Genomic DNA, 288,358 nt, shown 5'->3' with positions numbered 1-288,358 from the left:
CCCACGTGCCGCGGAGCGGCTGGGCCCGTGAGCCGTGGCCGCTGCGCCTGCGCGTCTGGAGCCTGTGCTCCACAACAGGAGAGGCCCGCGTACCGCAAAAAAAACCCAAAAAAACAAACAAAAAAAACCACAAAGTGAATCAGTTATACATATACATATGTTCCCATATCACTTCCCTCTGGCATCTCCCTCCCTCCCACACTCCCTATCCCACCCCTCTAGGTGGACACCAAGCACCCAGCTGATCTCCCTGTGCTATGCGGCTGCTTCCCACTAGCTATCTATTTTACATTTGGTAGTATGTATATGTCCATGCCACTCTCTCACTTTGTCACAGCTTCCCCTTCCCCCTCCCCATATCCTCAAGTCCATTCTCTAGTAGGTCTGTGTCTTTATTCCCATCTTGACCCTAGGTTCTTAATGACTTTTAAATTTTTTTAGATTCCATATATATGTGTTAGCATATGGTATTTGTTTTTCTCTTTCTAACTTACTTCACTCTGTATGACAGTCTCTAGGTCCGTCCACCTCACTACAAATAACTCAATTTCGTTTCATTTTATGGCTGAGTAATACTCCATTGTATATATGTGCCACATCTTCTTTATCCATTCATCTGTTGATGGAAACTTAGGTTGCTTCCAATGTCCTGCTATTGTAAATAGAGCTACAATGAACATTTTGGTACATGACTGTTATTGAATTATGGTTTTCTCAAGGGCATATGCCCAGTAGTGAGATTGCTGGGTCATATGGTAGTTCTATTTTTAGTTTTTAAGGAACCTCCATACTGTTCTCCACAGTGGCTGTATCAATTTATATTCCCACCAATAGTGAAAGAGTGTTCCCTTTTCTCCACAGTCTCTCCAGCATTTATTGTTTGTAGATTTTTTGATGATGGCCATTCTGACCGGTGTGAGATGATATCTCATTGTAGTTTTGATTTGCATTTCTCTAATGATCAGTGATGTTGCGGATTCTTTCATGTGTTTGTTGGCTATCTGTATATCTTCTTTGGAGAAATGTCTATTTAGTTTTTCTGCCCATTTTTGGATTGGGTTGTTTGGTTTTTTGATATTGAGCTGCATGAGCTGCTTGTAAATTCTGGAGATTAATTCTTTGTCAGTTGCTTCATTTGCAAATATTTTCTCCCATTCTGAGGGTTGTCTTTTGGTCTTGTTTATGGTTTCCTTTGCTGTGCAAAAGCTTTTAAGTTTCATTAGGTCCCATTTGTTTATTTTTGTTTTTATTTCCATTTCTCTAGGAGGTGGGTCAAAAAGGATCTTGCTGTGATTTATGTCATAGGGTGCTCTGCCTATGTTTTCCTCTAAGAGTTTGATAGTGTCTGGCCTTACATGTAGGTTGTTAACCCATTTTGAGTTTATTTTTGTGTATGGTGTTAGGGAGTGTTCTAATTTCATACTTTTACATGTACCTGTCCAGTTTTCCCAGCACCAGTTATTGAAGAGGCTGTCTTTTCTCCACTGTATATTCTTTCCTCTTTTATCAAAGATAAGGTGACCATGTGTGCATGGGTTTATCTCTGGGCTTTCTGTCCTGTTCCATTGATCTATATTTCTGTTTTTGTGCCAGTACCATACTGTCTTGATTACTGTAGCTTTGTAGTATAGTCTGAAGTCAGGGTGCCTGATTCCTCCAGCTCCATTTTTCGTTCTCAAGATTGCTTTGGCTATTCGGAATCTTTTGTGTTTCCATACAAATTGTGAAATTTTTTGCTCTAGTCCTGTGAAAACTGTCAATGGTAGTTTGATAGGGATTGCATTGAATCTGTAGATTGCTTTGGGTAGTAGAGTCATTTTCACAATGTTGATTCTTCCAATCCAAGAACATGGTATATCTCTCTAGCTATTTGTGTTATTTTTAATTTCTTTCATCAGTGTCTTATAATTTTCTGCATACAGGTCTTTTGTCTCCTTAGGTAGGTTTATTCCTAGATATTTTATTCTTTTTGTTGCAATGGTAAATTGGAGTGTTTTCTTAATTTCTCTTTCAGATCTTTCATCATTAGTGTATAGGAATCAAGAGATTTCTGTGCATTAATTTTGTATCCTGCTACTTTACCAAATTCATTGATTACCTCTAGTAGTTTTCTGGAAGCATCTTTAGGATTCTCTATGTATAGTATCATGTCATCTGCAAACAGTGACAGCTTTACTTCTTTTCCGATTTGGATTCCTTTTATTTCTTTTTCTTCTCTGATTGCTGTGGCTAAAACTTCCAAAACTATGTTGAATAAGAGTGGTGAGAGTGGGATACCTTGTCTTGTTCCTGACCTTAGTGGAAATGGTTTCAGTTTTTCACCATTGAGGACGATGTTGGCTGTGGGTTTGTCATATATGGCCTTTATTATGTTGAGGAGTTTCCTCTATGCCTACTTTCTGCAGGGTTTTTTATCATAAATCACTCTTGAATTTTGTCAAAAGCTTTCTCTGCATTGATTGAGATGATCATGTGGTTTTCTCCTTCAATTTTTTAATATGGTGTATTACATTAATTGATTTGTATACACCACTTGATCATGGTGTATGATCTTTTTAATCTGCTGTTGGATTCTGTTTGCTAGTATTTTGTTGAGGATTTTTGCATCTGTGTTCATCAGTGATATTGGCCTGTAGTTTTCTTTCTTTGTGACATCTTTGTCTGGTTTTGGTATCAGGGTGATGGTGGCCTCATAGAATAAGTTTGGGAGTGTTCTTCCCTCTGCTATCTTTTGGAAGAGTTTGAGAAGGATAGGTGTTAGCTCTTCTCTAAATGTTTGATAGAATTCGCCTGTGAAGCCATCTGGTCCTGGGCTTTTTTTTGTTGGAAGATTTTTAATCACAGTTTCAATTTCAGTGCTTGTGATTGGTCTGTTCATATTTTCTATGTCTTCCTGGTTGAGTCTCAGCAGGTTGTGCATTTCTAATAATTTGTCCATTTCTTCCAGTTTGTCCATTTTATTGGCAAACATTTGCTTGTAGTAATCTCTCATGTTCCTTTTTATTTTTCAGTGTCAGTTGTTATTTCTTTTTCATTTCTAATTCTATTGATTTGAGTCTTCTCCCTTTTTTTCTTGATGAGTCTGGCTAATGGTTTATCAATTTTATCTTCTCAAAGAACCAGCTTTTAGTGTTACTGATGTTTGCTATAGTCTCCATTTCTTTTTCATTTATTTCTGATCTGATCTTTATGATTTCTTTCCTTCTGCTAACGTTGGGTACTTTTTTGTTCTTCTTTCTCTAGTTGCTTTAGGTGTAAGGTTAGGTTGTTTATTTGAGATGTTTCTTGTTTCGTAAGGTAGGATTGTATTGTTATAAACTTCCCTCTGAGAACTGCTTTTGCTGCATCCCATAGGTTTTGGGTCATTGTGTTTTCATTGTTATTTGTTTCTAGGTATTTTTTGATTTCCTCTTTGATTTCTTCAGTGATGTCTTGGCAATTAAGTAATGTATTGTTTATCCTCCATGTGTTTGTATTTTTTACAGATTTTTTCCTGTAATTGATATCTCATCTCATAGCATTGTGGTTGGAAAAGATACTTGATACGATTTCAATTTTCCTCAATATATTAAGGCTTGATTTGTGACTCAAGGTATGATCTATCCTGGAGAATGTTCCATGAGCACTTGAGAAGAATGTGTATTCTGTTGTTTTTGGATGGAATGTCTCTATATATCAATTTAGTGCATCTTGTTTAATGTATCATGTAAAGCTTGTGTTTCCTTATTTATTTTCATTTTGGATGATCTGTTCATTGGTGAAAGTGGGGTGTTAAATTCCCTACTATGATTATGTTACGGTCGATTTCCCCTTTCATGGCTGTTAGTATTTGCCGTATGTATTGAGGTGCTCCTATGTTGGGTGCATAAATATTTACAATTGTTTTATCTTCTTCTTGGATCAATCCCTTGATCATTATGTAGTGTCCTTCTTTGTCTCTTGTAATAGTCTTTATTTTAAAGTCTATTTTGTCTGATATGAGAATTGCTACTCCAGTTTTCTTTTGATTTCTATTTGCATGGAATATCTTTTTCCCATCCCTTCACCTTCAGTCTGTATGTGTCCCTAGGTCTGAAGTGGGTCTCTTGTAGACAGCATATATACGGGTCTTGCTTTTGTATCCATTCAGCCAGTCTATGTCTTTTGGTTGGAGCATTTAATCCATTTACATTTAAGGGAATTATCGATATGTATGTTCCTATTCCCATTTTCTTAATTGTTTTGGGTTTGTTATTGTAGGTCTTTTCCTTCTCTTGTGTTTCTTGCCTAGAGAAGTTCCTTTAGCATTTGTTGTAAACCCGGTTTGGTGGTGCTGAATTCTCTTAGCTTTTGCTTTTCTGTAAGGTTTTAATTCTCCATCAAATCTGAATGAGATCTTTGCTGGGCAGAGTAATCTTGGTTGTAGGTTTTTCTCCTTCATCACTTTAAATATGTCCTGCCACTCCCTTCTGGCTTGCAGAGTTTCTGCTGAAAGGTCAGCTGTTAATGTTACGGGGATTCCCTTATGTGTTATTTGTGGTTTTTCCCTTGCTCTTTTAATATTTTTTCTTTGTATTTAATTTTTTTAACATCTTTATTGGAGCATAATTACTTTACAATGGTGTGTTAGTTTCTGCTTTACAACAAAGTGAATCAGTTATACATATACATATGTTCCCATATCTCTTCCTTCTTGCGTCTCCCTCCCTCCCACACTCCCTATCCCACTCCTCTAGGTGGTCAGAAACCACCAAGCTGATCTCCCTGTGCCATGTGGCTGCTTCCCACTAGCTATTGTATTTAATTTTTGATAGTTTGATTAATATGTGTCTTGGTGTGTTTCTCCTTGGATTTATCCTGTATGGGACTCTCTGTGCTTCTTGGACTTGATTAACTATTTCCATTCCCATATTATGGAAGTTTTCAACTATAATGTCTTTAAATATTTCCTTGGTCCCTTTCTTTTTGTCGTCTTCTTCTGAGGCCCCTATAATTCAAATTTTGGTGCGTTTAATATTTTTCCAGAGGTTTCTGAGACTATCCTCAGTTTTGTTCATTCTTTTTTCTTTATTCTGCTCTGCAGTAGTTATTTCCACTATTTTATCTTCCAGGTCACTTATCTGTTCTTCTGCCTCAGTTATTCTGCTAGTGATCCCTTCTAGAGAATTCTTAATTTCATTTATTTTGTTGTTCATCATTGTTTGTTTTCTCTTTAGTTCTTCTAGCTCCTTGTTAAACTTTTCTTGTATTTTCTCTATCCTATTTCCAAGATTTTCGATCATCTTTATTACCATTATTGTGAATTATTTTTCAGGTAGACTGCCTATTTTGTCTTCAATTGTTAGGTCTGGTGGGTTTTTACGTTGCTCCTTCATGTGCTCTGTGTTTTTCTGTCTTCTCATTTTGCTGAACTTACTGTGTTTGGGGTCTCCTTATTGCAGGCTGGAGGTTCGTAGTTCCTGTTGTTTTTAGTGTTTGTCCCCAGTGGCTAAGGTTGGTTCAGTGGGTTGTGTAGGCTTCCTAGTGGAGGGGAATAGTGCCTGTGTTCTGGTGGATGAGGCTGGATCTTGTCTTTGTGATGGGCAGGTCCATGTCTGGTGGTGTGTTTTGGGGTGTCTGTGGCCTTATTATAATTTTAGGCAGCCTCTCTGCTAATGGGTGCGGTTGTGTTCCTGTCTTGCTAGTTGTTTGGCATAGGGTGTCCAGCACTGTAGCTTGTTGGTTGTTGCGTGAAGCTGGGTCTTGGTGTTGAGATGGAGATCTCTGGGAGATTTTCACCATTTGATATTATGTGGAGGTGGGAGGTCTCTTGTGGACCAGTGTCCTGAGGGTGGCTCTCCCACCTCAGAGGCACAGCCCTGATGCCTGGCTGGAGCACCAAGAGCCTTTCATCCACATGGCACTGTAGATCGTGGTTTCCTCAGCCAGGAAATGACACAGCATCTGATAAGATGGAATTAGCACTTGGGTGAGGAAAGCAGTATATGAGGATGGTCAACAGTTCATGAAAGTCATGGCATCTTTACCTTTGAGCAGTGAAAGTACTCCATTGCTTAATCTCCTTGAGTCTCAATATTCTCACCTCCAAGGCAAATGAAGAGACAGTGTAGAATAATGAAGTTTATACTGAAGATAAATTCTTCTCACTCCTGCTGGGCCAGTCGCCTGAAACTGCTTATATCATAACTGTTGGTCAGTCAGATCCACAGGGCAATTCTCCTCAAGCAGCAATCAGGGGTCCATGGAAGCTGCTAGTGTTGGAGGGTCTCCTGCAGAGGCGGGGGGGGTGGCTGTGGCTCACTGTGAGTACAAGGACACTGGCAGCAGTTCTGGGAAGTACTCCCTGGTGTGAGACCCCCTAGAGTCCTCCTGTCTATTTTTAAATTGAGTTGTTTTGTTACTGTTTAAAAAATTCTTTGTATAGTTGGGATACAAGTCCTCTGTCAGATATATAGTTTGCAAATTGTTTTCTGTCTGTAGCTTGTATTTATTTTTATCTTATTTACTTATTTATATTTATTTATTTTGGATGTGCCAGGTCTTAGTTGCAGCACGTAGGATCTGTGTTGCAGCATGTGGACTCCTTAGCTGTGACATGTGGATTCCTTAGCTGTGGCATGTGGAACTCTTAGTTGCAGCATGCGGACTTCTTAGTTGCGGCATGCATGTGGGATTTAGTTTCCTCACCAGGGATTGAACCCAGGCCCCCTGCATTGGGAGCACAGTCTTACCCACTGGACCACCACGGAAGCTCCTATTTCCATCTTCTTGCTATTATGTTTCTCAGAGTGTTTTAATTTGAAGTTCAATTTATCAGTTTTCTATTCTATATTTATCTTCTATTTATTATGAGTATCCTGTCAAAACTAAGTTCTGGAAGAATATTTTCCCTTTTTCTTCTAAAATTTTATAGTTTTACATTTTATATTGAAATCTGATCTATTTTGAATTAAATTTTGCATAGGATTTTAGGTTTAGATATATGTGTGTGTGTAGCAGATAGATATATAATTTTTTTGTGTTGCTCTTATAACCTGCAAGCTTGATTTATTAATTCTAGGAAGTTTTAATTTTTTTCTGGATTCTTTGGGATTTTTGTACATACATAGACAATTATGTCATATGTAAATAGATATGTTTTTCTTTTTTCTTTTTTTTTTTTTTTTTTTTTTTTGCGGTATGCGGGCCTCTCACTGCTGTGGCCTCTCCCGTTGCGGAGCACAGGCTCCGGACGCGCAGGCCTAGCGGCCATGGCTCACGGGCTTAGTTGCTCCGCGGCATGTGGGATCTTCCCGGACCAGGGCACGAACCCGTGACCCCTGCATCGGCAGGCGGATTCTCAACCACTGCGCCACCAGGGAAGCCCTGTTTTTCTTTTATAATCTATATGCCTCCTTTTCTTTTATTTGCCTTATTGTGCTGGCTAGACTTCCAGTACTATGTTGAATAACAGTGATGAAGGTGGGCATCTTTGCCTTAGTCCTAATTTTGAGGAAGATATTCAGTCTTCCATTATTAAGTACAATGTTAGCTGTGTTTTCAATTAATTATCAAGTTGGTGACATTCTCTATTCCTAGTTTGCTGACTTCAAAGAAAAAATCATAAAATGGAATTGATTTTATCAAATGCTCTTTTGCATTAATATGATCATGTTATTTTTCTTCTTAGTTTAATATGTTGGATTACATTAATTTATTTTCAAATGTTGAATGAGCATGGCATTCCTGGAATAAATTCCACTTGGTTGTGATGTTAGTTTTTATATATTGCTGGATTTGATTTGCTAATAGGCTTTTGAGGATTTTTTAATGGAAATTCATGAGAGATATATTTAGTTTTCTTTTTTCTTATTGTCTTTGTCATGTTTTTGTGTACAGTCCTCATAAAATGAGTTGTAAAGTATTCCCTCCTTTTCTGGAGGAAGTTGGGTAGAACTGGTGTTAATTCTTTAAATGTAGAAGAATTCTTCATTGCAATCAACTGAGTCTGAACATTTCTTTTTGGGAATGCTTTTTGCTATGAATCCTATGTATTTAATAGTTATAGAAAAATTTAATTTTCTGTTTTGAGTTTTCATAATTTGTGGCTTTGTGATATTGATGTCAGTATTGGTTGTTTTCACATAGTGTCAAAGTGACACAGAGTTTTTGTAGTGTTCCTTGATTATCCTTTCAGTATTTATGTAGCGATATCATCTGTTTCATTCCTGAATTAATTTGTATCATTTTTTTCAGTCATAGTAGAGTTTTATCAGTTTTATTTTTCTCTTCAAAGGATTAAGTTCAGGTTTCTTAGATTTTCTCTTCTCAACATTATTGAATCTTGCTCTTACATTATTTCTTTGCTTCTGCTTGCTTTGGGTTTTTACTCTGCTCTTTTTGTTTCTTGAGATGAGAGATTAGACTATTGATTTGAGACCTTTCTTTTTTTCTAATGTAAGTTTTTGGTGGTATGAATTTCTTGCTCAGCACTGCTTTAGCTCCAGTGCACCAATTTTGACAAGTTTTTTGTTCACTTCAAATTATTTTCTCATTCCCTTTGTAACTTCCTCTGTCCCATGAAACTTAAAAGTGTGTTGTTTAATTTCCAAGTGTTTGAAGATTTTCTTTTATTTTGTAAAATTTTTATTGGAGTAGAGTTGATTTACAATGTCATTAGTTTCTGGTGTACAGCAAAGTGAATCAGTTATACATATAAGCACTCTTTTTTAGACTCTTTTTCCATATAGTTCCTTACAGAGTATAGAGTTCTGTGTGCAGGTCCTTATTAGTTATCTATTTTACATATAGTAGTGCATGTATGTCAATCCCAATCTTCCAGTTGATCCCTCCCCCACTCTTTCCCCACTGGTAACCATGTTTGTTTTCTACATCTGTGACTGTGTTTTGTAAGTATGTTCATTTGTACCATTTTTTTAGATTCCACATATAAGCAATATCATATTTGTCTTCCTCTTACTTCACTCAGTATGACAATCTCTAGGTGCATCTACATTGCTGCAAATGGCATTATTTCGTTTTTTATGGCTAATATTCCAAGCAGTTTCTCAGTTTATTAATTGTGTATCAAGGTAGTTAGCTGATAATTAAGCTAATTATGCTTTTTTCAGTTGGCAGTCAGTTGCTTAGAAAACTGGAAGATCACTAGAATAGCCAGTTGGTCAGGCAGGTTAATGGTACTTGGAGACTGTGCAGTTTCCACAAAACAAATTTGTTTCACCCCCATTACAGTGTGAAGCTGCCTTGGTAGAAGGACAGAATATACTATTTCTGCTAGGCTTCCAGGGAGACCTCTAATGTGAGAGAAGAGGTATTATATACCTGGCAAGGAAAAACAAAACGTGGAGGTAGGTCAGAGCAGATGTTATACCTGTTCTTTTGGGGTCAGACATGTCTCCTAGGAGATAAGATTCTTGGACCTGAGAAAATAAAACTTTCCTTGTAACTGTCAGGAAGTTGATTGGGAAGTAAAAATGAGCAGAACTAATGGTATGATTAATTAAACACATGACCCCAAGAACTAATTATTATGCCTTCCCATTTGGTTGATCCTGAAAATCTAATTTATCATTGTTATTGTTATGCACAATTTTTTGGATTGGTACTTAGCTATAGTTATGTAACAATACATAGCTATGCAGACATAATTTTGAACTGGGAATACTAGTTTATTGAAAATAAATTTTGTTTTGGCTGAAAGAGATCTGAAGAACACTTCTGAATATTAAGAATTAGTTTTCTCTTAGCAATTTTAGAAAATATCCAAAAAGAAGAGTCTGAGTGGGAGCTTAGAGCAATAATTTCCTTAACTATTTATAATAAATGAATAATCTCAAAATATAATTTGAAGCATCCAAAGGAAAAATTTTCAGATATCACTTTGATAATTCTACCTTCTACAAGTATTTTTTAGTGCCCAATATGTAGAGGGACTCTTCATAATTTTTTAATGCTCAATATGTAGAGGGACATGTTATGAACAAAACAGATAAAAATTCCTGCATCATGGAGGCTTCTTTTACTAGCTCGAAGACCCTTAGTAGGCAGGCAGACAGAAAATTGACTCTGCCAGTGTCTCTAGATAAGGCACCCATCTGTTGGAATAAAAGTTAATACTCGGAAAGGAGATAAACCAGGCAGGGAGAATGGAGTGTTCGTGACTACAGCATAGACCATGGTCTCCAGTTGATAATGTATTATCTGGAGAGGATTCCCCACCAAGGAGACAGCAGATACAGCCTGAGTGCCATCAGGGGACTTTGTCACCTGGCCTCTCATTCAGGCCACTTGGGTAAATTGGTTCCATCTTGGAAGGTAGATGGTCCTGCACTTAATAGCAAATCCAATCATAATCCTAAAAGATGATATATGAAAGGGGATGATGATTCTACATATCTTAAGAAACAGAGAAATTTTATGAAAGAATGACGTTCTTTATATTACTAACAATTATAAAAAAAGTAAACAGTAATCTCTTGATTTTCAGGGAATATAGTACTAATTGGACATAATTTTCTCTTATCACAGTTGAATCTTCTTCACAATGATGCTGGCAGCTCTGGAGTAACAATGTAACTTGTCTGTGATGTTTCATTTCCAAAGTCCTAGGAGGTATTCTCCTTTTCTAAACTTGATTCAAATACCCTTCAGTGAAACATTCAGTATCAGGCCAGAAAGACAGGGTATTTTGGCTCATATGAGGTATGTGCCATCCCTGTTCATAAAAGGAGAATCTGTTATTAATATGGTCATGAGTAGTCAGTCATATGCACTGTTTACAAATGACAAGTTAGTGTATGAAGATATTTAAAATCAGTAGGAAAGGAATTAATCAAATGGTATATGGAACACTGGCTACTAATCCAGAAGAAAAAAACTACATTCTTGTATCAAATGACATCAAAGGAAACACTGGATATATACGCAGACCTTTATTTTGTATCCAGGGTAAGATGGTAAATGTTTTGCCATCAGTATGATATGGATTCAGGTAGCAATGCTGGCAATCAGGGTAGTGGGGGCTTGATTAGCAACTTGATTCCAGTCAGTCTTATCAGAGAATAGTCTCTTACCATGTGAATCTAGTTGAACAACCCAGATGTTGTGCTCAGCAGCTGTCATTTTCCCCCCACAGTTCACAGTGCCAAACAGGGGTGCTTTTATAAGCCTATAGTTTTACAACAGGCATGTCAGATAGCTAGGTACAGTAAGAACCCAAGAGTCAATGAAAATACACCAAGTTTCATCAGACGGAATACTGGCTAGAGTTGAGAACATCTTTGTGTTCTGCCCAGTGACAGGAGCAGCCACATTAGTTTTGTGGTCTGCATAATGACACTGAAGTTGAAGAGTCACAGTGTCCAAGTGGTTTCAAGTAGCAAAACCATCAGTGAATCAGGCCCAATTAGAGTACCTATGAGTTGAGGGTCCTACTGAGCCAGCAGCTTTGCTTCAGGCAGCAAAGTGTGGGATACATTTCCTCTCTAAGGGATAGTTGCTACTATTCCATGTATGACTGAGATACTGCTGGGACCAGGGAAGTCAGAACTAGGTGTGGCATACAACATGAGCATTCTCAGTCTACTAGCCAGTCACAAAGCCCCACTTAGATGAAAGGGAGATAGGGAAATTTAGTTTAGCTATGAAATTCTTACTAATGAGAAGATTACCAGCACATGTGATATGAGTTATCTAACAAGGCATGGCTCCATCCAACAGGGTTTCCAGAGCACCTTGAAAGAAATCCTATGTGAATTCTCTGATACACTCTCGGAGTTGCCTTTTGGGCAAATTTCTTCCTATATTCATACTTACATGGTTTTTCTCCTTTGTGAATTTTCTGATGTCAAACAGGTTGGTCTCTTAGTCAGAAGAATTTTCCACAGTTATTATATCAATATGGTTCTCCCCCTCCCTGAATTCTCTGGTATACATTTAGGGTTGACTTCTTAGGCAATTTTCCATATTCATTACATTCATAAGATTTCTCCCCACTGTGAGCTCTCTGATGTATTCTAAGGTTTGATTTCTGGCCAAAAGTTTTCCCACATTTATTACACTGAAAGGGTTTCTCCCCTGTATGAATTCTCTGATGATCACTAAGGATTGCCTTCCGGACAAATTTTTTCCCACATTCATTACATTTAAATGGTTTCTCCCCAGTGTGAATTCTCTGATGAACTCTGAGGGTTGACGTCCGGGCGAAAGTTTTCCCACACTCACTACATTTAAATGGTTTCTCTCCTGTGTGTGTTTTCTGATGTTGAATGAGATGGTCTTTTCGCCAGAAGGATTTTTCACATTCTTTACAGTGATAAGTTTTCTCACCACTGTGAGTTCTCTGATGTATTCTGAGGTTTGACTTCTGGCCAAAAGTTTTCCCACATTCGTTACATTGAAAGGATTTCTCCCCTGTGTGAATTCTGTGATGATCTCTAAGGGTTGACTTTTGAACAAAAGTTTTCCCACAATCACAACATTCATAGGGTTTCTCTCCTGTGTGAATTCTCTGATGTCCCCTGAGGGTTGACTTCTGGACAAATGTTTTCCCACAGTCATTACATTTATAGGGTTTCTCTGCTGTGTGAATTCTCTGATGTGTATTGAGGTGTGACTTCTGGGAGAAAGTTTTTCCACATTCATTACATTCAAATGGTTTCTCTCCTGTGTGAGTTCTCTGATGTTGAATGAGATGTCCTTTTTGACAGAAGGATTTCCCACATTCATTACATTTATAGGGTTTTACTTCATAATGAGTTCTCTGGCGTACTTTGTGGGCTTTCTGGTAAGACTTCCTATTTTCATGACATTCAAAGTGTTTATCTCCAGTTTGTGTTCTGTCATTGCATACCAATGGATTCTCTTCTGTGAGAGTTCTCTGAGGTTGAGTAAAGTATGACTTCCTGCTGAAATTATTCCCACTTGTAATACATTCACAGTGTTTCACAGTCATGTTAAATTTATTGTATTCCTTGATAGCTGACTTCTCACAAAAGGATTTCCCACACTGGTTAAGATGAGAGTGTTTCTCCCCTGTCCCAGTTCTTTTGTGGTCAAAGAGAGTTGTCTTGTCATAGCTTTTCCTAAACTCTTCATCTTTACAGGATTGTTGTCCTGTATGAGTACTCTTATGTTTAACACAGGCAGCCTCAACATAGAAGGCTTTTCCAATCCCATTAAATTCAAAAGCTTGCTTCAATGTTTGACACTTTTGATGTTCAGGAAGATTTTCCTTATAACTGAGGGTTTCCTGGTTTCTATTATATTCATAAAATTTCTCTCCAGTATGAGTTCTTTCAAGTTTAATTTTGAAAGACAAATTTTCACATACATTATAACAATCTGGTTTTTTTGTTGAATGGGTTCTACTATTAATGATAAATTGAGAAATACTTTGCGAATTCACTCTGCATGAGTCACATTTACAGGACATTTTTGATGAAGAAACAGGAACTATGTGCAGATTAAATGGTTTTCTCAAAACTTCTTCCTCTCTAGGCAACTGTTTATTATTTATAAATGTTACTTGCTGCAGGTGTTTGTCTTTGATTTTTTTGTTCATCTTGATTAGATTTTCATCTCTGTAGTCTTCTAAAACAGAAAAATTGAAAACACTTTGAATCTTACTATTCTTATGGATGGGGCTTATAAACATATAGCCTATGTTGCATTTCATTTTTTGGTTCCTCAAGATTAATTTGTGGGTTTGTGTGTATGAGAGAGAGACACCCTCCTTTAAAAAATAATATTGATACAATGAAAATTAGAGAGGAAACTGGTTATAAATATATATCTGTAGTTGGATTGTGATAAATTGGATTTTCCTACCTGGGGAGAGAAATTAGACTTTTATGGGAGTGATGATTTTAGGGAGCAGGAAAACCAGATAATTAATACAACACGGGAAGTTATAAACTTAAGTAGAGTAACAAGAAAATTAGGAGATAATAAGCATTGATGGGCTAGGTCCAATAGGAGAATGGTTTGGTTTGAGGAAGTTAATTACAGTAGAGATCTGACATTATCTAGGCTCTACTGGTAGAATCCTCAAGAGTCTTCATACTTCAATTTGATATCATTCCTTATTTCCATTCAGTCTTTCAAAATCAAATAAAATTGATAGCACCAACCTCCTCATGATTAAATGAAGAGGTTTATAGCTCAGGATAAAACCCATCTTGCAGCTGTGAGTCACAGAAATACAAACAAGTATAAGACTGATAAAAGGAAAATCATTTCTTGTAATTAAATTAGATTCACTGCTCAATTCTGGCTGTGATACCTTTGACTATTCCATCTAACAAAACTGCAGATAAGTGAAGCTGATCACTTCATTCTAAATTTCCACATTTCAGTTTGATATGAGGGGTGCAATTTTAAATGAGGTATCATGGAAGACCTTACTGCAAAGATCCAAATTCCTCATGCATTCTAGATGCCCATCCTTTTTGGCTTATATGAGCTGTGATTATTATTTTACTTTTGGCTCATCTTGTAACTTTCTGTTAAGCATGAAACATAATTTATATTTGCATAAACCTTATATGTGCAATTTAATAGTATAGAGTGAACACTCATCGAATTATAAACCATGTCAAGAAACAGAACATAAATGGCTCTGCAAAAATCCCTGCCTGGTAACAACTTCCTCATGCTTAAGAGTTCATCACTCTCCTGATATCTTCTTCCTTGATTTTCTTTGTAGTTTTACCACCTATATATTAATTCCTAAAAATGTAATTGAGTTTTGCTTGTTTCTGACATTTACATAAATGTAACCATACATGCATATTTATATTTTTTAGTATTATGTTTGCAATCATTGTATAAGATTTCATATAGCTGTACAATTCTCCCTTAAGAAATATTATTCCTTTATTCTATTGCTGATGAGCCCAATTTTGGCAAAAGTAACCAATATTGCCATAAATATTGTTTTATTCATTCTAGAGAATACAATCATGCTTTTTTATAGGGTATACAGTTGGGAAAATGATTACTTGGTTAGAGGTGTGTAAAACTTTAACTATTTGATAACATCTTCCTGATTTCATAGTGGTTTTATCAGTTTACATTTTCAGTCAGTAAATAAGGGTCTTTAATATTTTACATCCTCCCCATGACTTGCCATTGCCAGATTTGTTAATCTCATTTCACGCTATACATATTACTTACCTCACCTTATACTCTATTTTGCATTCTGTGAAAAGTAATATGATTGAACACATTTTCAAAGATTTAACAGCTGTTTGAAAGCTTCTATATATAAAGTCTTTCACCTACACTGAGTTGCTATGCTTTCCTATATAGACTTGCAGGTTTTTACATTTTCAGGATGCTTATCCTTTCTAGGTTACTTGTATTGTACATCTATTCTGCTACTCTGTGGCCTATCTTTTCATCCTTTTAATGGTATCATTTATGAACAAAATTCTCAATTTTAATGTAGTCAAGTTTATTAATCATTCTCTTTTGACTGGTGCTTTTTGTGCCTTTGGGACTTATAAGAAAAGTCTTGAAATATGAAGGTGTTCACTGCTAAACTGACCTTATATAGTCTAACTACCCCCACAGAATTCTATTAGTGCTCAGTAACTCACCTTTATGTCTCTGGTTTGAGAATTCTTCCTCTAAGAACCAAGGCTCTTCTCCTTGCTCCAACTTGAAGATCACCTCTGGTTTGAAAATGCAGTTCCCTATAAATAGGCAACAACTGAGTACTTAGGCCAGATGATGAGCTTTTTAGTCTCCAGAAGTGGAAAAAGCTTCAGGAACAGCATCCTGAAGGCCCTCAGCTGAATTTATCATTGGCAGTTGGCAATGACAGTCAAACACTTTCTATTCCCCAGTAGGGCTTGGTTACATTATATTCCTGAATAAAAAGCCTAAATGACATTAAAATCTAAAGTATTCATGTGGACTGATGCATACAAAGGAAATGCCTTCTGTATGGAGTTATGAGGGTAAGTTATGCTTATAGGCTCACCCACTGAGACTAGGTTGTTGTAGTTCTCTAGCATCACATCTCTGTAGAGGGTTTTCTGAATAGGACCCATTTGCTGCCACTCCTCCTGGGTGAGTTCGACAGTTATGTCCTTGAATGACACCGATGCCTGCAAGAGTACATTTCTGTTTAATCTGGGCTTAGAATTAGATGACATAGAAAATATGCATGAAAACAGTTCTTATGTTTACCGTAAAGAGCTTAAACAAATGAATATAAAGGATGCCTATTTTGGATCTAATTTTAGCTTATACTTTGGAGGTGCTCAATTAGTAAAAATATTAATAACTTAATTTGTATGTATTTATGAGTTATATACTTATACTCTCAATAAGTATATTAGTAAATCTTTTGTCTTTTTAATTTATTTTTTAGAAAAAAAAATATAAATACACTTCCTACAATTTTCATCTCACTCTGCTACTCTGGGCATGCTCCAGGGAAGCGGTCAGCAAATTATGACCTGTGACCAAATCCAGCTTGCCACTTTTTAAAATAAAAGTTTTATTGGGACACAGCAACCCCTCTACCCCCAATAATTCTGTATTGTCTATGGTTGCTTTTATGCAAAAACAAGCAGAGCCTAGCAGTTTTATCAGAGACTTTATGACTATCAAAACTGAAAATATTTACTACCTAACACATTACAGAAAAAATTTGCCAACCTCTGGACTAACGAATACAATGAAAGGAAAGACTGACAGCATAAAAATAACAACAAAGAAAACTCAATTTATAGAGGCAGATGTATGAAGATTGAAAGGAAAAGGATGGAAAAAGATATATACATAATCACTAACCAAAAGAAAATTGATGTGGTTATATTAACATGAAAGCAGTAGACCTGAATGTAAAAAAGTATTATATATATATATATATATACATACACACATATATAATGATAAAATGACTCTTAACAGAAGGTGTAACATAAATTGATATGCTTGGGCTTCCCTGGTAGTGCAGTGGTTGAGAGTCTGCCTGCTGATGCAGGGGACACGGGTTCATGCCCCGGTCTGGGAGGATCCCACATAATGTGGAGCGGCTGGGCCCGTGAGCCATGGCCACTGAGCCTGCGCGTCCGGAGCCTGTGCTCCGCAACGGGAGAGGCCACAACAGTGAGAGGCCCGCATAATGCAAAAAAAAAAAAAAAAAATTGATATGCTTCCAAATACAGTCAATTCTCATTATTCAGATTCTGTATTTGCAAATTCACCTACTCACTAAAATTTACTTTTAACTTTCAAATCAGTACTTGTGATTTTGCAGTCATTTGCAGACATTCACAGAATGATAAAAAATTTGCCCAATACATGTTTTCCCAGCTGAGTCTGAACAAGATAATGCCTTGCCTTCTTGTTTCAGCTGTTGTACTGTAATCATATCCTTTTTGTAGTCTATTTAGCACTTTTTTTCTTTTTTGTGCTATTTCTTGGTGGTTTCACATTTTAGAATGGCCCCATTGTGTAGTACAGAAGTGCTATCTAGGGACTTCTCTGGTGGCACAGTGGTTAAGAATCTGCCTGCCAATGCAGGGGACATGGGTTCGAGCCCTGGTCCGGGAAGACCCCCACATGCCATGAAGCAACTAAGCCCATGTGCCACAACTACTGAGCCTGCGCTCTAGAGCCCATGAGCCACAACTACTAAGCCCGCATGCTGCAACTAATGAAGCCCTCGTGCCTAGAGCTCATCCTCTGCACAAGAGAAGCCACCCCAATGAGAAGCCTGTGCACCGCAATGAAGAGCAGCCCCCGCTTGCCGCAACTAGAGAAAGCCCGCGCACAGCAACAAAGACCCAATGCAGCCAAGAATAATCAAAAATAAATTTATAAAATTCCATATTAAAAAAAAAAAAAGAAAAAGAAGTGTTATCTAGTGTCCCTAAGTGCAAAAAGGTTATGATATGCCTTATGCAGAAAACAAGCATGTTTAATAGGCTGTGTTCAAGCATTAATTATGGTGCTGTTGGCTGTTAGTTCATGTTCATGAATCGACAATATTACTAAATAAGATGTTCTTAAACAGAAACACACATAACGAGGTTACATATTGACTAGCTAACCAAAATGTTGTGACCAGGAGCTTGCAGGAATCTAATCCTGTATTTCCCTTGGGAGCAATGATTCAGTATTTGCTAATTCAGTGTTCATGGCCACTTTACAGAACATAACTACTGAGAACAATGAGTATTACTGTATATTGTATATATATAAACAATAGTTGAGAGAAATTAGATATACAGACACAATTATAATTAGTGTTTTTAATACAACTCTCTCAGTAACTCACAGGACAAGCAGACCGAAAACCCAATAGAGATTTAGAACAGGAGTCAGAAAATTATGGACTAAAGACCAAATCTGGCACACTACCTGTTTTTTTTTAAATAAAATTTTATTAGAACACAGCTCATGTTCATTTGTTTATGTATTATCTATGGCTGCTATAAGACTAAAACTGTAGAGTTCAGTAGTTCCAAGAGAGATCATATCTCCCACAAAGCCTACTATCTGACATTTACCAAAAAAGTTTGCTGACCAATGATACAGAAGACCAAAATGATGTAATTATCCAACTTGACTAACTGAAATATAAAGGATAATCTGATCATAACATAAATTATTTTCTGGTACACTTTGCATATTATAAAACAAAAACAGTAAGTCTAGCCAAATTAGAAAAAATTACAATCATACAGCATGGCTTTAGATTTTAGCTCAAAGATGTAGAGAGCTGAAAAGAGCAATACTAACATCTTACAAGAACAAATCTTGGCGAACTGAAAATTAATGTCTTTTTGAACTCATTAGAGAAGTGAAACTGCATGGCAAACAATCTGAAATCAGGAGAAAGATAGGTACCTGTAGGGAGAATCAGGACCCATTCATTTGCTTACTGAATCATATGCTAAACTCCATATAAGAAGGTAGGAAGCTTAAGCTATAAAAACCACATGTATGCAAATGTGAAGAGTGTGAAGTCCCTAGGGAGATGGGAAGTGTCACAGACATAGGGTAATTTCTACCTTCTTTGTGAGATTTTCTCAAGGAAGCCAATCTGTCATAGAGAAGATTGGGGGAGAATTCAGAAGAAGCCCCTTTCTGTCCCATGTGATGATAGCTAGTGTAGAGGAAGAACAGTCAGTGTTTAAATCCACTCAGACTCATGCATATCTCCACTAAAGAATACTTAATCTGTAAGGGGAAAGTCATCAGAACACATAATGTGATTGGTGGGATCTCACTGAAGTAGGGAGAGAGCAGTAGCAGACACTACCAAAAACGCTGCCTAGACCCATCTGTCCTATTTCTTCTAAGTAATAAAATGCTGAGATCAAGTTCTCAGTACCTAAGACTGAGGTTCAATTAGAAGATAAACCCCATTCCTAGAGAACTGGCATTATTTGGCCTGTCTGGTGGTTTCCTAGACCACCCCTCTTCATTTGACATGACTCAAAGCTGTAAATAACATTTTCCCTGGGGACATGACATTATTTTTTTAAAAAATCATGGGATATTGTTTACCATCATGGCTACTTGACTACTACAGGCAGTTTTTAACAGTTAAGGGAAACAATAGTATTACTAAAAAGCTTAAAGGGAAAAGCTGGAGAATGAGATATCCAGAAGGGGCTTTGAAAAGCTCAGGTATATTCCTGATGATCTAAAAGGTGACACACAATCCCTGGGCTGTGTGCACATTCAGGAAAGACCTGAGAAGGTGCTAAACCCTTGCCTCTCACTAACCTTGAGGCTCTATGAAAGAAAAGTGAAGGCTAATGTGGAGTAATAAAATGCTGGGCTAATTGTTGAAGGCATGCCTCAACATACACACAGAGTAACTTAGCAAATATTGGGAGCCTTATTGGTTATAGGTATTTAAGGAAATCATTGTCCAATTATTAGCTGGCTATTTAATTAATGGAGCAGTGACTTCAGTTGGCCACACATGACAAAGAATACAGATTCTACAGAATTAGTCAAAAGAGTCACTCGACAAATACATAACAACAGCTGCAGTTGTTGAGATTCTGATTACACATTACACATTTTAAATGTCCAGTTTTCAACAAAAATTTGAGACATAAACAGATGAGAAACTATTACTCATATATAGGAAAACAAACAGATTATGTATGAACAGTGTAAAAAACTGTCTCTGAGTAAGTCCAGACATTGGACTTACTAGACCAAGACTTTTCATCAGCTGTTTTAAATATGTACCAAGTACTGAAGGAAACCATATCAAAAGAACAAAAGGAAAGTATGGGAACAATGTCTCATCAAATAAAGAATATCAATAAAGAGACAGAAATTATATATAGAGAGAAAAAGCAAACTGAAATTCTGGAGTTGAAAGTACAATAATTGAAGTGAATAAGTCCCTAGAGGGCTCAAGAGCTGAACAGGCAGAAAAATTAGCCAATTTGAATATAAATCTATTGAGATGACCCAACCTGAGAGCATACAGTAAAAATAATGAAGGAAAAAGAACAAAAAGCCTCAGTGATTTGTGGGTCACAATCAAACATAGCAACATTCACATACCAGAAGTAGGAGAGAAGAGAGGAAAAAGGGCTGAAAGGCAAAGAATAAAACTTGAAAGCAGCAAGACAGAGGTGACTCATTGCCTCCAAAGGCTCCCCAATAAGATTAATAGCTGATTTCTCATTAGAAACCAGAGAAACCATTAGGCAGTTGTATGACATTTAAAGTACCAAAGGGAAAGACTGTCAACCAAGGTTTGAATATTCGGCAAAACCATCCTTCAAAAACAAAGAAGAAATTATGACACTCCTAGGTAAATAAGTACTGGGAAAACGTCATTAGTATACCTGCTGTATAAGAAATATTAATAAGGGAGTCATTGAGGCTATAATGAGAGTACACTGGACAATAACTCAAAAATCCATATGAAAAAATAAAGAAAACTATGTAGGTAAAAGTAACTACACAGGTAAAAATATAAAAGACACTATACATGTATTTTTTTGTATTTATTTTTCTCCTGTATGATTTCAAGACCACTACATGAGGCAGTAATTAGAAATTGCTACTAGTATACACACAATGTATAAAAATGTTAATTTAGATGACAGTAACAGCATAAGGGAGTGAGGAGGGTGTGAAGCTATAGAAGAGCAAAGTTTTAGTTTACTATTGAAATTAAGTTTGTATTCATCTGAACAATACTGTTACAGTTGTTAATTGTAATCAAGAAGGTAACCACTAATAACTGGGAAAAAATGTAGTAAAGGCACAACAAGGTAACTGAAATGGTATACTAGGAAATATTGACTTAACACGAAAGCAAAAATTGTGCAGTAGAAAAACAAAATGGACATATCACATACTCAGAGCAAATGTCTAAATAGAAGACAAATGCTTCTTACATTAAATGTTAATGGTTAAATATCTGAATTAAAAGGCAGACTTGCAGAATGGATTGAAAAAATATGATCCAATTATATTGTCTACAAATAACACTTCACATTCAAAGACACAACAGTTTGAAAGTAAAAGACTAACACAAGATATATCATGTAAACAGTAGCCAAAATAGACCTGGATTGCCTATACTAGGATTAGACAAAACAGACTTTAACTCATTATTGACTGGGGGATTTTTGCAAAAACTAATGCCTGTGGCCGGCAATTTTTATTTCGGCTGGCCAAAAATTAATTCTGTTATTTCACTGACAATTTGCAGGTTATTACATTTAATAGTTACACCTGACACACCTGTAAAGTCTTCTAATTTCTGTGAAATGTTGTCTTCAATCTACACTTCTGTAGAAGCAAAGGAGCAAGTTCCAGCACCCTGAGTTTCATTTTCACTTTCCATATCAGAATCAATGATTCTGTTGGTCTAATATTCAAATCATCTGAATCAGAATTATATTCTGAAGAACTATCATCTTCTGAGAGACTAGTATATATGTCGCTTGGACAATCAGAGAAAGTATCTGCATAAAATTCACCAAAACATTCTTCTCCACTCAAAATTTCACGATGTGTCATTTTTGAAAATTTTACATTTATAATATACACAAGGTTGGAATAAAAACCTAACGGAGCAAAATATGAATGATAATGACAATTGTAAGTTGTATAATGAACCCTTGATCAATTTTAAGGTCTAACAACTTCACACAGTGATGTTAATTTTATCACTCTCTACAAACATATTGATACGTCTCTGGTCAATAACATTCGGGTAACAAAAGACTAAGTATTAATACATCTCTGGTCAATAATGTGTTAAGACCAAAAAAGAGAGAGAGAGAGAGAGAGAGAGAGAGAAAGGACATTTTACAATAGTAAAAGGGTCAATAAATCAAGAAAACAAAACAGTTATAAACATACATGTACCTAACAGAACTGTTGGCAAAAACTGACAGAACTGACAAGATAAACTATTCAACTATTCAATAATAGTTGGAGGTTTTATTGCCCCACTTTCATAATGGATTGAACTACTAGACAAAAGATCAATATTGGAAGAACACAGGAACAAAGCTGTGAACTGTAGATCACAGAGATCTACAGAAACACTCGTGCCAACACCAGAAGCATACACGTTCTTCAGTAAACATGGAATATTCTCTGGTATAGACCACATGTTAGGCCATGAAACAAGTCTCAATATATTTTAAAGGGTAAAATCATATGAAGTTACCTTCTATGACCAAAATATAATGAAATCAGAAATCAGTAAGAAAAGGAAAACTGGAAAATTCAAAAATATGTGGAAACAAAACTACACACTCTTAAAAAATCCAAAAGATCAAAGAATAAATCAAAGGGAATCGAAGGGAAATTAGAAAATATTTTGAGATAACTGAAAACAAAAATACAACATAACAGAACTTATGAGATGAAACTAAAACAGTGCTTAGAGGGACATAGCTATAACACCTGCATTTAAAAAGATCTCAAATCAATGACCTAACTGTATATCCTAAGGAACTAGAAAAATAAATGTGAACTAAACCCAAAACTAGAAGGATGGAAATAATGAAGATTAAAGCAGAGAAAAACCAAATAAAGAATAAAAACAATATAATCAACTGAATGTTGGTTCATTGAAAAGATCAACAGAATTGATGAAAATTTAGGCAGACTGACTAAGAAAAAAGAAGACTCTAATTTACTAAAATTGGTAATGAAAGGGGGACCATTACTACCGACTTTACAGAAATAAAAATGACTCTAAGAGAGCACTATAAACAACTGTACACCAACAAACTAGATAACCTAGATGAACAGGACAAATTCTTAGAAACATACAAACTATGAAAACTGAGTCAAACAGAAATAGAAAATCTGAAGAGTTCCACGTAAGGAGACTGAATTAGTAGTTAAAAACCTCCCAACAAAGAAAAGCTTAGGACCAGATGGCTTCACTGGTGAATTTTACCAAACATTTAAGAAGAATGAACACAAACCCTTCTCTAACTCACTCCAAAACAGAAGAGGGAACACTTCCTAACTCATTCTATGAGTTACTTTTAACTGAAGTCAGACAAAGAAATCACAAGACTAGAGATCAATATTCCTTAGAAATATAGATGCAAATCTCCTCAGCAAAATACAAGCAAACCAAACCTAGCAGTATATTAAAATGATTATACACCATGACCAAGTAGGATTTATCCCAGGAATGTAAGAGTGGCTCACCAAAGGAAAATCAATGTAACAGCACAGTAATAGAATGAAGGAAATAAACCACATGATCATCTCAATTGATGCAGAGAAAGCATTTAACAAAATCCAACACAAATGATAAAAACACTCAACAAACTAGGAATAAAAGAGAACTTCCTCAATACAATAAAAAGCACTTCTGACAAATCCCAGCTAACATCATACACAATGCTAAAAGACAGAAGTTTTCCTCCAAAGTTCAGGAATAAGACAAGGATGTCCACTGTAACCAATTCTATCACTGTACTGGAAGTTCTAGCCAGAGCAAATGAGCAAGAAAAAGAAAAAAAGACAAAAGTGGAAAGGAAAAAAGTAAAACAACCTCTAGTCAGACTACATAATCTAATATATAAATATATATAACACATAAACACTAAATCTACAAAAAAGTTATAGCTAGTAAACGAACTGAGCAAATTTTCAGGATTCAAGATCAACACACAGACATTTGTTATTTCTAAACACTAGCAATGAACAATAAAAAAATTAAGAAAACAATTCCATTTAGAATAGAATAAAAAGTCAATACTAAGTATAAATTTAACCAAAAAGGTGCATGATATATGAAAGGGATAGTACCTCAGACCCAGGTGTGAGACATCCCAGGAATGCAAGATTGGTTAAACACTGAAAATTCAATCAGTATAATCCAACCCTTTAACAGAATAAAGAAATAAAATTATACTGTTATCTCACCAGATGCAGAAAAGCATTTGACCAAATTCAATACCTCTGTGTAATAAAAATTCTCAGCAAACTAAAAACAGAAAGAGAACTTCCTCATTCTAATGAAGGGCATGTACAAAAACTCTAAAGTTAAAACCACACCCAGTGGTGAAATATTAAGTATTTTCCCCCTCATGTGAGGTAGAAGGAAAAGATTTCTATTATCATCGTTTGTATTCAACATGGTACTAGAAGAATAACAAGAAATTAAAGACATAAAGATTGAAAAGAAGTAAAATTTTCTTTATTTGCAAAAATGATGTACATTTAAAATCCAAAAGAATCTACCAAAATAAGTTATTAGAATAAGCGAATTTAACAAAATAGCTAGATACAAGATCAATATTTTAAAATCCATTGTATTTTTATAAACTAAAAATGAAATTTTAAAATATTTACAATATCAAAATAGATCAAATACATAGGAGTAAATCTAATGAAATGTCAGACTTCACCTCTATTCTTAAAAAACCCCAGCAGGATTTTCAGTGGAAATGAAATTTCTATGAAAATACATAGGATCAAAATTAGCCAATAACTTTTTTTTTTTTTTTTTTTTTTTTTTTTTTTTTGTGGTACGCGGGCCTCTCACTGTTGTGGCCTCTCCCGTTGCGGGGCACAGGCTCCAGACGCGCAGGCTCAGCGGCCATGGCTCACGGGCCCAGTCACTCCGCTAGCCAATAACTTTTTTAAGAAGTAAAACTTTAAGGCCTACCCTATTTCATGACTTACTGAAATACAACAGTAATTATGACAGTGAAGTACTAGTAAAAAGAGAAATAACTGGATCAGAGGAACAGTCTAGATATAGACCACTTGACTGGTTCACTTGATTGAGCAACAGAGGCCCTGCTGCAATTCAGTGGACAGAGGATGGTCTTTTCAACAAATGGTGCTAGGGCAACTGGATATCCATATGGAAATATGAACCTTGACACTTGCCTTGTACCATACACAAAAGTAATTCCAGATGAATCAAGCTCAAATAATCAAGCATCCACTAACAACACAGGAGAATATCTTCATGATCTTGGAGTAGGGAAAGATCTTTCAAATGTGACACACAAAGAACTACCATTAAAGAAACACTGATATTGAGCTATATTAAATTTCATAACTTAGTTCATCAAAAGACACTAGAAATAGTCAAGTCACAGAATGCAAAAACATTAGCAATACATACATCTGGCAAATGACCTGTATTGATAATATAGACATAACTCCTACTAATCAATCATAGCAAATAATTCAATTAAAATAGAGAACTGAACAGTTACTTTACACAAAAGATATCCACATGGCCAAAACACAAATAAAGGTGCTCAATGCTAGTATTTATCACAGAAAGCAAATTATAAATTTCAATGAAAGACCACTACACATGGCTAAAATCAAAAAGGCTAACAGTAGTGAGAATTTGGTATAGATAGAAGTATAAATTGGTTCAACCACTTTGGAAAGCTACTTGTATAACCAACAGAAATGAAGATAAGCCAAGAGACACAAAGGAATGTTCACAGCAGCTTTATTCATAATAGTTCCAAACTGGAAAAAACACAAATGAAAAACCAGCAAGAGAATGAGCATACCATCATACATTCATATAATGGAATGCTGCTCAGCAATAAAAAGTATTGAAATAGGGCTTCCCTGGTGGCGCAGTGGTTGAGAGTCCACCTGCCGATGCAGGGGACACGGGTTCATGACCCGGTCTGTGAAGATCCCACATGCTGCAGAGCGGCTAGGCCCATGAGTCATGGCCTCTGAGCCTGCATGTCCGGAGCCTGTTCTCCGCAATGGGAGAGGCCACAACAGTGAGAGGCCCGCGTACCACAAAAAAAAAAAAAAAAAAAAAAAAAAAAAAGTATTAAAATACACAGCAACATTGATGATCTAAAAATATGTACAGAGAAAAAAGCCAGACCACCCCTTCCCCTGAAAAAGTGCACGCATTGGTATGGTTCCATTTATATGGTGTTGAAAATGAATTTATACTTTTTTTCCTGATAAGTGAGGTTAGATTAGTGGTTACCTCTGCAGAAGGGGGCAGTTATTATTAACTGAAAATTGGAAGGAAGGAAAGAAACTTCAGGGATGATAGAAATGTTTTCTCTCTTAATCTGGGTGGTAAATTATATGTATATACATATGAAAAAATCCACTCAGTTCACAATTAGAGTGCACTTTACTAGACTAAAACTGTACCTCAGTTAAATAAATAAGTAAAACATTTTTAAAGATTTAAAAAAATTTTATAGTTGATAATTAGGGAAGGTATATTACATTTTCCCTTTGTATCTTTCTATATTTTAACAATTTCTCACAATGCCACTAGTAAAAATGAAAGAACTTGGTCAACTCTGAACAAAAACTGTCCAAAGACAAATAGTGAAATAGGGAAAAATATCTGTCACATATATCAGAATAAAATCTTTAATAATTAAAAAATTCTTTAATAATTAAGAAGCCTTTAAAATTAGCAAAAAAGAAGACTGATTCACAAAAAAGGAATATAAATGACTTTAAAAATATATGAAATTATGCACAATCTCAGCTCTCATACACTTCTACAACAGGGATCACCATTCCGCCCTCCTATCAGAAAAACTCTGGAGTCACATGGATTCTTACTTTACCCCTTTCATGTCTTTCCCATTCTGCTAGTACTTCCACATTAAAAACAAAATTGCTTTTATTACATGAATTTCTTCCCCATATCATATGCTAGAACTCATGACGACATCAAACCCTTAAGGATGGCGTCGAAGGACTTCTAGTGTTAGGGGCTTTAGTCCAACTCAAAATTCATACATTGAAGTCCAAACCCCCAGTACCTCACAATATAACTGTACTTGGAGATAGGCTTTTTATTTTATATATAATGAGGTCATTAGGGTAAGCCCTAATCCAATTTGATTAGTGTCCTTATAAGAGGAGGAAATTTGGACACATATGTACAGAGGGAAGATTATGTGAAGACAGCTATCTATAAGCCAAGGAAAGAGGCCTGGAACTGATTCTTCCCTCACAGCTCTCAGAAGGAACCAAGCCTGTCTTTACCCTGATCTCAGACTTTCAACCTCGAGACTATGAGAAAATAAATTTCTGTTGTTTAAACCATCCAGTTGGTGGTACTTTATCATGGCAGCCATAACAAACTAATACACTTAGTCTGGTCCCAAGATTTCTCCATCTCTCTTAGTGTTCCCTGAGAGGAAGTCCAAAGTATTAATAGGCAAAGATTCTTACTGGACCTTGTATCCCTTGTTTAGTCCACTTGATGTTATTCTTTCAAGATGTAGTAACCTGCCCATACTCTGCAACAAAATTCCATCCATTCTTCAGGACTGACAATTCTTTTCAACCATCCACCTTTGATCAACTGAGCCTATACCACCAGTCTGTCCTTTCTTTGACAAACTGCAAATCCTGATACTCACTGAATTCAAATGATCAATCAATCAACTAATTCCTTTAATCCTGACTTTGTTTCCCATGTATGAGGAAGAAATTTTCACATTATTCCTACTATCTCCTGTGTATTACCTCCTTCAAGGGGACTGTGTCCACAAGAAGTTCAGTCCTTCTTATAAGCACAAAAAGAATACAGAGGCGATATGATCTTAAAGGTTAAGAGGCTAAATGACAACATATTAGAGGAAGCACAATATAGAGGGAAAGTCAGAAAAACTTCCTCTTGGAAAGCCTTGCATTCAGAAGAACAGGCCTATTTGTCACAAGCAGAACAAGTGTGCATAGGTTTGTAAAAGAGAGTAATGGAATGGGTTCCATCTTGTAAGAAATGAAATGGTGGTCTGAGAAGAATATAAATCCATATTCTCCTGGTGGCCCAGTTCCATATACCTAGGGGATGACCTTTTCTTTGGAACAGAGTTTAATGAGCAATCTCAACTAGGAAAGCTGAAAGCCTATGAAGATGAACCCATGGTGGTTCCAGATCTTGAAGCTAATGGTCTAACGAGACAGACAAACACATAATCAGGTAATTTCCACTAATGTATGAAGTGCAGATAGGTGAAAAACAGAGGGCTATGCAGATTCAGAAGAGGACTGGAAATTAGCCCAGAGAGAGACAAGGGGAAAAAAAACCAGCATTGTTTCCTGGATGAGGCAACCAAAGCTGACTCATGACAGGTCAAAAGCAAAGAGCCAGACCACCCATCCATTAAAATGGCTACTATGAGAAAAACAGAAAATAGCAAGTGCTGACAAGGACCTGGAGAAACTGAAATTCTTGTGCCCTGTTGGTGAAAATGTAAAATGGTGCAGCACTGTTGAAAACAGTATGGCAGTTCCTTGAAAAATTAAACATAGAATTGTCACATGATCCAGCAATATATCCACAAGAATTAAAGGCAGAGTCTTGAAGAGATATTTGTACACCTATGTTCATAGTAGCATTATTCACAATAGCCAAAAGGTAGAAGCAACCTAAGTGTCCATCACAGGATGAATGGATAAACAAAATGTGGTATATTCATACAATGCAGTATTATTCAGCCTTAAAAAGGAAGGAAATTCTGATACATGATTCAACATGGATGAACTTTGAGGACTTCATACTAAGTGAAATAAGACAGTCACAAAAGACAAAAACTATATGATTCCACCTATTTGAGCAGTGAAATTCATTGAAATAGAATGGTGGTTGCCATGAGCTGAAGAGAGGGAGGAGTGGGGAGATGCTGTTTAACGGATATAGAGCTTTAGTTTTGTAAGATGAAAAGAGTTCTGGAGATTGGTTGCACAACAATATGAATGTACTTAACACTACTGAACTGTACAATTAAAAAATGGCTAAGATGGTAAATTTTACGTTATCTATATTTTACAATTAAAAATAAAATGAAAAAAAAAGAAAAAGAAAGTAAAGAGCCAGGTGACTCAGTTGCACTGGCTGCCATAATGAAATACCATAGACTGGATGCCTTAAACAACAGTAATTTATTTCCTCACAGTTCTAGAGGCTGGAAGCCTGAGATTAGGGTATCAGCACGGTTGGGTTCTGGTGAGTTTCTCTTCCTGGCTTACAGGTGCCACCTTCTCAAAGTGTCCTCATATGGCCTTTCCTCAGTGCCTGTGTGTGAAGTCTCTCTCCTTTCCTCTTCCTATAAGGCCACCAATCCTATCAAATTAGGATTCCCACACATAACAACTTCATTTAACCTTCACTACCTCCTAAAAACCCTATCTCCAAATACCATCACATTGGGGGTTAGGGCTTCAACATATGAATTTGGGGGGGACCCAAATCAGTCCACATCATCAGGTGAATGAAATGAAGACTTGGTCAATCCAGAGAAGACAATGAGAATGGGATATGAGGCAAGAGTCAGGAACAGTAGGATGTGTTTAAGAAACTAAATGAGGTTTGGTTTTGCTTTAAAGTTATATATTTCCCATTACATTGTAAATACTATTAAGAAAGAAAAGTATCTGTACTATTTAAGATGTAACTATAGCACATGTCACCTCCTTGCAACGTCTTGGCTACTCAATAAGTAGCTGTCAAGAAAGTCAGAGCAGCAATAAAGTAAAAAGACAAAATGAAATCTGTAATGCCTCCAAAGCCTGAATGTTATTCTGAGAAATCGGGAATTTCATTGTTTAGGGATGAGAGGCCACTAAGGTTATTTACAAATGCATGATACATTACCTCATTAGCATTTAGATGAACTACCCATGTGGAAGATGTGCCTGAGTAGGTGAAGAAAGAGGTGGGACTGATCAGTAAAGAAGCTATTTCACCAGTTCAGTTGAGAGGATGAATAAAATAGAGGAATACGTTTAAAACACATTAAGTTGAACCATATAAAATTGCTGTTATCTCTGATCTACACAAATAGGAAAAGTACCCAGATGTGATATTGGCCAGATGTGGCAGGAGTTAAGAGAGTGAGAGAGAGAGCAACAGGAGTCAAGCATGCATTCCATTTTTTGTGGCTTGCGTGCCTGGCTGAATGGGGTGGTACCATCTATAGGGAAAGACGAGGAGGATTAGTTTGGGAAAGGCTGTGAATGTTGACTTTTACTTTGAATCAGTTGAGCTGGAGATACTTTTAGATACCTACAGAGAAATGTTGAGTCAACTATGTCCTGTACGGTAGCCACATATGACTATTTAAAACTTAAAAATTCAGTCCCTCAGCCACTCTAGCCATATTTCAACTGCTCAAGAGGTGCATATGGCTACCGGTCACCATTTTGGAAGTGCAGATATAGACCATTTCCATCATCACAAAAAGTGCCATTGGTCAGGGTGGGCTGCAGAGCCTCATTTGGGAGACTAGCAAATACATCACTGTTAAAACCAGAAATGGGATGAAATGAGTGAAGAAGAACAGTTAGAAGAATAGTGAGAAGGAAAAGAAACTTGTGGAGGAGACATGTGAAAGGGCAGGAGAAGGAAGACGACCCCATGAAAGAAACAAGAGGCAGGACAGTGGCAGAGGAGGGTGTCACACATACTAATGCAGGAGACCTTCCAGAGACACAGAGAGGGGGGAGTCAGGCACTGAGACAGGTCTAGTGAGGTAAGGACTATACAAGACCCATTAGATTTGACTGTAATTAGGTCACTGGTGAGTGCAGGTCATAGGCATATGAAGAGAGACACCAAGGCTTCATGCAGTAGACTTAAGTATGAATGGAAAGTGTGGTAACATTTGCCAAAGAACAGGACTTTAAACTGTCTGCTAAACAACTTGTTTATGACAGGTACTTGAGAGGAATATTTATGGAGAGCTATTTTTAAGGACATGAACGTACAGCCATTCATACTGACCTCTAGTTAGTCTAAGAACTATCCCTGGATCCAACAGGATAACTCAACTTCTGTTTTACTTATCCGAACACATGTTTTAACAAAAGCCCTGCTTTGGCAATATGCCCTTTACTTTCAGTGGAATTCTTTTCAGGGCTGTCATTGGAAAGATCTGCACTATCACCTACATGAAGACCAACAAAGACATTTCTCCTGACTTTGATGACTTTAAATTCCATGAGGAATGTCTGGTTTAAGCTTCTCATCAATGCAATTCTTTAAACAAATATTGTCTGTCTAACTCTCTGCCACAGCTATCAGAAAGGTCAGAAGAAATTTGCAACTGCACTTCAGAAAATCTGTAATATCAGAGGACCTTTATCTATCCACATGACAACTCTGCTGTGCTATTCATCTCCTTTCCTATTATCTTCCTTGAATAATTCTGATCTGTTTCTATATCTACTTTGCCATGTTAATTAACCATCTATACAATCCATTATAAAAAAAGGTGTTAATGAACAACTCACCTGAGATATGTTCATTTTCTGCTGCTCCTGAGAGAATGCAGAGAACTGTGAAGAATAAGCTGGGGGTAAAGAAAAGAGGGATGGAGTCAGGAAAGGTCTGGTGAGCTTCTGTATTCACTTGCCTAATCTCATCACACCAGTTGAGAAAAAAGTCTCTCTACGGAAAAATGATCCTTCAGGAGCAGGAAACACCACATAGAGACAGCACTCCCTGAATATGTACATCTCTGATATGATCATGTGGCTATAACCCTGCTGTTTTTCACTGGGTGACTGTAAATTATTTTCCTATTGACTTTAAAAAAAGTATGTCCTCTCTGACTAATTCACAAAAAACTAAAACAGGATTAATATCAATATCCATTATTTACACCTTGAGTTAGAAAATCAACAGAAAACTCTGAACAAAAAGATACTGACAAAATATTTTAAAATCTTTTTGTTCTGATTTGTTGCAATTTCTCAAAAAGACTTTTTTTTTTTTTTGGTGGTACGTGGGCCTCTCACTGTTGTGGCCTGTCCCGTTGCGGAGCACAGGCTCCAGACGCACAGGCTCAGCGGCTATGGCTCACGGGCCCAGCCGCTCTGCGGCTTGTGGGATCCTCCCGAACCGGGGCACGAACCCGTGTCCCCTGCATTGGCAGGCGGACTCTCAACGACTGTGCCACCAGGGAAGCCCCTCAAAAAGACTTTTGATAAGACACTTTTAGTGACTTACCTGTGACAGAATGAACAGTGCTGTGCTTTGAACAGCACTGAGCTTTGCTCCTAGCTCTGTCCTGGGTGACCGGGGAACTTACATCTCAAGCTCAGTATTTTGTTTTAAGGTTTTAAGAGTCAGAAGTAGAAATCTTTTCCTATATTATCATTTTGTGATTCTATATGTTCAGAATAAAGGAAGCCACAGCCTACCTCTAGATGCCACGTGTGATGAACATGGTGTGAGAGTGGCTCAGAATCTGGAAAGAATGAGAGAAGAATGAAGAAAGTGGGGGGTTATTTAAGGACTGAAGACAGAATTTCCTTGACTCTGGCTGTGGCTTTACCTGTGCAGCATATCAGTCACCCATCCCTTTCCACCCCTGCTCACCACCTTCTGCAAGCTGATCCACAGTTTCCATGGTCACACAGTCTGTGACGGCTTCTGGATGTGGTGACATCACCAAGTCTGGCTCTCTCTAGGCAAGGTGATTAAGACCTAGTTCTTAATCACCTTGGAGCGAATCACAACCTGCTCCTTTCTGGGTTTTTCTGCATCTGTTCTGAAGCTCTGATAAGGGTGGTCCCTCTGAGATGGGACTCTTGTCCCCGCCTTCTGCCACAAAAGAGATGCTTTGTTCCAGAGATGCTGAGACTTAGGCCTAGGAAACAAATGCATTTTAGTTGAAACTTACATGTAGAGCAGTGTTTCTCAACTTCAGCACTAATGATATTGTGAGCTGGATAACTCTGTGTCATGGGGGTGAGGGGTGCTGTCCTGCGCATTGTAGGATGTCAAGTAGCATTTCTGGCTTCTAACCCCCAGGTGCCAGTAGCACTTTTCCCAGCTGTGACAACCAAAAATGTCTCTGGACATTTCCAAAGGTCCTCTGGGGAGCAAAATCACCCTGGTTGGGAACCACTGGTGCAGGGCCTTAAACTTGATTCTCCTGGAATTCATTAGAACTGTTTTATCCATTATGGTAGCCACTAGCCACATCCCACTATCGAGCACTTGAAATGTGGCTCCTGCCACATGTTGAAGTAACATTTTTGATATATTGAGACAGACACAATATGTTCTTACAATTAATTTCACTTGTTTCTTTTTAGTTTTTAGCGTGGCTATTAGAACATTTAAAATTACATACGTGGCACATTTTCTCTTTCTATTGGACAGCACTGCAGTAGAACATCAGACTGTACTTTCTGAAGACAGAGACAGCCTGGACAGTGCAGAAGTTTCCAGGAGCCGTAGTCTTAACCCAGAGGCTCTGGAAACATTCCACAAATCCGAGTAAACACACCTGTCACAGAGTGAGATTCAGTTCACACTGACACAGTTCTGGGGATTTGGGGACAAGTCACTCTGCTAGTGCTGTGATAGCTGCAACACTGGGTTTTGGGTAGGCAGGATATTAGGAACAGCTTGAATTTCGGAGGAAAGTATACCTTTTTTTACATCCTACCTTCCTCACCTTTGTGATCTTGGGTCTGTTATTTCAATTCTCTAAGACCATTTTCTTCTTCTTTTTTAATGATAGAAATATACCTATAAATAGGGTGGCTGTGAGGATTAAATACTAAATGAACAAAGTGTCTCCTAACTATGATGCGAACCAACATTATATGTTGGCATATTAACTACTACTTATTAGTGCTTATTGCCTAGCACTTGGCTGAATGCTTTACTGGTGAAGACTTACCTCCCTGAACAACGCCACGAAACAGTTATTAATAACCTTATTTTTAGGTGAGAAACCTGACTTATGCCCAAGTTACAGAAAAGGAATTTACTCGATCTGTTTGGCTCCTAAGCTCGGGAGCTCAACTCAGACCCACAGCCCGCGCGCGCTTCGTGTAAGGTTCACGTTCAATATTATAAACGTGCATTGCCCTTCCACTGCTGGCAAGGGACTTTCCCAGGTCCGGCTGCGGTCAGCTCCCACACCCGTGCCGCACCGAGCATTTCCGACCAGCACTCAGCCCCACCTACGGCCCCGGAGCCCGCCCCCATTCACCTTTCCCAGGTTTACCCACTGGCCGGGCTCAGAGACAGGCGGTGGGAGTCCCACGTTGGGGCAGGAGGGGTTTCCGGGTCTTGCTGTTCCTTGACCCTGAGCACAAGCCTACCCTTCCAAGCTGGACGTCCAGACGTAAAACGTCCTCACCTCAGGCGCAAAGCCTCCGCGCCCGCCAGTCGGGAAAGGGCGGAAGTAGAAAAGTTGGGTTGCCTCACCAGCGCGGAGAAAAGCCCAGGACATCCTTTCCCAGAATGCTGCGCGATAACCGGAAACGTTCAAGACTACGTTTCCCATAAACACTGCAATCACTCGCAAATTTTGGGTGTGTGTGGGGCTGTGTGTGTAATGGGGGTGGGAGTTAGGGAGCAATAAGATATTGTTAACAGTCTGTACTGATGAATGACGCTCAAATTCTACCAAAGCCCCAGAGATTATGGGTTAAACTCTGATAGTACAGCAAATCCAGTGTGTGGTCCTCGATCAGTGATCCTTTTTGGAGAAAACAGGCCGTTTGGGAACAACTGTGGAAATTTTTATATGGACAGGATATTGGAAACATTAAGGGAAGTTATCATTACCTTTGTTAATTGTTGTAATATTGGGATTATGTAAGTTTACTTTCTTTTTAGAAATGCATGTTAAAGTACTTAGCATTGTATTATATATTTGTAATAAAAATAACTAGAAAAGGCAAATATAGTAAAATGTTGAGAATGTCTACCTCTCGAAACAAGCAGTGGAACACTATTCTGAGGGGTTTTGGGCAGGAGGCAGCATTGAAACAGGACATCACTGGCTAGGAGGTCGGAGATTTTCGTATAAGGCAGGTCCTATTTCCTAGGTTAAAGTAAGCTATTTAAAGCTGAGTTGGAGGATTGTGATTGGTGTATGTTAAGTTTCCTCGACTGTGATATGTGTCCCATAAGTGCAGGCCAACTTAGGTTTAGATTTGCAATGTGGGCCCCCATTTTGTGGGTCCTGATAGACAATTAACTTTATCATATATAAACAGCTTTTGTAAATAAAACTGTAAAATGTAACAAATGCTGGAAAACGGAGCCTATGATTAACATAATAGGATCTGTAATCCTCAGAGTTTATTTCTGAGGAAAAAAGAAAAAGCAATAACTGAAAGTACACATAACTCAAATAAGGAGATGATTATCATGCAAATTATGCATCTCCTAGGGATGAACTTGCTTAAAATTTGTGTGCACACTTCTGAAATTAGAACCAAATTAGAAACCTCTGCTTATACTTGTATATAAATACACACACGCATACATTTCTTGGTTGATATTTTGTAACGCTGATTATTTTATATGGCAATGATAAAATGTGGTTGTTTTGATTAGCAAGAAAAAAGGATTAATGTTATCAGTAAGTGCAATTTTGTGAATCAAGTTATAAAACTTTAATCTGTTGACACCTCAGAAACTTTAATAAGTAGTATTTTCCTAGATGAAAATAATAAAATTAAAGTTCCAATTAGAATTCTAAAAAAGTTTTTAATGTGTGTTTTTCTCTTTGACATTTGTATTTTTTGTTTGTTAAACCTAAAGGAAAAATTGTGACTTTCATCACAGTAAAAATATTTAGTAATGATTAGAAAAGAATTGAAAATGCATAACAATGTGTTCATATTAACATGCATGCTACTGCTAAAATATTTAGCAACTGATCTTTGTGCAATAAAAGTTCAGGTCCAGGAAGAAAAGAAAGTGAGAACATATTATGTATCAGAGCTGGTTTCAGTGGTGGAAAAAGGACATTCACTAACCTCGTTAGAACAATGAGGTAGGTGCCAGAACAAAGTAAGTCCATATCCATGGCATTCATATTACAATAACTTTCATAGGGATTCAAGCTATAAGCACTTAAAAGACAATTTTAAAGTTTTTTTAAAATCAGTTATTTATTTATTTTTTATTTGGCTGTGCCAGGTATTATTTGTGGCATGCAGGATCTTTGTTGTGGCATGCGGGATCTATTTCCCTAACCAGGAATCAAACTTAGACCCCCTGCATTAGGAGCGTGGAGTCTTAACCACTGGACCACCAGGGAAGTCCCAATTTTGAAGTTTTAAAATTTAAATTCTAAATTTCTTAAATTCTTAAGGAATACAAACATTTAAAAAATATAAGGCCTTTCAGCTCCTTTCCTTGGAAACGCTTGCCTTTCACTCCTATCCCATGCCTAGGGCACTGCGCCAGGCTTGGGAACACAGCCTTCGTGTCCTGAGAGGGGCCACAGACACTCTCCATGCTCCACCTCTTCCAAGTCCGGTGCTACCAGTGTAGATGCAGCACCACTACAGTTACTAATAAATATTTGCAGAAGAATACTTTGAGGCTGTAAAACATTCTGTGTCTCCTTATAGTATCACCCACCAATTTAGCATTCATCTGTGGATCTTGCCTGCATCAGTGATTACTCTGGTGTTCTGATGGTGGTTTTCAATTTCTGTCTTCCTTTGAGACTCTGACATTAGGGAACTGGCCTGACACTTAGAGCCTGGCTGTCCATTAAAGCTGTCTTGGTGCTCAGAGCTAAACAGAGCTGTTCTCCTGTTGGATATAAACAATCTCACTGAACACCAAGTGGACAAGGTCATTTTGTGACTATGATGATGTAAGACAAGCAAGACCAGTTTATAATTTTGCATAAGTAGGGACAAAAACAAGGTTGTTCTGCTACTCTCAAAATTAGAAATATCCCTCTCTCAGCTGATGAGTGACTGCTGCCTTTTTTCTTAACAACACCCAATCCAGACTAAATTCAGCTGCCTTTGAACCTCTGCAAAATGAACTAACCAAAGCTCAAATCCAGTAATTCCTTCCTAATACCCTTTTACTAAAACAGTTTATGGTTCCCATGTGGTGTGCACTCTGCCTCATTGCAATGACTATTAAAGTCCAAATTGTTCAACTACAAGTGTGTTGCTGGTGATATTTGGCTGAAGTACATTAACGTCTTCTACTGTTATTAATTGGACTTCTGTAAGGAGGATTTGTCCCTTCTCCCAATTTATTTATTTAACCATTTGTTTTTATCTGTATAGACAGGTGAAGATTTATGTCATTCGTTGGGCTATAATCCTTTACTATATTTTTTTGCTAAATACGTTCTAGCTCTTGCCATTGGGAGATCCTTCAGCTTGCTCTGTGTCCTTTTTTCCTCTTTTTAATAGGCTTTTTTTTAAAAAAAATATTTATTTTATTTATTTATTTTTGGCTGCGTTGAGTCTTCGTTGCTGCGTGCAGGCTTTCTCTACTTGCGGCGAGTGCAGGCTACTCTTCATTGTGGTGCGCAGACTTCTCATTGCGGTGGCTTCTCTTGTTGCAGAGCACGGGCTCCAGGCACGCAGGCTTCAGTAGTTGTGGCACGCGGGTTCTAGGCGCGCGGGCTTCAGTAGCTGTGGCACACAGGCTTAGTTGCTCCGCGGCATGTGGGATCTTCCCAGATCAGGGCACGAACCCGCATCCCCTGCATTGGCAGGCGGATTCTAAACAACTGCGGCACCTGAGAAGCCGTAGGCTTTATTTTTTAGAGCAGTTTTAGGTTCACAGCAAAAATGAGAGGAAAGTACAGAGAGTTCCTATATACTTCCTGCCCCTTCAGACATACAGCCTTCTGCACTATGAACATCCTGCACCAGAGCCGTGCATTTGTTACACTCAATGAACCTGCATTGATATATCATTATTACCCAAATCCATAGTTTGTATTAGAGTATACTCTTGGTGTTATACATTCCTGTGGGTTTTAACAATGTAGCCACCATTATTACATCATACAAAAGTTTCACTGCTTTAAAAATCCTTTGTGCTTTACCTGTTCATCCGCCCCTCCCCTCTAACCTCTGGTAACCATTGATTTTTTACTGTTTCTATAGTTTTGACTTTCTCATAATGTCATAATAGTTTGCATCATACAGTATGTAGCTTTTTCAGATTGGCGTTTTTGATTTAGTAATATGCATTTACTAATTCATGTCTTTTAATGGCTTGATAGCTCATTTATTTCTGATACTGAATAATATTCTATTGTCTGGCTGTACCCCAGTTTATTTACCCATTCACCTACTGAAGGTCATCTTGGTTATTTCAAAGCTTTGGAAATTTTAAATAAAGCTGCTATAAACATCCATGTGCAAGTCTTTGTGTGGACGTATGTTTTCAACACCTTTGAGTGTTTACCAAGGAGCATGATTGCCGGATCTAATGTATGAGTATGTATAGTTGTGTATGAAATTGCCAACCTAACTTCCAAGTGGCTGAACTATTTTGCATTCTTACCAGCAGTGAATGGGAATTCTCTTCAGCATTTGGTGTTGTCAGTGTCTTTGATTTTGACCATTTTAATGGGTGTATGGTTGTATCTTATTGTTTTTGTTTGCAATTCCCTAATGACATATGATGGTGAGCATCTTTTTATATGCTTCTCTTTGGTGAGGTGTCTATTCAGATCTGCCCATTGTTTAATTGGGTTGGTTGTCTTCTTATTGTTTAGTTTTAAGAGTTCTTTATATATTTTGGATAACAGTCCTTTATCAGATATGTCTCTTGCAAATAATTTTTCCTAGGCTGTGTCTTGTCTCCTCATCCTCTTGTCAATGCCTTTTGTAGAGCAGAAAATTTTAATTTTAATGAAGTGCAGCTTATCAGTTATTTCTTGCATGGATCATGTCTTTGGTTTTATATCTAAAAAGTCATTACCAAACTCAGGATCATCTAGATTTTCTCCTATGTTATCTTCTAGAAGTTTTATAGTTTTGCACTTCACATTTAGGTTTATGATTCATTTAAATTTAATATTTGTAAAGCATGTAATGTCCAGATAAATTTTTTTTTGCATGTGGACATCCCATTATTTCAGCATCATTTATTGAAAAATCTGTCATTTCTCCATTGTGTTACTTTTGCTCCTTTGTCAAAGATTAGTTGACTGTAGTTGTGTTGGTCATTGCTGGGCTCTATATCCTGGTACATTGATCTATCAGTCTGTTCTTTCACCAATACCACATTGTCTTGATTACTATAGCTTTATAGTAAGTCTTGAAGTTGGGTAACATCAGCCCTCTGACCTGATTCTTCTCTTCCAATATTGTGTTGGCTAGTCTGGGTCTTTTGCCTCTCTGTAAACTTTAGAATCAGTTTGTTTATATCCACAAAATAACTTGTTGGGATTTTTTATTGGGATTGCATTGAATGTATAGATCAAATTGGGAAGAACTGACATCTTGGCAATATCTAGTCTTTCTATCCATAAACATGGAATACCTTTCCATCTGTTTAGTTATTCTTTCATTTCTTTCAGTTTTGTAGTTTTCCTTATAAAGATCTTGTACATATTTTGTTAGATTTATTGCCAAAATTTCAATTAACAATCAAGTTAAGAAGAAAAAAGGGAATTTTATTTGAGCCAAACAGAATTATAACCTGGGAGACAGAATCTTGGAAAGCTCTGAGTACTTCTTGCCTGTTAGAAGTTGAAGCCACAGTCATATACATTTTTTTTTTTTTTTTTTTTTTTTTTGCGGTACACGGGCTCTCACCGCTGTGGTCTCTCCTGTTGCAGAGCACAGGCTCCAGACGCGCAGGCTCAGCGGCCATGGCTCACGGGCCCAGCCGCTCTGCGGCATGTGGGATCTTCCCAGACCGGGGCACGAACCCGTGTCCCCTGCATCGGCAGGCGGACTCTCAACCACTGCGCCACCAGGGAAGCCCCATATACATTTTTGAGACAAAGGATCATACATGACAATGACATACTTATATTTTATATACAGTTCACCAAAGATACATAGTCCAGGTAAGCACATACAAAGCAAGAAGCAAGTCACCATGACCCCTTACAGAGTTGGGAACAAAGGCTATTTTTTTCTTTTTTCTTTTTTCCTGGCCATGCCATGTGGCTTGTGGGATCTCAGTTCCCTGACCAGGGATTGAACCCAGGCCATGGCAGTGAAAGCCCAGAATTCTAACCACTAGGCCAGGGAATTCCCCAAAGGCTATTTTTTTTAAAGTTCCATTGTTAGTGTCAGAAGAAAGAAAAAAAGGTTGATCTTTATGGTTGAGGAAGCTCTCCCATCTTTGAGGAGGTTTGGTTAATGTGTAATGCAGATGCACACTACACATTAGGGAGGGAGGGAGAAGGTCCAAACAGACAGAGAATTTTATGTTTAATTTTTTCTTGTCTGGCCCTAAAATACAAACTTTATTTCACCATTTCCCCACTTCTGATCATTAATCATTCAATAGAAAGCATTAGGTGATTAAATATTTGGTCCCCCAATGCCAGGGTTGTTGCTTACCTGCCCTGAATCCATTATGTCCCCCAATGCTAGGTTTTAATAGTCTGGTTCTTTCTTTCCTTTTAGGGGGTTAGACTAGTAGGATGCTTAACAAGGACTGATAGTCAATTCTAGGTTGTCCAATAGGATTTATGCCAATTTTACCCTGTATGTGCATTATGCATGTCCATTATTTTATCTAGAACTATAGATATGATCAATAGTTTCAAGTCATTTAGGCACCATTATTTTAGTTGGAGTTTTGAATATACATTGAGAGCACAAGAGATTACTCTATAAATTATGCAGAACACAGTCAATATAGCCAACAGCCATAACAAAGTCATAAGCAGAGTATTTAAGCCATAAATCCCCAGAGATGAACCATCTACCCAAGATTTCACCTAGACTAGGAAGGGGATCCTTTAATACAGGAATTTTATTTTATATGTGAGTCATTAGATGAGTTATATTAGAAGACTCATTCAGTATGAAAGCACAACAGTCTGGATTATAGCACAAGTTTCTCTTTGCAAAGCAGTTTAAAAAATCAAGAGCCATTCAGTTTTACAAATCACTTTCCTATCATAGAAACTTCAGAATTGAGTAAATTAATCTAAGGTGGTAAAATAACATGGAGGTATATGCTGATGGGGAAACATTTTATAGATTATAAGAACATCTGAAAAATGTCAGTGATAGGAGTTATGAGGGATCTATATTAGCCTTGTATTGACTGAGGAATTTGATGGCAGATCCAACAATCAGTCAAATTGCCTCCAGTAGCTATATTCTGTGATAACTTTACTAAAGAATTTTTCTTCCATCTTAAACACTGGGGCAAAAGTATAGCTTGAAGTAAAACAGTAAGTTTCAATTTTGACAGAGAGACATTTGGTAATCAGTACAATTGAACTAGTAGGATAGGTCTTAAAGTTCTGGTTCAGACTCTTGGGTTAGCTGTCTGCTATTGTTGTCATATTCTGGTCCTAGCTTGGTGATGCTTGTCTTAGTTGAAGGCAGGTGTTACAAACAGGCCAAAGTCCATTCAGGTAGAAGGGACTTTTTAACATGAGAGATGTGAATCCAAGAATTTATGTCTTTCAGTTGGCTACACATGGATTAGTTAATAATACCTGATAAGGTTCTTTCCATCATGGCTTCAAAGAATCTTTTATTTGTCGTCCTTTCCAATAAACAAAATCTTTAGTTTGCAATTTATAATCCTTCAAGTTTTCATCTCTTGGGAACCTGCTGTAAATGGAGTTAGTTACCAAATTTTATTTTCAGTGCCTCAATAAGACCCTGACAATAATACAATATATTTCTCTTGAACACCATGAGTGAAAGTTTCCAAAAATATTGTTTTCCCCATAAAACCATTTTCTCAGGTAAGAAAATGTGTTAAAGAATACACATGCTGGAGTAATGGCCACAGTGCTCCAAGAGACACTATCAGTTTAGTTTTGTTTTTTAAATCAGGTCTAAACCATGTTTAGGTGAAAGGTTAAAAATTCCCCCTTTTTGCTGCTATATTTGTTTCTCTACTTTGGTGGCAATTTCTTGAGCCTGAAGAAGGAAATCTTTTAGTGGGTTAGCAGAGTTAATGGAGAGCAGTGGATGTTCTTGAGGCTGGACAGGATGAGTATTTTTAAAGCTACCTGTTTGGCTGCAACATCAGCAAGCTGATTTCCTGTAGCTTCCATAATATCAGATTTGGAATGCCCTGCTGTTTTAATATTTGCTAACTGTTTAGGCAGTTGTATAACAATGAATAAATCTGTAACCTGTTTTCCATTTTTAAAATAGGTTGTCTGGAAGAGGTTATAAACCTCATTATTTTCATAGCATTCCAAAGTTGTGTGCCACTCCTAAAGCATAGTGACTGTTAGTATAAATATTTGTTACCTGGTCTTTAGCTAGCTGACAAGCTCAGGTTAAGGCAATTAATTTGGCTTGTTGTCATGACTTTTTTTCCTGGTAAATAAGAGCTTTCAACTATGTCTACTGTGGTAGTTATTGCATATCCTGCTCATTAAATCCCTACTCATCCTTTAAGGAGGACCCATCTGTAAATTAAATTAGGTCAGCATTATCAATAGAAGCTTCTTATAAATCATTCCTGGGAGCAAGAACCTAATCAGTTAACAAAATTTGTTTTCTTCCTGTGGTACTGGAAACAAAGTTGCAGGGTAAGGTATTACATGGAACTGACGTAGTATTAGGTGCAGAAATCAACAATACTTTGTAAGAAGTTAGTCAGCTTGCAGAGTAGTGCTGAGTGTGGGACATAAATAGTTAAAGGAGACTCTACTACTGTGTCTTCAGTAGCCTTACATAAGAGAGCCATTGCTAAAATAGTCCTCATACAAGGTGGAAGTCCTTTTGCTATGAGTCTAATTTAGTTTTGGAGCTTAAAAGCAAGTCATTTACAAGCATTTTTGTAAAAGCATCAGAGTAAGACAATAACTGTCTATAAACAGCAAAAGACTTAAAAGCATGGTTAAAGGTCTGATTACAATGCAATCGCCAAAGATATTTGGCTATTTCTGTGACATACAACATTTTAAGATAACTAGAATTATGAGTGACAATATACCAGGACATTTCAAATTTTAGGAACTTCATATAATTTCTAACACATTTCTATTAATAATATTTACTCATGCAATATAACCTAAGAAAGTTTATCATTACTCATTTGAACATGTTTCCCATGTAATTTAACAGACCAGGTAAGCCTAATTAAATATCTGTCTTTGAGATGTTCAGAGGCTCTCTTAAGCATCTCAAAGTTAGGTAGAGGTCAAAAAAACTTCATTTAGAATTTGATTGGAGAAAGTTTGTAAAACATATCAAAAGTTTTAAATATTTGGCCAAGTAGGATCATAAATCACAGCGAAACAATATTTACTCACTTAACCTAAATGACAATAAAAGATTTCAAAAGCAAGTGCAGAAAGTTACTGGTAAAGAAACTTTACAATCTGTTATCAAAAACAGATCAATATTTCAAGAAAACTTTGTACTGTTAGAGAAAAAACCCCAAATTCTAGTTTTGTATTATTTCACCTTTAATAAAAGTCATTCACTTAATTAAATTCAATCTAATTTTAGTCAGTCTTTAAAAAATTAATTAATTAATTTTTTGGCTGCATTGGCTCTTTGTTGCTGCACACGGGCTTTCTCTAGTTGCAGTGAGCGGGGCCTACTCTCTTCATTGCAGTGTGCAACTTCTCATTGTGGAGGCTTCTCTTGTAGTGGAGCATGGGCTTTAGGCACACGGGCTTCAGTAGTTGTAGCACACAGGCTCAGTAGTTGTGGCTCATGAGCTCTAGAGTGCAGGCTCAGTAGTTGTGGCTCATGGACTTAGTTGCTCCACGGCATGTGGGGTCTTCCTGGACCAGGGATAGAACCCATGTCCACTGCATTGACAGCCGGATTCTTAAACACTGCACCACCAGGGAAGCTCCTAATTTTAGTCAGTCTTGAACATGCATAAAACTCTTGAACATGCTTAAAACTCTTTCTCTTTTAAAAGGATCATACACTATGATCAAGTGGGGTTTATCCCAGGAATGCAAGTATTCTTCAATATATGCAAATCAATCAATGTGATACACTATATTAACAAACTGAAGGAGAAAAACCATAGGATCATCTCAATAGAAGCAGAGAAAGCTTTTGCCAAAATTCAACACCCATTTATGATAAAAACCCTGCAGAAAGTAGGCATAGAGGGAACATTCCTCAACATAATAAAGGCAAAGTATGACAAAACCATAGCGAACATCGTCCTCAATGGTGAAAAACTGAAACCACTTCCACTAAGATCAGAACAAGACAAGGTTGCCCACTCTCACCACTCTTATTCAACATAGTTTTGGAACTTTTAGCCACAGCAATCAGACAAGAAAAAGAAATAAAAGGAATCCAAATCAGAAAAGAAGAAGTAAAGCTGTCATTGTTTGTAGATGACATGATACTATACATAGAGAATCCTAAAGATGCTACCAGAAAACTACTAGAGCTAATCAATGAATTAGTAAAGTAGCAGGATACAAATTTAATACATGGAAATCTCTTGCATTCCTATACACTAAAGATGAAAAAACTGAAAGTGAAATTAAGAAAACACTCCCATTTACCATTGCAAAAAATGAATAAAATATCTAGGAATAAACCTACCTAAGGAGACAAAAGACCTGTATGCACAAAATTATAAGACACTGATGAAAGAAATTAAAGTTGATACGAATAGATGGATAGGTATACCATGTTCTTGGATTGGAAGAATCAACATTGTGAGTATGACTCTACTACCCAAAGCAATCTACAGATTCAATGCAATCCCTATCAAACTACCACTGCATTCTTTCACAGAACTAGAATAAAAAATTTCACAATTTGTATTGAAACACAAAAGACCCCACATAGCCTAAGCAATCTTGAGAAAGAAAAACAGAGCTGGAAGAATCAGGCTCCCTGACTTCAGACTATACTACAAAGCTACAGTAATCAATACAGTGTGGTACTGGCACAAAAACAGAAATATAGATCAATGGAACAGGATAGAAAGCTCAGAGATAAACCCACAAACATATGGTCACATTATCTTTCATAAAGGAGGCAAGAATATACAGTGGAGAAAAGACAGCCTCTTCAATAAGTGGTGCTGGGAAAACTGGACAGGTACTTGTAAAAGTATGAAATTAGAACACTCCCTAACACCATACACAAAAATAAACTCAAAATGGGTTAAAGACCTAAATGTAAGGCCAGACACTGTCAAACTCTTAGAGGAAAACATAGGCAGAACACTCTATGACATAAATCACAGCAAGATCCTTTTTGACCCACCTCCTAGAGAAATGGAAATAAAAACAAAAATAAACAAATGGGGCCTACTGAGACTTAAAAGCTTTTGCACAGCAAAGGAAACCATAAACAAGACCAAAAGACAACCTTCAGACTGGGAGAAAATATTTGCAAATGAAGCAACTGACAAAGGATTAATCTCCAAAATTTACAATCAGCTCATGCAGCTCAATAACAAAAAAAACAAAAAATCCAATCCAAAAATGGGCAGAAGACCTAAATAGACACTTCTCCAAAGAAGGTATGCAGATTGCCAACAAACACATGAAAGAATGCTCAACATCATTAATCATTAGAGAAATGCAAATCAACACTACAATGAGATATCATCTCACACCAGTCAGAATGGCCATCATCAAAAAATATAGAAACAATAGATGCTGGAGAGGCTGTGTAGAAAAGGGAACACTCTTGCACCGTTGGTGGGAATGTAAATTGATACAGTCACTATAGATAACAGTATGGTGTTTCCTTAAAAAACTAAAAATAGAATTACCATATGACCCAGCAATCCCACTACTGGGGGTATACCCTGAAAAGACCATAATTCAAAAAGAGTCATGTACCAAAATGTTCATTGCAGCTCTATTTACAATAGCCAGGACATGGAAGCAACCTAAGTGTCCATCAACAGATGAATGGATAAAGAAGATGTGGCACATATATACAATGGAATATTACTCAGCCATAAAAAGAAATGAAATTGAGTTATTTGTAATGAGGTGGATGGACCTGGAGTCTGTCATACAGAGTGAAGTAAGTCAGAAGGAAAAATACAAATACCGTATGCTAACACATATATATGGAATCTAAGAAAAAAAAATGTCATGAAGAGATTAGTGGTAGGACTGGAATAAAACACAGACCTTCTAGACCATGGACTTGAGGATATGGGGAGGGGGAAGGGTAAGCTGTGACGATGTGAGAGAGTGGCAGGGACATATACACACTACCAAAAGTAAATTAGATAGCTAGTGGGAAGTTGCCGCAAAGCACAGGGATTTCACCTCTGTGCTTTGTGACCACCTAGAGGGGTGGGATAGGGAGGGTGGGAGGGAGGGTGACGCAAGAGGGAAGAGATATGGGAACATATGTATATGTATAACTGATTCACTTTGTTGTAAAGGAGAAACTAACACACTATTGTAAAAGTTATACTCAAAGATGTTTAAAAGGCAAAAAAAAAAAAAAAAAGGAACCATCAAATGGATTTTTAATGCTATCACATTATAATTTTAATTTGCACTTCCCTGATGACTAAAATTTTGTACATCTTTTCTAGTACTTACTGGCTATCTATATAGCTTCTATTGTGAAATGCTTGTTTTAATCTTATCCTTTTTTTCCCATTTAAACTGAGTTGTTTGTATTATTATTGCATTATGAACATTCTTTACATATTGTGGATGCAAGTCCTTTGACAGACGTATCTATTAGACATTTTCTCCCAATGTGTGATTTTCTTTTTTGTTTTCTTGAAAAGCAGACACTTTAAATTTTAATGAACTCCAATTTATCATTTTTGCTTTTATGTCTCACACAATTCTTTGTGTTACATATTAAAAATCTCTGCGTGCTTCAAATTAGTTTCCATGTTTCCCAACAGAAATTTTGTACTATTAGCTATTTTGTTTAGCTATTTTGTTATAAACCTAAACTTTGTTTAGGTTTATAATTTATTTTGAATAAATCTTTAATTATGGTATAAACATCAAAGTGCATTTAAAATATACTATTATCCAATTATTTTATCACCATTTTTGAAAAAAGTCATCTTTTTCACATCAAATTATCCTGGAACATATGTCAAAAATCAACTAACAACTTTCAGTTACATTTCAGATCATTAGAGAGCAGGAAAAAGCACTGCTCCTATTCCTAAACAAGAAGACAGCTGGGAAAAGTTTAAATTTAACAACTTTTCTTGAATACATCAGATATCTGAGATTGCAAGGCAAAAAACTAGCCCAAAGTCTGGAGAGCTAGGTGGCTGCAGAGAGAAACAAGAACCCAAGCAGTTGTTTAACTGAGACAGAGAATGCCAAACACCGTATAAAATGATTGTAAAAAAGCTAAACAACATGCAAGATCAGATAGGTTATTTCAACAAAGAGATATAAACTATAGTAAAATTTAAATGCTGGAAATAAAAAACACATACAATAAATGAAGAATGCCTTCAAAGGGCTTATCAGTATACTTGATACCACTGAGGAAGGACTCAGTGACACTGAAGAGAGAGATAGAATATATACACACACTTTTATATATATTTGTATGTGTGTATGCTTCAATACAGTATTTGTATTAGTGACCCAGAGATGATACAAAAGTACACAGAAAACATGGTTTGACTTTGTTAAAAAAGACAGCTTAGTAACAATGGCCTTTCCTATATGCGCATGTCAGGAGGTAGCAGAAAAGGAATGAGGTATAGGATTCTGAATTTTCAGCTACTTCCTGTAAAAGGTTTACTTGTTATTAATATACATGTGGCAAATCATAGCTGATATCAGAATAGTTACTAAGTAAGGGGTACATAATTCTGTTACAGTGCAGTTGACTTCCAATATACATACAAAACAAACATCTAAGTGGCATGCACACTCAGACACACAATAGAGAACTCAGAAAATATTCACATACATTCAACACTGTGCAGTTTATGCAATTTATTTCTTATTTTAAAAAATCTTCGGGCTTCCCTGGTGGTGCAGTGGTTGAGAATCCGCCTGCCGATGCAGGGGACATGGGTTTGTGCCCCGTTCCGAGAAGATCCCACATGCCGTGGAGCGACTGGGCCCTTAAGCCATGGCCACTGAGCCTGCGCGTCCAGAGCTTGTGCTCCTCAACGGGAGAGGCCACAACAGTGAGAGGCCCACGTACCACACACACACACAAAAAAAATCTTCTTATTCTAGTGAATATCTATGAACCAATACTGTTATATTTCATTGTCTTAATATTACATATGAAATAGTTTTTATATAACATAAATGCTATTATTTACCTTTCTCAAATTGATAAATTTTTCCCTTATAACAAACTGAGATATATTAAACTTTGATGACTCATTGAAAGCATTCACACATTCACAGCTTGATTATATTTAATGAGATATCATGTTTTGGGTAAAGGATTACCTATATATGTTGTTATGTTAGATATCTTCCCCTGATATTTACCCGACTGAGGAGGAAGAGTTGTGGATAAAAAACTATGGTCATTCAGGATGTTGTCAGGGGTTTTTCCTGTGTGATATTTCTGATACACTACACTGAGTTCACATGTCCACAGAAATCATGTTCATAGGCTTTGTTAACTGAGGGTTGGTGAGTAAATATCAGTATTAAGTATACCCAAACTGTAGAAGCCCAGCAAAGAACATGTTTATTTCATCACAGCAAAATGTCTGCGTACATGCAGAAGAAAATTTCATTCAACAGTCACTCTTTGGCCCTGTTTCTTTCTACTTTGTACTCTTTCATCTTCCATGCATGAGCCTCTTTGGTTTTGCTGGGGGTAATCTCCACTCCATTCTGACAAGGGACAGGAGAAAACATTAAGAATTTGAGAGGTGTATTTAGCAAGACTTGCCATTGACCTCTACATTTCACTATCCAGAGGTTAAAAATATGATCTCATTTGGATGACAGAGTAGTTGAGAAATTTAGACTAGGTGTGGCATGAGAAAAAAGGAAATTGTCATTGGTGAACAATTAATAGTCATCATATGCCATATAGTTATTACCCTGTGTTAGTCAAATTGAGGTGTGACTTATAGTAGAAGGATTCCCCACATCCATTACCCTGATTTCTTGTCTGCTCTGATATACTGTGAGGTCTCTATGTATTTTCTGCTTTACTGAGAAAGCTGGCTTTTGGCTAAAGGTTATCTCACATTTATTATATTCTAAATTTTCTCTGTTCGATTTCTCTGATGATGAATGAATTTTGATTGCTGGGACAAAGTTTTGAAATTTTCATTACATTCCCAGGATTCTTCTGCAGTGTGTTTTCCAAGGATTGAATGCACAGAGTATTTCTTGTATTCATTATCGTTACAGAGTTTCTTTGCTGAATTGAATTCTCTGATCTACAATGAGGACTGCACTCAAGATGAGACTGCCCGTGTAAAATATATTCCAAGAATTTCTCTCTCGTGTAAGTTCTCTGATGTTTAGTGAAAGCTAGTATCTTGCAGAGGAACTTCCAAGTGTTCATTATATTCATAGGGGTTCTCTCCTATGTTTTATTTTGTATTGCGAGACTTGATTTCCAGCTCAGAGCTTTTCCATATTCATTACATTTATATGTTTAGTTCCCTGTGTGGGCTTTCTGATGTTCTCTAAGGCTTGATTTCTGGCTGAAAGTTTTCCCACATTTATCACATTTATAGGGTTTCTCCCCAGTGTGAGTTCTCTGATGTACTCTGAGGTTTGATTTCTGGCTGAAAGCTTCTCCGCAGTGATTACAATTATAGGGTTTCTCTCCTGTGTGAGTTCTCTGATGTTTTCTTAGGACCGACTTCTCACTGAAAGCTTTGGCACATTCACTACATTCATAGGGTTTCTCCCCTGTGTGAGTTCTCTGATGTCCTCTGAGATTTGATTTCTGCCTGAAAGTTTTTCCACACTCATCACATTTATAGGGTTTCTCCCCAGTGTGAGTTCTGTGATGTACTCTGAGGTTTGATTTCTGGCTAAAAGATTCCCCACAATGATTACATGTATAGGGTTTCTCCCCTGTGTGAATTCTATGATGTCCTCTGAGTTGTGATTTCTGACCGAATGCTTTCCCACATTGATTACATTTATAGGGCTTCTCCCCTGTATGAGTTCTATGATGTTTTCTTAGACCTGACTTCAGTTTGAAAGCTTTCCCACATTCATCACATTTATATGGTCTTTCTCCTGTGTGAGTTCTCCGATGATTCCTTAGGCCTGACATATGGCTGAAAGATTTTCCACATTCATTACATTCAAAGGGTTTCTCCCCCGTGTGAGTTCTCTGATGTACTATGAGGATTGATTTATAGTTGAAAGATTTCCCACATTCATTACATTCAAAAGGTTTCTCTCCTGTGTGAATTCTCTGATGTATTCTTAGGCCTGACTTTGCACTGAAAGCTTTCTCACATCCATCACATTTATAGGGTTTCTCTCCTGTGTGAGTTCTCTGATGTTTTCTTAGGCGTGACTTCTCACTGAAAGCTTTCCCACATTCATGACATTCATAGGGTTTCTCCTCTGTGTGACTTTTCTGAGGCTGAATCAGGCATGAAGTCATAGTGCAGGATTTTCCACATTCATTACACTCATAGGGTTTCACTGTTATTTGAGTTCTCTTATGTACATTGGAAGTTGACTGGTAAGCCAATGATTCTGTACATGTGCTACAGTCAGAGGACTGGTCTGTTGTGTGAATTCTCTGATGCACTTGGAGGGTTGAATTATGGCTGAAATTCTTTCCATATTCAAAGGGTTTCACCCCTATATTAATTTTTTGCTGTTCTCTAATGTGTAATTTTTGGCTGAAAGATTTCCCTTCTGTGTCAGTTCTTTGAGTGATCCTACTGAAATTATTTCTGTTTTTATCCATAGTATATTCATATCTATTAAACTCATAGTGACTCTTCTCCTCTGGATGATTGCTCTGAGAGATTATCAAGGTTGATTTATCATATTGGTTTTCCCCAAATTTATTGAATTTATAAGATTTCACTTTTGAGTGGGTAGCCTTAGATGTAACAAGGGCAGTCTTTTCAAGAAAATCTCTTCCACATTCATTATATTCAAAAGTTTGCTGTAAAGTCTGAATTGTCTGATGGGGAATAACTTTGTCTTTATGTCCAAAGGCTTTCACACTTTTACTATAAACAAAAGATTTCTCTCCAGTATTAGTCCTGCGATCCTTAATACTGAGGAGCCAATTCTCACATACATTAAGCTCATAAGCCTTCTTTCTTGAATATTGACAGTGTGGGGTCAATGAGCTAAGAAGCAAGTAAGTAGACCCCGTAGTGTCAAATTTACAAGGCATTGTTTCTGCAGGGAAAATGTTTATGTCCAGAGTACATAGTTTTCTTGAAATTTCTTGCTCTGTAGTCAATGATTTGTTGACGAATAAAACTTGCCTCAAATGTTTGCCTTGGTTTTCTAGGCTCTCCTGTAAGAGTTCATCAGGTTGGGATTCTTCTAAAAGTGATAAAATTAAAAAATATTTAATGATATTTAACACACTTATTATGGAGTGACATTTATATACATATCCCCCTTTATGTATTTGACTCCATCGTGTCTGGCTCAGTTTCCCAAAATTAAAGTAATTTCAAGTGTATATTCTCTCTTATTTTGTTGTTAAAAAAACTTTTTCTAGTGGCAAGATAGAGAGGAATCTAGAAATGAAACTACATCTATATTTTGTATCTTAAAGTATAATTTTCAAAACCAGGTAGAGAAGAGGATATAAAGGAAAGGAACAATTAAAAAAGAAGAATATATTTGAGAGAGTTGAATCCTGGGAACAGATAAAACAAAGACTGAAATGAATTCAACAAGGATTTTGCCCTAAGTAGATAACAAGAAGTATCAATGGAGAATTGCTTTCAGTGGCTTTATTGAGATAGCGTTTGCATTAGGGAAGAACACCAGCAACTACATTCACAAACACAGATTACATTGATAACCATTAGTCTATATGATTCCAACTGGAGCTCCAATTTTTCATTCTACACATCGACACTAAAATAAATTTATCATGGGGAATTCCCTGGTAGTGCAGTGATTAGGACTCAGCGATTTCATTGCCATGGGCCCAGGTTCAATCCCTGGTCAGGGAACTAAGATCACACAAGCCACGTAGTGTGGCAAAAAAAAAAAATTATAATGGCACCAACTTTCTCATGTTGAAATAATCAAAAACAGAAACATAAATGTATTGGTGGAAGTGAAAAAACTGATGAGAGTTAAAGTAACTTTTCCACCTATATTGGAGTCACCTCTCTTTCCTGGTTCTTGTGCCTTGGTATAATATCAGGGTTATTCAATAGTGAGTACCTCTTAATCATCAAATCTTTTAACTTTCCTGTTTTCAATTTGTTTACTCATTTCCCCCAAACCAGTCGTGCCCTGTCCAATCCTTAATTCTATTTTCCATCTATTTTTCCACATATCTAGTTTTTATTCCATGTAAGAATCTTAAGGATCATATGTTTCAAACTGGCCCTAGAAACCCTACAAGTATCCTTTATATTTATTTACCATAAACTTCCTGTGCATATTTGACTGCTATTGTCCTCCTGATACCCACGCTCCATGCAAAAATGTCTGTGACTCACAATTTTTAAAGTAAATAACCATCCCCCAAATCAGGAGGCATCATAAAACTGATGGCAAATCCACAGTTAAATGAGCAGCATCTTCTCTCTTGGTTGTACCTAAAATAATGGCTCACCATTTAATCAATAGCATCTTACATAATATAAAATATGTTTATGCAGCTTTGCTCACCTTTCCAAAATAAAACCCTCACTGTGATATACTTTGCATCTCTCTGTAATATAAATTTAGTGGTCCATAAAAAGCTCCATGCATAGGAATTACCTAAAGAGTTATTTTACTAATATAAGGGTTCAGATCCAGCAACCCATACATTGGATGATTCAAAAGTCCCAGAAATTTGACTTGGGCATTTACATTTGTGGATTGTGTTTTCTGAGTGAATCAGTATGAAATGCCTCTCTCCACCTGACTTTGGAATCAGCCTACAATGTTATTAAAAAATATTTATCATGTGACAAATACCCAGAAAGGAAGAGTGAAACAGAGACCATTCTTTTTGGGAGATTATAATTCAGGTGAGGAAAGGAGCTCATTCAGTAAGTATATGCTATCTGGCACAGAATCTCATTTTCTTTTGACACATCCATCAAATGGGCTAAGAGTTTACAAAAATAAGAGAAAAAGTATAGGCTAAAGTATTCCAAGATTATATTATAGAAGTAGGAATCTGAGCCCAAACTTAAAATGAGTAATAGTGCTTTCTTCTCTTTTTCTAGGTGAGGTTAGCTATTTTATTTGCTTTTATTCCAAGAACCAGCTTTTGGCTTTATAATGTTTTATAACTATAATGTTTTACCTTTATTATATTTCTTGCTTTGCTTTGTTTTCTTTTAAAACTGTATTGCTTTTAAAAATAAGTATGTAAGGCTAAAATAGTTTCCTCTAAGCACCATTTCATCTATAGTGCAAAGAGTCTAATAAACATGTTTTTCATTAAAAAATAATTTCTGGATATTGTACAGTTTTAACTTACTCTTTTATAAAATAGGTTTTTAAAGATATATATTTATTATTAATTTTTAGAGGGATTTAACATTTTCTCATATTGTTTGCAATTTATAGTGTTATTTAACAATATCTTTACTTTGTAGAATTTGCCTAAAATACTTTTACATTTTGTCAATGTTCCAAGGTCATTTAAAAGGAGGTTTATTCTTTGTTTTCAGAATAGTTATGTAGTGTGTTTGCATAGCTTTGTTTTCAGAACATAATAGATTCATTTTATAAAATATGCTATTTATAATGTCTAGACCAGAGGTTGGTAAACTTTTTCTGTCAGAGCCCAGAGAGTTAATGTTTTAGGCTTTACTGGTTATTCACTCTCTACTGCAACAATTCAACTCTGCCTTGTAGCTTGAATATGTTAACAAATGGATACTGCTGTGTTCCACTAAATATTTCTTTACCAAAACAAGCAGTAGGCAGGATTTGACCTGTGGGCCATAGTTTGCCAAGCACTATTGGCTACAGAATGAAATCAGAGAGGCATATTAAGGTTGACTATATCTAATGTGTTCTTATTTCTCCTTATAACTCTTGCAGTTTTTTGTTTTATGAATCCTGATGAATAACTTATTTGGTGTACTAATATTTTAAACTTTTATGTATCCTTTAAAAATTATCTTCTTTAGCATTATCAAAATGTCCTTTTTCTCACCTGTTTTTGACCTGAATTGAACTTTGAGATAAATAAACAGTGAGTTGTTTTTATGTTTATGGTCTTAACAATTCATGACTGTATTTTCAAACTTTCTAAATTATTTTCTAGGTGTATCTCTGATACAATATGATAGCATTTTCTCTTAATAGGTGTATTGAGATCCATTTACATTGGTAGTTCATATGTCAGATATGTTTGTCTTACTCTATGTGTGTTTGCATAGCTTTTGTGCAGAAAATGTTTAACACAGCAGGCCTGAGACTGCTACCCTTAGAAAGGCCTGTTTACAAGATTAGCCCTTAGCTGGCATCTGGGAACTTAGATTTTGAGATGGTTCCCAAGATTCCCAGAACTGCTAAGAGGGACTCAATGAGCCTAAACTGTACAAACAATATATTTATGCTGAACACACAGTTTCCATCTGAAAGCCTACAATTTTGATACATGCTAGACAGAGGGTGCTTATATGAGCAGCCCCCAGTGAAAACTCTGGACACCTCATCTCAAATGAAATTTCCAGGTACATATTTCACATGTGTTGTCACACCTGGTTTTCTCTGGACTTTGCCCCATGCACCTTTTCTCTTTGTTGATTTTGATTTGTATGATTTCACTGTATAAATCTTAGTTATGAGTATGCCTATATGCTGAGTCCTCCAAGGTGAGTTAATGAAACTGATGATGATCCTGGGGACCCTTCATACAGCTTTATAAGAAACTTTTCTAGTAACAGATCTGTTTTCTTTGCTCTGTCAAATGTAAACAATAAGGAAGGTTGCAGTTTGCTCTAGTTTTTATGCTTTCTAATGATACTATGTAATCATCTATTTATTTCGATTGTATATAGTAATTTATTATTATATGACAAAACTTATTGTTTATTTCTCTCTTCTAATCTGTTTACTCCCAATTTTAGTTGTTTTATTAACTTTTCTTTGTTTTTATCTTTTTACTGTTAAATATACAACCATTACTTAATTTTTCAGCTTCAAAGGGTACACTTAGCTCCCATTTTTTAAAGATGAGACTATCAACATACTTACATTCCATTCCTTTCTTTAGTTGTCCCCCTTCTACTTTTTAATAGATCTATTATTTCTAATATTTCAAATGTGAAGGCCTCAATGGGAGAGTGCTGAAAAACATTTCAAACTGCTCACTTCTAGCTGATCACTTTGGATCTAATTTTCTTGGATGCCTTCTGCCAGTATTCAATAACTCACCTGGGGAACTTCTGTTTACAAATTCTTTCTCTAATAGCCATGGGTCTTCTCCTTGTTCCAACATGAAGATCAGTTCTGGTTTTGTAAAGCAGTACCCTGTAAAAGGGAAATACTTTAGCACTTGAGTTAGCTGCATAGGTTTCACTGTTACTGTATGTGAAGAAAGGTATAGCTTCAGAAGTGGTACATTGAGGGTGCTTGATAGAATTTTTTGGGGAGGGTAGAAATGACAGCAAAAAACATTTTCTTACACTCATAATGGATCACTCTTCTTAAACCCTTAAGTCACAAGCCTAAATAACATTAAGTTCTAAAGTAGTCAATGTCTATGCTTCAAATGAGATTTCATAAGGACCAATTTCATATCTGGCCATAATGGAGTAAAAGGAACTGATTTACCCTTCATATCAGACATCTAAAAGGAAACCATACAAACTACATGAAATGGGTTTTAGACTTTAGAAAACAGGCAGTATAGACAGGGATACTTGAGAATAGAGAAACAAATGAGGTGAGCCCTGTGATTATCACAGCTTATTGCTTGGAGAGTTTTCAATCCATAATGCAAAAAGAGACCACCAAAACAGAGCCTAGTTAATTCAGTAAGTTAAGGCAACAGAACTGGATTTTAAGGAAGTCATGAAAACTAGGATTTGTAAAATAAAATACAAGAGAAGAAAGATACAGCATCTATCTCTATCTGATATGCAGAAGGATCTCCTGAGTACTTGAAAGTGTAAGGAAAACACTTGAGGTTGGAGGGAAGATTAGTGAAAAAAGAGTAGCCTGAAGTATTACCAAAGCACAGAGAGAGGTAGGAATTTCTGTTTCTGTTAGCCAGGGTAGAAAAACTTCCTAATCCATGGCCAATTGGGTAGAATAACCAGGAGGGTATTTATTGACTTGGTAGAGGAGCCAAATTAGTCCAAGAGTAAAGTGAGCTCTGAATCCAATACAACAAAGCTTAAAGCAAACCTTGAAAGGATCAAATTAATTCCAAGTAATTTAACTACATTCCAGAAAAGGCCCCAAAAGATTTAAAATAATACAAAACTAGCACTTAACAATATAAAATCCATAACATTTAGCCCTCAAAAAATTACTAGGTATGAATAAAAGGGATATATGACTGTACTCAAGGAGAAAAATCAATCAGTAAGCCACAGAGTAAGAAATGACACATATAAAATTAATAATCAAGGCCATTAAAACAGTAAATGTACTCCATGATGAGAATAGAAAGGGAATTTATTTTAAAAAGTTCCTAACTGAAATTCTAAATATGAAAAATATCTGAAATGAGAAAACAAACCAACCAAACAACAAACAAAAAAACACTGGATAGGATTAATAATAGTATATATACCACATAAGGAAGGCTAAATGACATAAGGTAGATAGATAACTTTAAGTTACAGAAATAAAAACTATGAAAGAAGAAACCCACAGTGAATAAAGACTGGAAAATAATAAACAGAGTTAACTCTGTGACCTGTGGGATAAAGTTATGTAACATGTGTAATTAGCATTTCAGAAGGAAAAAAGGAGGATGGAAAAAATAAGGGGCAAAGGTTCAATTTTTTAAGAAGTGTATAAACCCACAGATCCAAGAAGCTAAATGAATGCCAAGGAGAAGAAACATGAAGAAAACCACACCAAGTTACATTAAAATTAAATTGCTAAAACCAGTGATAAAGAGAAAATGTTCAATAGATAGTGAAAGACATAATATGTACAGACAAACAAAAAGAATGAATGTCTACTTCTTGTCAGAAATTATACAAGCCAGGAGACAACGAATTGACAATTTTAAAGTACTGAAAGCAAAAAAGTCAACCTAGAATTTTATGCTTGGCAAATATGTCATTTTCAAACAAACAAAAATTGAAAGAATTTATCACCAACTGCCATGTGTTACAGGGAAAGTTAATTCTCTAAAAGAAATTCTTCAGACAGAAGAAAAATGCTATCGGGTGGAAATTTGGATTAATACATAGAAAAAAGAGCACAATAATCTGGAAACAAGAGGATAAAAATAAAATAAACTTTTCTCATTTCAGAACTCTCTTAAAAAATAATAAATTGTGTTTTAAAACAATAATGTACTGTAGGAAATGGGAACTAGCGAGAGTTGGAATGTTAGGGATTTAAAAACTTATGTAGATCAGACATGCAGAGCTGCTGAGGAATTTGTCAATACTTACTATGAGACAATGGACAAAAGAAGATGGGCACTAACTAGGCTGTATCTGCACAAGGCCACTTTATTTTTTTGGCCTTTGTGTCTGGTTTATTTCACTCAGTGTGTGTGTGTGTGTGTGTGTGTGTGTGTGTGTGTGTGTGTGTGTGTGTGTGTGTGTTTAACATCTTCATTGGAGTATAATTGCTTTACAATGGTGTTAGTTTCTGCTTTATAACAAAGTGAATCAGTTATACATATACATATGTTCCCATATCTCTTCCCTCTTGCTTCTCCCTCCCTCCTACCCTCCCTATCCCACCCCTCTAGGTGGTCACAAACCACCTAGCTGATCTCCCTGTGCCATGCGGCTGCTTCCCATTAGCTATCCACCCTACGTTTGGTAGTGTATGTATGTCCATGCCACTCTCTCACTTCATCACAGCTTATCCTCCCCCCTCCCCATATCCTCAAGGCCATGCTCTAGTAGGTCTGTATTTTATTCCTGTCCTACCCCTAGGCTCTTCATGACATTTTTTTTTCTTAGATTCCAAATATATGGGTTAGCATATGGTATTTGTTTTTCTCCTTAAGGCCACTTTAATATGTAATGGAAACATTGTTACAGGACTGGAAGCCCTAATTTTTTTGATATACTGCCTTCTAGTGAGTTCCAGGTATATATGTTAGATTGCCAGCCAGTTCATGAGCAAGCTACTCAGGCCCAGACTACAGTTCATGTTGTGACCAGTGGAACTGTGAAGTTTGATGGAAACAAAAACTGCTTCAACCAGAACTTCCTGCTGACTGCTTAGTCTACTCCTGACAATACCATGTGGAAGACTGCAAGTGACTGCTTCCTTTTCAAGACTGGGCTAGTAGTCAAACGGGGCAAAAGTCCATTCACTTTTGGCCCATTAGTTCCAGCAACAGAAATTTATGTGAATTAATTCATTTCATTGTAGAAGCACTAAAAACTAGTATGTGCTGAAACTAAATTTCTTTAATATTTTTTTTATTCTTAGCAGCATCTTTTCTAGCAGCTGCCAGTTTGAATTGTTGCCCTTAAGAGCTCTAATGCTAGTTTTCTACATGCCTTATATAAGTTTCACTAATGACATTCTTACAGTAACATTAAAGCTATAATCTCTGTACTAACATACTCACTGTGAGCCTGGCATATTGCAAAAGTGAAATCCTTTTATTATTGTACTGTCTATGGGATATCAGCACAATGTAACTTCTCTGGGAGAAAGTGGAGGGTTTTTTTGTTATTTAGTTAATTTTGTAGTAAAACATGTACCTATTTTTGGTAAACAGTGGTAATGCAGTTTTAATATAAGGCTTTTTCAATCAGTTCAATGAACACATTAGTAATTTAGTTTTACATAACTACTCTGACATACTAGAATCTCACGTAGAGATGTTCAAGTCTTTTTATGTTAAGAAATGCAGGTTTTGGGCTTCCCTGGTGGCGCAGTGGTTGAGAATCCGCCTGCCGATGCAGGGGACACGGGTTCGTGCCCTGGTCCGGGAAGATCCCACATGCCGCGGAGCAACTAAGCCCGTGAGCCATGGCCGCTAGGCCTGCGCGTCCGGAGCCTGTGCTCCGCAACGGGAGAGGCCACAACAGTGAGAGGCCCGCATACCGCAAAAAAAAAAAAAAAAAAAAAAAAGAAATGCAGGTTTTAAAAATGTCGGCTTGTTTTCTTATGAAGTGAATTGATCTACTAGAGAGGTGTAAAATGTTCTGGATTGATACCTGAGTGTTGAATACACTCAGTGGCTTAAAAGCAAACTTCTTAAAAACATTTTTCTTGGCAGCTCCAGGTCTGTAACTTTAGGTAGTGAATGGTAGGTAGTAGGACTAATAGCTCTAATGGGAGAATGTGGAGTGAGAACTGTAGAGATCCGAGGTTGGCCAAAAGTAAGGCAGGGTGTCAAATGGCATACTTTTGGTACTTGTTTTCTACCTCCTAAAAATGTAGCCTAATTTTACGATTTAAGCCAAGGTAATAAGTATCCTTACTAAATGGTCATGAATGTCACTTTTGTTCTAAGAATTATTTTTAAAGGTTTTTCCAATTCACCTCATACTTATCACCAATAAATGTCTCAATTTATTCAAGAACTTATGGGGGTAAAATGTCAGCAATAAGCCTGACCCTGCAGCAGGGTCTGACAGGAAAGTTGGAAACAAAGCCATCACTCTCTCTTTGGGGCCCTTGTAAGTCTTCCACATGAACTTCAGGCCAAAAGTCTCCTATGTACTACCCACCCCCAAAGTGAGTGATTTGTTCCCTGTGTTTACACTGTCAACTGCACAATCTTTTTACTAAAGTTAAAACTATCTAATCTCATGATTTCTTCTTCCATATGGCATTGAGCAAATAAATCTGTTATAAAAACATGTTCCTGTTATGTGGCTAACACTTTGTCTTTTTAGAGAAAATAAAGAACAGCAGATCTTCATAAGCCCACATACTTCAAAAGAACCAAATGACTGATTTTACGTCTAAACATCTAAAGAACAATAAATCTAGCTTTGTTTTTGGTTAAACTTTAAGTGTCTTTCCTTTTTTGAATTTACTGTTTTCATGTTTTTACACTAGATGTGCCAGCTTTGTTTCTACACTGCAACTCAAAGTTAATGTTTCTTGTCACTTAATTTGAAAGTCACTGATTCATTTACTCTTGTCCCAAACTACACATTACATTTCTGATATATTAACAAAATAGAATTAAGTAAGAGAAGGGGATGGAACTGATTTTAGACCACACCTTCTCGTAGTACTGACTAAAACTTACACGTTATATTCTACATATAGTGAGTTTATTCTAATTTTAGATTGGCTTTTTAAAACCACAGCTTTAGCAGCAACAATCAGGTTGCCCAAACATTGCCCCTTCCCTTAAGGAGAACAGTCTCAGGTAAAAGCTGCATATAACTAGCAATAACAGAATTGAGTGGTTGTATATTGTTCATGAATTGAATGTTTTAAGACTTGTATATGAATTGCTTTTTCCAAATTTGGAAAAATTTCAGCCATAATTTTTTTGAAAATTTTTTAGCCTTTCCTTCTGTGACTCCAAAGACACAAATGTTAAGAGATTTTGTTGTAGACCTAGCGTTCCCTGATGTTCTGTTCATCTGTATTCTATTTTGTTTTTCCTCTGTAATGATTGAGTCATTTCTATTGTTTGTTATAAAATTCAGTGATGTTTTTCCCCTCTTTCCTCTCCATTCTGCTGTGCACATGCACTGAGGTGTTTTTGTTTTTGTTTTTTTAAAATAAATGTTTTATTTTAGAATAACTTTAAATTCACAGAAAAGTTACGAAGAGAGAAAGGAGAATTCCTGTATAACCTGCACCCAATTTACCCTATTGTCAACATCTTACATTACTAGATTCGTCATACCTATTAATATAATATTGAGACATTATTAAATAGAATCTATACTTTATTCAGATTTCTTTGTTTTTTTTTAACCTAATCATTTTTTTTCCCATTCCACAATTCCAGCCAGGATACCACATTACATTTAGTTATCATGCCTCTTTAGCCTCCTCTAGACTGTAAGTGATAATCTATTTTGGTAATCTTGACAGTTTAGAAGACACTGTAAAAAGGTCCTTCAGTTTGGGTTTGTCTGATGTTTTTCTCACAGTTAAAAATGGGGTTGTATTTTTGGGAGAAAGACCACAGAGGTAAAATGACTGTCATTCTTAACCCCAGCTTATCAAGGGTACATGCTATCAATATGACTTATCATTGATGAGAACCTGGTTGAGGTAGTATGTACCAGGATTCTCCAATGTAAAGTTACTCCCCAACCCCACCCCTACCCCCATGCATACTGTACTCTTTATTTTTTTTAATTTTTAAGTTTTTAATTTTTGGCAGTGTGGCATGCAGGATCTTAGTTCCCCGACCAGGGATTGAACTCATGCCCCCTGTAGTGGAAGTGCAGAGTCTTAACCACTGGATTGCCAGGTAAGTCCCCATATTGTACTCTTTAGAAGGAAGTCATTAGGCACGGCCCACTAAATGGGTGGGGAATTCTGCTCCACCTTCAAGGAGGTGGAGCAATTACATAAATTATTAGTAATTCTGTGACAGAGATGTTTCTGTTCTCTCCCATTTATTTATTTACTTAATCACATATCAGTATGGACTCATAAGTAATTTATACTTTGTTATAAACCAACACTATATTATTTTATTGCTCAAATTGTTGCAGCTTTGGCTATTGGGAGCTCTTTCAGTTTGGCTCCTATGTTCTTTGACATACCCCCATCATTCTGTTTTTGAGTATTTCCTTAAGTTCCTACATACTCATCTTCTATGTTCCATGCTCCTAGAACCAGCCACTTCTCCATAGTTGCTTTCTTTTATTGGAGAATTGTACTAGAAACTACTTATAGATCTATTTCATTTTCTATTTTTTTATAAGTTTGTTTTGGAAAACAATGGGTTTCTAGGAATTTGACCATTTCATCTAGGTTGTCCAATCTGCTGGCATATAATTACTCATAGTATTTCCATAATTATTTTATTTCTGTGGAATTGGTAATACTGCCTCACTTTCATTTCTGATTTTAGTAATTTGAGCCTTCTATTTTTCTTATTCAATCTAGCTAAGGTTTGTGCATTTCATTACTTTGTCAAAGAACCAATTTTTGGTTTCATTGATTTTCTCTACTGTTTTTCTATTTATTTTATTTATCTCTTTTCTAATCTATATTATCTTCTTCCTTCTGCTGGCTTTAGGTTTAGTTTGCTCTTCTGTCTCTCAGTTCCTTAAGATGTAAAATTAGGTTATAGATTTGAGATCTTTTTTTCTTGTTCCGTATATGTGTATACAGCTACAAATTCCCACCTAAAGTGTTACTTTCACCATACCCCATGAGTTTTGGTATACTGTGTTAACATTTTTACTCTCTCAAGGTATTTTTAAATTTCCCTTATGATTTCTTCTTTGACTCACTGGTTTTTAAGAGCATCTTATTTTCTATGTATTTATGATATTTCATTTTCTGTCTGTTAATGATTTCTTGGTTTCATTAATTTTGATTGCAACAGATACTACATATGATTTCAGTCTTTTAAAATGTGTTAAAACTTGTTTTGTGGTCTATTCTAGAGAAGGATTCATGTGCACATAAGAAAAAAATGTGTAGTCTACTGAACTTGGGTGGAGTCTTCTATATATCTGTTAGGTTCAGTCAGTTTATGATGTTGTTCAAGTCCTTTACTTAATTTTTATCTGGTTGTTTACTCCATTATTGAAAGTGGAATATTGAAGTGTTTACTACTGTAGAATTGTATGCTTTTCTCTTTGATTCTGTCAATGTTTGCTTCATATATTTTGAGACTCTAATGTTTGGTACATATATGCTTATACATCCTTTTTGGTGGATTGACCCTTTTATCAATATATAATGTCCTTTTCTGTCTCTTGTAACCATTTCTGACTTAAAGTCTACTTTGTCTGATAATAGTATAGCCTTCCCTACTGTCTTTTGGTTACTATTTGCATAGAATAACTTTTCCCATCTTTCATTTTCAACCTAAATGTGTTTTCAGATCTAAATTAAGTATCTTATAAGACAGAATAGAGTTGCATCAATTTTTAAAAAATTCATTCTGGCAATCTCTATCTTTTGATAGAATTAATCCATTTATACTTAAAGTACTTACTGACAAGGAATGACTTACTTCATCTACTTGGCTACTGGCTTCTGGTATGTATTATAGTTTTTCTGGCCTCATTTCCTCCATTACTGGCACCATTTGTGTTTAGTTGATTTTTTTGTCCTGATATATTTGGATTTCCATCTCATTTCTGTTTATGTATATTCTGTAGATTTTTTTATCGTGGTGGTTATTACATAGCTAAAACAATTTAATTTAAATTGATGTCAATTTACAAATTTAACTTCAATCATAATAAAATTCTAGTGCTCTATCCTCTACCTTTATGTTACTGATCTCACAAATTAAACCTGTATACGTTGTGAGCCCAATAACATAGATTTATAATTATTTTTATATATGTGTTAAATTTTGCAGAAAAGAAAAAGTGTTGCTATATACCAAAGTTAAAATAATACTGGCTTATATATTAGTCCATGCCTTTGCCTTAACTGGAGATGCTAGATGCTAGTCACAATCTAGCATCCTTTCATTTCAACCTGAAGAACTACCTTTAACATTTCTTATAGGGCAGCTCTGGTGGTAACGAACTCTCTATGATTTTGTTTATCTTAGAATTTCTTAATTTTTCCCTCAATTTTAAAGGACTGTCTTATGGATACAGAATTCTCATTTGACGTTTCATTTCTTTCAGCACTTTACATATATTATCCCACTGCCTTCTGGTCTCCAAAGTTTCTGGGGTGAAATAGGGTGATAATTGTATTCAGGGTCCCTTTTATGTGATGAGTCACTTCTCTCATTGCTTTCAAGATTTTCTGTATGTACTGTGACAGAGTATGTACCTCAGTTTTGGTCTTTTGGGGCTTACACTTGCAGTTCATTGAACTTGTTGGATTTGTAGATTCATGTTTTCATCAAGTTTGGAGTTTTTAGCCATAATTTTTTCAAATAACTTTCTGTTCATTTTTCTCTCTTCTCTTTTGGGACTCACATTATGTATTCATTGTCCTTCTTGAAGGTATCCCACAAGTCGTTTGGTCTGTTCACTTTTCCTCTTTCTTTTTTCTTTGTGATCCTCAGATTAAGTAATTTCGACTATCCTATCTTCTAGTTCTTTTTTCTGCCTTTTTGTCTCTTGTTGAAGTCCTATAATGAATTTTTCATTTCAGATATTGTTCTTTTCAACTGAAGAATTTCTGTTTGGTTCCTTTTAATTTTTCCATCTTTCTGTTGTTATTCTAGTTTTATACTGTTTTCCTGATGTCCTTTAGTTCTTTTCCATGTTTTCTCTTAGCTCTTTGGTCATATTTAAGACAGTTATCTTAAACTGTTTGTCCAGCAAGTTTAATGTCTGGGTCCCTCAAGGGTGGTTTTGCCTGTCAAAGAATTTTGTTCCCTTCAGTGAGCCATGTTTTCCTGTTTCTTTGTATACCTTGTGATAATCTGTTGAAAATTGGGCATTAGATTATTATAATGTGGCAACTCTGGAAATCAGATTCTCCTCTTCCCCAAGGTTTGCTGATTTTATTTTTTTAACTGTTGGACGCTGTAGTAGTTCATCTGTCTTGAGACTTTTCCAGACTATTTTTTTTGTAAAGTCAATTGCTTGTAGCGTGTGATCACTGAACTCTCCATTCCTTTAGTTCATGCTCAACTAATATTTTGACAGATTTCCTTGTTAGGAGCTAAAACAAAACTTCCAAAAACAAACAACACAAAACTGAGAACCACCTCTCCCTGTCTTTGCAAACTGGATCTATTTTGTGGCACTCCTTAACCACTTACCTAGGTTTGCTTTATGCAAAATATATGCCTGAGGGGGAAGCTTAAGGTCTTCTTGAGTCTTTTCTGCCACTTTTCCTGCCTGTACTCTGTATTATGTGAAACAGATGAACACCTTGAGTCAGTTCTCTAGGTATCCCCCTGACAAGTCAGAACAGACATATACAATAATTTGCAAATAAGGTACATTCTGCTCCCTCTGGTTTGAGGGAGGACCTGGGAACTGTGAGGCCACCTGCTCAAGACCAAGACCACCATTGCACTGGACAGTGTGAAGGGCAAGAATGAGTAAAAACACTAAAAATTTTTCTACCATTTTGTAGATGACTTTTTCTTGATTGTGTATTTGTTTAGTTGCTATAAACCTTCATTTTTCAGAGTTCTGACAAAGTTGTTTAAAAAATTGTTTCTATGGGGGAATGCAAGCTTGGAGTTTTCTAGTTCACCATTTTGCTGACATCATTCTCTCTTACTATTAAATTTTAAGGGCTCTTTGGATATTCTGAGTACAAGTCCTGAGTAGAAGTATTTAATTAGCAAATTTTCTTCCAGTCTGTGGCTTGTGTTTCCATTCTCTTAAGTGTCTTTTAGAGCACAATTTTAAAATTATAATGTAATCCAACATATCAATTTTTTTACTTTCATGGATCTTCTTTTGGTGTTGTATGTAAAAACGTATTAACAACTCCAGCTCACATATTTTCTCCTCTGTTTTTGGCTTCTAGATGTTTCTGTTTTGCATTTTACATTTATGTCTATGATCCATTTTTTTTTCCCCCCGGTACATGGGCCTCTCACTGTTGTGTCCTCTCCTGTTGCGAAGCACAGGCTCTGGATGCGCAGGCTCAGCAGCCATTGCTCATGGGCCTAGCTGCTCCGCGGCATGTGGGACCTTCCTGGACCGGGGCACGAACCTGTGTCCCCTGCATTGGCAGGTAGACTCTCAACCACTGTGCCGCCAGGGAAGCCCCTATGATCCATTTTAAGTTTATTTTGGGGTAAGATATGAGGCCTGAATTTGAGGTTATTTTTTATAACATATGGACATTCAATTGTTCTGGCACTATTTGATGAAAGGCTATCCATTCTCCATTAAATTGTCTTTTCAGTTTTTGTCAAAATTCACTTGATGATATTTGTGTGTATCTATTTGAGCTCTTCATTCTGTTCCACTGAATAACAAGAGTATTCTTTCACCAATACCACATACCTTGAAGTTGGGAAATGTCATTCTAACTTTGTTCTTTTTTAGATTTATTTTGGCTATTGTAGATCCCTTGATTTTCCATATAAATCTTACAATCAGTTTATTGATAAAAACTTCCTGGAATCATGATTGAGACTGCCTTGAATCTATAGATCAAGTTTGAGAAAACTGGTATCTTAAGTTGTCCAATCCATAAATACAAAGCAGCTCTCCATTATTCAGATGTTCTTTGATTTCTTTCATCAGTGTCTTGTAGTTTTCTGCAAACACATATTTTGTCAATTTATCCTTAAGTACTTCCTCTTTTTTTCAGTGCAATTTTATTGTTTTTTTAAACAAGTTTCAATTGTTCATTTCTAATATACAGGAGAGCAATAACTTTTGCAAAAAGACCATGGATCCTGTAAAATTGCTACATTCGTTTATTATTTCCAGGAATGTTTTGGTATATTTGGGGGGGGGGGGTTCTATATAGAAAATGTCAGGTGTCAATAAAGACAGTTTTATTTCTTCCTTTTCAATCTGTATACTTTCCTCCCCCTTTTCTTACCTTACTGAACTAGTCAGGAGTTCCAGTAAGAGTGGTGAGAAATTAACCCCTGCCTTATTCCCTAACTTAGAGAGCAGGTATTCTGACTCCCACAACAAGTATGTTGCTAGTGTCAGATCCTTCATACATACCCTTTATTAGGTCATACTCTCATATTGCTCATGTTTTGAGAGTGGTTCTTTTTTCCCCCATGATTGGTGTCTTAGTATGTTCAGGTTGCTATACCAAAAATGCCATAAACTGGGTGGTCTATAAACAACAAACATTTATTTCTCATACTTCTGGAGGCTGGGAAGTCCAAGACCAAGGTGTCAGTAGATTCACTGTGTGATGAGGGACCATTTTCTGGTTCACAGGTGGCTGTCTTCTTGAGGTATCCATATGACAGGAAGAGTGAGTGGGCTCTCTGGGGTTCCTTTTTTAAAGGCACTAATCCCATTCATGAAATGGTGGGGAATTGTTCCCTGCTCTTTACCTTCCTTGAAGAGTTTGTATAGAATTGGTGTTATTTCTTAAAAGTTTGGTAGAATGCACTGGTGAAATCATCTAGGTCTGGTGTTTTCTTTTTTAGATGGTTTTAAACTCTAAATTAAATTTCTTTTATAGATATAGAACTACTCAGATTAGTTATTTTGTCACAAGTACATTTGGAAGTTTGTGTTTCAAGGAATTGGTCTATTTCATCCAAATAATCAACTTTATGGGCACAGAACTGTTTGTAGTATTATACTTTTAGCGACTAAGGGATCAGCAGTGCTGACTGCTCTTTCATAACTGGTATTGGTAACTTGTGTCTTTTCACTGTTAGTCTAGGTAGATATTAATCAATTTATTGATCTTTTCAAAGAATTCATCTTGTTTTAATTTTCTCCATTCTTTTCCTATTTTCAATTTCACTGATTTCTGCTCTAATTGTTATTGTTTCCTTTTTCTGCTTGCTTTAAGTTTAATTTCCTTTTTCTAGTTTCCTAAGGTGGATACTTTGGTTACTGATTTTAGATCTTCTTTCCTATTATGTGCACTTAGTGCTATAAACTAACCTCTGAGTATTGCTTTAGTTGCAACTCATTTCATTTTAAATGAAAAATTATTTTTCATTTAAAAAATTCTCAAAATTTCTCTTGTGATTTATTTGACCCATGCATCATTTAGAAATGTGTTGGCTTGGGCTTCCCTGGTGGCGCAGTGGTTGAGAATCCGCCTGCCGATGCAGGGGACGCGGGTTCGTGCCCCGGTCTGGGAAGATCCCACATGCCGCGGAGCGGCTGGGCCCGTGAGCCACGGCCGCTGAGCCTGCGCGTCCGGAGGCTGTGCTCCGCAACGGGAGAGGCCACAACAGTGAGAGGCCCGCGTACCACAAAAAAAAAAAAAAAAAAAAGAAATGTGTTGGCTAATTTCCAAATATTTTGGAGTACTCCAGCTATCTTTCTGTACATGATTTCTTATCTACTTCTGGTGTAGTCTGAGAACATATTTTTAATTTCTATACTTTTAAATTTGTTAAAGTGTAATTTTTGGTCTAGAATCGTTCTATTTTGGTTAACATTTCATGTATACTTGTGAATTAAGTGTATTCTCTTGTAGTTGGAATAGTCTATGTGTGTGTGTGCCTATACACACAAATATGTGTGTGTGTGTATCAGTAGATCCAAATTGGTTGATAGTGCTGTTCAGGTCATCTATACCTTGTTACAGCAGAATGAGGGATGTCAGTCTTTACTAATGCAGGTGGGCTTCACTTTTTTCCATGGTGTTTTAGCTGAGGTAGGGCAGTTTTCTAAAATTTTCTTTCTATGCTGCCCCTTTCCTTTTCCCTGTCTAGAGGAAACAGGCTTTACTTGGGATTTTTTTGCCTGTGCCCATTGGTGTTTCTGGGTTGCTTGTTTTATCCAGCACCCAAGCTCAAATATGTTAGATAAAAATAAAACTGAGGAAACTAAGCGTTTTCTCTTGGGTTCTGAGATCACTAGCCAGTCTGTTTCCTTCTCTCCACTGTCCAAAGTCTTATGTTTGTTTTATATATAATGTCTAGGGTTTTAGTTGTATTTAAGGGGAGGAACAGGGTATGTCTAATCAATCATATCTGAAACTATCAGTCTCCAAAATGTTCATACTTAAAAACTGCTTTTAAATTTTTGTGTAACTTTAAAATATGTAAATATTTATGTAGTTCAAAAATCCACACTGTATAAAAAGATATATTCAAAGGCTCACATTCATTCCTGTCCCCTCCATTCATTCCCTTCCTTCCCATTTTTATTACTTTCTGATTTTCTTCCAGTATTTCATTTTTGCAAATATAAGCAATTACATGTATTCCTGTCTTTCTTACTCAAAAGATAACTTTTAATACACACTGTTCTGCTTCTCTCTTTTTGACTTAGTATATACTGAATATTACTCCTATCCTGTTTAAAAACTCTTCCTATACTACAGTTGCTTAATATTCATTTGTGGGTAGATGTAACCCAAGTTTAAGTCAATTAGTCAATGATGAACATTTGTGTTGTTGATGTTTTATCAACTATGCTACAAGGAATGACCTTGTGTATGTGTCATATTGTACCTGTGCAGGTATAGCTTTAAGATAGATTCCTGGGGATGAGATTGCTGGGTAAAATCTAATACATCTGGAACTTTTTTTAGTGCCAAAAATGTACACTTATTAAAGGCAGATCTGATTGTATTACTATTTTATTTAAAACCTTTAATGGCTACCCATTGCTTAAAAACTTCAGAATATGGCCTCAATATATTCTCTTGGTCCTGTTCCACACCTTATACCATATGCCTTTTTTTAAAAAAAATAAATTTATTTATTTATTTTTGGCTGTGCTGGGTCTTTGTTGCTGCTTGCGGGCTTTCTCTAGTTGTGGTGAGTGGGGGCTACTCTTTGTTGTGGTATGCAGGCTTCTCATTGCAGTGGCTTCTCTTGTCGCAGAGCACAGGCTCTAGGCGTGCAGGCTTCAGTAGTTGTGGTTCATGAGCTCTAGAGCGCAGGCTCAGTAGTTGTGGTGCATGGGCTTAGTTGTTCCGCGGCATGTGGGATCTTCCCAGACCAGGGCTTGAACCCGTGTCCCCTGCATTGGCAGGCAGATTCTTAACCACTGTGCCACCAGGGAAGCCCCCATATGTCTTCTTGCTTTCTTCATTCCAGCCTCACTAATCTATTTTTAGGACCCTGTGCTCAGTGTCTTCTCTTCTACCAAGAATCCTGATGGCTGTTCTCTTCTCTGCTTGGAATACTTATATTTTTTGTTTCACTTCTTCCTACATTTTCCTTAGAGCTTTCCTCAAACATCACTTTATTGTAATATTTCTTTTCGAGTTTGAAAAACTTTATAAAATAGTAAATAGTCCAGTGAACACCTCTCCTGATATATCCTTCATCCAGTATCAACTAATATCACTCACACCTTTTTATTTATTTTTATATTTTTAGTTTTAGGCTGTGCTGTGCGGTATGTAGGATCTTAGTTCCCCAACCAGATATCTAACCCGTGCCCCCTGCATTGGGGGCATGGAGTCTTAACCACTGGACTGCCAGGGAAGTCTCATATCACACCTTTTTTATGGAAAGATTTCATTGCACTCCCTAAAGTCAAGTACCACTATTAGAGAAATGGCATTGCATATTTTTGCTTCCTGATGCCTATAAAATTTACAAAGTTACATTTGGTTATATAATTTAAGTTTCCCTCTCAAAATGCTGAGCTCCCTGAAAGCAGAGATGGACTATATTTTGTTCATAATTACTTTTCTAGTGCTGAAAGAGAAATCTATAGCACTAAATGATTACATTAGAAAACAGGAAACATCCAAAACAGTCTCACATTAAGAAACTACAAAAGAGCACAACAAACCCAACTTAAGCAGAAGGAAAAAAATAAAGTGCAGAAATCAATGAAGTTAAAAACAGAAAAATGACAAAGAAAAATCAATGATAGAAGAAGCTGGTTGAAAAGAGCGATGAAACTGACAAATTTTATTTGAGAGAGAACAAATTATCAATATGATGAATAAAACAGGAATATAAATACAGATCTTACAGACATTAAAATGAAAACAAGATGGTAGTATGAGCAACTCTGCACTTATAAATCTGACAAGTTAAATAAAATGGGCTAATTGCTAGAAAGAAAAGCAAAAATACCATAGTTCGTCCAATAGAGACAATTTAAAGAGTCTTATAACTATTAAGGAAACTAAATTTGTAAGTTAAAACATCCAAAAAGGATATCTCCAGGCCCAGGTGCTTTTGCTAGAGAATTCTACCAAACATTCAAAGAAGAATAAACAAAACTACACAATCTCTTCCAGAAAATACAAGAGGAGGAAACATTTTCCAACTAATTTAATGAGGCCAGCATTATCCTGATATAAATCTTAGACAAACACAGTATAGAACTATAGACCAATGTCTCTCATGAATAAAAATGAAAAACTACTTTTAAAATATTAGCAAATATAATTGAGCAATAAATAAAAAGAATTATATGATATGACCAAGTAAGGTTTATTCCAAGTATGCAAGGCTGGTTTACTATTTGAAAATCAGCCAGTGTAGTCTACCATGTTAATGGGGTAAATGAGAAAAAAACCACATAATCACAGCAGTATATACAACAAAAGTATTTGACAAAATTCAATACCCATTCATGATAAATACTCTCTGAAAACTAGGAATAGAGGAAACCTTCCTCAAGTTGATAAAGAATATCTGTAGAAAATCTGCTAACATCACTTGAAAGACAGAATGATTTTCCTCTGAGGTTGGAAACAAGGCAAATGTGTCTGCTCTCATCTCTACTAAGAAAGTTCATCGAGGTCTCAGCATAAAAGAACAACATATAAAAATGTTTCTATAAACTAGCAAATGTTAAGGAGACAGAAATTTAAAATACAGTAACATTTACAATTACTCAAAATAAAATACTGGGGTATAAATCTAACAAAACATGTAGAGTAGGACTTTTATGCTGAACACTAAAAAACACAGATGAAAAAAATCAAAGATCTAAATAAATATATTAGGAACTTTGAATGGCAACACAGCAAAGATGGTAGCTTACAAAATTGATAATTCATATATTTTTTAATATAATTCCTATCAAAAACCAAGCAAGCATTTAAAAAACATAATGACATTATTCCAAAATTTATATGTGAAGGCAAAGTAACTAGAATAGCTAAAACAATACTGAAAAATAAGTATAACATGGGAAGCAGTACTCTACCTGATTTAGGAACCCAGAAATAGATCCACCCAAGGACACCAAAATGATTTTTTGACAAAGTCGATAAAGAAACTCAATGAAAAAAAGATAATGGTACGTGAACAAATGGATAGGTTAAAAAATGATCTCAACTTAGGGACTTCCCTGGTGGTCCAGTGGCTAAGACTCCACACTCCCAATGCAGGGGGCCTGGGTTCGATCCCTGCTCAGGGAACCTGATCCCACATGCCGCAACTAAGAGTTTGCATGCCGCAACTAAGAGTTTGCAAGCTGCAACTAAAGATCCCGTATGCTGCAACAAAGATGCCACACATGGCAATGAAGATTCCCAGTGCAGCCAAATAAATAAATAAGTAAATAAATATTTTTTAAAAAATGATTTCCACTTAAACTTCACTCCCTATAAAATGTTACCACAGATTTAAATATAATGTAAAATGATGTAATTTTTAAAATTTGGAGAAAACCACTGGACCAAGGACTTGGTAAAGTGTTTTTAGGTACACACGCACATACAAAATCCAGATAAATTGGACTTTGTGAAAATTAAAAATTTAGGCTCTGCAGAAGACCTTATGAAGAGGATGAAAAAACAAGTTACCGCTTTGCAGCCTTTACCACCAAGGACCCCAAGAGATCTCACTGTTGCAACAGACACTTGCAAGTTTCTTCACTGAGGACACCTACGGTCTTTGCCTATGGTTATCTCAGCTGATGGGGCTGCCTGGAGCCCATGCTGCTACAATGCTCTAGAGCAGGAGATTCTATTGTGCTCCCTTTGGGGCTGGAGCCACTATAACCCTCCACCCCACCCTGGCAACACCATGCACATGCTTGAGCTCTGGACTGTAGTGTTGCCACTGTGTATTCCTGTACTCTGACACCAAAAAGGATCCCCTTTGCTGAGACATCCCTCTGCAAGAAAAAAGGAGATCAAGAGGAATCAAGCAAACTTTGCCAGCAAGAACCCTAGCAGTCCTTGCCCTTGCTGCAGATAACTGCAGTATTCACTGTCAAGGACCCCCATAGTCTTTGCAAATGCTGACCTCAATTGATAGAGCTGCCTGAAGTCCACAACTGGCACCCAACCCAGCTGCTCCCTTCATATCATCCACAGGTGAAGGTCTTTCCCTACTGAGTCTACTCCATAAAGTCTGAAAGAGGTAACTATTCCTTCACATGCAAAAACATCAATGCAAAGTTACAAGGAACGTGAGAAATAAAGGAAACATGACACTACCAAAGGAAAATAATGTATTTCTAGTAGCAAACTCCAAAGATATGGAAATCTACAAAATGTCTGACAAAGAATTAAAAATGTTTTAAGGAAGATCAGCAAGCTAGAAGAGAACACAGATAGGCAACTCAATGAAATCAGGAAAACATTACATGAACAAAATGAGAAGTTAAACAAAGATACAGAAATCATTAAAAAAAAGTTTATTTAAAGAAATTATGGCTATTTCTAGAAACATACAACCTACCAAGACTGAATCAGGAAGAAATAAAATCTGAACAGAACAATAATGAGCAAAGAGATTGAATCAGTAATCAAAAACCTCCCAACACAGACAATCCCAGGTGGCTTCACTTGACAAATTCTATCAAATATTAAGGAAGAATTAATACCAATTCTTCTCAAACTTTTCCAAAAAAACTGAGGAAAAGGGAATACTTTCAAACTCATTCTATGAGGCCAGCCTTTGGTACCCTGATACCAAAGCCAGAGATGGACACCAGAAGAAAACTATATACCAGTATCCCTGACAAATATAGATACAAAAATTCTCAAGAAAATATTAGTAAACCAAATTCAAGAACACATAAGAAAGATTATACACCATGATCAAGTGGGATTTATACCCAAGATACAAGGATGGTTCAATATATGCAAATTAATAAATGTAATATATCACATTAATAAAATGAAAGATAAAAATCACAGGATCATCTCAATAGATGCTGAAAAAGAATCTGACAAAATACCACATCCTGTCATAATAACAACCCTTGGCAGATTGGGTATAGAAGGAACATACCTCAACATAACAAAGGCCATATACAACAAACTGAAAAGCTTTTCGTCTAATATCAGGAGCAAGGCAAGGATGCCCACTCTCACCACTAGCTACAGCAATTAGGCAAGACAAAGAAATAAAAGGCATTGAAATCGGGAATAAAGAAGCAAAAATTTCACTATTTGCAGATGATATAATTATACATTTAGAAAATCTCAAAGACTCAACCAAAAAACTGTTGGAACTAATCACCAATTTCACTAAAGTTTCAGGGTACAAAATCAACATACAGAAATCACTTGTATTTCTCTACAATAAGACTGAATGAAACATCTGAAAAAGAAATAAAACTATTCTATTCACCATAGCACCAAAAACAATAAAACACGTAGGAATAAATTTAACCAAAAGAAGTAAAAAATCTCTACAATGAAAACTACAAGATTTTGTTGACAGAAATCGAAGAAGACACAAACAAATGGATCTGTGTTCATGGATCATAAGAGAACAGACTTGTAGTTGCCAAAGGGGGGGGGGGTGGATTGGGAGTTGGGGATTAGTAAATGCAAACTATTATATATAGAATGAATAAACAACAAGGGCCTACTGTATAGCACAGTGAACTATATTCAATATCCCTATGATAAACTATAATTGAAAAGAATATGAAAAAAAATGTATATATATGTATAACTGAACCACTTTGTTGTACAGCAGAAATTAACACAACATTGTAAATCACTTACACTTCAATAAAATAAATTTTAAAAAAGAATATTGTTAAAATGTCCATACCACCCAAAGCCATCTACAGATTCAATGCAATCCCCATCATAATGCCAAAGACATTCTTCGCAGAAATAGAAAACAATTCTAAAATCTGTATTGACTGGCAAACGGCCCTGAATAGCCATAGCAATCTTGAGGAAAAAGAACAAAGCTGGAGCTGTCACACTTCCTGATTTCAAACTATACTAAAAAGCTATGGTAGTAGACAGTATGGTACTGGCACAAAAATTGACAGACCAATGGAACAGAATAGAGATCCCAGAATTAAACCACTGCTTATATGGTCAATTAATATTTGACAATGTAGCCAAGAGCACCCAATGGGAAAAAGATAGTCTTTTCAATAAATGGTGCTAGGGAAACTGGAGAAACACATGCAAAGCAATAAAACTGAAGCTCTGACTTACACTGCTCACAAAAATTAACTTGAAATGGATCAAACATTTAAACATGAGACCTGATACTATAATACTCCTAAAAGAAAACACAAGGAAGGGCTTTCCTGGTGGTGCAGTGGTTAAGAATCCGCCTGCCAATGCAGGAGACACAGGTTCGAGCCCTGGTCTGGGAAGATCCCACATGTCGTGGAGCAACCAAGCCCATGTGCCACAACTCCTGAGTCTGAACTCTAGAGCCCACACGCCACAACTACTGAACCCTGTGCACCACAACTACTGAAGCCCATGCACCTAGAGCCCATGCTCTGCAACCAGAGAAGCCACTGCAATGAGAAGCCTGAGCACTGTAACAAAGAGTAGCCCCTGCTTGCTGCAACTAGAGAAAGCCTGCATGCAGCAACGAAGATGCAACACAGCCAAAAATAAATAAAGTAAATAAATTTTTAAAAAGAAAAAGAAAACACAAGGAAGAAGGTCCTCGACATTGGTCCTGGCAATACTTTTTTGAATAGGACACCAAAACCACAAACAACAAAATGTAAAAATCAACAAATGGGACTACATTAAACTTAAAAGCTTTTGAACTGCAAAAGAAACAATTAACAAAATGAAAAGACAACATACAGAATGGAAGAAAAATTTTGTAAAACATATATCTGATAATATCCAAAATATATAAAGAACTCATACAACTCAATAATAAAAGAACAATCCAATTAAAAAATGGGCAGAATACCTGAACAGATATCTTTCTAAATAAGACATATAGATGGCCAACAGATGCATGAAAAGATGCTCTATGTCATAAATCATGAAGGAAATGCAAGTCAAAACCACAATGAGGTATCACATCACATCTGCCAGAATAGCTATTATCAAAAGACAAGAAATAACAATTGCTGGTGAGGATGTGGAGAAAAAGGAACACCTGGTGCACTGTTGGTGGGAATATAAATTGGTGCAGCCATTGTGGAAAAGAGTGTGGAGGCTCCTCAAAAAATTAAAAAACAGAACTACCATATGATACAGCAATTCCACTTCTGGGCATTTATCTCAAGGAAACAAAAACACTAACTTAAAAAGATATGTGCACCCCCATGTTCATTGCTGCATTATTTACAGTAGTCAAGATATGGAAGCAACCTAAATGCCCACTGACAGACGAATGGATAAAGAAAATGTGGTACACATATACAATAGAATATTCGGCCATGAGAAAGGAGGACATCCTGTCATTTGATTTATGACAACATGGATGGACCTTTAGCACCTTATGCATTATGCTAAGTAAGATAAGTCAAACAGAGAAAGACAAATACTGTATGATGTTACCGATATATGGAATTTTTAAATGCCAAACTTATAAAAACAGAATAATATCATAGTTCCCAGGGGATGGCGGGGTAGGGGGCAGGACAGATGTTGTTTAAAGGTACAAACTTGCAATGAGTAGTAAATAAGCCCTAAAGATATAATGCACAGCACAGTAAAAATAGAAAACAATGTTGTATCATAATCAACAAATTTGCTAAGATACTATAACTTGATTACTCCAACTACAAAAAAGGATAATTATATAGTGTGATAAAGGTGCTAATTATCAGTACAATGGCAAACATATTACCATATATAAATGTATCAAATTAACAAGCTGAATACCTTAAATTTATATAATGTTATATGTCAAGGATATTACAATAAAAAAGTAAAAAGAATAAAAAAGGAATTATGGCTAAAAAGTTCTCAAATCTTGGGAGGGAAATGGACACCCAGATTCATGAAACTCAAGGGCCCCAAATAAGATTAACATAAAGTACATTGAGACTCATCATAAAATTGTCAAAAGTCATGGACAAGGAGAATTTTGAAAGCAGCAAGAGAAAAGTGACTCATCATATAGAAGGGAACTCCCATAAGACTGTTAGTAGATTTCTCAGCACAAACCTTGCAGGCTGGGACAGAGTGGGGTGTTACATTCAAAACACTAAAAGAAAAAACCTGCTAACCTAGAATACTACACTTGGCAAAAGTATCCTTTACAAATGAAGAAAAATAAAGTCTTCTCCAGACAAAGAAAAAACAATGGAGTTTGTAACCATTACACCTGCCTTATAAGAAATGCTTAATTAAGGAAGTTCTTCAAAATGAAATGAAAATACGTTAAAGAGCAACACGAAATAGTCCCACTGATGAAGGCAAATAAATAAATACAGAATAATGTAGCACTGTGATAGTTAAATTACTTTTAATGATAATATAAAAATTAAAAGATAAAAATTAGATAAAGATTATATGATAGGTCCATAATATAAAAAGAAGCAAACTCTGACTACAAGAACATAAAAAGTGTGGAGTTTTTGTGTGCAGCTGACGTTATCAACTTAAAACAGACAGTTATAACAACAAAATATTTTTGCAAAAGTTAAGCTAACTATAAACAAAGAAAAAAAAACTACAATAGATACACAAAAGATACTGAGATAAAGAATCAAAGCAAATCAACAAAACTTATTAAATAATAAAGGAAGACAGGAAGAGAGGGACAAAACAATTACAAGAGACACAGAAAACAACGAACAATATGGCAACAGTATGTCCTCACTTATCAATAATGACTTGAAATGTAAATACATTAAATGCTCAAATCAAAGGCAAAGATTACCTGAATGGATAAAAAACAAGATTCAGAGATATGCTATCTATAAGTTTTAACTCATTTAAAATTTAAAGACAAATATAGGCCAAAAGTGAAGGGATGGAAAAAGCTATTCCACAGAAATGGTAACCAAAAGAAAGGAGAGAACCAGTCCCTCCCATCAGGAAACTTGCACAAGCCTCTTAGATAGCCTCATCCACCAGAGGGCAGACAGCAGAAGCAAGAAGAACTACAATCCTGCAGCCTGTGGAACAAAAACCACATTCACAGAAAGACAAGATGAAAAGGCAGGGGGCTATGTACCAGATGAAGGAACAACATAAAACCCCAGAAAAACAACTAAATGAAGTGGAGACAGGCAACCTTCCAGAAAAAGAATTCAGAAAGATAGTGAAGATGATCCAGGACTTCGTAAAAAGAATGCAGGCAAAGATTGAGAAGATCCAAGAAATGTTTAACAAAGACCTAGAAGAACTAAAGAACAAACAGAGATGAACAATACAATAACTGAAATGAAAACTACACTAGAAGGAATCAATAGCAGAATAACTGAGGCAGAAGAACGGATAAGTGACCTGGAAGACAGAATGGTGGAATTCACTGCTGAGGAACAGAATAAAGAAAAAAATAATGAAGAGAAATGAAGACAGCCTAAGGGACCTCTGGGACAACATTAAACACAACAGCATTTGCGTTATAGGGGTCCCAGAAAGAGAAGAGAGAGAGAAGGGACCCAAGAAAATATTTGAAGAGATTATAGTTGAAAACTTCCCTAACATGGGAAAGGAGATAGCCACCCAAGTCCAGGAAGCGAAGAGAGTCCCATATAGGATAAATCCAAGGAGAAACACTTCGAGACACATAGTAATCAAACTGGCAAAAATAAAAGACAAAGAAAAATTATTGAAAGCAGCAAAGGAAAAATGACAAATGACATACAAGGGAACTCCCATAAGGTTAACAGCTGATTTCTCAGCAGAAACTCTACAAGCCAGAAGGGAGTGGCATGATATACTTAAAGTGATGAAAGGGAAGAACCTACAACCAAGATAGCTCTACCTGGCAAGGATTTCTTTCAGATTCGATGGAGAAATCAAAAGCTTTACAGACAAGCAAAAGCTAAGAGAATTCAGCACCACCAAACCAGCTCTACCACAAATGCTAAAGGAACTTCTCTAAGTGGGAAACACAAGAGAAGAAAAGGACCTACAAAAACAAACCCAAAACAATTAAGAAAATGGTCATAGGAACATACATATCAATAATTACCTTGAATGTGAATGGATTAAATGCTCCAACCAAAAGACACAGGCTTGCTGAATGGATACAAAAACAAGTGCCATCTATATGCTGTCTACAAGAGACCCATTTCAGACCTAGGGACACATACAGACTGAAAGTGAGGGGATGGAAAAAGATATTCCATGCAAATGGAAATCAAAAGAAAGCTGGAGTAAAAATACTCATAACAGATAAAATAGACTTTAAAATAAAAAATGTTACAAGGGACAAGGAAGGACACTACATAATGATCAAGGGATCAATCCAAGAAGATATAACAATTATAAATATATATGCACCCAACACGGGAGCACCTCAATACATAAGAACTGCTAACAGCTATAAAAGAGGAAATCAACAGTAACACAATAATAGTGGGGGACTTTTAACACCTCACTTACACCACTGGACAGATCATCCAAAATGAGAATAAATAAGGAAACAGAAGCTTTAAATGATACAACAGACCAGATATATTTAACTGATATTTATAGGACATTCCATCGAAAAACAGCAGATTACACTTTCCTCTCAAGTGCGCACATAACATTCTCCAGGATGGATCACATCTTGGGTCACAAATCAAACCACAGTAAATTTAAGAAAATTGAAATCATATCAAGCATCTTTTCTGACCACAATGCTATGAGATTACAAATCAATTACAGGGAAAAAAATGTAAAAAACAAACACATGGAGGCTAAACGTTACTAAATAACCAAGAGATCACTGAAGAAATCAAAGAGAAATCAAAAAATACCTAGAGACAAATGACAATGAAAACACGATGATCCAAAACCTATGGGATGCAGCAAAAGCAGTTCTATGAGGGAAGTTCATAGCTATAAAAGCCTATCTCAAAAAACAAAAAAAAATCTCAAATAAACAATCTAACCTTACACCTAAAGGAACTAGAGACAGAAGAACAAACAAAACCCAAAGTTAGCAGAAGGAAAGAAATCATAAAGATTAGAGCAAAAATAAATGAAATAGAAACAAAGGAAACAATAGCAAATATCAATAAAACTAAAAGCTGGTTCTTCGAGAAAATAAACAAAATTGATAAACCATTAGCCAGACTCATCAAGAAGAAGAGGGAGAGGACTCAAATCAATAAACTTAGAAATGAAAAAGAAGTTACAACAGACACCGCAGAAATACAAAGCATCCTAAGAGACTGCTACAAGCAACTCTATGACAATAAAATGGACAACCTGGAAGAAATGGACAAATTCTTAGAAATGCACAACCTGCCGAGACTGAACCAGGAAGAAATAGAAAATATGAACAGACCAATCACAAGCACTGAAATTGAAACTGTGATGAAAAATCTTCCAACAAACAAAAGTCCAGGACCAGATGGCTTCACAGGTGAATGCTATCGAACATGTAGAGAAGAGCTAACACCCTTCCTTCTCAAACTTTTCCAAAAAATTGCAGAGGAAGGAACACTCCCAAACTCATTCTATGAGGGCACCATCACCCTGATACCAAAACCAGACAAAGATACTACAAAAAAAGAAAATTACAGACCAATATCACTGATGAATATAGATGCAAAAATCCTCAACAAAATACTAGCAAACAGAATCCAACAACACATAAAAAAAAGAAAAAAAGAAAGAAGGGGTTATACCTACAGCAGACAAAACAGACTATCTCTAGAGACAAAGGAGATCATCATATAATGATAAAAAGGTAAATTCCACAAAAGATATAACAATTATAAACATATGCACACCCACTCTAGAGTGTGTGTGTGTGTGTGTGTGTGTGTGTGTGTGTGTGTGTGTGTGTGTAGAACATCACCCAACAGAAAAATACACATTCTTTCAAGCACACGTGGGTCATTCTGCAAGATAGATGTTAGGTCACAAGACAAGTCTTAACAAATTTAAGAAGACTGAATTCATTCTAAGTATCTTTTCTGAACTAGCAATCAATGACAGCAAGAAAATAAGAAAATTCACAAATATGTGGAAACTAAATAACATACTCTTGCACAAATATTGGGTCAAAAAGGAAATGAAAATTTTAAAAGTATCTTATGAAAAACAAAAACATAACATACTAAAACATATGACATGCAGCAAAAGCAGTATAAGAAGAAAGTTTATAGTGATAAACATCTACATTAAAAAAGAAGCATATCAAAGAAACAATTAACTTTAAATCTCAAGGAACTAGAAAAAAGAACTAAGCCCAAAGTTAGTGGAAAGAAGAAAATAATAAAGATTAGATTAGAAATAGAGAACAGAACAATATAAACTAAGACTTGTTTTTCTGAAAAGCTAAACAAAATCAACAAACCCTTAGGCTAGACTAAGGGTAAAAAAGAGAAATTCAACTAAAAATAAAAAATGAAAAGAGGAGGTATTACAACAGATGCCTCAGAAATAAAAAGGATCATATAGAACTATTATGAACAACTATGCGAACAAATTTTTTAAACATCTTTATTGGAATACAATTGCTTTACAATGGTGTGTTAGTTTCTGCTTTATAGCAAAATGAATCAGTTACACATATACATATATCTCCATATCTCTTCCTTCTTGCATCTCCCTCACTCCCACCCTCCCTATCCCACCCCTCTACGTGGTCACAAAGCACCAAGCTGATCTCCCTGTGCTATGCAGCTGCTTCCCACTAGCTATCTATTTTACACTTAGTAGTGTATATATGTCCATGCCACTCTCTCACTTTGTCCCAGCTTACCCTTACCCCTCCCCGTATCCTCAAGTCCATTCTCTAGTAGGTCTGCATCTTTATTCCCGTCTTGCCCCTAGGCCAACAAATTAGATAACTGAGGTGAAATAGATAAATGCCTAGAAACATACAACCTGTCAAAACTGAATCATGAAGAAATAGAAAGCCTGAACAGACCTATTAAAAAATAAGAAGACTTAATCAGTAATCAAAAATCTCCTGAGAAAGAAAAGTCCAGGGCCAGACAGCTTCATGGTAGAATTCTACCAAACACTCAAGGAATTAATACCAATCCTTCTTAAACTTTTAAAAAATGGAATAGGGCAAGCACCTACTGTATAGCACAGGGAACTCAACTCAATATTCTGTAATAACCTATCTGGGTAAAGAATCTGAAAAAGAATGAATATATGTATATGTATAACTGAATCACTTTGCTGTACACCTGAAACTAACACAACATTGTAAATCAACTACAGTCCAATAAATTTTTTTAAAAAAAAGGAACAGGGAACATTTCCAAACTCATTTTATGAGGGTCAGCATCACCCTGATTCTAAAACCAGAGAAAGACATGGCAAGAAATCTATACACCAATATCCCTAATGAATAGAGATTCAAAAAATGCTCAACAAAAGACTAGAAAACTAAATTTAACAGCACATTTAAAAGAACTTAAACCACGATCAAGTGGGATTTATCCTTGGGACGCAAGGATGGTTAACTATATGCAAATCAATCCATATGTTTCATCACATTAAATAAATGAAAGAAAACAGATCTCAAAAGATGTAGAAAAAGCATTTGGCAAAGTTCAACACCCATTCACGATTAAAATTCTCTACAAAATAGGTATAGAAGACAATTTCCTCAATGTAGTAAAGGTTACATATGAAAAGCCCACAGCCAGTGGGGGAAAACTAAAAGTTTTCATCTAAGATCTAGTATAAGGCAAGAGTGCCCACTCTCACTTGTATTCAACATAGCATTAGAACTCCTACCCAGGGCAATTAGGCAAGAAAAAGAAAAAAAAGACATCTAAATTTAAAAATAAGAAGTAAAACTATCTCTGTTTACAGATGACAAAATTCTATATGCAGAAAACCCAAAAGACTCAACTGAAAAAATCATTAGAACTAATAAATAAATTTTGTAAAGTTAGAAGATACAAAAATCAACCTGCAAAAATCAGTTGTTTCCATACCAACAATGAATTATCCAAAAAGGAAATTTAAAAATACTTGGGAATTAACTTAACCAAAGAGGTCAGAGACTTGTACACTGAATATTATAAAATGTTGAAGAAGGAAATTAAAGAAGATAAATGGAAAGACACCCCATGCTTACAAATTGAAGAAATAAATACTGTTAAAATATCAATATAATGCAAAGTAATCTATAGATTCAATGCAATCACGATCAAAATCCCAGTGACATTCTTTATAGAAAAAGAAAACTATTTTAAAATTCATACGGAACACAAAAGACCCTGGATAGCCAAAGCAATCTTTTTAATTTATTTTTTGAATTTTATAGTATTTAATTTTTATACAGCATGTTCTTATTAGTCATCAGTTTTATCCACATCAGTGTATACATGTCAATCCCAATCTCCCAATTCATCACACCACCACCCCAACCCCCCCGCCACTTTCCCCCCTTGGTGTCCATACATTTGTTCTCTACATCTGTGTCTCAATTTCTGCCCTGCAAACCGGTTCATCTGTACCATTTTTCTAGGTTCCACATATATGCATTAATATACGATATTTGTTTTACTCTTTCTGACCTACTTCACTCTGTATGACAGTCTCTAGATCCATCCACATCTCAACAAATGACCCAGTTTCGTTCCTTTTTATGGCTGAGTAATAATCCATTGTATATATGTACTACATCTTCTTTATCCATTCGTCTGTTGATGGGCATTTAGCTTGCTTCCATGACCTGGCTATTGTAAATAGAGCTGCAGAGAACATTGGGGTGCATGTATCTTTTTGAATTATGGTTTTCTCTGGGTATATGCACAGTAGTGGGATTGCTGGATCATATGGTAATTCTATTTTTAGTTTTTTAAGGAACCTCCATACTGTTCTCCATACTGGCTGTATCAATTTACATTCCCACCAACAGTGCAAGAGGGTTCCCTTTTCTCCATATGCTCTTCAGCATTTCTTATTTGTAGATTTTCTGATGATGCCCATTCTAACTGGTGTGAGGTGATACCTCATTGTAGTTTTGATTTGCATTTCTCTAATAATTAGTGATGTTGAGGAGCTTTTCATGTGCTTCTTGACCATCCGTATGTCTCCTTTGGAGAAATGTCTCTTTAGGTCTTCTGCCCATTTTGGGGTTGGGTTGTTTGTTTTTTTAATATTGAGCTGCATGAGCTGTTTATATATTTTGGAGATTAAACCTTTGTCCGTTGATTCATTTGCAAATATTTTCTCCCATTCTGAGGGTTGTCTTTTCGACTTGTTTATGGTTTCCCTGGCTGTGCAAAAGCTTTGAAGTTTCATTAGGTCCCATTTGTTTATTTTTGTTTTTATTTCCATTACTCTAGGAGATCGATCAAAAAAGATCTTGCTGTAATTTGTCAAAGAGTGTTCTTCCCATGTTTTCCTCTAAGAGTTTTATAGTGTCTGGTCTTATGTTTAGGTCTCTAATCCATTTTGAGTTTATTTTTGTGTATGGTGTTAGGGAGTGTTCTAATTTCATTCTTTTACATGTAGCTGTTCAGTTTTCCCAGCACCACTTATTGAAGAGGCTGTCTTTTCTCCATTGTATATCCTTGCCTCCTTTGTCATAGATTAGTTGACCATAGGTGCGTGGGTTTATCTCTGGGCTTTCTATCTTGTTCCATTGATCTATGTTTCTGTTTTTGTGCTAGTACCATGTTGTTTTGATTACTGTAGCTATGTAGTATAGTCTGAAGTCAGGGAGTCTGATTCCTTCAGCTCTGTTTTTTCCCCTCAAGACTGTTTAGCCAAAGCAATCTTAAGAAAGAAGAACAATCCTGGAGGCACCACACTTCCTTACTTCAGTATATATACTATAAGGCTACAGTAATGATAACAGTATGGCACTGGCATAAAGACAGACTTACAGACCAATGGAACAGTACAGAGAGCCCAGAAACATATCCAAACATCTACAGTCAACTGGTCTTCAACAAGAGTGCTAAGAACACAAAATGGGGCAACAGTCTCTTCAGTAATTCGTGCTGGGAAAACTGGACATCCACATGTAGAAGTCTAATCTGGACTCTTGTCTAACACTTACATAAAAATCAACTCAAAATGGATTAAAGACATAAATGGAAGACCTAAAATCATAAAACTCCTAGAAGAAAACATAGGTAAAAAGCTCCTTGATGTCAGTCTTGGCAATGGTTGTTATATGACAACAAAAGCACAGACAACAAAGGCAAAAATAGACAAGTGAGACTGCATCAAACAGAAAAGCTTCTGGACAGAGAAGGAAATAATCAGCAGAATGAAAAAGGTAACTCAAAGAATGGGTGAAAATATTTGCAAATCATAATAATAATTATAAGGAGTATATACTCAAAATATATAAGGAAGTCATACAACTCAATAGCAAAAAAGCAAATAAAAATGGGCAAAGGACCTGAGTTGACATTCCTCAAAAGAAGCCAAACAAATGGCCAACGGGAATATGAAAATGTGTTCAACGTCACTAATAATCAGGAAAATGCAAATCAAAACCACAATGAGGTATCATCTCACAGCTGTTAGAGAATGGTGATTATCAAAAAGACAAAAGGTAAGTGTTGCTGTGGATGTGGAGAAAACAGAACCCTTGTACACTGTTGGTGGGAATGTAAATTGGTACAGCCATTATGCAAAACAATAGAGTTTCTTCAAAAAACTAAAAACAGAACTACCTTATGAGCCAGCAATTCCACTTCTGGGTATATATCCAAAGTCAGTGAAATCAGGATCTTGAAGAGATATCTGCACTCCCGTTTTTACTGCAGCATTATTCAAAATATCCAAGATATGGAAACAATCTAAAAATGTCTACTGGCAGATGAATGATCAAAGAAGATGTGGTATATTGACACACAATAGAATATTATTCAGCCACATAAGGTAAGAAATCCTGACATTTGCCCCAACATGAATAAAACTAGAGGACATTATGCTAAGTGAAATAAGCCAGAAACAGAAAGACAAATACTGCATGATCTCAGTGGAATTCAAAGCAGTCAAACTCATAGAAACAGAGAGTAGAATGTTGGTTTAAACGGGTTAGCAAGCTAGGGAACAGGAAGATGTTGGTCAAGGGGTACAAAGGTCAATTAACCAGAGATGAATAAGCTATGGAGATCTAATATACAAATATGACTGTAGTCAACAATACTATACTGTATACTTGAAATTTGCCAAGTTGATCTTAAATGTACTCACAAGCCCCACCCACCAACTCCAAAAAAAGGGAGCTATGTCAAATGATGGGTATGTTAATTAGTTTGATTGTGGCCATTACTTCACAATGTATACATATATTTTTAAAAAGTCTTATACCTTAGATATATACAATTTTAATTGGTCATTATACCTCAATAAAGGTAGAAAAAATATGCAAAAGCCATGAACATTTACTATTTAAGAATATATAGATGGCATATGAACACATGAAAAAATATTTAACATCACTAGCCATTAAGGAAACGCAAGCTAAGACCAAGATAAGATATTACTATACACCTATTACAACCACTAATACAAAAAATAGTAACAATACCAAGTACTAGGAAGGATAGAAAGTATCAATAACTGGATTTCTCACAAACTGTTGGTGGAAATGCAAAATGGTACAGCCATTCTGGGCAGTTTCTGGTTTTTTTTACAATTAAGGTATAGTTGATTTACAGATTATGTAAGTTTCAGGTGTACAACATAGTGATTCACAATCTTTAAAGGTTACACTCCATTTATAGTTATTATAAAATATTGGCTATATTCCCTGTGTTGTATAATATATCCTTGTAGCTTATTTTACACATAGAAGTTTGTACCTCTTAATCCCCTACCCCTATCTTACCCCTCTCCCCACTGGTAACCACTAGTTCATTCCCTCTTTCTGTGAGTCTGTTTCTTTTTTGTTATCTTCACTAGTTTGTCTTATTTTTTAGATTCCACATATAAGTGATATCATACAGTATTTGTCTTTCTGTCTGACTTATTTCACCAAGCATAAAATATTCTCCAAGTCTATCTATGTTGTTGCAAATAGAAAAATTTCATTCTTTTTTTACAGCTGAGTAAATATTCCATTGTGTATCTATACGACATCTTTATCCATTCATCTGTTGATGGACACTTAGGTAGCTTCCATATCTTGGCTGTTGTAAATAATGCTGCTGTGAACATTGGGGTGCATGTATCTTTTTGAATTAAAGTGTTTTAATTTCCTTTGGATATATACCCAGGAGTGAAATTGCTGGATCATATAGTAGTTCTATCTTTAGCTTTTTGAGGAGCCTCCATACTGTTTTCTAGTATGCAGCTACACCAATTTATACTCCCACCAATAGCATACAAAGGTTCCCTTTTCTCCACATGCTTGTCAAGATTTGTTATTCGTGGTCTTTTTGGTAACAGAGTTTGACAGTCTCTTAAAGAACAAAACACATACTTACCATACAGCTCCAATCACACTCCTGGGCATTTATCCCAGACAAACAATAATTTATTTTACACAAAAATCTGAACATGAATGTTCATAGCATCTTTATAATAGGCAAAAATTAACAACCAAAATGTCCTTTAATAGGTGAATGACTAAACAAATTATAATAAATTCATTTATAGACTGGAATACCATTGTAGTAAAACAAGAAATAAACTATTTACACACTACAACTTGGGCGGATCTCAAACTCAATATATCAAATACTGTATGATTCCATTTATATAACGTTCTGGAAATTACAAAATTATAGAGATGAAGAACAGATTAATATTTGGCAGAGATTAGGCATAGTGTGGGAGAGGGGATGGGTATGAAAATAAAGAGGTAGCATGAGAGAAATCCTTGTGGTGATGGAATAGTTAGTTCTGTATCTGGATTGTGGTGGTGGTTACACGAATCTCCACATATGATAAAATGGCACAGCACACCAAAATCATAACTAATTGCTGAATAACCATTGAGAAAAAAGACTGGAATCTACAAGAAAAAGATATTCTACATCCAAAGACAAAGAAGAAACCTTGAGATGGTAGTAGGGGCACACTCACAATATAATCGAATCCCATATCACCCAGGTGGGTGACCCACAAATGAGAATAATTATATAGCAGAAGTTCTCCCACAGGAGTGAGAGATCTTAGTCCCATTCCAGGCTCCCCAGCCTAGTGGTCCAGCATCGGGAGGAGGAGCCCACAGAGCATTTGGCTATGAAGGCCAGTGGGGCTTGACTGCAAGAGCACCACAGGATTGGGGGAAACAGAGACTCTACTCTTGGAGGGCACACACAAGGTCCTGTGCACACCAGGTCCCAAAGCAAAAGTAGTGACTCCATAGGAACCTGGGCCAGACATATCTGCTGGTCTTGGAGGGTCTCCTAGGGAGGCTGTGGCTCTCTGGGGTCATAAAAGCTGGTGGCAGACATAGCGGGGACATACATGAACTCTGGTTGGAGGCAGGCATTTTGGGTGCTTAGCATCAAGACCTGGCTCTTCCCAACAGTAAGCTCCAGTGCTGGGACGCCTCAGGCCAAACAACCAACAAGGGGGGAATAAGCCCCATCCATCAGCAGACAGGCCGCCTAAAGACTTCTTGAGCCCACAGCCACCTCTAGACACAGCCCTTGACATGGTCCTGCCCACCAGAGGGCCAAGACCCAGCTCCATTCACCAGTGGGCAGGCACCAGATGCTCCTGCCAGGAGGCCCACATAAGGTTCTAGACAAACCTCACCTCAAGGGAGCAGACACCAGAAGCAAGGAAATTATGATCCTGCAGCCTGCAGAACTGAGTCCACAAACACAGGTCAGAACCTACCCTGGGACCAGCTGGTCCTAGCCTTTGGGTGATGAGAGGGGAGTGTACTGCTGGGACACATAGGACATCCCCTACAGAGGCCCACTTATCCAAGGTCAAAAAGGTAACTAAGCTACTACATTCATAAAAATACAAGTATTAATTTAAACAAAATGAGATGGCAAAGGAATATTTCCCAGATGAAGGAACAAGATAAAACCCAAGAACAACAACTAAGTGAAATGGAGATAGCCAATTTACCTGTGTAAGAGTTCAGAATAATGATCATAAAGATGATCCCAGAAAGTAGAAAAAGAATGACACACAGTGAGAAGTTACAAGAAATATTTAGCAAACAGTAAACATAAAGAACAACCAAAGAGAGTAGAAGAATATAATAACTGAAATAAAAAATACACAATTAGGAATTAATAGAATAAATGAGATAGAAGAATGAATCAGTGAGCTAGAAGACCGAGTGGTGGAAATCACTGCTATGCAACATAAAAAGGAAAAAAGAATGAAAAACAATGAGTTTAAGAGATCTCTGGGACAATGTCAAACACACCAGCATTCACATTATAGGAGTCCAAGATGGAGAAGAGGGAAAGGAAGGGACTAAGAAAGTACTTGAAGAGATAATAGGTGAAAACTTCCCTAACATGGGAAAGGAAACAATCACCCATGTCCAGAAAGCGTAGAGTCCCATACAAGATAAACCCAAGGAGGAAAATGCCAAAACACACAGTAATCAAACTGACAGAAATTAAAGACAAAGAAAAAGTATTAAAAACAAGGGAAAAGCAACAAATAACATACAAGGGAATCCCCATAAGACTAGCAGCTGATTTTTCAGCAGAAACTATGCAGGCCAGAAGGGACTAGAATGATATATTTAAAGTGCTGAAAGGGAAAACAAACATACCAAGAATACTCTACCCAGCAAGTATCTCGGTTCCGATTTGATGGAGAAATCAAAAGCTTTACAAACAAGTGAAAGCTAAGAGAATTCAGCACCACCAAACCAGCTTTACAACAAATGCTAAGGAACTTCTCTAGGCAGAAAAGGCCACAACTAGAAACAAGAAAATTACAAAATGGGAAAGTAAACATACAGTAAGGTAGGAAATCATCCATGGCACAAATACGACATCAAAACCAGTAATCGTGAGAGACAGAGAGTAGAAGTGCAGGATATTTGAAATGCACTTGAAATTAAGAGATCGGCAACTTAAAACATATATATATATACGTATATATATATGTATATAGGCTGCTGTATAAAAACATCATGGTAACTGCAAATGAAAAATCTATAATAGGTATACACACGAAAAAGAAAGAGGAATCCAAGCCACAAGAGAGAGAAAAAAAGAGGAAAGACGTATAAAAACAAATCCAAAATAATTATCGAAATGGCAATAAGAATGTACATATTGATAATTACCTTAAATGTAAATAGATTAAATGCTCTGACCAAAAGACACAGGCTGGCTTAACAAATACAAAAACAAAACCCGTACGTATATTGTCTAAAAGAGACCAACTTCAGATCTTGAAACACATACAGACTGAAAGTGAGGGGATGGAAACAGGTATTCCATGCAAATGGAAATCAAAAGAAAACTGGAATAGCAATATTCATATCAGACAAAATAGACATTAAAATAAAGACTGTTACAGGAGACAAAGAAGCACACCACATAATGATCAAGGGATCAATCCAAGAAGAAGATATAACAAGTGTAAATATACATGCACCCAACACAAAAGCATCTCAATATATAAGGCAAACAATAACAGCCATAAAAGGAGAAATCGACAGTAACACAATAATAGTGGGGGACCTTAACACCCCACTTACATCAATGGACAGATCATCCAGACAGAAAATCAATAAGCAAACACAGGCCTTAAATGACACATTAGACCAGATGGACTTAATTGATATTTATAGAGTGTTCCATATGAAAGTAGCAAAATACATATTCTTTTCAAGTGCACATGGAACATTCTCCAGGATAGATCACATGCTGGGCCACAAAGCAAGCCTCAGTAAGTTTAAGAAAACTGAAATCACATCAAGCATGTTTTCTGACCACAATGCTATGAGATTTGAAATCAACCACAAGAAAAAAAAACTGCAACAATCACAAAAACATGAAGGTTAAACAATATGCTATTAAACAACCAATGGATCACCAAAGAAATCAAAGAGGAAATCAAAAAATACCCAGAGACAAATGAAAATGAAAACATGACAATCCAAAACCCATGGCATGCAACAAAAGCAGTTCCAAGAGGAAGTTTATAGTGATACAAGCTTACCTCAGGAAAGAAGAAAAATCTCAAATAAACAGCCTAAACTTATATCTAAAACAACTGGAAAAAGAAGAACAAACAAAACCCAAAGTTAGTAGAAGGAAAGAAATCATAAAGATCAGAGCAGAAATAAATGAAAGAGAGACTAAGAAAACAATAGAAAAGATCAAAGAAACTAAAAGCTGGTTCTTTGGAAAGATAAACAAAATTGATAAACCTCCAACCAGACTTATCAAGAAAAAAGAGGAGGGCCCAAATCAATAAAATTAGAAATGAAAAAGGAGAATTTACAACTGACACCACAGAAATACAAAGGACCATAAGAGTCTACTACAGGCCAACAACATGGACAATAAAATATACCAATAAAATAGACAACCTAGAAGAATGGACAAATTCTTTAAAAACTACAATCTCCCAAGACTGAACCAGGGGAAATAGAAAATATGAACAGACAAAAATATGAACAAACAAGTACTGAAATTGAATCTGTGATTTAAAAACTCCCAACAAAAGTCTAAGACCAGATGGCTTCACAAGTGAATTCTATAAAACATTTAGAGAAGAGTTAACACCTATCTTTCTGAAACCATTCCAAAAAACTGCAGAGGGAGGAACACTTCCAAACTCATTCTATGAGGCCACCACCAACCTGATACCAAACACCAGACAAAGACACCACAAAAAATTACAAGCCAATATCACTGATGAACATAGATGCAAAAATTCTCAACATAGTCTAGCAAACCAAATCCAACAATACATTAAAGGAATCATACATAATGATCAAGTGGGCTTTATTCCAGGGATGCAAGGATTTTCAATATCCACAAATCAATCAGTGTGATACACTACATCAACAAACTGAAGAATAAAAAACATATGATCGTGATGAAAGATGCATAAAGAGCTTTTGATAAAATTCAACATCCATTTATGATAAAAACTCTCCAGAAAGTAGGCATAGAGGGAACCTACCTCAACATAATAAAGGCCATATATGACAAGCCTAGAGCTAATGCCATACTCAATGGTGAAAATCTGAAAGCATTTCCTCTAAGATCAGGAACAAGACAAGGATGTCCACTCTCACCACTTTTATTCAACATAGTTTTGGAAGTCCTAGCCACAGTAATCAGAGAAGAAAACAAAATAAAAGGAATCCAAATTGGAAAAGAAGAACTAAGACTGTCACTGTTTGCAGATGACATGATACTATCCATAGAAAATCCTAAAGACGCTACCAGAAAATTACTAGAGCTCATCAATGAATTCAGTATAGTTGCAGGATACAAAATTAATACACAGAAACCTATTGCATTTCCATACACTAACAGGGAAAGATCAGAAGAAATTAAGGAAACTATCCTGGTTATCATCGCATCAAAAAGAATAAAGTACCTAGGAATAAAACTACCTCAGGAGGCAAAAGACCTGTACTCTGATAACTCTAAGATGCTGAGGAAAGAAACTGAAGATGGCATAAACAGATGGAAAGATATACCATGTTCTTGGATTGGAAGAATTAGTATTTTCAAAATGATACTACCCAATGCATTTTTCACAGAACTAGAACAAAAACTATTTTAATTAGTATGGAAACACGAAAGACCCCGAATCTTGAGAAGGAAAAACAGAGCTGAGGAAATCAGGTTCCCTGACTTCAGACTATACTACAAAGCTACAGTCATCAAAACAGTACGGTACTGGCCCAAAACAGACATACAGATTAATGGAACAGGATAGAAAGCCCAGAAATAAACCCACACACCTATGGTCAACTAATCTATGACAAAGGAGGCAAGAATATACAAGGGAGAAAGACAGTCCCTTTAACAAGTGGTGCCAGGAAAACTACACAGCTACATGTAAAATAATTAAATAAGAACATTCTCTAACATGACATACAAAAATAAAATGAATTAAAGATCTAGAATTTGTTTGTTTGTTTGTTCATTTGTGGTACACGGGCCTCTCACTGTTATGGCCTCTCCCGTTGCAGAGCACAGGCTCTGGACGCGCAGGCTCAGTGGCCATGGCTCACGGGCCCAGCCCCTCCACGGCACATGGGATCTTCCCGGACTGGGGCACGAACCCGTGTCCCCTGCATTGGCAGGTGGACTCTCAACCACTGCGCCACCAGGGAAGCCCGTATTAAAGATCTAAATGTAAGACCAGATAATATAAAACTCCTAGAGGAAACACAGGCAGAACACTCTTTGACATAAATCACAGCAATATTTTTCTGGATCTGTCTCCTACAGTAATGGAAATAAAAAGAAAAATAAACAAATGAGACCTAACTAAACTTAAGAGCTTTTGCACAGCATAGGAAACCATAAACAAAATGAAAATACAACCTACAGACTGTGAGAAAATATTTGCAAATGATGCTATTGACAAGGGATTAATTTCCAAAATATACAAACAGCTCATACAACTAAATAACAAAAAAACCCAAACAATCTAATCAAAAAATGGGCAGAAGTCCTAAACAGACATTTCTCCAAAGAAGACATACAGATGGCTAACAGGCATATGAAAAGATGCTCAATATCACTAATTATTAGAGAAATGCAAATCAAAACTACAATGAGGTATCACCTCACATCAGTAAGAATGGCTATCATCAAAATATCTACAAATAACAAATGCTGGAGAGGGTGTGGAGAAAACGGAACCCTCTTGCACCGTTTGTGGGCATGTAAATTGGTGCAGCCACTATGGAGAACAGTATGGAGGTTCCTTAAAAAACTAAAAATAGAGCTACCATATGATCTTGCAATCCCAATTCTGGGCATATATCCAGAGAAAACCACACTTCAAAAAGATACATGCACCCCAGTGTTCACTGCAGCAGATGAATGGATAAAGAAGTTGTGGTATATATATATACCACACACACACACACACACACACACACACACACAATACACACCCCCAATGCAATATTACTGAGTCATAAAAAAGAATGAAATCATGCCTTTGCAGCTACGTGGATGGGCCTAGAGATTATCATGCTAAGTGAAGCCAGACAGAGAAAAAAAATATTATATGATATTGCTTATATGTGGAATCAAAAAATAAAAGATACAAATGAACGTATTTCAAAACAAAAACAGACTCAAAGACATAGAAAACAAATTTATGGTTACCAAAGGGGAGAGGAATAAATTAGGAGTTTGGGATTAACATATACACAACCCCTATGTATAAAACAGATAACCAGCAAGGACCTACTCTATAGCACTGACAACTATACTCGATATTCTGTAATAACCTATCAGGGAAAAGAACCTGAAAAAGAATATATATATGCTTTGCTGTATACCTGAAACTAACATGATATTCTAAATCAGCTATACTTCCATAAAAAAATAAGGTAAAGAAAATGACACAGAGCTATTCACATACATTGTACCAATGCCTATCTCCTTGTGTTGAGATTATATTATAGTTACGTAAGATATAAACATTAGGGGAAACTTGTGAAGAATGCAACTATGCTAAATCCTGTGAATCTTAATTATGTTATATAAAAATTTTCTAAGTATATATTCAAATCAAAAACAATCTGAAAACATTTTCTTCTTAAAAAGGCAAGCCAGGGCTGGAGAACACAACATTTGCAAAACATGTATCTGATAAAGATCTAAACTCCTTCAACTCAACAATAAGACCCAAACCAAAACCTATACAAAAAAATGGGCAAAAGATTTCATGTGACACTTCATTAAAGGAGACTATGAATGGTTAAAAAGCACATGAAAAGAAGTTCAACATTGTTAATTACCAGAGAAATGCAAATTAAAATCCAGTAAGATGCAACTAGAAATGTTGGTAATCAAAGAGCAATGATAACTCTCAGACATTGCGTATAGGCATGAAAAACAGTAGACCCAACTTGGGAACATTTGGCACTTTCTGAATAAGTTACATATAAACTTACCAGAAGACCCAGTAACCTCACTCCTAAGTATTTACAGAAGAAATGAACACATATTGACACAAAGACTTATATGTGAATGTTCATAGAAGCTTTTATTTTTTTGCAGTATGCGGGCCTCTCACTGTTGTGGCCTCTCCCGTTGAGGAGCACAGGCTCCAGACGCGCAGGATCAGCGGCCATGGCTCACAGGCCCAGCCGCTCTGTGGCATGTGGGATCTTCCCGGACCGGGGCACGAACCCATGTCCCCTGCATTGGCAGGCGGACTCTCAACCACTGCACCACCAGGGAAGCCCTCATAGAAGCTTTTTCATAACAGCCCCAAACTGGAAAAACACCCATGTGTCTATGAACTGAAAGGATAACACATTGCAGTATATGCACACAAAGGAATTCTACTAAGGATAAAAAGAATAAACCTGTGATACACACACACGAGTCTCAAAAGCATCATGCTAAATGAAAGAAGCCAGACAAAATACAGTATATACTTTACGAATTCATTTATATAAAATTCGAAAAAAGGAAAAGCTATTGAAATAGAAAACAGATCTGTGATTGCTTGGGGTCTGAGAAGTAGGAATGAAAGGAGGGGACTCATGGCAAAAGGGTACAAGGAATTTTGGGGGGATGATGAAAATATTCCAAATCATGACTTTGATGATGGTAAACTATTGTATAATCTTTTAAAACCTATTGACTTGTACACTGAAAAGTGCTATATTTTCCATTTAATATTCCTCAACAAAAGGGATTAACATTTAAAAAGAGAAAAAACTGAATTTGCATTCCCAAGGAAGTCACATGGTAAGGTCTGCTCACCCACTGAGACGAGGTGGCTATAGTTCTCCAACATCACATCTCTGTACAGGGTCCTCTGAGCAGAGTCCATCTGCCACCACTCCTCCTGGGTGAACTCCACAGTCACATCCTTGAATGACACTGATGCCTGTTAACAACATATTTCTAATCAATCTGAGGGTTCAGAATCGGGACATGGAAAATATTTTTGAAAACTAACTCCTACTATGTTTACTGTTTATTTAATTTTTATTTTTATTTTTATTTTTATTTTTTTTTTGCGGTATGCGGGCCTCTCACTGTTGTGGCCTCTCACGTCGTGGAGCACAGGCTCCGGACGCACAGGCCTAGCGGCCATGGCTCACGGGCTTAGTTGCTCCGCGGCATGTGGGATCTTCCCGGACCAGGGCACGAACCCGTGTCTCCTGCATCGGCAGGCAGATTCTCAATCACTGCGCCACCAGGGAAGCCCTATTTAATTTTTATTTAAAACATTTTTATTTTATAGTGGACTATAGTTGATTTATAATTCTGTGTTAGTTTCAGGTGTGCAGCAAAGTGATTCAGTTATGCATATACATATATCTATTCTTCTTCAAATTCCTTTCCCATTTATGTTATTACAGAATATTGAGCAGAGTTGCCTGTGCTACACAGTAGGTTCTTGTTGGTTATCTATTTTAAATATACTAGTGTGTATATGTGAATCCCAAACTCCCAATTTAATCCCTCCCTCCCCACCTTTCCATCCATGTTGCTGCAAATGGCATTATTTCATTCTTTTTAATGGCTGAGTAATATTCCATTGTATATATATACCACATCTTCTTTATCAGTTCATCTGTTGATGGACATTTAGGTTGCTTCCATGCCTTGGCTATTGTAAACCGTGCTGCAATGAACACTGGGGTGCATGCATACTTTCAAACTATGGTTTTCTCCAGATATATTTTTACTGTTTAGAGTTTAAAAGAAAATGCTATAAAAGATGACTAACTCTGCCTTTGCTCTATAGCTGGGTATCTTCGATTTGGCACTATTGACACTCTGGACCAGATAATGCTATTTTTGTGGAAGACTGTCCTGTGTATTTTAGGATATTTACCAGTATCCCTGTTTTCTACTGATTAGATATAAATAGCATTCCCAGTCATGACAATCAAAAATATCTCCAAATACTTCCAAATGTCTCCTGGGAAGCAAAATCACCCCTAGTTAGGAACCATCATTCTATATGAATAGTGGACAATATGTTCAGCAACAAAACAAAATACCCCATTTAAGAGATGACCTATACTAAGGCAAAGCAACAGAGATAAAGAATGGGAAATTAATACACAGAGATGCTGCACAAGCAAGTGGGTAGATGCTGATGCCATACACAGAGACTGGAAGAATAAGTAAGAATCAGAGGCTGGGTCACAGTGAGCAGATGTTGTTCAACTGCACTCAAAACACCCGTGGAACATACAGATGGAATTATTTATTTCATCATTGGCTGCAAGATTCTGGAATGGAGAAGGGAAATCTAAATGAAAATAAGGATCTAGGAGACAGTCATTAAGATGGTAACTTAAGTCATCAGGGAAAAAGGGCTCCCTGACTTCAAACTATACTACAAAACTACAGTCATCAAAACACTATGATACTGGCACAAAAACAGACATACAGATCAATGGAACAGGATAGAAAGCCCAGAAATAAACCTACACACCTACGGTCAACTAATCTATGACAAAGGAGGCAAGAATATACAAGGGAGAAAAGACAGTCTCTTTAACAAGTGGTTCTAAGAAAATTGGACAGCTACATGTAAAATAATTAAATTAGAACATTCTCTAACACCATATACAAAAATAAAATGAATTAAATATCTAAATGTAAGACCAGATACTATAAAACTCCTAGAGGAAAACACAGGCAGAACACTCTTTGACATAAATCACAGCAATATTTTTCTGGATCTGTCTCCCACAGTAATGGAAATAAAAAGAAAAATAAACAAATGGGACCTAACTAAACTTAAGAGCTTTTGCACAGCATAGGAAACCATAAACAAAATGAAAAGACAACCTACAGACTGAGAGAAAATATTTGCAAATGATGCTACTGACAAGGGATTAATTTCCAAAATATACAAACAGCTCATACAACTAAATAACAAAAAAAACCCAAACAACCTAATCAAAAAATGGGCAGAAGTCCTAAACAGACATTTCTCCAAAGAAGACATACAGATGGCTAACAGGCATATGAAAAGATGCTCAATATCACTAATTATTAGAGAAATGCAAATCAAAACTACAATGAGGTATCACCTCACACCGGTCAGAATGGCTATCATCAAAATATCTACAAATAACAAATGCTGGAGAGGGTGTGGAGAAAAGGGAACCCTTCTATACTGTTGGTAGGAATGTAAATTAGTGCAGCCACTATGGAGAACAGTATGGAAGTTCCTTAAAAAACTAAAAATAGAGCTACCATATGATCTTGCAATCCCAATTCTGGACATATATCTGGAGAAAACCATACTTCGAAAAGATACATGCACCCCAATGTTCATTGCAGCATTTTACAATAGCCAAGACATGGAAGCAACCTAAATTTCCATCAACCGATGAATGGACAAAGATGTGGTGTGTATATATCTACATATATCTATATATATGCAATGGAATATTACTCAGCCACAAAAAAGAATGAAATCATGCCATTTGCAGTGACGTGGATGGATCTAGAGATTATCATAATAAGAAGGCGAAAGACAAATATTATATGATATCACTTATATGTGTAATCTAAAAAGATGACACAAATGAACTTACTTACAGAAGAGATATAAACTCAAAGATGTAAAAAACAACTTATGGGTATCAAACGGCAAAGCAGGGGAGGGATAAATTAGGAATTTGGGATTAACATATACACACCACAATATATAAAACAGATAACGAACAAGAACCTACTGTATAGCACAGGGAGCAATACTCAATATCTTGTAATAACCTATAATGGAAAAGAATCTTATAAAGAATATATATACCATATATATGTATATACATTTGTATAACTGAATCACTTTGTTGTATACCTGAAACTAACACAACATTGTTAATCAACTATAATTCAATACATTTTTTAAATGCTAATAAAAGTTCACCACAGTTAAAAACAAAAAACAAATGCCTTTATGGCAAAAATTTAAAAAACATGAGCAAGGCAAAAATATGAAAAGCTAGGAAAATTGTGCAATTTATATCACTGAAAAATGGCTATAAAGATATATTGGATATATTAATTAAAATCAGTACATCAACAGGAAAACAGTAAGAAATAAACAGTTCAATAAAAAAGAAATATAGATGAACTACAAACAAAAAAGATGTTCCACCTCACCCATGAGAAGAAGAAAGCGTGTAAAACTAAACTTGAGTTATCATTTTTAATCACATTAGTAAAAATTCAAAAAGTTTGACAGCACACTCTATTTGTAAGGTTGTGGAGAAGAAACACACACTCCTAGACTGTTGGCTCTACCTTAAATTACCTCCAGAATCCAACCACTTGAAAGCAACTAACACCCTTAAATGATCATCATTTATTGCTAGGATTACAGAAATAGCCTCCTATATTGTTCCTGCTTTCACTACTACCCCACTAGAGTTTATCTTCAAAATGTAGTTATCTTTTAAACTGTAAGTCAAAACTATCCTTTTCACTCAAACGAATAAAAATGAAAACCCTCAAACCCCCCCCATTGCAAGAGATAATGTGTTAATGTATTGGAAGACATTTTGATCAAGATGTTAATTCTCGGGCTTCCCTGGTGGCACAGTGGTTGAGAGTCCATCTGCCGATGCAGGGGACACGGGTTCATGCCCCGGTCTGGGAAGATCCCACGTGCCGCGGAGCGGCTGGGCCCGTGAGCCGTGGCCGCTGAGCCTGTGCATCCGGAGGCTGTGCTCCGCAACGGGAGAGGCCACAACAGTGAGAGGCCCACATACAGAAAAAAAAAAAAAAAAAGATGTTAATTCTCCCCAAATTGATCTATATTACAGATTCTATAGAGTCAGTGCAATCAAAATCAAAATCTCAGCAAGCTTTCCTGAGATAGACAAGCTAATTTTCAAAACTTTTTATAGAGAAGCAAAGTACCTAGAATCTCCAAAACACTCGTAAAAAAGAATCAAGTTGGAAGACACATATTATCTGATTTCAAGAGTTACTATAAAGAGACACTCATCAAGGCAACGTGGTATTAGCAAAAGGATTATGGTCATCAGATGTGAACAGAGTCCACATAGATATAGAGAATAGACTTGTGGTTGCCAAGGGGGAGGAGGGGTGGGGGAAGGAAGGATTGGGAGTTTGAGATTAGCAGATGCAAGCTTTATATATAGGATGGATAAATAACAAGGTCCTACTGTATAGCACAGGGTACTATATTCAATATCCTGTGATAAACCATAATGAAAATACAAAAAATAATGTATATATATGTTTAACTTTGTCACTTTGCTGTACAGCAGAAATTAACACAATATTGTAATTCAACTATACTTCAATAAAATTTTTTTAAAAATTAAAAAAAAAGGGGCTTCCCTGGTGGTGCAGTGGTTGAGAGTCCGCCTGCTGATGCAGGGGACGCGGGTTCGTGCCCCGGTCCGGGAAGATCCCACATGCCGCGGAGCGGCTGGGCCCGTGAGCCATGGCTGCTGAGCCTGCGCGCCCGGAACCTGTGCTCCCAAAAGGGAGAGGCCACAGCAGTGAGAGGCCCGCGTACCGCAAAAAATAAAATAAAATAAAATAAAAATTAAAAAAAAAAGAGGTGAACAGGATCCAGAAACAGACCCAAACATAGGTTGCTAGTTGATTTCCCTCAGAGGTGCCAATGCAATTCAATGGAGAAAGGATATTCTTGTCAACAAATGGTGCTGACAGGTGAGTATGCAAAGGTAGAAAGCACAAACATGGCAAGTGCACGTTCTTCTACTCCCAATTCCTCTACTCTATTCTGCCAGCACAGAATACTAAGACCCTCAGACACAGAAATTCTTAGTTTTAGATTGGGCCAATGAGAACATACTTTGTCCTTTTCTGATTGGCAAGCTTTATACTGAAATAAAATTTTAAAGCTGATCAAAAAAGGAAATTATTGATGTAACAAAGATTTTGAAATCCTAAGAGAATACTATCAACAAGCTCATGAAAATACATTTAAAAACATAAATAGGGACTTCACTGGTGGTCTAGTGGGTAAGACTCTGCGCTCCCAATGCAGGGGGCCCAGGTTCGATCCCTGGTTGGGGAACTAGATCCCGTATGCATGCTTCAACTAAGACTCTGCATGTCACAACTAAGAGTCCGCATGCCACAACTAAAGATCCTGCATGCCACAACAAAGATCCAGCGTGTCACAACTAAGACCCTTGGCAGCCAAAGTTTAAAAATAAATAAATAAAAATGAACAATTTTCTATGAAAACATGAGGAAAGTTACACTAAAAAAAAAATACAAATCCATCATAGACTTATGACCAATAAATTAATCAAAATCTTCATGCAAAAAGTCTTCATAAGGCTCTAATTTATAGGTGAGTTTCACAAAATCTACATGTAACACAATTTTCTCATCTAAATTATTATTAAAGAAAAGGAGCAGGAAAATGTCCCATTTCCTTTTAAGAGACTATGACCATGATACCATAATTGGACACAGAAACAAGAAAGTATAGTCTAATCCAACTTGTGGATACAAAAATAAAAATCCTAAATACAGTATTAGCAAAAACATCCTAGGAAGATATGTAAGAAGCAACTTACACTTATTAGCAATTAGGGTCTACACAGGGATTTAAGTTAACATTAGAAAATCCATTATACTGTTTACAGTATTTATAGATTAAAGGAAATAATCTATAGCTTTGCTCCAATAGATACACAAAATGTAATCAATGTAATTTAATGCACATTCATGACTAATGTGAAATCTTAGCAAACTGATACCTGGAGGCAACCTTCTTACCCTGACAAAGGTAACCTACCAAAAGCTGACAGCAAACAACACAATTAATAGTAAAACAGTGTATATTATCCCTCAAGATTGACTTGATCTATTTTTATTTCTCCTTTTCCATTTAATGCATGGATGCTTCTTAACCTTATAAATATATAAAAATGCAAAATGGGGAAAGAATAAAGAGCTCACCTGAGGTATGTTCATTTTCTGCTCTTGGGAGAGTAGAGAACTGTGGTTCAGCTGAGGGGACAGAAAGATGGGTGTCATGAGACATAACCTGTCTTATAGATCCTAGATTCACCCCCCAAATCTCAGCACCCCAGTTGGGGATCATCTTCCTTATAGGCATAGGGCCCTCTTGGCCTTGAAAAGGCACTAGAGTGATCATGTACAGGTGGCACCACCTGTTTTTGTGTCACTCTGAGATGACCATGAGGATTAAATCTGCAGTTTTTAACTGAGTGAATGTAAACTTTTCTCAATCATTTAAAAAATAATGCATGTGTCCTAACACAAGTAAATAAAAACAACAGAAGATTAGCTGAATTAAATACACCGAAGGATAAGACACTATACTTTCATTAAAATTAATTTAGCAGAACAATACTCAGTATGCACCATATATTTATTTTTCTTATTAATATTATTTACCCACTGGTATAAACAATCTACAGAAAGCCTAATAAAAGAGATAGGATGCCTTAAGGCAAGAAATTTTAATTGTTTCAGCCATGATATATTTGTCAAAAGGCCCTTTTGATGACCTTCCTGTGAGAGGGCGAACTGCACTGTTTTCCTCCTGATTCTGTCACAAACAAACTGTGTTTCCCTGAACAAGTCACTGAACTTTTCAGGCCCGATGTCTTTAAAGATTTCAAGAGAGTTAGAAATAGATGACCTTGGAAAACCCTTCACATATCATCATTCTGGGATCCTGTGAGGTCAGCATATCACTAGTGTCACATGTGGTGATAGACACTTGTGACAGCAACACAGCATCTTTGCGGGGGGCGGCATTTAAGGGGAGTGGAGACAGCATTTCCTCCCTCTGCCTGGTTATCCCTTACCCCCAGACCTCACCCTCACAAGCTCTCCAACAAAATGGCCTTTCCTGAACAGCCTGCCCCTGGACCAGTTCAGCTCACCTTGCTCTTCTCAAGGCTGGCTCAAACCCCTCACTGTCACATAGTCCGGTGGCTTCTGGAGGTGGGGTCATCACCAAGACTGGCTCATTCTGAGCAGGGAGATTAAGAACAGCTTCTGATCTTGCAAATCTAGGATCTGCTACTTTCTGGGCTCTTCTGTCTCTGCTCTGAGGCTCTGGAACGAGGTCTAAGGTCATAGGGGTGCTCTCTTCCAGGTAAGACTCCTGTTAACAGAGACTCCCTGTTAACAGAGACTCCCTGCTTCCTACTTCACAAGGGTCACTTGTTTCAAGGTAACTGGGACGTGGATCCAAGAAACAATTCATTTTAGGAGCAAAAGCCTAATTCTTGGAATCCATTATAATACCAGACTTAAAAGACAGACAGTCTGACAATGCAGAAGGGGCCAGGGACCTCCGTCTGCCCCAACTGACCTGAAGAGACACTAGAAATCCCAGAATACATTTTGACACATGGTAGGATTCCATCTACATTCACTTCCCCTTATACTTCTGGGAACCAGGGACAGGCCTCTTTGCTAAGTGCCTTGAAGGCTACAATGACAGTATTAGGTAGGTGTGATATTTAGACAAAGCCTGAGGCTGTAAGTAAAGCACACTTGCCCTTGAATCTAAACTCCCTCACTACTAGCTTGTGACCTGACCACACCGTTCCACCAACCTGAGCCTCGGTTTTTGTTAAAGTGGTAGTGAGATAACATAAAGCCGTCCAATGAAAAGAATAAAGTGTCTTCCAACTATAATAGCAGTTGTCACTTACTCAATGATCAGTATCTGGCACTCGTCTAAATGCTTTACAAGTGATGACTTAGATCTAAGTTTCAAAACAACGCCATGAAACAGTCATCATTAGTATCATTTTCATATGAAATACCTCTTACCCAGGTTCCTTCTGTAACCCTGCTACAGGTGACAGACCTGTAATTTACCCGGGCCCTTCTGCTCCAGAGCTGGGGCTCTCATCGCAGACCCCTGGCCACCATCAGCACTATAAATTCACTTTGCCCCCTGCCGCCGACATGGCCTTTTTTTCCCCTGTCGGGCTGCAGGCGGGGCCGAGCACACGGTCACTACACACCCAGGCCTAAACTGAGCACCTGCTCTTAACCGGACCTGCCTGACCTGCACCCCGGGAGCCCGAGAGCCGGGGTCACCCCCTACCGGGCCACCCCCCTCCCCAGGCTGAGGGCCCGCCCAGGCGTATACACCGGCGTTGGTGGGAGGGAGTCCCAAAGATTTTCCGCTTCCATCCCTAGGCACAAATGCACCCCTCTCAGCTGGTCCCCCTGCACTCTCACCCCAGGTGCGCACCCTTCACTTGTCGAGCAGACTCCCAGGTTCCCAAACCTCTTCCCTGAAGTCCAGAGAAGACGAAAGAGGAGGCGGGGATACAGTCGCACACGCGCAGAGGCAGCCCAGAAGCCCCTTCCCAGAGTGCCGCGCGGTAAAACAGAAGGATTCAAGACTACATTTCCCATAGACCTCCGCGTCCACTGCTGCGGTCACTCTTTGGGCAGTGACTCATTTTAGAAAGCTTAAGGGCGATGCCTTAAAAGTATCCTGCCCAGCCTCTCAAGGATCCTGAAGAGAACGGGTTAAATATCAACTTAAATGCCAGATGCAAAGGGTGGTCCTCTATTGGCTCCCAATTGAAATAGCAGTTTTTTCATAAGTCATTTGGAGACAGTTGGGGAAACTTGAATATGAATTGGATATTGAAAATGTTAAAATTACTATTACGTAGGTAAAGTGTGAAAAAATTTTGAGTTACGTAGGAAAATTGGTTTTGTAAAAAAAAAAAAAAAAGGCAGGACGATTGAGGTATTTAGAATTGAAATTATATAGCTGTAAAATTTTGTAATTTTTCAACTTGGGACCTCTACACTGTTTCTATACAGCCAACAGACCCATTAACCCCTAAGCCCCGTGCTGGCACCCCTGGAGCCCAGTGTGGTGGTTCTACTGGAGGTCAAGGCAGTGGTGCAGGTATAGATGTATTGATATATAAGGAAGCTGTTAGTTTTTATGAATCAACATTGTTTTCAGATGAATTCTATTATTGTTTCAACAAATTTTGTTAATTAAATTATGTTGATCTTGGATTTCTGTGCACATAACAAGTTTGCTTGCTTTTTGCTGACATACGTAATTCTTTGTCATTCTTTAATGAATTACAAATAACAGCACAAAAATGCTGGTCAAACTGTATTAAATCAATATTACATTAAATCAATCATAATAGACTTTAACATAAATTTCACTAACGGAAAGAAAGTGGTCACTACATATGTTCATGGAACAAATATTTATTGAAAACTTGCTGTGCGATAGACATCATTCTAGATGCTGGAATAACAACATCAGATAAAAGATATTAAATTCCCTATCCCCATGGAGTTTATGATCAGTTGTCGAGAAACAAAAGGACACTTGAGTTTAATAAACGGGGGCTCCAAAAACATGGGTAGGGTTGGTGAAGCATCCTGTAACTGATGATGGTAGGGAATTATTATCACCATCATGCTTATAGTGAGGGTAAGTAATATTACCAGAGCCTGGCAGAAAAGGCTACACTTATGAGAGCTGTGGCCTTAGGAAGAGAAACATTGTAATGGCCATTACATGGCTCTGCACAGCCAGCCAAAGTTATAAATACACAAACCTCACTTGTTTTCTTCCCTCTAATGTCCTATCCTCTCTTAAGCATTTGCAAACCCTATTCAGTACCTATTCTTAGAACTTCATCCACATCTGTCTCCTCCAGACATCTTATTCCAGTCTTATTCTTGTCTAGCCCCCTTCTACCCATCAACTCATTGAGCTTTGGACATGAATCAATATAAATCTAAACTCAGGACACAGCTCTTCTTCACAAATTGAACTACTAAATATACCTCCTTAAAATTTGCCCCTGGGAAGATTTCTTATCACCACATATTTGAGAACCACTCCTAAGTGAGACTGTAATTGCAGTAGCCATAACTTCCAATGATGCTACCATACATTGTAGATCCAGTTTGAAAGAGATTCAAGTGGTAGTTGGCACAGGTCTCCCTTAGGGACTTTTGGGGAATGATTAATTGTATATACTTGTGACTGCGTTATGAGAAATTTTGTCAAAAGACCCAGTCTCTCCTTTACTTGAAGCCTCCTGTCTATAATGTAGGATATATCAAGGACTGAGAAAGAGGATCTGAATCCCTGTTATGATGACTTGTGTTTTCTGCCCATGAGACACAGAATTTCGTATATTATAGGTATATGTGTCAAGAAGTATCTTTGTAGGGTGCCCATCTATTCTATTTCACAGACTTCATTATTGAAGAGCCACCACCACAGATGTCTTCAGGTTACCACAAAAGATGGCTGCACATCAAAAAAACTCAGAGAGTTTTAAAAAATATTTATCAGGATATCATTAGAGAAATACATATTTCATTGGTATGAAATGCAGCATAGGCTGCTCCTGAGTCCATCGTGGGTATTGCATATTGATAAATTTGCCCCTATCTAAACATAATTCATCCCTCCTGGTTTAATACCCTAAGGATCCACCCAAATATATGCAACCAAGTTTCTGCTTGTACTACTGAGCAAGATCATTTTTTAAAAATTGAAGTATAGTTGATTTACAATATTATATTAGTTTCAGGTATACAACATAGTGATTCGATATTTTTATAGATTATACTCCATTTAAAGTTATAAAATATTGGCTATATTCCCTGTGCTATACATTACAACCTTGTATCTTATTTATTTTATACCTAGTAGTTTGTACATCTTAATCCCCTTCTCCTACATTGCCCCTCTGCTACACCTCTCCCATTAGTAACCACTAGTTAGTTCTCTGTATCTGTGAGTCTGTTTCTATTTTGTTATATTCATTCGTTTACTTTTTTAGATTCCACGTATAAGTGAAAACACACAGTATTTGTCTTTCTCTGTATGACTTATTTCACTAAGCATAATACCCTCCAGGTCCATTCATGTTGTTACAAATGGCAAAATTTCAATCTTTTTTATGGCTGAGTAGTATTCCATTGTATACATATACCACATTTCTTTATCCCTTCACCTGTGGATGAACACTTAGGTTGCTTCATATCTTAGCAATTGTAAATAATGCTACTATGAATATTGGGGTGCATGTATCTTTTCAAATTAGTGGGTTTTTTTCAGGTATATACCCAGGAGTTGAATTGCTGGGTCATATGGTAGTTATATTTTGTATTCTCTGAGAAATCTCCATATTGTTTTCCACAGTGGCTGCACCAATTTATATTGCCACCAACCACATACAAGGTTCCCTTCTCTCCAGATCCTTGCCAACATTTGTTACTTCTTGTCTTTTTGATAATAACCATTCTGACAAGTGTGGGGATATCTCATTGTGTGTGTGTGTTTTATTTTATTTTATTTATTTTGGGCTGTGTTGGGTCTTTGTTGCTGCACATGGGGTTTCTCTAGTTGCAGCGAGCAGGGGCTACTCTTCGTTGTGGTGCGCGGGCTTCTCCTTGCAGTGGCTTCTCTTTTTGTGCAGTATGGGCTCTAGAGTGCAGGCTCAGTAGTTGTGGCACATGGGCTTCATTGCTCCATGGCATGTGGGATCTTCCCAGACCAGGGCTCGAACCCGTGTCCCCTGCATTGGCAGGCAGATTCTTAATCACTGTGCCACCAGAGAAGTCCCTCGTGGTTTTGATTTACATTTCCCTGATCAGTGATGTTAAGCACCTTTTCATGTGCCTGTAAGCCATCAGCATGTCCTCTTTGGTAAACTTTCTGTTCAGCTTTTCTGCCCATTTGTAAATTGGGTTGCTTGTTTGTTTGATGGAATTATATGACCTGTTTATATATTTTGAATATTAACCCCTTATCAGTCATATCATTTGCAAATATTTCTCCCATTCAGTACATTGTGCTTTCATTTTAAGATGGTATCCTTTGCTGTGTAAAAGCTTTTCACTTTAATTAGGTCCCATTTGTTTATTTTTATTTCCTTTGCTTTAGGAGACAGATCCAAAAAAATATTGCTATGATTTATGTCAAAGAGTGTTCTGCCTATGTTTTCCTCTAGCAGTTTTATGATTTCTGGTCTTAAATTTAGGTCTTTAATCTATTTTGAGTTTATTTTTGTATATGGTATCAGAAAACATTCTAATTTCATTTTTTACAGGTAGCTGCCCAGTTTTCACAGCACCTCTTATTGAAGAGACTCTTTTCTCCATTGTATATTATTGTTTCCTTTTTGTAGATTAATTGACCATAAGTGTGTGGGTTTATTTCTGGGCTCTTTCTCCTGTTCTATTGATCTATGTGTCTTTGTGCCAGTACCACATTGTTTTGATTGCTGTAGATTTGTAGTATAGTCTACAAATTTGTAGTATTTGAAGTCAGGGAGCATGATTCCTCCAGCTCTGTTCTTCTTTATCAAGATTGTTTTGGCTATTTGGGGTCTTTTGTGTTTCCATACAAATTTTAGGATTATTTGTTTTAGTTCTGTAAAAAAAAATGCCATTGGTATTTTAATAGGGATTTCACTGAATCTGTAGATTGCCTTGGGTAGTATGGACATTTTAACAATATTAATTCTTCTAATCCAAGAACACAGTATATAATTCTCTGTTTGTATCATTTTCAATTTCTTTCATCAGTGTCTTATAGTTTTCCAAGTGCAGGTCTTTTAGCTCCTTACACAGGTTTATACATAGGTTTTTAATTCTTTTTGATGCAATGGTAAATGGGCTTGTTACTTAATTTCTCTTTCTGACAGTGCATTGTTAGTGTATAGAAATGCAACAGATATCTGTATATGAATTTTGTATCCTGCAACTTTATAGAATTCTTTGATGAGCTCCAGTAGTTTTCTGGTAGTGTCTTTAGGATTTTCTATGTATAGTATAACATCACTTGCAGAGTTTTACTTCTTCCTTTTCAATTTATATTTCTTTTATTTCTAATTTTTGTCTGATTGCTGTAGCTAGGACTTCCAATACTATGTTAAATAAAAGTGGCAAAAGTGGATATCCTTGTCTTGTTCCTAATGTAAGAGGAAATGCTTTCACCTTTTCACCACTGAGTATGATGTTAGCTGTGGGCTTGTCATATATGTCCTTTGCTATGTTGAGATATGTTGTTTCTATAAGCACTTTGTGGAGAATTTTTATCATAAATGAATGTTGAACTTTGTCAGGAGCTTTTTCTGCATCTATTGAAATGATCATATGATTTTTATTCTTCTATTTGTCAATGTGTATCACACTGACAGATTGTGAATATTGAACCATCCTTGCATTCCTGGGATATGCTGTATAATCCTTTTAATGTATTACTGAATTCAGTGTGCTAATATTTTGCTGAGGATTTTTGCACCTATTATTCATTAGTGATATTGGCTTATAATTTTCTTTTTTTGTGATATCTTTGTCTGGTTTGGCATCAGGGTGATGCTAGGCTCATAGAATGAATTTGGAAGTGTTCCTTCCTCTGCAATATTTTGGAATAGTTTGAGAGAGACAGATGTTAACTCTTCTCTAAATGTATGGTGAATTCGCCTATAAAACTATCTGGTTCTGGACTTTTGTTTCTTGGGAATTTTAAAATTACTGATTTAATATACTTACTGGTAACTGATCTGTTCATACTTTCTATATCTTCCTGGTTCGGGCTTGGGAGATTGTACATTTCTGAGAATTTGTCCATTTCTTCTAAATTGTCCATTTCATTGGTATATAATTGTTTTTAGTAGTCTCTTATGATCTTTTGTATTAATGTGGTGTTAGTTGTAACTTTTAAATTTTTTTATTTTATTGATTTTGGCCCTCTCTCTTTTTCTTGATGACTCTGGCTAAAGTTTTATCAATTTTGTATATTTTTTCAAAGAACCAGCTCCTACTTTCATTGATATCTTCTGTTGCTTTTAAATCTCTGTTTCATTTACTTCTACTCTGATTTTTATTATTTCTTTCCTTTCACTGATTTTGGGTTTGTTTGCTTTTCTTTTTCTAGCTCCTTCAGGTGTAAGGTTAGGTTGTTTATTTGAGATTTTTCTTGTTTCTTGAGGTAAGGTTTTATTCTTATAAACTTCCTTCTCAGAACTGCTTTTGCTGTGTCCCATAGGTTTTGGATTGTCCTGTTTTCATTTGTCTCCAGGTATTTTTTTATTTCTTCAGTGATCCATTGTTTGTGTAGTAGCATATTGTTTAGCCTCCACATGTTTGTGCTTTTTGCAGTTATTTTCTTGTAGTTGATTTCTAGTCTCATAGCATTGTTGTCTGAAAAGATGCTTGGTTGGATTTCAGTTTTCTTAAACATACCAAGGCTTGTTTGGTGGACTAGCATATGATCTGTCTTGGAGAATGGTCCATGTGCACATGAAAAGAATGTGTATTCTGCTGCTTTTGGATAGAATGTTCTATATGTATCTATAAAGTCTATAATGTGTCATTTAAGGCCAGTGTTTTCTTATCGATTTTCTGTCTGGATGATCTGTCTATTGATGTAAGTTGAGTGTTAAAGTCCCCTATTATTATTGTGTTAATATCAATTTCTCCCTTTATGTATGCAAATATTTGCTTTATATATTTAGATGCTCCTGTGGTGGATGCAGATATATTTACAATTGTCATGTCTTCTTCTTGAATTGATCCCTTGATCATTATGTAATATCCTTCTTTGTCTCTTGTTATAGTCTTTGGTTTAAAGTCTATTTTGTCTGATGTAAGTTTTGCTACCCCAACTTTCCTTTGATTTCTATTCTCATGGAGTAACTTTTCCATTCCCTCATTTTAGTCTGTGTGTGTTTTTAGATCTGAAGTGAGCCTCTTGTAGGCAGTGTAAATACGGGTTTTGTTTTTGTATCCATTTAGCCACTTTATGTCTTTTGATTGGAGAACTTAGTCCATTTATATTTAAAGTAATTATTGATATGTATATTCTTATTGCCATTTTGTGAATTGTTTTTGTAGTTTTTTTTCATTCCTTTCTTCTTTTGTTCTCTTCTCTTGTGATTTGGTGACTCTCTTTAATGTTATGTTTGGATTGCTTTTTCTTTTTTTGTGTGTGTATCTATTATAGATTTTTGGGTTGTGGTTATCAAGAGGTTTTTATATAGCAACGTATATCCATGTGATTGTGTTTAGCTGCTGATTTCTTAACTTCAAATGCAATTTTACAACCCTGCATTTTACTCTCCTGCCCTCGTGATTACTGTTTTTGATATCATATTTCATATCTAATTGGTGTGTGTATTCCTTAACTGCTATTTATGGATATAGATTTTACCACTTTTGTCTTTTAACCTTCCTATTAGCTTTGTGTGTGGATGATTTCCTACCTTTACTGTATGTTTGCATTTAACTATGAGCTTTTTCCTTTCATAATTTTCATGGTTCTAATTGTGGCTTTTTCTTTTTTGCTAACAGAATTTCCTTTCACATTTCTTTTTCTTTTTCTTTTTTTTTTTTTTGGTACGCGGGCCTCTCACTGTTGTGACCTCTCCTGTTGTGGAGCACAGGCTCCGGACGCGCAGGCTCAACGGCCACGGCTCATGGGCCCAGCTGCTCCACAGCATGTGGGATCTTCCCGGACCAGGGCACAAACCCGTGTCCCCTGCATTGGCAGGCGGACTCTCAAACACTGCGCCACCAGGGAAGCCCCACATTTCTTGTAAAGCCGGTTTGGTGGTGTTGAACTCTTTTAGCTTTTGCTTATCTATAAAGCTTTTGATCTCTCCATAAAATCTGAATGAGAAACTTGCTGGGTAGAGTATTCTTGCTTGTAGGTTTTTCCCTTTCATCACTTAAAAAATATCATGCCACTCTCCTCTGGCCTGCAGAGTTTCTGCTGAGAAGTCAGCTGATAGCCTTATGGGAGTCCCTTTTATGTTATCTGTTGCTTTTCCCTTGCTGCTTTTAACATTCTCTGTCTTTAACTTTTGCCATTTTAATTACATGTCATGGTGTGTTCCTCTCTGGGTTAATACTGTATGGGACTGCTTCCTGGCCTTGGATGTCTGTTTTTTTCCACAAGTTAGGGAAGTTTTCAGCTATTTTGTCTTCAAATATGTTCTCAGCCCCTTTCTTTCTTGCTTATCTTTCTGGGACTCTTATAATGGAAATATTAGTGCCATTGATGTTTCCCAGAGGTCTCTTAAACTGTCCTCATTTCTTTTCATTTTTTTCCTCTGTTCAGCATCAGTGATTTCCACTTTTTATCTATCAGCTCATTGATCCACTCCTCTGTATCATTTAGTGTACTGTTGATTCCTTCTAGTGTATTTTTCTTTTCAGTTATTTTATTCTTCATCTGTTTCATTGTTCTTTATATTTTCTAATTCTTTGTTAAAAACTTCTAACTTCATTTTCTCTCAAGTTATTTGATCATCTTTATAATCACTACCCTGAATTCTTTCTTGGGTAGATTGCCTATCTTCACTTCACTTACCTCTTCTAGGGTTTTATCTTGTTCCTTCATCTAGAATATATTCCTATGTTGACTCATTTTGCCTAAGTTACTGTTTATATTTTAATCTATCTGGTAGATTGGTTATGTTTTCTGACATTGGAGAAGTGGCCTTTTGTAGGAGATGTCTTATGGGTCCCAACAGCAGACTCCTCTTTTGTCACCAAAGCTATATCCTCTAGGGGTTCCCCTCATGAGGGCTGTGTGGGTCCTTCTATCATGGTGGGCTATTTGGGCGGTCTGCTAGGCTTGGTTTGCCCCCAGTTTGGTTGATTGCCAGGCCCTGCCTTGTGCAAAGCCTGCCAGCTGCTGGTTGCAGGACTGGCTCATGAGGTGGCTGACTGCAGAACCCCAGGGGGCCTCAGGGCTAGTGTGGCTCACTGGTAGGTAGCGTCAGGGTCCAGAAGACTCTGGGGCTGTTGCCCAACCACTGCTGGGTGAAGCCAGGTCCTGGGGTTAGTGCCAGCCTACTGGTGTGCAGAGCCAGGTCCTAGAGTCCCAGAGCTGATGCCAGATCACTGGTGGGGGAGGGGGGAGTGGTTCCTGACACAGTTGAGTAAGGGGTCTGGGTGTCCCAAAGATTGTGTTGGCTTGCTAGTTGGCAGGACAGGGCCCAGCTGGGTCAGGGCAAGGTTCGGCCTGCTGATGGGCAGGCTGGGTTCACAGGCTGCAGGATTCTGGTTTTCTTGCATCTGGTATCTGCCCCCTGGGAGGCGAGGCTGGTCCAGAGGCTAAAGCCCCTGGAATGCAGGGCTGGGGCCCAGGAGATTTTAGGGCTGGTACCTGCCCACTGGTGGGTGGTGCTGGGTTCTGGGCCATCTGGTTGGCAGGGTCATATCCAGAGGGGGCCATGGGTTCAGTGGTTCTTAAGGCAGCCTGTATGCTAATGTGTGAGCCCACATCCTTGCCAAGTCAAGTTGCCTCAAACCATTAAGTTTTCCCAGCACTGGTGTCTACAGATTGTTGTAGGGCTGGGTTCTAGGGCTAATAAGCTAGAGGGAGGATTCTACAATGGTGCTTGCCAGCTTATGTGCTTATTTTCTATTTGTTCATCTTCTTTGGAAAATAACTATTCTAGTCCTTTTTTCATTTCATAATCAGGTTACATTATTGTTGTTGAGCTTTAGAAGTTCTCCATATAATCTGGATATTAATCCCTTATTAGATAGGTGATTTGCAAATATTTTCTCCATTCTGTGAGTTGCTTTTTCACTCTGTCAAAAGTGTCCTATTATGCACAAAACTTTTAAATTTTGATTAAGTCCAATTTACCTAATTCTTTTCCTTTTACCATCTGTGTTTTTGTTGTCATATCCAGTTGCCAAACCCAATGTCATGAATATTTTTCCCTATGTTGTCTTTCAAGAGTTTTATGGTTTTAGATCTTACATGTAGGTCTTCAATCTATTTTGAGTTTATTTTTGTGTGTGGCATAAGGGTCCAGCTTCATTCTTTTGCATGTAGATATACAGTTTCCCAGTACCATTTGCTGACTTGCCTTTCCCCCACTGAATGGTTTTTGCTCCCTTGTCAAAAACAGATTGGCCACATAGATGAGGACTTATTTCTAGGCTCTCAATTCTGTTCTCTGTGTTTCCTTATGTCAGTACCACAGTGTTTAGATTACTATTATCTTTGTAGTAAGTTTTGTTTGTTTGTTTGTGTTTTTTTTGCGGTACACGGTACACCAATGGCTTATACACCTGAGCACTCTCTAGTTACATACAACCTCAGCCAGTGTCCTCTGCTGAGGTAATGGGGGAATCAATGATAGATGCGTGTAAGCCCTGGAGGGAATACTCAGAACCAGATCTGTATTTCAGGAGCTCATATTTATACTCAACAGATTTCCAGCAGAGGTACCATGGCAATCCAATGAACAAAGTACATATTTCTCAACAAATGGTGCTATAATTTTCAAACATATATAAGGGGAATAAAAAGGTAAAATGCTTTTGGCCATATTAGGCAAATATTTCTTAGATAGGACAAAAAAGCATATATCATTGTTATTTACTGAATTGTGTCCCCCAAAATTCATATGTTGAAGCCCTAACCCCCAATGTGACTGTATTTGGAGATAGGGTCTTTAAGGAGGTAATTAAGGTTAAATGAAGTTAAAATAGGTGGGGCCCTAATCTGATAGGACCAATGTCCTTAAAAGAAGAGGAAGAGACACCAGAGATCTCTCTCTTTCTGTGTGTGTACAGAGGAAAGGCCATGTGAGAACACAGCAATAAGGTGGCCCTCTGTGAGCCTGGAAGAGTTGGTTCACTAGGAACCCACACTGATGACATACTGATGTTGGACTTCCAACCTCCAGAGTTATAAGATAAGATATTAAGCCACCCTGTGTGTGATATTCTGTTATAGCAGCTAGCATAGACTAATACATTCATAAAAGAAACTGAAAAAGTTATGAAAAATTGATAAATTTAAAACCTCTGCTCTTTGAAAAATACTGTTAAGAATATGAAAAAAACGAAAACTGAGAGAGAATATCTACAAATCATGTATCTGTGGAAATATTTTTATAGAACATATGTAAGTCTCCAATTAAATAGTCACCTTCACCAAAGAGTAATGGATAACAAACAAAACCATGCTTATTATTAAGCATTAGAAAAATTCAAACTAAAACTAAAATGAAATACCATTACAAACTTAAAATAATGGCTCAAATTAAAAATCTGATATTGTTAAATGCTGGTGAACATACAGAGTAACCAGGACCCTGACACATTGCTGATGGGAATGCAAACTAGGACAGCCACTTTGGAAAACAATTTGACATTTTCTTATGACATTAGATATATAATTATTATGAGACCCAGCAAATCCACTCACTCCTTCACATTAACCCAAGAGACTGAAGACATATGTTCACACAAAGAAACCTGTATATGAATATTTATGACTGGAAATAACCCAAATATGCATCAACTGGTGAATGGATAAATAAACTGTGGAATAGTCACACAACAGATGACTACTCATCAACAGAAAGGAACAAACTACTGAAACATGGACCGGAGACAGAGTAAATGGCACTGTTTGACTCCTGGATCTGTCACAATAATTGGCCCTGGACAATTCACTGACACTCTCAGGTCTAATTTCTTTAAAGTTTTCAATGAGTCAGAGGTAGATGACCATAGAAACCTTTCAGGAACCATCACTGTGGGACTCTGTGAAGTCAGGATAGTGCCACATGTGTGACAGTAGCATCTGTAAAAGGGCAATTTAGGGAGAGTGGAGACAGCATTTCCTCTGCCTGGTTATCCTTTACTCCCAGACCTCAACCTCACTAGCTCTCGAACAAAGTGGCCTTTCCTGAGCAGCCTGCACCTGGGCCACCCCAGCTCACCTTGCTCTTTTCAAGATTGGCCCAAACTCCCATCTGTCACACCATGTGGTGGCTTCTGAATGTGGTAGCATTACCAAGTCTGGCTCATTCCTGGCAGAAGGATCAAGTACTACTTCTTGATCTTGTGCAGACTTGCTCCTGGGCTCTTCTGCCTCCACTCTGTAGCTCTGGAGAGAGGTCTAAGGTCAGGGGGTGCTCTCTTCCAAGTAAGACTCCTTTACAAGAGTCCCCCTGCTTCCTACTTCACAATAGCTGCTGTGCTTTAAAATGAATTTCTCAGGAGCTGGAATGTAGTCCTAGGCCACAATTTTAAGGCCAGAAAGCTGACCTTCTTGGAATTCATTATAATCTTAGACTGAAAACACAGCCTGAAGTGCATGAGGGGATAGGAGGCTCTGTCTGACTCAAAGGATCTGAGGAGACAACAGAAATCCCAGAATACATTTGACATACGGTAGGATTCCAGCTACATTCACTTACTATTATATCCCTGGAGATTTGGGGACAAGTTACTCTGTTAGGTGCTGTGAAGGCTGCAATGCTGATTTCTGGCAGATGTGATATTTAGACAAAGCCTGAGATTGGAAGTAAAGCACACCTGCCCTTGAATCCAGACTCCCTCATTGCTAGCTTGTGACCTGAGCCATCAGTCCACTAACCTGAGCTTCGGTTATTTTTAATGCAGATGGTTACACAGACCTCACAGAATGGTTGCGGTTTATACATACGCCAACCAATAAAAAGAACGAAGTGTATTCTAAATATAATAACAGTTGTCACATACTCAGGGCTTAGGACCCTGCACTAGCCTACCTGATTTACAGGTGATGACTTATCTGACTTTTAAAACAATGCCATGAAGCAGTCATTATTAATGTCCTTACTGACAGATGAGAAACTTGCTTCTTATCCAGGTTCCTTCTGTCGCCCCTGCTTAAATGTGACAGAACTGGAATTTACCTGGGTCTTTCTGGCTCCAGAGCTCGGGCTCCACCGCAGACCCACCGCCTGCGCTTTCTGGCACGCTCACCATACGCATTATAAACAAACAAGCACCACTCTCCCGACCACGGCCGCCGCGGGGGCTTTTCTCCGGTCCGGCTGCAGGTGGAGCCAGGCAAACGATCCCCGTACACTCCGGCCTGCATCGAGCACTTGCTCCTGATAAGGGCTCAGCCGCATCTAACACTGGGGTTGAACCTGGGGGCCCCCGGGACTTTCTGCTCCTGCCCTCTGGGTCACAAGCCCACTCCTCTCCAGAAGTTCCCGTGCGGTGCGTTGTCTCCATCCCCCCAAATCCACTCTACAGGAGGACAATAAAGGACCCAACACCAACTATCAACCAGGGATGAAAGTGAGAAAACAAGAACGCGCAGCTGGGCCTGCACACGCTTAAATGTAGCCTAGACGCTACCCAGAGGGCTGCACGGTGACCCAACCAGATTCAAGACTACATTTCCCATAAATCTCTGAGTTGCTGTTTCTTTGCAGCGTTTCTTCTTTATTAGACTGTTGCAAGGTGTGCTATATGTTCCCTTCTGCCCAGGTTCTCTCCGAGACCCCAGGCGTTATGGGTTAATTTGAACTTTACTGCCAAATCGCATGGTCTTCCATCACACTCCGAAAGGGAAAACAACAGTTGCCAAAGACGCTGGGAACAATTTGGGAAATTTGAATGTGGAGTGGCGATTAGGAATTGAGCATAATAATGTCAGCGAATATTAGTTACTCAGTTGTTACATGGAATTATATTGATTGACTGGAAATGTATTGATTTTGTAAAGGCATGCATAAGGACACGGTTTGAACTGAAGTCATCTTGTTAGTTCATTTTATAAAATTTGAGCAAAAACGAATTAAAGCAAATACAGCAAAAGGTTAGGTTTCTTAAGTTGATGGAGGACATCGCTATTTATGGATACTCATTTTACCATTTTCTACTTTTTTGTTGTCCAGGAAAAATTAATAGCTGATCTAGGAGAAAGAATTTTATTCAAGCCAACCTGTGGATTACAGACCTGGAAACAGTCTTTCAGAAAACTGAGGACTATTCCACCTGTTAGAAGTCAAAGTCATAGTCATATGCATTTTCGAGACAAAGGATGGTACGTCAAAATGACACACTGATATTTTACATAAAGTTCACTAAAGATACATAGTCCAGACCTGCACATACAAGGGGAGAAGTACGTCACTATGACCCCTTACAGAATTAGGAAAGGAAAAAATAATCTTCTAAGAAGTTATGTTACTGGTATCAGAAGGAGAAAAAGAAAACATTGATCTTTATGGTGGAGCAGGCATTTCCGCCTTTGAGGAGGTCTGGTTAATGTATAATGCAGATGCACACAGCACTTTAGGGCTGGCCTAATAGGGGCAAGGAATATGTTATGCTTAAAATTTCTTGTCCTGCCTTGAGACATAGCTTTTATTCCATCACTGTTTTTCAAATTTTTGTAATACAAAGAAAAGGATAGGTTCTCTTTCCATCAATGCCCTGTTAAAACTCTTAAGTTGCCAAAAGTAGTCAAGATACAAATAACTTTTGGGAATAAGGCAAATAAGACACTTGAACATTAAGCACAACAGTACCATAAAAGAAAGTATCTGTGACCAACAGAATTTATCTCAGGAAAGGGAAAAGAGCAAATTTCAAAAATGCATAATGTACGAAAATATACACAATGCAAAATAAGAAAATGATTATCAAGAAAAGCACTCATTTCTCAGATGTGACCCTACTGCAGCCTTAGTGAGAATCCTGTTGTTGTTTTTTAACCAAATTAGGCACATATGAGCATAATATTATAGGAACATCTTTTAACTAATTTACATATAGTGAGCACGTATCTGGTATATTATTTCACATCAATTATTTTTTTCTATGACAATGATTGTTAAAGTTTGGTCCTCTTCATACAGTGAAAAAAGGAATACAGCCATCAAGAAGTTAGTGCAATTTAAGTGAACACAGGCATAAAGGTTCAGCAGCTTTCCTCGGAAGCTTTCGTCCCCGCCCACGCCTGGGAAACCCCCTTCACCGGGCCGCTCAGCCTCCTCAGAGTGCGTGCTGTTGGTGTGGACTGGGCTCGGGGCCAGCAGAGGGGGCGGCGGGCACAGTTCAGCGGGCGCTAAAGAGCTCTCCTCGCTGCTCCCCAGGCCCCGCCGCCACCGACGCAGCTCCCTTGGCGCGTCCTCCGGCCTAGCTCCACGTCGCTTGGGGAATCCTCCACAGTCCTGCGTCTGGGCGCGTCCTCCTGCCTTGCTTGGCTGGATCTGGAGGCGTCTTCCGGCGCAGCTCTGCCAGAGCGGCTATGGAGGCGCGGGTCTGGGCGCGTCCTCAGCCGCCCAGGACGGGTCTGCTGGCGTGCTCCGATGCCGGAGTCTTGGGGGACAGATGCAGCCGGGATCTAGGCACGTATCCCGTGAGGTAAGCTCCTGCCACCGCACCCACACCCTCCAGGCCTCGGGCCAGCGTGAAAGGAGTCTGGGTTTACCTCAGCTGGGAAAGGAGTCTTGTATTTTGGTCAGTTCCCGATGGTCACGAGTATGACCTCAGGTGGCCTCGGCCTGCAGCGGCTTTAAGCAGGATTTCGGTTTCGGCCAGAGATTGAGGTCGGGCAGTGGCAGTGAGAGCACTGAATCCTAGTCACCTGACCACCAGGGACCAGTGGCCAGTGACGAGGCCCTGGCCTGTCAGCTGTGAAGAAATGAATTTCCACATAGAGACGGAAAGTAGTGAAACAAGGAAAGTGTTTATTAGGAGGAAAATGAGTACATATGTGTGGAGAGACACACGGGCGGCCCCAGATAGAGTCACGCCCTCCGGTAGTTTTCACTTTTATGGGGCATTTCTTCAGGGTTTCCTTTGGCCAATCATCTTGCTTTGCCTGGTTCTGAGTCCGTATATGGTATATCTCAGGGTCCTCCCATGGGCACATCTCTTAGCCAAGATGGGTTCTAGCGAAAAGGCCTATGGGTAGGTTGGCATCACTTACTGTGGGGTGGCGCCCCCTCCCTTTTTGACCTCGAAGGAGCCTTTCTGTGCTGTGTGTAGTCAGGGAGGGTCTCCTTGACTTCGAGAATGAGGAATATGTGGTCTTTTATCTGTGCAGATACCAGCCTCCATCCATCATCCCAGCCTCCTCCATCATCCTCCATTGTGGAGTTTCTGTCCACAGGGGAGAAACTGTTCAGCCTGGGGCCCATCTGTCTCCTGCTTCAGGTTTGTCCCCTTAATTAGACTGAATGTTCCATCTTTGCAAAAATGAACCCTACTCTGTCATGTGGACTCTTTGGGAAGGACAAAAAAAGTATTATCCAGAAAAAATGCAATTGGTTTATTAATAATCAAATACCCTTTTTTGTTAAGTGCAGCTTTCTAGATAAATATCCTTGAACTCACTGTGAAAGCTAAGTGTGGCAGTATAGTAGACGGTCAACCCAACTACATTTATTAGTGTTGTAATAAGCTTTGCAACTTGATATTTTATCACCCTTATGTTATGTGCTGAGCAAGGCTATTAAATAAGCCTTGTTATTTTTTAAATGCTTGAGATGTTCCTGTTTATTTTTTAATGTAAATATATTTAAATGTTTCTTTTTAAATTATAAATACATGCTGGATAATGGAATTTATCTCTACTCCCCATCCCATCTTCTATATAAAACCAGTATTAACTGATGCTGAATTCTAGACTTTATGTTACAGCTAACTGCATTTTTCAAAAAGCATGGTTACTACTTATTTACAACTTGGTTTTGTACAAGTTGTCTCCTGATCCAGTTGTCTGGTCAGGCTAAATCATTCTTTTCCTTAGCTGCATTGTAGGGGTATATCATGTTTATTTAATCAATCTTTTTGTTATTGATGTTCAGTTTGTTTCCAATTTTCACTTTTATAAATAATATATAGCAAACACCATTGCCCATACATCTTTTGCAAATATGTGTGATTATTTCTTTGGCACAAAAGCCAAAATGATAGATTTGCTCAGTTAAAATGTGTGCAAGTGGGAATTCCCTGGCGGGTCAGTGGTTAGGACTCTGTGCTTTCACTGCCAAGGGCTGGTTTCCATCCCTGGTCCAGGAACCAAGATCCTGAAAGCCACGTGGCAAAAAAAAAAAAAAAAAGTGTACGTGTTAAACATTTTATAGATGCTAACAAATAGTCCTGAGAAAGGCTGTATCAGTTTATGTTGTTTCCTCACATCCATTCCAACACCAGATAGCATGCATTTTTGATAAGTAATTATTAGTGATGCTATTAAGGAATTGCTATTCACGTTCTAAATGGAAAGAAAGTGGGCCATACATATATTCGTTCAACAAAGATTTATTGAAAGCCTGCTGTGTGACACGTCTAGAACGTTGGGATTTTAACAAACAATATAAGAGATAAAAGTCCCTACTCTTGTGGAGTTTATGATCAGGGTTGCTGTGGTCAATTGTTAAGAAACAATGGGACACTTAAGGAGATCTAATGAAATAAGGGCAAGGTTGGTGAGACACACCCTGTGACTAGTGACTGTAGGGAGACATTGTCACCAAAAGGCGTGCAGGGAGTATAACTACAACTTGGCAGAAAAGACTGACCCAAGAGGAGCTATGGGTCTTAAGAAGAGGAACATTAGAATGGCTTAGTATAGAAGGCCAAAGGAATAAATACCCAAACATCACTTGTTTTTCACCCTCTTATGTCCTGTCCGGTAGTGACTATTTACATCCTCCCACTCTGTTTGGTTCCTAGAAGTGTATCCACATAGTCTCCTCCAGGTCTCCTTGTTAATTTTCCAGTTATATTCTTTACCAGCCCCGGATTACCAGTGAGCTCATTGAGCCATTCATATTGAGTTATTATGATTCTAAACACATCTCCTTCCACACAAAGTGGACAATCAGATATACCTCCCCAAACTCTGCCCACTAAGGAGGATTTCTCTTCACTACAGCCTTTTAGGGCCAGCATTTTGCCACCATCCCTTGCAGACACATCTGTCACCCAAGGAGAGTACTCTTTCCTCCTCTGTTAAAGACTTATAGTGGACTCCCCATGGGACTCTAAGGAGCATTGAAGGTCATGTGGTGAGTCAATAGGAGTAAGTGTTGCAGGAAAGGAAAGGGGACCCTTTCCAGGGCCCGAGAGTGGGCTCTTGTCTAACACTCAGAAATGAATTGTCCGAGGAAACACGTGTAGAGCGGAAGACTTTATTGGGAAGGGGTGCCTGGGCACCCAGAAGAACTGCTCTGCCACGTGGCTCACAGTCTCGGGTTTTATGGTAATGTGATTAGTTTCCAGGTTATCTCTGGCCAATCATCTTTCTTGGCCCATATTCGGTCTGACACATGGTCCTTCCCGGTGGCCCATGCATCTCTCAGCCAAGATGGATTCCAGTGAGAAGGATTCTGGGAGGTTGGTAGGACATGGACTGGCGTCTCCCCCCTCTTTTAGGCCCCTCCTGAATTCTCCCAGTTAGTTTTTGTGACAGCACTGTGTTCCTTATCGGGATCTCTTATTGCAAGATATCTCATGCAAGTGGTTATCATTATACCTGGCCAAATGTGCAGGCGGTTTTGGTCAACAATTCCCTAATTTAAGTACCATGTGACTGTGAACCACTTGATTATACAGTTTGCTTATACCTCCTGGTCCTGTTTTGGTCTGGTCTTATATTTACCATCCCATTTAACAAAAGACTAGCTTTACACATATCCAATATTTTGATTCAGTGAAGTAGATTATACAAGTTGATGATAGATATTTTGGTTCACATAGTCACTTGGTATCCCATGTTCAGTCTCCATCAGGACCCAATGGCAAATCAGAAGCTGCTTTTCAAATGGAGGATGATTATCATGAGGTAAAGGCATAACTTACTCCAAAACCCCAGGAACCTGCTCTGTATTGAGGTTTCTAATCTATGAACATGGCGTGTGTCTCCATTTTTCTTCTTTGATTTTTTTAGTCAGCATTTTGTATTTTTTGCATACAGATCCTGCATGTTTTGTCAAATTCTTTTTAATTTTTTGGAACAATTGTAAAGAATAATATGTTTTTTATTTCAGTTTCCAATGTTCATTGCTAATGTATAGAAATATAACTGATATTTGTGTATTGATCTTGTATTCCATGATCTTGCTAAACTCTATAGTTTTAGGAATGTTTTGGTAAATTCCTTGAATTTTCTATGTAGACAATCATGCAATCAGCAAGTAAGGGTAGATTTATTTTTTCCTTTCCAATTTGTATGACTTGCCTTGCTTTTTCTTTTCTCAAATTATTGAAATAGCCAGGGCTTCCAGTACTATGTAAGTTGTTTTGGGGAAAGTGAGCACCCTTGCCGTGGTAATAATTTTAAGGGAAAAAGCATTAGGACTTTAATCATTAAGTGTGATGTTAGCTTCAGTAATTTTGTATTTCTCTATCAGATTGAGTAAGTTCCCTTTTATTTCTAGTTTGCTGAGAGTTGTTGTTGAGTAAATGTTGGCTTTGGTCCAATGCTTTTTCTGTACCAACTGATTGGATCATGTGGTTTTTCTTCTTTACCCTGTCAAAATTGCAGATTACACTGGTTAACTTTCATATATTGAACCAGCCTTGCATTTGTGGACTAAACTATACCTGGTTGTAGGGTATCTTTCTTTCTATATACTTATGGATATGATTTACTTATATTTTATTGAGAACTTGTGTGTCTACGTTCATAAGGGAAATTGATATAGTTTTCTTTTTTTGTACTGTCTTTGACTTTGATATTGGCCTTATAAAATGAGGTGGGAAGTGTTCCCTTCACTTTTGTTTTCTGAAAGAGTTTGTGTAGAATTGGTGTTATATCACCCCCAGCTTCATTGAGGTATAATTGACAAATAAAAATCATTTATATTCAAGGTGTATAACTTGTTACTTTGATATACATATATATTGTGATCACCACAAAGAGGCTAATTTACATATCCACTACCTCACATAGTTACCTTTTTCTTCTTTTTTTTTTTATGGTGATAACAGTTACAATTTAATCTCATAGCAAATTTCAAATATTGTTAATTTTAGTCACATTGCCCACCATGCATTAGATTTCCAGAACTTATCTTGCATAACTGAAACTTTGTACCCTGTCATCAGCATCTCCCCATTTCTTCCTCCTCCTGGGCAATCACAATTCTACTCTCTGCTTCTATGAGTTTGACTAGATTCCACACATTATTTCATCTTTAAATGTTTGGTAGCCTCACCAGTGAAGACAACTGATCTGGAAATTTCCTTTTTTGCAGGTGTGTGTGTGTGTGTGTGTGTGTGTGTGTGTGTGATTTTCTGCACATTCAGTCTATTTAATATAAGACTACTTAAATGATCGATTTCATCTTGGGTGAGTTTTGTGTTTGTAGTTTTCAAGGAATTGGACCATTTTGTCTAATTTGTTGAATTTCTATGTATAGACTTGTTCATATTATGCTCTTATTTTCCTTTTTAATATCTGTGGGTTCTGTAGGAATTCTGTTTCATCCCTGATGTTGGTAATTTGCATCTTCCTTTTGTCATTGTCAGTCTTGCTAGAAGTTTATCAATTTCACTTATATTTTCAAAAAACCCAAAGTTTTGCCTTTGATTTTCTCTTTTCATGTTTTCAATTGTACTAATTCTTGTTCTTTTTTTTTTTGTGGTACGCGGGCCTCTCACTGTTGTGGCCTCTCCCATTGAGGAGCACAGGCTCCGGACGCACAGGCTCAGCGGCCATGGCTCATGGGCCCAGCCTCTCCATGGCATGTGGGATCTTCCCAGACCAGGGCATGAACCCGTGTCCCCCGCATCGGCAGGCGGATTCTCAACCACTGTGCCACCAGGGAAGCCCTCTTGTTCTTATCTTTATCATTCCCTTTCTTCTAGCTTTCTGTTTATTTTCCCTTCTTTTTCTATTTTCTTGTGGTAGAAACTTAAATTGTTGATTTGAGATTTTTTTTCTAATATAAAACTTTAGTGCTCTAAATTTCCTGATAAACACTGCTTTACCTACATCCAATAGATGTTATGCTATATTTTTACTTTCACTTATGTATTTTTTTCATGAAGCTTCCTTTTGACCACTGGAATGTTGAGAATAGTGTTGTTTAATTAACAAGGTCAGGAGATTTTCCTATTACTTTTCTGTTATTGCTTTCAAGTTTGATTCCCCCATGGTCAGAGAATATATTTTGTATGACTTTAATTCTTTTAATATTTTTCATATTTGTTTTATTTCCCAGGACATAGCCTATCTTTGTGTTCCAGGTGCACTTGAAATGATGTATTCTGCTGTTATTCAATAAATTTCAATTAGATCCTGTTTTATGGGGGTTTTTTACCATGCTACATGGCTTGTGGGATCTTAGTTCCCCAACCAGGGATCGAACCTGGGCCCATGGCAGTGAAAGCACTGAGTGCTAACCACCGAACCACCAGGGAATTCCCTAGATCCTGTCGATTGATAGTGTTCTTCAGTTCTTTTATATCTTTGCTGACTTTCTGTTCACTGCTTCTATCAATCTCTGAGGTGTTAAAATCCCAACCTATAATTATCGTCTATTTCTCCTTTCAGTTCTGTCAGATTTTGCTTCATGTACTGCATTTTGAATCTCTGTTGTTCGATGCATATATAATTAGAATCGTTATCTCTTCTTCATGAAGTGACTATTTTATTTTATAATTATGTAATGTTCTTTTTGTCCCTGGTAATTTTTTATTGTTGTTCTGAAATCTACTTTGTCTGATATTAATATGGTTATTCCAGTTTTCTTGGCTTAGTGTTTGTATGTTATATCTTTTTGGTACTTCTACTTTTAGCATACCTATATCATTACATTTCAAGTGAGTTTTCTTTACATAGCATATAGTTTGGTCTTTTTTTGTTTTGTCTTTGTTTCTTGTAATCCATTCTTCCAATCTGTAACATGTTACTCTCTACTGGTATCAATGTCTTACTACTTCAAAGATTATGTAGTAGCTTTATGAACTTTCTGGTCCCTTAAACTACCCTCTTTATAATACAGTTGTCTTAAATATTACTTCTAGGGCTTCCCTGGTGGCACAGTGGTTGAGAGCATGCCTGCCGATGCAGGGGACACGGGTTTGTGCCCCAGTCTGGGAAGATCCCACATGCCGCAGAGCGGCTGGGCCCGTGAGCCATGGCCACTGAACCTGTGCGTCCGGAGCCTGTGCTCCGCAGCGGGAGAGGCCATGACAGTGAGAGGCCCACGTACCGCAAAAAAAAAAAATAAATAAATAAAAATATTACTTCTACTTACATTGAGAATCACATTAGACAATGTTATCATTTTTGCTTGGACCCAGTAAAAACTGAAAAACTCAGAAGACAGAAAGAATAGTATATTGTATTAACTATATGTTTACTCTTCCTATTGGTTTACCTCCATTTTGGATGTTCTAAGCTTTCTTTTGCTATTATTTCCTTTCTGTCTGAAGAACTTACTTTAGCCATTCTTTTAGAGAAGATCTGCTGGTGACAAATTCTCTTACTTTTGCTTTATTTGAGAATGTCTTTATTTCATCTTCATCTTAGAGAATATTTTTTCTGGACATAAAACTTTGGGTTGACAGTTCTTTCTTTCAGCACTTTAAAAAGGTTGTGCCATTCATTCTGGCTTCCATCATTTCTGATGATAAATCCCCTGTCATTCAAATCATTACTCTCCTATACGTTAAGCCTCATTTATCTCTGGCTGCTTTCAAGGATGTTTCTTTGTGCTTATTTTTCAGAAATTTTATTCTGATATGTCTCAATATGGAATTATTTGGATTTTTCTTGTCAGGGCTTTGCTCAGCTTCTTCAGACATTAGTTTTTTGCCTTTTTCTAAGTATTGGAAGTTCATGGTTACTATATCTTCAAATATTTATTCAGTTGCATACTCTTTCTCTTCTGTTTCTGGGACTTTGATGACATCAATGTCAGACCTTTGGTTTTTGTTCCACAGGTCCCTAAGGTTGTTTTCTGTCTGTCATTTAGATTGGATAATTTCTATTGATATTTCCTTGAATTCACCAATTCTTTCTTCTTTTGTCTTCATTCAGGTAATGAGCCCATCCAGTGAATTTTTATTTCAGTTAATGCATTTTTCACTTTGACAGATTTCTACTTCCTATGTGTTCTTCTTCTTTGCTAAGAATTTCTATTTTCTCATTTGTTTCAAGATAGTTCACAATTGCTTATTGTGGCATTTTTATGACAACTACTTTAAAACCCTTGTCAGATAATTCCAACATCTGTGTCATATCAGTGTTGCTAGTCTATGATTTACATTTCTCATTTAAGTTGAGATTTTTTAGCCTCTCAACATGATGTGCAATTTTGGGTTGAGATTCTGGTTCCTATTTAAATCTTCCATTTTAGCAGGCACACTTTTTGGTTTAAAATGCACTTCCTGTTCCAATTTTGTGGGCTGTGGTTCAAAAATTAATTTAGTTTTCAAAGACTTTGCAGAGCTATCCAGATTTTTTCCACTGTGTGCTGTCCAGAGACCCATTTGAAACCTGGGCAGAATTCCACACCAGTGTTCAGTTCTCAAACCTTTTCTTGTTTCTTGTTGGTTTTATGCATGGGCTGTTCAGAGTTCAGTCCAAGACTTCATGCACAGATTAAGAAAATTTCTTTCTCTAGTTCACTTCTCTCTATAGTGCCCCCCTTCCCATTATCTAGTTGGGAGGGGCATCCCTTTTTCTGAAGGGTGGTAAGCACAGACAGAACTTTGTTGATATTCTCTGCAGCTGCAGCATTCAATGTGGAGGGGAAGGGATACCACCGTACTATTTCAGATCAGGCATGGAAGACAAGTCTGTTCCCACAGTCTCTGGTTATCTAGAGAGGATTGGGTTCCACCTAGTTATTGAAGGGAAGAGATAGAAAATCAGTCTTTGCCCACAGTCTCCATGGTTGTAAATGGAAAGTGCTGCTTCATTATTACTTGTCAGGAATGAATGTCAGGACTTCATACACAGCGTCCATGGCTGACAGGGGGTGCCTTCCTGTTATTGCAGGGTGGGGATGGAAGACAAGACTGTCTACAGTCTCTGCAGCTGCAGTGCCCAGTGACAATTAAGGGGAGTGTGTGTGTGTGTGTGTGTGAGTGTGTGTGTGTGTGCTTTTTTCTGTTTTCCTAAATTGGGAAGGAATGGTAAAAAGTTTCTGTCCTTTTTCCTGGTCCTTCTGCTAGAGAGAGTGGGCTTTTTCTGGAAGTTTTTCTTTTTGTCTGTGCCCATTGTTTTTTCCAGGCTACAGGTCTCTTCAGTGCCCAGGCTATGATATATGAGGCAAAAAACCAAAACCAAACAAACAAAAAACCTACAGGAAATCACGACTGGCTTTTCTCTAGTCTCAAGATCTTTATACAATCTGTCTTCTTCCCTCTACCTTCAGAGTATTTTGTTGGTTGCTTTATAAATTTTGTCTAGGGTTATTTTAGTTTTTTGTTTGTTTTGTAAATAGTAAGGGGAACATAAGAGCATGTGCTTATATCTAGTCTGGAACCAGAAAAGTATCAGTCATTTAATTTTAGCCATTCTATTGGTTAGGGGTTTCACTTGCATCTCTTGGATAGAAAATTTTATTGAATGTATTTTCCTGTCATTATTTGTATGCAACTTTTTTATGAAGGGTATGTTCAAATTTTTGTCTATTATTGAGATTTCATCTTCTTAATTTTTAGCTCTAAAAATTTAAAGTATATTTTGTATACAGGCTGTTTGTCAGATATATATTTTGAGAATGTTTTCTCTCAGTCTGTGGTGTGCTCTTTTTAGATTAAACATTTTATTTTGAGGTAATTGTAGATAAATATTCAGTTGTAAGAAACATACAGAGATATCCCATATATCCATTTTCCTCCAATGGTAATATCTTGCAAAGCAATAGTGAAGTATCATAACCAGGATTTGATATTGATAATCAAGATATAAAACATTTCATCACATGATTAGCTTTTTATTTTCTTAAGAGATTTTCTCAAAGAGCAGAAGGTTTCATTATGATGAAGTCTAATTTATAGATTTTTTTTTCTTTTTGCTTAATGTTATCTGTAAAGAAATCCTTGCCTACCTCACAGTCATAAAAACAATTTCACCCTTTAGAAACTTTATATTTTTAACTTTTAAAGTAAGGACTATGATCCACTTTGTGTTAATTTTTATGCATAATATGGAGTATGGGGTAAGGATTAAGCTGTTCCCCTCTACAAATATTCAGTTATTCCATCACTATTTATGGAAAAGACTATCCTTGTTCATTGAAGTACCTTGGCACCTGTATAGAAAATTAATTGACCAGACCATAATGTTTCAGTTTATTTCTGTATTTGCTATTCTACTCTATTGCTCTGTATGTGCATCCTTATGCCAATATCACACTATTTTGATTACTATAGATTTATAGTAATTGTTCAAATCAGATAATATAAACCCTCCAACTTTATTTTTATTTTATAAAATTGTTTTGGTTATTTAGATCTTTTGCATCTCCACTTGAATGTTAAACTTTTCTTGTTAATTTAATAAAAAATGCTTGGATCGCATAAAATGAAATAGTTTGGAAATGTGTGTGTGTGTGTGTGTGTGTGTGTGTGTGTGTGTGTGTGTGTAGTTATTCTAACAACATTATCAGATATCTAAACAAATAATATTGAAAATCATATTCATATTAAAAGTGTTCAGAATGTAGTCATTTACTTGACATTTATGTAGATTGATGTGACTGAAAAATAGGTTCCCCCAAAAGGACCTAAATTCATGAAGATATGTCAATTTGTGTTTTAAAATTCTACAGGTTTCTGTGAAGAGAGGAATTTTAAAGGCTATGAGAAAAGTGACTATATCTGAGTTTTTAAAAATAAAAACTATTTGCTGAGTTATTGGAGGGAAGCAGCCTTAGTTATTGAGAATTTGAGCATATTCATCTATTAGTAATCATAATGAGGCCATATTAGTAGGCTTTCCCAGTAAGTTTTTCATTATTTCCTTATGCAGATTTCGCCTGACATTCTTTTTAAGCTTGAGCACCAATGGAAAACTGGGCATTTCTAGAAGAAGGATAGGCTTCCTTTAATAAGGTATTTTGAATTATCCTTTGATTCTCAATTACAGAGATTATATTAATTTCTTGATAAACATTTTCTATTTCATTTTAAAAGATGATTTTTTAGACTCATTTTAATCTCTATTCCTTGGAAACTGTGGAACCAGAAAGCCTCTGATTTAAAAAATTCACAAAAACATTAGTAGGGAAGAATCAATCTCTTGGTCTCAGTCATGTGGCAAGAGTTATATATTCGTTTTAACTGCATGCATATTTATATTATGTCTAATTATGAAATGTCAATGCCATTATAGAAATTTTAAATTTGAAAAACACATCTCATCCTTCCACACTGTTGCCTATAAAAGACTAGCTGAAGTTTCCTTTGCAGCAGTTATCATCATTGAACCTGTAGGAGGGGTGGCTTAAATCAGTCATTGACTCAAAATGAGAATTCTCTCTTCTGTTTGGATAACATATGAACACATGTGATACCACTTTATCCATGAAGAAACAATGCAGAGAGAACATCACACTGACTGTTCTGAGAAGAATGGACAATAGAAAATGAAGAATGGAAAGAAAGAGAGTATCCTGGGAAGACAACAACAGTGGTAGAAAAGTTGTTTAATCATTCTAAACTGCTACATAAAAAAAGACAGAGCGTGCTTCTCTGGTGGCGCAGTGGTTAAGAATCTGCCTGCCAATGCAGGGGATATGGGTTCAAGCCCTGGTCCGGGAAGATCCCGCGTGCTGCTGAGCAAAAAAGCCCATGTGCCACAACTATTGAGCCTGTGCTCTAGAGCCTGTGAGCCACAACTACTGAGCCCACATGCCACAACTACTGAGCCCACGTGCCACAACCACTGAGGCCTGCACACCTAGAGCCCATGCTTCGCAACAAGAGAAGGCACTACAGTGAGAAACCGCACCACAACGAAGAGTAGCCCCCGCTTGCTGCAACTAGAGAAAGCCCGCATGCAGCAATGAAGACCTAACGCAGCCAAAAATAAATAAATAAAAATTTAAAAATCATATTTAAAAAAAAGAGTGTCTAGGTATCAAAACAACACTAAACATCAAACATCAGGGACAAATTTACCAAAGAAAGGAAAACAGATGACAAGATATCCCCACAAATTTCAAAATATGGATGTGGAGACAAATGACCTGCATACTAGTAGCATCTGTGCAAGAGAAAGAAAGGAAAACAATGAGATGAGACAGTTTGAGAACAGCAGCTCTAAAAGTAAGTTAATTGTCTCCAGTACCACTTGGGTGCAAGGAGCCTATGTTAAAATGGACTAAAAGGGAAAGATCAGTATAGCTCCTATGAACTCTGAATTGACCTGCTGGGGTTCCCTTTTAGGACAAGGCCCTACATTTCATTGTAAGCAATGAGGAGAAATTGCTTACAGTGGAATCAAAAATCAAGCATGATAGGGAAAACAGAGATGATGAAAAGAGGAGATTTAAACTGAAATTAGGGAGGAGAATAAGAGCAGGACATCTCAGAAAGCAAAGCCACCATATTTTTGAAACCCAGACACAAACAATGAGAGAGAGACAGTAGTGTCAAAGGGGCTGGGATTCCATACTTTCTTGGAAGCAAGCAGTGGTCTGATTTCCCCCTGCTCCTCCCAGAGAGCGTCAGTGGGGCCAAGCATTGAACTGATCCTCTACCCCCACGTGGCAGCAAAGAAACGTCACAAGGCTATACAAGGTAGAGCTAGTTAAAACTAGGCTTCACCTTTCCCACCCCTGTCATCAATGCCTATTGGGAAGCTGACCCTCCACCTCACCTGGCATCAATGAGGCAGAAGGGAGTAGTGCAAGGAGGGGTAGCTGACACTCTGCTTCTCCCATCCCCTGATGTCAGTGGGGCTCTGTGGGGAGCTGATGCTTCACCCCTACCCATAGTAACAAAATGGTGTCAGTCAGCTTTCTGCTCACCCTCCTTCCCTACCTGGGAGGCAGTGGAGCCAAGCAGTGAGCTGGTCATACAACACCACTCAGAGGCAACAAGGTGGTGTGGGTCGGTGCCCCACCTTTGCCAGGAAGGTGACAATGAAGTGACGAGGGACCTGAACTTTCACCCTACCCGTCTTCAAGAAAGCAGTGTGAGTCAGTGTCCCATTTTGGCCAGGATGGTTTGTAAGAGTCTGGCAGGAAGCTGAACAAATATACCCACCTGGCTCTTGCACAATGACTGCTAAAAGGAATATTAAATGGGATCCATAATCTTATAATATAATACACAAAATAAGGTATAACAAAAAAACACTCATCTTACCAAGAACCAGGAAAATCACAACAGAAATGAGAAAAGACAATGAACAGACACCAATCCCAAGATATATCAGACATAATTATATGACAAGGATTTAAAGCAGCCATCTTAAAAATGATTCAACAAGCAGTTACATATTTCTTGGAAATAAATGAAAAATGGAAAATTTAATCAAAGAAATAAAAATTCTAAAAAGAAAGCAAATGGAAATTAGAGAACTGAAAAAATGCAATAATCAAAATGAAGAACTTGCTGTATAAGCTCAATAGTTGGGTGGACATAACAGGATAAATTCAAAGAATCTGAAGACAAATCAGTAGAATTTACCCAATGTGAGAAACAGCAGCAACAACAACAACAAAGTAGACTTTAAAAAAGACAGGACTTCCCTGGTGGTGCAGTGGTTGAGAGTCCGCCTGCCGATGCAGGGGACATGGGTTCGTGCCCTGGTCCAGGAGGATCCCACATGCCGTGGAGCGGCTGGACCCATGAGCCATGGCTGCTGAGCCTGCGCGTCCGGAGCCTGTGCTCCGCAACAGGAGAGGCCACGGGAGTGAGAGGCCCGCGTACCACACACACACAAAAAAAAGACAGCATCTCAAGGACTTGTAGGACAATAACAAAAGGGTTAACATATATGTCATCAGAAACCCAGAGACAAGAGTAAGAGTAGCACTGAAAAAGCATTTGGAAAAAATAATGTCTGAAACTTCTCAAATTTGGGAAAAATATAAATCTACAGATTCAGGAAACTGGATGATTCCCAGAGAAGAAAAATCCAAAGAAATCCATGCCAAAGACACATCATAATTAAATTTCTGAAAACTAAAGATAAAGAAAAAGTCTTGAAAACATCCAGAGAAGCAACACATTACTTATAGGGGAACACCAATTTTAATAACAACATACTACTTTATCTGAAACCCTGGGGCCAGAAGAAAGTAGAAAACATTTTTAAAGTGTTGAAAGAAAAAAAACTGTCAACCTAGAATTCTTTATCCAGTGAAAATATCCTTCAAGGATGAAGGCAAAATCACAATATTATCAGATGAAGTAAAACTAAGAGAATTTTATGCTAGCAAACATACTCTTAAAAAATGGTTAAAGGAAGTTCCCTAACAGAAACGCTTGGAACTTCAGAAAGGAAAGAACATGAGAATGGGTAAAAATAGGGGTAAATGTAAAAGATTATCCAGTCTTTCATGAGTTTCTTAAATCATATTTGATTGGTGAAACAAAAATTAAAACATCATCCCACATGGTGTTCAAAATATAAGGAGGAAATATAACAATTATATTTAAAAAGTGGGAGGGTAAAGGGACTCAAATGGAAATAAGTTTTCTGTACTTCACTAGAAATGGTTAAACATCAATATTGGTAGTCTGTGATAAGTTACATATATATATTGGAATACCTAAAGCAATCACTAAGAAAATTATACAAAGCTATATTCAAAAAACTCTAGGTAAATCATGGCAGAATCCTAGTAAATATTCAAATATCCCACAGGAAGGTAAGAAAAGAGATATAAGAACAAGAAACATAGGAAACAAACAGAAAGCAAACAATAAAATGGTAGACTTCAGCCCTAAAACATCAGAATTACCTTAAATGTAAATAGTCTAAATACACTAATTAAAAGACAGAGATTGGCACAGTGGATTAAAAAAACAAACAAACAAACATGACCCAAAAATATGCTGTTTACAAGAAACTCACTTCAAATACAAGGACAGAGGTAAGTTGGAAGTAAAAGGATGAAAAGACATACCATGCAAACATTAATTTAAATGGTTGCACAGGGGCCAAATTAACATCAGTTGAAGTAGACTTGGGAGCAAATATAATTACTGGAGGCAAAGAGGAATATTACATAATGATAAAAGGATCAATTCACCAGGAAGACATAATGATCCTAAATGTGTACACATCAAAGTACATAAAGCAAAAACTGACAAGGCTGAATGGAGAAATAGACAAATCCACAATTATAGTTGGGGACTTTGATACCCACTCTTGGTAATTGATAGAAATAGTAGACATAATTTTTTTAAAAATTGTATTCACATTTTTCCAAGAAAAATAGACTGAATAACATGAAAACAAATAACCAGTGTGTTTCTTAGAAATACCGGTAGCGCACTCCTTCCTTCGCAAGCTTGGGTGTGGTCCAGAGCTAAAGTCATACTCTTGTGTCTGCAACTGCAGCTGCCTTGCCCTTCTGCAGGTGTCCAGGCCACTCCTGTTCTCGGAGACCATGCAGAAGAGAATATTCATGTGCAGGAAATGCTGCTCTGCAGCCTGGGCAGTGTACCTAGCTGACCAGGAAAAACACCTGCCATGATCCCCAGATCCCTCAAAGTCCCTGGAGGCTGTAGATGCCTCAGTTTTACCTGCCGGAGACTGTTGCTCTCTGCAAAATCAGGTGGTACCAGAGTTCCAGAAACTTCTGATCTTTGAGAGCCCTTTCTAACACTGGTCTAGAAAGTCACCTGAGGTCTGCAGCATGACCTGCAGTTCCTGAGTGGGGCCATGGGGCTTTGCAGGAAGCCTATTAGGCCTACCTGGTCGACCTATTTGAAGATACCATCCTTCTTATGCAAAGCAGGAATTCTCTCCATAATGTCATCTTCTTGTCTTTTTTCTGGATTAATTACACCTCCTGCCTCATAGCAATAAGCATTTCCCTTCACCAAAGACACAGTTCTTAGCTAGATATTGATCCTTCTCTGGATGCTCACCAGCACCCTTCTTAAAATGTGGCTCATAGGCCTGAAGACAATATACCAGACATAATGCCAGGAAGTAGAAATTAAAGTCACTATCTTCTTTATCCAGACCTTTAATTCCATTATTGCAAACTTTTGGGGTGCCCAAATCATGTTGCTAATCATATCAAAATTATTGGTAACCAAAAACTAAGATTTTTTAAAGAGTATTATTAAACCATTTCTCTTTTATTCTATACGTGCATTATATATATGTACATATACTTTTTAATACAATTTAACATGTGTACATATTTAATTTCAGCATCGAGCTTTACATTTATGACAGTAAGTTTCATTCTATTAGTTTTAGTCTTTCTAGGGTTTGGAAATCCTTTTCTCTATCTTCTTTCTTTTTCTGTATTTTTATTATTACTATTTTTATTTTAAAAATATATTTTATCTTTCTCTTTTTAAATACTGATTTTTTTATTCAGAGTATACACTCTCTGTGATGGGCAAAAATAACATATGCCCTCACCTCCTGGTGAGGACACCCTGGTTTTTCTGTGGAACCACCACTCTTCCAATGCCAATTCATGTGATTTTGGTGTGTAGACCACCCCCCACATTCTGAGGAAGGCATGTAACCCATAACCCATGCAGGGCCTAGCAACACCAGCCCTGGAAATAACTGGGAAAAACACTTTCCTCCATAGAGGGTAAAAGGGAGATCCTGACTCGGAGCATGACCAACACGGAGGAAGTGGATCCTGGAGGCAGGAGCAACAAAGTGCTGGAGACATTCTCTGAGTCCTAGATCCAGCCATGCCTACAGCCAAGAAGTCCTCTTGCATAAGCCAGTTTAAAGTTGATTTGTCACTTGCAGTCAAGAGTTTTGTTTAATAGACCCTCCCTGAAAATTTTGTCACTGCAGCTTTGTCAATCATTTCCTCATAGGAGAGGCTGGTGGTGACCTGGGGCGCAGGGGATTCGTTTCAGAGCTGCATTTCCATAGCAAACTTTTTTTTTTCTTTTAAAATATTCTTACCTTATCTAGATACTTTTTAAAAAAAATTTATTTGGTTGTGCCAGGTCTTAGTTGTGGTAGGCGGGCTTGTTAGTTGTGGCTCGTGGGCTCCCCACCTGCAGTTCACCTGCTCCTTAGTTGTGGCACATGTGCTCCTTAGTTGTGGCTGATAGGCTTCATTAGTTGCAGCTCTCAGGCTCCTTAGTTGCAGCACTTGGGCTGCTTAGTTGCAGCTTGCTGGATCCTTAGTTGTGTCATGCAGACTATTAGTTGCAGCATGCATGTGATATCTAGTTCCTTGGCCAGGGATCGAAGCCAGCCACCTGCATTGGGAGCTCGTAGTCTTAACCACTGCACCACCAGGGAAATCCCAGCATTGTTTTTATTTGTATTTCATGTGTGTTTTGGGTAGTTTAGTGGGGTGGGATGGATTTGTGTGTATGTTTATGTTAGAAGAAAGTTCCCATAAGCTTCCTTATGTGTCATTGCTGTCACTGTGTTGATTTAAATGGCTGATAAAAATCACTGAGGGAGATCTAGTCAGAGACACACCCTGGTTATTTGCCACTGGGAACCAAGTGCAAATTGATAGTAACTAACAGTATTTGGGTACCATGCTTTAGCTTTCTTTCATCCAGGTCATATTGTTGGTATGGATGTAAAATGTTACAGCTGCTGTGGAAAACAGTTGGCAGTTCCTTAAAAAGTCAAATATAGAATTACCATATTCTTTATAATAGTCCACAGGTGGAAACAACCCAAATGTCCATCAACACACGAGTGGATAAACAAATGTGGTATATGCATACAACAGAACAGTATGCAGCTTTAAAGAATAATAAAATTCTGATACATGCAAAACATGGAAGAACCTTGAAAGCATCATGCTAAGTGAAATAAATCAGACACAGAAGAACAAATATTGTATGATTCCACTTATAGAGGTACCTAGAATAGACAAATTCATAGAGACAGAAAGTAGAATAGAGATTACTAGGGGTTGGTAGAAGGGGAGACTGGGGAGTTATTGTTTAATGGGTACAGATCTTCTGTTTGGGATGATGAAAAAGATCTAGAAGTGGATAGTAGTGATGTTTGTACAACATCATGAATATATTTAGTGACACTGAATTATATGTGGTTAAAATGGTAAGTTTTATATTATGTATATTTTGCCACATAAAATGAAAAAATAGTATTTTGCAGAAAAATATCAGTACTTCCTCTTAAATAATTTAGCATGAATATCATTAACTAGAGTTAATAGAGATCATGATGTCCCTAGTAGAGAAATAAATGGGCAGTCTACTAGATTTTTATTTGATCTGTGTAAATGGAAGAGTTCTAGGTCAAGTAAGTGAACTTGAATAATAATAATAATAATAAAATAATAATAAACCAGAGTCACAGCCCCTCAATCGATTCCCAGACTTGAGAACTTTTACAGATCCCCAAACCCTTAAATGAAGGGAATACTGGGACCCCACTACACTGCCAAAAATTTATACTGTTAATCTTTCTCCCAGACTTCCCCAAAGGGATCAATAGCTCTTTACCAAGGTGACTGTACATTGGAGCAAAGGAGATAATCAGACATTTGGGGGACTACTGGATACTGGATCTGAACTGACACTAATTCCAGGAGACCCAAAAATGTCACTGTGGTCTGCAAATTAGAGTAGGGGCTTGTAGAGGTCAAATGATCAATGGAGTTTTTGCTCTGATCCATCTCACAGTGGTTCCAGTGTAGTTATTTCCCCAGTTCCAGAATAGATAATTGGAATAGACATACTCAGCAACTGGCAGAATCTCCACAGTGGTTCTTACATGTGGAGTGAGGGCTATTATGGTAGGAAAGGGCAAGTGGAAGCCACTAGAACTTCCTCTGTCAAGCAAAATAATAAACCAAAAGTAATGACTCGTTCCTTGAAGATTGCAGCAATTAGTACCACTATCAAGAACCTGAAGGATACAGGGATTGTGATTTTCACCACATTCCCATTCCACTTGCCTATTTGGCCTGTGAAGAAAACAGATGGATCTTGGGGAATGACAATAAATTATCATAAACATGACCAGGTGGTAACTTCAATTGTAGATGCTGTTCCAGATGTGGTGAAATAGTTTGAGCAAATTAATACATCCCCTAGTTCCTGGTATGCAGTATATTGATCTGGCAAATGCTTTTTCTCCATACCTATTAGTAAAGATCACTAGGAGCAGTTTGTTTTCAGCTGGCAAGGTCAAGAATACATTTTCATTGTTTTGCCTTGGGTGTATATCAACTCTTTAGCCCTATGTCATAACTTAGACTACATGGATCATGATTGTCTTTTCCTTCCACAAGACATCACACTGATCCATTACATTGGTGACATTATGCTAAATGGAACTAGTGAGCAAAAAGTAGCAGCTACCCTAGACTTATTGGTCTTATTAGTAAGACACTTGCATGTCAGAGGGTGGAAAATAAACTCTACAAAAATTCAGGGGCTTCCCATCTCAGTAAGACTTTTAGGTGTTCAGTCGAGCTTGTCAAGATATCCCTTCTAAGATGAAGGGATCTGGCCCTGCATCTGGCCCCTCCTATAACCAAAAAAGAGGCAGAAAGCCTAGTGGGCCTCTTTGGATTATAGAGGCAACATATTTCTCATTTGGGCATGCTACTTTAGTCCACTGATTGAGCAACCCAAAAAGCTTAGTTTTGAGTGGGGCTCAGAACAAGAGAAGGCTCTCTAACAAGTCCAGGTTGCCATGCAAGCTGTTCTTCCACTTGGGCCACATGATCCAATATATCTAATGGTGTTTTAAGTGTCAGTGGCAAAGAGAGATGCTGTTTGGAGCCATTGACAGACTCCAGTAGGCAAATCATAATGCAGACCCGTAGGCTTTTGGAGCGAAGTTATGGTATCCTCTGTGGATAACTACTCTTCTTTTGAGAAGCAGTTTTTAGCTTGCTACTGGGTCTTAGTAGAGAATGAATGCTTAACCATGGGCTACCAAGTTCATGAGCTGCTCATCATGAACTGGGTATTACCCAACCCATCAAGCCAAAAAAACAGCACTCCATCATCAAGTAGAAGTGGTGTATATGAGACAGCCTGAGCAGGCCCTAAAGGCAAAAGTAAGTTACATTAAGGAGTTGCCCAAATGCCTGTAGCCCCTACTTCTGCCTTCTCTCTCCCAGTCTGCACCTATGGCCCCATGTGGAGTTCTCTACAATGAGTTGACTGAGGAAGAAAAAACTTGGGCCTCACAGATGGTTTTGCATGATATACAGGCATCAAGTGAAGTGAACAGCTGCAACACTAAAGCCCCTTTCTGGGACACCGCTGAAGGACAGGGGTGAAGGATAATTCTCCCTGTGAGCAGAACGTTGAGCATTTGGTTGTTCATTTTGCTTGGAAGGAAAACTGGCCAGATGTGTGATTATATACTGATTCATGGGCTGTGGCCATGGTTTGGCTGGATGGTCTGAGACTTGGAAGGAACATAATTGGAAACTTGGTGACAAAGAGGTCTGGAGAAGAGGTATGTGGATAGAGCTCTCTGAATGGGCAAAAAGCATGAGTATATTTGTGTCCCATGTGAATGCTCACCTAAGGGTAACCTCAGTAAATCAAGTGAATAGGACAACCTGTTCTGTGAATACCAGTCAGATTCTTTTCCCAGCCACTCCTGTCATTGCCAATGGGCTCATGAACAAAGTGGCCATTGTGGCAGGGATGGAGGTTATGCATCGGCTCAGCAACATGAGAATGAGCTCCATAAGGGAGGAACTGACTATTTGCTTTACTCTTGTGTCCCTAGAGCCCATACAGTGCTGTGACATAGAAGTGATGAATACTTGAACGAGTAAGTATATGAACAAGAAAAGTTTTAAAAAGTAGTACTAAGGAACGAGACCATGGAGCAGCTCTTGGTAAGTTTCTTACTAACTTATTTAAAAATAGAGATGATCATGGACATTTGTGAAATTCCATGCTTAAAGTGAAGTGATGGGATACCACTAATATTTGCTTTTTTAAATCCCAGAAATTTTTTTTTTTGCTTTTCAGACTTTTATATCAGTCAAAAGGTAACTGAGATTAGGAAACATGGCCAAATTAAAGTTTTACAGGCAAAACACCTAATATGGTCTTATTACTGTAACTTTCATCAATCACCAACCACTAACAGAAATAGGCAGGCTATAATTGCTTTTTAAGATTTTGTAAACATACCTTGGAGATACTGATTGAAATACGTGCTATGAATGGAGATTTCCTTATTATAGAGCCCTTTCCCTCCCCTAAGAAGGTGCCCAAGTTGTAGAGCTACATACCCATGTAAGCCAATTCCTTCCTCACATTTGCTGAATTATCTCTCACCTTTCCTTATCTCCTTTGCAATTTAACTATAATAAGGAACTATTTAGATATCTGGACTACAAGTAATACTGGTAGTTAAGTTTGTACTTCAGATTTTTGTGATGATCATATTTGTTTCCAGTTCTATTTATTTCAAGTCTATTGGCTCCTTTGAAAAATCCTGTTAGATGATAGATGTGGTTTGGAACTTTTTGCAAGGTTAATATATTTGAAAGTTATAGAAACACAAATATACTAAAATATAATTTAGACATCTGCGGGGGGTCTTCTGATTTGACTTGAAACTTTTATTAAATAAAAAGCCACCATACTTTCATTCAATTTAGCACCTCAATGTTTCCTTAGTCTTTAGCTGTTCCAGGATGCTGTACATAGCACTCTGAGTTAGCCTGCTGCTGTAATGTAAGATGAAGGAATCCCTGACTGCATGTGGTAGACTGTATTTTCCAAAAATGGCTGTGGACAAAGGCTAGTGAAGGTTTTGTAGGATATAAAGTTCCAGTTGTGCTCCATCACTCATTCCCTTCACAATGGATTATGGCTGGATTAAATATTTCTATAGTTTATTCCTTGTATTTCCTTGATTGGGAACATGAGATTTTTAAAAACATATACACATGCTTCTTTAGCTTACAGAATGTAGGTATATTTTTACTATTTTTTTTCTAATAAAAATACATGGTTTCTGCAGAGCAGGTTAAAGAAAATAATCGGCCCCAATTCACCCAGAAGTTTGGCATACTTCCTTCCCATCTTTTAAATATAAAAAAATACTGTTTTATTTGTATTTACTATCTTTGTAACCATATGCTTAGGCTGTTTTGTTCCTTTCTGAGTTTTTAAATTCAGAGATCAGGTAGCTAAGCCCAAGTTTGACCTAGTGATCTCATCAATATTCTGAGGCCAGAGGACTATTTTTCTAGGCCAGCCTCATTTCTTATGGATCTTGAACAGATTTCTCCAGTTATTAACAAGCACCTGAAATTTGTTAATCACAACCATTATATTTACTTTTGGGAACACTAGGTAACATGGTTGACATAAAATCTGCATATTTATAACTAGAATATCTGCAGAGCCACCCAGTGTCTTTCTCCTAATGAACCATTTGCACATTCAGTTATGTCTTTATAGCCCAATTATATACCCCAACTACTACAAGTTAATGCATTAAAAAGAGAAAGTTCCACCTTTACATATTGAATTAAAATTTATTGTAAAGGGTAAAGTTTTATGTATCCTTTTAAAAAGTGAAAATTCAAAAGTCTTAGAGTTAAGCAATGAGTCTTCCACATTATAAAGGTATTTATAACAGTAATTAAAGTAGTGGTAACATCTAACCGTTATAAAAATATCACAGAATTCGAATCACAACTTGGATCCTCAATGGTTCAAGTATCTTATCTTATACAATAAGGGTTTGGTCAGTTTTAAGATAAAATTCCTCCAGGTATGCTGCCCTCAAGTCCTCTATTATCACCATCCATCAGCTCACACAATGGGATAGCTGGCTGCTGTGGCAATTCCACAATGGTTGTTCTCGTCTTTGGCCATTTTTATGTAGCCATTCCAGCCCCATTCTGGACCCCAACTGAAAAAAGAACATGTTTTCCATTTTATACAAAGCATCAAGTACACATTTTCTTCATTAATAATAATAACAACTAATAATTAAAATAGTGCGTAGCATGTATCAGGTACTATTCTAAGTTTTGTTACATATATTTATAAGTATATTAACTCCTGTGGGTCCTTATCTTAACTTTTTAAGATAGAAAACTGAGGCAGAACTGGCATTCCAATGCAGCAGTCTGTCTCCTCAGGCTCATCTCAGTTAAAGAACTTAAGCTGTGAAAATTGATCCTCACAACCCTCAAAGACCTCTGAGAGCTGGGAGTAGAATGCAATGGCAGGACATCAAATGATATCAGAAAGGATGCACAGAGGCCACTGGACTCTTGGACAATCTTTCAGACTTAAAGAATGAGCAGAGGTGGATGTTTCTGCCCCCTACTCCTTGTTCAAAAATTAGAGACAGTAAAAGGAAACCAGCTCTCAACTCTACAGGTGCAAAATCCTTTATATGAAACCCCTGGGGCTGGATGTGTTTCTGAATTAAGAAAATTTTCAGAATTTAGAAATGCAATGTTACAAATACATAATAATAACCCCAACGAACTTGCTACAGAATCTTATAATCACATATCAGTATTTCTGTGTTTAAGTGGGAGAAAGACTTCTGGGATTTCAAAATTGAGCTTTTTTGGACCTGAAATCAAATACTGATTCCAAATAAGGATTCCCTTTTCAATTTAAAATATAAATATATCATTTGGAGTTTTATACCTGTTCTTGACAATCCAAAATTTATTGTTATTTGAATCTGTTCCTTCAAAGCCATAGCCAACCACCAAAACACCATGATCCAGGTCTTTGCTGCTGCAGTCTGAATCATAATAAATACCTGGGAGAGTAAACTTCAATGTTAGGGCGAGGAGTTCCAAGTGACACATGACAGTAACCCAAGCTATCAACCAATTAAGAGAAGTATCTCAAAATTCAGTGAAATGTCATAAACAAATTCCAAATAAGACTTAAATATTTGACCAAAAATAGTAACGGCTGATGAAAAGGAAAAAGAAAAAAAATTTAACTCACTAGAAATCAACAAAATTCAACAAAATCTTAGATATATTTTCTACCTAAAAAATATTTCCAATAATAAGACCTAGTTATCAAGGTTAAGGTGATTTAGGCATTCAACTACTAACTACTACTATTAATTAGCATAATCCTCTCTACTCCTTGAATGCCAACTAAGAAAACAGCACAAAACAAAAAAATACTTGAACCACAGTGTTCTTTACAGATCTAACTACAATAGTAAAAAAACTTTTGGAAAAAGGGACCAACAGTTGAAGAATAGTTACATAAATTAGGTTGTATACAAAGAATTAATTACATAGCCATTTAAAAATATTTATGAAGCTTGTCATCATGAGAAAATGCTTAAAGTATAATGTCAAATGGAAATATCATTGTCATTAAATGCATACACTCAAAATTCTACAGTCCTAGAAAACAGGACTCCATACCAGAGTCAATCATGGTCATGTTTTCAACTTTTTCCTGCCTGAATTTCTATAATAAAAGACAAACAGTTACCTGATTTATAGAACTGGAAGGATGTATGGCCTGCATCAATAGCAACAGAGATGGGCCCCACAGTTGACACTGCCTTCATAAGGGCCTTCTCCCGCTGAGGGATGTCCACGAAGCCAGTGTCATTGACGGCAGAACACTCAGGCTTATAGTTACAGCTGTTTGTTTCCTTTTAAAGATAAAGGGGAAAGAGACTTGATTACTACCATCCACCTTATGAGGAACATGAATTATAGGACCAGAAGACTCAGCAGTTTGCAGCTTAATAATTTCTGAATCAATTTTGTTATAAAGCAGCCCAGCAAAATGCTATTGGTTGGTTTGAAATTGAAAAATTAGTAGATATTTCTTCAGTAAGACCACTTAGGTCTACCTGGCCATAAGAAATTTTTCACTATGGAGAATTATGCATTATATGCAGAATGGTGTACATATTCTCCATATTACATAGAAGTAAGACAAGCTATGTTAACCATCTAATCAGAGACCTGTGCAACAGCTGATAATTTATAATGACAGTTCTGACAGTTTACATCTAAAATGTGAATGCTGAATAAGATGTCTGTTATCTCTGAAAGTGTTCAAAAGCAGAGCTGTAATGACAAGATAAGGAGCTCCTTTTACCCTTCCAAGATATGGATAGGATTCCTCTGAGTCCAGGCCTCCGTTGTCCTTAACATACTGGAAGGCATTATCCATTAAGCCACCACTGCAGCCATCATTGCCTTGAGGTCGAGAGCAGTCCACCAGGTTCTGCTCACTCAGTGAGACAAGTTTGCCAGTTTTCCGGAACATCTGTCCTTCAAGGGCGCCAGTAGCACTAAAAGCCCAACAAGAACCACACTGACCCTGAAAATAAAAAAGCCATCAGTTTACAAGACAAAGACCAACAACAGCCCATATACCTAAACATTCTTAAGAAGACCTGAATCTGAATACTGTCATACCTGATTCTTCACAGGAGTTACATAGCCTTTCTTAGTCCAATCCACAGATTTGGGGACTTCAAGAAAGACAGGTTCATCGAACACTTTCCCCTTCTTGTGCTTCTGGTTTTGAAAGCCATTCATCACCTGCTTAAATTCTTCATTGGTCTTTAAGGAAAAGTAAATAAAATGTTGAAGAAGTTATTTTGCTAAAGTACTGAGAAGAGGAGGCACAAAAAGTTCAGCAACTCATGCCACACTCACCATGTCACCAAAGGCATTCATTGCCATGGTGAAGCCATGTTTCCCTTGGCTGTATTCCTGATTGTGTAGGTCAATCATTTTCATATTCTTCTCCCACACTGCTCTCCTCCATCCTTCTTCATTCTAGATGCAAACAAATAACTGGTCATAAATTTTTACTTCTATTTAAAACCCAACGCATGTTCACCAAATGGATTTGCAGACAGAGAAAAAGAAAAACTATTGTCAGGGATGGCTTTATACTTCTGGGAGCTGTTCTCCTAACTCTGACACAGGAAAATATGCCCATGCTGTGCTCAGAAATACGTGCCATTAAGTTACTGCCTTGATAAAAGCTAAAACAACTACTCCAGAAACTACTCTCTGGCTATAAACTCCAACAGCATGGACCATTGTCTGTGGGGTCCCTCTGGAAATTTTCAGATGTTACCAACCATGCCATACAGTCTCCTGTGTGTTGCCTTCCACTGGTACCAGTGTGCATCTAAATTTTGATCAAGTTTTGGAGCAGCTGAGGCTATTCCCAAGCAAAGGGCAGTCAGGAAGAGAGAAGGATTCATGTTTCAAAAACCTAGGAAGGAAAAAGAATTAGTATTTGATGAGGCCAATGCTTTAAAAAAGCCATCCTACTTTCTCCTGGATGTTATAGCCACTATGGTGGACTAAGAACATTTAAATGATCTTCTCAAATATTTACAGAAAATCTGTGAAAGGAGCCTAAAGATATGGGTGGAGAAAAACAGGTCAAAGACTTAACACAGTGGAGGTATTTGATTCAGCCATCAAAATAAAAAACAGGCTGACAAGTGCTATAGGAATTGAAACAGACTTCACTATGAGTGCAATGATAATTTAGTTTTTGATAAGAATTTCTGCCACAACTTATGTGTCAGAATCTTAAGGCAACAACTAGGAAACCGTTGGTCCAGGTTATTTACTGAACATATGGAGGTGACCCAAGAATTTTATTTATCAGGACGCCTGATCCTAAGTAGGGACAGACATGGATCTCAAAGAGTTAGATGGCTACCTCACACCTTTCTTCTTGGCTGATAAACAGCAGGGGGTGAGATATGCCTTCGAGTCTCTGCTATCTAAATTGAAACCTTTCTAAAAAGCCTTCCCAGAAGAAGGTGGGCAGGAGTGTACACAGCGCTCTACCGTCCCTACCCTTGTCCTGTGTAGCCCACACCCCCTCCCTCGCCCTCCAGACCGGGCACGCGATCACGTGGCACGACGGCGCCCAGAGCCCCCAGTTCTCGTGCCCGGTCAGGGCCAGACTCCTGGGGCTCAAAGAACCCGCCTGGTTTGAGCCCGCACCCGCGCTGTAGGCGGGGCCAGGCCAGGGACTTGCTGCCCAGCTCCCAGCTCTCCCCACAAGCCCGTCGCTTCCAGAGGCTGTTTACGGCGGCGCAGGGAGCGACGGGCCCCTTAGCCCGGAGTTCGGGGGTCACACTGCCGCAACCGACCTGGACTTGTGCCTGCCACCTCCCAGAGGCTGACCGGCCTAGAAACCCACCCCCCCGGGTGGTGTCACCTCTGCCCTGGGGTTCCCAAATAGCCCTGCCCCCTTCCCCACCTCAAGGCTGCCAAAGCTTGAGGGAGCGCCGACCCAGCCTCATCAACTCCCGGCGGGCAGACGCTGTCCTTCCTGGGGGTCGCTCCTGCCCCCTCGCCCGAGTCCCTGGATATCCCTTCCTCCAGTCCCTGTCCCTGACCCGCCTCGGCCCCAGACTAGGTCGCTGACCTGCGGCTGCCACAGCTGCGCAGGCGCACTCCACGGACGCACGCAGCTCGCCCCAGGTCTCCGAGGCCGGAGGTTCTGGCCGGGTTGTGCCTGACTCTGCATTTAAGGCCCTGGTTTGCGGCCCGCCCGCCCCCGCCCCCACCGCCTGCCCGCGCCGCGATTGGCTGAGCTGGCCAGTGGGCAGGGCCTCCGGGCGTGAGTACTCTGCGCTAGTGATGTGACTATGTCCCAACTTGTCCCAGGGAAGGTAGTGCTAGCCTCAGTGGAACTGAAGACGAAGAGCTGGGGGCCCCTGGGCAGCGCTGAGGAGTCCGGCGTCTCTGGGGACCTGGATCAACTAATTACCTCGATTGCGCTCGGCCGGTGGTTCACGAAAAGAAGCTACAGGGAGGCCCAAGCCGATTTTCAGCGTAACCCTGTGCCTCCTTTAGTCCTGGAGTTTTTGGTGAAAGTCTGCGGGAGGGCTGAGAACTGTCTAGTTTAGGGGTTCCCACTTATTCCACAGCAAAGGTGGGGCGGGCTGGAGGAATGCGGAGCCCTCAGGCAGAGGCGTTACCTCCCGGGCTGAGGGTGGTACCAGCTGAGTTTGAGAAGAATCGGAGCGGAATGGCAGTTCCTCAAAGCCCGTGACGCGCTGGTCTCTACCCCAATCCCAGGAGGGAAAGGGGACGGGCTGGGTGGGTCTCCAGAGAAGGCATGGCATTCTGTAATGCCCCTTTCCTGTCTTTCCCGGTCAGGGGTTCTTCTCGCCTCTCAAGCTTTCCTCAAAACCAACAGAAACGAGTTATTTACAGAAAAATTTGTCTTAATTAAAAGAAGAGCGAGTGTGAAAGAGCAGAAACCGCTTTTGCTTCCCCACTCTCTGCATTATGGATCATTAAGTCTTCCTCAATATCCAAAGTGCTTCTCTTCAGATATAAGAAATGTACTTCTAAAAAGATTAGTTTAATCACATTTAATGTCAGGATTTAGGTTTACATGGTTTGAAGAAATGTTTTAGTGGAGGAAAAAATAGCTAAAGATTTAAGGAAGTTAATTCAGAAACTTTTTAAAAAGTGACTTTAAAAAGTTATCTAAGAGGGCTTCCCTGGTGGCGCAGTGGTTGAGAGTCCGCGCAGGGGACAGGGGTTCGTGCCCCGGTCCGGGAGGATCCCACATGCCGCGGAGCGGCTGGGCCCGTGAGCCATGGCCGCTGAGCCTGCACGTCCAGAGCCTGTGCTCCACAACGGGAGAGGCCACAACAGTGAGAGGCCCGCGTACCGAAAAAAAAAAAAAAAAAAAAAAATTATCTAAGAAACACATTCGTTATAGAAAATATATTTTAGAAAGTAAACACCCCCATCCCATCACCCATAACTCCTTTATAGGCATATCTCTCTCTCTCTCTCTCTCTCTCTCTCTCTCTCTCTCTATATATATATATATATATATATATATGTATGTAAAACAAAAATGGAGTCATAGTGCATGTCTGTTTGTAAATTCTTAGTTTAAATTAAATTGGTAACTTTCATAGAAGCACAGACAAATATTTTTAAAAATCAATTTATTAAAAATTTCTATTTTGTGTCCTTTCAAGTAGAATCCCTTTTCTCTCAAACACGACTAGGGGCCAGAAGTTCTCAGGTGGTTACAGAAGTGCATTGTATTGCATATGGCTGGAGGGTTTTTTTTTCTTTTTTTAGAAGTAGTCTTTTTTTAGAAGTAGTCATTCAGTCAACACAAGTATCATTCACACATGGAAATAAATGAAGACCACCTACATGGGAGCAATTTGCTATGAGGAGGGAGACAATTCTTGTCTGGGTGAGGACAAGCTTTATAATGAGAAAACAAAGAAGTTTCCATAACCCCTGATTAGAGGCTGTTATCATGAGGAAGATGGAAGAGGAATAACTAGAAATGGAATATCCTTTGTGACTGGTTTGGGGAGAATAGTTGGATTTCTCTGGTTTGTCCTGGAAGTAGAAACAAAAATAAGTTGTTAGTCATTCAGGAAGTCCTGACTGTTCTGAGGTGGTTGCTGCAGAATTTTCTTTTGGGGATCAGTGTTCTATTGTCATATAAAGTCTAGCCATTGTCCATTTGTTTACTCAGTCTATCACAAGAAATCTAAGTTATTCTAACATGTGGGTTTTACAGTTTCCCTTGGGTCACAGCTCTTTAAGATTGCAGAGGGTGGAAAAACCTGCTACTTCACGACCATCTGTGACTGGAGGCTGTGTGGCTGGTGCTGCTCCAAAGAGTGGAGTCTCCTTTGTTTCTTGGAATGTTATACAAACACAGTGGAAGGAAAAATGGACTCCTTTTTTAGCAAATATGCTCAAACCCTAAAATTAAATCAAGAAATATCTAAATTTAGGAGATAGCCATTTAAACAAGAGAGTGGATTATTGCTCCAACTCATGAAATCTACTTATACATTATCTGTTAAATAATAGCATTACAGAGCTATTATTAGTAACCATTGTGTTCCTTTTCTTCTATTCCCATTTCTTTGCAAAGTAACTTAGATGAGTGTTAATTATTAAAATGGTCACATTTTAGCCAAGTAACCAAGACTTAGCTCTGCCTTTGATAAAATGCGTTGGTAGAACTTAACTCTTCCTATTTAAAATGCAGTATCCGTAAAAGTATATTCTTGTGTGCATTTGTCTAGATTTCTTTTGCTCACTAATGAAATAGGACATAAATTCTTTACCCCATCTCTGTAAGTTTTAAACCATGGGGGAATGAACAAATCTTGTGTGGTGGTATTCAAGACCCTGAGGCCACTTAACACCTCTCCCCAATATAACAACCCCCTCCAATTTGTTTAACTTCAGTGAGCCATGAATTACCTTTGGAAACATTGTCCAGTCCATTTGTAAAGTGGTTTTTTTACCATTTATAATTTTATAGAAAAGAGTATGTTTATGATTAGATGTTCATATGAAGCCACTTAAGAAATAATTTGTCTAAGCTACTGCAACCTTGCTTTTCCTATAGGGTTAAACAGTCAGCCAATTTGTTAAGTTAGTAAATCAATCTACAAGAATTAATTAAACTCTTACTTTGTGCTCATTGACCGCTCCTTGTGAGATTTTGCATCTACTTAGACACATTCTACATGTAACTTTCCTGGCAACTTTTCTGAAGCTCAGCCTTTCCATTTTAAAATCTGAAATTGGGCTTCCCTGGTGGCGCAGTGGTTGAGAGTCCGCCTACCAATGCAGGGGATGCGGGTTCGTGCCCCGGTCCGGGAAGATCTCACATGCCGTGGAGCGGCTAGGCCCGTGAGCCATGGCCGCTGAGCCTGCGCATCCGGAGCGTGTGCTCCGCAGCGGGAGAGGCCACAACAGTGAGAGGCCCGCGTATGCAAACAAACAAACAAAAAAATAAATAAAATAAAATCTGAAATTAACTATGGTAATCTTGATTTTACAGCATATGAGCACAGCCATGATCAATATATTTAAATGAGATTATGTCAAAGCATATTGGTGCAGTAGGTAACATAGGAGCTGAACTTGAGGGATTTTTTTCCCCACCCCTAAGACTATAAGAGGATCTCTTCCTAAAATCTGAAAAAGTCTTTTCATGAAATAAGGCATATTAGTTTCTTATGGCTGCTGTAACAAATTCTCACAAACTTGGTGGCTTAAAACAACAAGAATTTATTCTCTCACAGTTATGGAGATCAGAAGTCCAAAATCAGCATCACTTGGGCCAAAAACCAGGGGTTGGTAGGGCTGTACTCCCTCCAGAGGCTCTAGGAGAGAACCTGTTCCTCTCCTCTTCCAGCTTCTGGGGCCTCCAGGCACTCCTTGATTTGTGGCTGCATCACTCTTATCTCTGCCTCTGTGGTCACATGGGTATTTAGGCCTACCCAGATCATGCAGGGTAATCTCTCCATCTCACAATTCTTAATCATATTTACAAATTCTTTACAATATAGGGTAACATTTACAGGTTCTAAGAATTAAGACCTGATATGTTTGGGGACCATTATTTAGCCTACTGCACATGGTATAAGTAAGAACCAGCTTCCTGACTGTGTTTCAAACTGTGTTTAACATATCTTGAGGCTGGCTTCACTAGTACAGCTAGGCCCTCTATATGACCTTCGTGCTCTGTAACTCTGCTCATGTGCCTGATTACAGACAACAGCTCCTGCCCTGACTCTCCTGCTAGTGCAATGTTTGACACAGTTTTTTAGGTTTCAGGACTCCCACGCAGCAGTTTTTATTACCTCCTCTTCCCTCCTTACTCTGTCCACAACCACCTATTCCATGGTCTCTGCATATAAAAGCATTGCTCACCCACTCCTGCCCTGAGATGTTTCTGGTTTAGGCTTTGAGCATCTCCCTGTTGCAATCATCCCCATTGATAAAGTCTTTCTTTGCATAAAGTCTTTACTTGCATAAACTCTTTCCCCTCACACCTGTATCATTATGCAAAGTGGTCAAGACCTTTGTGCTGTTAATAGAACTTGCATACATATTCATGAGGGGGGAGGTTATGGGGAGAGCAGTGTTCCACAGGAAAGGCATCTCCACCTGTGAGTACCTGGTACTCCTGGTAATTAAAGCATGATTAGAAAAGATTTCTGCCATGATAATCATGATTCTCATATCTAAATAACACAGGTTCCAGGCAATGTTCTGAGCTTTTTATATGTGCTCCTTCATTTACTGTTCCCAACAACCCTATGACAGTGGTTCTCCAACTTGAGGGTGCATCAGAATCACCTGGGGGTCAGATTGCTGACCTCTATCCCCCGAGTGTCAGATTCAGTGGGTCTAGGAGGGGGTTCCAGGATTTGCTTTTCTAACAAGTTCCCAAGTGATACAGATGCTACCAGTGGGGACCCAGTTGGAGAACCACTGCCAGAGAAGATGGGTGCTATTGTATGCCCCATTTTACAGATGAAGATGGTCACAGCAGTGAGGTATACAAAACCAAGGGTGGTGCCAGATTCCTCTCTAAAGTGAAGAAATAAATGTGCTTCAGGCCAGCAGAGCTTAGAAAAGGAAGCTGAGCTTTGGAGACTTTGCCTTTGTCCCTCACCCCCAGCCCCCATCACTCACTTGGCAAACTGGACTCTGGGGTACCAGAAGGCACCAGGAGAATGAAACATGAGCACTGAGGACATGGTGAGATAGGGAACCAAAGCTCCCCAGGGCCGGGCTCTGGACTTCAGTGCCTACACTGGTTTATCTGGTGTCATGTGAAAGGAGGAAAAAACAGGTGAGCCACACAGAAGGCATGCTGCCTGCCCTGGGCTGGGCCTCTTCCCACACCATCAGCTTCTAGGAGGGTGTTTTGCCTTGTGCTTCCTCGGTGTTTCCTTGTTTGATCATTTCTCAGAGACAAAAGTTCTACGCCTTACCTATGATCAAGTCATTGTCAGATTTTTAAGCCTACTTCCGATGACAATGCTTCAGTGATTCCTGATTTTGAGAAGCTCAGGTATTAAAAAAGTGAGGTTCATTCATTCACCAATTCTAAAAACACACACATGAAATATTCCTTTTAAAAAAATTGAGGCCACAAAAAGGAAATGGAACCATATAATTAAGTATCGCCAGTTCCCTATATGATCACCTCAAAAACCAAAACCAGGGAAATTTTTCAATAAAAGCTTTGGTAATTTTACTGAGTTACTGACTCCACTCTGGTGGAGTGGATTTACATATGCTTTTTTCTTGTGTCCTGAGTGTCCACCCCTCCTCCCGTGCCCCCCCCCCCCAAAAAAAAACCCAGTGATTGCTACCTCTCTCTCTCGGTTTCATTGTTATCAAATCAGTCCTGTAGCTGTGGTCTCAATTACATCTAAACTTCATCCTTATATCCATAGGATCCACTGAGGAACTCAGCTTCCACTTTTGAGAACTAACCCACTCCTATGAACATGGAATCTGATCTTTCTTGGGGATCGTTGCTAACATGGCCAGATAAAATAGCACGTAAGAGTTCTGTATAGAACACACAGTTCTGGTTGAAGGAAGCAACAACTGCTTCTTTTAAATGCATTTTTAAATTAACAGCATCCCCTGCTCAGATGGTGTTCTCACACTGTAGGAGGAGAAATCAGGCAGATGGCAGAATGCACAGGTCCCCCCAGTCTTGCAGCCCCACCATACGTTGAATTAGTAAGCTTGCAGTCTGGTTGTTCTGCCTGAGTGTTTCCTTCCCATCATGCCAGGTTTCTTGTCCAGAGAACTAGGATCACACAAGGTGGCCATTCCAAGGCTAATTAGCATCTACACTGTGGATATGGCATGTGTGTTTTCTAAATGCACCCACCCCCATGGGCTTCCCTGGTGGCACAGTGGTTAAGAATCTGCCTGCCAATGCAGGGGACACGGGTTAGAGCCCTGGTCCTGGAAGATCCCACATGCTGCAGAGCAACTAAGCCCATGAGCCACAACTACTGAGCCTGCGCTCTAGAGCCACAACTACCGAGCCCATGTGCCACAACTACTGAAGCCCTTGCGCCTAGAGCCCATGCTCCACAACAAGAGAAGCCACCGCGATGAGAGTAGCCCCTGCTCGCCGCAACTAGAGAAAACCCGGGCTCAGCAGTGAAGATGCAACGCAGCCAAAAATAAATAAATAAAATTTAAATGCACCCACCCCTCTGCATAGTATCCTACCCCTAACACACATTTTTCCAGTTTCTAAATTTCCATGGGTGGGAATTCCCTGGCTGTCCAGTGGTTAGTATTCCATGCTTTCACTGCTGAGGGCCCAGGTTCAATCCCTGGTCGAGGAACTAGGATCCTCCATGCCAGGTGGCATGGCCAAAATAAAATAAAATAAAAGTAAAAATTAAGAAAAAAATAAATTTAAAAAAATTTCCATGGGCTCATTGTAAAAAGTTATTGTCATGCAATGCTCAGAGATAGTGTCCAGTGATAGTTGCATGACTCTATAGAAAGTGAGTGGAATTTGACCAAGAAAATTTGGGAAGTGGTAAAAGAATTTTTTTCTCCAAGTTCAAAAAGGGAAATGGAACTAAATGATAATTTGATATGAAAACAAGTGTTTTAGTTACACAAGGAGGAGAAGCAAAGCTAAGTTTCACATCTCATCTCCCCAACAAAATCGTCTTGAGGACAGAGACTTTGTTTTATAGTGTTGGGGTCCCCAGTGTGTGACAGACATGCAATAAGCATCACTGAAGAATGACAATTATTGGGCTAAGAGAGGAATTATTGCCAGTTTGGCTACAATATCCTGGGCATACTTGTACTTGGTCCAGAAATCAGTGGGTCTCAGGTGGACTGGGGGAACTTCTCTTGCTCCCAGCACACAGAAATCCTAGACCCTCTTCATTGTCCTTGAGATGCTTAGAAATGCCACAGGGAGCTTTGAACTACTTCTTTCCTTAGAGAGTCTCCAAACCAGGAGCTGGTCAAAAGGTGCCCTGAGGCCTCACCACCTCATCCTCAGAGTCCTGGTAGATTCCAGAATTCTGCTGGAATCTACCAAGGGAGTCCAGGAGGTCACTGCAGGTGGCCTCTTTGGATAGTGAGCCAAGTAGCTATCATTACCTGCCTGATCCCAAGGAGGTACCCTGAAGGGACATTAAGGAAAAAGAAAGAGTGTGAGGTACATGAGAGAAACGGTTAAAACAAGCATGGATGTAAGACTCATCTTAATCAAGTGTTTGATCTAGTGATTTCCAAGAATACACTGTACTAGCATAATAAATTCATTTGGTATAATGTTGCATTTCCCCCTGTTGAACACTCTGAAGATCTAGGCATTGAATCCAATAGACAACAAAACCTTTCTGTGAGCACAATGGGGAATTGCCACTTGAAAACTGATAGTTTGATCATTTTACCCAATTAATGAAAAGGTAGCAAATCAGGAACTTTTGTGAACTTTCATTTCTGTTTATCTTTCTGGTTTTTCTTTTGGATTGGAGAGGCTATGAAAATCATTTATACTTTCTTTTCTTCCTGTTTACTAATTTGATTGAGATGGAGAAGAGAACTGATAAATAAGAATGTTTTGCTGAAAATACTAAACGTTGATAACCAAATTACAGAATATTCCAAAACTTCTACTTTAAAACCTTTCTATGTTACAACCGTGTCTTCATTAAAATAGTCAGTGGAAAAATGACAAACCAGTAAAAGCAACAACTTTCATTACCTCTTGACCCAATTTACTACCCAATTGCACTGCCTTCAAAATATAGATAACTCCAATCCCATCTTCGGTAGTCATAAACTTTGTACAAATAACTTATCCTCCCCAAGCTTTGGTTTCATCCACTATAAAATGTGGATAATACGACTGACCTCATAAGACTGTATTAAAAATTAAATGAGATAACATGAGTATTGATATAAGCAGTCCCTTACAGAATTTCTCCCTTGAAAATGGACATATCCTTGAGAAATGACATTCAGTACAAAGGCACACTAACACTGCAGTGACCTCTGTTGCCACTGAGATACTGTCTGTTGATTATGTCGTTGCTTTTACCATTCATCTAGAACCCTACTGTAAGGCAGTAGAGAAGTTTGTAACTTGATTCAGGGAAGCAGTCCTCAATCACCGTAAAACCATGGGATCTGGCACCTTCCCATTCAGCACAGTCCTCTGCCAAATCTCTTCCATTTTTCCACTTTATTTTCCTAGTCTCCCCTCCAGGAACTCACGTGAACCTATGAGTGGATTTGAAATTCTCTAAGAGGGCGACAGACTTGTAAAATATGCTTCCAGTTTCATTTGAGGAAATTGAGTGGTAGGCATGAGACAAAGGCTCTTGAGGAGTTTAGGCCTCATGCACACAGCACTGGCCTAGAGTGCTAGGCCTGCATCTAGAGTGACAAGAATGACTGAGCCTTGCCTTTACTGCCAGCCCTTTAGCCAGATCTGTAGGACTGGGTATTGGCTCCATTTCCTCTCCACTCTGTTCCTCCTGCAGATACTGTATAAGGTGTTGGAGTGGAAGGGCAGGAGCCTTGGGATAATAACAGCACAATGGCTAGGTTCAGGAAGTGATGTTTTGCTATTCATTCTAGGAATTCTTACTGAGTCCATTTTATGTCAGGCCCTGTGCTGAGGAATCAGTGATGAACAAACACTGATACATTCCCTACTCTGGAGGAGCTTACATCCATGCAGTAGGTATGAATCAAATATTCCCTTTGGATAATATATAGACTTGCGCTTCCTTTCTTCCTCTATTGACCTAACGATGTGGAACTTTCTCATTTTGTGGGTCCCCAATTGATGAAGTTTCCATGTAGCCATCCCATCCCCCTGGTGGAGGGAGGCTCAGAAAGTATGGCAGCCTCCTCTTCTCTGGATTTCATCAGGAAAAGGAGGAATCCAGAGCAACGTTTAATAAAAGACCTTCTGGGGCTTCCTGGTGGCACAGTGGTTGAGAGCCTGCCTGCCGATGCAGGGGACACGGGTTCATGCCCCGGTCCGGGAGGATCCCACATGCCGCGGACCGGCTGGGCCCGTGAGCCATGGCCGCTGGGCCTGCGCGTCCGGAGCCTGTGCGTCCGGAGCCTGTGCTCCGCAGCGGGAGAGGCCACGGCAGTGAGAGGCCTGTGTACCGCAAATAAATAAATAAATAAAAATAAAAATAAAATAAAAAAATAAATGACCTAGTGCCCTTCATTACGGATCAAACGTGCCTGATGGATTCAGGTGTCTCTGCTGTAATCACAGGGCTCATCATCTGCCACCTGGTTCTGCTCCAGCTCACCCAATTGTGACCTGATATTTGGTCTTAGTCTTCAGGGAGTCGTCTGACTGCACCATTGACCCTCAGGCTGCCTGCATGGTCTCCCTGTGGTGACCTCACTATTTCCCTCTGCAGGTCCCCCTGTGTTAGAGAAAACAAGGGCCAATATTGCAATCAGAGAGGACAGGTAGTGGTGGAATGGTGCAGCCTTTGAGGTTTTAAACAAAACACCCTCATTACCTTGGAGTTATTTCTCAGGAGGCAAAATGTTTATTTTAACCGAATGAGTACAGAATCCATCCCCTGTCCATCACTAAATGTATTACCAAGATGTCTAGGATCATAAATGGCATCAATAATACAAACTCTTCTATTTTAGATCCAATACTATACCATGGATATCTTTCCTTGTCGATACATAGAGTATTCCATTATTTGACTATATCGTAATTCCTTTAATACTCTCCTTTCCTTTTACTGATAGGCATTTAGATTTGTTTTTATTTTTCATTTACAAACAATACTACAATGAACATCTTTGAACTATATCTTTATAGATATGTGCAACTATTATAAAACTAATTCCTGGAAATGAAGCTACTTGCTGAAGAAAGTTTATCTAATACATACTCCCACCTGTAATAAAGGAGAATGTGCACTTCCTCACGATTGTACACCAGCTCATTTATAAACAAAGTGTGATCTAATAGCTGTTTTACAACATTGAGAACCCAGAGTGCAAGGGCCTTTACATACACAGCTGGAATTGACATTTAATTTATTCCTCACAACAACCACATGAGGTAAGAATTTCTAACCATTTTACAACTGAAAAACAAAATGTGAGTTAGCTGTGTGCCATTAGGCAAATAATTTAAGCACTCAGCTCTTCCAGTCCCCTAGTAGAAAAATGGAATGGTAGTACTGTCCGTACCTATGCTATGGGTGTGATGGTCAATTTATGTGCCAATTTGGGTAGGCTACAGTCCCCAGCTATACAATCAAAACTAATCTAGGTGTTGTTATGCAGCTATTTTTAAATGTGATAAAAGTCCGTATCAGTTGACTTTAAGTAAGGAGATTATCCTAGATAATCTGGGTGAGCCTGATTCAATCAGTTGAAATATCTTAAAAATGGAGCTGAAGTTTCCCTAAGGAAGAAGAAATCCCACCTGTGGACTCAGTTGGGCCTGAGAAATCCACCGTGTTTTTCCTGATGACCTGCCCCACAAGTTTTGGACCTGCCCAGCCAGCCCCACAATTGCATAAGTGAATTCCTTGCAATAAATCTCTTAATATATGTTGCTTACTGGTTCTGCCTCTCTGGTTGAACACTATAGGGGTGTGTTAAAAATTAAATGTACTATATATCTGCAAGGTATTTTACGATGCCTGTGAATTGGGTGATAACATGATACATTTACATTTTAAATGTTCTGGGGAGGATGGCAGAATAGAAAAAAGACTGGCTGCTGGGATGTGGTTTGGCCACTAGCAGGCTGTATAATTTTGAATAAGCAACATCATTTCTAGGCCTCCATCTCCTCGCTTATAAAATATAAAAGTAAGTGTCTGTACTAGATGGTCTCTGAGGAACTTTTCAGGGCTAAAGAGTTTGAGTTTGAGTTTGCTATATATCCACAATTAAGCTTTAAATCTTTGTTTATTGTCAGCTTTGAGGTATCATTCACAAACAATAAACTTCATCAGTTTTAAGTGCACCGGTTGATGAGTTAGACAAATGCATGCAGTTGTGTAGCTACCACCACCACAGTCATGATACAGAACATTCCCATCACTCCACTAAGTTCCCTCCTGCCCCTTTGTAATCCATCCCCTCCCCCAAGCCCAGCTCCTGGCCATCAGTCATCTGCTTTCTGTCACTGTAGCTTTGCCTTTATTAGAAGTTTATATAAATGGACTCATACAGTACGCTTTCCCTTGTGTCTGGCTTCTATCACTTAGCACTATGCTTTTGAGATTCCTATCTTTGATTATTAGTGCATTTTGTTATAATTTCATGCTGGTTCTTTGTATTTCTTCTAAAATACTGTTTACCTCTTTGCCCATTTTCTATTGGATCATTGCTCTTTTCATTGTAAATTTATAGAATCACATTTTTAAAAAGTCAGTGAATAACATGCAAGTTGATTTTATTTTTCTAAATCTTCTTGTCTTTTTCCACCCAATGGCCTACTTGGAGCAGTGATGGGCATAGACATCACCTTCTTTCTCTCTTCTGCCACCTCTGGAGGTGCTTCCTCCCTTCCACCTCCCAGCTAACCTCAGAGAAGCACACGCTGCCCATGTGGGACTGAGGGGCCCTGGAAGGGAAAAGGAGAGGACAGAGCCCCTGCTTCCACCCACCCCTGCTCCTCGGCGCCCATCTGGGGTGATGTCCCAGCCACAGACTTCTATCTCCCAACCCAGGTCATTGTCCCTGAGTCTGGGCACCTGGTCCTGGGACAAGAGACCCTGCATGGCCAAAGCCTGGATTTGCTCTTACCTACAGCCAAGCCTCCTTTTAGTCCTGTGCAGTAGGATGAACAAAGGGGGGGAGGAGGGACTGTTACAGTTGTGAAATCTCACAAATTTTGACAGTGAGTCTGAGCCAGAGCAGCTGCTAATCACTGAATTTTCCTTTGCCATGAAGGGCACTATAATGTCATTCCACTGGCCAAGACAGCTAGGTTAAAAGGAATCAGAGAAAACAAATAAAATTACCTCCATGACAACTTGGGGCATTTAGGATATGTGTATATGATTGATATAAGCACTATCCTCAAGTGTGTTTTCACTCTAAAATATTTTAAAATCTGGTGTGTAGCCATTGTTCTGGATTATCTACAGAGAACCCAGGGATGACGGTCCACCAGGCTCCCTTTGGTTTCTAAAAGCTTCCAAAGGAGAAATGCCCTATGGGGAGGGAGCATCTATTGCCTTGTGAAAATAGTTTCCTGGGACCTGAACATTTTTAAAGTATTTTGAGGTGAGTCATGTCAGTCAGTTCACAGGAGCACGTAAGGCCTGAGGTTTCAAGATTTCAGGAGTTGGGTATCATCGGCTAAATAGTACTCTCAAAAAACTGATGTCCCTGTGGCACGAGGACCTCCCACACAGTTGTCATATTGAGAATATCTCCTTAGGCCCTAATTTACTCTCTTGTTTTACTATGAACGATTATCTTTCTTTAAGCTCCTTTAAGGAATACAGACCATTACTTTGATTTTTAGTAGTACTAATAAAATAGATAATGATGATAGTTATTACTTTCTGATAACTTACTTTGTGCCAGTCATTGTTTTAAGTGACTAACATAAATTACTTTAGGAAATATTCCCTAGAAGAACTGTGGCTAACAATAATCATTATCTACCATTTCTCAGAGGAGGAAACTGGGTTTATGAGTGAGATGTGACTTGCCCAAGATCACACATGGACAGGGAGCAGGGAATAAATACCCAAGTGAGGTCAACAAGGAATTTGGTAAATTTACAATGAATTCTGTCTCATCACAAAATGAAATACTGAAACCCACCTATATCATTTTGTAAATCAATTGAGGTATAATTTATATACCATAAGTTGCATACATTTTTCATACACTTTAATGAGTTTTAGATATTTATACAGCTGTGTAATCACCACCACAATCTAAATTTAGACCTTTCCATCATCCTAAAAGGTTCCCTGTTTCCCTGCCCCCAGGCAACCACTGATCTGTTTTCTGTCCCTCTAGATTAGATTTGTCTTTCCTAGAATTTCATATAAGTAGAATCATAGAGTTGTAGTCTTATCCTGTGTCTGACTTCTTTTGCTTCTTCTTATTGAGATTTATCAATACTGTTATGTGTTTAGTAGTTTATTTTATTGCTATGTGCTCCTCTTTTGTGTGGTTATGTATTTTATTCATTTGAGGAGGTCAGCATATCCTAATAACAAAATCAGACATAGATGTTACATGAAAATGAAACTAAAGGCCAAAATCCCTTGTGAATATATATAACAATCCTCAGAAATATTAGCAAATGAAATCCAGAAATATTTAAAAGGTTAATTCATGATGACCAAGTGGGATTCATCTGGAGAATTCAAGGCCAATTTTACCTAGAGAGGTGGGATAGGGAGTGTGGGTGGGTGGGAGATGCAACAGGGAAGAGATATGGGAACATATGTATATGTATAACTGATTCACTTTGTTGTAAAGCAGAAACTCACACACCATTGTAAAGCAATTATACTCCAATAAAGATGTTAAAAAAAAAAGAAAATCAATTACTGTAATTCACCAAAAGCATATGATTATCTCAATAGATGAAAAGGCAATTCAATATTCATTCATGATAAAAACTCTCAGCAAACTAGGAATATGCAAACTTAACCCAATCTTATAAAAATCTACAGCTAATATCATAATACCATAATATTAGTAAAAAGGCAAGAAACTCTTACTCATCATTGTGCTGGAAGCTCTGGCTAGTAATAATAAGGTTAGAAAGAAGGGAAGGAAGGGAGGGAGGGAGGGAGGGAGGGAGGGAGGGGGAGAGAGAGAGAGAGAGAGAGAGAGAGGGAGAGAGAGAGAGAGAGAGAGAGAAGGAAGGAAGGAAGGAAGGAAGGAAAGAAAGAAAGAAAGAAAGAAAGAAAGAAAGAAAGAAAGAAAGAAAGAAAGAAAGAAAGAAAGAAAGAAAGAAAGAAAGAAAGAGAAAGAAAGAAAGAAAGTTCATACAGATTAGAAAGAAATAAAGCTCTCTTTATTTGCAAACAGCATGATTGTATATAGAGAAAATCTAAGCAAATCCCTACAAAACAGCTTCTAGAACTAATGAGTTTGTTTATGAAGGTAGGATGATATAAAGTACACATGCAAAAGTTCATATAGAACAGCAATAGACAATAGGAATTTGAAGTTTTTAAAAAGTACAATATACAATTGCATCAAAAAAGTTACTTTATAGATTTAAAAAAATTTGTGCATGGAAAAAAATACGTGTTCATGGATTGGAAGACTCAATATTATTAAAATGTCAATTTACCTAAATTTATATAAATTTCAGTATAATTCTAAACAAAATACCAGATTTTGTTTTGTAGATATTGACAAGTGAATTCTAAAATTTATATGGAATGTCAAAAGACAGCCAAAACAAAGTTGAGGGCTTATATCATTCATTTCAAGAATTCTGTTAAGCTACAGTAATCAATGTGATTTGTGAAAGGATAGACACATAGTGCAACCAAATACACTAAAGAGCCCAGAAATAGGCCCAAATGAATATTGTGAACTGATTTTTGGTAATGATGCAAAAGCATTTTAATAGAGAAAGGATACTCTTTTTAACAAATGGTGCTGGAACAACTGGACATAGATACCCTCCCCACTAAAAAAAAAAACACCCTAACCTTGACATGTACTTCACCTGTTACACAAAAATTAAATCAAAATTGGTCACGGAAACATTATTCCAAGTGAAAGAGCACAAAGAGCCAAATATTATATAATTCAATTTACATGAACTGTCTAGAATAGGCAAATCCATAGAGACAGAAAGTAGGCTAGTGGTTGCCAGGGGCTGTGGGTGGGGTGTGACAGCTGACAGGTACTGAGTTTCTTTTCAAGGAGATAAAAATGTTCTGGAATTATACAGTAGTGAAAGTCCACAATTTTGTGAATATAATAAAACTACTGGACTGTATACTTTAAAGGGGTGAATTTTATGGTATATTAATTATAACTCAATTAAAAAATCCCTAGTACTTAAAAGTGGTTCTCAAGTACTTCTAAGGAGAAAAAAATTAAGAAATAATCTAGAGATAGGAAACTTTTAGTAAACTTTGTGAGATTAACATGACAGAATATTTTTTAGATGTTAAAATTATGTTTAAAAAGAGCTTTTGTACACACCAAAGGCCTAGTACATGAAAGAAGTGATTGATAATATGGACTTCATTAAAATTAAAAACTTCTTCTCTGTGTAAGACACTGTCAAGGGAATGAGAAGACAAACCACAGACTGGGAGAAAATATTTTCAATAGACATATCGGATAAAAGTTTGTTATCCAAAATCTGCAAAGAACCTAACAATAAGAAAACAAACAACCCAATGTAAAAATGGGCCAAAGATCTTAACAGATCACTCACCAAAGATAGGCAGATGTCCAGTAAGCATATGAAAAGATGCTCCACATTGTATGTTATTAGGGAAATATAAATTAAAGCAACAATGAGATACCACTACACAACTATTAGAATGAACAAAACTCAGAACATTGACAACACCAAATTCTGGTGAAGATGTGGAGCAATAGGAACCTCATTCATTGCTGGTGGGAGTGCAAAATTGTTCAGCTACTTTGGAAGACCGTTTGCAGTTTCTAACAAAACTAAACATACTCTTACCACACAATCTGGCAATTTCACTCCTTGATATTTACTCAAAGAAGTTGAAAATTTATGTCCACACAAAAACCTGCACACGGATGCTTATGGCAGTTTTATTCATAATTGCCAAAACTTGGAAGCAACCAAGATATCCTTCAGTAGGCAAATGGATAAACTGTTGTATATGCAGACAATGGAATATTTATTATTCAGTGCTACAAAGAAATGAGCTATCAAGTCATGAAAAGACATGGAGGAACCTTGAATGCATATAGCTATGTGAAAGAAAAACCCATTTGAAAGGGCTGCATAAGTGTATAATTCCAACTATATTACATTCTGGAAAAGGCAAAACTTTGGAGACAGTAAAAAGACCAGTGGATAGGGAGAGGTGAGGGATGAATAAGCAGAGCACAGAGGAATTTTAGGGCAGTGAAGCTATTCTGTTTGACACTACAATAGTAGATACATGTCGTTATACATTTATCAAAACCCATAAAATGTACAACATCAAGAGTGAACTCTGATGTAAGCTATGAACTTTTGGGTAATAATGATATGTCAATATAGGTCCATGGTTTGTAACAAAGGTATACTCTGGTGCAGGATGTTGATAGTGGGGAAGGCTAGTCATGTATGGAGATAGAGAATATATGGAAACTCTATACCTTCTGCTCAATTTTTTTGTCAACCTTAAACTGCTCTAAAAAATAAAGTCTCTCTCTTTATAAGAAGTTTTTGCCTATATAGGAGAATGCTTTTGATATACTGACAATTGAAAATTCATTTAATGGTATATATTTTTTTCTATATAAACATGATTATAAGAAGAAATTGGGATAAATTATGTCCAAATATTAAATATGCACGTCTATATGACAAATGGTTGTTTAAAAAAATTTTATGCGTATTTTCCCCACTTTTTTGCAATGTACAAGTATTTTTCTCATCAAAGTTCTCCTGTAACTATTCCATCAAAGGCTATTTAGGTCTACTGTAGGTATCCACTGAATCTTAGGAGGGTGACAGTGTAAAAAAGAATTAATACAGCAAGCTTGAGACGGTCATATTCAGAAATACTTTCTTGCAAAATTGATCCTTTGCTGGCACCTGGAAACAGATTTTGAGTGTTCCCACCATTTCCCAAATTGATAAGGTTGCCTAAACTATTTGTGAAAACAAAGGTTTATGTTCAACACATGCTTTCCTTCTAAGAGTCTGGAATTTTGGTACATGTTAGGCAGAGGGTGCCTAGGTGACCAGTGCTCAGTAAAAATCCTGTACACTTTCTTCGTTGGTTTGGGCTAATATAACAAATTTAGACTGGGTGGCTTAAACAACAAACATTTATTTCTCACAACAGGTTGGAAAGTCCAAGATCAAGGTGCCAGCAGATCCTGTGTCTGGTGTGCTCTTGCCTTTTGGTTTGGGAAGAAGGCCATCTTCCCATTGTATCCTCACATGGTGTAGAGAAGAGAGAGGAAGCAAACTCTCTCATGTCTCTTTTATAAGGGCTCTAATCCCAGCATGAGGGCTTCACCCTCACGACCTAATTACCTCCCAATGGCCCCATCTCCAAATACCATCATATTGGGGATTAATATTTCAACATACAAATTCTGGGGGAATACAAACATTCAGTCCATAGCTCTAATGAGCCACCCTGGTTGGCAACACATTGCACATATTGTCACCCATCTTTACAGGAGGAATTAAACCTCCTGCAACTTCACTTGGAGAGAACTCTTGGAAGCTGTGCCTGGATTCCTCCAGACTCCCCCACCTGCCCATATGCCTTATCCCTCTTCTGACTTTCCTTTGCTGACTTTCCTTTGTATCCTTTATTGTAATAAACAGTAACCATGAGTATAATAACTTTTATAACCTGTGAGTAGGTCTAGTGAATCATTGCATCTGAGAACAGTGTTAGGGACCCAGAAATTCCACTTAGTTATATACTGAAAATAATTGAAAGCAGTGAGTGAGATACTTTTACAGATGTTCATAGCAGCATAATTTACAATAGGCAAAATGTGGAAGCAACCCAAATGTCCATCAACAGAAGAATGAACAAACAAAATGTGGTATATAAAATATAATGAACTATTTTCCACCCTTATAAAGGAATGAAGTTCTGATACATGCTACAACATAGATGTACCTGAAAACACTTGCAAAGCTAGATGCAAACAGTCACATATTGCATGATTCCACTTTTATGAAATATCTACAATGGGAAAATTAGAGAGACAGAACATAGACTAGAGGTTACCAGGAACTGGAGGGAGAGAAAGGATGAGGAGTTACTGCTTAATGGGTGCAGAGTTTTTCAGTATAATGAAAAAGTTTTAAAAAGAGATAGTGGTGAGGGTCGTACAACATTGTGAATGTAGTTAATGCCACTGAATTGTACACTTAAAAATGGTTTAAATGGCAACTTTTATGTTATGTATATTTTACCACAGTTTGTAAAAAAATATAAATACAAAACAATGTAGAGTCAAATTCACAACTGTGCACAGCAAAGCCTCAAACCTCTTAAGGAGCACTTGCCTACAAGATTGTATTCTTTCAGATACTGCTGGTTGAAAGATAAATTGGTAAAACCTTTCAGTAGGGCTAAAAAAGAAGAACAAAAACAAAATAAAAAGTACAGCCTAAGTGTTGCCTTTGGTTTTTGTTCTTTCCTCCAGGTGGGAGGAAACATTCCCAAAGGTGAGCTCAAATTGTTAAAAGTTTGTGTTGCTCTGTCCTATGTGGACAAATAATGCCACCTGCCATATTAGTAAACAAAGGATGTTGCAGCCATCAAGACATCAGCTGCTGTAGCTGCCCCCAGTGGTGCAATGATGAAGCTCCTATATATCCTGGTTCCTCCCTTACTTGTTTGGAATAGTCCTCAGAGCTATATGAGAGGCTATCTCCTGGGCTTATAAACTCCTCAGTGTGTCTGCCAAATAAAACATAATTCTCCACTTTTAGGTTGTGCATTTTTTAAGTCAACACCTATAAACAATTAAATCAAGTTTCAGGGCTTTAGATAAACCAGAAGAAAAAAAAAAAAAAGAGGAAAAAAACCCACTTCAGATGCTGCTTCAGCATCACTCCACCCACCCACCAGTTCTGGACATTACCTGTCAGCTGTAAGGTTAACCCTGTAAATGCTAAACTTGCTGCTGGAGATTTGAGTAAATTTACAAAGAGAGGAAAAATAATTTTTAAAATGACTATGTTTATGCTATGATAGAAAATGTATGTAAAATATTCTATGTTTAAGTTCATAATTTGAGAAATAATTTTCTGATTAGGAAAGCCAAAAAAAGCAAAACCCTAAGATGGTATATAACTTTCTTTTTGCTGCTAGTGGGTGGATTGAAATGTAAAGTCTTTGAGTATAAAAAAAAGATAAGTTTCTATAAGTGATGACATTTACTTTATGTTTAATTTTTTGACTAGAGTTTTATTTATTTTTATTTCATTTTTATAATTTTATTTTTTATTGGCATATAGTATATTAGAATGCTGTGTCAGTTTCTGCTGTACAACAAAGTGAATCAGCTGTATGTATACATATATCCCCTCCCTCTTGGATTTTCTTCCCATTCCCACCCATCCCACCCATCTAGGTCATCACAGAGCACGTAGTTGAGCTTCCTGTGCTTTATAGTAGGTTCCCACTAGCTATATAGTTTACACATGGTAGTATATATATATCAATCCTAATCTCACAATTTGCCCCACCCTCCCCTTCCCCCACTGTGTCCACAGTTCCATTCTCTACATCTGCTTCTCTATTCCTGCCCTGGAAATAGGTTCTTCGGTACCATTTTTCTAGATTCCACATATATGTGGAACACTATATTTGTTGTTTCTTTCTGACATATTTCACTCTGCATGACAGACTCTAGGTCCATCCACATCTCCACAAATGACCCACTTTTGTTCCTTTTTGTGGCTGAGTAATATTCCATTGTATATATGTACCACATTTCTTTACAGTTTTGTCTGTCGATGGACATTTAAGTTGTTTCCATGACCTGGCTATTGTAAATAGTGCTGAAATGAATACTGGGGTACATGTATCTTTTTTTTTTTTTTTTTTTTTTTTTTTTGCGGTATGCGGGCCTCTCACTGTTGTGGCCTCTCCCGTTGCGGGGCACAGGCTCCGGGTGCACAGGCCTAGCGGCCATGGCTCATGGGCTTAGTTGCTCCGCGGCATGTGGGATCTTCCCGGACCAGGGCACGAACCCGTGTCTCCTGCATCGGCAGGCGGATTCTCAACCACTGCGCCACCAGGGAAGCCCCATGTATCTTTTTGAATTATGGTTTTCTCAGGGTACATGCCCAGTAGTGGGATTGCTGGGTTGTATGGTAGTTCTATTTTTAGTTTTTTAAGGAACCTTCATACTGTTCTCCATAGTGGCTGTATCAATTTACATTCCCAACAACAATGTAAGAGGGTTCCCTTTTCTCCACACCCTCTCCAGCCTTTATTGTTTGTAGATTTTTTTTTTTTTTTTTTTTTTTTTGCGGTACGCGGGCCTCTCACTGCTGTGGCCTCTCCCGCTGTGGAGCACGGGCTCCGGACGCGCAGGCGCAGCGGCCGCGGCTCACGGGCCCAGCCGCTCCGCGGCACGTGGGATCTTCCCGGACTGGGTCACGAACCCGCGTCCCCTGCATCGGCAGGCGGACTCTCAACCACTGCGCCACCAGGGAAGCCCTGTTTGTAGATTTTTTGATGATGGCCATTCTGACCCGTGTGAGGTGATACCTCATTGTAATTTTGATTTGCATTTCTCTAATAATTAGTGATGTTGAGCATATTTTCATGTGCCTCTTGCCCATCTGTATGTCTTCTTTGGAGAAATGCCCAATTTTTGAATGGGTTGTTTGTTTTTTTGAAATTGAGCTGCTGTTTATGTATTTTGGAGATTAATCCATTGAGGCTTGCTTCATTTGCAAATATTTTCTCTCATTCTCAGGGCTGTCTTTTCGTTTTGTTTATGGTTTCCTTTGCTGTGCAAAAGATTTTAAGTTTAATTATCTCCCATTTGTTTATTTTTGTTTTTATTTTCATTACTCTAGGAGGTGGGTCAAAAAAGAGCTTGCTGAAATTTATGTTGGAGAGTGTTCTGCCTATGTTTTCCTCTAAGAGTTTTGTAGTGTCTGGCCTTACCTTTAGGTCTTTCATCCATTTTGAGTTTATTTTTATGTATGGTGTTAGTTAGCGTTCTAATGTCATTCTTTTACATGTAGCTGTCCAGTTTTCCCAGCACCACTTATTGAAGAGGCTGTCTTTTCTCCATTGTATATCCTCGCCTTCTTTGTCATAGATTAGGTGACCATAGGTGCATGGGTTAATCTCTGAGCTTTCTATCCTGTACCATTGATCTGTGTTTCTGTTTCTGTGCCAGTACCAAACTGTCTTGATTACTGTAGCTTTGTAGTATAGTTTGAAGTTGGGGAGCCTGATTCCTACAGCTCCATTTTTCTTTCTTAAGATTGCTTTGGCTATTTGGGGTCTTTTGTGTTTCCATACAAATTGTAAATATTTTTGTTCTAATTCTGTGAAGAATGCCATTGGTAATTTGACAGGGATTGCATTGAATCTGTAGATTGCTTTGGGTAGTATAGTCATTTTCACAATATTGATTCTCCCACTCCAAGGACATGGTATGTTTCTCCATCTGTTCGTGTCATCTTTGATTTCTTTCATCCGTGTTTTATAGTTTTCTGAGTGCAGATATTTTTCCTCCTTAGGTAGGTTTATTCCTAGATATTTTATTCTTTTTGTTGTGATGGTAAATGGGATTGTTTCCTTAATTTCCCTTTGTGATGTTTCATTGTTAGTGTATACAAATGCAACTGATTTCTGTGCATTAATTTTGCATCCTACAACTTTACCAAATTCATTGACTAGCTCTAGTAATTTTCTGGTGGCATCTTTAGGATTTTCTGTGTATAGTATCATGTCATCTGCAAACAGTGACAGTTTTACTTCTTTTCTGATTTAGATTCATTTATTTTTTTTTCCTCTCTGATTGCTGTGGCTAGGACTTCCAAAACTGTTGAATAAGGGTGGCGAGAGTGGACATCCTTGTATTGTTCCTGATCTTAGTGGAAATGCTTTCAGTTTTTCACCATTGAGAATGATGTTTGCTGTGGATTTGTTGTACATGGCCTTTATTATGTTGAGATAGGTTCCTTCTATGACCATTTTTTGGAGAGTTTTTGTTGTGAATGGAAGTTGAATTTTGTCGAAAGCTTTTTCTGCATCTATTGAGATGATCATACGGTTTTTATTATTTAATTTGTTAATACGGTGTATCACATTGATTGATTTGTATATATTGAAGAACCCCTGCATCCCTGGGTTAAATCCCACTTGGTCATGGTGTATAATCGTTTTAATGTGTTGTTGGATTCCCTTTGCTAGTATTTGTTGAGGATTTTTGCGTCTATGTTCATCAGTGATATTGGTCTGTAATTTTCTTTTTTGTGATATCTTTGTCTGGCTTTGGTATGTGGGTGAAGGTGGACTCATGGAACGTATTTGGGAGTTTCTCCTTCTGCAATGTTTTGGAAGAGTTTGTGAAGGATAGGTGTTAGCTCTTCACTAAATGTTTCATAGAATTCATCTGTGAAGCTATCTGGTCCTGGACTTCTGTTTGTTGGAAGATTGTTTTTTTGAATCAGATTTCTGCCTTAAGTAACCCACTCCCTAGTCTTTTTTAAAATTATTAACTTTATCAATTTTATTTATTCATTTTGGTTGTGCCAGGTCTTAGGAGCGGCTCACTGGCTCCTTAGTTGCAACAATTGTGCTCCTTAGTTGTGGCATGTGTTTGCCTTAGTTGTGGCTGGAGGGCCCTTTAGTTGCAGCCTGTGGGTTCCTTAGTTGTGGCATGAGAACTCTTTAGTTGCGGCATGCGTGATCTAGTTCCCTGACCAGGGATTGCTAGGACCCAAGTGAGTGGGGGAAATGCTAGGCACGTCCCCCACAATCCTATGATCCCCAAGGGTTCATCCCCATTCGCCTCTACTCTTCCTCCCCTGCCCTCTCCCACACCCCCAGGACCCACAGGGCCAGAGGGGTCCTCAGAGGGCAGAGGACCAGGACCAGGACCCCAGCATGATCCCCGGGACTGAATGGGTGAGGGAAACACTAGCCACATTTCCCTCCGATCCTCCGAACCTCTGAGGGTCTCTCCCCCTTCCCGTTGATCCCCTCACAGTTAGTGGGCCTCTCCAGGTGTGGGAACCCCTCCCCTCCCCCCAACCACCCCTCAGGGGCCCCAGCCCCATCCCGCCTCCACTTTTCCTCCCCCCTCACTTCCCCCCACATCCTACCTGGTCCCTCAGGGGTTCCTGCCATCCTCTTGGGTGTTGAGGTCCCCCAACGACATCTGGTGGATGCCCTAGTTGTGAGGAGATGCAAACTCCTCGTCCTCCTACTCATCTTGACTCTGCCCATGACATTTGCCTCAATTTTTACCTGTTAGAGCCTTTGAAAAAAGTGAAACAATATGAAATAATAGGTAATATCTAAGTAGACACTTTGCGAATTTTAAAAAGCAATTTTAGTTATTAATGAGTTCTTGTAAAATCAGACCTGTGATAGAGGCTGATAATTTTCTGGCTTCTGTGCATATTTTTGAATAGGTCAACTTGGACTCTAAGAATAACAAGATTAACAGGATTTAGGAAAGCCTGGCTTGTCACTTGGACTTAGAACACTGTTGCTGGTTGCGCAGGGCCAAAGCCGCTGTTTTTTTCCTGGAATACTGCGTCACTGATTTTAATTGCCTGAACATGACTCTAAGCTGAAACCTGATACTATCTGCTGTGGGCTATTTCAGCCACAGCACAAAGTCTGGTAGACTAAAGCAGACAAAACTCAGACCGTGTTATCACTGTAGCTTCAGGACACGCCTGTGTGGGGCCACAGACTCTGAAAACATCATGGACGCTGGCTGGGCTGCCTGGGTCACACACAAATGTCCACATGACAGAGCTTGTTCTCTAATGGACCATCTGAAATCAGGCTATATTACCAACACACAAAATAATTGCATTCCTAACCTGTGATTTTTGCCTCAAACTACAAGTCTGGGGAAGACTGAATTCTCTGCCCACTCCTGGCTGAGTGGACTCTTGACCCCCTCTCAGGGGTGGCTCACTACTGTTGATAATTATATTTGCCTTTCTGGTTTAGTTGCAGTTTGCAACAAGAGACTGATAAACTGACCCAACTTTCCTTGTCCTTCTCCTAGTATACATACTTTAGTAAAGCAAGTTGATCATCAAGTGCAGCTACCCCCAAAAGGGATTAATTTTTTCTAGGTGCAGGTCATGAAAACTCACTTTTAAATTTTTTAAAATTCAAGATTTTCTCTTTACTCATTCCTGAACATAACATGTCTTTCTAGTTAAGCTGTATAAAAATGTTTTTCTATGAAAATACTTTTATTCCTCTTGCATACAGCTCTTCCTGATGAAATGTCTGGATAAGAGCAGAGAATGATTTAAAAAATGTAAAGTTATAATGATTAAAAATGACACACTGATTTTGCAACAGTGGTAGAGAAAACAAAACCCCAGTAGTATCTGGAAGGCATGGAGGGATTGGAGGGCTCAGGGAGTGGCGCATTAATGGTCTTTGGTTTTCAAAACCATTCCAGGAAACCTTCCTCTCTTCCAGAAGGAAAACTCCTCCTGTGTACTTTCCAAGCTGCTGAGAAAGTTCTGAATTCAGACCAACTACTGAGACTTGGTCACTCACAGCAGTGCTGGCAATGGGACAGTGTGGGTGGCCTCAGCTCCTCACTTTTCATGCAAAACTGGAAACGACTGTCTCCTTGCACTCCCTCTAAAACCAAGGACTCAGACTAAAATTTTCCAGCTGAACTAGAAATCCCATGGCTGGGCACCAAGTCAGACTTATGTTAACCTGTGGGACTTACTGTGTGTTCTGCTTGGGGTGCAGTAATAGCTGAACTGTGCCCTTAGGGATTGTACTCTTTTTATATGTCCCCAATGGTTTTGACAGTGTCTCAGCTGGAAGGCATTCAGGTCAACTTCAGTTTATTGGCCAGGGTTATTCTGTGCTTGATTTGATGCCTTAGGCCAGATAAAAATATTCATACAGAAACTTGAGGAGGAAGCCACCTGTATTTTTAAGATAGAGCTTTATAATTAATGGGATTTGGTTTTTTTTTTAATTTTTATTTTATATTGGAATATAGTTGATTAACAATGATATGTTGGTTTCAGGTGTGTAGTAAAGTGATTGAGTTTTATATATATATATATACATATATATATATGTGTATATATATATATATATATATATATACATACAAGTATCTGTTCTTTTTCAAATTTTTTTCCCATTTAGGTTATTACAGAGTATTGAGCAGAGTTCCCTGTGCTATACAGTAGGTCCTTGTTAGTTATCTATTTTAAATATAGTAGTGTGTACATATCAATCCCAAACTCCCAATCTATCCCTCCCCCTCCCACCCTTTCCCCTTGGTAACCATAAGTTTGTTCTCTAAGTCTGTAAGTGTTTCTGTTTGGTAAATAAGTTCATTTGTATCATTTTTTAAGGTTTCACCTATAAGTGATGTCATATGATATTTGTCCATCTTCATCTGATTTACTTCACTTAGTATAATCTCCAGGTCCATCCATGTTGCTGCAAATGGCATTATTTCATTCTTTTTAATGGCTGAGTAATATTCTGAGTGGGAGATAGATAGGCCCCAGGCTAAACAGCTGGAGTTGTCCCCTGTGGACACATACTCCAAGATGAAGTGGAGGAGGAGCTAAGACCACATATCCCTCATTCCACATATTCCTCATTCTTGAAGTCAAGGAGACTTTCCTGACTATACATGCACAGAAAGGCCCCTTGAAGGTCGAAAAGCGAGGGTGCGCCATCCCATACTAGGTGATGTAAACCTACCCATAGGCCTCTTCACTAGAATCCATCTCGGCTAAGAGATATGCGTGCACACATGGGAGGACCCTGAGATATATCAAATATGGACTCAGAACCAGGCAAAGCAAGATGATTGGCCAAAGGAAACCTGGAAGAAATGCCCATATAAGTGATTTAAACTGTCACGAGGGCAGAACTTTCTCTCTGAGCCCACCCATGTGTCTATCCACACTTATTCTTTTTCCTACTAATAAACACTTTACTTGTTTCACTACTTCTGTCTCTATGTGGAAATTCATTTAGACACAGCTGATGGACCAGGGCCTTGTCACTGGCCACTGGTCCCTGGTGGTCTAGTGGCTAGGATTCAGCATTCTCACTGCCATGGCCAGACTTCAATATCTGACTGGGAACCGAAATCCTGCTTCAAGCCTCTGCAGGCTAAGGCCACCAGAGATTAATTCCATTGTGCACATGTACCACATGTTCTTTATCCTCTCATCTATCAGTGGAAATTTAGGTTACTTCCATGTTCTGACTATTGTAAACAGCACTGCAATGACTATTGGGGTGCATGTATCCTTTCAGATCATGTTTTTCTCCTGATATAGGCCCAGGAGTAAGATTGCTGGATCATATATGGTAGTTCTATATTTAGTTTTTTAAGGAACCTCCATACTGTTCTCCATAGTGGCTGTACTAATTTACATTCCCACCAACAGTGTAGGTGGACACCCTCTCCAGCATTTATTTTTTGTAGACTTTCTTATCATGGCCATTCTGACTGGTGGAGGTGATATCTCATTGTAGTTTTGATTTGCATTTCTATAATACTTAGTGATGTTGAGCATCTTTTCATGTGACTCCTGGCCATTTGTAAGTCTTCTGTGGAGAAATGTGTATTTAGGTCTTCCGCCCATTTTTTGATTGGTTTTTTTGGGTTTTTTTTTTTTTTTTGCCATATGTGCTATTTATAAATGAGCTATTTAGAAATGTTGGAGATTAATCCCTTGTCAATCTCATCAATTGCAAATATTTTCTTCAATTCTTTGTGCTGTCTTTTCATTTTGTTTATGGTTTCCTTTGCTGTCCAAAAGCTTTTGAGTTTAATTAGGTCCCAGTTGTTTATTTTTGTTTTTATTTTTAATGGTATTTGCTTTAACCGCTGACTGAGGAGGGCATAACTCTGATCAATAATGCAGGTTGGGGACTTCCCTGGTGGCGCAGTGGTTGAGAGTCCACCTGCCGATGCAGGGGATGCGGGTTCGTGCCCCGGTCCGGAAAGATCCCACATGTCGCGGAGCGGCTGGGCCTGTGAGCCATGGCCGCTGAGCCTGCGCGTCCGGAGCCTGTGCTCCGCAACCGGAGAGGCCACAACAGTGAGAGGCCCGCATACCGCAAATAATAATAATAATAATGCGGGTTGGTCTTACCCTGCTGCATGAGGTTCTCCTGATAAGTATTTTGTTTAAAGACAGTTTGGCCAAAGGCCAAGGGGATGGACTGTGCTGAAAAGAGTTAATATAGCAGGTCTGAGATATCATCCTTAGAAAGGCTTGTTTGAAAAGCTGGTATCTGAGAACATGGATTTTGCACCAGTTCTTACCAAACATAACTGACAAGGGTGGCTCACTGTACCTATACTGTATAAACAATGTGGTTTCTGCTCAACACCTGCTTTCCTTCTGGGAGTCTGGAATTTTAGTACATGGTAGGAGGAAGGTACCTATGTGACCAGCCGCTAACCTTGGCCACTGAGTCTCTAATGAGCTACGTTGGTTGGCAACACTCTGCTTGTATTGTCACACATCACTGCAGGAGGAATTAAACCTGTCCTGGGCAACTTTACTTGGGGAGAACTCTTGGAAGCTATGCCTGGAGTCCTCCAGAATTTTCACCACATGCCTTTTCCCTTTGCTGATTTTCCTCTGTATCCTTTATTTGTAATAAATAGTAAGTGTGGAATATAGCAACTTCTGGGTCTTGTGAGTCCTTCAAGTGAATCCTCAAGCCTAAAAGGTGATCCGACACAGAGGCTTTTCTCTAAACATATTCTTTTTGGAGAAATATATAGAATTCTGTGATGTTCACAGGTCATTTAAAAAAAATCTTTCAATAATATCTCCCTTTAGTCATCTCATAAATACCAGAAGAGAATATTCCTATCTCCCCCAAATCCAGGTGTCAGCAGGGCCATGCTCCCTTTGACAGCTCTAGGGGAGAATCCTTCCTTGACTTTTCCAGCTTCTGGCTTTTGTGGGCAATCCTTGATATTCCTTGACTAGTAGAGGCATCATTTCAGTCACATGGCCATCTTCTACCTACATGCCTTCATATTGTCTTCCTTCTGTGTGTGTCTGTCACTGTGTCCAAATTTTACCTCCTTATAAGGAACACTAGTCATATTACATTACGGCCCACCTTATTGACCTCATTTTGACTTGCTTACCTCTATAAAGATTCTATTTCCAAATATGGTCACATTCTGAGGTACTGGGGATTAGTACCTTCAACATATCTTTTTTGGGGGACACAATTCAAGTCATAAGAAACTCCTAAATCCATTCTTATTAGACGCTCACAGATAAAATCCTCACTCATTTGACTTTTTCTAATATGGCTGCTGTAATTTCTAGGAACATCCCAGAGACAGTATTTTCTTTTGGAATTAAACATGTTCTAGGTGATTTTCATAGTAAATGTAATTTTATAGTGTGGGCTGGGGGCTTCCCATTTTTTTGTTTTGTTTTGTTTTTTTGGCCATGCCACATGGCACACAGGATTTTAATTCCCCGACCTATGCCCCCTGCAGTGGAAGTGCAGAGTCTTAACCACTGGACTGCCAGAGAAGTCCCTGGGGGCTTCTCCCCATTTGTCCAGCCTGTCTTTTGAGCGATGACCAGAAATATCTCAACTCATTAAAAGCTGCACTTATGATAGGCAACTTCAAATACTGTTTATTATCTTTCAACCATTGGGATTCTGGGTTAAAGTTTGAGAAGTCTGGCTAGAAGAAAAGCACACATGGCCTGGTGAAGGTTATTGGGAACTAGGTCTTTAATGTAGTGTGGGGTGTCTCCCATTCAGGTCATCCTGACTTTACTTTCATTTATAAGAAAATGAGGAGGTATCTCACAAATTATCTTGAACACATAGGTGACATAAAACTGCCTGTATTGAAAGGTAAGTAGGAACTAGTAAACCATTTCCAGGCAAGGATGAAAAGTAGAATGAAAAACAAACATGTACACACTTGGGAGAGTTGTGAGGTAGACAAACAAAATTGTTAAATAATGATAATTCCATCACCCAAAATATAGTCTTGGATCTGTGTGTAACATATGCAGGTGATTGCATTGAGCCCTGACAAAAGATGATGTAACAACTTATCATGAGAGCTTCTATTTAAAAAGATACTAGATATTCAAAAAAAAGAAAGGAAGAAAGAAAGAAAAGAAATATACTGCATAGCATGAAAGAAAGTTTAAATCTAGTTCCCATCTATTTTCTATTCTCACTTCCTGTGCCCTACCACCAACTATCAATCAGTCCCACTGAGCACCATAAATTACTATTTTCTGAATATTCTGTGTCTTCCCTCCTTTGAATCTGGGATACAATTCATTTTTCTACCCTTTAGTTTCCTTTAAAATGAACCATAACACAATATAGAATGGGATAAGTGCTAACAATAGACCTAAGATGTACTTGTGGAATATGGATAAAGACAGCACTCATTAAATCCAGTAGTAAGAGGGAATTCCCCCGTGGTCGAGTGGTTAAAACCACATGCTTCCACTGTAGCAGGCACAGGTTTGATCCCTGGCTGGGGAACTAAGATCCTGCATGCTGTGTGTTGTGGCAATAAATAAATAAATAAATAGATAAATCCAGTAGTAAGAAATCAAGTATATATTCCACAATTTGTACCATAAACCAAGTCTTTGCATTTCTGAGCAGGATCATAGAGGCAGCACCCCAGCTGAAGGAACATTATAAGCAAGAGACATATGGCAGTGGAACTACTGAATATTTACTATATTCCAGGAATTGTCCTAGATACTTGCTACTTGTCATCTTATTTACCAATAATTATTCAAACTAGTTATCATCTACAGATAATGTATGGTAAAGTCAAGGCTCAATAGTTTTCATGCAAGCACAGCTTATACCATAACTGTAGTTTCAACCCAGCCTTTCTACCCTCAAAGTCCATGTTTTTAACCCCTATAATACCAAGCTATTTGCCAAAGTTGGTGCAAACATAAGGTAAATCTTGGCAAATGCTGAGTAGCTGAGTGATTTCGTGTGTGAAGTACTTGAAGACAGTGTGTACACAGAACTGGAAATATATGTTGGTCCAACCAAAGGTGGTAGCAAGTCATGTGCAAGAGAATTGTATGAACTTGAGTTAAAGCGGTAAAATTTGTGTTTGTGTAGGTTACTATCTTAGCAAAGTAAAAATTGATTTTGAGAAAGAACATACTGGTGATTAATTAGGAGGTAACTGCAACAATCCAGGCAGGGGGTAATATCCTTGAGAAGGTATAAATAGTGGAAATACATAAGAAGGAAAAGGAGCAAGAGATTGATATGGGGATAAACCTGAAACCCTGTTGGAAGTAGATGCTCAGGAAGATTCAAGCTAATGTGATGTTTTAAGCCCCATAGTTCTGCCAATAATAAAAATATATAACTCCCGCCACCACAAATCAAACTAAAACAACCACAAAAAAACAAAAAGCAGGTTTTGGAATAGCAGTTCTAAAAGGGGCTTGAAAATCACCATCTAATTCCTCATGCTGGCCCACAGAAGGCGTCATCATGTTAAGGCCACAGGCTGAGCCCAGGACACAACCAGAGGCAGAACTGAGAACAGAGACATGGGTGTGTCTTTTGGATAAAGACATATTGTGCTGTGTTTAATATGGTGGTTGTATTGAGGCCCCAGTTCTGTGCTGTGGCTCACAAAATGAGTGTATATTCCCAGTGTCCATCTTCCAGAGGAGCAGACCATCAGGAAAGGAAGCTGGAGTTCATCACTTGGGTCTACAAGTAGGTCAACATAGCTTTCTCTCTCTAGGACATCTCTCTCTGGGCCTGGATCTCTGGGGTCAGTCTGTTGGTAAGGGAAGATATCTAGCTGTGGTATCCAGTGGCAAATGCTAACATGGTATATGTGCTGCACAGAGCTAAAATATGAAATGCTCAAATGAATTTAGCCTGCAGAACCTGGAGAGCTGCCATGTGCTGAAACTGAATGTCTCTTTTTCCTTATGCTTTCTAGGCATTTTCATCCTGTCATATCCTTCACTTGTTAAAATCATACTTAAATATTTCAGCATTTTACCAGCCTCTTTACAATAAGTGCCCATAGAGGGCACTTCTTTTTTTTTTTGTGTGGTACGCAGGCCTCTCACTGTTGTGGCCTCTCCCGTTGCGGAGCACAGGCTCTGGACGCACAGGCTCAGTGGCCGTGGCTCACGGGCCCAGCCGCTCCGCGGAATGTGGGATCTTCCCAGACCGGGGCACGAACCCTTGTTCCCTGCATTGGCAGGCAGACTCTCAACCACTGCGCCACCAGGGAAGCCCGGCACTTCTCTTGTAGGTTTACTAGGCCATAGGCATGGAGTTTCTCTTTCCATAGTCCAACTCAGATGTTTCAGTTCATTTTATTGCAGGAATTTATAGTTTGATTTCTGGTCCTATCAGTGTTCACTTCCTTCTTTGGAAAAGAGTAGCAGATCTGACCATCTGTATAAGCAAATATGTGACTTACCATAAAATAGCAGATCCTTTAAGAAGTTATACCCCCAGGATACTGACAAGTCCTTGAGAAGAGGCATCTTGGCTCTTCTGCGGTCCTGTAGGCTAAACAAGTGGCTGACACAAAGATGATCCTCCCATAAAGCCTTCTTCATCTGAAAATAGAGTTGGGAGGAAGGGATTGGTGTGGTCCTCAAAATTACAGAGAATGAAGCTGTCTGTTCTGTCTCTCCCAATATATTATTTATTATTTGAGACACAGCTTCATCATCAATGATGAGGCTTCTATATGTACACTTAGCATTTTTACTTCCCAAGATACAGGAGGATACTGCTATTGTTAGAGAGAGACATGTGCTAACTAGCAGATGTGGTTGGACCACCTCAGAAACAGCCAAATCTACAAAGCTTTGCCTTCATAGCATTAATACCATTGAATATAATTTCATTATCTTACTGACTCAAGATCAAGAAACTGCTTGTGAAATGTGCCATGAAATGATCACATGAGAATATATTTGGACATCCAAAATCTAAAAGCCAATAATTCAAGGTTATGTTAATTTATTGTAATCAGAAAGCAGTGCCTAAAACTTAAATCTTTAGAAATTTTTTGAGACTTCTTATGACCTAGAATATGGACTGTCTTTGTAAATGTTCTACATGCATTAAAAGAAAATGTTTAGGTCAAGTGTCTGAAAGTATTTTTTAAATCTTTGATACCCTTGTAGATTTTTAATTTAGTTGTTTTATTAATTTCTGGGAGAGAGATGTTGTATTAATTAGGGCTTTGGGGAGAAAAGGATGTACAGATATTTATTTTAAGGAATTGGGACATGTGATTGTGGAAGCTGGCAAGTCATTTATTGGGCTGGCTGGAAATTCTGTCAGGAGTGTATGTTCACTCTTGAGTCTAAAGGCAGTCTGGATTGAATGAGGCCCACACACATTATGGAAAGTAACCTGCTTTACTCAAAGTCTACCAATTTAAATGTTAATCATATCTAAAAAATACCTTCACAGAAATGTCTAGACTATTGTTTGACCAACCATTTGGGTACCATAGCTTAGTCAAATTGACACATAATATTAACCATCACTGTCCACTTTTTGTCAACTTGGCACTCATACACATCTCTTTAAACTAATACTGAATCTCCAAATAACAAAGTCACACTTCCACTGAACATAATATAACTGTCCTACATACAACCAAAAATGTACTAAACTTTTCCCCAGAAGAGAATGTAAAGTCCTTTTACAAACATATTCACACACATATATGCATACACACATATTCATAATGAAACAAGAAAAAAATACTCATAACAATTATAGACCTAATTTCTGTAACTGGTTAGATGGTCATAGCTGGTATTTATAACTGCCTTATTCCACTACACTTTGTTTATTCCCTTTATTCACAGCAGATACCTCAACCACTTGTGGTTCTACCCAAAGCTTAATTCCTGAAAAGTCTGAGCCATTAGTAGTTCTGACAGAATTAGGTTGTTATGGTTTTCCACTGACTTTAATCTCAGGAGCTAGTAGTACTAATCTATGACCTAAGGGACCTCATATTCTTGACATATATTGATTCAGAGCCTATACAGCCTCCTGGAAAACCTTGTCTCAACCCTGTAAGTTATTGCCACCTAGCTGGTAATAACCATTTTCAAAAGGCTATTCTGTTGTTCTGTAAAGCCAGCTGATTCATGATGGTGGGAAACATGGTAAGAATAGTGAATTTCATGAGCAAGGGCCCTTTGCCACACTTAACTTGAAGTGAAGTGTGTTCTTTGATCAAAAGCAATGCTGTATGGAATACCATGATGTTGGATATGGCATTCTATAAGAATTTTTGCGAGCAGGGAAATCTGTATCTATTAAATATTTCAAAGTAAGTTTCTCTTCCATGATAGAAGCAGTCCAATGTAACCAACTTGCCACTGGATAGTTGGTTGATTACCCAGGAAATGGTGCCATACTGGGGACACAGTGTTGGTCTCTGCTGCTGGCAGATTGAGCACCCAGCAATGGCTGTGGCCAGGTTGGACTTGGTGAGTAGAAGTCTGTGATGATAAGCAACTGTGTAACCTCAATCTCTGTCACCATGGCCATTTGTTCATAAGCCCACTGGGCAATGACAGGAATGACTTGAGTAAGAGACTGACTGTTATCCATAGAAGGGGTCATCTAACCCCTTGATTATCAAAATCCTCCACTGCTGAGGTCACTCTTTGGTGAGCATTCACATGGGACTCTAATATCTTCACATTTTTCTCCAATTCAGAGAAGTCTATCTGTATACCGCTTCTCTAGACCTCCTTGTCACCGATTTCCCAATGGTGTTCCTTCCAAGTCCCTGACTAGATAACACCTAGTTCATGATGGGGAGCTCAGATCTCATGGTAACATGGTGGCTCCTGATTAAGTGTTCAGTCTCTCTACTAAGGTCCAGTAGCAAACAAATAGCTGAATCTCCAAAGGAGAGTAGTTATCCACAGAGGATGGCAGGGCTTTGCTTGAAAATATTAAAAGTCTGTGCTTTAATCCACTTATAGGGGACTTGTCAAAGGCACCAAACAGCATCTCTATCTGCCACTGGCGCTTCAAGCACCACTGAATCTGCTGGATCATATGGCCCAAATGGCAGTGCAGCTTGTACAGCAGACTGGATCTGTTGCAAAGCCTTCTCCTGTTCTGAGCCCCACCCCAAACTAACAGCTTTTTGGAGCACTTAGTAAATGGGCTGGAGTAGCACACACAAATAAGGAACATATTGCCTCAAAAATCCAGTCAATTAGCCATTGTGCCTTGTTTTTGACTGTAGGAAAGGCCAGATGTGACAACTTATCCTTTACCTTAGAAGGGATATCATGACATGCCCAACATTATTGGACTCCGTGAAATTTCACTGAGGTAGAATGTGCCCTGATATCACATTTATTTCCCATACTCTGACAAGCAAATGTCTTACTTAATAAGTCTAGAATAGTTGTTACTTCTTGCTCAATAGGTCCAATAAACACAATGTCATCAATATCAGATGACCAGTGTGATGTCTCAAGGAAGAGAAAGGTGATCAAGATCCCTGTGGACTAAATTATGGGTTGGAGAATTGATATATCCTTGAGGGAGGATCATGAAGGTATATTGTTGGCCTTGTCAGCTGAAAGAAAACTGCTTTGGTGGTCTTTAATAACAGGTATGGAGAAAAAAAAAACATTTGCCAGTTCAGTAGCTGCATACCAGGTACCAGAAGATGTGTTAATTTTCTCAAGCAATGAAACCACATCTGGTACAGCAGCTTTGGAGTAAGCACCTGGTTAAGCTTAGCATAATCCATTGTCATTCTCCAAGATCTGTTTTCTTCACAGGTCAGATAGGTGATCTGAATGGGGATGTGATAAAAACCACAAATCTTGCATTTTCATGTCCTTGATGGCAGCATTAAATCTCAGCAGTCCCTCCAGGAATACACCACTGCTATTGGTTTACCATTTTCCTGGGTAGAGGCAGCTTTCGTGGCTTCTACTTGGTCTTTTCAACCATAATGATCCTCAGTCCACAGGTCTGGGAAACAGTATAGGAATTCTGCCAGTTGTTATTCCAGTGATCCATTCCAGAACTGGGGAAACAACAACAAGATGAGATTGAAGACCCACTGGACCCAAGGTGAGATGGAAATTAGCGATCATCTGACCTCCATAAGCCACTACTTTGATTGTTCAACTAAAGAGACATTGTCACCCTGGAAAAAGGCCATAGGTCCCCTCATGGAGAAAGATGAACAGTATAATGTTTTGGCAATGTAGCAGGGTCCTTCCTTAAGGGGATTCAACCTCCCCTTCATTCATGTAGGTTATATAGTCTGTAAACTGGCTCAGGTCTGGGAATTGATTGAGGGACCATGACTCTGTTTTTTAAATTCAAGTTAGAATTTTGTTCACTTGATCTAGAGCTCTTTTGCATATACAGATCAAGTAAAAACTTTAGTAGATTGCCTACTAGGGCTGCTAAAACAAAATACCACATACTGGGTGGCCTGTAAACAACAGAAATTTATTTCTCAGCTTTTAGGGCTTGAAATCCAAGGTCAGGGTGTCAGCATGTTGGGTTCTGGAGAAGGCTTTCTTGTAGGTAGCAGAGTACAGATTTCTCTCTGTACCCTCACATGGTGGAAGGGTCAAGAGATCTCTTTGTAGACATTTTTATAAAAGCACTAATCCCATTTATACGTGCTCTGCCCTCATGACCTAATCACCTCCCAAAGACCCCACCTCCTAATCCCATCACCTTGGGGTTAGGTTTCCAACATAAGAATTTTGACAGGACACAAATATTCAGACACTAGTGACCATGATTAATCTTCTAATGCTATAGCTCTCTGCATGCCACTCTGTTCTGATTGTTGCTTGGGCTCTTCTGTCCATTATGGTAACCATGCCCACCTCACCTGTGGTGATTAGGTGCCTTTATTTGTTCCCTGCCACCCTGGGATCCAATTATCTCCCATTGCATGTAGGTTTCCAATTCACTGGCAGCAGTCCCCACTATAACCTGGCCTATAGAGAAATCCTTAGTGCTCTTCAAAGATTGTGGGGCTCTCCTCACAAATATATTGCTTGTGGTTGTGTGTCCTCTGGACCCTTCTGAGATGAATGGGCCGGTCTACCATGATAAGTCTATTCTAAACTTCCAGTTTCTCTAAGGATATGGATCCCTTCCTCTATAGAATATGGAGGCAGTTCTGGCATTTCAGCTTCACCTAGTATGAAGTTGGCCCTTGTTTCAGTCAACCAGTCAAACCTTCAGAGCCCTTTTTTTCCTCCAAGCTGTAACATTGAATCCAGAAGCTCTTTAGTAAGCCCATATGAATAATTTAGCCTGATTCAATTTTATGTTCTTTCTATTATTTCATACCCTTAATATTCATTTTTAATATAGACCCCAGAATTTTGTCTGTATAAATTGGAAAAATCATGCTTTCTTTTGGAGTGTAGTGTACCTCTTAATTGGATACACATTGTATCTCACTTTTCAGAGCCTGCAAGGACTTGAGTCTTGAATAGGTGTGGAAGAAAATAAGAGTAACAGAAGTGGGTCTGAGGAGAATTGGCAGTGTCTGGGTCAGCTCAGTTACTTTTTATTGGCATGTTCCCCATAATTTTGGATCACATTAGCCAGCTTCATATTTCTAGTAATTAATGATTTAAAAAAATTTTAAATTTTATATTGGAGTATAGTTGATTAACAATGTTGTCTTAGTTTCAGGCATACAGCAAAGTGATTCAGTTATACATGTATCTATTCATTTTTAAGCTCTTTTCCAATGTAGGTTAGTACAGAGTATTGAGCAGAGTTCCCTGTGCTATACAGTAGGTCCTTGGTTATCTATCTTAAATATAGCAGTGTGTACATGTCAATCCCCAAATTCCCAATCTATTCCTCCCCAAAAAATTGCCCCATGGTAACCATAAGTTCATTTTCTAAGCCTGTGAGTCTGTTTCTGTTTTGTAAATAAGTTCATTTGTATAATTTTTTAAAGATTCTGCATATAAGCGGTATCACCTGATATTTGTCTTTCTCTGGCTGTCTTACTTCACTTAATATGATAATCTCAAAATCCATCCATGTTGTTGCAAATGGCATTATTTCATTCTTTTTAATGGCTGAGTAATATTCCATTCCACGTATGTACCACATCTTGTTTATCCAGTCATCTCTCAATAGACATTTATGTTGCTTCCATGTCTCGGCTATTGTAAATAGCGCTGCAGTGCACATCGGGATGCATGTATACTTTCAAACCATGTTTTTCTCTGGATATATGCCCAGGAATGGGATTGCTGGATCATGTGGTAGTTCTATTTTAGTTTCTTAAGGAACCTGCGTACTGTCCTCTGTAGTGAGTGTATCAATTTACATTCCCACCAACAGTGTAGGAGGGTACCCTTTTCACCACACCCTCTCCAGCATTTATTGTTTGTAGACTTTTTGATGATGGCCATTCTGACTGGTGTGAGATGATATCTCATTGTCATTTTGATTTGCATTTCTCCAATAATTAGTGATGTTGAGCATCTTTTCATGTGACTCTTGGCCATCTGTATGTCTTCTTTGGAGAAATGTCTATTCAGAACTTCTGCCCATTGTTTGATTGGGTTGTTTGTTTTTCTGATATTTTGCTGATCCTGAAGAACAGGGAAGGAGAATATATGATGTTTGTTGTAAATGTAGTAAATTTGAACTGCCTACTGTATAGCTAATGGCAGATGGCAAACTGCATATCTAACTGGAGATGACAAATAGGTTATTTATATATGGTTTTGTGGTTCAGGAAAGGCATCAGAACTGGAGATTAAAGTTTTGGACTGTTGGACATACATCCAAAGTAAAGGTCACCATGACTTTGAATGAGAGAGTACACAGAGAGAAAAGAAGGGACTGAGGCAGAGCCATAGGGTTGCACCACACTCAGACACATGGAAAAGGAAGGCCACAGAAAAGACTAAGAAGGAACATCTCATAATGTAATGTATATGTTTCAACTTAGAGATGTAGAGATATTTAGATTTATTCTTTACCACTCTCAAGGACCTTATTTAGAGATGCTGTATTTGATGAGAGTGAAAGGTCATCTCTCTGAATGGGAAAATTAAAATTTGCAATTTAAAAAGTACTATGTGTAAAATTCATCCCCAAATATATATAGAATCTCAATGTACTCTGCATGGCCAAAACAATCTTGAAAAAAAAGAACAAATTTGTAGATCTTACACTTTCTGATTTCAAACTTATTACAAATCTACAATATTTAAACAGTGTGGTATTTACGTAAAGACAGACATAGAGGCTAATGGAATAGAATAGAGAGCCCAGAAATAGACCCTTACATATATAATCAAATGATTTTTCACAGAGTCACCAAAAACATAACAATGGGGAAAGGTAGTCCTTTCAACAAATGGAAAAATGGATGTCTATTAATACATGCAAAAAGATGAAGTTGGGTCCTTATATAATACTATATCCAAAAATTAACTCAAATGCATCAAAGACCTAAACACATAATCTAAAATTGTAAAACTCATAGAAGAAAAATAGAGCAAAAGCTTTATGACATTATATTTGGCAATGATTTCTTGGATATGACGCCAAAGGCACAGGCAAAAAAAGGAAAAATAGACAAATTGTATTTCATCAAAATAAAAAAACTTTTGTGCATCACAAAACACTAATAACATAGTGAAAGGCAACCCAGAGAATGGGAGGAGATATTTGCAAATCATATATCTGTTAAGAGATTAATACCAGAATATATAAAAAATTCTATAACTCAATAACAAAAAACCCAACAGCTCAATTTAAAAAATGGGCAAAGAACTTGAATAGACATTTCTCAAAAGAAGATATATAAGAGCACATGAAAGGATGTTCGGCCTCAATAATCATTAGGGAAATACAAATAAGAACCACAGTGAGATACCGCTTCATGCTCATTAGCTTGGTTGTTATTTTAAAGAAAAGGAAAATAACAAATATTAGCGAGATTGTGAAGAAATTTGAACACTTTACATTGTTGGTGGGAATGTAAAATGGTGCAGCTGCTATGGAAAACAGTATAGTGTTTCTTCAAAACATTAAAAATAGGATTACCGTATGATCCAGCTTCTGGATATATCCCCAAAATAATAGGGACTCAAATAGATATTTGTATATGTTCATAGCAGCATTATTCACAGTGGTCAAAATGTGAAAGCAGTCTAAGTGTCCATCCATCCATGGGTGAATGAATAAACAAAATGTGGCATACATATATAGTGGAATATTATTCAGCTTTAAATAGGAACGAAATTCTGACACATGCTGGACCATGGATGAATTTTTTAGACATTGTGCTAAGTGAAATTAGCCAGTCACAAAAGGACAAATACTTTACCATTCTACTTACATGAGGTACCTAGAGTAGTTAAATTCACAAAGACACAATGTGAATTGTGGTTGTCAAGGGAAGGGGGGAGGAGGGAATGGAGAGCTATTGTTTAACGGGTATAAGTTTCAGTTTGGGAAGATGAAAACGTTCTGAAGACGGATGGTGGTAATAGCTGCAGGTGATAGGAAGATGGGCATTTGTGAGAATCCTCAGGACTTTTTCACCCACTTCTCCCTTAATTTGTGGAGTGTTCTAAGATTAGAAACTTCTCCAAACCAGATCCAGAAGCTTCTTCAAACCAAGCCAGCTGTTCTGTTTCTTTCTGTGGCTATCAATTAACCTTCCTCCTCATTGGCTGCCTGATGATCAGTAGTGTTTGTGCTTCTCATGTTCTTCTCATTGGCTATTGGTAGGGGTGACACAAACATCTTTTCCTGCAAGTTCAAATATGATTTTCTAGATAATATTTTCAAAGTGTTATTTATTCTCTTCTCCAGAAGTGCCATGGTCTCAACCTAGCCAATGGAAGAGGTTAATTGTACCAGCCACATGGTAGTGGCATGAATTAAAAGTAGCTGTGTCCTTGGAAGGACCCTTTTTCATGTCCAAGTTGAGAAAGATACAGCACTTGTGTGCTTTCTTCTCCTTCCTCTGTTCTTCCATTTTCCTTACCCTTTTCATCAAAGGAAAATGGAGAAACTCAATTATGCAATAAACTCAACACAGAATGAAGCTATAGCGAAATTCAGTTTACATTACCTCAGGGAGAAAAAACAGTCCTAGGGAAGAACTTCCCAGAGGAAAATGAGCTGTGGTTGCCCCTGTACTCAACAAAGAAGCAAAGGAATTGTCTGGGTCACTTTTGTGAACAACTATGTCACATCTTGTCAAAACGAGGTCAGATTGTATTTGCTTCTTCAGGTGACCCAGGGCTCACTTTACAAATTGCAATGTAGTGACCCATGGGGACAGCCACAGCCTTGCTGTGGGTCTTAGAAAGAAAGACCTCTGACTCCGTCTTGTGAGACCACAGGAATCACAACAAACTGCTGAACAGTCATCTAAAGGAAGACACTGGAACTCACCAAGAAAGATAGCCAACATCCAAAGACAATTGAGAAGCCACAATGAGATGGTAGGAGGGGTGCAATCACAAAAAAGTCAAATCCCATAACTGTTGGGTGGGTGACTCACAAACTGGAGAACACTTATAACACAGAAGCTGACCCCCTGGAGTGAAGGTTCTGAGCCCCATGTCAGACTTCCCAACCTGGGGGTCTGACAACAGGAGGAGGAATTCCTAGAGAATCAGACATTGAAGACTAGTGAGATTTGATTGCAGGACTTTGACAGGATTGGAAGAAACAGAGACTCCACTCTTGGAGGGGACACACAAAGTAGTGTGTACATCAGAACCCAGGGGAAGGAGAGGTGACCCCATAGGAGACTGAACCAGACCTACCTGCTAGTGTTGGAGGGTCTCCTGCAGAGGTGGGGGGTGGCTGTGGCTCACCATGAGGACAAGGACACTGGCAGCAGAAAGTCTGGGAAATACTCCTTGGTGTGAGCCCTCCCAGAGCCCGACATTAGCCCTGTTAAAGAGCCGGGTAGGCTCCAGTGTTGGGTCACCTCAGGCCTAACAATGAATAGGGAGGGAACCCAGCCCCACCCATCAGCAGACAAAGAGATTAAAGTTTTACTGAGTTCTGCCCACCAGAACAAAACCCATCTCTACCCACCACCAGTCCCTCCTATCAGGAAACTTGCACAGCCTCTTAGATAGACTCATCCACCAGAGGGCAGACAGCAGAAGCAACAAGAACTACAATCCTGCAGCCTGTGGAACAAAAACTACATTCACAAAAAGATAGACAAGATGAAAAGGCAGAGGGCTATGCACCAGGTGAAGGAACAAGATAAAACTCCAGAAAAACAATTAAATGAAGGGGAGATAGGCAACCTTCCAGAAAAAGAATTCAGAATAATGATAGTGAAGATGATCCAGGACCTCAGAAAAAGAATGGAGGAAAAGATTGAGAAGATACAAAAAATGTTTAACAAAGAACTAGAAGAATTAAAGAACAAACACCTGGAAGAATTAAAGAACAAACAAACAGGGATGAACAGTACAATAACTGAAATTAAAAATATACTAGAAGGAATCAATAGCAGAATAACTGAGGCAGAAGAACAGATAAGTGACCTGGAAGACAGAATGGTGGAATTCACTGCCACAGAACAGAATAAAGAAAAAAGAATGAAAATAAATGAAGACAGCCTAAGAGAACTCTGGGACAACATTAAACACAACATTCGCATTATAAGGGTCCCAGAAGGAGAAGAGAGAGAGAAAGGACCCGAGAAAATATTTGAAGAGATTATAGTCGAAAACTTCCCTAACATGGGAAAGGAAATAGCCACCCAGTTGAGGAAGTACAGAGAGTCCCAGGCAGGATAAATCCAAGGAGAAACACATGGAGACACATAGTAATCAAACTGACAAAAATTAAAGATTAAGAAAAATTATTAAAAGCAACAAGGGGGCTTCCCTGGTGGCGCAGTGGTTGAGAATCTGCCTGCCGATGCAGGGGTCACGGGTTCGTGCCCTGGTCCGGGAAGATCCCACATGCCGCGGAGCAACTAAGCCCGTGAGCCATGGCCGCTGAGCCTGCGCGTCCGGAGCCTGTGCTCCGCAACGTGAGAGGCCTGCATACAGAAAAAAAAAAAAAAAAAAAAAATCAATAAAAGCAACAAGGGAAAAATGACAAATAACATCCAAGGAAACTCCCATAAGGTTAACAGCTGATTTCTTAGCAGAAACTCTGCAAGCCAGAAGGGAGTGGCATAAAATATTTAAAGTGATGAAATGGAAGAACCTACAACCAAGATTACTCTACCCGTCAAGGATCTCACTCAGTTTGGATGCAGAAATCAAAAGCTTTACAAACAAGCAAAAGCTAAGAGAAATCAGCACCACCAAACTAGCTGTACAACAAATGCTAAAGGAACTTCTCTAAGTGGGAAACACAAGAGAAGAAAGGGACTTACAAAAACAAACGATAACAATTAAGAAAATGGTAATAGAAACATACATATCGATAATTACCTTAAGTGTGAAAGGATTAAATGCTCCAACCAAAAGACACAGGCTCGCTGAATGGATACAAAAACAAGACCCATATATATGCTGTCTACCAGAGACCCACTTCAGACCTAGGCACACATACAGACTGAAAGTGAAGGGATGGAAAAAGATATTCCATGCAAATGGAAATCAAAAGAGATCCGGAGTAGCAATACTCATATCAGATAAAATAGAGTTTAAAATAAAGAATGTTACAAGAGACAAGGAAGGACACTCCATAATGGTCACGGGATCAATCCAAGAAGAAGATATAAAAATTATAAATATATATGCACCCAACATAGGAACACCTCAATATATAAGGCAACTGCTAACTGCCTTATATATAAGGAACACCTCAATATATAAGTGGAAATTGACTGTAACAAAATAATAGTGGGAGACGTTAACACCTCAATTACACCAACGGACAGATCATCCAAACAGAAAATTAATAAGGAAACACAGCTTTAAATGACACAGTAGAACCAATAGGTTTAACTGATATTTATAGGACATTCCATCCCCAAACAGCAGATTACACTTTCCTCTCAAGTGCACACAGAACACTCTTCAGGATAGTTCACATCTTGGGTCACAAATCAAGCCTCAGTAAATTTAAGAAAATTGAAATCATATCAAGTATCCATTCTGACCACAATGCTATGAGATTAGAAATCAATTACAGGGGAAAAAACATAACAAACACAAACACATGGAGGCTAAACAATACATTATTAAATAACCAAGATATCACTGAAGAAATCAAAAAGGAAATCAAAAAATACCTTGACAACGAAAACACGATGATCCAAAACCTATGGGATGCAACAAGAGCAGTTCTAAGAGGGAGGTTTATAGCAATACAAGCCTACCTCAAAAAACAAGAAAAATCTCAAATAAACAATCTAAGCTTACACCTAAAGGAACTAGAGAAAGAAGAACAAACAAAACACAAAGTTAGTAGAAGGAAAGAAATCATAAAAATCAGAGCAGAAATAAATGAAAGAGAAACAAAAAACAATAACAAAGGTCAATAAAACTAAAAGCTGGTTCTTTGAGAAGATAAACAAAATTGATAAACCATTAGCCAGACTCATCAAGAAAAAGAGGGAGAGGACTCAAATCCATAAAATTAGAAATGAAAAAGGAGAAGTTACAGCAGACACCAAAGAAATACAAAGCATCCTAAGAGACTACTGCAAGAAACTCTATGCCAATAAAATGGACAAGCTGGAAGAAATGGACAAATTGTTAGAAAGGTATAACCTTCAAAGACTGAAACAGGAAGAGACAGAAAATATGAACAGACCAATCACAAGTAATGAAATTGAAACTGTGATTAAAAATCTTCCAGCAAACAAAAGTCCAGAACCAGATGGCTTCACAGGTGAATGCTATCAAACATTTAGAGAAGAGTTAACACCCATCCTTCTCAAACTTTTCCAAAAAATCGCAGGGGAAGGAACACTTCCAGACTCATTCTATGAGGCCACCATCACCCTGGTACCAAAACCAGACAAAGATACTACAAAAAAAGAAAATTATAGACCAATATCACTGATGAATATAGATGCAAAAATCCTCAACAAAGTACTAGCAAACAGAATCCCACAACACATTAAAAGGATCGTACCCCATGGTCAAGTGGGATTTATCCCAGAGATGCAAGGATTCTTCAATATATGCAAATCAATTAATGTGATACACCATATTAACAAATTGAAGAATAAAAACCAAATGATCATCTCAATAGATGCAGAAAAATCTTTTGACAAAATTCCACACCCATTTATGAAAAAAACTCTCCAGAAAGTGGGCATAGAGGGAATCTACCTCAACATAATAAAGGCCATATATGACAATCTCACAGCAAACATCATTCTCAATGGTGAAAAACTGAAAGCATTTCTTCAAAGATCAGGAACAAGACAAGGATGTCCACTCTCACCACTATTATTCAACATAATTTTTGAAACCCTAGCCATGGCAATCAGAGAAGAAAAAGAAATAAAAGGAATACAAATTGGAAAAGAAGAAATAAAACTTTCTCTGTTTGCGGATGACATGATAATATACATGGAGAATCCTAAAGTTGCTACCAGAAAATTACTAGAGCTAATCAATGAATTTGGTAAATTAGCAGGATACAAAAGTAATGTGCAGAAATCTCTTGCATTCCTATACACTAATGTTGAAAAATCTGAAAGAGAAACTAAGGAAACATTACCATTTATCACTGCAACAAAAAGAATAAAATACCTAGGAGTAAACCTACCTAGGGAGACAAAAGACCTGTATGAAGAAAACTATAAGACACTGATGAAAGAAATTAAAGATGACACAAACAGATGGAGAGATACACCATGTTCTTGGATTGGAAGAATTAATATTGTGAAAATGACTATACTACCCAAAACAATCTACAGATTCAATGAAATGCCTATCAAATTACGAATGGCATATTTTACCGAACTAGAACAAAAAATCTTAAAATTTGTATGGAGACACAGAAGACTCCAAATAGCCAAAGCAGTCTTTAGGGAAAAAAGCAGAGCTGGAGAAATCAGACTTTATGATTTCAGACTATACTACAAAGCTACAGTAATTAAGACAGTATGGTTCTTTCACAAAAACAGAAATAGAGATCAATGGAACAGGATAGAAAACCCAGAGGTACACCCATGCACCTATGGTCAACTAATGTATGACAAAGGAGGCAAGGATATACAATGGAGAAAAGACAGTCTCCTCAATAAGTGGTGTTGGGAAACTGGACAGCTATGTGTAAAAGAATGAAATTAGAACATTCCCTACAGCATACACAAAAATAAACTCAAAATGGATTAGAGACCTAAATGTAAGTCCAGACACTATCAAACTCTTAGAGGAAAACATAGGAAGAACACTCTTTGACATATATCACAGCAAGATCTTTTCTGATCCACTTCCTAGAGTAATGGAAATTAAAGCTAAAATAAACAAATGGGACCTAATGAAACTTAAAAGCTTTTGCAAAGCAAAGGAAACTACAAACAAGATGAAAAGACAACCCTCAGAATGGGAGAAGATACTTGGAAATGAATCAACAAAGGATTTATCTCCAAAATATATAAACTGCTCATGCAGCTCAATATTAAAAAAACAAACAACCCAATCCAAAAATGGGCTGAAGACCTAAATAGACATTTCTACAAAGAAGACATACAGATGGCCAAGAAGCATGAAAAGCTCCTCAACATCACTAATTATTAGAGAAATGCAAATCAAAACTACAATGAGGTATCACCTCACACCAGTTAGATTAGGCATCATCAGAAAATCTACAAACACCAAATGCTGGAGAGGGTGTGGAGATAAGGGAACCCTATTGCACAGTTGGTGGGAATGTAAACTGATACAGCCACTATGGAGAACAGTATGGAGGTTCCTTAAAAAACTAAAAATAGAATTACCATATGACCCAGCAATCCCACTACCTGGCATATACCCAGAAGATACCATCATTCAAAATGGCACATGCACACCAATGTTCATTGCAACTCTATTTACAATAGCCAGGTCATGGAAGCAACCTAAATGCCCATCAACAGATGAATGGATAAAGAAGATGTGGTCTATATATACAATGGAATATTACTCAGCCATAAAATAGAACAAAATTGGGTCATTTGTAGAGAAGTAGATGGATCTAGAGACTGTCATACAGAGTAAAGTAAGTCAGAAAGAGAAAATCAAATATTGTATGTTAATGCATATATGTGGAACCTAGAAAAATGGTACAGTTGAACCAGTTTGCAGGGCAGAAATAGAGACACAGATGCAGAGAACAAAGGTATGGACCCTAAGGGGGGAAAGTGGCAGTGGGATGGGGTGGTGCTGTGATGAATTGGGAGATTGGGATTGACATGTATACACTGTTGTGGATAAAATGGATGACTAATAAGAACCTGGTGTATAAAAAAATAAATAAAATTTAAAAATTAAAAATAAAAAGTATGGACAAGAGTGGAAAGTGGAGGTGTAGGGGTGGTGGTGTGATATATTGGGAGGTAGGGATTGACATATATACACTAATATGTATAAAATGGATAACTAATAAGAACCTGCTATATAAAAAAATAAATAAAATTTTAAAATTAAAAAATAAAGACCTCTGATCTTCACAAACCCATAACAATGAGAAAGAAACATAATACAAAAATAAGCCCAGGGTGTAGACCTGCGATTATGGAATGATAAGCACAGGGATACTTTTCTGGAAGTGAGCCACCACACCCCTCCGTGAACTGAGGTGAATAAGCGGAATAATAAGCAAATGTTTGCCCATGGTAACAGTGCTGGAGGCGAGGAGATCGCCTACATTTTAATAATTATGCTAAGCTTCTCTTCAATGTGTGCAAAATTAGGAAAAATTAGTTAGCACAGAGTATCACCATAAAGCTGATGTTGAAAATAAGAGTAGCTCTGCTCCATGCTTTGCTCTGTGGCAAATATTTATTTTGTGAGTTTTAAGTTCCAGGAACATGAGGTAATGCTCCAAGACGCTCAGCAATCACTTTCAGAAACAGGTTTCTAATGAATATTTTTACTCGTACCAATTCATTATTCACTCTGCAAATATTTTTTGGAATATAATAAATAAGTCGCTGCTTAAGTGAGAGAAAACTATGCAGATGACAGGGGACCATATGGTGGTTACAAGACAGAATTTTAAAATTTAAAGGACAAAACACTCATATTCATGTAGAGCAATTAACTACAGGACTAAGAACCATCTGCTGTGACTCATGAGTGCCCCCAGGCACTTATACAATCCCAAATTTCACCTTGGTTTTTTGTGGTCCCATATTCCAAGCAGAGGAAATATCTTTTCCATAATTTTCTGATTACTTATTAATGTTATCATAAAGTTTATAGCACATTGCTGTATCTCTGTACTTGGCTTAAAGATGGTGTGGGGGGTGTTGATGCACTTTAGCTTGTTTGCAGGTTTTCTCCCTCTCTGTGTTAGCTTCTCTGTCCTGGCTTGGAGCCAAGTTTTGTGTTCACCTCCCCACCTTTTGTATTTTCTAGCATCTTTTAATGTCCCTTGGGAGGAGGCAGGGAATGGACGAAGAACCATGTTATGTTAGGCACAGCTTTCTTTATATATTGCACACAAGAGCAGGGGTTAAAAGAGATGCTGAAATTTGTATCCTTCCTGGGCAAGTTGGACTGAGCCCATTTCTCTTCTGAGAACAAGTCTCAAGTCCCAAGCATTTATCATTTCATTTTTAATCTCCCCAATGCCATATTGGTCTCCTCAGAGGGAGACATTTAAGCTAAAAACACAAAATTAAAGCAAAAAGGAGTGTGGGATGGGAGTTTAGTGATTAACCTAATGCATCTGGTACCACATAGGAAATTGTCCCTATGGGTCATTCAGGTGAGGGTAGGTGTTCATTTTAACCTCACCCAAATAACTATGGATTTCTGCTTCATTTTAGCTCCATGAATTAAAAACAATATTTTCTAAGACAGCACCTTTCTGTTATATTTTAACAAATCTCAACTGATAAGCTTATGTTTATATCTAAAGAAAAGGCTTGAGCTAATTTACATGTCAGCCCACAGCTCTTGAGAAGGTCTGGAATCTCCCTAGTTAAGAGTAATTCATCCATCTCCTGCTGACCAATGAATATCAAGCTTCTTCTCTCTTCTTAGCAAATGGTAGGGGTCTGTAACTTCTTTCTACAATAACAGCAGAGTTGAATAGTTGTGACAGACTTCATGGCCCACGAAGTCAAAAGCAGCTACAGTCTAACCTCTTATAGAACAAGTTTGCCTGCCCCTGACTTTAAGGGATCAGCTGAGAAATTTTATATTCCATTCCTGAATGATGACTCCAAGACTCATTATCTCCTAAACATATTTTTAATCATTTTTCCTACTGTACCCCAAACATCAAAGATTCCTATCATTTGAATTGAGAGGAACCTTCCAAACCATCCATTCACTTGCCCTTGTTTGCAGCAGGGGAAAATAAAGTCTATGTGGGGAGACTTTCATGAGACCACCCCCACCCCCAAATTTTATCTTTACCTATTTTTTATCCAACTTCAAGTCTGCAAGAATTAGTCTTAACAGTAACTCCAAAATCTACATGCAGGGCAGGGACTTCCCTTTTAGTCCAGTGGTTAAGAATCTGCCTTCCAATTCAGGGGATGTGGGTTCGATCCCTGGTCGGGGAACTAAGATCCCACATGCCACGTGGCAGCTAAGCCCGTGCACCGAAACTACTGAGCCCAGGCACGGCAACCACTGAGCCCACTTGCTCTGGAGCCTGCAAGCCACAACTAGAGAGAAGCCCACACACCGCAACTAGAGAAGCTCACGCACCATAACTAGAGAAGCCCCTGTGCCTCAAGGAAAGATCCCACATGCTGCAACTAAGACACGATGCAGCTAAATAAATAAATAAATAATAAATTTTAAAAAATAAATGCAGGGCAACATTTCCACTAATGCATCGGACTGGATGTCTGTTATTAGTGGGAAAGACAAGATACAGCCAAACCTAGTAAGGTTGTGCCTCTGAATGTTCTCCCCTCTAGCACGTAATGGCTTCCTACTCCAGAGACACAAATGACCACCAATGCTCCCCCACCCCACCTTCATTTGGACATTCTACTATTTCTAATCAATCAGATTTTATTATTAATAAATTTTTTTCCAGAATTTTAGATGCTGATGAGAAATAATTTCATTAAGTGGGGCCTCTGATATTTCTGTAGTGTATTTTTTAAAATTAATGGACATTATTTTTTAGGGAAGTTTTATGTTTACAGAAAAAAATAAGCAGAAAGTAAAGAGAGTTCGTATATATTACCTTCACCCTTGGCCATCAGTTTTCCTGTTATTAACCTCTTGCATTGTTGTGGTACATTTGTTACAACTGGTGAACCAATATTGATACATTATTATTGGCTAACGTCTGTAGTTTACATTAGTGTTCACTCTTTGTGTTGTACAGTTCTTTGGGTTTTGCCAAATGCATAATGTCATGTGTCTACCAGTATAGTATCACAGAATAATTTTAATGCCTTAAAAATCCTGTGCTCCACCTATTGATCCCTCCCTCCCCCATCCCCAACCCTTTGCAACAACTAATCTTTTCACAGTCTCTATAGTTTTGTCTTTTCCAGAATGTCACATAGTTGCAATCATATATTATGTATGATGTATAATTCAGATTGGCTTCTTTCACTTAGCAATATGCATTTAAGTTTCCTCAATATTCTCTCTTTTTTTCTTACTATCTTTATTGGAGTATAGTTGCTTTACAATGTTGTGTTAGTTTCTGCTATACAACAAAGTGAGTCAGCTATATGTATACATATATCCCCATATTCCCTCCTTCTTGAGCCTCCCTCCCACCCCTCTAGGTGGTCACAAAACACCGAGCTGATCCCTCTGTGCTATGCAGCAGCTTCCCACTAGCCATCCATTTTACATTTAGTAGTGTATATATGTCAGTGCTACTCTCTCCCTTCGTCCCAGCTTCCCCTTCCCTCTCCATGTCCTCAAGTCCACCACTAGGTTCATCAGTGCCATTTTCTTGGATTCCATATATATCTGTGTTAGCATACGGTATTTGTTTTTCTCTTTCTGACTTACTTCACTCTGTATGACAGACTCTAGATCCATACACCTCACTACAGATAACTCAATTTCATTCCTTTTTACTTCCATGTTCTCTTAACAGTGTCTTTCACAGATGTTGCTTTTCCCCTAATGAAGTCCCAGTTACCAACGTTTTCCTTCATGGATCATGCTTTTGGTGTTGTCTTCAAAACTCATTGCCAGTCCATGGCCACCTAGATTTTCTGCTATGTATCTTTTACAAGTTTTAAAGTTTTGTGTTTTACATATAGGTCTATGATCCAGTTTTAGTTTTTGTGAAGGGTGGAAGATCTGTGTCTAGATTCTTTTTTTTTTTTTTTGCATGTGGATGTCCAGTTGTTCCAGCACTTCATTATAATGTCATTGTCTAGATTTCTTTTCTTTCTTTCATTTTTTTTTACATGTGGATCTCCAGTTGTTCTAGTACTACTTCTTAAGAAGACTACACTTTCCCTTTCTCCACTGAAAAACCTTTGCTTCTTTGTCAAAGGTCAGTTGACTATATCCATGTAGTTCTATTTCTAAGCTCCCTCTGCTGACCTATTTGTCTATTCTTTTGCCAATACCAAAAGAATTACTTGATTACTGTAACTATTATAGTAAAACTTGAAGTTGGAGTAAATTCAGTCCTCTGACTTTGTTTTATTTCTTCAATATGTTTTGGCCACTCTAGGCTTTTTTGCCTTTCCTTACAGAGTTTAGAATCAGTTTGTAGATAACCACCAAGTAGCTTGCTAGAATTTTTGTTGGGATTGCATTCAGTCTGTAGATCAAATTGTTAAGAATTGACATCTTAGCAATATTGAGTCTCCTATCCATAAACATGAATTATCTTCCCATTTATTTAGATCTTCTTTGATTTCTTTCATAAGAGATTTGTAGTTTTTCTCCCATAGATGTTGTATATATTTTATTAGATTTATATCTAACTATTTTCTTTGGTGCTAATGTTAATGGCACTGTGAGGTTTTTTTTCCAGCTTTGTTGAGGTATAACTGACAAATAAAAATTGTATATATTTAAGGTATACAACTTGATGTTTTGACATTATACATTATGTATATGACATTATACATATACATTATGAAATAATCACCAAAATCAAGCTAATTAATATATTCATCATCTTACCTACTTACCACTTTCTATTCTTTTCTTTTTTTAATGGTGCTGTTTTTAATTTCAAATTCCAATTGTTTACTGTTGGTATATATGAATGCTATTGACCTTTATATATTATCCTGTATCCTGCAAACTTGCAACCTTGTTATTATCACTTATCAGTTCCAGGAGTTTGTTGTTGTATATCAATTCTTTGGGATTATCTACATAGACAATCATGTCATCTGTGAACAGAGACTGTTTTATTTCTTCCTTCCCAAGCTGTATACCTTTTATTTCCTTTACCTGTCTTATTTTCTACAGTACATTTTCAGAGCAATGTATGATGACAAATATAATTAAAATAACCATGTGTATCCTTTAAGCCAAGGTCTATGCTATTTGAATTCTAAACACATCTTCTACACTTTAGTTAACATTCTTAAAAACAGGAAATTTTAAAAAATTAATCTATCCCTACAGCCTATCAGAGTCTCAATGAGTATTTAGCAGGAATAAATGTAAGAAACAATTAATAACTGTATCCAGGATCCAAGCAGAAAACAGAATTCACATCAGATGTTTCAAACTGAGAGACTTTAACACAGTGGCTCTCAACCATGGCCACCCATTAGAATTACCTGGGAACTTTCAAATTCTCCATACTTGGGCATAGGACCCAGGCTTCTTGGGCTATTCCAATGGCAGGTGAAATTGATAAACCATACATTAATGAAATAACTACTAGTACAATACAATTATAGGCAATGTTAAGGTAACTGAATAGGGATGTTGATGAAAAACTTAAGCTTAGTGAGGAGAAGTAACTAACTCAAGGTTATAGAGGTAGTAAATGGATGAATTGAGATCCAGAGATGTCTTATAATCTAGTCCATGCTGCCTTCCAAAATGAGTTTTTCTCTGGAGCAAAACTTCATGTTTGACGAAGCCTGAAGTTAAAAACACTTTCAAAGTAAGCAAATGATGCTCCTCTTTTTAAAACCACACCAAATGGATTAAGGTCAAAGTTCTCTTTGTGTTCTCAAATGAATTACAGCCTGAAATAAAACCTGTCTGTTTTCTGTGAATAATATAAGACATATGATGCTTTCTCCGCTCCTCTCCCCATTTTGCAGATAAAATTGTGTCTGGACTTTTCTGAAAATAAATTAAATGGAAGCCAGAATGACAGATTTTATAACTGCTAATGTGTGCTCTGAGAGAGAGGACCCATTGTACCTGGGAGAGTGGGTCAGAAGGATGGGAGAAGATGTTGACCTTTGGTCAGAGCAAAAAGCCAAAGTCATGGATTTGAAAAGCTCAGTCCCTTCCAGCATTGCTGGAGATAATCAGTACATCCTAGCTTTATGTCTTAGCTAAGAACTTAATGCAAACATATTTTTTATTCATCTGCTACTTGCTGTTGACTAGATTATGAAACATCTAAAGCTTCTGAGACTACCAGATGCCTCTTAAAATGAAGTGGTCACCCGGTTTGGTGTAATAGTGGTAGCATTTGTCTTTAAAATTCTTTATACTTTTCATAATTCCCTCCTATGTATCACCTCACTCTCAAGTACATTCAATTTTACACATGTGGCCTATCCTCATACTGTTTATTCTGACACCTCTTCCCACTGCAGAAGGAAAGTTAAAATTGGTAAGTTTCTTTGGGTGCAGTGTCCACTCTGCAGCTCACTGCAGTCTCCATAGCTACCTATTAATGCTTAATGTATTTAGATTATTTGTGTGGATGCCAAAGGCATTTAAGTGTGTGTCTCCTATCCTGCTTTGGCCAATTCCCAAGTATAGAGTATGAAAGTTAGCAGATGTGTGTGTGTGTGTGTGTGTGTGTGTGTGTGTGTGTGTGTGTGTGTGTGTAAGTTTTGTTTGGGGATTTTATTGTTGTTTGTTTTGCTATGCAGAATGTTTTTTTTTAATGAGTTTGTATGTGTATACATTTATGACCATAGACTATCAACACAGCCCTTACGCTCACATACCATTTCAAACCCTGTAGATTATGATGATATTTAAACAATATATACATATTCATAAATAAAATTCATGTGTGACATTTTATATGGAAAGTTCCCAAATGTACCTAAATTAGATAAGTTGAGACAGTTTAGTATGTGGAAAATGTTGTGAAATCATGTATGATTAAAAACTACACCAGAGAGAAGATGGCAGAGTAGATAGACCCTGAGCTCACCTCCTCTCATGGGCACACCAAAATCACTACTATTTGCAGAACAAACATCTAAGAAAAAGGCTGAAACCTAACAGAAAAGAGCTTCTACAACTAAAGATATAAAGAAGGAACCACAATGAAACAAGTAGGACAGGCAGAGATGTGATATAGTCAAGTCCCATACGCTAGGGTGGGCAACCCACAAACCAGAGAATAATTATAATTGCAGAAGTTCTCCCCAAGGAGTGAGTGGTCTGAGCCCCATGTCCGGGTTCCGAGCCCAAGGGTCTTACACTGGGAAGATGAGCCTCCCCCAGAGTGTTTGACTTTGAAGGCCAGTGGGACTTACCTTCAGGAGTCCCAGAGGGACTTTACTCTTAAGGGGGCACACAAAGTTTCACATGCTCCAGTACTCAGGAAAGAAGCAGTAATTTGATAGGATCCTAGGTCAGACCTACATGCTGATCTTGGAGAGTCTCAGTGAAAGGCAGGAGGCAACTGGAGGTCACCCTGGGGACATGGATACTGGTGACAGCCATTTGGGGAGCTCCTTCTACCACATGGACACTGGTGCTGGCAAGCCCCAATTTGAAATCCTCCATCTAGCTTACTGGCCCCAGGACCCACTCCCACTCTGGCCTGAAGGCATCAGAGCTGAGTTGTCTAAAGCCAAGCAACTAACTGGGTGGAGACACAGACCCACCCACCAGCAAACAGACTTAAGACTCCCTGAGTCCACAGCTGCCTACACAGTCCTGCCCACCAGAGGGCCCAGGACCCAGCTCCACCCACCAGTGGGCAGGTATCAGCCCCAATCTCCTGGGCTCTGGTCCTGACCTCTAGGGATCCTGCTCTAGTCTCAGGACCAGCCTCACTTATGAGGGGAAGACACCACACCCAAGAAAAATCACAATCCCACAGCCTGAGGACCTGGCCTGCCCACGAGCAGGCTAAGCCCTGCCCTGGGACTGGGCCCCAGCCACACCTGCTAACAGGCCAATACAAGCTTCAGGACACCCCAGACCCCATTCCCAACTGTGTCAGGAACAGCACCCCCTCCACTTTGCCAAAGATCCAACACCAGCTCTAGGACCCCTGGGCCCTGCAAGCAGACTCCTGGACCCAGCTCTGCCAGCCAGTAGGCCAGCACTAACCCAACTTTATTCAACATAGTATCAGAAGTCTTAGTCATGGCAATCAGACAAGAAAAAGTAATAAAAGGAATCCAAATTGGAAAGGAAGAAATAAAACTGTCAGTGTTTGCAGTTGACATGCTATTATACATAGAAAATCCTAAAGATGACACCAGAATATTACTAGAGCTCATAAATGAATTCAGTAAAGTTGTAGGATACAAAATTAATATACAGAAATCTGTTGCATTTCTATACACTAACAACAAACTAACAAAGAAATCAATGAAACAATCCCACTTACCATCACATCAAAAAGAATACACCTACCTAAGGAGGTAAAAGACATGAAAGCTATAAGACACTGATGAAGGAAATTGAAGACAACACAAACAGATGGAAAGATATACAGTGTTCTTGGATTGGAAGAAATTATTATTGTTAAAATGCCCATACTACCCAAGGCAATCTACAGATTCAATGCAATCCCTCTCAAAATATCAATGGCATTTTTCACAGAACTAAAACTAATAATTTTAAAATTTGTATGGAAACACAAAGGACCCCAAATAGCCAAAACAATCTTGAGAAAGAAGAACAGACCTGGAGGAATCATTCCCCCTGACTTCAGACTATACTACAAAGCTGCAGTATCAAAAGAGTATGGTACTGGCACAAAAACACAGAACAGAATAGAGACCTCAGAAATAAACCCACGCACTTTGGTCAATTAATCTATGACAAAGGAGGCAAAAATATACAGTGGAGAAAAGACAGTGTCTTCAATGAGTGGTGCAGGGAAAACTGGGCAGCTACATATAAAATAATGAAATTAGGATGTCCTTTAACTTCATATACAAAAATAAACTCAAAATGGATTAAAGACCTAAATGTAAAACCAGAAACCATAAACTTCTGGAAAAAAACATAGGCCGAATAGTCTTTGACATAAATTGTAGCAATATTTTTTTCACTCAGTCTCCTAAAGCAAAGGAAGTAAAAGCAAAAATAAACAAATGGGACCTAATCAAACTTAAAAGCTTCTGCACAACAAAGGAAACTACTGACAAAATGAAAAGACAACCTACTGAATGGGAGAAAATATTTTCAAATGATATGACCAAGAAGGGGTTAATATCAAAATATGTAAACAGCTCATACAACTCAACATCAGAAAAACAAACAACCCAATTTTTAAAATGGGCAGAAGACCTAAATAGACATTTTTTCCAAAGAAGACATACAGGTGGCCAACAGGCACATGAAAAGATGCTCAATATCATTAATCATCAGAGAACTGCAAATGAAAACCACAATGAGATATCACCTCACATCTCTCAGAATGGCTATCATCAAAAAGAAGACAAAGAACAAATGTTAGAGAAGATGTGGAGAAAAGGGAACACTCATACACTGTTGGTGAGAATGTAAATTGGTGTAGCCTCTATCAAAAATAGTATGGAGGTTTCTCAAAAAACTAAAAAGAGAACTACCATATGACTCAGCAATTCCACTTCTGCCTATTCATCCAAAAAAAACAAAAACACTAACTCGAAAAGATACTTGCACCCCAATGTTCATAGCAGCACTATTTACAATAATGAGGATATGGAAGTAACCTGTGTCCGTCAATAGACAAATGGATAAAGAAGATGTGGTATGTACATACAATGGAATATTACCCAGCCATAAAAAAAAGAATGAAATTTTGCCATTTGCAACAACATAGATGGACTTGGAGGGCACTGTGCTGAGTGAAATAAATCAGACAAAGACAAAAACTGTATGATATCACTTATATGTGGAATCTAAAAAATAAATGAGTGAACACAACACGAAAGAAACAGACTCACAGATATAGAGAACAAACTAGTGTTTACCAGTAGAGAAAAGAAAGGGGGAGGGACAAGATACTGGTAGGGAGTTAAGAGGTATAAAGTATTATGTACAAAATAAATAAGCTACAAGGATATATTGTACAACACAGGGAGTATAGCCAATATAATAACTGTAAATGGAGTATAACCTTTAAAAATTGTGAATCACTGCTATTGTACACCTGTAACATATAATATTGTACATTATCTATACTGCAATATTAAAAATATATTTTAATGATGCTATATTATGTTGGTGGGGAGAAAGAAAGAAAAGCCAAAGACACAGATTTTACTTGGGGCAGTGAAGGGAGAGCACAGAATAGGGAGAGGAGAAACTTACAATGTAAATTTGTATAACTTTTTAAAATGCCTAAAAAATAAACTTATTTTTTAAAGAAAAACACTACATCATAGATATTAAAAATGTTTATTTAACTTTGGTAAATAAAGGGACCAAAATCACATTGTTTATAATTATGAAAGGAATGGATTTCACATTAAAGCATTTCAGTGCTGAAAATAAGGAAAACTCAATTTTTTTAGTACCACTTAGTGAAGGAATCAGATTAAATATCTGCCTTCCCTGTCTCAAATTATTTATTAAGAATATCCAGGTATCAACCTACTTTCTGCTGTAAATATGAGTTTAAATTGAATAGGATTCAAAATACAACTTAGAAAAGATGACTATGATATAAAAGGACTGAAGAGATTTGTGGGGATGAAAAGGAAGAAAAGAAGGAAGGAAGAGAGGGAGAGAGCGGAAGGGAGGGAAGGAAAAGAGAATCTACAATTAGAACCAAAATCTCAAAATTATTGGCTTGTCAAGACAGTGTCTCAGACATCCTCCTTCTTCCATTCAGGTCTATCACTGTGGAAAGATCCTTCTGGTACCTTTCCAATAAAGTCTCCAGGAAGTCAGCCATCCTTCCTTCCTTCCTAATCCTTCTTGGAGCTCATATCCTTTAAGCCTGGGAGCATTTTCCAATGTCTGACTTCCATCCTTACTATTGGAGTGTAGGTTGGTTATTACCTTGTGCAAATGAAAATGCTCTCCCCGGATCAGGCACTCGAAGTGCCTGCCTCTCTCATATCCACTCCGCCTGTATTTTCCTCCAGTAACTGGTGCAGCAACAAGCTCCATGCACGGAACACCTGGCAGCACTCTGCTCCACCTCGTGGTTTATCTCTAGCTTCTGACCAGGGCCTCTTGGACACCGTGGGCACCTCCCTGGCACCCATGGAATGTGAGGGTGCTGTCGTCTTGTGGGGCAGCCTTTGGTCACTGAGAAACAGGTGCTGATGGAGGTGCTTCCCAGAGCGATTTCCCACGGCTCCACAGAAAGTCGTGGCGGAACCTGGTCCTCGTTGCCCATCGCGACGAGTGGCTTGAGAATTCACCCTCGTGTTGTCTTTCCTTCCTTTCCTGTGTCAGTATCCACAGTCCTCCACTTCTGCTCTCTGGAGTCATTTCTCAAAATAACTTACCTACTCACCATTGACTCAGGCATTGCTTCTGGGAAATCCAGCCTAATGTGCTCAGCATCAGAATATATTATTTTCTCAGCTCTTAAAGACTAGTTATTTAACATTGTTTGATTTAGGATTAATTAACTCATCCTTTCTCTCCAGAGAGAAAGCTTGTCCAAACAAAAAAGCTTACTAAATTTTTATAGTCTCACCTTTTTGAGGGATCTCATAGTAAATATTTCATATTCAATTTTTAAAATGTTGAGACATTAAAAATTACAGGGGGTTACAGAGAATAATATCATAAACACCTTTATACCCATTACACAGAAAAACCAATCTAGACGTTTCATTTTAGGTCTTTTCTCTTTAACATGAAAGCCCTGGAGATAAAGTTAAAATCACCCTTTTTGGTTTTCTGAGCCCCATCCCCCCCACCCCAGTCCCATTATCAGAGTAATAAGTAGTCATTATCCTGCATTTGGTATGTTTTCTTCTAGCCTAATCTTGTTTGTTTGCAAAACATTATTTTGCATGGTTTAATAGTTACACATATAGTTACACATACTTCAATAAAAAGTTTACTTTAAAATTTACATGAATGGCATTCCAGCTTATGTTTCACTTTGAAACTGTATTTGTTATCAATTTAATTTTTTTAAGATGTATGCACATTGATATATATGGCTCTAGGTCATTTATCTTATCCACTGTAATATTCTATTGTATAATTTATTCACTTATTCCTCATTCTAGACATTTTGGGATGTTTCCAGGGTTTTATTTTCCTCTTATGAATAGTGCTACATTGTGAATATATTTTTGTACTTTGCTGCAAATGTGAGAAAGAGTTCGGGGGTCTTGGGTTTTTTTGGGTTTTTTTTTGGTCATAAGGAAGGACATTTCTAGTTCTTCCAGATATTGCCCAACTACTCTCATGTGGCTCTGCCAATTTATTCTTCCACTAGCAAGATAAGAATTTCTGCTTCTTTGCGGCCTAGTCATCACTTGATATATATATTTTTTACATCTTTATTGGAGTATAATTGCTTTACAATTGTGTGTTAGTTTCTGCTTTATAACAAAGTGAATCAGCTATACATATATCCCCATATCTCCTCAATCTTGAGTTGCCCTACCACCCTCCCTATCCCACCCCTCTAGGTGGTCACAAAGCACCGAGCTAATCTCCCTGTGTTATGCAGCTGATTCCCACTAGCTATCTATTTTACATTTGGTAACATCACTTGATATTTTAAATTCCTTTAAAATATTTTGCCAGTCTCATGGGCTTGAATGGGTGCTAAAATTGGGAGAGCCCTGGGTCAATCTGTATCACTGGTCACCCTTGCAAAGGCAGGTCATTTCAGCTCTATTTGCTCATTCTTTTTGTATTTACTTCCATATTGCCAAATAATGTGCCTGTATTGCTATTTCTTGATTTTTCCACTCCAGATATCACTTGCCTTGTCTTACTGGTGAAAAGGATTTGACTCTCTTTCAGTTCCTTGTTTTTAAGATCCTGTGTATTTATTTTTGTTGCTTTACACATTTACTTTTTTGGAGCAAACCATCCAGAGGCTTGCAGAGAAGTGATGCACTTGAGGTGAGTTTTTTTAATCAAAAGGTGAGTCTGTGTGTCCCTCCCTCACACCTTGTGATGCTTAATTTTATGTGTAAACTTGGCTGGGCCAAGGGGAGCCCAAATATTTGGTTGAACATTATTCTGGATGTGTGTCTCAGGGTATTTTTGGATGAGTTTAACATTTAAATCAATAGACTAAGTAAAACAGATTGGCCTCCCTAATGTGGGTGGGCCTTGTCCAATCAGTTGAGGGTCTGAATAGAATAAAAAGTCCAGCTTCCCCCAAGAAAGAGGAGATTCTCCAGCAGATGACCTTCAGACTTTATCTGCAACATCAGCTCTCCTGGGTCTCCAGCCTGCCAGCCCCCACTGCAGATTTGGACTTGTCATTCTCCATAATCACATGAGCCAATTCCTTACAATAAATCACTTTCGCTCAATAAACACATCCTATTGGTTCTGTTTCTCTGGAGAACACTGACTACTACACACCTGCATCATTCTCCATTTGGAAAAAAAGCACACAAAGTTATTTCGAGATACTATAAAATGATGTAAAAAAACTTTGTTTTAGTAAAAAAAAAAAAAATTTTACAAAAGAAAATAGCCTAGTCCCAAACACACATTCACTCACTGTATCCCCAAAGGGGACTAGCCATAAAAAGAAAAGTTTAAAAAACTGAATCAAGATAGAAACATTTTTGTCATTAGAAGGACTCTATAAGGTCCTGTGCCATCCACATTCCCAATGGCTTATTCTTAGGACAAGACCTCTTTAAGATGACCCCTTTCAAATGTGTTAGATTTTTCCTCATGGAGTATCCAGGCAAGAGGCTGATGACGTTATGAGACATCCTCCCCCTTTGAAGCGAGTGTGGGAAATCAGGAAGCTCAGCTTTCCTGGTCACTGGCGAAAGTTTAACCTGCCACATCTCTCTGTCAAAGGCGGTTGCTTTTCCATTCTGGGCTTTCTCAGTTGCCTTGTTCAAGTAGCCTGTAATAGTAAAAATAATAATAATAATAATAATAATAAAATAAAAAAATAAAAGAAAGAAAGAAATGTCCCAACTCCCAAAAGGTTCAAATATGCCAACAAAAGCAAAACTTCCATTTCTTAAATCATCGTCTTTCCACTTCCTAAAACATTAGATCTTTTCTTCGTAGTTTGACTAGGGAACTAGCAGTATTTCCAAGAGCCATATTCAAGGGGTTTGGAAGTCTTGCTTGACTCCCTCATGGGGACCACGTTGACTAGGCAGCAGGAAGCTGCTGATTCATCTGTACCAACACAGAATCATGTGTCATTCTGTTCTATACTTTTCTGTAATATAGGAAGAGACTGCGTAAAGAGCAGATGTCTGGACTTGTACAGGACTTTTGATCCTTTATAGCATTACAGCTGTCGCACAGTAGATGATCGCCAGAGTTGGCCGGAAGTCTGCCCTGAAGGTATGATTCCAGACACGTCAAGGGTTTTAGGATGTATCAGATGACTAAGAGTGCATTTACCCTTTACTACTTCTCCATAGAAAGTAGCTTTGGGTTTGGAGGTAAACTTTCTAACTCCTAACTAATCTTACTAGAGAAACGAAGACTTCTAAGCTTCCTCTGTCCTCTCCACTTCCTGACTGCATTTTAGCCTATTCCTCTCTAGCTGGTATTTGGGAAGAGCAAAGAACAACTCAGATGTCTTGAGAAGCAGAGGTATGGGATTTATCCACTAAATAATATTTCATGGGCATTCGTTAAGTGTCAGGTGCTATGCTAGGCACCTGGGATACAGTGGTGAGCAAAGCAGTCATGATCTCTGTGCTCACGGACGTTGCAGTCTCGTGAAGGTGTCAGTCAAAAACATCACTCAAAATAAGTATGAAATAGCAACAGTGATCAGATCTGTGACGGGTAGGCGCAAGGTAACTTCGGATCCGGGATAAGAGGCTTGACTTTATCGGGGAAGTGAGAAGAATGAGCTAAAATCTGAAGGCTGTAAAGCAATTAACTGGATTAAGACTGTAAGAAAGTGCCTTCCAAGGCGAGAGCAGCCTGTAGCAGGAAGGAGCATGGAAAGAAGGAAATGGTCAGAGAAGGCCAGCAGGAGCAGAGAAAAAGCAAGAGGAAGCACGGTGTGATTTGAAGCTAGTGAGAGAGGCCGTGTTCAGTTTTTTCCTATATCCTTAGAGCAATAAGAAGCCACTGAAGCTTTCTTTTTTCTTGTTATTTGTTTGTGTGTTTGTTTGCTGAGGGGGGGATACGATAGAGGGGTGAGGAAGAGGCTAGGGAGATGAGGGCAAGAATGACCTGATCAAATTTATGTGTGACAGGATGACTGTGGGTGCAATGTAAGAAAAGATTGGAGAGAGAACTAGTAAATGAGTTTAGGAAGGTATTGAATTGATTTGAATGAGCTATTATGAAAGCTTGGGATGGTGATGAGAGAGAGAAAAGCGGATTTAAGAGATATTTAAGAGGCAGAATTGACAGGAGCTGATGATGAACGAAATATAGGAGGGAGGTGAGGCGTGAAGGGTTAGTCCTAGGTTTCTGAGTGCAGCTGACGAGACGGTGATGCCAGTCACTAAAAATAGGGAAGAAGCCAATAGGCCCAGATTTGTTGGGGGGAAATAGTTTGATTAGGGGTCTGCTAAGTTTTGAGGTGCCACTGAATATCCAACAGGCCACTGTAAAGACTGGTACGGAGCTAAGAGAGGAGGTCTGAGTGGAGACGTATGAGAGGTGTTTCCACATAGTTGGTAATGGCAGCTGTGGGAGTAAGAGGCGTTGTCCTCAGGAGGGAACGTTGGGTGAGAAGGGGAGAGTGGGTGGCCCCAGTGTCGAGGAACTGCCCAACTTCATGACGGACTACAGGAGGGCGAAGCTGCGTAGGAGACCAAGAAGAAATAGCGAGGAAGGCAGGGAGAGAGAATTTCTCAGAAATAGAGGGAGTGGGCAATAATGTCGATTACGACTTGAGAGGTTAAGTAAGATGAGGACTAAAAACGCCTGATGGATTTAATCACGTAGAAGTCACGGCGCACCTTCAAGCTGTGTTAGAGAAGTGACAGTGCTGGCAACCGGGTTGAAGTGGGTTGATGGGGGTGAGGCAACGGAGTTAACAAGTCGGAGAGGTCACATCGTGACTGGAGAAAGGGATTCAGTGAGTTTTGGTTTTTGGAGCTTATGGACATAAACAGAAAATATTGATTAATACAGGATGGTTTAAATAAGTGATGCAGTGAGTGGAACAGTCCATAGTGTCCCAGAGAAAAATAGCCATTTTGAAGACGTGTAGTCATCTGTAGAGCTAACATATCATCCTTACTGTGTACTGAACACTCATGCGTATGCTGTACATGCGTGCATGTGTCAGTCCTTCCAACCACCCGGTGAGGTAGATGGTATTCTTGTCCTATTTGATATCTAAGGAAACTGGAGCATAGACAGGGTAAAGTTATCCCACATGATAAATCTGGTGAATGACAGAGGCAGCATTTGGACCCAGGGAGTCTGATCGGTCTGAGTCCGTGGTCTCACCACCCCACCAGACAACCTCAGCGTCTGCAGTACCACCTCTGCCACATAATGTTACATAATGCCCAGGGTGGCTAGGGTACCATATGACTCCGACCCACATCAATACTCTGAATATGATATATGTCTAAAGGCCAGAGTTTAGACGTTAAATTCTTTCCTTAATTGATTACTTAATGGTGAGCAGAAAGACAGCGTGACTTCAACAAGGAGAGCATGCCCAAATCGTTTATTAGAGTCCTTAATAGGATGAAGAAGGATTTTGACAAAGTGGACCCAGGCGATAGAGTTAAAATTGTTTTCAGATTCATTAAATCTTTAACCTGAGATTTCCTTCCGGGTTAGGAAAACATTCAGTAATTTGAAGATGGTATTTATGTAAGAGCCAGTTAACTGAGGATCCACTGTAAAGATGTTTCGAAAACTAGGATCTCTGACATTTATTTTCTTATATTTACTCACTGGATAGGACATAAAGGAATTCAATAATCTCTTTCAAGGAGCTTATCAACCATCACCATTTTAATATCTTCTTAGACTTTTCAAGTAAAAAAAAAAAGTCTGGAAAATTTTAATACTGCATTGAAATACTTAGAAATAAAAGAACCTGTGAAGCTATGTTTCAAATTTATATGTTTCAGGTCGGATTCTCGTCCTTCTGAAATAGTCAGACAGCCTCGCCATGCACCAGAAGTACTATAAACCAAAGCAGGGGGAGATTGATCTTGGTACCACCTGCACACGGCATCTTCATTCTTGTAAAGTGCAGCGTGTGGCAATAGCTCGGCCTTTGGAGAGACACGTTAAAAAAGGGAAGTTGGGTACTGTCCCGACCTATAAAGGTAACTTGCCATTTCAAAAACTAAAGAGCCAAAAACCAAAACCTTCCTTCCAGCTTTGAGATCTAACATCAGATCATGATTTTGGTGCATTGCCAAACGTAAGTCTCCGTGGCTTAGGAAAAAACTTTTTTCCCTGTTGTCTACATAGTATTGTATAGTGAGAAAAAAGCGGACTGTTGGCTTGATGGAGAGTTAAGAGGCCTGGATTCCTGTCCAAATTCAGCCACTTAATTAGTTTTCTCTGTCTCCAGCCATGAAAGCAAAGGATACCACTGAACAAGCATTATGTTATATGTGTCACATTATGCCACATTTAGTCGGCACTGTTCCTTTCCTTCCATCCCAGCATGGGTTGAAACTCTACTGAGCATACTGGAGCCTTTGAGAAAGTCAAATAAAGAGCAGCCCTCTTCTCCATTCAAGTTCTGAACCAAGCGATAAAGCAAAAGAGTGAGCAGGTAGAGAACCAAAATACTCCCTTTATACTGAGAAAGGCTGGAGTAGAGGGTGAAGCTTGCATCTGTTAGCAGATGGTCCCTGATACTGAACCTCAGAATACAATAGGCTTGTCCACCCAGCGAGACAGTGTTGGAGCACCACCTAGGCAACCTGCTCCTCCAAGACTTCCAGCCTGGAATACCTCCTGCCTCCTGGCAACTGACTTGGAAGAGTAAGGACTGTACAACGTATGACCAGGTTCTTCCGCCCCAATCAGTCTGAGTCTATAATAGTCTGTTGCTTTTGGGCAGGGAGTGGGGTCCTTTATTTTTACACAATAGGCTATCTTGTTAGTTCATATTTTTTTCGTTAATAATGTAATTGCATATTTAGGCTTACAGCCTTTTCACTGGTTATGTGATATAGCTGAACGGGTATGTCCTAATATACAACCCTTTTGTACGAGTGATGCCATCCACAGTAAAAGTAATGATGTATACGTTAAACCGGTAATAAGAGAATATATACTTTTTCTTTCAGTGTCACTCTCACCAGTTTAATGGGTAACTGAAGTATATGGTATCAGTATGGCTGTGATCTGTATGTCAGCCCAGGAGGGAGATCTGTACAAAGGATACATTTTTAAGACAATGCACATGGTGAATAAATATATTGTTAGAATCTAATACAGCATACAGTAATTGCTAAGTTATGTATTTATTGGTATGCAGAGGAGACAGTGTATTGTGTAATAATTTGACATAAAAGGTAATTGGTGAACGGTCTGTACTAGGTCTTTTAAAACAACCATAGTGAGATTTTCTTTTCTCTTTTTTTCCCCACAAAGTTTATTGAAAAATACAACAATAGTGATACTCCTTGATGCTGTGACTATTTACATATGAGCCACACACATACACACACACCAACACTAGTTCTGGCTTCTCATTAGCTGGGTTTCCTATAGATTCCTGTACTTCCACTCCCGTAATCCAGTGTTGAGGATCCCTGGGTTCCTTCTGGCCTTCTCTCTCCTCATCTTCCCTAGGGAGGAACAGGGATCCTTGTATTTCCAGGTTTTCGGGCATGGGACAACGAATACTAAGGGCTGAGGGAATAATTCGTTGTTCTGCGTGATGATTGTACTGCAGGCTTTGTAGATACCTACGGCAGGACAGACAGGTCTGTAGCTGAAGAGAAATCACAATGGGAAGGGACTCTCTCTCACTGTCACCGAAGAATTAAAGAACAGAGCAAAGGCAGAAATGGGATATGATTAGAAACAAAAACGAAAAACTCTACAAGATGGTGAGAAGGGTGACATGTAGATTCTGGAGACGTGGTTCTGTGAAACTGGTGGCTCTTAGACACAGAAACATACCTGCCCCTAGCAGCAGCCTTGCTTTAGAAAGTCATTCAGATGAACATGTAGATAATGAAAATAGGTCAGTATTTGATGTGATACTTTTTAGGGATGACTCTTCTGTGTGCTGGGAACTATAAGGAATAAAGATCTGAATTGAGCATCGTTGTTGACATTTAGAAACTTTACAGTTGAGTTGAGAAAGAAGAGCGGTAATAGCCTGAAGAATTAGGTAAGTCATACGAGAAATCAAAACAGGAGATATCACAAGAAGAGGCGAATAATTCACAAGAAAAGTAATGGAACAATTAGGGCTGCAAACGCTTAGACTAAGCAAGATATCACTCCAGGCTAGTCTGGGAATGCATCACGGACTAGTAAGTATTGATATATAGAAAGAGGAGGGATATCCTAAAAGCTTAGGTTGAGGCGAGCAAAAAAATCATACAGCCAGAAAGATAAGAGGGTGGTTCAGCAAACATGGTGGGAACCAGAAAATTTCAGGATCTGAGAGATCGGTGAATGCTTCCAAACATGTAGGTTGAGATCAGATTGTGAAGTCTTGCTTGTCAGACTGAGGAGCTTCATTAACGTTTTTCTAGTAGCCAGTAACAAGTTCTCAGTTCTGCTACCAGATAGGACATAGCAGATGGCAGAAAGCCATTACTTCCACTGAAACAGCTTAAAAAGATACATAAATTTTAAAAAATCTCTTTTTAATGGAAGCAAAGAACTAAAATTACAGACCGAGGGGAGCCCTTCCTACATGAGCTGAGATGGCCAACTGTGTACTTCTCTGGGAGCATTTGTCAAGTCTAGGCCAAGGCTGAAAATTAGGGTAGCATCAGCAGCGGGGCCCTCCTAGGGGAAGGGAAGGAAACCAGCGGAGCACCTGACATGTAGGCCAGTGTGACCAACCGGGGTCTGTAAATACCCCTGATGTGTGGCTGGTTTTCCTCGCGGGATGTGTGCTGAGTGATGAGGGGGCATGGTAGGCTAGAGGACTGAGACTTCTAATCATCAAATCACGTTTAAAAGGAAGCTAAGTAACAGAACATTGGTTTCCCGAGGGCAACACCAACTTTCTGTGGTAGGAAAAAATGTTTATGAGAGCTGAAAAACATCCTGTTTTAAAGTTTTAAACGAGATTTAGAAAATCTGTCACCAAGAGGCGGGGAGAACGCAAGGAGGAGTGCAGACCGTGATAAATGAGGATGGCTGTTCTACGAATGAATCACAGAACCACACTGCAGGGGGTGGGAAGGAAGGGGATGACCTAAGTCACTCTGGAAGTGGGTTCTCACTGGACACCATAAGGCAGTAGACAAAAAGAATGCTATACAAATAGTGTACTCTAGTTGGTAATTTCTTGTTTTGCTTTCACAGGGGTATGTGTTAGCAGCTCTGAAACTACGACCAAGAAAATATATTGCAGATAACGAAAGCCTGGCTTCTCCCTGTCAGAGAAAGAAGTTTACCAACAGGAAAAAGGTACGGACCATATAATAATGACCCTGTGTGCTGGAATGGCATTCAAGGTTTCAGTATGAACGCATAGATACAGGGGAAAAAAAAAAAATTGCCTGTGTGTGTGCACGCGCGTGCACGCATATTCAAGGATCAGTGTATACGCAGTCAACCTTTTAACCCTCCCAATGGCCAAAGCTAGCATGCTTTGAGCAACAAAATAATGACAGTGTTGGATTTCAGTCCCTTGATATATATGTAGATACAGATATCTATAACTATGTCTAGATATATATGCATCCCCTGGAGTCTATATGGATATCTATAAAGTGCATAAATGGGGAAGAAGGGACAACTCTTCCCTTCCAGAGGATTCCATTTAGCAGAAGTAGAAGGAACGAAGGAAATAGAAGGTCACGGTTAGAACAGCTTCGTGATAATTGTTGTAGGCACAATGCACAGTGGACGCTAACATTGAGGGATAGTACTTTAAGAAGAAGCAGAGTATTTGTACAGTGTCAAAGGGTTGTCTCCCAAATAAGTATTTATTAATTACAAGGAGAAAAATAGGAACTTAATAGACAGGAAACTTGGCAGAAACTACCTGAACCAAGGATCAAGTCACTAGTAATAGGACTTAGTGACCTATTGTTCCCCCTGTTAGTATGCATTAAGAAGGGCAATAATGCATAACCGCGCTCTAATCTTGAGAAAACACTAGATAACCCCGGATTGAGGGACATTCTACAAAACCTGTAGCCAGTGTCATGGTCAAAAGTGTCAAGGTTATGAAAGACAAGAAGAAATTGAGGGAGCATCACAGATCAGAGGAGGCTAGAGAGGCAAGGCAACAAAACACAATGTGGGATCCTGGATTAGACCTCGGGCAGAATAAAGGACAATAGTGGAAAAATGGTAAAATCCCAAAATGTTGCTATGTAAAAGCCCAGAATATTTGGGATTTCATCACCCTGTACATGAGAGAGGACCCAAGCCTTACATTAGTGTTTAGATTGTAAAATGTGGACTTTGTTCGGTGTCCTTGCGGAGTTACTAAAGATCACAACGTATTTCAAACTGCCAGGAAAATAGAGGGGATTTCCTAGAAAAATTTATCTGAGTTGGAAATAAAGGTGTACCTTTTCCACTGTCCCGATAACGCTGTCCACTGCTTGTAACCTATGTAGGCCTTAGAGAAGGAAGGGAGGGAGGGAGGGAGGGAGGGAAGGAAGGGGAAAGAGGGAAAGAGTCAAGGAGAGAAGGAGGAAAGGACAGAAGGAAGGAAAGAAAGGAAAGGAAAGAAGGAAGTACACTGTTGAGATCTCTGAGGTGTCCCATTATTCAAAACTTGGGGGATGTATCTCCATCACAGACCAGAAATGTATCGAACATGAAATGTAAAACCAGCTTTCCGATGGTCAGTGAAATATCCCAAGTGGCACAAAGTCATCCGCAGTGAGTTCCTCCTCTCTCCCCACACCTTCTTTAACCAGTTAAACATTTCCACGTTACAATCCACTACCTGCGGACAGACCCCTTCCACAGCGTCCACTACAATGATGCACCCGTCACAAATGCGAACAGACGTCGATACTTCTGAGGGGAAATCCACATGTCCTGGTGAGTCTATCAGATTACTCAGGTACTCCTCCTCACCTGAAATGAAATTGGAAGACACACATTTTCAGTTGTGCAGGTATACAGTACTCTTCCTCTGGCAACCCAGAGTCAGAGAGCTTCTAAGAAATGACTGAATAAAGCTAAAGAAGACAAAAGCTCAGTCAACAGCCACCATTCCAATTTAGGAATTCCCAACGATGGAACTATCGATTCCAAACAGCATCGGTATAAAAGGTTAAAGGATTGTATTTTTCTAATAATCTAGTAACCACTTACCAAGAGCTACTGTGAGCCAGGCACTGTGCTAAACACTTGTGCTAATCACACATGATTGAGCCCTTAAAATATCCATACAACATAAACTTTCCTCTACTCACTGTGCAGATTAGGAATTGGGACTACAAGAAACTAATGGAAAAGACACAAAGCAGGTGGCCAGCTACTTCCCTACAACTTCTCAAAGAGCAGTGTGTGAATATGCACAGCAAGACTTACAGTCAATTCTAAGTCACAAACTTAAAGAGCAGCTACTATGTGCCGAGCAGTGTGCTACGTGCACTCACGTTTGATATACAGTATCCTTTAATCCTCACAACAAAGTTGTAAGCTGAGAGCATGACTCATGCCTATGTGTCCTGTTTTAGCACTGAAAGTCTCACATCCCATCAAACGCCAACGTCAGTCCCACGTCCCACTAAGCCCTAAGTCAGTCCCAGGCAAACCAGAACTCCTGGCCACCCTAGGTTACAGAGACATCATATTATCAATAAAAGATAATTAAGTAAACCAGCCAGGTAGGTAGTTCATTAGAATTCTACACTCATTCCCCATTCACTGATAAATCTGATACAATTCTCTTTTAATGGCATAATAATTACTTAAATGATCAAACACCTGAATATACCTATACTTTACTTTTGCTCCTCCTCTTAACTCAGTGTTTTTCAACTTTTGTGTGCTCCAGAACTACTACAGGGCTGAATGTTATAACTTATGGGGCCATTTAAAGGAATTTCCCCAGTGTGATGTTAACAACTTGATGACCTGATTAGTACCCTGTGTGACACTGATAATGATAAAACAACAACACTGTAGTGACCAAAGCCACAGCTCACATTTGTGGAGTGCCTATCTGGGCACTATCTGGCACTGTTCTAAACATTTTATAGACGTTATCTAATGTTTACTTACAACAACGCTTGCAGTAGTTACTACCATTAGGCCGATTTTACAGAGCAGGAAGCTAGGGCACGGAAAAGTAAGTTATCTTTCTGAAGAACATCCAGCTAGAATCCAACTCTAAGGTAAATTGCCCAAGATCAAAGAATTCAAAATGGAAGGGTGAAAGTTCCAACCCATCTACCTCCAAAGTCATACCTTTAACCCCGATCCTCAAGATGGCATATATTTAATCTCACATGCCAAGATTCCACTGGTAGTGAATTTCTGAACACTAGGTTAAGGATTCCAAAATGCAGTGGGCTTGGTGGGAAATTCTGCCATCAATCGGCAAGACTGCCTTCTTCAATACCACTCCTTCCCCTGCTTCCTCTTTTCATGCAAATTGCTTTCTAAGGAATTCTGGCTCTGATGCACCCACCAGGGAAGACTCCAACCAGAGAGCACTGTGGACATCTCTAAACAAAGTCAAAGAACCAGTGCCCTGGAACAATGGCCCCGTGTGCCTCCTTAATCGAGTCTTTTACTGTCAGGTCTCACAGCATCAGTCTCACAGCTACCCTTTAGGATAAGCACCAGGGTCCCAACCAAATAAACCAGAGAAAAGTGAGCAGTGCTAGCAAGGCTCAGGGTTCTATCCGCTCCCATCTCATAAAACAAAAGTTATGAGATTCTTGAAATCATTCAGCATTTTTGCAGCCCAACCCTTCATTTCCTAAACATGCTAAAGCCCCCACAAGGGAAGAGATTTACCCAAGGTCACAAAAGCAGTTGCAAGACAGAAACACACCCGGGTCTATCTACCACCTTAGTCACTTCCCATGAAGGTCACAGATGCCTCTACACTTTGCAGCAGAGGAAACAACACTTGTTTGTTCATTTGGCTAAGAACCAGAATAAGAAACCCCGGAGTGAAAAAAGATTGATGTTCACTTCCTGGAACCCATATAAGGGTTCTAAACCTCTGCAACCTACTCAGAACTTCTCTATGTTCACATCACCCTGGAGAGAAAGTCAGAGATCAAGGACCAACTATCTTTCACTCAATTTCACATTGCTAATATGTGCCATTACCATAAAGCATGGGGCCTATTGTCAGAACAACTGAAACGGTAACAGCGGCACACCTTTGACTAAGACTTAGAGTGACAGAGAGATGCGCGCGCGCGCACGCACGCACGCACACACGCACACACACACTTAAGATGAGAGACTTTAGCATGCTTAAAAGCTGACAGTTAGGCACCAGGGCAAAGGAGATAAGTCCAGAGCACCAGTCTTTCACAGTGACAGGAGGCAAGCAAGGATACTAATAATGTTACAGTTTGAGGGGTAGTGGCAAAAGGTTGAGAGAATTCTCCCGTTTTCTGTGAAATGGAATGTAAAAATGTCCGCTGAGATTGTGGGAGAGGGACTGAGAGGTGGACTGGAAGAGACTAGAAGGTTTAAGAGAGCTGTTGCAGAGAATGAGCAAGGCCAGACAGACAACAGACTGGAAGTCTGCCAGCAGCCCGAGGACCAGCCGAGAACCCAGTGCAAGTATGAGGAGAAAAAAGTGTAGAGAGTTAGCTCTATCAGGGGTAGAGTTTTACTGGGAGGACAGAAGGTGAAGAAAGCAAACTGAGGACCTTGGCAAGACTGTCAGCAAAAAGACAAATCTGGGTTGTATGAGGCAGGAAGTAAATGAAGGACAGTGATGCGGCTCAAGAGACTGAAGGGCTTTCTGAAATCAAAGAATGGGTACCTCGCTACGCAGGCAACAGAGCTGGGAAGAGTAAAGATTGTGGAGAAGGGAGTATTTGAATTTGAAATGTCAAAGATGAACAGTTCTGGATGATGCTAAAATCCAGAAAGTAGCCATGCCAGAGGGAGGGTGAAGTGGAGATCTACACGTCACTACTGATGAAGCCATGCCGTTGGAGAGGTCATTTTCAGAAACGGTAAAAGCTACCCTGGTGGATTTGGGTAAAAAGGAAAACGATGAGCCAGGTGCCAAAGTCATTAATGAACGGGGACCGGGGACTGACTGATTTCCAAAGACTCCTGGTGCAAACAACGAGGCTGCAAATGTAATTACTTGGCTCCCAGGACTACTACCACATGCTAACTACTCTGTCTTCAGGGGAGTTTCTTAACCCCTGTGAACTCCATCTTGCACATATGTAAAATGAGGATAACATCCATCTCACAGAATTGCTGGGAGGAGTAAACAAAATCATGCATATGAGGCATCTGGCTCAGAATCCAACTATCGTGCACCCATTTTCTTAGATCTGGCATCAGCTGAATACTTCACAAGGTAAAGCATTCATTATGTTAAGATGAAATAATCTGATCTTTAGTCAAACAAGGGACAATGGAACCCTTCCCTCCCACCCGGGTCCTAAAGGAAGAGGACAGAAATCAGAACCTCGGGTTAATGTTCACATATCTGGAAGGTAAGGGAAGCGACTGATACATGTTGGCCTTGTGTGAATCTGGATGGCATGAATCAGTTTCCCCGCGGCCTAGTCTTAAGAGATTAAGACCAGAGAGCCACAGAGTTGAAACCAACATGGGTGTAAACTCTCCACTTGCCCACAACCACAAACCCCTATGGAGGTGTTTACAAAGAGGTGAACCTGCACATGGATCTCTTTGCAGAAAGCCCTGCCATATCCTTGGTCTCCACATTTGGAGTACATCCAAGCTACAGTGTGGCTGCCACCTGAGTAAATACTGAGTATCCCACTGAACCAGGTTGTTAGCTAGCTAGCACATATGCCTGAAGTACAAACTGAAAGCCTGTAAGTTAAAGCCCACTGCAATTTGTTCTATCGTGCTTTAGAAATTTTTTTTTTTTTTTTTTTTTTTGCGGTACGCAGGCCTCTCACTGCCGGGGCGTCTCCCGTTGTGGAGCACCGTCTCCGTACGCGCAGGCCCAGCGGCCACGGCTCACGGGCCCAGCCGCTCCGCGGCATGTGGGATCTTCCCAGACCAGGGCACGGACCCGTGTCCCCTGCATCGGCAGGCGGACTCCCAACCACCACGCCACCAGGGAAGCCCCCAATTTTTAATAAGTTACCAGTATTTTTAAAATTGGAGGATTTTACCAAAAATCTTGATGCCAACTTTTCTTGAAAAAACAAAACAAAACAAAACAGAAAAATACGGGGCATCAGTCAGCTGCAGCCGACTAGCACTAGCCCCCCGGCCAGGTAGTGGGGGGTGTTTCATGGGTGGAAAGAGGCTGCTCTCTAGCTCATAACAGTCCCACCCAGACTGCCTCATTCATGCAGAGCTGTTGACACCAGCACCGCGTCAAGAACTAATAATATAGTACTTAATAATCAAATTAGGCTGGTGTTGGAATAAGTAGTTAACTCTTTGGGGGGAAAGTTAAGTTAGACATCTACCTCACAGCTTGCATGTATACACATACACGTGTACAATTATGGTAGGATTAAACATAAAAACTGAAAGTATAAAAGAACTGGTGGTAAACTAGAAGTAATTTTTATTTCAGTCTTGTGTTTTAATGTATATTCTACAACATACTGAATTTTCTATAATACATATAAACTTGTAAACTACAGGGTAGAAATGACAACAACAGGCCTTCTGACAACAATAGTCCAGGAATTTCTAAGTATTTAATCCATCTGAATACATTTCTCTCATCTATAGCTGCATCCTAGGCTAAAGGATTCAAAGGTATTACATCCTCTTAGGATTTTTTTTTATAGAATGTATATTGGGATTGGGATTATTTCCTAACTCTTGAAATGACCAGATAAAAGTATAGTATCCTTGTGGGAAGGGCACAAAGAGAGGTGGCTAAGAAATAGGAAAATAACAAGATTTAACAATATGGTCCCAACATTTGTACCAAATTTTAGTCACCAATGTAAAGATGAGAGAGGCTGCATTTTCTCAAGGAAGAACTGGGGCCCTTGAAAATGCTAAGATAAGAATATCACCTTGATGGTTTTCAACACTCTATCTGTAATATGCATAGTTTTGGGAAGCTTATTTGTTTACCTTAAACTAGAAAAATACCTTATCTTTCAATCCAAGTGAGGATTTGAACACATTGTTGAAAGCTGGTTAAATTAAGAGTCAAAACCAGAAAGCACTTCATTAACATTTAGTACAGAGACCCTCAACTAACAGGGCATTTGGAAGGGGCATGGGAAGGAGGGGAAGAAGTGGTAAACACAAAAATCACCTGCCGAGTTTCTTCAACCATCAGGTCTCCCTCCTCCAGAAGGGAGATCCCCTTCAGGTTGTCCCACCTTCACAGCAGGAAATGCCCCATTCCAGAGCGTCAATGCTGAGATAGGGATGAGAATGTACCTCATCTCTCGGATGTTTTGAGAACATGTCTCAGTCAACATCCCAAACTTCCACCCCCATTTTGCAGATGTGGAAAGCAAGGCTCTAACTGTCAAGTGTGGAGACTGCCTAACCCACAGCCCCTTCTAGGCCATCACGGTCACAAAGAAACACGTTGAATACTTTATGGCTCCACTCCAGTCACCACTGATCAGACTAGGAGATGACCATCCGACCACAGACTGGCAGTCCGTAGGTGCAACCTCTGCCATAGCCTGGCATCAAAAGACAAGCTGAGCAACATCCTGCTCTTGAGATGTATGCTCGTAAACGTAGGAGAAAGCAGCAGTAAGCAACAGAACTAAGGGAAAAAAACAGGAGTTGAGAGGAGGGGTCAGGGAAAGGGGAGTTTATGAAGATGGAGGCACTACGGGTAGGCAAAAGCTATAAAACAGAGAAAAGACTTACAGGATGAAAACAGATAAAAACAGAGAACTCAACCCAAGGATGACAGTGGAGTCCCAGAGGGAAGATCTGTTAACTTTTACTGATGGTCTCTAGAGCCGTCCTGGATCCAGAATCAACATCTGCTTTCAGTTTCTTTGAGATGTCACTCCAATAATGCTCCTGCTTTTGGATTTTCATGAATATTGTTCCCAGTATCATTTCACACATATTCTGTCAATAAGCCATCCCACCCCAACCCAAGCTAGCTTAAGCCTCTGCTCTGTGCAATCTAGGACACTCTGAGAGCAAGTTACCCAAGGTCATACAGTTCAACGAAATAAAGATTAGACCATTCAACTCCCTGGGACCTATAGCCATTTTCGTACAACACTGTACCACAAAGACAAAAGGGACCTGGAATGACTGAAGGTGATGATACATAAAGTAAACCTTAATAAAATGGTTTAAAAAGGGGTGAAGGAACTGGAGACAAAGTCCAGAGAGCAACTAGAATTGACACTAAAGTAATCTTCAAATGAAAACAGACTAATAACATGAGTGTGGAAAAAAGAAGGCTACAAATCTCTTAAAATCTATAAAAATAAGGAGAGAAAAGAAATAAACTGACCGCTGACCCATCCACTGGATCACAGAATGAGGACGTTTAAAAGGTGAGAGGTAGTTTTTAAAAAATAAGGCATCAGGGGCTTCCCTCATGGCACACTGGTTGAGAATCTGCCTGCCAATGCAGGGGACACGGGTTCGAGCCCTGGTCTCAGAAGATCCCACATGCCACGGAGCAACTAGGCCCGTGAGCCATGGTCGCTGAGCCTGCGCGTCCAGAGCCTGTGCACCGCAACGGGAGAGGCCACAACAGTAAGAGGCCCGCGTCACACACACACACACACACACACACACACACACACACACTCTCACACTCACACTCACACTCACACTCACACTAAAAAAAAAAGAAAAGGAAAATTGACTGGAAAGTAAAGAGGTTCCCAAGCATCCCCTCCCACACACAGTTCCCCCTATTCCTTACATCTTATATAAGTGTGTAGTGTGGTACATGTTAGAATTTTTTTTTTTTTTTTTTCGGTACCCGGGCCTCTCACTGTTGTGGCCTCACCCGTTGCGGAGCACAGGCACCGGACGCGCAGGCTCAGCGGCCACGGCTCACGGGCCCAGCCGCTCCGCGGCATGTGGGATCTTCCCGGACCGGGGCACGAACCCGTGTCCCCGGCATTGGCAGGCGGACTCTCAACCACTGTGCCACCAGGGAAGTCCTCATGTTACAATTAATGAACCAATATCAATACACTATTATTAATTAAAGTCCATAGCTTACATTATGATTCACTTTTTAAATGTATTATGACGTGTCCACCATCACTGTATCATATTTGTTAGCTGTATTAATCATTTTGAAGAACAAATTGTGGCTTCATTGATCTTTTCTCTACTTCATTAATTTATGGTTTATTATTTCCTTTCATCTAGTCACTTTAGAGTTATTGTACTTTTTTCTCACTTCTCAACTGGGAAAAATAAAAGCACCTTATTATTTCATTCAACCCAGTTTTTTTAGCCTTCTATAGACAGTTTCTTGGGCCAGTTCCTCACCCAATGTGCCTCAAGTGCCCAAGTCTTCCTTCAGTATCTTAGGTCTACTTTTTAAATTCAATTTTGCTTCTCTGTCTCCTCTTCTCTATGTTACCAGTCACCTGATAAATCCAGATGACTATACTGTAAATTCACTGAAGGGAGGAACATCTCTACCTTTCTACTGCAAATAAATTATTCCAATTTCTTTCAGTTCACAGTTAAAAACAAAGGTCTCTATCATTTCATTTCGTAAAACATGATCTTCATCATGACCCTCAGGCTTCAGAAGCCTTCTTTGGTACTTAGGTTAGCCTTCAAGGTCTCTGTAATCTGATACATTTTTTCTACCTGCACCTTTTTCTCTCTCAGTATAGGCAAACGTTCCACTCAAATCAAGCACAATCCACAAATTAGCCTTTATGCATTTTATCCACATTATTACCCACTGTGAAGCATCTCTTCCACCTGTGAAATTTTCCACAGTCATGCCAGGTTTTCAAATGATTGGTTGCAAAAACTCATTCTTGCATTTATAAAATATTAATATAAAGTAACATAAAGCAATCTAGAAATAACTTTATCTCAACAATCTATTTTATCTTGCTAAATGAATTGCCAGCTTCTTAGATGCATGAACTATGCTTCATACTTTTTCGATCTTTAGGAACACAACGAAGGACTCAACACATTGTAAATTTGCTAATACTTACTGAAATGCAGGTATATATCAAATATAACATACCTTGCCTGCCAGGCGACTGGAGATGATGCCATTGCTAGATATAAGACAGTCAGCCAGAGTAGTTTTTCCTGTTAAAGTAACAATTATTAATTTAAATCGATTTCTTTTTTTTTAAAGGGTGAGGTAGGTAGATTGTATCAACAAATTTAACATCTAACCATAGAACTGGTTTAGTAAATATTTCCTATTTACCTATACTAAGTGAAGCGAGATACAACGGGCATGTTAATTAGAACTTTGAACAAAACATCACCTGGAAGGACACAGATTCCAGCACTCCACAGTGCTGTAATCTGTACTGCCAACCCTGCGGATCAACCTCACTTTAAAATCCGTCAAGCAACATTGTTTTTTAAGGACAGAAAATTTTTTTTAATTGAGGCATAATTTACACAGAGCAAAATGCACAGACTCTTAAGTGATAAAACAAAACACTGTACCAATCAAAATATAAAACATCTCACAGGGCTTCCCCTGTGGCGCAGTGGTTGAGAATTCTCCTGCCGATGCAGGGGACACGGGTTCGTGCCCCAGTCTGGGAAGATCCCACATGCCGCGGAGCGGCTGGGCCCATGAGCCATGGCCCGTGAGCCTGTGTGTCCGGAGCCTGTGCTCCACAACGGGAGAGGCCACAACAGTGAGAGGCCCGCGTACCCCAAAACAAAAACCAACCAACCAAACAAAAAACATCGGACGAGTTAAACAATCACGTAACACAGGTTCTGAGGATATTACGTCAAGGCTACAGACGTGTTATATTACAAAGCCATTTCAAAATACTTGACAAATACTTAAAAACTCAACTTTTCGTTTAAAAGACAACAAAATATACTGCATAGAAGAATAACAATCACTACTTAGCTGTGTTCCTCCCACAGCACACTTTTAAAGGAAATAAGACTTGCAGCTTAGCAAGCATCACTCTCATCTGCTGCCCAGAGCATCACTCCACTGACACATGCGAAGAGGCACCCCCTTAATTACTGAAAATAAGCCATTTAGAAAGGATTCTTACCATGGTCAACATGAGCCAAAACACAGGTATTCCTGATGTTAGCCGTGTTTTTCTGGAGTTGAATCATCTTATCCAAACTGTTGAGCACCATGGTCACTTATTTCCTGTGACTAATAATTAAACACGTATTACAAATGGCTGAAGATCAGGGCGTTAAAAGATCAAGGTTTCTTCTACTGCTGGGAGCTGACAAGACTTCTCGAGTCCCTTAAAGTAAGAACCCAACGGATGCTTCCTGAAGGGAGAGACCCACTCAGGCCCAAGTCCAATTTGAGCGCTTCAACTAATATTGTACCACGACTGTACTTGCGGAGTTTACTCATCCTTCCGGATCGGCCGTTTGCGATGAATCACAAAGCTCGTGGGGGTTGGGTGCACAGTGACACCTGGAACTCTGCCCCGTACTCTGTACTCGGGCATTATTTCTCCAGGTCAGTGATTACATACTGGAAGGGTCTTATGCAGGAGGGAGAGAAGATGCCGACATCTCTCTCTTCCCCTGCTCGATCTTTTTCCAAGCCTCTCCTATCACGCCCACTTGCTTTCACTGGAGGTGAAACACCCAGCTTCCCGACTAAATTTTGGGGTCACGTGCAGGTGCACTGAACATCTTCCATTCCTTTCCACACTGGGGAAACAAAGAAAAAACAAACCCTCAACTCTACATTCCCTTTATCCTCACTCCCTTTTTCTTTGAGGATCCCGGGTCCGCACTGAGAAACGGACGACCCGGTCAGGACACTACGCTCGGACGGCAGCAGCTCCCAGCCCCGGCTCTCCCCTAGCCCCGTGCCCGCCCTGCCGCCGCAGCGACCCGAGACCGCCACTGCCTGGAGTAGGCGGAAGAGGACGCCCGGACGCCTGCGGGCCCGCACTTACCGGCTGCCGCCGACCAGCCAGTCCGCCTCGGACCCCAGCGCCCAGCCACACCACGCTCTTCGCACGCACCCGGACTTCCGCGTGCACCATACGCCCGCGCGACAGGGGCGGGGCTGTGGACGCACGACCTTTGACCCGTCCGCGTCTCTGGCGCCGCCGGAAGTAGGCGTTGCGTGCGTTAGCGCCGCCGCGCCCCGCCCCGCCGGTTGCGTGGACTGAGGTCAGCGCGGTGGCGTTGCAGAAGCTGCGGGTGCGGAGGAGTTGTGGAGCTGACCCCTAGAGCCGGGAGCGTGAGGATCTGGAGTCTGTCAGAATTGGACCTGCGGGTAAGAAACGGCCGGTGTGGCGACCGCCGGGGCTTGGAAGCGAGCTGGGGTCTCGGGGAACGGAGCCCACAGAGTGGCCGCCCCGCCATGTTGGAGGACGCGGGGCCCAACGACGTCTCACTTATCCCTGGTTCGCAGTTGCTCGGTGCTCAGCCGCCAGCTACCGCGGGTTAAGCAGTTCTGCTTTGTCGGCTCCTATCCAGGGTCGCAAACTGAAATGCTGTGGCGCCAGGCGGATGATATACGCCAGTGTAGCAGCGGCTGACGGGGACATTGTATGCCCACAAAATTTCTTTTTAAGTTTATTTGTTTTTGGCTGTGTTGGGTCTTCGTTTCTGTGCGAGGGCTTTCTCAAGTTGGGGCAAGCGGGGGCCTCTCACTATCGCGCCCCTTTTGTTGCGGAGCATGGGCTCTAGACGCTCAGGCTCGGTAGTTGTGGCTCACGGGCCTAGTTGCTTCGCGGCATGTGGGGTCTTCCGAGACCAGGGCTCGAACCCGTGTCCCTTGCATTGGCCAGCAGAGTTAACAAGTCGGAGAGGTCATGTCGTGACTGGAGAAGGGATTCAATGAGTTTTGGTTTTTGGAGCTTATGGACATAAACAGAAAATATTGATTAATACAGGATGGTTTAAACAAGTGATGCAGTGAGTGGAACAGTCCATAGTGTCCCAGAGAAAAAAAGCCATTTTGAAGACGTGTAGTCATCTGTAGAGCTAACATATCACCCTTACTGTGTACTGAACACTCATGCGTATGCTGTACATGCGTGCATGTGTCAGTCCTTCCAACCGCCCGGTGAGGTAGATGGTATTCTTGTCCTATTTGATATCTAAGGAAACTGGAGCATAGACAGGGTAAGTTATCCCACATGATAAATCTGGTGAATGACAGAGGCAGCATTTGGACCCAGGGAGTCTGATCGGTCTGAGTCCGTGGTCTCACCACCCCACCAGACAACCTCAGCGTCTGCAGTACCACCTCTGCCACATAATGTTACATAATGCCCAGGGTGGCTGGGGTACCATATGACTCCGACCCACATCAATACTCTGAATATGATGTATGTCTAAAGGCCAGAGTTTAGACGTTAAATTCTTTCCTTAATTGATTACTTAATGGTGAGCAGAAAGACAGCGTGACTTCAACAAGAAGAGAGCATGCCCAAATCGTTTATTAGAGTCCTTAATAGGATGAAGAAGGATTTTGACAAAGTGGACCCAGGCGATAGAGTTAAAATTGTTTTCAGATTCATTAAATCTTTAACCTGAGATTTCCTTCCGGGTTAGGAAAACATTCAGTGATTTGAAGATGGTATTTATGTAAGAGCCAGTTAACTGAGGATCCACTTTAAAGATGTTTCGAAAACTAGGATCTCTGACATTTATTTTTCTTATATTTACTCACTGGATAGGACATAAAGGAATTCAGTAATCTCTTTCAAGGAGCTTATCAACAATCACCATTTTAATATCTTCTTAGACTTTTCAAGTAAAAAAAAAAAGTCTGGAAAATTTTACTACTGCATTGAAAAACTTAGAAATAAAAGAACCTGTGAAGGTATGTTTCAAATTTATATGTTTCAGGTCGGATTCTCGTCCTTCTGAAATAGTCAGACAGCCTCGCCATGCACCAGAAGTACTATAAACCAAAGCAGGGGGAGATTGATCTTGGTACCACCTGCACACGGCATCTTCATTCTTGTAAAGTGCAGCGTGTGGCAATAGCTCGGCCTTTGGAGAGACACGTTAAAAAAGGGAAGTTGGGTACCGTCCCGACCTATAAAGGTAACTTGCCATTTCAAAAACTAAAGAGCCAAAAACCAAAACCTTCCTTCCAGCTTTGAGATCTAACATCAGATCATGATTTTGGTGCATTGCCAAACGTAAGTCTCCGTGGCTTAGGAAAAAACTTTTTTCCCTGTTGTCTACATAGTATTGTATAGTGAGAAAAAAGTGGACTGTTGGCTTGATGGAGAGTTAAGAGGCCTGGATTCCTGTCCAAATTCAGCCACTTAATTAGTTTTCTCTGTCTCCAACCATGAAAACAAAGGATACCTCTGAACAAGCATTATGTCATATGTGTCACATTATGCCACATTTAGTCGGCACTGTTCCGTTCCTTCCATCCCAGCATGGGTTGAAACTTTACTGAGCATACTGGAGCCTTTGAGAAAGTCAAATAAAGAGCAGCCCTCTTCTCCATTCAAGTTCTGAACCAACCGATAAAGCAAAAGAGTGAGCAGGTAGAGAACCAAAATACTCCCTTTATACTGAGAAAGGCTGGAGTAGAGGGTGAAGCTTGCATCTGTTAGCAGATGGTCCCTGATACTGAACCTCAGAATACAATAGGCTTGTCCACCCAGCGAGACAGTGTTGGAGCACCACCTAGGCAACCTGCTCCTCCAAGACTTCCAGCCTGGAATACCTCCTGCCTCCTGGCAACTGACTTGGAAGAGTAAGGACTGTACAACGTATGACCAGGTTCTTCCGCCCCAATCAGTCTGAGTCTATAATGGTCTGTTGCTTTTGGGCAGGGAGTGGGGTCCTTTATTTTTACACAACAGGCTATCTTGTTAGTTCATATTTTTTTCGTTAATAATGTAATTGCATATTTAGGCTTACAGCCTTTTCACTGGTTATGTGATATAGCTGAACGGGTATGTCCTAATATACAACCCTTTTGTACGAGTGATGCCATCCACAGTAAAAGTAATGATGTATACGTTAAACCGGTAATAAGAGAATACATACTTTTTCTTTCAGTGTCACTCTTACCAGTTTAATGGGTAACTAAAGTATATGGTATCAGTATGGCTGTGATCTGTATGTCAGCCCAGGAGGGAGATCTGTACAAAGGATACATTTTTAAGACAATGCACATGGTGAATAAATATATTGTTAGAATCTAATACAGCATACAGTAATTGCTAAGTTATGTATTTATTGGTATGCAGAGGAGACAGTGTATTGTGTAATAATTTGACATAAAAGGTAATTGGTGAACGGTCTGTACTAGGTCTTTTAAAACAACCATAGTGAGATTTTCTTTTCTCTTTTTTTCCCCACAAAGTCTATTGAAAAATACAACAATAGTGATACTCCTTGATGCTGTGACTATTTACATATGAGACACACACATACACACACACCAACGCTAGTTCTGGCTTCTCATTAGCTGGGTTTCCTATAGATTCCTGTACTTCCACTCCCGTAATCCAGTGTTGAGGATCCCTGGGTTCCTTCTGGCCTTCTCTCTCCTCATCTTCCCTAGGGAGGAACAGGGATCCTTGTATTTCCAGGTTTTCGGGCATGGGACAACGAATACTAAGGGCCGAGGGAATAATTCGTCGTTCTGCGTGATGATTGTACTGCAGGCTTTGTAGATACCTACGGCAGGACAGACAGGTCTGTAGCTGAAGAGAAATCACAATGGGAAGGGACTCTCTCTCACTGTCACCGAAGAATTAAAGAACAGAGCAAAGGCAGAAATGGGATATGATTAGAAACAAAAATGAAAAACTCTACAAGATGGTGAGAAGGGTGACATGTAGATTCTGGAGACGTGGTTCTGTGAAACTGGTGGCTCTTAGACACAGAAACATACCTGCCCCTAGCAGCAGCCTTGCTTTAGAAAGTCATTCAGATTAACATGTAGATAATGAAAATAGGTCAGTATTTGATGTGATACTTTTTAGGGACGACTCTTCTGTGTGCCGGGCACTATAAGGAATAGAGATCTGAATTGAGCATCGTTGTTGACATTTAGAAACTTTACAGTTGAGTTGAGAAAGAAGAGTGGTAATAGCCTGAAGAATTAGGTAAGTCATACGAGAAATCAAAACAGGAGATATCACAAGAAGAGGCGAATAATTCACAAGAAAAGTAATGGAACAACTAGGGCTTCAAACACTTAGACTAAGCAAGACACCACTCCAGGCTAGTCTGGGAATGCATCACGGACTAGTAAGTATTGATATATAGAAAGAGGAGGGATATCCTAAAAGCTTAGGTTGAGGCGAGCAAAAAAATCATACAGCCAGAAAGATAAGAGGGTGGTTCAGCAAACATGGTGGGAACCAGAGAATTTCAGGATCTGAGAGATCGGTGAATGCTTCCAAACATGTAGGTTGAGATCAGATTGTGAAGTCTTGCTTGTCAGACTGAGGAGCTTCATTAACGTTTTTCTAGTAGCCAGTAACAAGTTCTCAGTTCTGCTACCAGATAGGACATAGCAGATGGCAGAAAGCCATTACTTCCACTGAAACAGCTTAAAAAGATACATAAATTTTAAAAAATCTCTTTTTAATGGAAGCAAAGAACTAAAATTACAGACCGAGGGGAGCCCTTCCTACATGAGCTGAGATGGCCAACTGTGTACTTCTCTGGGAGCATTTGTCAAGTCTAGGCCAAGGCTGAAAATTCGGGTAGCATCAGCAGCGGGGCCCTCCTAGGGGAAGGGAAGGAAACCAGCGGAGCACCTGACATGTAGGCCAGTGTGACCAACCGGGGTCTGTAAATACCCCTGATGTGTGGCTGGTTTTCCTCGCGGGATGTGTGCTGAGTGATGAGGGGGCATGGTAGGCTAGAGGACTGAGACTTCTAATCATCAAATCACGTTTAAAAGGAAGCTAAGTAACAGAACATTGGTTTCCCGAGGGCAACACCAATTTTCTGTGGTAGGAAAAAATGTTTATGAGAGCTGAAAAACATCCTGTTTTAAAGTTTTAAACGAGATTTAGAAAATTTGTCACCAGGAGGTGGGGAGAACGCAAGGAGGAGTGCAGACCGTGATAAATGAGGATGGCTGTTCTACGAATGAATCACAGAACCACACTGCAGGGGGTGGGAAGGAAGGGGATGACCTAAGTCACTCTGGAAGTGGGTTCTCACTGGACACCATAAGGCAGTAGACAAAAAGAATACTATACAAATAGTGTACTCTAGTTGGTAATTTCTTGTTTTGCTTTCACAGGGGTATGTGTTAGCAGCTCTGAAACTACGACCAAGAAAATACATTGCAGATAACGAAAGCCTGGCTTCTCCCTGTCAGAGACAGAAGTTTACAAACAGGAAAAAGGTACGGACTATATAATAATGACCCTGTGTGCTGGAATGGCATTCAAGGTTTCAGTATGAACGCATAGATACAGGGAGGAAAAAAAAAAATTGCGTGTGTGTGCGCACGCGTGCACGCATATTCAAGGATCAGGGTATACACAGTCAACCTTTTAACCCTCCCAATGGCCAAAGCTAGCATGCTTTGAGCAACAAAATAATGATAGTGTTGGATTTCAGTCCCTCGATATATATGTAGATACAGATATCTATAACTATGTCTAGGTATATATGCATCCCCTGGAGTCTATATGGATATCCATAAAGTGCATAAATGGGGAAGAAGGGACAACTCTTCCCTTCCAGAGGATTCCAATTAGCAGAAGTAGAAGGAACGAAGGAAGTAGAAGGTCACGGTTAGAACAACTTCGGGATAATTGTTGTAGGCACAATGCACAGTGGACGCTAACATTGAGGGATAGTACTTTAAGAAGAAGCAGAGTATTTGTACAGTGTCAAAGGATTGTCTCTCAAACAAGTATTTATTAATTACAAGGAGAAAAATAGGAACTTAATAGACAGGAAACTTGGCAGAAACTACCTGAACCAAGGATCAAGTCACTAGTAATAGGACTTAGTGACCTATTGTTCCCCCTGTTAGTTTGCATTAAGAAGGGCAATAATGCATAACCGCGCTCTAATCTTGAGAAAACACTAGATAACCCCGGATTGAGGGACATTCTACAAAACCTGTAGCCAGTGTCATGGTCAAAAGTGTCAAGGTTATGAAAGACAAGAAGAAATTGAGGAAGCATCACAGATCGGAGGAGGCTAGAGAGGCAAGGCAACAAAACACAATGTGGGATCCTGGATTAGACCTCGGGCAGAATAAAGGACAATATTGGAAAAATGGTAAAATCCCAAAATGTTGCTACGTAAAAGCCCAGAATATTTGGGATTTCATCACCCTGTACACGAGAGAGGACCCAAGCCTGACATTAGTGTTTAGATTGTAAAATGTGGACTTTGTTCGGTGTCCTTGCGGAGTTACTAAAGGTTACAACGTATTTCAAACTGCCAAGAAAATAGAGGGGATTTCCTAGAAAAATTTATCTGAGTTGGAAATAAAGGTGTACCTTTTCCACTGTCCCGATAATGCTGCCCACTGCTTGTAACCTATGTAGGCCTTAGAGAAGGAAGGGAGGGAGGGAGGGAGGGAGGGAAGGAAGGGGAAAGAGTCAAGGAGAGAAGGAGGAAAGGACAGAAGGAAGGAAAGAAAGGAAAGGAAAGAAGGAAGTAGTACATACATCGTTGAGATCTCTGAGGTGTCCCATTACTTATCTTCTGTGTGGCTCAGCCTCATTAGGCTAACACAGTCTTACAAGTTACTGTAAAATGGTTGATTTTTGTGTTCATCAAGTGACCTTGGAAACTCCAAGGCCTGTCGCAAGTGAAGGGGACTTTCAATTCCAGCACCATGAATGTTTTCTAGAAAGACTCACTGCTCATCTTGAAGCCCTATACACTTGACCCTTGCACAATGTGGGAGTTGGGGCGCCCCCCTTCCCCGCCAGGCAAAATCACAAACAGAGTTCTTCTATCCCTAAATCATCTGTCAGCTCAGACTTCTATAAAAGAGGGAAGCTTTTTTTTTTTTTTTTTTTTTTTTTTTTTTTTTTTTTTTTTTTTTTTTTTTTTTTTTTGGTATGCGGGCCTCTCACTGTTGTGGCCTCTCCCGTCACGGAGCACAGGCTCCGGACGCGCAGGCCCAACGGCCATGGCTCACGGGCCCAGCCTCTCCGCGGCATGTGGGATCCTCCCGGACCGGGGCACGAACCCGCGTCCCCTGCATCGGCAGGCGGACTCTCAACCACTGCGCCACCAGGGAAGCCCGAGGGAAGCATTTTTGTGTGTGTGTCAGCCCCTTAACGAGATAAAAGTTAATTTTATTCTCTGCTAATAACGTTGGACGTGATTCTGTGCCAACGTCCTAATCAAACAGTGTCTAAACAAAGGAATAAAGTAGTTCCTTGAAAACACTAGGTGACAGATTTAATCTGTAAACCTAAATGAAATATTATGAGGCTCCATCAGCTTTGTGTATAGAGGGAAAGATACCTGTCTATTCTCAGTGCTACTTTTTCCTTTCTCTTTGCGGTGTCCCTGTATGTTGAACATCCAAATAATTTGTAATGATAAATAGTGCATGTTAATGAGTACTTTGGTATAATACATACTATCGAGGGTGGCACCATGAGAAATCATAATTTAGTAGGAACTGTCCATTGTGAGAGGCGGTACGGAGGACAGAGGATGCCACTTTCAGGCGATCATAGTCACTACTGAGGTGGCAGAGGTTGTGTGCTGCCCTAGGGCGGGGCCGGTATCTCCTGTCATCACAGCTGGACTCAGAACAACCTTGGGGTGTTGACAAATTATATGATGCTGCTGCTGCATCCTCACAGCGCGACCCAGGCAACGTCCAGGACACTGGAACAAAAGCACAATGCGGTATACACAATGTCGTGAGCTCATGCATGCTGGGGTTCCCAAACCGTGTGCTGCGGCGGCATTGCTGAGGACTAGCTACAGGGAGGGGGTCAGCTGTCCCCGAGGGAAGTGAGGGAGGATGGAAGCCCAGCTCTAAGGACCAGACAGCCCTCCTTCAGAGCCAGAAGTTTCCTTTCCTCCTCTTTTCCCCCAGAAACTTCGACCACCTCTGGGCAGAAGGGGAAAGGACAGGGCCCATCTGTAATTGACCAGGCTTAGGTTCGGCAGTGACTGTGCTTAAAACCAGAAGCCATGGGCAAGGTTGGGTTTTCCTGCTCAGAGCAAAAATGAAGGCTCTGTGTTGAGGTGAGTTCAGTTACAGAAAAAAAAAAAAAAAAAATTTGACATGCAGTTCTTAAATTTTTCTGTACTCATAGCACCTATTAATTTTTCTTGTAATGTGTTTTATGCTTGAAAAGGTCTTTCCCGTCCTGATAGTTCTAGTCCAGTTTAGCTACTTTTCCACTGAGCACTTTAATCAAGTCAGAATTTATTCTGACGTACGTGATGTCTGAGAGTTTGAGCTCTCATTTTGCTTTCTTTTCTTACATTAGTTGACCAATTTCCCTCATACAATCTTTTTTTTTTTCCTAACAACATTATTGTGATATAATTCACATACTGTACAAGTTGCTGTTTAATGTATACAATTGAATGGTTTTTAGAGTTGTGCCACCATCGGCACAGTCAACTTTAAGACATTATCACCATCCCCCAAAGAAACCCTGTCCCCTTTAGCATCTACTCCCAATTCCTCCCATGGCCTCTCCCCCTCAGGCCTGTCACAACTGACTGTTGAGCTACTTTTTTCTCTAGAGGTTTACCGAGTGTAGACACTTCGTATGAAGAGAATCATACAATCTGTGGTCTTTTGTATCTGCCTTCTTCCCTCCCTGACCATGATGTCTTTAAGGTTCATCACCTTTGTAATACATATTAGTACTCTATTCTTTTTAATGGCCAGATGATATTCCATTGTACAAATACACCACATTTACCTATCGGTCAGTTAGTTCCAATTTTGGGAGCTTTATTATGGCTTTGATTTGAGTTACTCCCACTTTTTGGTTCTTATAAACAATGCTGCTGTGAACATTCACGCACAAGTTTTTGGGTGAACCTGTTTTCGTTTCTCTTCGGTCCATACCGAGGAGTAGAATCACTGGGTCATATGGTAACCCATACATGGAACCTTTCGAAGAACTGTCAGACTGTTTTCCAAAGTGGCTAGACCATTTTACATTCCCGTTTGCAAAGTATTAAGGTTCCAATTTCTGCATGTCCTCATCAACACTTGCTACTATCTCTCTTTGTGATTAGCATTTCCCCAATGACTAATGATGCTAAATATCTTTTCCTGTTCTCATTGGCCATGTGTAAGTCTTTATGGGAGAAACGTCTATTCAGATCCTTTTCAATATTTTAATTAGTTGATTTGCGTTTTTATTATTGAGTTTGAGTGTTCTTTGTATGTTTTGTTTTAGAAACAAGTTCCCTTTCATATATATGATTTTAAAATACTTTCTCCCACTCTGTGGGCTGTCCACTTTCTCGATCATGTCCTTTGTAGCAAACAAAGTTTTTAATTTTGATGTGGTCGAATTTATTTTTGTTGTGGTTGTAGCTTGTGTTTTGGTGTCATGTCTAAGAAACCATCTCCTAATCCAAAGCATGAAGATTTATGGCTACACTTTCTTCCAGGAGCTTTAGAGTTTTAGCTCTTAAGTTTAGGTGTCTGATAAGTTTTGCCTTAATTTTTTGTATATGTTGTAGGCTAGGAATCCAAGCTCATTCTTTTGTATGTGGCTATTCAGTTGTCCTGCACCATTTGTTGAGGAGACTATTCCTTCCCCGTTGAAGGGTCTTGTCACCTTGGCAGAAAATCAGTTGACACCGATACATGGATTTATCGCCACACTTGCAACTCTCTTTGCATCAATCTGTGTGTCTATGCTATGCTAGTACCACACTCTCATGATTATCACAGTTTTGTAGTAAGTTTTGAAATTGAGAAGTCTGAGCCCTCCAACTCTTCTTTTTCTAGATTGTTCTGGCTATTCTGAGTCCTTTATATTTCCACATGAATTTTAGGATCAGCTTGTCAATTTCTGCAGAGAAGGTGGGATTTTGAAAGGGATTGTGTTGAATCTGTAGATCAGCCTGGGGAGTGCTGTCATCTGAATAATAGTAAGTCTTTTGATCCATAAATATAGGATGTCTTTTCATTTATTTAAATCTTCTTTAATGTCTCGGAAAAAAAAAAAACAACTTTCTGTAGTTTTATACTGTTTATTTTTGTTTGAACTATTCTTCCCTCTATGATGGCCTGTTAAACTCATTTTACATGGGTCTGTTTCTCTACTCTAATTATATTCCATGACTCAACGTCTATTCCTGTACTAATGCTGCACTATTTTACTACAATAGCTTTACGGCATGCTTTGACATCAGATAAGGAAAGTCTTTCTATACCTCTAGTAATTTGCTTTTCTGAAACTTACTCGTCCTCACTCATTCCTCCCACATGAATGTCAAAATTATCGTTAAGTTCCGAAAAAAGAATTCTACGGTAATCTGAGTTGGAATTACGTAACATGTTTCAGTTCACTTAAAGAAATGGACTGTTCGGCTTTTCTGTTACATGGTTCAACGGTGTGTTACAGTTTTCTTTATAGGTTCTGTGATGGTTAGTTTTATGTGCCGTTTCTCACCCATACCTGATCAGGTGAAATTTAATGAGGCTTTGGACTTGGAATTGGTGTTGGAATGGGTTAAGACCTCTGGGGATATTGAGATGGGGTGAGTGTATTTTGCCCATGAGAAGGACGTAAATTTTGGGGGGACCAAAGGGCATAATGTTCCGGACCCGTTTCTGTCCCCTCAAAATTTATATATTGAAGCTCTAACCACCAGTGTGACTGTATTTGGAGGTAGGGTCTCTAAGGAGGTTAGGGGTTAAATGAGGCCATAAGGGTGGGGCCTTAATCTGACAGGAGTGGTATCCTTCTCAGAAGAGGAAGAGACCCCAGAACTGGGTGTGTGTGTGCACGGAGAAGAGGCCATGTGAGGATGTAGTTAGAAGGTGGCTGTCCACAAGCCAGAAAGAGAAGTCTGACCCAAACCAACCCCGACAGCACCTTGATTCTGGACTTGTAGCCTCTAGAACTGGGAGAACATAAATTTCTGCTGTTTAAGGCACCCCATCTGTGGTGTTCTCTTTTGGTGCCCTGCAGACTAAGACAGGGTCTACTACACATTTCTTAAGCATTTTTTCCCAGGTATTTTTTTTATTATAATAGCATTCAAGGTGGTATTTGGAATACTGGTTCTGAGACTTCTGTGCACATATTACTAGTGTTCCTCTGCTCCTTTTCTTGAAGCCTGCTCTTGTCCCTGTTGCCTCAGATCCATCTATCTTGTAGCTTGTTATTGAGCTGCTGCATTCAAAGGGACCCGACCTTGGTTATTAACCTTTGTACTGGAGACGGAGACACTGTGATTTCCAAATGCAGTCCTTGAGGTCAGACACATACATTCATTCATCTTAGAGACCGGTCGGACTTTCTCCCCAAATTAAAAACAAGACAGTATTAGAAACGAGGTGATGATTTGTTACGTGTGTGTGCTTTCTTATATATTAGTCTCTTAAATCAAACAGAAAACAAAAAGCGGAGCTACAAGCCAAAGTTACGAGAGTACTAGCTTTTCTCATCACCCGTCTATCTACTTTTACCCGAGGTCTTTATTTCTTCCTAAGGCTTTGAGTTACTACTGTCCAGGGTCCTTGACTCCAACCTGAAGAACTCCCTGTGGCAAGGCAGGTCTGGTGGTTAAGAACTCTCTCAACTCTTGATTAACTGAGAACGTCTTGATTTCTCCCTCATTTTCGAAGGAAAGTTTTGCTAGATACAGGATTCTTGGTTGACGGTTTCTTTCCTTCAACACTTCAAGTACATTGAGCCATGCCATCTGGCCTCCGAGGCTCCTGATGAGAAATCTATCTGCTCATGACCTTCCTGGCAAATCTTCTCTCAGCTTCATAGACTTTCATAACGTGCCTTATCGTGTCTTAGGCAACAGAACATTTTGTATGGTATTGTGAAGTCAGTTAAGTTGTAACATTATTTGGAGACCAGAATTTAAGGGGAAGGAATTGAATGTTTCAAGTGTAGACGTTATGAGGTCTTTAAAATTATTACACATTTTCAAACTAGAAATAAAAAGGCCACTGAAGTATCCTAACCGATTTTAATTTATAACAAAGTGAATACCAATATCTAATAACACACGTAAAGAAAAATTTCTTGGGGATCCTTTTTCCTAAGTGTAAAGGGGCCTTGAACTCAAAAAGTGAGAAAACCACTGTGGTTTATCCCCAGCTGCGATGGGTCCATTTCTTGCTCTGACCTCACAGTGCACCACTGTGATGTACTTCACAGAAGCCCTATAAGAGCCCAGCTGGGCCCAGGTTCTTGGTCCTTGAAGCCCAGGAAGCTGCTTTTGGTGACCTGACGGCCTTGGACCCACAGTTAGCTTGTTTTTTCCTTGTTCCTGCCATTTTGTTGATTTTTTTTAGTTATTTTTTTTTATAGTTATAGTTTTTTAGCATAGTTAGTGTAGTTAGTACCAGTTAGCGCTGTTGGCACAGTTAGCGTAGTTAGCGTTGTTTGTTAGTGGGGATAGTTATTTAGCCTTGCCTAGTCAGTGTAGTTAGGCCACAAGGATGCAGGGCCTCACAGCCAACTCCGCTGCCAAGGAGGCTCATATTAGTGATTATGAGATCCTCCACACCATTGGCGAAGGCAGCTTCGCTAAAGTGAAGCTGGCCCGGCACATTCTGACCGGGACACAGGTGGCTGTGAAGGTCATTAAAAAGAGGCATCGTAACTTCTCGACTTTCCAGAAGCTACTGTTGCGGGAAGTGCACAGTATGAAAGCTCTGAATCACCCCAATATTGTCAGACTGCTGGGGGTGACTGACACAGAGGAGGCGATGTTCTTGATAATGGAGTACCTCAGTGGTGGGGACATGTTCGACTACTTAACCACACATGGCCGTATGCCAGAGGCACAGGCCCGAGGCCTGTTCCAGCAGCTGGTCTCCGCTCTGCAACACTGCCACCAGAGGGGTGTCGTGCACCGGGACCTGAAGCCACCGAACCTCCTCTTCGATGGCAACATGAACCTAAAACTTACAGACTTTGGCTTCAGCAACATATGTGACACCAGCGGGACACTGGACACGATCTGTGGCACACTCCCATACACTGCCCCGGAACTCTTGCTGGGGCAGAGCTACAGCGGCCCTGCGGTGGACGTGTGGAGCCTGGGAGTAGTGCTCTACTTCATGGTAACCGGGTCCCGGCCCTTTGTGGGAAAAGACGTGCAGGAGCTGCGGGAGCGGATCTTAACAGGGCAATACCCCATCCCAACCTACCTTTCTTTAGAGGTACGGAGTCTCCTACGAAAAATGATCGCCCTCAACCCCAGTGACAGAGGCACCTTACCTGACCTCATGAGGCACCCATGGGTGACGATGGGCCGGAAGAAGCCACCCCAGCCACCCTGTGAAGAGGACCTGGAGGGGACGGTGACGAGTATGCTGGACTCGGTGTGGGACGACATGCAGGCCGGAGGAGAAGGCAGCGTGGGCTCCAGGAAAGCAACGGTGGTGTCCTCCATCACAGCTGCAGGGCCCTTGTGTTCCGGGGACGTCCGTGGCGGTGAGCTCGAGCCTTTGCCAAGCCCTGAGTTGTCCACCCGGGAAACCGGGCAGCTCCACCAGGGAGAAAATGTGCCACAGCGGGAAGACCGGCAGGCAGGGCAGAAGACCAGTGAGCCTGCCTGTCCCCCAGCCAGCCTGGAGTCGAGGACTGCCACCCCCAGCCCAGCCCACCAGTGTGGCCCTGGGGCGTCCCCCTCCCCCAGCAGCAGGACTGGAGCCCCAGAGGGAACCAGCTGCCCCCTGCGTGTGTCCAACAGTGGAAGGTCCTCCCGCGCTGCGCAGCCTGAGAGTATGTCCTCATCCATTCCCTCTGGCCACAGCCAGAAAAAGCAAGGGGTGGCTGGGAGAATCTGGACCTTCTTTGCAAGGCATCTTTGTTGCAGTTGCAAACTGCCCAGCATGAGGCGTCACAATAAAGTGAAGCCCATCTGAACCCCATGGGTGACCGAGGCAGGAAGGTCAGGCTGCCGCGCTCCCTGGGACCCGGTCCAGTGGAAGGTGTGTGTGTGTGTGTGTTCTCTGCACGGCCTTCAGAAGCATCGTATCCAAGACCCTGGCCAGCTCAGAGGATGGTCCGGAGCAGCCAGGGCGACTGAGAGAGAGGCCACCGTGGCTGCAGGTCCGCCCCTCAACCCTCACCTGGGTGAAACTTCAGAGACTGGACTGTGATTCCTGGGGCACGTCTCCCCTCCCCCAGTCTTCTGTCTTCCGTGTTGGTGGGGGAGGTGGTGGGGGGGATAGTTCTTGGTTGGTGGGGGAGGCGGTGGGGGGGATAGTTCTTGTTCCAAGAACTCCTTGCTTCTTCCAATTCTAGTTAATAAACTTGATGCTCCAGAAAGATGTATCACACTCTGCTTTGCGTCTTCCCTGCACAGAATTGGGGCTGTGCATTTTCCAGGTAGACAAGTGTGTAACCATGTAGCGCTTGGAGTTAATCAGAACAACTAAAGGGCAAGATGACCTAAGAGAATTAGCACAGTGACTCCCAACAGCAACAACTGCTGCACCGCAGGGCAGAGATGCAGAAAGTGTGAAATACCTTCCTGCGCTAACGTTACCGAACATTTTCAGAAGGGCCGAGGGGAACGTTTGGTCCCTGCAGCCTGTGTTCATGACAACAGAGAGGCCCCTGAGAGGATAAGAAGGCCCCGTGAACCAGCCTGTGTGCGGTGTGGTAAGGTCCCTGTGCAGCTGAGTTTCATGACTGTCAATGCAGCAGTTGGGCTCTCCTCTTCCCCCGTGCGGAGGGGGCCCTGATGCATGGGTGTATTTTATTTTTTGGATGTGCACCATTTTAAAAGTCTTTATTGAATTTGTTACAACACTCCTTCTGTTTTATGTTTTGGTTTCTTTGGCCGCGAGGCATGTGGGAGCTTGGTCCCCGACAAGGGATCCAACCCGCACCCCCTGCCCTGGAAGGCAAAGTCTTCACCACTGGACTGCCAGGGAAGTCTCTTTTTAAATTTCATTGTTTTGATACAGGGGTTTGACCACGGGGACTGGAAGATTATACTAGATGAGCATACTTTCAAAACACTAGATTTGTCAGCGTTCCCTGGTTCCCTGGTTCAATGAGCCCTTGAACACACGGGTGACTGGAGCAGGGTCTTCTTCCCGGAGGCCTCTCTCTGGGGGCACATGCTCTCGGAGGCATCGCCTGCACAGTCCCGTTGGCTCTCGTGCGCTTACAGGTCACTTGCCGACTGCGGAATCCTTCACCGCAAGACACAGAGCGCTCTGACCGCGTGCCTGTGAACCACCTAAACAAAAAGTACGGCAGCTTAGTTAGGACAGGTAGGACAGATCCTACAGGAAGTGCCTTCCAAAGGAAAAATCGATCCTAACGTGATGACTTGTCGCAGGGCCCTCACACGTCTCTCTGGGAATGGGCAGCAGCACAGATAACTCCCAGCCATACGCTCAGCTTTTCTTTTACTCAGAGAAGCAACAGAATCACCACGTGGAGACAGCCAGTAGAGGGGCGGGATAGAGCCGTCTTCAAGTACGTAAGGAGCCATGACTTGTGCGGCTTCATAGAGTAGAGCTAGGGCAAAATTAGGTGGAAACTTCAAAAAGGTGGGTTTCAACTCACTGAAACCAAAGGGAAGAAAATAGTGCTAAGTCACCTATGTGCTCTTTGTGCTCTGAGACATTTGCATGTTTTCTAATGTAATTGTCATCTTGTTCCCATTCTTGCAGTGAAGACACCGATGTCCACAGGGTTAAATGACTCTGGTCATTTAACTAACTCTGGTCACATAACTCTGGTCACATGACTAACATGCCAGCAAAACTGGGACTGCTTCTAGTTTTATCTCTCACCCTAAAGTTCACAATGATTAAAGGGGACTGAACCAGGAACTGGACACCTTGGAGATATTGAGTGCTCTGTCACTCAAGATGTCCGAGCTGCCACCAGGAGACTGCAGAGTAGGGGTTCCTAACGTGAGCCCCGTGGTTCTCCAAGGGAACCATGGACTTGGATGGGAAAAGGAGTACATCTTCATTGTCACTAAGCTCTAACGGCGGTTGAGTATTGCCTTCAGTTGTAAAAATGCAGGCCACAACGTGTAGTAGGAGTAGCAGCAATACCTGTGATTTTGTTACCAATAGAAATCATAGCTCTTTTCACATGACATGAAAATTGTGGCAGGCATCCAAAACAGCAATTGCATTCATCACCGTTTCAAAATCAGTGGTACTAGTAGATCCTATTATTTTGTGTGTTAATAGAGAAGCAGCTTTACTACTACATCACATTTAAAACTCCTGCAGTAACTGTATTTCAGTATAATTAGTTGGCTTCCTTTGGAATCAAGTGTATTTTATTTTATAGATTTAAAACCCTTGTTTGAGAAGGGAGCCACAGGCTTCTCTAGACTACGGAGGGCTCCGTGGCACTGAAATGGGAAGGACCCCTGATGTAGAGGGACCTAGGGTTAGATGATCTCTACTGTGTCTTCTCGGTCGGAAAGTGTATGACTCTGCTTTTTCTAGGAGCGGCTAAAGGCTTGAGAGCACTCAGTAAATAAGGATAAATTTCCCAGTGTGAATTCTCACTTTGTGAGAATCAAGAATTGACGTAAACCAGTTTTCTTGGATCAAATCCCTCCCAGTTATTCTAGGATGGGTTTGCTGCTTCCTGAGGGACAGATGACTCTTGCACAAGCTCTTCCTTTGAAGGATAGGAAGAGCTCATGCCAGAGTCAGGGTGCCTGCGGCACTGGAAGAGAGGTCAAGGGGTCTGCGGTACCCACGGCTCTTCTAAGAACGTGTTCCGAGGCATCTCCTTTGTTTCACGGTGTGACCATGCCTCCCGCTTCTCCTCCAAGGCACAGATCATGGATCCGGGGTGGGCATTTGCACAGAGCAGTGAGCTGTACAACATTATGTACACCTCCGATTCCTCCTCAGTAAAATGAGGTTGATAATAGTGTCTGCCTCACAGGTTTATGCTCAGTAAGTGCTACTAGTGTTTGGTTTTTTTGTCTTGGTTTGTTTGGTTTTTTTTTTTTCTTTGTTTTTACTGTGAATTTTGGCACTGTGAGCTACAATATTGCCTGCCATATCAGTAAACAAAGGATGTTGCAGCCATCAAGCCATCACATGGCTGCCCTGATGGTGCACCACCCCGAGGAGACTCAGGATGAGAAAGCACAGGACACTGGCCCCAGACCGTGGAGGTGCACACTTGTGTCCAATCATAAATAGTCATCCATCTATTAGCTCGAGTATCCGATACTGTAAGAGTCTATGGTGCCAAAGGCCCATAATCTGCACAGGCTACTTTTAATTCCTTTATAATTTTATAAGGGAGGGGTTCCCAATTAACCTCCTCATCAGTTTCTGCTTCAAATACCACAGGGAAACAAGCAGCCAATTCAGGCTCGGTAGTTGTGGCTCCCGGGCCTAGTTGCTTCGCGGCATGCGGGGTCTTCCGGGACCAGGGCTCGAACCCGTGTCCCTTGCATTGGCCAGCAGATTCTCAACCACCGCGCCACCAGGGAAGCCCCTATGCCCACAAAATTAAAAAAATAAGTAAATCAAAGGAAACGGAAGGAGAGTAGAACGGTGTGCAAGTCTGTGGGTTTTCGACCCGTGTTACGCTTTCTTCTGTCCTAGCTTTCCATCCCGGCCCGACCATATTCCCTTTCCCAGTCCCATCCAGACTGCTTTCCTGTGGGATCTGCCAGCCTGAAAATGGAGTAGGTAGTCTCCTGAAGCCCAGAATTGGTCAGTGAGTTCTGCTGCCTAACCTGTAAGCGGTCATCTCCTTCCTCAGCTTCCTTGCTGACCCAGGGATTAGACGACTGTTTGCTAAATAAATATTATGAATACGTCAATCCCGTCGTCCTGTAATCCCCTCCAAAGGAAAAACCCTTCACATGGTGATGGAAAGCAGTGTCCCCGTAGTTTCATGGAAAATGTTGTTTTTAATTTACTGATTGGATGCAGATTTAAAGATAAGTCGACCTTTGAGGATTTGATTCCTATCTGAAAACCCTGATAGGCAAGAAAATTGTTTAATTTTTTTTCTAATCTTTAAATTAATTTCTATCCAACCTAAGTTCCTTTCCCATCCAGCTGTCAGGCAATTTCAGTCTTCATTATGTTGGAGGCTCCCTTTTCTCCAAGCAGGAAAATGATCCAGGGAGCAGAGGCATTGCCAATGCAAGAGGAGTCTTCTCTGGGCTTTAGACATTGGTAATAATGCTTCCCCCTGAAATGTCTCTGGCTGAAGTTCGCAGAATCCCTTCAGGAGCGGTGCCTCCGCTGCTTTGAAGTTTACGTATGAGGTACAAGAATCTTGGCAAAGCTGGGAGCCGCTGTTGTAGGCTTCCACCTAGCCAACTCTTGATATCCGGCCACCTCCTGGAACACTGATAGAATGGGGCAAAGACCCCCACTCTTCTAAGAGCTCCCTCCCCCTCAATCTTCTACCTCCTTCCTCTCTCTGGGGAATCGTCCCCTCTTCCCTCTCTTGCAGTCCAGGACCACCTGTTTCCTCTTAGGACCTTATTTCCAGAAGGACGTCTGATTTCATCTCTTCATGAATTGTTTTCTAAAAGACAGGAGAACGTGTTGACTTCAGGCAGCTTATATCCTCGGCCCTTCCAAAAGTCCTGCAAGAAGGAAATATCAGGGTCCTGACTACCCGCTTGAAATAAAGGAGGGGAAAAGAACTGGGAGAACAAACTCACTAATATTTCAGTTCATTGCCTCTCTTTAGGAGACCCCTTCAGGGAAGTTTTGACCTGCATCTGCTACTTTTTCATCTTGCTGTTTGAATCTTTTTTTTTTTCATACTGTGGAACTAAATCGTTTCAAATGTCTGTTTCCTTCCCTGTGTCAGTCAAAACAGCCATCCATCTCAGAACATCGTTTTCTCTGCCGTGTGTATATACAGTTGCTCATGTGAGTGAAACTATGATAAGTGATTTATGTTTGCATAGGCGACATCATTGCCCACATGGAATGGGCATCATTGCCCATAGTAGGCACTCCCTATTTATTCAGTGTGTGAAAGACAAAAAAGTCCTTTTGAGCCTAAACTTCTCGTTTGGACTCAGGTCTTTTGATCTCTGTCAGTTCAGTGGGTTCTTTTCTCTATTTTCTTAATTGTGTACACTATAGTCAAGGTACAGTCTTAGGCAGTAAGTATAAAAATATCAATAAAGAGAGGTTCTTGCTTTCCAGGAACGCATACATCAGCTTTCTATAATTGAGGGTTTTTGAAATGCTCTGTAACAACTTTAACTTTCAGTGCTATCCATTTTCTTTTCATTTCAGATAGAGTTTATTTTACTTACCTAGCAAAGGTGGAGACCTTCAAACTTTTTACTCCAGTACTTGTACCTTTAACGTTTCAGGCAACTCTTGCAGTGCTTTGGTGATTCCAGTTACTTTTGTAGGTTTGCGGCTCTTCCAGAGATGTGAAGATTTTCCATAGTCCTCATACTTTGGTGTGATTTGGAATCATCTAGAAAGGTTAAAATTGCAGATTCCAGAGCTCCACCTGAAATAGTCACTAGATACTGAAGTGGATCCCAGGGATATGCATTTTTAACCAGCACTGCTGGTGATTCTGTTGCTACAGACACAATGCAGTGGGCAGGTATCGGACTCTTCACTGGGTATGACAGGGAACGGAAAGAAGGGCTTTCCCACTATGTTTATAGTCTTGTGGGAATGATAGTCCCACAGCAAAGATCAGGTAAACGAGATAACGACACATTATAGTCAATGAGATGAAGGAATTGAGCAGTGGGTTGAGATAGAGCAAATGGGAATGGTTGCTCTTTTCACCTTTACTCCTTTCTTTCTTGATGCCTTAATGATTCATAATGGAAATTTGAAATAACTTTCACACTGTTCATGTTTCTCGAATAAAGATTTTGCATTTAACCAACTCGGAGTGTTAAAATCAAGAAAGTTTAACCTGCCACATCTCTCTGTCAAAGGCAGTTGCTTTTCCATTCTGGGCTTTCTCAATTGCCTTGTTCAAGTAGCCTGTAATAGTAAAAATAATAATAATAAAATAAAAAAATAAAAGAAAGAAAGAAATGTCCCAACTCCCAAAAGGTTCAAATATGCCAACAAAAGCAAAACTTCCATTTCTTAAATCATCGTCTTTCCACTTCCTAAAACATTAGATCTTTTCTTCGTAGTTTGACTAGGGAACTAGCAGTATTTCCAAGAGCCATATTCAAGGGGTTTGGAAGTCTTGCTTGACTCCCTCATGGGGACCACGTTGACTAGGCAGCAGAAAGCCGCTGATTCATCTGTACCAACACAGAATCATGTGTCATTCTGTTCTATACTTTTCTGTAATATAGGAAGAGACTGCGTAAAGAGCAGATGTCTGGACTTGTACAGGACTTTTGATCCTTTATAGCATTACAGCTGTCGCACAGTAGATGATCGCCAGAGTTGGCCGGAAGTCTGCCCTGAAGGTATGATTCCAGACACGTCAAGGGTTTTAGGATGTATCAGATGACTAAGAGTGCATTTACCCTTTACTACTTCTCCATAGAAAGTAGCTTTGGGTTTGGAGGTAAACTTTCTAACTCCTAACTAATCTTACTAGAGAAACGAAGACTTCTAAGCTTCCTCTGTCCTCTCCACTTCCTGACTGCATTTTAGCCTATTCCTCTCTAGCTGGTATTTGGGAAGAGCAAAGAACAACTCAGATGTCTTGAGAAGCAGAGGTATGGGATTTATCCACTAAATAATATTTCATGGGCATTCGTTAAGTGTCAGGTGCTATGCTAGGCACCTGGGATACAGTGGTGAGCAAAGCAGTCATGATCTCTGTGCTCACGGACGTTGCAGTCTCGTGAAGGTGTCAGTCAAAAACATCACTCAAAATAAGTATGAAATAGCAACAGTGATCAGATCTGTGAAGGGTAGGCGCAAGGTAACTTCGGATCCGGGATAAGAGGCTTGACTTTATCGGGGAAGTGAGAAGAATGAGCTAAAATCTGAAGGCTGTAAAGCAATTGACTGGATTAAGACGGTAAGAAAGTGCCTTCCAAGGAGAGAGCAGCCTGTAGCAGGAAGGAGCATGGAAAGAAGGAAATGGTCAGAGAAGGCCAGCAGGAGCAGAGAAAAAACAAGAGGAAGCACGGTGTGATTTGAAGCTAGTGAGAGAGGCCGTGTTCAGGTTTTTCCTATATCCTTAGAGCAATAAGAAGCCACTGAAGCTTTCTTTTCTTTCTTGTTTTTTGTTTGTGTGTTTGTTTGTTGAGGAGGGTGGGGTACGAAAGAGAGGTGAGGAAGAGGCTAGGGAGATGAGGGCAAGAATGACCTGATCAAATTTATGTGTGACAGGATGACTTTGGGTGCAGTGTAAGAAAAGATTGGAGAGAGAACTAGTAAATGAGTTTAGGAAGGTATTGAATTGATTTGAATGAGCTATTATGAAAGCTTGGGATGGTGATGAGAGAGAGAAAAGCGGATTTAAGAGATATTTAAGAGGCAGAATTGACAGGAGCTGATGATGAACGAAATATAGGAGGGAGGTGAGGCGTGAAGGGTTAGTCCTAGGTTTCTGAGTGCAGCTGACGAGACGGTGATGCCAGTCACTAAAAATAGGGAAGAAGCCAATAGGCCCAGATTTGTTGGGGGGGAATAGTTTGATTAGGGGTCTGCTAAGTTTTGAGGTGCCACTGAATATCCAACAGGCCACTGTAAAGACTGGTACGGAGCTAAGAGAAGAGGTCTTGAGTGGAGACGTACGAGTGAGAGGTGTTTCCACATAGTTGGTAATGGCAGCTGTGGGAGTAAGAGGCGTTGTCCTCAGGAGGGAACGTTGGGTGAGAAGGGGAGAGTGGGTAGCCCCAGTGTCGAGGAACTGCCCAACTTCATGACGGACTACAGGAGGGCGAAGCTGCGTAGGAGACCAAGAAGAAATAGCGAGGAAGGCAGGGAGAGAGAATTTCTCAGAAATAGAGGGAGTGGGCAATAATGTCGATTACGACTTGAGAGGTTAAGTAAGATGAGGACTAAAAACGCCTGATGGATTTAATCACGTAGAAGTCACGGCGCACCTTCAAGCTGTGTTAGAGAAGTGACAGTGCTGGCAACCGGGTTGAAGTGGGTTGATGGGGGTGAGGCAACGGAGTTAACAAGTCGGAGAGGTCACATCGTGACTGGAGAAGGGATTCAGTGAGTTTTGGTTTTTGGAGCTTATGGACATAAACAGAAAATATTGATTAATACAGGATGGTTTAAATAAGTGAGGCAGTGAGTGGAACAGTCCATAGTGTCCCAGAGAAAAAAAGCCATTTTGAAGACGTGTAGTCATCTGTAGAGCTAACATATCATCCTCACTGTGTACTGAACACTCATGCGTATGCTGTACATGCGTGCATGTGTCAGTCCTTCCAACCGCCCGGTGAGGTAGATGGTATTCTTGTCCTATTTGATATCTAAGGAAACTGGAGCATAGACAGGGTAAAGTTATCCCACATGATAAATCTGGTGAATGACAGAGGCAGCATTTGGACCCAGGGAGTCTGATCGGTCTGAGTCCGTGGTCTCACCACCCCACCAGACAACCTCAGCGTCTGCAGTACCACCTCTGCCACATAATGTTACATAATGCCCAGGGTGGCTAGGGTACCATATGACTCCGACCCACATCAATACTCTGAATATGATGTATGTCTAAAGGCCAGAGTTTAGACGTTAAATTCTTTCCTTAATTGATTACTTAATGGTGAGCAGAAAGACAGCGTGACTTCAACAAGAAGAGAGCATGCCCAAATCATTTGAGTCCTTAATAGGATGAAGAAGGATTTTGACAAAGTGGACCCAGGCGATAGAGTTAAAATTGTTTTCAGATTCATTAAATCTTTAACCTGAGATTTCCTTCCGGGTTAGGAAAACATTCAGTGATTTGAAGATGGTATTTATGTAAGAGCCAGTTAACTGAGGATCCACTTTAAAGATGTTTCGAAAACTAGGATCTCTGACATTTATTTTTCTTATATTTACTCACTGGATAGGACATAAAGGAATTCAGTAATCTCTTTCAAGGAGCTTATCAACAATCACCATTTTAATATCTTCTTAGACTTTTCAAGTAAAAAAAAAAAGTCTGGAAAATTTTACTACTGCATTGAAAAACTTAGAAATAAAAGAACCTGTGAAGCTATGTTTCAAATTTATATGTTTCAGGTCGGATTCTCGTCCTTCTGAAATAGTCAGACAGCCTCGCCATGCACCAGAAGTACTATAAACCAAAGCAGGGGGAGATTTATCTTGATACCACCTGCACACGGCATCTTCATTCTTGTAAAGTGCAGCGTGTGGCAATAGCTCGGCCTTTGGAGAGACACGTTAAAAAAGGGAAGTTGGGTACCGTCCCGACCTATAAAGGTAACTTGCCATTTCAAAAACTAAAGAGCCAAAAACCAAAACCTTCCTTCCAGCTTTGAGATCTAACATCAGATCATGATTTTGGTGCATTGCCAAACGTAAGTCTCCGTGGCTTAGGAAAAAACTTTTTTCCCTGTTGTCTACATAGTATTGTATAGTGAGAAAAAAACGGACTGTTGGCTTGATGGAGAGTTAAGAGGCCTGGATTCCTGTCCAAATTCAGCCACTTAATTAGTTTTCTCTGTCTCCAACCATGAAAACAAAGGATACCTCTGAACAAGCATTATGTCATATGTGTCACATTATGCCACATTTAGTCGGCACTGTTCCTTTCCTTCCATCCCAGCATGGGTTGAAACTCTACTGAGCATACTGGAGCCTTTGAGAAAGTCAAATAAAGAGCAGCCCTCTTCTCCATTCAAGTTCTGAACCAACCGATAAAGCAAAAGAGTGAGCAGGTAGAGAACCAAAATACTCCCTTTATACTGAGAAAGGCTGGAGTAGAGGGTGAAGCTTGCATCTGTTAGCAGATGGTCCCTGATACTGAACCTCAGAATACAATAGGCTTGTCCACCCAGCGAGACAGTGTTGGAGCACCACCTAGGCAACCTGCTCCTCCAAGACTTCCAGCCTGGAATACCTCCTGCCTCCTGGCAACTGACTTGGAAGAGTAAGGACTGTACAACGTATGACCAGGTTCTTCCGCCCCAATCAGTCTGAGTCTATAATGGTCTGTTGCTTTTGGGCAGGGAGTGGGGTCCTTTATTTTTACACAACAGGCTATCTTGTTAGTTCATATTTTTTTCGTTAATAATGTAATTGCATATTTAGGCTTACAGCCTTTTCACTGGTTATGTGATATAGCTGAACGGGTATGTCCTAATATACAACCCTTTTGTACGAGTGATGCCATCCACAGTAAAAGTAATGATGTATACGTTAAACCGGTAATAAGAGAATACATACTTTTTCTTTCAGTGTCACTCTTACCAGTTTAATGGGTAACTAAAGTATATGGTATCAGTATGGCTGTGATCTGTATGTCAGCCCAGGAGGGAGATCTGTACAAAGGATACATTTTTAAGACAATGCACATGGTGAATAAATATATTGTTAGAATCTAATACAGCATACAGTAATTGCTAAGTTATGTATTTATTGGTATGCAGAGGAGACAGTGTATTGTGTAATAATTTGACATAAAAGGTAATTGGTGAACGGTCTGTACTAGGTCTTTTAAAACAACCATAGTGAGATTTTCTTTTCTCTTTTTTTCCCCACAAAGTCTATTGAAAAATACAACAATAGTGATACTCCTTGATGCTGTGACTATTTACATATGAGACACACACATACACACACACCAACGCTAGTTCTGGCTTCTCATTAGCTGGGTTTCCTATAGATTCCTGTACTTCCACTCCCGTAATCCAGTGTTGAGGATCCCTGGGTTCCTTCTGGCCTTCTCTCTCCTCATCTTCCCTAGGGAGGAACAGGGATCCTTGTATTTCCAGGTTTTCGGGCATGGGACAACGAATACTAAGGGCCGAGGGAATAATTCGTCGTTCTGCGTGATGATTGTACTGCAGGCTTTGTAGATACCTATGGCAGGACAGACAGGTCTGTAGCTGAAGAGAAATCACAATGGGAAGGGACTCTCTCTCACTGTCACCGAAGAATTAAAGAACAGAGCAAAGGCAGAAATGGGATATGATTAGAAACAAAAACGAAAAACTCTACAAGATGGTGAGAAGGGTGACATGTAGATTCTGGAGACGTGGTTCTGTGAAACTGGTGGCTCTTAGACACAGAAACATACCTGCCCCTAGCAGCAGCCTTGCTTTAGAAAGTCATTCAGATTAACATGTAGATAATGAAAATAGGTCAGTATTTGATGTGATACTTTTTAGGGACGACTCTTCTGTGTGCCGGGCACTATAAGGAATAGAGATCTGAATTGAGCATCGTTGTTGACATTTAGAAACTTTACAGTTGAGTTGAGAAAGAAGAGCGGTAATAGCCTGAAGAATTAGGTAAGTCATACGCGAAATCAAAACAGGAGATATCACAAGAAGAGGCGAATAATTCACAAGAAAAGTAATGGAACAACTAGGGCTTCAAACACTTAGACTAAGCAAGACACCACTCCAGGCTAGTCTGGGAATGCATCACGGACTAGTAAGTATTGATATATAGAAAGAGGAGGGATATCCTAAAAGCTTAGGTTGAGGCGAGCAAAGAAATCATACAGCCAGAAAGATAAGAGGGTGGTTCAGCAAACATGGTGGGAACCAGAGAATTTCAGGATCTGAGAGATCGGTGAATGCTTCCAAACATGTAGGTTGAGATCAGATTGTGAAGTCTTGCTTGTCAGACTGAGGAGCTTCATTAACGTTTTTCTAGTAGCCAGTAACAAGTTCTCAGTTCTGCTACCAGATAGGACATAGCAGATGGCAGAAAGCCATTACTTCCACTGAAACAGCTTAAAAAGATACATAAATTTTAAAAAATCTCTTTTTAATGGAAGCAAAGAACTAAAATTACAGACCGAGGGGAGCCCTTCCTACATGAGCTGAGATGGCCAACTGTGTACTTCTCTGGGAGCATTTGTCAAGTCTAGGCCAAGGCTGAAAATTCGGGTAGCATCAGCAGCGGGGCCCTCCTAGGGGAAGGGAAGGAAACCAGCGGAGCACCTGACATGTAGGCCAGTGTGACCAACCGGGGTCTGTAAATACCCCTGATGTGTGGCTGGTTTTCCTCGCGGGATGTGTGCTGAGTGATGAGGGGGCATGGTAGGCTAGAGGACTGAGACTTCTAATCATCAAATCACGTTTAAAAGGAAGCTAAGTAACAGAACATTGGTTTCCCGAGGGCAACACCAATTTTCTGTGGTAGGAAAAAATGTTTATGAGAGCTGAAAAACATCCTGTTTTAAAGTTTTAAACGAGATTTAGAAAATTTGTCACCAGGAGGTGGGGAGAACGCAAGGAGGAGTGCAGACCGTGATAAATGAGGATGGCTGTTCTACGAATGAATCACAGAACCACACTGCAGGGGGTGGGAAGGAAGGGGATGACCTAAGTCACTCTGGAAGTGGGTTCTCACTGGACACCATAAGGCAGTAGACAAAAAGAATACTATACAAATAGTGTACTCTAGTTGGTAATTTCTTGTTTTGCTTTCACAGGGGTATGTGTTAGCAGCTCTGAAACTACGACCAAGAAAATACATTGCAGATAACGAAAGCCTGGCTTCTCCCTGTCAGAGACAGAAGTTTACAAACAGGAAAAAGGTACGGACTATATAATAATGACCCTGTGTGCTGGAATGGCATTCAAGGTTTCAGTATGAACGCATAGATACAGGGAGGAAAAAAAAAAATTGCGTGTGTGTGCGCACGCGTGCACGCATATTCAAGGATCAGGGTATACACAGTCAACCTTTTAACCCTCCCAATGGCCAAAGCTAGCATGCTTTGAGCAACAAAATAATGATAGTGTTGGATTTCAGTCCCTCGATATATATGTAGATACAGATATCTATAACTATGTCTAGGTATATATGCATCCCCTGGAGTCTATATGGATATCCATAAAGTGCATAAATGGGGAAGAAGGGACAACTCTTCCCTTCCAGAGGATTCCAATTAGCAGAAGTAGAAGGAACGAAGGAAGTAGAAGGTCACGGTTAGAACAACTTCGTGATAATTGTTGTAGGCACAATGCACAGTGGACGCTAACATTGAGGGATAGTACTTTAAGAAGAAGCAGAGTATTTGTACAGTGTCAAAGGATTGTCTCTCAAATAAGTATTTATTAATTACAAGGAGAAAAATAGGAACTTAATAGACAGGAAACTTGGCAGAAACTACCTGAACCAAGGATCAAGTCACTAGTAATAGGACTTAGTGACCTATTGTTCCCCCTGTTAGTATGCATTAAGAAGGGCAGTAATGCATAACCTCGCTCTAATCTTGAGAAAACACTAGATAACCCCGGATTGAGGGACATTCTACAAAACCTGTAGCCAGTGTCATGGTCAAAAGTGTCAAGGTCATGAAAGACAAGAAGAAATTGAGGAAGCATCACAGATCGGAGGAGGCTAGAGAGGCAAGGCAACAAAACACAATGTGGGATCCTGGATTAGACCTCGGGCAGAATAAAGGACAATATTGGAAAAATGGTAAAATCCCAAAGTGTTGCTACGTAAAAGCCCAGAATATTTGGGATTTCATCACCCTGTACACGAGAGAGGACCCAAGCCTTACATTAGTGTTTAGATTGTAAAATGTGGACTTTGTTCGGTGTCCTTGTGGAGTTACTAAAGATTACAACGTATTTCAAACTGCCAAGAAAATAGAGGGGATTTCCTAGAAAAATTTATCTGAGTTGGAAATAAAGGTGTACCTTTTCCACTGTCCCGATAATGCTGCCCACTGCTTGTAACCTATGTAGGCCTTAGAGAAGGAAGGGAGGGAGGGAGGGAGGGAGGGAGGGAAGGAAGGGGAAAGAGTCAAGGAGAGAAGGAGGAAAGGACAGAAGGAAGGAAAGAAAGGAAAGGAAAGAAGGAAGTAGTACATACATCGTTGAGATCTCTGAGGTGTCCCATTACTTATCTTCTGTGTGGCTCAGCCTCATTAGGCTAACACAGTCTTACAAGTTACTGTAAAATGGTTGATTTTTGTGTTCATCAAGTGACCTTGGAAACTCCAAGGCCTGTCGCAAGTGAAGGGGACTTTCAATTCCAGCACCATGAATGTTTTCTAGAAAGACTCACTGCTCATCTTGAAGCACTATACACTTAACCCTTGCACAATGTGGGAGTTGGGGCGCCCCCCTTCCCCGCCAGGCAAAATCACAAACAGAGTTCTTCTATCCCTAAATCATCTGTCAGCTCAGACTTCTATAAAAGAGGGAAGCATTTTTGTGTGTGTGTCAGCCCCTTAACGAGATAAAAGTTAATTTTATTCTCTGCTAATAACGTTGGACGTGATTCTGTGCCAACGTCCTAATCAAACAGTGTCTAAACAAAGGAATAAAGTAGTTCCTTGAAAACACTAGGTGACAGATTTAATCTGTAAACCTAAATGAAATATTATGAGGCTCCATCAGCTTTGTGTATAGAGGGAAAGATACCTGTCTATTCTCAGTGCTACTTTTTCCTTTCTCTTTGCGGTGTCCCTGTATGTTGAACATCCAAATAATTTGTAATGATAAATAGTGCATGTTAATGAGTATTTTGGTATAATACATACTATCGAGGGTGGCACCATGAGAAATCATAATTTAGTAGGAACTGTCCATTTTGAGAGGCGGTACAGAGGACAGAGGATGCCACTTTCAGGCGATCATAGTCACTACTGAGGTGGCAGAGGTTGTGTGCTGCCCTAGGGCGGGGCCGGTACCTCCTGTCATCACAGCCGGACTCAGAACAACCTTGGGGTGTTGACAAATTATATGATGCTGCTGCTGCATCCTCACAGCGCGACCCAGGCAACGTCCAGGACACTGGAACAAAAGCACAATGCGGTATAAACAACGTTGTGAGCTCATGCATGCTGGGGTTCCAAAACCGTGTGCTGCGGCGGCATTGCTGAGGACTAGCTACAGGGAGGGGGTCAGCTGTCCCCGAGGGAAGTGAGGGAGGATGGAAGCCCAGCTCTAAGGACCAGACAGCCCTCCTTCAGAGCCAGAAGTTTCCTTTCCTCCTCTTTTCCCCCAGAAACTTTGACCACCTCTGGGCAGAAGGGGAAAGGACAGGGCCCGTCTGTAATTGACCAGGCTTAGGTTCGGCAGTGACTGTGCTTAAAACCAGAAGCCATGGGCAAGGTTGGGTTTTCCTGCTCAGAGCAAAAATGAAGGCTCTGTGTTGAGGTGAGTTCAGTTACAGAAAAAAAAAAAAAAAAAAATTTGACATGCAGTTCTTAAATTTTTCTGTACTCATAGCACCTATTAATTTTTCTTGTAATGTGTTTTATGCTTGAAAAGGTCTTTCCCGTCCTGATAGTTCTAGTCCAGTTTAGCTACTTTTCCACTGAGCACTTTAATCAAGTCAGAATTTATTCTGACGTACGTGATGTATGTGAGTTTGAGCTCTCATTTTGCTTTCTTTTCTTAACATTAGTTGACCAATTTCCCTCATACAATCTTTTTTTTTTTCCTAACAACATTATTGTGATATAATTCACATACTGTACAAGTCACTGTTTAATGTATACAATTGAATGGTTTTTAGAGTTGTGCCACCATCGCCACAGTCAACTTTAAGACATTATCACCATCCCCCAAAGAAACCCTGTCCCCTTTAGCATCTACTCCCAATTCCTCCCATGGCCTCTCCCCCTCAGGCCTGTCACAACTGACTGTTGAGCTACTTTTTTCTCTAGAGGTTTACTGAGTGTAGACACTTCGTATGAAGAGAATCATACAATCTGTGGTCTTTTGTATCTGCCTTCTTCCCTCCCTGACCATGATGTCTTTAAGGTTCATCACCTTTGTAATACATATTAGTACTCTATTCTTTTTAATGGCCAGATGATATTCCATTGTACAAATATACCACATTTACCTATCGGTCAGTTATTTCCAATTTTGGGAGCTTTATTATGGCTTTGATTTGAGTTACTCCCACTTTTTGGTTCTTATAAATAATGCTGCTGTGAACATTCACGCACAAGTTTTTGGGTGAACCTGTCTTCGTTTCTCTTCGGTCCATACCGAGGAGTAGAATCACTGGGTCATATGGTAACCCATACATGGAACCTTTCGAAGAACTGTCAGACTGTTTTCCAAAGTGGCTAGACCATTTTACATTCCCGTTTGCAAAGTCTTAAGGTTGCAATTTCTCCATGTCCTCATCAACACTTGCTACTATCTCTCTTTGTGATTAGCATTTCCCCAATGACTAATGATGCTAAATATCTTTTCCTGTTCTCATTGGCCATGTGTAAGTCTTTATGGGAGAAACGTCTATTCAGATCCTTTTCAATATTTTAATTAGTTGATTTGCATTTTTATTATTGAGTTTGAGTGTTCTTTGTATGTTTTGTTTTAGAAACAAGTTCCCTTTCATATATATGATTTTAAAATACTTTCTCCCACTCTGTGGGCTGTCCACTTTCTGGATCATGTCCTTTGTAGCAAACAAAGTTTTTAATTTTGATGTGGTCGAATTTATTTTTGTTGTGGTTGTAGCTTGTGTTTTGGTGTCATGTCTAAGAAACCATCTCCTAATCCAAAGCATGAAGATTTATGGCTACACTTTCTTCCAGGAGCTTTAGAGTTTTAGCTCTTAAGTTTAGGTGTCTGATAAGTTTTGCCTTAATTTTTTGTATATGTTGTAGGCTAGGAATCCAAGCTCATTCTTTTTTTTTTTTTTTTTTTTTTTTTTTTCAAGCTCATTCTTTTGTATGTGGCTATTCAGTTGTCCTGCACCATTTGTTGAGGAGACTATTCCTTCCCCGTTGAAGGGTCTTGTCACCTTGGCAGAAAATCAGTTGACACCGATACGTGGATTTATCGCCACACTTGCAACTCTCTTTGCATCAATCTGTGTGTCTATGCTATGCTAGTACCACACTCTCATGATTATCACAGTTTTGTAGTAAGTTTTGAAATTGAGAAGTCTGAGCCCTCCAACTCTGTTCTTTTTCTAGATTGTTCTGGCTATTCTGAGTCCTTTATATTTCCACATGAATTTTAGGATCAGCTTGTCAATTTCTGCAGAGAAGCTGGGATTTTGAAAGGGATTGTGTTGAATCTGTAGATCAGCCTGGGGAGTGCTGTCATCTGAATAATAGTAAGTCTTTTGATCCATAAATATAGGATGTCTTTTCATTTATTTAAATCTTCTTTAATGTCTCGGAAAAAAAAAAAACAACTTTCTGTAGTTTTATACTGTTTATTTTTGTTTGAACTATTCTTCCCTCTATGATGGCCTGTTAAACTCATTTTACATGGGTCTGTTTCTCTACTCTAATTATATTCCATGACTCAACGTCTATTCCTGTACTAATGCTGCACTATTTTACTACAATAGCTTTACGGCATGCTTTGACATCAGATAAGGAAAGTTTTTCTATACCTCTAGTAATTTGCTTTTCTGAAACTTACTCGTCCTCACTCATTCCTCCCACATGAATGTCAAAATTATCGTTAAGTTCCGAAAAAAGAATTCTACGGTAATCTGAGTTGGAATTACGTAACATGTTGCAGTTCACTTAAAGAAATGGACTGTTCGGCTTTTCTGTTACATGGTTCAACGGTGTGTTACAGTTTTCTTTATAGGTTCTGTGATGGTTAGTTTTATGTGCCGTTTCTCACCCATACCTGATCAGGTGAAATTTAATGAGGCTTTGGACTTGGAATTGGTGTTGGAATGGGTTAAGACCTCTGGGGATATTGAGATGGGGTGAGTGTATTTTGCTCATGAGAAGGACGTAAATTTTGGGGGGACCAAAGGGCATAATGTTCCGGACCCGTTTCTGTCCCCTCAAAATTTATATAGTGAAGCTCTAACCACCAGTGTGACTGTATTTGGAGGTAGGGTCTCTAAGGAGGTTAGGGGTTAAATGAGGCCATAAGGGTGGGGCCTTAATCTGACAGGAGTAGTGTCCTTCTAAGAAGAGGAAGAGACCCCAGAACTGGGTGTGTGTGTGCACGGAGAAGAGGCCATGTGAGGATGTAGTTAGAAGGTGGCTGTCCACAAGCCAGAAAGAGAAGTCTGACCCAAACCAACCCCGACAGCACCTTGATTCTGGACTTGTAGCCTCTAGAACTGGGAGAACATAAATTTCTGCTGTTTAAGGCACCCCATCTGTGGTTTTCTCTTTTGGTGCCCTGCAGACTAAGACAGGGTCTACTACACATTTCTTAAGCATTTTTTCCCAGGTATTTTTTTTATTATAATAGCATTCAAGGTGGTATTTGGAATACTGGTTCTGAGACTTCTGTGCACATATTACTAGTGTTCCTCTGCTCCTTTTCTTGAAGCCTGCTCTTGTCCCTATTGCCTCAGATCCATCTATCTTGTAGCTTGTTATTGAGCTGCTGCATTCAAAGGGACCCGACCTTGGTTATTAACCTTTGTACTGGAGACGGAGACACTGTGATTTCCAAATGCAGTCCTTGAGGTCAGACACATACATTCATTCATCTTAGAGACCGGTCGGACTTTTCCCCCAAATTAAAAACAAGACAGTATTAGAAACGAGGTGATGATTTGTTACGTGTGTGTGCTTTCTTATATATTAGTCTCTTAAATCAAACAGAAAACAAAAAGCGGAGCTACAAGCCAAAGTTACGACAGTACTAGCTTTTCTCATCACCCGTCTATCTACTTTTACCCGAGGTCTTTATTTCTTCCTAAGGCTTTGAGTTACTACTGTCCAGGGTCCTTGACTCCAACCTGAAGAACTCCCTGTGGCAAGGCAGGTCTGGTGGTTAAGAACTCTCTCAACTCTTGATTAACTGAGAACGTCTTGATTTCTCCCTCATTTTCGAAGGAAAGTTTTGCTAGATACAGGATTCTTGGTTGACGGTTTCTTTCCTTCAACACTTCAAGTACATTGAGCCATGCCATCTGGCCTCCGAGGCTCCTGATGAGAAATCTATCTGCTCATGACCTTCCTAGCAAATCTTCTCTCAGCTTCATAGACTTTCATAACGTGCCTTATCGTGTCTTATGCAACAGAACATTTTGTATGGTATTGTGAAGTCAGTTAAGTTGTAACATTATTTGGAGACCAGAATTTAAGGGGAAGGAATTGAATGTTTCAAGTGTAGACATTATGAGGTCTTTAAAATTATTACACATTTTCAAACTAGAAATAAAAAGGCCACTGAAGTATCCTAACCGATTTTAATTTATAACAAAGTGAATACCAATATCTAATAACACACGTAAAGAAAAATTTCTTGGGGATCCTTTTTCCTAAGTGTAAAGGGGCCTTGAACTCAAAAAGTGAGAAAACCACTGTGGTTTATCCCCAGCTGCGATGGGTCCATTTCTTGCTCTGACCTCACAGTGCACCACTGTGATGTACTTCACAGAAGCCCTATAAGAGCCCAGCTGGGCCCAGGTTCTTGGTCCTTGAAGCCCAGGAAGCTGCTTTTGGTGACCTGACGGCCTTGGACCCACAGTTAGCTTGTTTTTCCCTTGTTCCTGCCATTTTGTTGATTTTTTTTAGTTATATTTTTTTATAGTTATAGTTTTTTAGCATAGTTAGTGTAGTTAGTACCAGTTAGCGCTGTTGGCACAGTTAGCGTAGTTAGCGTTGTTTGTTAGTGAGGATAGTTATTTAGCCTTGCCTAGTCAGTGTAGTTAGGCCACAAGGATGCAGGGCCTCACAGCCAACTCCGCTGCCAAGGAGGCTCATATTAGTGATTATGAGATCCTCCACACCATTGGCAAAGGCAGCTTCGCTAAAGTGAAGCTGGCCCGGCACATTCTGACCGGGACACAGGTGGCTGTGAAGGTCATTAAAAAGAGGCATCGTAACTTCTCGACTTTCCAGAAGCTACTGTTGAGGGAAGTGCACAGTATGAAAGCTCTGAATCACCCCAATATTGTCAGACTGCTGGGGGTGACTGACACAGAGGAGGCGATGTTCTTGATAATGGAGTACCTCAGTGGTGGGGACATGTTCGACTACTTAACCACACATGGCCGTATGCCAGAGGCACAGGCCCGAGGCCTGTTCCAGCAGCTGGTCTCCGCTCTGCAACACTGCCACCAGAGGGGTGTCGTACACCGGGACCTGAAGCCACCGAACCTCCTCTTCGATGGCAACATGAACCTAAAACTTACAGACTTTGGCTTCAGCAACATATGTGACACCAGCGGGACACTGGACACGATCTGCGGCACACTCCCATACACTGCCCCGGAACTCTTGCTGGGGCAGAGCTACAGCGGCCCTGCGGTGGACGTATGGAGCCTGGGAGTAGTGCTCTACTTCATGGTAACCGGGTCCCGGCCCTTTGTGGGAAAAGACGTGCAGGAGCTGCGGGAGCAGATCTTAACAGGGCAATACCCCATCCCAACCTACCTTTCTTTAGAGGTACGGAGTCTCCTACGAAAAATGATCGCCCTCAACCCCAGTGACAGAGGCACCTTACCTGACCTCATGAGGCACCCATGGGTGACGATGGGCCGGAAGAAGCCACCCCAGCCACCCTGTGAAGAGGACCTGGAGGGGACGGTGACGAGTATGCTGGACTCGGTGTGGGACGACATGCAGGCCGGAGGAGAAGGCAGCGTGGGCCCCAGGAAAGCAACGGTGGTGTCCTCCATCACAGCTGCAGGGCCCTTGTGTTCCGGGGACGTCCGTGGCGGTGAGCTCGAGCCTTTGCCAAGCCCTGAGTTGTCCACCCGGGAAACCGGGCAGCTCCACCAGGGAGATAATGTGCCACAGCGGGAAGACCGGCAGGCAGGGCAGAAGACCAGTGAGCCTGCCTGTCCCCCAGCCAGCCTGGAGTCGAGGACTGCCACCCCCAGCCCAGCCCACCAGTGTGGCCCTGGGGCGTCCCCCTCCACCAGCAGCAGGACTGGAGCCCCAGAGGGAACCAGCTGCCCCCTGCGTGTGTCCAACAGTGGAAGGTCCTCCCACGCTGCGCAGCCTGAGAGTATGTCCTCATCCATTCCTTCTGGCCACAGCCAGAAAAAGCAAGGGGTGGCTGGGAGAATCTGGACCTTCTTTGCAAGGCATCTTTGTTGCAGTTGCAAACTGCCCAGCATGAGGCGTCACAATAAAGTGAAGCCCATCTGAACCCCATGGGTGACCGAGGCAGGAAGGTCAGGCTGCCGCGCTCCCTGGGACCCGGTCCAGTGGAAGGTGTGTGTGTGTGTGTGTTCTCTGCACGGCCTTCAGAAGCATCGTATCCAAGACCCTGGCCAGCTCAGAGGATGGTCCGGAGCAGCCAGGGCGACTGAGAGAGAGGCCACCGTGGCTGCAGGTCCGCCCCTCAACCCCAGTGTCCCGCTGGGTGAAACTTCAGAGACTGGACTGTGATTCCTGGGGCACGTCTCCCCTCCCCCAGTCTTCTGTCTTCCGTGTTGGTGGGGGAGGCGGTGGGGGGGATAGTTCTTGGTTGGTGGGGGAGGCGGTGGGGGGGATAGTTCTTGTTCCAAGAACTCCTTGCTTCTTCCAATTCTAGTTAATAAACTTGATGCTCCAGAAAGATGTATCACACTCTGCTTTGCGTCTTCCCTGCACAGAATTGGCGCTGTGCATTTTCCAGGTAGACAAGTGTGTAACCATGTAGTGCTTGGAGTTAATCAGAACAACTAAAGGGCAAGATGACCTAAGAGAATTAGCACAATGACTCCCAACAGCAACAACTGCTGCACCGCAGGGCAGAGATGCAGAAAGTGTGAAATACCTTCCTGCGCTAACGTTACCGAACATTTTCAGAAGGGCCGAGGGGAACTTTTGGGCCCTGCAGCCTGTGTTCATGACAACAGAGAGGCCCCTGAGAGGATAAGAAGGCCCCGTGAACCAGCCTGTGTGCGGTGTGGTAAGGTCCCTGTGCAGCTGAGTTTCATGACTGTCAATGCAGCAGTTGGGCTCTCCTCTTCCCCCGTGCGGAGGGGGCCCTGATGCATGGGTGTATTTTATTTTTTGGATGTGCACCATTTTAAAAGTCTTTATTGAATTTGTTACAACACTCCTTCTGTTTTATGTTTTGGTTTCTTTGGCCGCGAGGCATGTGGGATCTTGGTCCCCGACAAGGGATCCAACCCGTACCCCCTGCCCTGGAAGGCAAAGTCTTCACCACTGGACTGCCAGGGAAGTCTCTTTTTAAATTTCATTGTTTTGATACAGGGGTTTGACCACGGGGACTGGAAGATTATACTAGATGAGCATACTTTCAAAACACTAGATTTGTCAGCGTTCCCTGGTTCCCTGGTTCCCTGGTTCAATGAGCCCTTGAACACACGGGTGACTGGAGCAGGGTCTTCTTCCCAGAGGCCTCTCTCTGGGGGCACATGCTCTCGGAGGCATCGCCTGCACAGTCCCGTTGGCTCTCGTGCGCTTACAGGTCACTTGCCGACTGCGGAGTCCTTCACCGCAAGACACAGAGCGCTCTGACCGCGTGCCCGTGAACCACCTAAACAAAAAGTACAGCAGCTTAGTAAGGACAGGTAGGACAGATCCTACAGGAAGTGCCTTCCAAAGGAAAAATCGATCCTAACGTGATGACTTGTCGCAGGGCCCTCACACGTCTCTCTGGGAATGGGCAGCAGCACAGATAACTCCCAGCCATACGCTCAGCTTTTCTTTTACTCAGAGAAGCAACAGAATCACCACGTGGAGACAGCCAGTAGAGGGGCGGGATAGAGCCGTCTTCAAGTACGTAAGGAGCCATGACTTGTGCGGCTTCATAGAGTAGAGCTAGGGCAAAATTAGGTGGAAACTTCAAAAAGGTGGGTTTCAACTCACTGAAACCAAAGGGAAGAAAATAGTGCTAAGTCACCTATGTGCTCTTTGTGCTCTGAGACATTTGCATGTTTTCTAATGTAATTGTCATCTTGTTCCCATTCTTGCAGTGAAGACACCGATGTCCACAGGGTTAAATGACTCTGGTCATTTAACTAACTCTGGTCACATGACTCTGGTCACATGACTAACATGCCAGCAAAGCTGGGACTGCTTCTAGTTTTATCTCTCACCCTAAAGTTCACAATGATTAAAGGGGACTGAACCAGGAACTGGACACCTTGGAGATATTGAGTGCTCTGTCACTCAAGATGTCCGAGCTGCCACCATGAGGCTGCAGAGTAGGGGTTCCTAACGTGAGCCCCGTGGTTCTCCAAGGGAACCATGGACTTGGATGGGAAAAGGAGTACATCTTCATTGTCACTAAGCTCTAATGGCGGTTGAGTATTGCCTTCAGTTGTAAAAATGCAGGCCACAACGTGAAGTAGGAGTAGCAGCAATACCTGTGATTTTGTTACCAATAGAAATCATAGCTCTTTTCACATGACATGAAAATTGTGGCAGGCATCCAAAACAGCAATTGCATTCATCACCGTTTCAAAATCAGTGGTACTAGTAGATCCTATTATTTTGTGTGTTAATAGAGAAGCAGCTTTACTACTACATCACATTTAAAACTCCTGCAGTAACTGTATTTCAGTATAATTAGTTGGCTTCCTTTGGAATCAAGTGTATTTTATTTTATAGATTTAAAACCCTTGTTTGAGAAGGGAGCCACAGGCTTCTCTAGACTACGGAGGGCTCCGTGGCACTGAAATGGGAAGGACCCCTGATGTAGAGGGACCTAGGGTTAGATGATCTCTACTGTGTCTTCTCGGTCTGAAAGTGTATGACTCTGCTTTTTCTAGGAGCGGCTAAAGGCTTGAGAGCACTCAGTAAATAAGGATAAATTTCCCAGTGTGAATTCTCACTTTGTGAGAATCAAGAATTGACGTAAACCAGTTTTCTTGGATCAAATCCCTCCCAGTTATTCTAGGATGGGTTTGCTGCTTCCTGAGGGACAGATGACTCTTGCACAAGCTCTTCCTTTGAAGGATAGGAAGAGCTCATGCCAGAGTCAGGGTGCCTGCGGCACTGGAAGAGAGGTCAAGGGGTCTGCGGTACCCACGGCTCTTCTAAGAACGTGTTCCGAGGCATCTCCTTTGTTTCACGGTGTGACCATGCCTCCCGCTTCTCCTCCAAGGCACAGATCATGGATCCGGGGTGGGCATTTGCACAGAGCAGTGAGCTGTACAACATTATGTACACCTCCGATTCCTCCTCAGTAAAATGAAGTTGATAATAGTGTCTGCCTCACAGGTTTATGCTCAGTAAGTGCTAGTAGTGTTTGGTTTTTTTTTTTTTTCTTTGTTTTTACTGTGAATTTTGGCACTGTGAGCTACAATATTGCCTGCCATATCAGTAAACAAAGGATGTTGCAGCCATCAAGCCATCACATGGCTGCCCTGACGGTGCACCACCCCGAGGAGACTCAGGATGAGAAAGCACAGGACACTGGCCCCAGACCGTGGAGGTGCACACTTGTGTCCAATCATAAATAGTCATCCATCTATTAGCTCGAGTATCCGATACTGTAAGAGTCTATGGTGCCAAAAGCCCATAATCTGCACAGGCTACTTTTAATTCCTTTATAATTTTATAAGGGAGGGGTTCCCAATTAACCTCCTCATCAGTTTCTCCTTCAAATACCACAGGGAAACAAGCAGCCAATTCAGGCTCGGTAGTTGTGGCTCCCGGGCCTAGTTGCTTCGCGGCATGCGGGGTCTTTCGGGACCAGGGCTCGAACCCGTGTCCCTTGCATTGGCCAGCAGATTCTCAACCACTGCGCCACCAGGGAAGCCCCTATGCCCACAAAATTAAAAAAATAAGTAAATCAAAGGAAACGGAAGGAGAGTAGAACGGTGTGCAAGTCTGTGGGTTTTCGACCCGTGTTACGCTTTCTTCTGTCCTAGCTTTCCATCCCGGCCCGACCATATTCCCTTTCCCAGTCCCATCCAGACTGCTTTCCTGTGGGATCTGCCAGCCTGAAAATGGAGTAGGTAGTCTCCTGAAGCCCAGAATTGGTCAGTGAGTTCTGCTGCCTAACCTGTAAGCGGTCATCTCCTTCCTCAGCTTCCTTGCTGACCCAGGGATTAGACGACTGTTTGCTAAATAAATATTATGAATACGTCAATCCCGTCGTCCTGTAATCCCCTCCAAAGGAAAAACCCTTCACATGGTGATGGAAAGCAGTGTCCCCGTAGTTTCATGGAAAATGTTGTTTTTAATTTACTGATTGGATGCAGATTTAAAGATAAGTCGACCTTTGAGGATTTGATTCCTATCTGAAAACCCTGATAGGCAAGAAAATTGTTTAATTTTTTTTCTAATCTTTAAATTAATTTCTATCCAACCTAAGTTCCTTTCCCATCCAGCTGTCAGGCAATTTCAGTCTTCATTATGTTGGAGGCTCCCTTTTCTCCAAGCAGGAAAATGATCCAGGGAGCAGAGGCATTGCCAATGCAAGAGGAGTCTTCTCTGGGCTTTAGACATTGGTAATAATGCTTCCCCCTGAAATGTCTCTGGCTGAAGTTCGCAGAATCCCTTCAGGAGCGGTGCCTCCGCTGCTTTGAAGTTTACGTATGAGGTACAAGAATCTTGGCAAAGCTGGGAGCCGCTGTTGTAGGCTTCCACCTAGCCAACTCTTGATATCCGGCCACCTCCTGGAACACTGATAGAATGGGGCAAAGACCCCCACTCTTCTAAGAGCTCCCTCCCCCTCAATCTTCTACCTCCTTCCTCTCTCTGGGGAATCGTCCCCTCTTCCCTCTCTTGCAGTCCAGGACCATCTGTTTCCTCTTAGGACCTTATTTCCAGAAGGACGTCTGATTTCATCTCTTCATGAATTGTTTTCTAAAAGACAGGAGAACGTGTTGACTTCAGGCAGCTTATATCCTCGGCCCTTCCAAAAGTCCTGCAAGAAGGAAATATCAGGGTCCTGACTACCCGCTTGAAATAAAGGAGGGGAAAAGAACTGGGAGAACAAACTCACTAATATTTCAGTTCGTTGCCTCTCTTTAGGAGACCCCTTCAGGGAAGTTTTGACCTGCATCTGCTACTTTTTCATCTTGCTGTTTGAATCTTTTTTTTTTTCATACTGTGGAACTAAATCTTTTCAAATGTCTGTTTCCTTCCCTGTGTCAGTCAAAACAGCCATCCATCTCAGAACATCGTTTTCTCTGCCGTGTGTATATACAATTGCTCATGTGAGTGAAACTATGATAAGTGATTTATGTTTGCATAGGCGACATCGTTGCCCACATGGAATGGGCATCATTGCCCATAGTAGGCACTCCCTATTTATTCAGTGTGTGAAAGACAAAAAAGTCCTTTTGAGCCTAAACTTCTCGTTTGGACTCAGGTCTTTTGATCTCTGTCAGTTCAGTGGGTTCTTTTCTCTATTTTCTTAATTGTGTACACTATAGTCAAGGTACAGTCTTAGGCAGTAAGTATAAAAATATCAATAAAGAGAGGTTCTTGCTTTCCAGGAACGCATACATCAGCTTTCTGTAATTGAGGGTTTTTGAAATGCTCTGTAACAACTTTAACTTTCAGTGCTATCCATTTTCTTTTCATTTCAGATAGAGTTTATTTTACTTACCTAGCAAAGGTGGAGACCTTCAAACTTTTTACTCCAGTACTTGTACCTTTAACGTTTCAGGCAACTCTTGCAGTGCTTTGGTGATTCCAGTTACTTTTGTAGGTTTGCGGCTCTTCCAGAGATGTGAAGATTTTCCATAGTCCTCATACTTTGGTGTGATTTGGAATCATCTAGAAAGGTTAAAATTGCAGATTCCAGAGCTCCACCTGAAATAGTCACTAGATACTGAAGTGGATCCCAGGAATATGCATTTTTAACCAGCACTGCTGGTGATTCTGTTGCTACAGACACAATGCAGTGGGCAGGTATCGGACTCTTCACTGGGCATGACAGGGAACGGAAAGAAGGGCTTTCCCACTATGTTTATAGTCTTGTGGGAATGATAGTCCCACAGCAAAGATCAGGTAAACGAGATAACGACACATTATAGTCAATGAGATGAAGGAATTGAGCAGTGGGTTGAGATAGAGCAAATGGGAATGGTTGCTCTTTTCTCTTCACCTTTATTCCTTTCTTTCTTGATGCCTTAATGATTCATAATGGAAATTTGAAATAACTTTCACACTGTTCATGTTTATCGAATAAAGATTTTGCATTTAACCAACTCGGAGTGTTAAAATCAAGAAAGTTTAACCTGCCACATCTCTCTGTCAAAGGCAGTTGCTTTTCCATTCTGGGCTTTCTCAGTTGCCTTGTTCAAGTAGCCTGTAATAGTAAAAATAAAAATAATAATAATAATAATAATAATAAAATAAAAAAATAAAAGAAATGTCCCAACTCCCAAAAGGTTCAAATATGCCAACAAAAGCAAAACTTCCATTTCTCATATCGTCGTCTTTCCACTTCCTAAAACATTAGATCTTTTCTTCGTAGTTGGACTAGGGAACTAGCAGTATTTCCAAGAGCCATATTCAAGGGGTTTGGAAGTCTTGCTTGACTCCCTCACGGGGACCACGTTGACGAGGCAGCAGAAAGCCGCTGATTCATCTGTACCAACACAGAATCATGTGTCATTCTGTTCTATACTTCTCTGTAATATAGGAAGAGACTGTGTAAAGAGCAGATGTCTGGACTTGTACAGGACTTTTGATCCTTTATAGCATTACAGCTGTCGCACAGTAGATGATCGCCAGAGTTGGCCGGAAGTCTGCCCTGAAAGTATGATTCCAGACACGTCAAGGGTTTTAGGATGTATCAGATGACTAAGAGTGCATTTACCCTTTACTACTTCTCCATAGAAAGTAGCTTTGGGTTTGGAGGTAAACTTTCTAACTCCTAACTAATCTTACTAGAGAAACGAAGACTTCTAAGCTTCCTCTGTCCTCTCCACTTCCTGACTGCATTTTAGCCTATTCCTCTCTAGCTGGTATTTGGGAAGAGCAAAGAACAACTCAGATGTCTTGAGAAGCAGAGGTATGGGATTTATCCACTAAATAATATTTCATAGGCATTCGTTAAGTGTCAGGTGCTATGCTAGGCACCTGGGATACAGTGGTGAGCAAAACAGTCATGATCTCTGTGCTCACGGACGTTGCAGTCTCGTGAAGGTGTCAGTCAAAAACATCACTCAAAATAAGTATGAGATAGCAACAGTGATCAGATCTGTGAAGGGTAGGCGCAAGGTAACTTCGGATCCGGAACAAGAGGCTTGACTTTATCGGGGAAGTGAGAAGAATGAGCTAAAATCTGAAGGCTGTAAAGCAATTAACTGGATTAAGACTGTAAGAAAGTGCCTTCCAAGGAGAGGGCAGCCTGTAGCAGGAAGGAGCATGGAAAGAAGGAAATGGTCCGAGAAGGCCAGCAGGAGCAGAGAAAAAGCAAGAGGAAGCACGGTGTGATTTGAAGCTAGTGAGAGAGGCCGTGTTCCGTTTTTTTCCTATATCCTTAGAGCGATAAGAAGCCACTGAAGCTTTCTTTTCTTTCTTGTCTTTTGTTTGTGTGTTTGTTTGTTGAGGGGGGTGGGGTACGAAAGAGAGGTGAGGAAGAGGCTAGGGAGATGAGGGCAAGAATGACCTGATCAAATTTATGTGTGACAGGATGACTGTGGGTGCAGTGTAAGAAAAGATTGGAGAGAGAACTAGTAAATGAGTTTAGGAAGGTATTGAATTGATTTGAATGAGCTATTATGAAAGCTTGGGATGGTGATGAGAGAGAGAAAAGCGGATTTAAGAGATATTTAAGAGGCAGAATTGACAGGAGCTGATGATGAACGAAATATAGGAGGGAGGTGAGGCGTGAAGGGTTCGTCCTAGGTTTCTGAGTGCAGCTGACGAGACGGTGATGCCAGTCACTAAAAATAGGGAAGACGCCAATAGGCCCAGATTTGTTGGGGGGAACTAGTTTGATTAGGGGTCTGCTAAGTTTCGAGGTGCCACTGAATATCCAGCAGGCCACTGTAAAGACTGGTACGGAGCTAAGAGAGGAGGTCTGAGTGGAGCCGTACGAGTGAGAGGTGTTTCCACATAGTTGGTGATGGCAGCTGTGGGCGTAAGAGGCGTTGTCCTCAGGAGGGAACGTTGGGTGAGAAGGGGAGAGTGGGTAGCCCCAGTGTCGAGGAACTGCCCAACTTCATGACTGACTGACTATAGGAGGGCGAAGCTGCGTAGGAGACCAAGAAGAAATAGCGAGGAAGGCAGGGAGAGAGAATTTCTCAGAAATAGAGGGAGTGGGCAATAATGTCGATTACGACTTGAGAGGTTAAGTAAGATGAGGACTAAAAACGCCTGATGGATTTAATCACGTAGAAGTCACGGCGCACCTTCAAGCTGTGTTAGAGAAGTGACAGTGCTGGCAACCGGGTTGAAGTGGGTTGATGGGGGTGAGGCAACGGAGTTAACAAGTCGGAGAGGTCACATTGTGACTGGAGAAAGGGATTCAGTGAGTTTTGGTTTTTGGAGCTTATGGACATAAACAGAAAATATTGATTAATACAGGATGGTTTAAATAAGTGATGCAGTGAGTGGAACAGTCCATAGTGTCCCAGAGAAAAAAAGCCATTTTGAAGACGTGTAGTCATCTGTAGAGCTAACATATCATCCTTACTGTGTACTGAACACTCATGCGTATGCTGTACATGCGTGCATGTGTCAGTCCTTCCAACCACCCGGTGAGGTAGATGGTATTCTTGTCCTATTTGATATCTAAGGAAACTGGAGCATAGACAGGGTAAAGTTATCCCACATGATAAATCTGGTGAATGACAGAGGCAGCATTTGGACCCAGGGAGTCTGATCGGTCTGAGTCCGTGGTCTCACCACCCCACCAGACAACCTCAGCGTCTGCAGTACCACCTCTGCCACATAATGTTACATAATGCCCAGGGTGGCTAGGGTACCATATGACTCCGACCCACATCAGTACTCTGAATATGATGTATGTCTAAAGGCCAGAGTTTAGACGTTAAATTCTTTCCTTAATTGATTACTTAATGGTGAGCAGAAAGACAGCATGACTTCAACAAGAAGAGAGCATGCCCAAATCGTTTATTAGAGTCCTTAATAGGATGAAGAAGGATTTTGACAAAGTGGACCCAGGCGATAGAGTTAAAATTGTTTTCAGATTCATTAAATCTTTAACCTGAGATTTCCTTCCGGGTTAGGAAAATATTCAGTGATTTGAAGATGGTATTTATGTAAGAGCCAGTTAACTGAGGATCCACTGTAAAGATGTTTCGAAAACTAGGATCTCTGACATTTATTTTTCTTATATTTACTCACTGGATAGGACATAAAGGAATTCAGTAATCTCTTTCAAGGAGCTTATCAACCATCACCATTTTAATATCTTCTTAGACTTTTCACGTAAAAAAAAGTCTGGAAAATTTTACTACTGCATTGAAAAACTTAGAAATAAAAGAACCTGTGAAGCTATGTTTCAAATTTATATGTTTCAGGTCGGATTCTCGTCCTTCTGAAATAGTCAAACAGCCTCGCCATGCACCAGAAGTACTATAAACCAAAGCAGGGGGAGATTGATCTTGGTACTACCTGCACACGGCATCTTCATTCTTGTAAAGTGCAGCGTGTGGCAATAGCTCGGCCTTTGGAGAGACACGTTAAAAAAGGGAAGCTGGATACCGTCCCGACCTATAAAGGTAACTTGCCATTTCAAAAACTAAAGAGCCAAAAACCAAAAACTTCCTTCCAGCTTTGAGATCTAACATCAGATCGTGATTTTGGTGCATTGCCAAACGTAAGTCTCCGTGGCTTAGGAAAAAACGTTTTTCCCTGTTGTCTACATAGTATTGTATAGTGAGAAAAAAGCGGACTGTTTGCTTGATGGAGAGTTAAGAGGCCTGGATTCCTGTCCAAATTCAGCCACTTAATTAGTTTTCTCCGTCTCCAGCCATGAAAGCAAAGGATACCACTGAACAAGCATTATGTCATATGTGTCACATTATGCCACATTTAGTCGGCACTGTACCTTTCCTTCCATCCCAGCATGGGTTGAAACTTTACTGAGCATACTGGAGCCTTTGAGAAAGTCAAATAAGGAGCAGCCCTCTTCTCCATTCAAGTTCTGAACCAAGCGATAAAGCAAAAGAGTGAGCAGGTAGAGAACCAAAATACTCCCTTTATACTGAGAAAGGCTGGAGTAGAGGGTGAAGCTTGCATCTGTTAGCAGATGGTCCCTGATACGGAACCTCAGAATACAATAGGCTTGTCCACCCAGCGAGACAGTGTTGGAGCACCACCTAGGCAACCTGCTCCTCCAAGACTTCCATCCTGGAATACCTCCTGCTTCCTGGCAACTGACTTGGAAGAGTAAGGACTGTACAACGTATGACCAGGTGCTTCCCCCCCAATCAATCTGAGTCTATAATGGTCTGTTGCTTTTGGGCAGGGAGTGGGGTCCTTTATTTTTACACAATAGGCTGTCTTGTTAGTTCATATTTTTTTCGTTAATAATGTAATTGCATATTTAGGCTTACAGCCTTTTCACTGGTTATGTGATATAGCTGAACGGGTATGTCCTAATATACAACCCTTTTGTACGAGTGATGCCATCCACAGTAAAAGTAATGATTTATACGTTAAACTGGTAATAAGAGAATACATACTTTTTCTTTCAATGTCACTCTTACCAGTTTAATGGGTAACTAAAGTATATGGTATCAGTATGGCTGTGATCTGTACGTCAGCCCAGGTGGGAGATCTGTACAAAGGACACATTTTTAAGACAATGCACATGGTGAACAAATATATTGTTAGAATCTAATATAGCATACAGTAATTGTTAAGATACGTATTTATTGGTATGCAGAGGAGACAGTGTATTGTGTAATAATTTGACATAAAAAGGTAATTGGTGAACGGTCTGTACTAGGTCTTTTAAAACAACCATAGTGAGATTTTCTTTTCTCTTTTTTCTCCCACAAAGTCTATTGAAAAACACAACAGTAGTGATACTCCTTGATGCTGTGACTATTTACATATGAGACACACACATTCACACACACCAACACTAGTTCTGGCTTCTCATTAGCTGGGTTTCCTATAGATTCCTGTACTTCCACTCCCGTAATCCAGTGTTGAGGATCCCTGGGTTCCTTCTGGCCTTCTCTCTCCTCATCTTCCCTAGTGAGGAACAGGGATCCTTGTATTTCCAGGTTTTCGGGCATGAGACAACGAATACTAAGGGCCGAGGGAATAAGTCGTCGTTCTGCGTGATGGTTGTACTGCAGGCTTTGTAGATACCTACGGCAGGACAGACAGGTCTGTAGCTGAAGAGAAATCACAATGGGAAGGGACTCTCTCTCACTGTCACCAAAGAATTAGAGAACAGAGCAAAGGCAGAAATGGGATATGATTAAAAACAAAAACGAAAAACTCTACAAGATGGTGAGAAGGGTGACATGTAGATTCTGGAGATGTGGTTCTGTGAAACTGGTGGCTCTTAGACACAGAAACATACCTGCCCCTAGCAGCAGCCTTGCTTTAGAAAGTCATTCAGATTAACATGTAGATAATGAAAATAGGTCAGTATTTGATGTGATACTTTTTAGGGACGACTCTTCTGTGTGCCGGGCACTATAAGGAATAGAGATCTGAATTGAGCATCGTTGTTGACATTTAGAAACTTTACAGTTGAGTTGAGAAAGAAGAGCGGTAGTAGCCTGAAGAATTAGGTAAGTCATACGAGAAACCAAAACAGGAGATATCACAAGAAGAGGCGAATAATTCACAAGGAAAGTAATGGAACAACTAGGGCTTCAAACACTTAGACTAAGCAAGACACCACTCCAGGCTAGTCTGGGAATGCATCACGGACTAGTAAGTATTGATATATAGAAAGAGGAGGGATATCCTAAAAGCTTAGGATGAGGCGAGCAAAGAAATCATAAAGCCAGAAAGATGAGAGGGTGGTTCGGCGAACATGGTGGGAACCAGAGAATTTCAGGATCTGAGAGATCGGTGTATGGTTCCAAACAGGTAGGTTGAGATCAGATTGTGAAGTCTTGCTTGTCAGACTGAGGAGCTTCATTAACGTTTTTCTAGTAGCCAGTAACAAGTTCTCAGTTCTGCTACCAGATAGGACATAGCAGATGGCAGAAAGCCATTACTTCCACTGAAACAGCTTAAAAAGATACATAAATTTTAAAAAATCTCTTTTTAATGGAAGCAAAGAACTAAAATTACAGACCGAGGGGAGCCCTTCCTACATGAGCTGAGATGGCCAACTGTGTACTTCTCTGGGAGCATTTGTCAAGTCTAGGCCAAGGCTGAAAATTAGGGTAGCATCAGCAGCGGGGCCCTCCTAGGGGAAGGGAAGGAAACCAGCGGAGCACCTGACATGTAGGCCAGTGTGACCAACCGGGGTCTGTAAATAGCCCTGATGTGTGGCTGGTTTTCCTCGCGGGATGTGTGCTGAGTGATGAGGGGGCATGGTAGGCTAGAGGACTGAGACTTCTAATCATCAAATCACGTTTAAAAGGAAGCTAAGTAACAGAACATTGGTTTCCCGAGGGCAACACCAACTTTCTGTGGTAGGAAAAAATGTTTATGAGAGCCGAAAAACATCCTGTTTTAAAGTTTTAAACGAGATTTAGAAAATCTGTCACCAAGAGGCGGGGAGAACGCAAGGAGGAGTGCAGACCGTGATAAATGAGGATGGCTGTACTACGAATGAATCACAGAACCACACTGCAGGGGGTGGGAAGGAAGGGGATGACCTAAGTCACTCTGGAAGTGGGTTCTCACTGGACACCATAAGGCAGTAGACAAAAAGAATGCTATACAAATAGTGTACTCTAGTTGGTAATTTCTTGTTTTGCTTTCACAGGGGTATGTGTTAGCAGCTCTGAAACTACGACCAAGAAAATATATTGCAGATAACGAAAGCTTGGCTTCTCCCTGTCAGAGAAAGAAGTTTACCAACAGGAAAAAGGTACGGACCATATAATAATGACCCTGTGTGCTGGAATGGCATTCAAGGTTTCAGTATGAACGCATAGATACAGGGGAAAAAAAAAAAATTGCGTGTGTGTGCACGCGCGTGCACGCATATTCAAGGATCAGTGTATACGCAGTCAACCTTTTAACCCTCCCAATGGCCAAAGCTAGCATGCTTTGAGCAACAAAATAATGACAGTGTTGGATTTCAGTCCCTTGATATATATGTAGATACAGATATCTATAACTATGTCTAGATATATATGCATCCCCTGGAGTCTATATGGATATCTATAAAGTGCATAAATGGGGAAGAAGGGACAACTCTTCCCTTCCAGAGGATTCCATTTAGCAGAAGTAGAAGGAACGAAGGAAATAGAAGGTCACGGTTAGAACAGCTTCGTGATAATTGTTGTAGGCACAATGCACAGTGGACGCTAACATTGAGGGATAGTACTTTAAGAAGAAGCAGAGTATTTGTACAGTGTCAAAGGGTTGTCTCCCAAATAAGTATTTATTAATTACAAGGAGAAAAATAGGAACTTAATAGACAGGAAACTTGGCAGAAACTACCTGAACCAAGGATCAAGTCACTAGTAATAGGACTTAGTGACCTGTTGTTCCCCCTGTTAGTATGCATTAAGAAGGGCAGTAATGCATAACCTCGCTCTAATCTTGAGAAAACACTAGGGACATTCTACAAAACCTGTAGCCAGTGTCATGGTCAAAAGTGTCAAGGTCATGAAAGACAAGAAGAAATTGGGGAAGCATCACAGATTGGAGGAGGCTAGAGAGGCAAGGCAACCAAACACAATGTGGGATCCTGGATTAGACCTCGGGCAGAATAAAGGACAATAGTGGAAAAATGGTAAAATCCCAAAATGTTGCTATGTAAAAGCCCAGAATATTTGGGATTTCATCACCCTGTACATGAGAGAGGACCCAAGCCTTACATTAGTGTTTAGATTGTAAAATGTGGACTTTGTTCGGTGTCCTTGCGGAGTTACTAAAGATTACAACGTATTTCAAACTGCCAAGAAAATAGAGGGGATTTCCTAGAAAAATTTATCTGAGTTGGAAATAAAGGTGTACCTTTTCCACTGTCCCGATAATGCTGCCCACTGCTTGTAACCTATGTAGGCCTTAGAGAAGGAAGGGAGGGAGGGAGGGAAGGAAGGGGAAAGAGGGAAAGAGTCAAGGAGAGAAGGAGGAAAGGACAGAAGGAAGGAAAGAAAGGAAAGGAAAGAAGGAAGTACATCGTTGAGATCTCTGAGGTGTCCCATTACTTATCTTCTGTGTGGCTCAGCCTCATTAGGCTAACACAGTCTTACAAGTTACTGTAAAATGGTTGATTTTTGTGTTCATCAAGTGACCTTGGAAACTCCAAGGCCTGTCGCAAGTGAAGGGGAATTTCAATCCCAGCACCATGAATGTTTTCTAGAAAGACTCACTGCTCATCTCGAAGCACTATACACTTGACCCTTGCACAATGTGGGAGTTGGGGCGCCCCCCTTCCCCGCCAGGGAAAATCACAAACAGAGTTCTTCTATCCCTAAATCATCTGTCAGCTCAGACTTCTATAAAAGAGGGAAGCATTTTTGTGTGTGTGTCAGCCCCTTAACAAGATAAAAGTTAATTTTATTCTCTGCTAATAACGTTGGACGTGATTCTGTGCCAACGTCCTAATCAAACAGTGTCTAAACAAAGGAATAAAGTCGTTCCTTGAAAACACTAGGTTACAGATTTAATCTGTAAACCTAAATGAAATATTATGAGGCTCCATCAGCTTTGTGTGTAGAGGGAAAGATACCTGTCTATTCTCAGTTGTACTTTTTCCTTTCTCTTTGCGGTGTCCCTGTATGTTGAACATCCAAATAATTTGTAATGATAAATAGTGCACGTTAATGAGTATTTTGGTATAATACATACTATCGAGGGTGGCACCATGAGAAATCATAATTTAGTAGGAACTGTCCATTGTGAGAGGCGGTACGGAGGACAGAGGATGCCACTTTCAGGCGATCATAGTCACTACTGAGGTGGCAGAGGTTGTGTGCTGCCCTAGGGCGGGGCCGGTACCTCCTGTCATCACAGCCGGACTCAGAACAACCTTGGGGTGTTGACAAATTATATGATGCTGCTGCTGCATCCTCACAGCGCGACCCAGGCAACGTCCAGGACACTGGAAGAAAAGCACAATGCGGTATAAACAACGTCGTGAGCTCATGCATGCTGGGGTTCCAAAACCGTGTGCTGCGGCGGCATTGCTAAGGACTAGCTACAGGGAGGGGGTCAGCTGTCCCCGAGGGAAGTGAGGGAGGATGGAAGCCCAGCTCTAAGGACCAGACAGCCCTCCTTCAGAGCCAGAAGTTTCCTTTCCTCCTCTTTTCCCCCAGAAACTTCGACCACCTCTGGGCAGAAGGGGAAAGGACAGGGCCCGTCTGTAATTGACCAGGCTTAGGTTCGGCAGTGACTGTGCTTAAAACCAGAAGCCATGGGCAAGGTTGGGTTTTCCTGCTCAGAGCAAAAATGAAGGCTCTGTGTTGAGGTGAGTTCAGTTACAGAAAAAAAAAAAAAAAAATTTGACATGCAGTTCTTAAATTTTTCTGTACTCATAGCACCTATTAATTTTTCTTGTAATGTGTTTTATGCTTGAAAAGGTCTTTCCCGTCCTGATAGTTCTAGTCCAGTTTAGCTACTTTTCCACTGAGCACTTTAATCAAGTCAGAATTTATTCTGACGTACGTGATGTATGTGAGTTTGAGCTCTCATTTTGCTTTCTTTTCTTACGTTAGTTGACCAATTTCCCTCATACAATCTTTTTTTTTTCTAACAACATTATTGTGATATAATTCACGTACTGTACAAGTCGCTGTTTAATGTATACAACTGAATGGTTTTTAGAGTTGTGCCACCATCGCCACAGTCAACTTTAAGACATTATCACCATCCCCCAAAGAAACCCTGTCCCCTTTAGCATCTACTCCCAATTCCTCCCTTGGCCTCTCCCCCTCAGGCCTGTCACAACTGACTGTTGAGCTACTTTTTTCTCTAGAGGTTTACCGAGTGTAGACACTTCGTATGAAGAGAATCATACAATCTGTGGTCTTTTGTATCTGCCTTCTTCCCTCCCTGACCATGATGTCTTTAAGGTTCATCACCTTTGTAATACATATTAGTACTCTATTCTTTTTAATGGCCAGATGATATTCCATTGTACAAATACACCACATTTACCTATCGGTCAGTTATTTCCAATTTTGGGAGCTTTATTATGGCTTTGATTTGAGTTACTCCCACTTTTTGGTTCTTATAAACAATGCTGCTGTGAACATTCACGCACAAGTTTTTGGGTGAACCTGTTTTCGTTTCTCTTCGGTCCATACCGAGGAGTAGAATCACTGGGTCATATGGTAACCCATACATGGAACCTTTCGAAGAACTGTCAGACTGTTTTCCAAAGTGGCTAGACCATTTTACATTCCCGTTTGCAAAGTCTTAAGGTTGCAATTTCTCCATGTCCTCATCAACACTTGCTACTATCTCTCTTTGTGATTAGCATTTCCCCAATGACTAATGATGCTAAATATCTTTTCCTGTTCTCATTGGCCATGTGTAAGTCTTTATGGGAGAAACGTCTATTCAGATCCTTTTCAATATTTTAATTAGTTGATTTGCGTTTTTATTATTGAGTTTGAGTGTTCTTTGTATGTTTTGTTTTAGAAACAAGTTCCCTTTCATATATATGATTTTAAAATACTTTCTCCCACTCTGTGGGCTGTCCACTTTCTGGATCATGTCCTTTGTAGCAAACAAAGTTTTTAATTTTGATGTGGTCGAATTTATTTTTGTTGTGGTTGTAGCTTGTGTTTTGGTGTCATGTCTAAGAAACCATCTCCTAATCCAAAGCATGAAGATTTATGGCTACACTTTCTTCCAGGAGCTTTAGAGTTTTTAGCTCTTAAGTTTAGGTGTCTGATAAGTTTTGCCTTAATTTTTTGTATATGTTGTAGGCTAGGAATCCAAGCTCATTCTTTTGTATGTGGCTATTCAGTTGTCCTGCACCATTTGTTGAGGAGACTATTCCTTCCCCGTTGAAGGGTCTTGTCACCTTGGCAGAAAATCAGTTGACACCGATACATGGATTTATCGCCACACTTGCAACTCTCTTTGCATCAATCTGTGTGTCTATGCTATGCTAGTACCACACTCTCATGATTATCACAGTTTTGTAGTAAGTTTTGAAATTGAGAAGTCTGAGCCCTCCAACTCTGTTCTTTTTCTAGATTGTTCTGGCTATTCTGAGTCCTTTATATTTCCACATGAATTTTAGGATCAGCTTGTCAATTTCTGCAGAGAAGCTGGGATTTTGAAAGGGATTGTGTTGAATCTGTAGATCAGCCTGGGGAGTGCTGTCATCTGAATAATAGTAAGTCTTTTGATCCATAAATATAGGATGTCTTTTCATTTATTTAAATCTTCTTTAATGTCTCGGAAAAAAAAAAAACAACTTTCTGTAGTTTTATACTGTTTATTTTTGTTTGAACTATTCTTCCCTCTATGATGGCCTGTTAAACTCATTTTACATGGGTCTGTTTCTCTACTCTAATTATATTCCATGACTCAACGTCTATTCCTGTACTAATGCTGCACTATTTTACTACAATAGCTTTACGGCATGCTTTGACATCAGATAAGGAAAGTCTTTCTATACCTCTAGTAATTTGCTTTTCTGAAACTTACTCGTCCTCACTCATTCCTCCCACATGAATGTCAAAATCATCGTTTAAGTTCCGAAAAAAGAATTCTACGGTAATCTGAGTTGGAATTACGTAACATGTTTCAGTTCACTTAAAGAAATGGACTGTTCGGCTTTTCTGTTACGTGGTTCAACGGTGTGTTACAGTTTTCTTTATAGGTTCTGTGATGGTTAGTTTTATGTGCCGTTTCTCACCCATACCTGATCAGGTGAAATTTAATGAGGCTTTGGACTTGGAATTGGTGTTGGAATGGGTTAAGACCTCTGGGGATATTGAGATGGGATGAGTGTATTTTGCTCATGAGAAGGACGTAAATTTTGGGGGGACCAAAGGGCATAATGTTCCGGACCCGTTTCTGTCCCCTCAAAATTTATATATTGAAGCTCTAACCACCAGTGTGACTGTATTTGGAGGTAGGGTCTCTAAGGAGGTTAGGGGTTAAATGAGGCCATAAGGGTGGGGCCTTAATCTGACAGGAGTAGTATCCTTCTCAGAAGAGGAAGAGACCCCAGAACTGGGTGTGTGTGTGCACGGAGAAGAGGCCATGTGAGGATGTAGTTAGAAGGTGGCTGTCCACAAGCCAGAAAGAGAAGTCTGACCCAAACCAACCCCGACAGCACCTTGATTCTGGACTTGTAGCCTCTAGAACTGGGAGAACATAAATTTCTGCTGTTTAAGGCACCCCATCTGTGGTTTTCTCTTTTGGTGCCCTGCAGACTAAGACAGGGTCTACTACACATTTCTTAAGCATTTTTTCCCAGGTATTTTTTTTATTATAATAGCATTCAAGGTGGTATTTGGAATACCGGTTCTGAGACTTCTGTGCACGTATTACTAGTGTTCCTCTGCTCCTTTTCTTGAAGCCTGCTCTTGTCCCTGTTGCCTCAGATCCATCTATCTTGTAGCTTGTTATTGAGCTGCTGCATTCAAAGGGACCCGACCTTGGTTATTAACCTTTGTACTGGAGACGGAGACACTGTGATTTCCAAATGCAGTCCTTGAGGTCAGACACATACATTCATTCATCTTAGAGACCGGTCGGACTTTCCCCCCAAATTAAAAACAAGACAGTATTAGAAACGAGGCGATGATTTGTTACGTGTGTGTGCTTTATTATATATTAGTCTCTTAAATCAAACAGAAAACAAAAAGCGGAACTACAAGCCAAAGTTACGACAGTACTAGCTTTTCTCATCACCCGTCTATCTACTTTTACCCGAGGTCTTTATTTCTTCCTAAGGCTTTGAGTTACTACTGTCCAGGGTCCTTGACTCCAACCTGAAGAACTCCCTGTGGCAAGGCAGGTCTGGTGGTTAAGAACTCTCTCAACTCTTGATTAACTGAGAACGTCTTGATTTCTCCCTCATTTTCGAAGGAAAGTTTTGCTAGATACAGGATTCTTGGTTGACGGTTTCTTTCCTTCAACACTTCAAGTACATTGAGCCATGCCATCTGGCCTCCGAGGCTCCTGATGAGAAATCTATCTGCTCATGACCTTCCTAGCAAATCTTCTCTCAGCTTCATAGACTTTCATAACGTGCCTTATCGTGTCTTATGCAACAGAACATTTTGTATGGTATTGTGAAGTCAGTTAAGTTGTAACATTATTTGGAGACCAGAATTTAAGGGGAAGGAATTGAATGTTTCAAGTGTAGACGTTATGAGGTCTTTAAAATTATTACACATTTTCAAACTAGAAATAAAAAGGCCACTGAAGTATCCTAACCGATTTTAATTTATAACAAAGTGAATACCAATATCTAATAACACACGTAAAGAAAAATTTCTTGGGGATCCTTTTTCCTAAGTGTAAAGGGGCCTTGAACTCAAAAAGTGAGAAAACCACTGTGGTTTATCCCCAGCTGCGATGGGTCCATTTCTTGCTCTGACCTCACAGTGCACCACTGTGATGTACTTCACAGAAGCCCTATAAGAGCCCAGCTGGGCCCAGGTTCTTGGTCCTTGAAGCCCAGGAAGCTGCTTTTGGTGACCTGACGGCCTTGGACCCACAGTTAGCTTGTTTTTCCCTTGTTCCTGCCATTTTGTTGATTTTTTTTAGTTATATTTTTTTATAGTTATAGTTTTTTAGCATAGTTAGTGTAGTTAGTACCAGTTAGCGCTGTTGGCACAGTTAGCGTAGTTAGCGTTGTTTGTTAGTGAGGATAGTTATTTAGCCTTGCCTAGTCAGTGTAGTTAGGCCACAAGGATGCAGGGCCTCACAGCCAACTCCGCTGCCAAGGAGGCTCATATTAGTGATTATGAGATCCTCCACACCATTGGCGAAGGCAGCTTCGCTAAAGTGAAGCTGGCCCGGCACATTCTGACCGGGACACAGGTGGCTGTGAAGGTCATTAAAAAGAGGCATCGGAACTTCTTGACTTTCCAGAAGCTACTGTTGCGGGAAGTGCACAGTATGAAAGCTCTGAATCACCCCAATATTGTCAGACTGCTGGGGGTGACTGACACAGAGGAGGCGATGTTCTTGATAATGGAGTACCTCAGTGGTGGGGACATGTTCGACTACTTAACCACACATGGCCGTATGCCAGAGGCACAGGCCCGAGGCCTGTTCCAGCAGCTGGTCTCCGCTCTGCAACACTGCCACCAGAGGGGCGTCGTGCACCGGGACCTGAAGCCACCGAACCTCCTCTTCGATGGCAACATGAACCTAAAACTTACAGACTTTGGCTTCAGCAACATATGTGACACCAGCGGGACACTGGACACGATCTGCGGCACACTCCCATACACTGCCCCGGAACTCTTGCTGGGGCAGAGCTACAGCGGCCCTGCGGTGGACGTGTGGAGCCTGGGAGTAGTGCTCTACTTCATGGTAACCGGGTCCCGGCCCTTTGTGGGAAAAGACGTGCAGGAGCTGCGGGAGCAGATCTTAACAGGGCAATACCCCATCCCAACCTACCTTTCTTTAGAGGTACGGAGTCTCCTACGAAAAATGATCGCCCTCAACCCCAGTGACAGAGGCACCTTACCTGACCTCATGAGGCACCCATGGGTGACGATGGGCCGGAAGAAGCCACCCCAGCCACCCTGTGAAGAGGACCTGGAGGGGACGGTGACGAGTATGCTGGACTCGGTGTGGGACGACATGCAGGCCGGAGGAGAAGGCAGCGTGGGCCCCAGGAAAGCAACGGTGGTGTCCTCCATCACAGCTGCAGGGCCCTTGTGTTCCGGGGACGTCCGTGGCGGTGAGCTCGAGCCTTTGCCAAGCCCTGAGTTGTCCACCCGGGAAACCGGGCAGCTCCACCAGGGAGAAAATGTGCCACAGCGGGAAGACCGGCAGGCAGGGCAGAAGACCAGTGAGCCTGCCTGTCCCCCAGCCAGCCTGGAGTCGAGGACTGCCACCCTCAGCCCAGCCCACCAGTGTGGCCCTGGGGCGTCCCCCTCCACCAGCAGCAGGACTGGAGCCCCAGAGGGAACCAGCTGCCCCCTGCGTGTGTCCAACAGTGGAAGGTCCTCCCACGCTGCGCAGCCTGAGAGTATGTCCTCGTCCATTCCCTCTGGCCACAGCCAGAAAAAGCAAGGGGTGGCTGGGAGAATCTGGACCTTCTTTGCAAGGCATCTTTGTTGCAGTTGCAAACTGCCCAGCATGAGGCGTCACAATAAAGTGAAGCCCATCTGAACCCCATGGGTGACCGAGGCAGGAAGGTCAGGCCGCCGCGCTCCCTGGGACCCGGTCCAGTGGAAGGTGTGTGTGTGTGTGTTCTCTGCACGGCCTTCAGAAGCATCGTATCCAAGACCCTGGCCAGCTCAGAGGATGGTCCGGAGCAGCCAGGGCGACTGAGAGAGAGGCCACCGTGGCTGCAGGTCCGCCCCTCAACCCCCACCTGGGTGAAACTTCAGAGACTGGACTGTGATTCCTGGGGCACGTCTCCCCTCCCCCAGTCTTCTGTCTTCCGTGTTGGTGGGGGAGGCGGTGGGGGGGATAGTTCTTGGTTGGTGGGGGAGGCGGTGGGGGGGATAGTTCTTGTTCCAAGAACTCCTTGCTTCTTCCAATTCTAGTTAATAAACTTGATGCTCCAGAAAGATGTATCACACTCTGCTTTGCGTCTTCCCTGCACAGAATTGGCGCTGTGCATTTTCCAGGTAGACAAGTGTGTAACCATGTAGTGCTTGGAGTTAATCAGAACAACTAAAGGGCAAGATGACCTAAGAGAATTAGCACAGTGACTCCCAACAGCAACAACTGCTGCACCGCAGGGCAGAGATGCAGAAAGTGTGAAATACCTTCCTGCGCTAACGTTACCGAACATTTTCAGAAGGGCCGAGGGGAACTTTTGGGCCCTGCAGCCTGTGTTCATGACAACAGAGAGGCCCCTGAGAGGATAAGAAGGCCCCGTGAACCAGCCTGTGCGCGGTGTGGTAAGGTCCCTGTGCAGCTGAGTTTCATGACTGTCAACGCGGCAGTTGGGCTCTCCTCTTCCCCCGTGCGGAGGGGGCCCTGATGCATGGGTGTATTTTATTTTTTGGATGTGCACCATTTTAAAAGTCTTTATTGAATTTGTTACAACACTCCTTCTGGTTTATGTTTTGGTTTCTTTGGCCGCGAGGCATGTGGAATCTTGGTCCCCGACAAGGGATCCAACCCGTACCCCCTGCCCTGGAAGGCGAAGTCTTCACCACTGGACTGCCAGGGAAGTCTCTCTTTAAATTTCATTGTTTTGATACAAGGGTTTGACCACGGGGACTGGAAGATTATACTAGATGAGCATACTTTCAAAACACTAGATTTGTCAGCGTTCCCTGGTTCCCTGGTTCAATGAGCCCTTGAACACACGGGTGACTGGAGCAGGGTCTTCTTCCCAGAGGCCTGTCTCTGGGGGCACGTGCTCTCGGAGGCATCACCTGCACAGTCCCGTTGGCTCTCGTGCGCTTACAGGTCACTTGCCGACTGCGGAATCCTTCACCGCAAGACACAGAGCACTCTGACCACGTGCCCGTGAACCACCTAAACAAAAAGTACAGCAGCTTAGTAAGGACAGGTAGGACAGATCCTACAGGAAGTGCCTTCCAAAGGAAAAATCGATCCTAACGTGATGACTTGTTGCAGGGCCCTCACACGTCTCTCTGGGAATGGGCAGCAGCACAGATAACTCCCAGCCATACGCTCAGCTTTTCTTTTACTCAGAGAAGCAACAGAATCACCACGTGGAGACAGCCAGTAGAGGGGCGGGATAGAGCCGTCTTCAAGTACGTAAGGAGCCATGACTTGTGCGGCTTCATAGAGTAGAGCTAGGGCAAAATTAGGTGGAAACTTCAAAAAGGTGGGTTTCAACTCACTGAAACCAAAGGGAAGAAAATAGTGCTAAGTCACCTATGTGCTCTTTGTGCTCTGAGACATTTGCATGTTTTCTAATGTAATTGTCATCTTGTTCCCATTCTTGCAGTGAAGACACCGATGTCCACAGGGTTAAATGGCTCTGGTCATTTAACTAACTCTGGTCACATGACTCTGGTCACATGACTAACATGCCAGCAAAGCTGGGACTGCTTCTAGTTTTATCTCTCACCCTAAAGTTCACAATGATTAAAGGGGACTGAACCAGGAACTGGACACCTTGGAGATATTGAGTGCTCTGTCACTCAAGATGTCCGAGCTGCCACCAGGAGGCTGCAGAGTAGGGGTTCCTAACGTGAGCCCCGTGGTTCTCCAAGGGAACCATGGACTTGGATGGGAAAAGGAGTACATCTTCATTGTCACTAAGCTCTAACGGCGGTTGAGTATTGCCTTCAGTTGTAAAAATGCAGGCCACAACGTGAAGTAGGAGTAGCAGCAATACCTGTGATTTTGTTACCAATAGAAATCATAGCTCTTTTCACATGACATGAAAATTGTGGCAGGCATCCAAAACAGCAATTGCATTCATCACCGTTTCAAAATCAGTGGTACTAGTAGATCCTATTATTTTGTGTGTTAATAGAGAAGCAGCTTTACTACTACATCACATTTAAAACTCCTGCAGTAACTGTATTTCAGTATAATTTGTTGGCTTCCTTTGGAATCAAGTGTATTTTATTTTATAGATTTAAAACCCTTGTTTGAGAAGGGAGCCACAGGCTTCTCTAGACTACGGAGGGCTCCGTGGCACTGAAATGGGAAGGACCCCTGATGTAGAGGGACCTAGGGTTAGATGATCTCTACTGTGTCTTCTCGGTCTGAAAGTGTATGACTCTGCTTTTTCTAGGAGCGGCTAAAGGCTTGAGAGCACTCAGTAAATAAGGATAAATTTCCCAGTGTGAATTCTCACTTTGTGAGAATCAAGAATTGACGTAAACCAGTTTTCTTGGATCAAATCCCTCCCAGTTATTCTAGCATGGGTTTGCTGCTTCCTGAGGGACAGATGACTCTTGCACAAGCTCTTCCTTTGAAGGATAGGAAGAGCTCATGCCAGAGTCAAGGTGCCTGCGGCACTGGAAGAGCGGTCAAGGGGTCTGCGGTACCCACGGCTCTTCTAAGAACGTGTTCCGAGGCATCTCCTTTGTTTCGCGGTGTGACCATGCCTCCCGCTTCTCCTCCAAGGCACAGATCATGGATCCGGGGTGGGCATTTGCACAGAGCAGTGAGCTGTACAACATTATGTACACCTCCGATTCCTCCTCAGTAAAATGAGGTTGATAATAGTGTCTGCCTCACAGGTTTATGCTCAGTAAGTGCTACTAGTGTTTGTTTTTTTTTTTTTTCTTTGTTTTTACTGTGAATTTTGGCACTGTGAGCTACAATATTGCCTGCCATATCAGTAAACAAAGGATGTTGCAGCCATCAAGCCATCACATGGCTGCCCTGACGGTGCACCACCCCGAGGAGACTCAGGATGAGAAAGCACAGGACACTGGCCCCAGACCGTGGAGGTGCACACTTGTGTCCAATCATAAATAGTCATCCATCTATTAGCTCGAGTATCCGATACTGTAAGAGTCTATGGTGCCAAAGGCCCATAATCTGCACAGGCTACTTTTAATTCCTTTATAATTTTATAAGGGAGGGGTTCCCAATTAACCTCCTCATCAGTTTCTCCTTCAAATACCACAGGGAAACAAGCAGCCAATTCAGGCTCGGTAGTTGTGGCTCCCGGGCCTAGTTGCTTCGCGGCATGCGGGGTCTTTCGGGACCAGGGCTCGAACCCGTGTCCCTTGCATTGGCCAGCAGATTCTCAACCACTGCGCCACCAGGGAAGCCCCTATGCCCACAAAATTAAAAAAATAAGTAAATCAAAGGAAACGGAAGGAGAGTAGAACGGTGTGCAAGTCTGTGGGTTTTCGACCCGTGTTACGCTTTCTTCTGTCCTAGCTTTCCATCCCGGCCCGACCATATTCCCTTTCCCAGTCCCATCCAGACTGCTTTCCTGTGGGATCTGCCAGCCTGAAAATGGAGTAGGTAGTCTCCTGAAGCCCAGAATTGGTCAGTGAGTTCTGCTGCCTAACCTGTAAGTGGTCATCTCCTTCCTCAGCTTCCTTGCTGACCCAGGGATTAGACGACTGTTTGCTAAATAAATATTATGAATACGTCAATCCCGTCGTCCTGTAATCCCCTCCAAAGGAAAAACCCTTCACATGGTGATGGAAAGCAGTGTCCCCGTAGTTTCATGGAAAATGTTGTTTTTAATTTACTGATTGGATGCAGATTTAAAGATAAGTCGACCTTTGAGGATTTGATTCCTATCTGAAAACCCTGATAGGCAAGAAAATTGTTTAATTTTTTTTCTAATCTTTAAATTAATTTCTATCCAACCTAAGTTCCTTTCCCATCCAGCTGTCAGGCAATTTCAGTCTTCATTATGTTGGAGGCTCCCTTTTCTCCAAGCAGGAAAATGATCCAGGGAGCAGAGGCATTGCCAATGCAAGAGGAGTCTTCTCTGGGCTTTAGACATTGGTAATAATGCTTCCCCCTGAAATGTCTCTGGCTGAAGTTCGCAGAATCCCTTCAGGAGCGGTGCCTCCGCTGCTTTGAAGTTTACGTATGAGGTACAAGAATCTTGGCAAAGCTGGGAGCCGCTGTTGTAGGCTTCCACCTAGCCAACTCTTGATATCCGGCCACCTCCTGGAACACTGATAGAATGGGGCAAAGACCCCCACTCTTCTAAGAGCTCCCTCCCCCTCAATCTTCTACCTCCTTCCTCTCTCTGGGGAATCGTCCCCTCTTCCCTCTCTTGCAGTCCAGGACCATCTGTTTCCTCTTAGGACCTTATTTCCAGAAGGACGTCTGATTTCATCTCTTCATGAATTGTTTTCTAAAAGACAGGAGAACGTGTTGACTTCAGGCAGCTTATATCCTCGGCCCTTCCAAAAGTCCTGCAAGAAGGAAATATCAGGGTCCTGACTACCCGCTTGAAATAAAGGAGGGGAAAAGAACTGGGAGAACAAACTCACTAATATTTCAGTTCATTGCCTCTCTTTAGGAGACCCCTTCAGGGAAGTTTTGACCTGCATCTGCTACTTTTTCATCTTGCTGTTTGAATCTTTTTTTTTTTCATACTGTGGAACTAAATCGTTTCAAATGTCTGTTTCCTTCCCTGTGTCAGTCAAAACAGCCATCCATCTCAGAACATCGTTTTCTCTGCCGTGTGTATATACAGTTGCTCATGTGAGTGAAACTATGATAAGTGATTTATGTTTGCATAGGCGACATCATTGCCCACATGGAATGGGCATCATTGCCCATAGTAGGCACTCCCTATTTATTCAGTGTGTGAAAGACAAAAAAGTCCTTTTGAGCCTAAACTTCTCGTTTGGACTCAGGTCTTTTGATCTCTGTCAGTTCAGTGGGTTCTTTTCTCTATTTTCTTAATTGTGTACACTATAGTCAAGGTACAGTCTTAGGCAGTAAGTATAAAAATATCAATAAAGAGAGGTTCTTGCTTTCCAGGAACGCATACATCAGCTTTCTGTAATTGAGGGTTTTTGAAATGCTCTGTAACAACTTTAACTTTCAGTGCTATCCATTTTCTTTTCATTTCAGATAGAGTTTATTTTACTTACCTAGCAAAGGTGGAGACCTTCAAACTTTTTACTCCAGTACTTGTACCTTTAACGTTTCAGGCAACTCTTGCAGTGCTTTGGTGATTCCAGTTACTTTTGTAGGTTTGCGGCTCTTCCAGAGATGTGAAGATTTTCCATAGTCCTCACACTTTGGTGTGATTTGGAATCATCTAGAAAGGTTAAAATTGCAGATTCCAGAGCTCCACCTAAAAGAGTCACTAGATACTGAAGTGGATCCC

General features: G+C 39.7%; 3 protein-coding genes, 4 long non-coding RNA genes and 3 pseudogenes across 23 annotated transcripts; 4 read left to right on the top strand and 6 right to left on the bottom strand.

Annotated features, from left to right (window-relative positions):
* Positions 1-10,895: 10,895 nt before the first annotated feature.
* Positions 10,896-34,708, bottom strand: ZNF510 (zinc finger protein 510). 7 transcript variants are annotated; one of them, XM_067041177.1, is made up of 7 exons: positions 34,467-34,708; positions 32,945-33,092; positions 32,644-32,690; positions 31,732-31,790; positions 15,965-16,091; positions 15,579-15,674; positions 10,896-13,569 (listed from the first exon to the last, which is right to left on the bottom strand). In XM_067041177.1, the coding sequence occupies exons 4-7, from the start codon at positions 31,744-31,746 to the stop codon at positions 11,873-11,875; spliced, it is 1,935 nt and encodes a 644-aa protein (XP_066897278.1). In that variant the 5' UTR covers positions 31,747-31,790; positions 32,644-32,690; positions 32,945-33,092; positions 34,467-34,708; the 3' UTR covers positions 10,896-11,872. The 7 variants fall into 7 exon arrangements, with proteins under 7 accessions (XP_066897278.1, XP_066897274.1, XP_066897276.1 ...); XM_067041173.1 differs by having other exon boundaries at positions 32,822-33,092; positions 34,452-34,680; XM_067041175.1 differs by having other exon boundaries at positions 32,822-33,092; positions 34,471-34,654.
* A 7,301-nt stretch (positions 34,709-42,009) lies between these two features.
* ZNF782 (zinc finger protein 782) lies at positions 42,010-117,749 on the bottom strand. 3 transcript variants are annotated; one of them, XM_067041170.1, is made up of 6 exons: positions 117,379-117,749; positions 103,196-103,287; positions 102,614-102,667; positions 96,425-96,551; positions 55,854-55,949; positions 42,010-51,824 (listed from the first exon to the last, which is right to left on the bottom strand). In XM_067041170.1, the coding sequence occupies exons 1-6, from the start codon at positions 117,704-117,706 to the stop codon at positions 49,945-49,947; spliced, it is 2,577 nt and encodes an 858-aa protein (XP_066897271.1). In that variant the 5' UTR covers positions 117,707-117,749; the 3' UTR covers positions 42,010-49,944. The 3 variants fall into 3 exon arrangements, with proteins under 3 accessions (XP_066897271.1, XP_058927771.2, XP_066897273.1); XM_059071788.2 differs by lacking the exons at positions 103,196-103,287; positions 117,379-117,749 and adding an exon at positions 104,888-104,992 and having other exon boundaries at positions 102,614-102,664; XM_067041172.1 differs by lacking the exons at positions 102,614-102,667; positions 103,196-103,287; positions 117,379-117,749 and adding an exon at positions 99,373-99,408.
* On the top strand, positions 58,004-59,023 carry LOC131761477 (NTF2-related export protein 2 pseudogene; annotated as a pseudogene).
* Positions 117,750-119,453: 1,704 nt separating the features above from the next.
* Positions 119,454-226,452, top strand: LOC131761263 (uncharacterized). Of its 2 annotated transcripts, XR_010841928.1 has the most exons (11): positions 119,454-119,848; positions 120,534-120,643; positions 130,428-130,510; positions 140,316-140,427; positions 180,686-180,823; positions 182,331-182,441; positions 206,725-206,875; positions 208,187-208,303; positions 211,024-211,224; positions 214,412-214,516; positions 226,119-226,452. It is a non-coding gene; the product is annotated as an uncharacterized lncRNA (long non-coding RNA). The 2 variants fall into 2 exon arrangements; XR_010841927.1 differs by lacking the exon at positions 226,119-226,452 and having other exon boundaries at positions 214,412-215,283.
* Positions 142,073-147,128, bottom strand: LOC131761253 (procathepsin L). 2 transcript variants are annotated; one of them, XM_059071779.2, is made up of 8 exons: positions 146,975-147,128; positions 145,662-145,798; positions 145,228-145,350; positions 144,985-145,131; positions 144,662-144,886; positions 144,041-144,206; positions 143,222-143,339; positions 142,073-142,466 (listed from the first exon to the last, which is right to left on the bottom strand). In XM_059071779.2, exons 2-8 carry the CDS (start codon positions 145,785-145,787, stop codon positions 142,367-142,369), a joined length of 1,005 nt encoding a protein of 334 aa, XP_058927762.1. In that variant the 5' UTR covers positions 145,788-145,798; positions 146,975-147,128; the 3' UTR covers positions 142,073-142,366. The 2 variants fall into 2 exon arrangements, with proteins under 2 accessions (XP_058927762.1, XP_058927763.2); XM_059071780.2 differs by lacking the exon at positions 145,662-145,798 and having other exon boundaries at positions 146,975-147,080.
* LOC131761260 (uncharacterized) lies at positions 203,753-226,441 on the bottom strand. 5 transcript variants are annotated; one of them, XR_010841921.1, is made up of 5 exons: positions 226,300-226,426; positions 225,421-225,530; positions 224,406-224,473; positions 216,015-216,148; positions 203,753-207,848 (listed from the first exon to the last, which is right to left on the bottom strand). It is a non-coding gene; the product is annotated as an uncharacterized lncRNA (long non-coding RNA). The 5 variants fall into 5 exon arrangements; XR_010841920.1 differs by lacking the exon at positions 203,753-207,848 and adding an exon at positions 212,313-212,826; XR_010841922.1 differs by lacking the exon at positions 203,753-207,848 and adding an exon at positions 212,313-212,706.
* A 37-nt stretch (positions 226,453-226,489) lies between the features above and the next one.
* LOC136794753 (serine/threonine-protein kinase MARK2 pseudogene) lies at positions 226,490-240,801 on the top strand (annotated as a pseudogene).
* Positions 236,370-262,021, top strand: LOC131760789 (serine/threonine-protein kinase MARK2 pseudogene; annotated as a pseudogene).
* On the bottom strand, positions 244,960-246,445 carry LOC136794755 (uncharacterized). Its single transcript, XR_010841926.1, has 3 exons — positions 246,394-246,445; positions 245,765-245,934; positions 244,960-245,077 (listed from the first exon to the last, which is right to left on the bottom strand). It is a non-coding gene; the product is annotated as an uncharacterized lncRNA (long non-coding RNA).
* A 3,114-nt stretch (positions 262,022-265,135) lies between the features above and the next one.
* On the bottom strand, positions 265,136-276,620 carry LOC136794754 (uncharacterized). 3 transcript variants are annotated; one of them, XR_010841924.1, is made up of 4 exons: positions 276,295-276,620; positions 267,476-267,679; positions 266,975-267,144; positions 265,136-266,287 (listed from the first exon to the last, which is right to left on the bottom strand). It is a non-coding gene; the product is annotated as an uncharacterized lncRNA (long non-coding RNA). The 3 variants fall into 3 exon arrangements; XR_010841925.1 differs by having other exon boundaries at positions 265,136-266,226; positions 267,609-267,679; positions 276,295-276,616; XR_010841923.1 differs by having other exon boundaries at positions 265,137-266,287; positions 267,609-267,679; positions 276,295-276,615.
* Between the last annotated feature and the right edge of the window lie 11,738 nt (positions 276,621-288,358).

The sequence above is a fragment of the Kogia breviceps genome, chromosome 8, assembly GCF_026419965.1.
Source record: "Kogia breviceps isolate mKogBre1 chromosome 8, mKogBre1 haplotype 1, whole genome shotgun sequence".
Lineage (NCBI taxonomy): Eukaryota > Metazoa > Chordata > Mammalia > Artiodactyla > Physeteridae > Kogia > Kogia breviceps.
This window is presented reverse-complemented; position numbering and strand designations above follow the sequence as displayed.

Coding starts and splice junctions, on each gene's coding strand:
- ZNF510 (XM_067041179.1), bottom strand. CDS start 32,891: ATGTCACCACATCCAGAAGCCGTCACAGACTGTGTGACCATGGAAACT. Junction 15,675..15,964: donor CAACAACCTAGTCTCAGTGG/GTGAGCCTATAA, acceptor GCCTATTTATAG/GGAACTGCATTTTCAAACCA. Junction 13,570..15,578: donor CTCAAACCAGAGACATAAAG/GTGAGTTACTGA, acceptor TTTCTGTTTTAG/AAGACTACAGAGATGAAAAT.
- ZNF782 (XM_067041170.1), bottom strand. CDS start 117,706: ATGGAGACAACGCACCGCACGGGAACTTCTGGAGAGGAGTGGGCTTGT. Junction 103,288..117,378: donor CTGGAGCCAGAAAGACCCAG/GTAAATTCCAGT, acceptor AAATCTTTAAAG/ACATCGGGCCTGAAAAGTTC. Junction 96,552..102,613: donor AGAAAATGAACATACCTCAG/GTGAGCTCTTTA, acceptor TGTTGTTAACAG/GCATCAGTGTCATTCAAGGA.
- LOC131761253 (XM_059071779.2), bottom strand. CDS start 145,787: ATGAATCCTTCTCTCTTCCTGACTGCCCTTTGCTTGGGAATAGCCTCA. Junction 145,132..145,227: donor TGAATGCCTTTGGTGACATG/GTGAGTGTGGCA, acceptor TTTTCCTTAAAG/ACCAATGAAGAATTTAAGCA. Junction 144,887..144,984: donor TAACTCCTGTGAAGAATCAG/GTATGACAGTAT, acceptor TTTTATTTTCAG/GGTCAGTGTGGTTCTTGTTG.